At 45.4% G+C, this 280,991-nt stretch overlaps 6 protein-coding genes across 21 annotated transcripts in view; 4 read left to right on the top strand and 2 right to left on the bottom strand.

The window, feature by feature from the left end:
• The window catches only part of LOC137439894 (adapter molecule crk), a 51,030-nt gene extending 19,339 nt beyond the window's left edge, over positions 1 to 31,691 (top strand). Inside the window, exon 2 of the mRNA XM_068136109.2 lies at positions 29,634 to 31,691. Within this exon, the coding sequence (XP_067992210.1) occupies positions 29,634 to 29,786 (153 nt within the window). The 3' untranslated portion in view covers positions 29,787 to 31,691. The remainder of the gene's footprint in view (positions 1 to 29,633) is intronic.
• Positions 31,692 to 37,538: 5,847 nt separating this feature from the next.
• On the bottom strand, positions 37,539 to 75,610 carry KLHL22 (kelch like family member 22). Of its 12 annotated transcripts, none has more exons than XM_078768491.1 (11): positions 69,531 to 69,855; positions 69,217 to 69,364; positions 54,386 to 54,473; positions 53,984 to 54,241; positions 50,134 to 50,299; positions 46,764 to 46,988; positions 44,389 to 44,688; positions 44,007 to 44,272; positions 43,711 to 43,903; positions 40,013 to 40,246; positions 37,539 to 38,587 (listed from the first exon to the last, which is right to left on the bottom strand). In XM_078768491.1, exons 3-11 carry the CDS (start codon positions 54,391 to 54,393, stop codon positions 38,174 to 38,176), a joined length of 2,064 nt encoding a protein of 687 aa, XP_078624617.1. In that variant the 5' UTR covers positions 54,394 to 54,473; positions 69,217 to 69,364; positions 69,531 to 69,855; the 3' UTR covers positions 37,539 to 38,173. The 12 variants fall into 12 exon arrangements, with proteins under 12 accessions (XP_078624617.1, XP_078624621.1, XP_078624622.1 ...); XM_078768495.1 differs by having other exon boundaries at positions 40,013 to 40,230; positions 54,386 to 54,470; positions 69,531 to 69,558; XM_078768496.1 differs by lacking the exons at positions 69,217 to 69,364; positions 69,531 to 69,855 and adding an exon at positions 75,458 to 75,610 and having other exon boundaries at positions 40,013 to 40,230; positions 54,386 to 54,470.
• Positions 75,611 to 75,833: 223 nt separating this feature from the next.
• SCFD1 (sec1 family domain containing 1) lies at positions 75,834 to 78,035 on the top strand. The gene has a single exon (XM_068136087.2). The coding sequence runs from the start codon at positions 75,865 to 75,867 to the stop codon at positions 77,767 to 77,769; it is 1,905 nt and encodes a 634-aa protein (XP_067992188.1). The 5' UTR covers positions 75,834 to 75,864; the 3' UTR covers positions 77,770 to 78,035.
• A 1,015-nt stretch (positions 78,036 to 79,050) lies between these two features.
• On the top strand, positions 79,051 to 171,940 carry DGCR2 (DiGeorge syndrome critical region gene 2). Of its 3 annotated transcripts, none has more exons than XM_068136102.2 (11): positions 79,051 to 79,673; positions 88,416 to 88,442; positions 90,264 to 90,386; positions 90,679 to 90,801; positions 92,825 to 93,032; positions 103,476 to 103,546; positions 104,318 to 104,530; positions 118,428 to 118,631; positions 160,135 to 160,287; positions 160,452 to 160,691; positions 168,266 to 171,940. In XM_068136102.2, the coding sequence occupies exons 1-11, from the start codon at positions 79,619 to 79,621 to the stop codon at positions 168,514 to 168,516; spliced, it is 1,668 nt and encodes a 555-aa protein (XP_067992203.1). In that variant the 5' UTR covers positions 79,051 to 79,618; the 3' UTR covers positions 168,517 to 171,940. The 3 variants fall into 3 exon arrangements, with proteins under 3 accessions (XP_067992203.1, XP_067992204.1, XP_067992205.1); XM_068136103.2 differs by having other exon boundaries at positions 79,194 to 79,673; positions 160,452 to 160,687; XM_068136104.2 differs by lacking the exon at positions 104,318 to 104,530 and having other exon boundaries at positions 79,425 to 79,673.
• An 8,247-nt stretch (positions 171,941 to 180,187) lies between these two features.
• On the bottom strand, positions 180,188 to 266,410 carry GLT1D1 (glycosyltransferase 1 domain containing 1). Of its 3 annotated transcripts, none has more exons than XM_068136086.2 (12): positions 266,238 to 266,410; positions 260,342 to 260,490; positions 256,500 to 256,605; positions 252,736 to 252,787; positions 249,082 to 249,118; positions 248,027 to 248,083; positions 243,682 to 243,774; positions 242,462 to 242,511; positions 210,095 to 210,138; positions 207,445 to 207,565; positions 202,413 to 202,511; positions 180,188 to 182,883 (listed from the first exon to the last, which is right to left on the bottom strand). In XM_068136086.2, the coding sequence occupies exons 1-12, from the start codon at positions 266,303 to 266,305 to the stop codon at positions 182,737 to 182,739; spliced, it is 1,023 nt and encodes a 340-aa protein (XP_067992187.2). In that variant the 5' UTR covers positions 266,306 to 266,410; the 3' UTR covers positions 180,188 to 182,736. The 3 variants fall into 3 exon arrangements, with proteins under 3 accessions (XP_067992187.2, XP_078624612.1, XP_078624611.1); XM_078768486.1 differs by having other exon boundaries at positions 256,500 to 256,618; positions 266,238 to 266,404; XM_078768485.1 differs by having other exon boundaries at positions 260,342 to 260,487; positions 266,238 to 266,385.
• A 7,647-nt stretch (positions 266,411 to 274,057) lies between these two features.
• Positions 274,058 to 280,991, top strand: part of LOC137439880 (solute carrier family 15 member 4) — a 132,717-nt gene continuing 125,783 nt past the window's right edge. The window contains exon 1 of the mRNA XM_068136078.2: positions 274,058 to 274,782. Coding sequence (XP_067992179.2) covers positions 274,255 to 274,782 — 528 coding nt within the window. The 5' untranslated portion in view covers positions 274,058 to 274,254. The remainder of the gene's footprint in view (positions 274,783 to 280,991) is intronic.

Raw genomic sequence — 280,991 nt, 5'->3', positions numbered from 1 at the left:
TGTCATCGGCGAAGCAGTGGAATTGGAGACCATGACGGCGGATTAAGTGACCGAGCGGGGACAGGTAAAGGATGAAGAGGAGGGGGCCAAGAACTGAACCTTGGGGGACACCTTGAGGGAGGGGAGCAGTGGGGGATTTGCAGTTATTGATGGAGATGAACTGGCATCTGTCAGAGAGGTATGATTTAATCCAAGAGAGGGCAGTGCCGGTAACGTTAAAGGTGGATTCAAGTCGGGTGAGGAGGATAGTGTGATCGATGGTGTCAAAGGCAGCGCTGAGGTCGAGGAGGACGAGAATGTTGAGGTTGCCAGCGTCAGAGGAGAGGAGAAGGTCATTGGTGATTTTGAGGAGAGCAGTTTCAGTACTGTGGTTGGACCGGAATCCGGATTGGAATGTTTCATACAGGTTATTGGCAGAGAGGTGATGTTTGAGTTGAGTGGCTACAGCGCGTTCCAAAACTTTTGACAGAAAGGGTAGGTTGGAGATGGGTCTGAAGTTGTTTAGGGTGTCAGGGTTTAGACCAGGTTTTTTTAGAATGGGGGTAACAGCAGCAATTTTGAGGGAAGGTGGGACGATGCCTGTAGACAGGGAGGAGTTTATTGTTGCAATGATAAGTGGAGAGAGAGAGCAGGGAGGGAGGCTTTGACAAAGCTGGAGGGGATGGGGTCAAGAGTGCAGGTGGCAGTTTTCATTCCTATGAGGAGTTCAGAGAGGTCAGTAGGGGAGATTGGGGAGAACCGAGACAGGGGATGGCAGGACAAGGGGGGGCAGGTGGTTGGAGGGGGAGCGGGTGCGGCGGTGGTCAAGCTGTTGTAGATGTTGTCAATTTTGCGTTGGAAGAAAGAGAGGAAGGAGATGCAGTTGTCTACTGTGAATGACTGGGTGGTGGTGTTCAGGGGGCGGAGGAGTTTGTTTATTGTCGAGAAGAGTGCTTTTGGGTTTCCGGAGCCAGAGTGGATAATTTGAGAGTAGTAGGCAGAGCGGGCGCGGGAGAGGGCATCTTTGTAGTGTTGTAGGTGGTCCTTGTAGGCTTGGGAGTGAACTGTGAGACCCGTTTTATTGCGGAGTCTTTCAAGTTGGCGAGCACGAGTTTTCATCAGGTGGAGTTCAGGGGTAAACCAGGGAGCAGAATGGGTGAAAGAAACTGTTTTGGTTTTTACAGGCGCAAGCTGGTCAAGGCAGGAGGAGAGAGTGTGGTTGTAGTAGTCAGTGAGGTCGGAAGGGGTGTGGAGGTCAATGAAGGGAGAAGTGGACATTTTTTCAGAGAGGGTGGATGAGAATGAGGTAGGTGAAAGAGCGTTTAGCTTACGGAAGTTGATTGTGCGATAATGCCTTGGTGTTGGGGCGGGGATGTTGATGGTCAGAGTGATGGCTAAGTGGTCAGAGAGGGTGAGGTCGGAGCCATAGAGATGGTGCAAATTTAATCCAGTGGAGCAGACAAGGTCCAAAATGTGACCACGGATATGGGTAGGAAAGTCGACATGTTGAGTGAGGTTAAAGCAGGTGAGTAAATCAGTGAAGTCAGTGGTTATTGTGGAGTCAGTGGAGTCCATGTGGATATTGAAATCACCAAGGAGGAGGATTGAGGGGGAGAGGGAACATAGCTGGGTCAGAAAGTAGGAGAAGTCAGACAGGAATGATGGGTGTGGTTTGGGAGGGCGGTAGACGACAGCCATGACTGACTGCGTGCGACCAGAGAGTTTTAAAGCCAGGTGTTCAAATGATGGAGCAGATGAGATGGAGATGAGGTTGGTCTTGATGTCTTGACGGTGGATAACGGCAATTCCACCACCTCGGCCCTCCGAGCGTGGTTTATTGACGTAGGAATATCCATTGGGTGTGGTGAGGTTAAGTGTATAGTAGTCCAGAGGTTGTTGCCAGGTTTCGGTGAGACAGAGAAAGTCCAGTTTGTTATCCAGGATGTATTCGTTCAGGATGAGGCATTTGTTGTTGAGGGACCGGGTGTTGAACAGGGTGAGCTTGATGTTGTTTTGAACAGCAGGGATGAATGTTGTGAAAGTTGTGCAAATCTTTTCCCTTGTTCTTACGTTGTCTTGGCATTTGAATAGAACTTGTCCATTTGTTTTTATTTGATCAGGCTGTTTTGGCAATGGGTGATATTTAAATTTCTTCTTCGTTTCATGATATTTGAAAGGCTTGTCCATTTTTCACTTTGTACAATTTGTACAATTGCAATCTATTGTTTTGTGCATTACCAACTATAGGAATTGACCCCAAATCCTCGTGTTGGTCTCCACTCGTAAGGCACCATCTTCAAGTGGTCGTTGCTTGGTGTCCCAGACGTGGACGTGGGGCCATTACCATATTCACTTTATAATCACAAAAGGAACAAAGTTTGGACGTTTGTTTGTTTGCTTGCTTTACATTTTGTAAATAATTAGTTTTGAGGAGCGCAGCACCGTGTTTGGTGCACAATAAGCATGTGTGGCAGTTTGTGTTTGAAGAGGTGACTAAGCATTGTTTCTTTCAAATGTTAATTTGATTTGGTTTTGAAGGAAGAACTCGAAGCTCCGTGCATGGAAGAATAGTGAGTTAATCGACAGCTTCCCTGATAAGTTCCGTGCGTTGAAGTCCCGGTTTCGTTGGGAGAGAGCTTTCTCTCCGAATTGGCAAAGATGACTCTTAAAGGGAAGTTTACAAGCTGTCGTTTTTGTTTATTTCCATTTTCAGTAATCTTTGTTAACTTGTAGTCATGTGATAACCATTGTTCTACATTTCCATCATGGATAGGTTAGACTAGAGGGACAAACGAGAGGGAGACTTGACAGATAAAGGACACGGGGAACAATGAGAGCAAGGGGAGGACACAGGGGGTGAATAATATGGATACAGCCACAAACACTCAATCATAGAGGAGGAAGGAAAAATTGGAAACCTGGAAAGAGTTGGGCTTGGGGAAGGTTAATGGGGGTGTGGAGGGGGGTAGGGGGAGAAAACATCATGGATGTGGATGGGGATTGACATGAGATGATGATGTAAAGCTGTCTCGAAGCCCTGGAGGGATGAATGAGATTGAAGAGATTGAGAAAGTTAGTTCCACAGAAGGGGGAGAAAATGAATGCATGATTGGAGGAGATCAGCACGTCAGTGAATGATTTGAGCAAGATGTGAGGCAGTAGAACCAGGCCAGAGTGGAGAGCAGTACCCCCATCAATCTGTGGATGAAGGCCTTGTAGTTGGTTAAAAAGGTGAGATGTTCCAAGTAAAGACTGTATGATGGAAGATGCCCATTCAGCGGCTCTCTTTGGAGTCCAACTTGCATGTGTGGGGTTTGCCCAAAAAAGATCATAACTGATGGTGAGGCCAAAAGGTTTGAGTGGTTCAACTTATTCAAGAGGATTGGTAAGGATCTTCCAAGTGTAAAACTAGCTCGCAATTTTATCAAGATCCGTAGAGAAGGAAGAACCTTCTGACTGTCTATCTGAAGGATGAGTGGTGTCACAGCAGAGGATACAGTCATCAACAGAGATAGAGAGGATTTTACAGAGAGAGAGATCGTTGATATGAATGAATATGAATGAATGATCGTTTTAAAGGCCTTTTTCCCAGCTAGAGTGGGGGTTAGCCTTGCGGGCCCCATGACAATCATGGTTCCCTGTTTGAGGCAATGTTTTTATGGCCGGATGCCCTTCCTGACGCCAACCCTTAGTCGCCTCTTACGATGCGCAGGGATACGGTGTAACTATTCTAAACCGGGGTACACACCGGGATCATTCATCCCAGCAAGCTGGTACTCAATTTGCCGACCTCGGAAGGATGACAGGCTGAGTCAACCCCCCTGGCATTAATTCAGCGATCGACCGCGGGATTCGAACCCAGGATCCTAGGATCCCAAGCCGGCACCCTAACCGCTAAGCCAACACCAGGTTGATGAAGCTTAATAATTGGACTGGGCCTAGAACACTGATTTTGGGCACTCCAGCCTCACAGGGAGAAGAGATGAAAGGATTCCGTTGAGAGCCACACGTTGGCTACGAGAGTAGAGGAAGTCAGTTAGACATGTGTTGTGTTGGCATTGGATGCCATAGGCACAAAGTGTTTGGAGTGCAGGGTGGGGTGCCAGACTGTATCGAATGCCTGAGATGTGTCTGGAGAGACCTCGCTGATCTTATGTCTGACATTGAGGGCCTCGTTCCATTTGGAACTTGGGGTACCGGAAACCCCACCAACTCGTATAGTTTGGCATTAAAGGCAGTGCAAGAGAAGGCATACAATTTGTTTTGGGGGTTGTTGAGGATGGGTGTCTTGGGTTTATTTGGCCTTCTCTGGGGATTATGGTACGGCAACTGGAGACTGGTGTGCTGAAAGCTTCACTGTTATAGGGCAAAGGATACTGGGCGAACGTAATTGGGTAAAATGATTGTTGGTGCTGTTGATCAGCAACAGGCTGCGTGAAGAAGAAGACCCACTTGCTCACCAACTCAATTGTATATATCGGACATTTAAAAATGATTTTGAATACTCCTTTATTATTTTTTCATTCTGTCACTGTTTATTCTCATGTCATTAACCCTTTCTAGCATAGCAACATTTAAGCAAGTTGGATTACATGCCTGTTTAACTCGACGAAAAGCGTGCATTTTGTGTACATAACGTTTTGCAAATGTACGAGAAGGCATCCCAAAATGCAAACTCCGTCCGTTTTTGCTTCATACGCAAAATAAACTTCATTGAAACAGCAGCAAAAAAATTTTTTAAATGTAAATTTCATTAATTAGTGTTCTCCATGTTCTCATAATAAAGATTTGTAGAGAATTTGATGGTAAAAGTTATGCCCATACAAACGAGTGGTAAATGGCCTAGATATGGGAACCATACTTGTTATGGAATGTTTACATTTGAATAGCTAAATTGCTGTGCAAGTGGATGTACTTTTTTACTTTAATTACGACATAACCTGGTCAAAACTCAATTAAACACATTTAATATGACAACAGTTCATATTGGGATGTTTATGGGATGTTTATGTAAATATTTCATTTGATAAAGATGTGAGAAACTTATTTCTTATTAGAAACTTATTAGGCTTGAATGCAAATTCAATTATTAAGACTTAAGTTGGGAATATGTAGTCGGGAAGTTGTGTGATTTTATTTATTTTGTCATTTATTTAAAAGGTGATCAAATTCCTTTTTGCAATACATACTGTGTAAGTGAATATTTTAAAATACCGTACTGTACAGGCATTTTTGCTATTTGGAGCAGGAGGGACATTTTGCAAGTTAGGCATTTTGTGGTTCCCCAATTCCTCCCCACGTACACCTGTCACTACGAAACATTTTTTGTGTAACTAAATGTGCGGTTGTGGCTTGATTCGCAAAAAAAAAAAAAAAAATCTACCACAAAAATATCCGCTGATACAGTATGCTGAATGCAGAACATTATTTGGTTAACCATGACCATCGGGTGCATAGCTGCTAAATTTTATATTTGGGAATGTCTCAAGGCTGGTAATTTTTTTGCGTTTCGGTGTTGAATATAGAGTTGTCCAAATGTAGATTGCAAAATGCACTGATGGTCACAATTACCTACAAATCCCACCAAAGTCTACAGATCTTTTAAATCCTAATTTGTGCAAAAATTCCTTTTTGTACTGACTGACTGCTTCTGAGGGTTTGCATTTCAGTTAATCTATGAATGCCGAAGTAGTTCCATATTTAACTAGAACGGCACTTGGTAGAGCACATACCTCTGCCAGGATGAACGGTTTACATTTTGTATCCCACTCATAGGCTGGATATGCATCCAGACCTCCAAAATCTAATCGGCTTGTTCTTGTCACCAAACCAACTCGTCCACCCTAGTTTTGTCATAATCCGTCCAAAACGTTTTGATATATATATATATATATATATATATATATATATATATATATATATATATATATCTATCTATCTATCTATCTATCTATCTATCTATATTATAAAACAGGAGTGTCTGTCCGTCCCCAAACTACTCCCTCAGTTTTGGGGCTGGCCCCGTCAAACCTCATGTGGAACGTTTTGGGGTCCCAGTGGATGTTGTAAGGTGGGAAGGAGGTTTCATAAATTCCTCAATAAAATTATGATTTTAAAATTAACTCGATACGAACTTGCCACGAATTTGGAAGTGGACAGATGATGGCAATGAGCTGGTTTGATAATATCCCAATACAACAACCATCATTTAAAACAGTATTTGTTAAAGTATCAATTTATGATTGGAATGACGTTTGGAATTGAGTGAATACAATTACGATTTTGAATTTGTAATTGTATTCACCCAACCAGACGGAACGACTTCACATCCGGATTTAAATATTTGTTTATGTCACTAATGTTGGGAAAAGTTAATTTTTTATATTAATGCTATTTAATTTGTGATTGGAGTTATGCTGTTTGGAATGAAAGATATATCGAGTTTAAATATGAATGAGGAAATGATGCGAGTGTTTCTACTTTCTAACCGTGACATTCGTGGATCGCCATATGCAGATTCGCCATTGACTGGGTATAGAACCATTCAAACGGCTACGTTTTTCATGGAACTCCTTCACGAACCTGCTGTCCATGCTTGATGTTCGACTACAGGTGGCACAGGAATGTGGAATTTATTGGTTCCATTGTTTCCCAGTCACCGTTTTTTTTACGACCTAAATCTTTCACAAACCTGTTGTCTGTCCATGTCTGATGTGCGACTAGGTGCCACAGGAATGTGGAATTTATTGGTTTCATGCTTTAGCATTCACCATTTCCGCATTGTTTTTTTTGCTTTCGACTCCCCACCCGTGCATAACACGGGTACCTTGCGAGTACATATATATCTGTGCAGTCTGTGTTGTGTTGTCACTGAACTACTCCCTCAAACTTTTGTGAAATTGTACCAAACTTCTGGTATGCACCTATCCCTCCCATGTGTATGTCCAAAGGGCATTATTGGTTTTGATTTTTTTTTTTGAAAATAAAAAAAAACTTAAATTGCTTATAAAATGTAATATCACGTATATTACAAATACATTTGTGCAAAATAATTGTTTGTATTATGATTGGTGTAAACCATGACAAAACAGCAACTCAGGTACAGTCATATATCAAAATATCTGCATATCTGGGCAGTGTCTGTGTTGTCACTGAACTACTTCTTCAAACTTTTATTTCCGTGGTTGTGAAGTGTTTTTAATAACGTGGCGGTGAGGTGTTTTGAATCACGTGGTGGTGAGGTGTTTTGAATTATGTGGTGGTGAGGTGTTTTGAATCACGTGGTGGTGAGGTGTTTTTAATTACGTGATGGTGAGGTGTTTTTTTATTACGTGGTGGTGAGGTGTTTTTAATTACGTGGTGGTGAGGTGTTTTTAATTACGTGGTGGTGAGGTGTTTTTAATTACATGGTGGTGGGGTGTTTTTAATTACGTGGTGGTGGGGTGTTTTTAATTATGTGGTGGTGAGGTGTTTTTAATTATGTGGTGGTGAGGTGTTTTTAATTACGTGGTGGTGAGGTGTTTTTAATTACTTGGTGGTGAGGTGTTTTTAATTACGTGGTGGTGAGGTGTTTTTAATTACGTGGTGGTGAGGTGTTTTTAATTACGTGGTGGTGAGGTGTTTTTAATTACGTGGTGGTGAGGTGTTTTTAATTACGTGGTGGTGAGGTGTTTTTAATTACGTGGTGGTGAGGTGTTTTTAATTACGTGGTGGTGAGGTGTTTTTAATTACGTGGTGGTGAGGTGTTTTTAATTACGTGGTGGTGAGGTGTTTTTAATTACGTGGTGGTGAGGTGTTTTGCCTTTCTTGGCCAAGGAGATGATTTCCTGCAAAATTGACAAATTATTGTGTTGACGCTCATCTGACATGCTAACAAAGGTTGAAACACCTGCATCCGATCTACTGACAACGCAGGTCATGAAATTATGAAGCTGATGTGGAACCACGTCCTTGGCTTTATCTGTTAACAAGTGTGATGTGGTTTAATTACGTGGTGTTGTTGGGCTAGCGGCCTGGTGTTGGGCTAGCGGCTTGGGTGCCAGCTTAGGATCCTAGGATCCTGGGTTTGAATCCCAGTCGATCGCTGAATTAACGCCAGGGGGGTTGACTCAGCCTGTCATCCTTCCGAGGTCGGCTAATTGAGTACCAGTTCACTGGTAAATTCCTGTTTGTCGTTAAAGGCGGCAAAAAGGGTTGGTGTCAGGAAGGGCATCCGGCCGTAAAACATTGCTTCAAAAAGGGGACCAAAAAACAACAACAACCACGGTCCCTGAAAAAGGCCAACCCCTGCTTGCGGGGAAAAATGGCCTCGAAAGGTGGTTTATAAGTGTGATGTGGTTGCTTTCTACTAATCACCAAATTCATGACTCGGGCAGCCGTTGTATTCTATGTTGTTGCCGTTGTATGGATGTGGCATGTCGGAAATGCTTGTTTCTGTCTGGTCATCATCATGTTTCTCATCAGTGGAGCTTTCGGAAGATGTGGGGTTAAGAGGATCCTCTGCCAGATCTGGTTTCAAAATGTGCTCACGATATTGTTACGCTCGCCAGAGGAGAGGGTATTGCATTTGAGCCCGTTTGCTACTTGCCAGAATAGATTCCGGCAAGTATGTTGGTTGGCTGGTTGGTCTGTCTGTCTGTGCGCAGTACTACATCTACATCGTTGCACATAGCATCGCCATACTTTACACATATATTTGCCTTGCCCTGGAATAGACTGGCCCAATTTTTAACTCTCTAGGCCCAAGGCCTCCATTATGACGTCATAATTCGACAAGTACAAAACTTCATCCAATCAAGACCAATTTCTTGAGTGCCATGTCAGCATAAACTGGTGCAGAAAAAAAAATAATGATGACGTCATCGGTCACATGGTTCGGCGGCCATCTTGGAAAAACCGAAAAACTTTGCACCTCTTTATCTCCGAAAATGCTGAATAGAAAAAATTGAGACATGGCTCATTGTAAAGAACTCTCCATGGGGAATAAAATATGTTAATGATGATGTCATAGGTGCCTCCATTATGACGTCATAATTCGACATTTGGTGCCTCCATTAAAAAAAAGTACATTCCGGCAAGTCCTCGGTCTCTGACCGATTTCTAGTTTGCTTGTCTGTTTGTCCACACAGAATAAATATGATTTTCTCTGCAACCGTTGGTCCGATTGACAGGAGAGTTTCACCATAGGTGCAACTCCACCTGTAGAATTTAATGATAATTATGACGTCATAGGTCACGTGGTTCGGCCGCCATCTTGGAAAAACCGAAAAACTTTGCACCTCCATATCTCCCAAAACGCCGAATAGAAAAAAATTGAGACATGGCTCATTGTAAAGAACTCTCCATGGGCAATCAAATATGTTAATGATGATGTTATAGATTCCTCCATTATGACGTCATAATTCGACAAGTACAAAACATCCTATCAAGATGAAATTTCTTGAGCATAATGTAGGAATAAATTGGTGGAGAAACAAAATAATGCTGACGTCATCGATCATGTGGTTCGGCCGCCATATTTGTTTTAACACCAAAGCCTTAAAAACCACTGAAAATACATCCTGGCGTGGGTCTGCAATCTCTACTCTTTTTCTTGTTCATTACTTGCAAAATCTAAGATTTTTCAAGTATATTGGTCGATTGTTTGTTTTTCTGTCTGTCTGTTTGTTACTCGCTTACAGGTCACAATTCTAAACCGATCGTCATGAAACTTCACCAAGTTATAGAGGTCGTCACAATTGAGACCACATATTGATTTTGAGGCCAAAGCTCATCTGGAGGTCACCTTTCTAAAATCGCCATTTTTCAACCGATTGACTTGAACATTGAACAGCATTTGTATAAAAACCACCTTTAGAGGCCATTTTTCCCCGCAAGCGGGGGTTGGCCTTTTTCGGGAACTGTGGTTGTTGTTGTTTTTCGGTCCCCTTTTTGAAGCAATGTTTTACGGCCGGATGCCCTTCCTGACGCCAACCCTTTTTGCCGCCTTTAACGACAAGCAGGGAATTACCAGTGAACTGGTACTCAATTTGCCGACCTCGGAAGGATGACAGGCTGAGTCAACCCCCCTGGCGTTAATTCAGCGATTGACCGGGATTCGAACCCAGGATCCTAGGATCCTAAGCCGGCACCCTAGCCGCTAGCCCAACACCAGGGATTGAACAGCATTTGTATATTGTCACTAAATTGGAAAACCAACTTTTTGAGGTTAAAAGGTCAAAGGTCAACTCAAGGTCAAACTTTTGAAATCGTCAATGTTCTTCTGAAAAATCATCAATTTGCATCCTATTAGAAAATTTAAACAGCAATTACATAGTGCAGGGGTTCCCAACCTTTTTGTGTTATGGCTCCCAGGGCACAGCCCCAGCACCGCCCTCCCTTTCGCGTGGGTTGAGCGGCGGAGCACGTGTAAGCAGGGTAGGGGTGTCTGGGGGCATGACCCCCAGGAAAAAAAATTGATTTCTAGATGCTCTGTGGTGTATTCTGAGAGGTGTTTTTTCCTTTAATTGGCTATTTTGTTTGTATGAGAATTGGTAAGTTATTACACAGAAAATGTGGAATTCCAAGTAGCCAACATGAACATTTAGTTCCATGTTTTTTTTTCTGTTCCTTACTGGCTCCCAACTACATTGTTTTTTGGAAGAAGCAAACAAAGCAACGTCGCTCGAATGATGCATGTTTGATATGAGATTTTAATATTATCAGTAGCAACACTGGATAGCATAAAATAGAACTGTCACACAAGAAAACAGTATGAAAAGGTTCCAAGTCAAGAATATGTGAAAACTAAAAACCTCTGTTGTGTCTGTATTTAACGCAGTGTTATCTCACGAAAAGAAACTCGATTCGACAACAACTCAGGTAATCAAAATTCGGGACGTGGTGCATGCACCGTAAAAGTGAATTTAAAACTCAGTGGGATGGCTGAAATTGCATTTTAGCTACCAATTGGGGTATCCGTGGTTGTCACAGTCAGGGCACAGCGGGGGTTATCTTCCACGTGGAGCCGATTATGCTGTTTCGATTTGATATTCAACAGCGTGGAAAACCCCGCTTCGCAGAGATAGGTAGACGAGAATGGCAGAAGCACCCGGATAGCTATCTGGCTGATATTAGGGTAGCGACCCATTCCCACCCAAAACTCCGTCAAGCTCTTCTCTTCGAATGTGTCTTTGACAAATGAATCGTTTCTGAGATCCAGGAATTCATCTGGCATTGCCTCCGGCATGCTCTCCACGTAAAGGTTTCTGGAAAAAGGATTCCTCACAATTTTTTCCTCATTGTCATCTAAAACAGGAAAATACTTATGAAATTCTAGCTCCAGTGACTGCAGAGGCTCAAGAATGATGTCATTTTTCAGTATGGGATCAAGCTCTTTTCCCATGCTGTCTTGCAATTCAGACATTCTTTCGAATATAGCAATGTTTCCTGTGTTCACTTTCCTGCGCCAGTTTTGGAGCTTGGCAACAAATCCTCGGAGATGATCGTGGAAAAGAATAATATTAGTCGCTCTTCCTTGGAGCTTGAGGTTCAGCTGGTTCTGCTGCTCGAAAATGTCAGCAAGATAAGCAAGTCGTTCGTTCCACAATTCTTCGTCGTAATGCTGCAGGAGGTCATGCATGTTTCCCTTGAAGATTCAAGAAATATTTGACTTCCGCACGAAGTTCAAAGACGCGGTTCAGAACATTCCCTTTCGAAAGCCAGCGTACAGCAGTATAGTACAGCAACGTTTCATGTTCCGCGTTCATGTCTTTGCACAGCTCCTTGAACATTCGGGTGTTGAGAGCCCCTGCCTTGATGTAGTTAACAATCTCGATTACGACTTCAAGAACTTTCTTCAATGAGAGAGGGAGAGTCTTACAAGCCAGGGCGTAGCGATGAATCATAGTGGGTTCCTTTCGCTTGTGGTGCCAGCATCATCACTTTTGCTTGGAATCTGGATTTGGAACCAAGCATGGCAGGAGCACCGTCAGTACAGACACCGCATACATTCTCCCACTGAATTCCTCCCACATCGAAGAACAACTTAATTTTTTCCATGACGTCATTAGCTTTTGTCGTTTTTCCAGGGCACTGCAGAACAAGAATTGTTCCTTGATATCATCTCCCTTGACATAGCGAACGAATGCCAGTAGCTGGGAGCAGGAACTAACATCGGTTGATTCATCAAGTTGAAAAGAAAACAAGCCGAAAGGCACTGCCTTAATCTCATTGATGATCTGTTGTTTCACATCTTCCGACATGTCACGGATACGATGCTGCACTGTGTTATTCGATAAAGACACCTGTTCAACTTTGCGAGCCTCTGCCTTGCCGAGAACCCGTTCGACAATGAGGAGGGTACAAGGCTTGTTGAGTGTCTCCCCAATCGAGTGGGGTTTTTTCTTCTTTGCAATTTCAAGAGAAACTTCATAAGAAGCCTGGACAGTTGCTACATTTTGTTGTTGAAAAGCTCCTCCCTCATTCATCTTCTGTCGCTTTAAATTTCTTTCATGCCGCTTGAAAAATTCGGGATCCTGCTTTGCATGTTGTGCGTGATTCGTCTCGAGGTGCAACTTCAACTTGGATGGCCTCATGCATTCAGTACTCAAAACCTTGTGACACAGCACACATTGTGGTTTCTCTTGGCCAGACACGGTAATGGACGTGAATCCAAGCTTTATGTATTCATCAAGATACTTTCTTTTTTTACTCCCAGAAGCCATAACATCAAATCTGCAATAGGGGAAGAAAAAAAAAATCAGTCAAAACAATATCAAAAAAAACCAAAAAAAAACAAAATTTAATTTTTAGTATGGTTCAAATTACCCCATGGCCCCCCGAGAAATACACCATGGCCCCCAGGTTGGGAACCACAGACATAGTGTATCGCTGATTTGGGAAACCAACTATTTAAGGTCAAAGGTCAAAGCCAAATTCTTTCAGAATCATTGGAATCTCCTGCGATGACGCTATCTCCGAGGGCCTTTCACTTAATCACCGCAGGCAGGTTGGTGGTCTTTCCGTCTTCTACCGACTCCTCTCTGGCCTTGCTCCCCCAGCTCTCTCTGGGCTCTGTCCCCCAAATATTCCTGCAGGTCGCACAAGATCTGCCTGCAACCCTCTTATGGTTAAACTGCCAAAATCAAGACTCTCTGCTCACCTTCACTCCTTCATTCCTCTTTTCTCCCGCCTCTGGAACAAACTCCCTCACTCTCTTCAATCCCACTCCACCCTCCAGGTCTTTAAAACGGCTGTTCACCACCATCTCTTATCTTCCCCAATCCAAAACCTTGATCTTTTCTACCCCCGCTAATTTCACCCCAAATCCACTTTTTTGAGGTGACTTTTGACTTCTTTCCTGGAAGTCCTTGGTGTCCTTGCGTTTTATACCTATACTGCCTCCCCCCAGGCCCTCTCCCTCCAAAAACATCTCCCGATGTCCCTGCTCTCAAATGTTGTGTTTGTGTGCTTCCTCCCCTTCTCTCCCCATCTTGTCGACCGCTCCCCTTTTTATATACTTTGTTTGCTTGTTTGTTTGATTTGTTTGTTTGATAAATGTTAGCTCTTTCACGAGCCTCGACTCTGTACACACAAAAAAAAATTTAAGGGCAAACTTCTGATATCAATTTTCATCTGAAAAATCATCAATTTTAATTTGATTGACCTTTTCTCCGATCCGATGCGCTTTGATTTAGATCATCAATTTTAATCTTAATGAAATGGCCAATTTGATGTTTCCATGATGACCTTTTTGGGGGGGAGGGGTGGATTTTGCAAGTATCATGTTCTGCATGACCTCTTCTTGTTTGATCGTTGGCTGTTTTCAGTAAGATGAGCTGGGGAAAAGTTTTCGGTGGCATTTTATTCAGGTTCCATGTCCGATGTGGAGCATCAATGCTTGATGTTTTAATCATGCTTGTGATGTAATGCTTAATGCTTGATCTTGCTTAATGCGTAATGCTTGATGTGATGTAATGGGGTCATTCCATGTCAAATCATCAAAGAATCTGCCGTCATCTCTCAGATTTTTGTAAAACTTTGGGAACCAATTGGGACCCATGAAAAACAGCTAGAACTCAAATATTTTTGCTAACAGCCTCTTAATTAGTGAGATACAGGTTAACGAACTTTGGACTAATTAGCGCGATGTCGCGAATTCAAATGGCCATATCTCTAAAAGTATAACACCTAGAGAGCTGGTTTTGGTGTCATTTTAAAGGTATTTTCATGCCCTATAAATTCGTCTGGGCAACATTTTCCTACCTCCAATCACAAAAAAGTTATCACAAAATATAAACTTTGTCGTGAAAATCAAGCTCAGACACGACTTGACCTCTGGGTAGGTTTAATATCATTTAGATCTGCAGTACATCCTGTAAGAATACATGCATGCAACAGGCATTAAATCAGAGCATTTCATGAGCAGCAATGGTTGATTCAATATAACAATGGTTAGCGCAGCGCATTGTCAGCGCAGCATTTGGGGCGTACATACCATTCAAACTACTGGACTATGTCACAGTGAGTGCCGCGGGAGTGTCCGCGGGTTCACCTTGGTATAATTTCACTACATTCTCCCCGCCGTTAGAACTATACTGCCGCTCGGCAGGTTGCAAGCAAGCATCAGCAATAAACGAATGGGTCACGTCAATCCACGTCAGTCGGTCCACCCGTAGCGGTCGGGGCGGCGAACCTCCCTGCCAGTTCGTGTTCGGAATCTACCGGGCACGGCGTGCCCAAGCCCGGAGTCCCCCGCGTCGGAATAGCCGCCGGAGGTTGGAGTCGGAGGGGGCGCCCCTGCGCCTTCGGGCACGGGAGCGGGGGACGACGGGAGTAACAGTGGTAGTTCCATAGGGGAAGCTTCGATAGAGTCCATAGACTCGTAGACGGGTTCGTCGATATCCCTGTCGTCGTCCCCACATGGGGCGAGATGGCGTACGGAGACCGTAGACTCGCGGCCATCCGCCGTTAACACGCGAGCATGCTCGGGATTAGCCTGGAGGACCTGCACCTTGTCAACAAGGGGGTCGTACTTGCTAGCACGAACCGCTCGTTTGAGATAGGCGGGCCCCGGTTCAGCGAGCCAGCTGGGTAAAGATTGGATACTGCCGGAGCTTCTAGGGTGGTGGAACAGTCGTTCGTGAGGAGTCTGGTTGGTGGCAGTACATAGGAGAGCCCGGATCGAGTTTAGAGCGGCAGGTAGTGACCACGCCCATTTATCGAGGCCTCGGCCGAGGGTCCGAAGGCTTAGCATGACGGCCCGCCATATAATCCCATTAAAGCGTTCGATCTGTCCATTCGCTCCCGATGTCCCTGCCGTCATGCTGGAGCAAGTAGCCCCTCACCTCCTGGGACAGGAACACCGCACCCCGATCGGTATGCACGTAGGCCGGATACCCGAACATAGAAAACAAATTCTGCAGGCACCGAATAACCGTGGCAGCCGACATATCCCCGCACGTGTAAGCAAAGGGGAATCGGGAATACTCATCGACGATAGTGAGCAGATAGCGAGAGTTGCTCGACATTGGCAGCGGCCCTTTGAAGTCCATCGCCAAGCGCTCCCACGGTCTAGTAGCCCTAACGAGTGTCCCCAGAGGGGGGCTATAAAAAACGCGGTTTGAGTTCCGCACAGATCGCGCAATCACGGCAGATGCGGCGGATGTCCTCCATCGAGTACGGCAGATTGCCCGCGCGCACAAAATGCGCGAAGCGCGTTACCCCGGGATGACACATAGCGCTGTGCAAAGTGCGCAGCCCCTCCAAAGTTACAACCCCCGCGCAAGTGGCCGGCCCTGATAAGGCGTCAGCGACCAGGTTATCCTTCCCCGGGCGGTATTTGATGGTGTAGCAGAAGTTGGCGAGTTCGATACGCCAACGGGTGATTTTCTCATTCTTAATGCGCTGAGCATGTAAGGTGTCGTACATAAACGCAACACTCTGTTGGTCCGTGATGATTTGGAAACTCCGCCCAAGCAGATACGGCCGCCATCGCCGCATTGATTCGACGATCGCGTACGCTTCCTTTTCGACAGACGAATGCCTCCGCTCGGCGGAGGTGAGAGTCCGCGAGAAGAAAGCCACAGGGCGGCCTCCTTGGGAGAGAGTCGCCGCTATCGCATGATCCGAGGCATCACTCTCCAAAACGAAAGAGGCACTCTCGTCAATCGTCGCGACAGCGGCGCCAGCAATGTCGACTTTAAGGCCCTCGAAGGCCGCCAGGGCGGCCGGGCCCATGGGGAAAGTGTCGCAGGCCACGAGGGGGCGGAGCTTCACGGAGAAATTTTGCACCCACTTTGAGTAGTGGGCGAACAGCCCTAGAGCGCGTTTCAGCGAAGCCCGATCGCTAGGCGGAGCCATATCGAGCAAAGGGCGCAGACGCTCCTTATCCGGAGAGACGGAGCCATGGGTCACGGTGTACCCCAAAAGGTCTACCGTGCGTAGAGAGTATTGACACTTCGCCGCATTCATGGTTAAGCGATATTTCCGCGCGACCTCGAGGAAGCGTTTCAGATTAGCGTCGTGATGCTCCTGGTCATACCCACAAACCGTAAGATTGTCCAGATAGACAAAGACATCGGTCAAATTCTCCTTCGCAACGAGGTCATCCATAGCTCTCTGAAAACAAGCGACGCCGTTCGTTACCCCAAAGGGAAGTCTCGTGAACTGGTACAACCGCTGACCCGATTCAAAGGCTGTAAAGACGCGATCAGCCCTAGAGATGGGGACTTGATGATACGCACTACGCAGATCGAGAGTGCTATAAACGGAATACAGGGCCACCTGGCGTACCAGGGCGTCCATCCCCGGTAAGGGGTAGGCATCCAGTTGTGTAAAACGATTAATCGTCTGCGAATAGTCGATTACCATACGCCGGCGGTGGGCCTCACTCCGCACCACTAAGACTTGGGCCCGCCACGGTGACCTACTGTGTTCTATGATACCGTCCTTCAAGAGCAGGGCCGTTTCTTCCGCAATGAATTGCGCGTCCGCGCGAGAGTAACGCCGCGATTTGACGGCTACAGGGGTACAATCAGTGGTCAGGTTGGGGAACAGTGAGAGTGGCTCCATGTCCATTTGAGCGAGGGCGCACACAGCGAGCGTGTCCGGCCCTCCGAAGTCTATTTCCAAACGTCCATGCCGCTTAAGGAAATCAAGTCCTAACAGAACGTCAGCGCATAAGGCCGGTAATACCATGAGATACACGTCCGGGAACGTGCGTCCGTTTATCACAAGTTTCAATCGACACGCCCCTTTTGTGCTCAACCGAAGTCCCTGAGAGGCCATGAAGATCCGGCGGGTTGTCCCGAGAACCGGCCACCCATGTTGATGCACGAGTCGCTGATCAATAAAACTATCCGTGGACCCCGTGTCAATCAAAGCTTGCGCAAAAACGCCCGCGACCGTGAGCGGAATGAAGGCCTGCACTAGGCCGGCAGACCCGGCAGGTATAGTTCCGGCCGGGCGAGAAGATCGCGCCTCGCGGGTGGATCCCACGCCGGCTGCAATCCTTCGGGCAGCGTCGGCAGGTTGGGCCTCAGCAGGAGCATTGAAGTCAGTTGGCTCATCAGCAGTTTCATTTGCCAGAGTGGGTGTGGGTTGGTCGTAAGAGCAGCCGCCAGATGGCGCTCGAACCACGTGAGAAAGGTCTCTGCCGTCTGCAGAGTCATATGCCAAAGTGGGAGCATGTAATTCGTAAGAGCCGCCGCCAGATGGCGCTCGTGTCACGTGAGAAAGATTTCTGCCGTCTGCAGATTCACATGCCAAAGCGGGTGCATGTAATTCGTAAAAGCTGCCGTCAGATGGGGCTCGAGTCACGTGAGAAAGATTTCTGCCGTCTGCAGATTCACATGCCAAAGTGGGTGCATGTAATTCGCAAAAGCTGCTGTCAGATGGGGCTCGTGTCACGTGCTGCGTTTGCCGCACTTCAAGAGGAGTTTCCAAAGCAGGAGCATGTCGCTTGTTTGAAGTAGGCGTTCGAACGCCAGTCAAGGTCGGACGCACTGTGACCGGTCGCGTTCGCGCCATTTGTTTCGGCGGCCCGATGTATCTCACCAAGGTCGGGCGGGTAGCCAGAGGCCCGCGAGGAGGAGAGCGGCTCTTCAAAGCCGAGCGAGGCGCCCCGTCCGGCGCTCGATCCGTTGGCTCCGCGATGAGCCCATTCAAGGTCGCTCGGGAATGCGTGCCCCGAGCGGCCTTTCTGCAGACCTTTGCAAAATGGCCCTTGGTGGAGCACAGGTGACATGTCGCCTCTCGGGCCGGGCATTCAGAGCGAGGATGCTGCCGATTTCCACAAAAATAACATTTTGCATACCGGGCAGGCCGTGGCCGGTCAGCGGCGGCAGCAGTGAGGCCGGAAGCGGAGTCCGCTTCAGGAGCTCCCAGAGACTCGGCCGTAGTGGTGGTCTGGTCCTCCTCCGTATCCTCGGCGGTAGCCCTCTCAGGTCGCGCGAGTTGCGAGGTCCCTGCCACGACTCGTGGATGATCATATGCGGTCAATTGTTCTCGGGCATCTGTGTATACGCGTGCCAGCCGTAGTGCTTCTGTAAATGTCAGCTCCGCGACCTCCAAAAGACGGAGCCGCAAGACTCCAGAACTAATTCCGGAGATGAATGAATCTCGGAGCAAATCGTCCTGCACTTGCTCGTGGGTCCGGACGTCCTGCACGCAGTCTGCCAATAGGTAGCGCAACTCCTGCGCGAAGCGATCGATCGATTCAGACGGTTGCTGTCGCCGCTGAGAGAGTTGATGCCGGCCGTGCACAGCGCTCCGTGTCTTTACGTAGAGGCGCTTCAGCTCGGCTAGGGCCGTAGCGTACGTCCCAAATCGAGAAATGTTCTTGAAAACAGTTTGATGGACCTTGGACTGTAACACGGACAGCTTTATCGCAGCGGTGGGCTCTGTCTCGTGAGCCGCAAAGTAATTCTCCAGCGTGTTGAGCCAATGAGCAAACTCCGATGCAGATCCCTCAGCTTGAGGGTCGGCTCCGAGGATCGGTACCACGATCATCTTGTGGTCAGCCATTCCGGCGATCTAAATGATATTAAATGTCGTGAAAATCAAGCTCAGACACGACTTGACCTCTGGGTAGGTTTAATATCATTTAGATCTGCAGTACATCCTGTAAGAATACATGCATGCAACAGGCATTAAATCAGAGCATTTCATGAGCAGCAATGGTTGATTCAATATAACAATGGTTAGCGCAGCGCATTGTCAGCGCAGCATTTGGGGCGTACATACCATTCAAACTACTGGACTATGTCACAGTGAGTGCCGCGGGAGTGTCCGCGCGCGCCCCGGTTGTCCCGGGTCTTATAGACGCCCCTTCCGTAACGAGCACCCCTGGGTTCACCTTGGTATAATTTCACTACAAACTTCAATCGTGAATCCAAAAAAAATGTATCCTTCAAATTTCCTCAAATTCATCCCAGAGGTACCTTATGATGTCAAGAAGCTTCCACATAAGTTTTGTGATGGGCACTCCAATAGTTTCTGAGATATGAGCAATAATGTACATGTACGTATGGCATATAGGTTCGAAAATCAGCATTTGTAATGTATTATACAATCATTCTAACCTAGCCATGACAGGGAACACAGGGAACAACCATCAATTGCTTTGAAGTATCATATACTTTCATTTTCAACTGGGCCTGAGGGGAATTCTCATCTGGGGAATTCCAACTGGGATTTCCCATGTGGGTAACTCGAGGTGATGCAACTTTCACAGTCTAAGATCCCCAGGGAAAGTCCAAGTTGGCTTAGTGTAATGCTTAGGCCTGCCACCAACAGAAATTGGCAGTTCACTTCTGAAGGAGCTGCAGAAAAATGACGACTGCCAGTTTGCAACAGCAGAACAGTATGAATTGCTTGATCAGGCACTTGCTTAATTGTTCATATGAAGAGCTGGGCGTGTCTTGCTAATGTAACAATGTCGTTTTTACCTCGGTCTTTGATGATATCATCCCAGAATTATTGGTATGCACCCATGTATCCTGTCTGGATTGGTGTCAACAGCTTGGCAGGCTTGCTAAGAAATAGTGTACTTGTTGTAGCATTGGTGGAGGTACTCGAGTGCAACCAAAATCCTCACCGTCGTTCTTTGGAAGCAGAATGGAGTCTTCTTTTCACCATGCCCCTTGCAGGAGTTGACCTCCGTGAATCTGTTCACATTTCAGGGATTATCCTGGAGGATTTTAGCAATGGGAGAAAATCTCCCTGTGTACAAAACAATGAGATTTTTTTCCAAACACGATGGGATTATACAAAATTGTTTTGAGATAACATTTTACTCGCCCTCGTCAAATCTCATTATTCTCGGGGTATTCATTAAAAATAAATATGGTCAAGAAAACAAAGACTTGTGTGTTTCTTTCTGTATTCAAATAGACTATCTCACTCCCTGTGGCTTTTATTGCGTAAATGATGAACCATGCCACAGATAAGTTTAACACATAAGTTGCCATGAATTAGCACATTTGATCACATTTAATAATACTGATTGAAAACATCAAAAGTCATGTTGTTTGATCACATGACAATGTCCGCCTCCCTGAAGATAGATTGTCTGTACTCTCGTCCGTCGTAATTGTAATGGCAGGTGACTTGTGGAGCTTCTCGCTGACGGATTTGTCAATTGTTGTGGAAATGGCATCCAAAAAACCACAGGCTGATTTATAACTCGCATATGTCACATGTTTGTTTACTTTTAAATTCTCCAGATTTGGGGTGTAAAGGTGGGTTTTCACGGGACACGCGAACGGTTCGCGAAGGATGCGAATGTCGAAAAAATGGCAAAGTCCAACATTCGTATTTTAGGCTCCAAAAGTTCGCCAAACATGCGTGGGGGTTCGGAAGCGTCGTCAATTGTTCGCAGGAGTCGTTTTTTGTTCGGCAGGTATTTCAAAAATGTTTGAAATACCCGCCGTATTTGAAATTTGAGTGACCTCAAACATTTTTGAAATACCCGCCGAACAAAAAACGACTCCTGCGAACAATTGACGACGCTTCCGAACCCCCGCGCATGTTTGGCGAACTTTTGGAGCCTAAAATACGAATGTTGGACTTTGCCATTTTTTCAACATTCGCATCCTTTGCGAACCGTTCGCGTGTCCCGTGAAAACCCACCTTTAAGCTCTGACAACAAGGTCAGCAAGCTGTTATACTTAGACAGGTTATTTGCCTCCTTCGACATCCAATACACCACTTTCAGACACGTCAAAATACTTTCCTCTTCTTTTGATTTAGCCCCCTCAACCGTGAGTTGAGGATTTCTTCTTGCCAGTGGTGCTGCAATCGCTCGTTGGTGATCAGATGACGATATATGTCGGGTTATTGTAGTCGATTTGAAATTATTTGTACCTTGACTTCGACTGTTGACTAACTTCTCTGATCTACACAGTGAACAATACATTTTGTTCTGATCGGCATCATATTTCAGCCAGTCTCAGAATTTGAGGACCCAGCTGTCTTGAAACGTTATTAAAGTTTTGCCGGAAGTACCTGTCTGCACTGTGGCGGCCCTGGCCACTGCACCGTCCCGCTTTCGCCCTGCACACGGTCACTGGCTGGATCATCCTGGTTGTCCTCAGTGTTAGAACTACTACTGGTACCTATAAAGAATCGTTTTACTTTTATACTTTGCCCATCAGGCTGTGGTTGCGGAGGTCTCTTTTCGGCGGCATTTTCGGAAAAAGTGTAATCCAGAAACTACTGCAGCCAGCGAACACGTGGTCGCCAAAAAGCCGTCGTTTAATGCCGCAAAACATTGTCACGGCTACCGTAAAGCGTGAAAGCGAAATTAAAATGGCTGCGGTCTGTTTACAGTTTAGAATAGCTTTGTCTTTGACAACTTCCACACCTGACAAAAGCAGTAGTAAGTACACGATTTGAAACTGTTTCGCCTGAAAACTATACCGTGACAACCGACACGCTCTATGCGATTTTTTTTTTTAACGCTCTGGCCAAAATTGTATGCGATATTTTCCAACTTTATGCGAGAATATCGCGGAATCGCGGCCAAAGTCAATCCCAGCATTTAACCGACCTTACCCGTGACCTCTTTCTGGATATGCTGTCTTGTTTGTACTTGTCGGGATGGCTTAGTGCACTTTCATGTGGAAACACGTGCCGTCTGTTCCGAGTTCTTGCCCCATTCACTCCTTCAGATATAAGCACTCGTTTACTGTGGGGCTCTCCGGTACTTGTTGGAATGTGTCCGGCTTGTTCTCCGATCCTCCACGTAATTATTGATCGCTCCTTTATTTGGATGCAGTTGCATCAATTAACCAAGAAAGAGCAATTGGTGGTTGCAGACCCTCGCTAGGCCTTGTTTTGTTTTGTGTCGTGTGTGTGTGTTGTTTTGTGTGGTGGTGGTGTGTTTCGTAATTAATAATCGACGTTCCAATAGGTAGTTGTACGTAATCAATACATTCTAATACGCAAGTAGTACGTAATAAATAGCTGTACTCGGTTCCAATTGTATAGGTACATTTAATAGACAACGTACTCTTTTTGACATGATGTATCATTTATTTCATTTAATTTGCAGGTGTCCATTCAGGCCTAGGCTACCTCAGATGCATGTAGTCAGCAACAAACACGACACTACAATCCTGACGAATGCAAACTCGACTGAATGTGCTTTCTATCACCTCCCTCCTCTAAGGCCTAGCTAAGTAAACTTATGCTTGTTTTACATTATGCATGAAAAGCCGATCAGTTGACGTTTCTGCGACAACTTTGCTTCGGACTTCTTCCAATTGGTCTCAAAATGGATGACGCAAAGCTAGGATTAGTTTGTAAACAGAATGAAAATGCTCTTTATTGAAGAAACTATATGAATAGCACAAAATTGTGACGAAAACTCGGCAGTCTTCTCACTTGCTTCGATAGACTTGGGTGCCGCCATATTGCTTTCATCGATGGTTATGCCCGATCGAATGTCACTTGTGATTGGTCAATCATGCTAATTGCCTGGCAAGTGTACCTGTACCATGATGTTCTCTCAAACCTTTGCTGATTCGTTTCATGTTTTCACGAACGTTTGAATATTTTTAGTTGCCATTTTATCCATTTTTATCCCCACACTTCAAACAAAACAGGATTTATATTGTAATCAGCGCACAGCATCAGCCCACGGGTCCTAAAATCCTGTTCTTCCGCTCTTTCACTCCCTCTCTCTGTTCTCACCCTCTCTTTTGCTCAAGGTCATTTGCCATCTGCTTGTAAATCAGCCAACATCACCGCTTTGCACAAAAAAGGTGCAAAAACAGATCCTAGCAACTACAGACCAATCAGCCTTCTCCCAATTATCAGCAAAGTCATGGAATCCATCATTGCTTCAGATATGAAATCTTTCCTCTTCTCCAATGGCTTGATCTCTGATCATCAATTTGGTTTCAGACCTGGTCACTCTACTCTGGACATGCTGCTTCTGCTTTCTCAACAATGGATGGAGGTCCTCAATGCCAAACAGGAAATTAGAGCTGTCTCTATTGACATGCCTTCGATACGGTCTGGCACCCCGCTCTGCTCACCAAACTCTCCTCTTTTGGTATCCATGGAAATCACCACGCATGGCTGGCGGACTTCCTCTCTAGTCGTACGTAATGTGCACTCTGCAGTCAACGTGCACACTTCACGTACGTAATGTGCACAAGTCAACGTAATGTGCACACTTCACCAGTCAACGTTGGCCCTGAATGGGGTTCTCTCATCTCCTCTTCCTGTTCAGGCTGGAGTTCCCCAAGGCAGTGTTCTGGGCCCTGTGCTTTTTCTGGTCTTCATCAACGATCTCTCCGACTCTCTGGAAAATCCTCTGTATCTCTTTGCTGATGACTCCACTCTCTGCCACTCCATTCCTCATCCCTCAGATTGGCAGCCTGCAGCCTCCTCACTCTCTGCAGACATGGACAAAATCACAGACTGGTCAAACAAGTGGAACATGTCTTTCAATCCTGACAAATCTCACACTCTTACTATGTCTCTCCGAAAAGACCGACTGGACAACCCTCCCATCTACTTTCTCAACAATCCTCTCCAAGAAGTTCTGTCACTCAAGCTTTTGGGTCTCACTATCTGCCATGATCTTTCTTGGGAAAACCACATTGCCAAGCTGCCCTCCAAAGCCAGTCGCCGACTGGGCATCTTCCGTCTGCGAAGTCCTTCCTTGGCACACCTGAGCTCCTCACCACATACAAGGCTTTCATCCGCAGCTCAATGGAATACTGTTCCCCCCTCTGGGCCGGTGCTCCTGCCTCACACCTAGCTCGGCTTCACGCTGTTGAAGCCAAAGCTTTCAGAATCATTGGAATCTCTTGCGATGAAGCTAACTCCGAGGGCCTTTCACTCACTCACCGCAGGCAGGTTGGTGGTCTTTCTGTCTTCTACCGACTCCTCTCCGGCCTTGCTCTCCCAGCTCTCTCTGTGCTCTCTCCCCCAAATATTCTTACAGGTCGCACAAGATCTGCCAGCAACCCTCTTATGGTTAAACTGCCAAAATCTCGGCTCTGCTCACCTTCACTCTTTCATTCCCCTTTTTTCCCGCCTCTGGAACAAACTCCCCCACTCCCTTCAATCCCACTCCTCCCTCCAGGTCTTTAAAACAGCTGTTCACCACCATCTCTTATCTTCCCCCATCCAAAACCTTGATCTTTTCTACCCCCGCTAATTCACCCCAGATACTTTTTCGAAATTCCAACTTCTTTCCTGGAAGTCCTTGGTGTCCTTGTGTTTTATACTTCTCACACCCCCCCCCCCCCCCTTCCCACGCCTCCTCCCCCCCAAGCCCTCTCCCTCCCACACATCTCCCTGCTCTCAAATGTTGTGTTTGTGTGCTTCCCCTTCTCTCCCCATCTTGTCTTCCGCTCCCTCTTTTTATATATTTTGTTGTCTGGTTGATTTGTTTGTGAAATAAATGTTAGCTCTTTCACGAGCCTCGATTCAGTATACAAAAAAAAAAAAAAATCAAGTCTGTCTGTCTGTCCATCTATTATGCTATCTCCTAAACGGTTTGTGCAGAAATTGACTAAACTTGGTAGTTATGATCAACACATGGCACGAACGAGTGTGCCAACGAGGGTGCAAGAGCAGCATCATTTTTGGCCCTGCACGCCACAGGTGGGATGAGCGGACTTGGTGACGGGGAAAAAATTTTAAACTCAAAATTTGATGTTGGGTCATTCCTAGTAGAACGTGCTGCCATCTTTCAATTTTGCTTTCAGTGGGTATATGTGATGGCATCCCATCGACTTCCTCTCGTCAAGCAAGATTGCAGAAGGTGCCAAAAAAATAAAGTTTGACTTCCGACTTGAGTTTAATGTTGCTCTCAAGGTTTACATTTAGGAGGTTTTACGTGTTTGTGTGTGGTGAGTTAGAACACACGTACTTATCATTGTGAATCAATATTTTCCTCCGCAGCCGCAGGTGGACGGAGATTACGTTTTCACCCCTGTCTGTTTGTCTGTCAGGCTGTGAACAGGATATCTCAAAAGGTTATGGACGGAATCGGAGGAAACCTGGCGGACAGGATGGCTGTGTGACGAGGCCGAATTGATTCGAGTTTGGTGACGATCTGGATGTTAGAATTTTTCGTGATTCTTCCCCATTGATAGAAGGGGCCAAAAACTATATGCAACACGATAATTCAAAAATGTGTGGATGGATTATGACAAAACTTGGTTGATGAGTTGGGTAGGTGACAAGAACAAGCCAATTATATTTTGGTGCATGTCTGGATGCAGATCCGGCCTATCCGTGGGATACAAAATGTCAACGTAGCATGGTGAAGGTATGCATTGTACTGAGTGCCACTCTAGTTTTAAACGTTATTTATTTATTTATTTTTGCACGGTTTTTCGAACCGGAAATGGAGAGGCAACCAAGATGATCTTTTTATACCTGGCCACCTCAATGCCACGAGCTTGTAGACCCGACCACAAGCTTACAGAAATGGGGAAAGGTCGCTTGATCTTTAGCAATGCTCTTATCAGGATTGTTCTCGTTTCGGCAACAGGGAAAAATCATTTTAATTGAAATCCATTGACATATAACGAGTAAGCTCCAAGCTGATCATAGTGGTTTCTGCTCATGTGACCCATCCAACTACAACATTCAACCTTGGGGTTGGCTTGCGACGGGCATTCCCCATAGTTTGCTTACGACGGGCATTTCCTGACGGTGACAATTATTTTGGAGGACGATGGCTGCAGACCCCTAAGATGTTTCGTATGATGTAAGATTGCGGTTGAGCTAATTAGTTTACTCGTTAATTTATATTTGGTAAGGTATACTTGTGACAAGATGTTGGTAGGGGTGTTTCTGTTTTGTTGGTAAGGAAGACCATGATGTGCTGCTCTCTTTGTAGAAGTATTGCTCTTGGAGTTTATATGCTTTGCCCTTGAGGGTTATGTTCTTACAGTGGCTTGTCGTCATCCGTCGCAGATTATCAGTGTGGTTTTGCTCGCTTTGAGCATCGTTTTGATTTTATTTTCTTTCTGGTAAACTATCGAGATGCAATCTTGCCGAGTTGTTTTGGATGGAGATGGGAGGACTTGGGTGTGTTTCCTGCCTTGTTTCTTTGCACTGTTGGGGTTATTTTTCTCCTTCCCCACTGGTAGCCAGCAAAGCCTGAGGTTCTCTTCTTCCATCGAGTTTTCTTTTGTTCGGAAGGGAGGAGGCGAATCTTTTGACAATAGGTTTGTGCCGTTGTGTTTGATCCTACTTTGAATAATGTAATTTCATTTATCCGAGTTTTTTTCCCCACTAGTTGCCAAATCAAAAAGCCCATTTCCTGTGAATTCCACGCACTATCGAGTTTTGTGGTTTTATATTTTACCAAATTTGTTTTTGTTTTGCCCTTTAAGGTTTGACCATGATTGATTTTCTTTTTTTGGTGTGGGTGTGGGGGCAGGGTGTTTAAAGCAGGCCTCAACATTAGCTTCTTTTTTTTTTCAGCATGTCCATGGGACAGCCCAAAGGGAGGAACAATACTCTTGATCTCGATGAAGGCCATGGCCACCATGATGAGCTTGGTGCACCCTCAGGAATGTCCTGGCTCTATTTTTTTTTATTTTTTTTTGTATAAAAGATCGAGTCTCGTGAAAGCTAACATTAATCACACAAAAAGTCAAACCGACACAAAACATAAAAAACAAGGGTAGCGGCAGATAAGATGGGGAGAGAGGGGGAAGGACACAAACACAACATTTGAGAACAGGGAAATCGGGAGGACTTGGGGGGGGGGGGGGGGTGGAGGTGGGGGAGGTATAAAACATATGAACACTGCAAGGACTCTGGGGTGAATTAGCGGGGGTAGAAAAGATCAAGGTTTTGGATAATAATAATAATAATAATAATGCATTTATTTTATATAGCGCTTTTCAGGAAGCCCAAAGACGCTTTGACAGAGTGCAAAACATAATGCATAGCAAAACATAAAAACAATTGCAAAAAAGAAGAATCAATAGGGAAATATTCAAAGCACAAAGGAGGGAGAAGGAGAGGAGATAGTCAGGGGTTAGATGCTGTGGGTTAAATGTTGAATGCAGTGTTGAACAGGTGGGTCTTGAGTGATGTTTTGAATGTGGTGAGTGAGGAGGAGTCTCTGATGGTGTGAGGTAGCGAGTTCCAGAGGGTGGGAGCAGCGATGGAGAAGGCCCTGTCCCCCCAGGATCTAAATTTGGTCCGGATGGGGGGGGGGGTCAGGAGGTTGGTACCAGCAGAGCGGAGGTTGCGGGTGGGAGTGTGTCTGGAGAGGAGGTCTGCCAGGTAGGATGGGGCCAGGTTATGGAGGGCTTTGTAGGTCAAGAGGAGGATTTTGTACTGGATTCTCTGGGAGATGGGGAGCCAGTGAAGCTTGTAAAGGACGGGGGTGATGTGGTCACGGGTCCGGGAATGGGTGAGTAGACGGGCAGCGGATTTCTGAATGTATTGGAGTTTATTGGTGATTGTTGAGGGTGAACCATAAAGGAGGCTATTGCAGTAGTCCAGATGGGAAGTGATGAAGGCGTGGATGAGGGTTTCTGCAGCCACGGAGGAGAGGGATGGACGGAGACGGGCGATGTTTTTCAGGTGAAAGAAGGCTGTCTTTGTGATCTGTTTAGTGTATTTGTCGAAGGAGAGGGTTTGGTCAAAGATGATGCCAAGATTCCGGATGTGAGGGGAGGTGGATACTGGGAAACCGTCGATGTTGAGGGCAAAGTAATGGGTGGACTTGGTGAGCGTTTTTGGGCCAATGATGATTATTTCAGATTTATCACAGTTAAGTTTGAGGAAGTTGATTTGAAGCCAGGATTTTATTTCAGTGATGCAGTTTGTCAGGATAGAGTGGGTGGCGGTGGAGATGGACTTGGTGGAGATGAAAAGCTGGATGTCATCGGCGAAGCAGTGGAATTGGCCACCATGATGTGTTCACAAAAACACAAGGTAATGCAGCGCAGGGACGCGGAAGAGCGAGCAGAGCAGGCTCGTCCCGAGCTGTCCGTACCCCCCCCCCCCCCCCCCATCGTCGGCTTACATTGGATGGGGGAAGATAAGAGATGGTGGTGAACAGCTGTTTTAAAGACCTGGAGGGAAGAGTGGGATTGAAGGGAGTGGGGGAGTTTGTTCCAGAGGCGGGAGAAAAGAGGAATGAAGGAGTGAAGGTGAGCAGAGAGCCTAGATTTTGGCAGTTTAACCATAAGATGGTTGCAGGCAGATCTTGTGCGACCTGAAGGAATATTTGGGGGGGACAGAGCACAGAGAGAGCTGGGGGAGCAAGGCCGGAGAGGAGTCGGTAGAATACAGAAAGACCACCGACCTGCCGACCTGCTTGCGGTGAGTGAGTGAAAGGCCTCCGGAGTTAACTTCATCGCAGGAGATTCCAATGATTCTGCCTTGATGCCTATGGAGAATATAGATGGTAAATGGCCTTTGATTGAGGCTTTATAGCTGGGTTGGGATTCAAGCCCAGGCTAAACAGTTGAGGCAAGTGTGTGTACCTCTAGCCCACCCTGCTAGTACCAAAGGCCCCACCAATCCTCCCCTATTACCTCAATCTCATTAATCGTTTGCCTTTGTAATCTGTCGGTTTCTTTTATAAATTGCTCTGCAGCTCCAAAACCAACGAATAAACGAGGACACATGGTGGAGTGTATACCTCCACCACGCAATACCTGATCCAGTAGAACATGTCTGGTCCAAAACATTTTTGAAATATCATGCTACATGTACTATATCATGTTGTTTATGTTTTGCGTACTGCTGGGTTGTTTTCATTTATCACCTGTGAGATTTGGACTCGCCAGAAAATTGCTGACAATTGAAAAATGGAGTCACATTGCGTCACACATGTTACCAAATGGTATTTTGGAAAGAGCGTGTAGAAAACCAGTGTTAACTCAAACGCGCGTCTCCATTTGGCTGCAAACTCTTGCATTGCTTGATTGATTTGAACTTTGATAAGCAAATGGGAGTGTCCAACTAAGTTCTGAGAAATATGGTTTCCAAGTTCAGGTTCCCACTTGGAATACCATTGACCTGCCACAAGACAGATCAGTGTCGGTTTCAAGCATCTTGAAAACCGCTAGAAATGCAAAACGTGTGCAAATATCGAAATATTCGTTTTGATGCAGTTGTCAGGTGGCTTTGATTCAGAGCTCACATTGATTGTTGTGATATTCTTCTTCCAGGTCGGTGATCGCGTGAGGGTGACCAAGATGAACATGAACGGGCAGTGGGAGGGTGAAATTAACGGTCGCCACGGTCACTTCCCTTTCACACACGTCAGAATCGAAAGAGACCTGCAAGACGATGAAGCCAACTCGGGAAGAGACAACCTTTGATCTCGAATCTGTTGGCAGACGACGTGGGTTGGTGGGTTCGTTTGGAAGTTTGCACGTCTTACGGAGCAAGTGTCCTCTCAAATATTTCTCTCAAATAAATTGTGCTCTTTATTAGCGATGGGGCCCCTAGTTGAATCGCAATGCCCTTTGTCTGGCTCAACAAGCTCCATGTTGCTCTTATAAAGGAGGATGCACCTGTTAAGATTCTTCATCACAGTCGGATACTTTCTGTTATTACTGTAAAAAAAATGAAATAAAACTGTAAACAATAACAATAGTAATAATAAAACTGGCAACAGGTTTGGCTCCATCATCTCCCGACAACAACCCTAATTGAAGAAACGTTTCCTGCATTTCATTGGATGCAAGTCGTCTGGTTTATTTGTAGGAAAACTAAGCCCCGCCCTCTACTCCGACACGTCGGTTGTTTCAGTTCCCCCGAGACTATCTCAACGAGCGGGTTTTGTTTTGCGAAGTCCGAGTATACTTTTTCAAAAACTAACCTAAACCGTGTGCCTCGTTGCGCGCCACGTCGGGAATGTTTTTGGTTTTTATTTTATTATTCTACACTAAAAATGAAAACCCCCTTCCTGTGTTTCGCCCAAAGATTTGTGCTTTGATTCCGGAGTCCGGAAGCGTTCTGGGTTGCACGATGCGTTTCACACGTGCCTGTTTGCAATCCTATTTTTGGAGGTTATTTTTCTAATGCTGTTTTTGTACTTTTGCAATCTTTAATAATGAATATTGACTTTGTACTCATCACTTTGCACATTACTTGCAGGTGTACACCAAGGTATTTCCTTCCTTATTATCTTGCTTTATTTTAAAAATTCATCTGTCTAATTGTTTGTTTGTTTTTTTGCTGTATCAAAGTTCCTAGATTTTATTGCGTTTAGATTGACATACTTGTCTTAAATTCGTAGCATGTTATCCAGCTCTGCGCTAAACCGTTTGCGGCCACATTCCACGTTTTACCGCGTGCCGTTTATCGCTTCGCTTCGGTGTTGATTTGTCACACATCTAAAACGAACATTAAAAAAAAAAACCAACTCGCTTGCATTTTCAAAGTGTTAATACGATTTTATCGACCTTTCAATAATTTTAGAAAAATACCTTCTTCCTGATATTGTGACATTCTTTCCTGTCTCTTTTTCTCTTTAAAGTTTACTTGGTCTTTCAGAAATGGTCCTTCCTGTTGTACAAATGAATCGTGTAATCTGCCAGCGAGCGGCTACCGGATCGAGATTTTGCTCCGGAAATAAACTGAAATGATTGGCCGACTAAGCGACGATGGGTTTCCGCACTTAAGGGACCACCGCCGCCAGCAGCCGCGCCAAAAACAAAATGGATCCCGACAAACAAAGCTTGTGCACATTTATTGGATGCTAAGCACGGCATGTGCGAATCCTAAGAGATTGGGTATTGTTCACGTACTCGGGAGGTATATTGTTTTTCGTTTAACCACTTAAACTGATTTGTATTTGAAAGGCATATAACATTAGTACTTGCACGGTGCAGAACATGTCGCATCCTCCGAGGTTCCCAAGTGGAATCGAAGTTGAGCTGCATCCGATGATACTGCGAGTAATTTTGTACTTCCTTGTGCCACCCGTTTGTCCTGCTTTGTGTGTACATTTTGAAATAGATTTATTTTTCATTCCTTTTAATCTGCAGTTTATCCAAAATGTTTTAGCCTTCTTCCAAAAGTTTTGTATTGAATTGCTGTACAATTGGCTGGGTTATCTTGTAGTTTATGGTCAAATTCATTTTATATTTATCAGCAAAGCAGTAGCACAATGTATAGGAGCGCATACCATAAGTTTTACTAATCATGGTACTCGTGTTAAGAATTGTCCATCTTTATTGTATGCTGCATCATCAAAATAAAGCAAAGTTAAATTGTCATTTTTCTGACTTCTCTTTCATGTTACGATACCGTTCTTCATCCAGCTGGCAGGATATACGAGGTACGTCCACTCGCCTCTCAGCTGAGCCGTCTATTCCGGGTATGAATCCCGAACCAATTATCACCTATCTTTCTAGTGTTTCCCATGTAGGGCGATGTAGCAATTTGTGTGCCATACCTGGGATGGACGTTAACTGCAGGACTCGTCTGCCAGGACTGCACGTTTGTGGACGTTTGGAAGGACCTGGGTGTAGAGCAGGTTTGGAATGACCTCGGGGTGGAGATGTGAGGGAGGGTGGATGTGAAGGGGTTTAACGCCGTAATCCGACTCATTACAAAATGGGTTTCATATGAGAATTCCAAGGGCAGATAAACGAAGACTGACATCAGGGTTGGGATGGGGATTTAATCAAAGGTGGTTAAAAGCATGAAGACAGTTTCCGTCACTGAATATAATGGGAGGCAGGGCGTATTTTTCTGAGTGATTCTGGAAAAGGGAAGAAGAGGAAGCAGTTTGGGGATAAGTACACTTCAAAAATTAAGTGCATGATGATTAAACATTTTAATAAAACTAGTGGGCCCGTTGGTCCATTCTTATCAAACTAATGGGCTCGTTGGTCCATTGGACGAGCCCGTTGGCCCGCAATTCTTATTGCTCTTCACGGTCTTGTAGCATACGGTCCTGCCTTAGTGCTTGAGCATTAGTTTGCCTTTCACCAAGCCCAGATATGCTTGGGCCAGATGTGGGATTATATGTTCGTTATTGTTATTGCCAAATGATACTACTATTATTGTTGTTATTTTGAGTATAAATTAATGTAATTTGTTCCATAAATTCTTATCATTCTTTTTGTTTCTTTTGTAATTAGAATGCCATGGAAGGACCTATTAAGCTGCTCTATATACCTTAACATGGCGTGCATTTAAAACATGGGAATTGTTCCAGATTCTTCGTATTATAATCAACCAAGGAGGTCATGACGATCATTTTGGTGCATCAAACTCCACATCGAAAGCTCCAGTAGAAATCCACAAAAAACATGACACACACCTCGTCCATTTATAGCAGACTAGCCGAAAGCACCCGGTGTTGCCCGGGTTCTTTTTGAATGAATTTACTACTATAATTCAGCTTTTACTCGTGGCCGTAGAAGATTGACTACTAAAATTCAGCTCAGCTTTTAATTGCGAAATGGGCCCAGCCCGGCCGAGGTGGCCTCGACCGGCCTCGCCACCTCGCCTATAACCTTCCCGGGGCCCGTCCCGACATTTTCAGTTCTTTTTGAATGAATTTACTACTATAATTAAGCTTTTACTCGCTGCTGTAGAAGATTGACTACTATAACTCAGCTCAGCTTTAAATTGCAAAATTGGCCCAGCCCGGCCGAGGTGGCCTCGACCGGCCTCGCCACCTCGCCTATAACCTTCCCGGGGCCCGTCGCGACATTTTTTGTTTTAGAGGTTTCCTCCTATCTTTCACCGTTCAGATTAGCACGTGCAGACAAACAAACAAACAAACAAAAACTTTCTTTTATATATATATAAATACAGACTAGCTGAAGTACCTGGTGTTGCCCGGGCAGGGAAATTCAATGCAATATGTATTGAAATATTAAGTCAGAATTGAAAATATCTTGGTAACCCAGAGGCAGATCAGTTACACACAGTTTGATTTCATGATGTAGGAATGCAAAATAAAATAAATAAAAACCCAGTAATTAGCATCAGGAGTTGAACCCGTGAACTTTCTGCGCAACAAACGGGGAGCATGAACACGGTGGTGTTGCAAGTAATCCGGAGGCGCGACGTGCCCTAAATGGTCCTTTCCAGAGGTATCTCGATCAGTACGAGTGAAGGCACCAGAAGAGCTGCGGCGGGCCTGTTGCTGTGCCAATCTTCATGACGCGGTAGATTAAAGTAAAAAAATAAAAAATCAACAGACGGATCATAACGAGACGGAGGATTTGAGGTCGGGAAGCAACACACCAAGGGAAGGCACAATTTCCGTCACTAGCTTGCATACATATGACCTCCACATATGATCTTCACAATACATTACATATTACTCGACCACAGCTGTGTGTGAGCAACAGTCACTCAAGGTCCTGAACATGGAAGTGTTAAAGTAAACCTGTGTAAAGCAATCTTTTTAATAACACACACACACAAGTGTAAACACTACGATGATTCAATTTGTGTTGTTGACAACAAATCTCTCTTATATCTCTCTGGCCATTCTCAGAGAGCCTCCTCAGCGTCGACGAGTCTGGCATTTCACTCAGGCCGATTGGCATGGGCTGCAAGCAGCCATCAATCATCTGGACTGGTCTCACATCTCCACTGCCTCTGACATCAATTCTTCCTGGGAATTCTTCCAAAGCAAACTGCTTTCTCTCATGCACAGATTTATCCCATCTCGTCTTCAGTTGTCTTACCCTTCCTCCCGTCCTTGGTACACTGAATCTTGTGGTGAGGCAGTTGCCCTGAAACAACTTGCCTTTGCCTCTTCAAAGGCAAATCCAACTGAAGGTAATCTCAGTTCCTTCCACCAAGTTCGGAACAAGTGTGTGTCTACCCTCAGGAGTGCCAGAAAGCACTATCTCTCCACACTCAAGAATGAACTCTCAAACCTGTCTCCTTCCTCCAAATCCTGGTGGCGTCTGGTCAAATCTGTTTCTGGTGTTTGTTCCCCCTCCACCCCCTCCCTCACCTCAAATGGCTACACAGTTGACACCGCACGTGACAAAGCCGAATGCCTCAACTCTGTGTTTGCCTCAAAATCTTGTGTCCCTAACCCATCTCTCTCTGTTCCCACCTTACCCCGTCAAACCCAACTGCTCCTGGACTCAAATCATCCTTCCTTCTCTCCTGACAAGGTGGAGAGGTTTTTGTCAAACCTCGACTCTGATTCTGCAACTGGACCAGACGGCATCAGCCCACGTGTCCTAAAATCCTGCTCTGCGGCTCTGTCTCACCCTCTCTCTCTGTTCTTTTCACCCTCTCTTTTGCTCAAGGTCATCTGCCAGCATCTTGGAAATCAGCAAACAATACCGCTTTACACAAAAAATGTGCAAAAACAGATCCTTGCAACTGCAGACCAATCGGCCTGCTCCCAATTATCAGCAAAGTCATGGAATCCATCATTGCTTCGGATATCAAATCCTTCCTCTTCTCCAATGGCTTGATCTCCGATCATCAATTTGGATTCAGACCAGGTCATTCTACTCTGGACATGTTGCTTCTGCTGTCTCAACAATGGATGGAGGTTGTCAATGCCAAACAGGAAATCAGAGCTGTCTCCCTCCACATATCACGTGCCTTTGATATGGTCTGGCACCCAGCTCTGCTCACCAAACTCTCCTCCAATGGTATCCATGGAAATCTCCACGCTTGGCTTGGGGACTTCCTCTCTGGTCGTAATCAACGTGTGGCCCTGAATGGATTTCTCTCATCGCCCCTGCCTGTTCTGGCTGGAGTTCCCCAAGGTAGTGTTCTGGGCCCTGTGCTTTTCTGGTCTTCATCAATGATCTCTCCGACTCTCTGGAAAATCCTCTCTATCTCTTTGCTGATGACTCCACTCTGCCGCTCCATTCGTCATCCCTCAGATTGGCAGCCTGCAGCCTCCTCACTCTCTGCAGACATGTACAAAATCATAGATTGGGCAAACAAGTGGAACATGTCTTTCAATCCTGACAAATCTCACACTCTTACTATGTCTCTCCGAAAAGACCGACTGGAAAACCCTCCCATCTACTTTCTCAATAATCCTCTCCAAGAAGTTCTGTCACTCAAGCTTTTGGGTCTCTCTATCTGCCATGATCTTTCTTGGGAAAACCACATTGCCAAGCTGCCCTCCAAAGCCAGTCGCCGACTTGGCATCCTCCGTCTGCGGTCCTTCCTTGGCACACCTGAGCTCCTCACCACATACAAGGCTTTCATCCGCAGCTCAAAGGAATACTGTTCCCCCCTCTGGGCCGGTGCTCCTGCCTCACACCTAGCTCGGCTTCACGCTGTTGAAGCCAAAGCTTTCAGAATCATTGGAATCTCTTGCGATGAAGCTAACTCCGAGGGCCTTTCACTCACTCACCGCAGGCAGGTTGGTGGTCTTTCTGTCTTCTACCGACTCCTCTCCGGCCTTGCTCCCCCAGCTCTCTCTGTGCTCTCTCCCCCAAATACTCCGACAGGTCGCACAAGATCTGCCAGCAACCCTCTTATGGTTAAACTGCCAAAATCTCAGCTCTCTGCTCACCTTCACTCTTTCATTCCCCTTTTTTCCCACCTCTGGAACAAACTCCCCCACTCACTTCAATCCCACTCCTCCCTCCAGGTCTTTAAAACAGCTGTTCACCACCATCTCTTATCTTCCCCCATCCAAAACCTTGATCTTTTCTACCCCCGTTAATTCACCCCAGATACACTTTTTCGAAATTCCAACTTCTTTCCTGGAAGTCCTTGCAGTGTCCATATGTTTTATACCTCTCCCACCTCCCCCCAAGCCCTCTCCCTCCCACGGTTCTCTCGATGTCCCTGCTCTCAAATGTTGTGTTTGTGTCCTTCCCCCTCTCTCCCCATCTTGTCTACCGCTCCCCTTATTTTGTGTTTTATGTGTCGGTTTGACTTTTTGTGTGATTAATGTTAGCTCTTTCACGAGCCTCGATCTTGTATATAAAAAGAAAAAATCACTAAATACAGCCTCAACATACGATCTTCACAATACATATTACTCGATCACTCTTGGGATGGAAAAAGGAAAATGAGGGGGGGGGGTTCGGGGGTTTGGGGGGGAAAGGTTTTGTGACTGAATGATTTAATGAATGACTACTTGTGCTCATTTTGAGAATAAAGAAGGAAACTAGGAAAGGTTTTGAGTTTGACGAACGACAGTTTAGGAAGCAGTGAATGAAGCAGGTCGACTGAACGTGTGGCCAACAAGGAATGAGATGGGACCATCAAATCATGAGGTATGGGGCATTTTTTTTTGTTTTGTAGAAGGAATTAGTTGGGAACGAGGAAGGAAATATAGCAAGGTGGGAAATGGGATAAAGATGATTGGATGGGTAGGTCCAACCAGAAAACTGCACCTTCAAACAAAACACCTTTGATTTTTGCCCCATATATAGTTAGCCAAGGTTAACCCTCAAATCTACATAATCACAAAACCAAGACTTCATCTGGATTTGCAAATACGTTAAAGAATGTGTTCAGTTTCGCCCCAAGTTTAACTAAGGTTGGTTTGAGATGGTTTGAGATGGGGACTTGTTGGGGACTTGTCAAGCACTGACACGTGGCACGCATTGGTTTGAGATGGGGACTTGTCAAGCACGTGAATATTTGCTTTGGCACACTGAGTCTTGGATGGTGTATTAGTCAGACTCGATCTTACTTTATTTTGGACACTTACAGAAGTATCAGATCTTGCATTATCAAAGGTAGGTGAAATGGTCCTTTTCTCTTGTTTCAACCTGGACTTGAAGACTCATCGCTGCACGTGTCGTGGCATTGTATGGGTAACGCGGGTCTTGCATACGACTGGTGGCCGTAGCAAAGTCTCGGCGACACGGTAAGGCCGGAATTTCGAACGTGGCCACCATCCCGGCACACAATGGCCTAGATCAGGAAAAGACACCGTGCGATATTTAAGGCCCACCAGCAAGTGCGGGCATATAGGATGCCCACCATGACGTCATTTCTAAAACTGGTGTGCTCGTCATTGCACTAATCCGACTCCATTAGGAATATGTGTGCACAACATTGGCAGAAAATTGTAACCTTGCCCCCCTCCCCTTTCCCCACCTTTTACAGTTTGGGCCCCAAAAATGAAGGTGATGGAATCTGCACGAGGCCCGTGCCTTTTTGACGGTTTATAAACAGAAATTCATTGTATAAACAAGCTGGTCTTTTGCACATGCTCCCAAAGAAAAAAAAACTTTTCTCGTTTAAAATGACACATGGCACATCAAATGTGGAAATGAACGTACATCATCCTTTTGAACATTTAGCATCTCACGACACAAAATTTAACACCTGCCTAGTGTCATTTCCAGGTGTGTGATGTTGCAAAACGAGGTTTTTGTTGGATGCTTACAATAAATTCCGATTTGTATAATGGCTTTGGTGCCAGAGCGGCTTCTCCATCAATCCTTCTGCAATCACCATCCCGTGTGTGTGTGTGTGTGTATTTTTGCCCCTATACCCATGGGCCAGGACCTCACATGGAAGTACAAAAGGACAATTATTCATTTGAAAGGTTAAAGTTGTCCATTGTATGATGGACAATAATTGATAATTTTACTTTTTCACCATCGGCCCACAGACTGATGAATGCCAATCATAATTTTTTGTTTAAGCCAGCTTGCACACAACATCTGCTTCTCAATGCATCATTTGTAGGACTGTGCAAGACTGGCGAGAGACAATCCAGTGCATAAATGGAGGCATTGCTCAGGCTTTGCCATGGGTACAATTTGCAGGAAGAAATACGTTAATCTTCCTCAGTGCTGAAGCCAATCTCAGCATCGAGCCAGACATCGTTGTTTTCAAAATCAAAGTCGGAAATAGAGGACGATCCTTCGTAGGCCCTCGAGCTGGCGGCTCTGCCCTCCGGGCTCTCCCGTACGCGTGCCAGGAGATCCTGTGGCATGGTCAGCACGGAGCATGCCATTCCTGACAGCTCGTCTTCAAGCTCTGGGCACAATTCCCAGGAATTGCATTTTACGCTGAACACGTGCACGTCCGCTGTGCGCCCGTGTACGTCGTGCGACCGTCCACCCACCACGTAGATCTCCACCTCTCCGTCTTCAGGTTTCGAGAGCACCGAGATGCCAGGCTCGCCGTGCCCGGTTGGCAATGGAGCGACGCTTGACCACGTGTCATTTGCTGGCTCGTACGTGTGTACCTGGAAAAGGCAACGTCCAAAGAAACGAGGGCTTTTTGATTGTTCCATCAAGGTTCATCGTCTATCGGCTTGTGTAACATTTTCCAGGTTTGTCATTTTTTGGGGGTAGATTCTTGGCACTCATGTCTAAACACATCGAGAAACTTCACCGATTTAGAAAAAAAGGGTGCCAGTTTTCCATTAACATTTAGGGCCTCCATTTTGAATTTCAAAATGGCCGCCACCGAAACTCAATTTATTAAAACATATTTGCCAATTAACTATACTATGCATTCAAATCTCATACAATATTTATTCCATTTTATCTAAACTCATATCGGGGTAAACAATTCATTGGAAACAAAAAGAGCACTAGAAATACTCTATATTAGCAAAAATCAGATGGCCGCCAAATTTCAGACTTTTTTTTACGTAAAATGCCATATCTTTTGAACCAATGGACATAGGAAGATGTTTTTGGTGTCTAACCATATGTTTTGGCATATGAGGATTCCAATAATAACATTTGATTCGAACACACTCCACCAATCCTCCAAAACATTTAATAGAAATAATGTAGAACATGTAATTCAATATAAATTTATTTGGGCGGTTATAGAACTTGAAGATGGATAATTTTTTAAAAGGTACAACATGTATGAATCAGGAAGTCCTAGTGTTGGCTTAGCGGTTAGGGTGCCGGCTTGGGATCCGAGGATCCTGGGTTCGAATCCCGGTCGATCACTGAATTAACACAAGGGGGTTGTCAGTTAAAGGCCAGGGGGTTGTTAAACTCAGCCTGTCATCCTTCCGAGGTCGGCAAATTGAGTACCAGCTTGCTGGGATGAATGATCACGGTGTGTACCCCGGTTTAGAATAGGTACACCGTATCCCTGCGCATCGTAAGAGGCGACCAAGGGTTGGCGCCAGGAAGGGCATCCGGCCATAAAATCATTGCCTGAAACAGGGAACCATGATTGTCATGGGGTCCGCAAGGCTAACCCCTGCTCTAGCGGGGAAAATGGCCTTAAAACGATCATTCATTCATTCATTCATTCATGTATGAATCAGGAGTGTCAACCTTACGGATTAAATGTTCCTATAAATGGCCCTAAATGTTAACGGAAAAACTGGCACCCATTTTTTTTCTTAATCAGTGATGTTTCTAGATGTGTTTAAACATGAATGCCAAGAATCTACCCAAAATTTTGCTTTTTTTTTACATAAGCCCACACACTATCAAAAGAAATTGGGTTTATAAGGTAAACAGCACAAAAAACACAAATCAAATTACCATCGGTTTGACTTATCATAAAATAAAATTGTTATGTGATTTGAAAGCAATTTAATTTTTGTCTAACTTTTCATTTCTAAACAATCTCAAAAGCGAGTCACAAATTAATATTCGTAGTTGATATGCTGTTCAATAGTGGAACGACCGACTACCTGAAGGACATCCCGTCGACTGCCGTGGCGCCTATTGCTCCCGCCCAGCAAGTAAAGGAGGTGGCCCGCGACCGCCATACCGTGCCAAGCACGCTCCACTGGGGCAGGGCTGCGCTGATGCCACTTGTTCGTCTCGGGTTCGTAGCACAGTAGCGATGGGAGGTACACGTCCTCGCGGGCACCACACGAGACAAAGATCTTATCTTCATAGGCCACCCCTGCATGTGCGTAGGACTCCACAGCAACAGATAGAAGACAAAAATTAAACAGTAGTCGAGGCTTAGTTCAGGCTCAAAACTTGTGCAGCATATAAACAGTAAGTCTCCTATTTGGAATGATTTTCAATTTCATTTAAACCGCCAGCCGGACAGACTATAAAAAAAAGATCATCTCTGTTCAAGTGTGATCGGGACAAATTCAGAGCGAAAGTCTAAACTGCAGGTTCGATTCATGTTCAAAATAAAACATTCGATTGGAATGAAGTTGTTCCTCGATCATAAACTGAAGTTTGCAGACAGACAGAGCGAACCGATTGCTTAACCCCGCGCGGGTGAGAGATATACGGTTCAAAAGGAAATGTTGAAACGAAGGCCAAAATAAAGTTTGGTTGCCTACAATCACCCCTGCGGGACATAATGGTGTAATGTAATTGGTTTTATTCCTCCGCCTACGAAGTCGCCGCGAGGCATTATGTTTACAGGTTGTCTGTCCGTCCGTCCGTCCGTCCGTGATAGGTTTTCGTTTCCGATTGAAAGAACCCTAACTTGAGAACGGCTGAAGGGATCTTAGTCAAATTTGGCGCAGGTATGTATCATGAGGTAAAGATGAACTGATTAGATGTTGGGGTCATGAGGTCAAAGGGCAAAAGTCAGAGGTCATGTTAGGTAAAAGTACTGTTACAACGATAACTTGTTTTGTATAAAAAGTCAAGGCTCGTGGAAGAACGAGAACTGAATAGATCAGGAAGCAACAGAGCAAATAGAACAGCAGAAAAAGAAGGGAAACACCAACAGCAGTATTAAAGGTTAAAATAGAGGGAGATATATATATATATAATAACCACCTTTAGAGGCCATTTTTCCCTGCAAGCGGGGGTTGGCCTTTTTTCGGGAACCGTGGTTGTTGTTGTTTTTCGGTCCCCTTTTTGAAGCAATGTTTTACGGCCGGATGCCCTTCCTGACGCCAACCCTTTTTGCCGCCTTTAACGACAAACAGGGAATTACCAGTGAACTGGTACTCAATTTGCCGACCTCGGAAGGATGACAGGCTGAGTCAACCCCCCTGGCGTTAATTCAACGATCGACCGGGATTCGAACCCAGGATCCTAGGATCCTAAGCTGGCACCCTAGCCGCTAGCCCAACACCAGGGTTATTTCTGGAGACTTGGACAAAAAAAGAAGTTTGGAGGAAAGAGGGGCAGGGAGGATTCATGGGGTGGATAAGATGGATGCAAAAGCAACTGGAACGGCACTCGGTGGAACGCATACCTCCGCCACGCTGAACAGTTTCTGTTTTGTATCCCACCGATCGGCCATATCTGGATTCTGACCTGATCAAAAATCGGAATCGGCTGGTTCTTGGTGCCTAACCAACTCATCCAAAGTTTTGTCTTATGTTGTCCACAACTTTTTGAAATAGCATGTTATTTATCGTTTTTCGCCCTGTCACTTAATGGTGGAGAATCACTTTAAAAAATTTTTTAATCCTCTGATCCAGATTTGAATCTTCACCAAAATTGAATCAGTTGTCACACAAAACTGTCTACTAAGTTTCGTCCGAATCCGTCCACAACCTTGAGATTTCGTACAAATATCGGTTTCTTCCCCATCTCTCCATGGTGAAGAATCGCTTTAAAAAGCCTCTGATCCGGATCCGAATCCATCAAAACCTAATCATTTCGTCCTTGTCACATACTCAACCTCTCCACCAAATTTTGGCCGAATCCATCCACAACGTCTTGAGACATCCTGTTCACAGCCAGCCAAACAAACATACAGGGATGAAAACATAACCTCCAGCAACCTTAGGTGGTGGAGGTAACTATCAGGAAGTAAAAAGTGGAAATTTGGAAGGAGGTGGGCTTAGGTGTGGGGCGGTTAATGGGGGTAGAAAATATGGTTTAGAATGGGGGATGGTCCTGAACATCTGAGACTGCGGTGAACAGCTGTCTTGAAGAGCTGGAGTGAAGAATGAGATCGAAGAGAATGTGGAAGTTGATTCCACAGGTGGGAGAAAAAGAGGAGCAAATGAGTGGAGGTGAGCATGGATTCTACATTTTGGGAGTTTTACCAGAAGGGGGTTGATGTTGGACCACGTGCACCCTGCAGAAACTTGGGGGTGGGGGTTGGAGGGAGATACTTTACAGGGAGATGGTAGGGGGGTGCGGGGGGTAATTAACCAAAAGATGCTTAGAAATCAAAGTTTGTGGCTGTAGGGAATTTAATTTTGATAAGATGCATCTGAATACTTATTGACTCGACATTTCAGCTTTTAATTTTGACCAAAAATTCTAAAAAGGAAGTTCCACTTTGACATTATGGGTGTAGATCAGAATGACAAATTTGAAAAATAATCCATTTTAAATTCAGGCTGTAACACAACAAAATGTGAAAAAAACCTCAACGGGTGTGAATACTTTCTGAAGGCGCTGTAGCTCAGACAATTCAAATTGTGAACTTCAGACTTCCAAAGACATATTGGTCTCACCAGAAAAGCAACATGGTAGACGCATTATTTTCTTACACAATTGTGGGTGGAGTCAAGCCAGCTCTCCAGCCAATGGGTTTAAAGGCTTCATATGTACGCAGCTTCATTGTTTTTAATAAACAAGATACGTGAAAGAGATGGAGAAAAAAGAAGAAGAAGGAACCGCCTTTAGACGCCATTTTTTTCCCCCGCAGAGCAGGGGTTGGCCTTTTTTTGGGCACCTTGGTCCCCTTTTTGAAGCAATGTTTTATGGCCTGATGTCCTTCCTGCCGCCAACCCTGTTAGTCTCCTCTTGCGACACAGGGAATTACCAGTGAACTGGTACTCAATTAGCCGACCTCGGAAGGATGACGGGCTGAGTCAACCCCCCATGTGTTAATTCAGCGATCGACAGGGCGTCAAACCCAGGATCCTAGGATCCCAAGCCGGCACCCTCACCGCTAAGCCAACACCAGGCTTGTGGGGACAGACAAAAAAAAGAAAGAAAAAAGTGGAGAGATAAATAAATAAAACATGTTGAAGCCAGACCACAACCCCATATAATCATGATACAAGTTCAGAAGTGTGTTTGCTCGTTTAAATGTTTGACTTCTATGCACTCCTGAACCACTGGACAAAATGAGTTGAAAACTGGTGGTTGTCATCATGGGGTGCATGGCACAGATTTAGGGGGGGGGGGGCGAGGGGGGTGGAAATCATAGACCCTGCGGTTCAGGATAGAGAGAGGACCTCAATTTTCTCTACGCAATTGCGTATCTAATATCGCCTCCCCGGGTGAAGCCCGTATTGCAAATCGCAAAAGTGGGGGAAACAACCCATCAGGAAGAACGGTTTTTTGAAAGTACCTAAAGGAAGGTATGATTCGAACGATGCCAGTATGACGATGCCAGGACAGGAATGAAGTTTGCGTGAAATCATATTATGAATAAGGAATATCAAAAGCAGCTCAGAAATGAATAGTCACGAGTACATTGAAAGGACGACATCCTCACTTCTCGAGGGAGGGGTTGAACATATTCCCAACTGTTGGTCTCCAGGCTGTAGCGCTCCACCTCCCTCAGCTCCGTCACGTAATCGCGACCACCCACAACATACAGGAACGAACCAACGGCGCAGAGGCAATGGTCTGCATGCTCCTGCTGTAAGGGTGCGATGCTGCTCCACTTATTGTGGCGTGGGTCATATCTATGTTGGCAAACGATGCAAAACACACTGACTGCACTTATCTGACGCCAAGAGGTGCAGGAGACGAAAGTTGTATACACGCGTAATATCAGCAGAACGTTACCTCCAGCAGTCGGAGACGGCACGGAAGCCGTGTGTGTTGTTGTCGCCTCCAACGAGGAAGACAAAGTCATTGATGACGGCGATACCTTGGTTGGACAGGCGCGGAGTGCGGCCTGCAGGCTGAAAGGTCTGCCAGCGTTGGGTCTTTGGATTCAGGAATTTGGCTTCATCGTTCAGGTCGTTGTCTTCGGTCGAGTACATTCCCCCAAAGCCTACGACGCACCGGTATGTTGAGCGCAGCCGTGTCTGCCATGTCTGCAGCACAGGCTGAGGAGAAAAAGAAAATAAGGACAGAGACTCACCTGAGAATCTCATCAGCAGTACAGTTCTTCTTCTTTGGGAAAGTGCACCACAGGAACCGCCCCATGCACCACCATGCTGACCTGTAGCATCTCATTGGAGTGATAGGCGAGTGCGTCTGCCAAGATCTCCTTGAGTGGACAAGGGTTCAGACGGCTGTACAAGCTCTGCACCATGCGAGAACTCAGCAGGGCATAGCGTACACATTCGAGGAGCTTCGGAGGATTCGCCAACGCTCTCCTCCACATCAAATTCGTCTCGTCGTCTTCGTCAAAACAATCGTAATCTTCATCTTGTTTTAGCCCCCTTGTGCTGCCACCAGGTATGCCTGTGCTGTGATGATATAGAAGTGCTGCCTGAAATACCTCACGCTCTGACGATACCTGCGGAAGTGAAGTGCGGGAAGAAAGTTTTATATTTCATTCGACACAATAATAACTACAAATGGCATGACTCATTCAATCTATTTTTTTGTTTTGTGTACAAGATCGAGGCTCGTGTAAGAGCTAACATTAATCACAAAAAGACAAACTGACACATAAAACATAAGATGAAGGGAGCGGGAGACAAGATGGGGAGAGAGGGGGAAGCACACAAGTACAACATTTGAGAGTAGGGACATCAGGAGATCTGTGGGAGGGAGAGGGCTTTGGGGGAGGAGGCGTGTGAAGGCGAGGGGATGGGAGAGGTATAAAACATATGGAAACTGGGAGGACTTTCAGGAAAGAAGTCAGAATTTCAAAAAAGTGGATTTGGGGCGAATTAACGGGGGTAGAAAAGATCAAGGTTTTGGATGGGGGAAGATAAGAGATGGTGGTGAACAGCTGTTTTAAAGACCTGGAGGGAGGAGTGGAATTGAAGGGAGTGAGGGAGTTTGTTACAGAGGCGGGAGAAAAGAGGAATGAAAGAGTGAAGGTGAGAGTCTTGATTTTGGCAGTTTCACCAGAAGAGGGTTGCTGGCAGATCTTGTGCGACCTGTCGGAGTACTTGGGGGACAGAGCACAGACTATTGGTAGTTTTGTTGTTTTTAATGTTCATCAAGGTGCTTCTGACAGAATTCTGCTTATAATAGAGGTAAATATGTTACATATTTCTTTGAAAGCGCAAGATTGAATAACATTCCTTAAATAAATAAAATCTACAACTTAGAAATTTAAATTTTGCCCATTAAAAGAAACATTTTTAAGTGTGTGGGGCATAGGCTAGTTACAATCAGCAAGGCCTTAGTTAGCAAGGACCATGTGCTCGCATACGATTGATAATTTCACCTGTACCAAGGACTTTGTGTCGGGGTTAAGTCACCCGGTTTTAGTACACCATTGTGAGGCAGTAATCCACATCAGTGTTGTGTGCAGTAGATAGGTCAACTCGGTTAATGGCGGTGTTTGATCGGTTCTTCCTGTCAAACCAGCGAGCCGAAGGCAAAGTAAAGTGAGGAGACCCCCGAAAGGGTCATTGACATGAGGTTGCCTCGGCATGCGGCACGATAAAGTTCGCTCCGTTCTCTCCCCTACCTCCAGCATCTGCGCGGTCTTGAGGGCGTGACGTCAGCGCCAGTGCCGTCAATGTCGTCACCTGGGGTGGGGCCGCTCTCTCACTGTGGCAACATCGCGGCTCACTATTGGCCAAATCCACTAGCAAGGAGAAGAGCCGCCATTTTTTTGTTATACGTGGGCCCAGGCTCGTAATAGAGCTGACACACACGCACACACACAACACAGCCACTGAGCTTGGAGGAAGTGACGTCACCCACATGTCACTTCCCAATATACTCTGGGTATATCAGCGACGTCATCACAATGGCGCCGTTTTTCGCAATGTACTCAGCGGGGCATTTCCTCAAGAGGAATTTCCAACTCCCAATGGATGCCGACTGATTGTTGACCTGCTCTGCTCTCTGTGATGCACCTTCGGGGACATTTTGGACCGTTCCTCCACAGATAAATCCTTGCCTAGTTTATTTGAATCTGTGTGTGACTGTGGGCCTGAGGAGAGTTTTAATTTCATTATACTGTCGGTGCCTATTTATTAACTGCCCTCCTTTATCGTCTGTATCTCGTCCCACCAAATCTGTCCATTTTTGCATCTTGCGCCTCAGTCTTTATTTAAAAAAATACCTATTCCAAAAGACGGTGTGTGCCTGCTCTAAAATTCGCCTCCCGCACGCCGCTCATTTCGGTATTTTGGGCATTCCTGAGGGAAACCGTAAATCAAGTTAAAATCCTGACAGGATCGCAAGCCGCCGCCCGGGCGTTCACCCCAAAAGTGGCATTAAGCCGGCTACGGGCATGCATGCGACAATGTAATGGAAATTACATTTGCCACAGGATCAAAACACATGCAGGTGGTTTATTATTTAAAAAAATAAATCTAAATGTAACTTGGAAAGACATGATTGCGACATGGTAAAGTACAAGGAAGCGTAAAGAGTTTAACAATTTCTGGTAGAAAGCCATACCTGGAGCTTATCACTGTTTAACAAAAATCGAACTTTCTCCATGGGAAGATGACGGTACGCGTCCGTCCGGCTGAATGATGAAAAGTTTTCCAAGAGATACGTGTCCAACTGTTTGGCCAGCTGCCTCAAGCCATAAACGTCGGCTAACTGGTACAGCTCCGGGATGTTTTCAGCCTCCACCCAGGACATCAGGAAGTCACAGCAGAACTCGATTACTGGAGAAAGCTGGCATTAAGGGTGGAGATACAGAGTGCGGTCGGGGGTTATAAAGTGGTGTTTCACCGCACACAGGATGGCCAACTCAAAACATTTTACCCTTCGCTACCATATTATGATTCAACGAAGAGAGTGGAGTTCTCGCTACGCAGCACAGCACAGTACACGTTCTTTACACAGCACAGTACATATACATGTTATGCAGGCGATATTTTGTCATGCTTGATTGTGCAAATTCATTTGAATTAAATGAACTAGCAACGGTACCTGCCCTACAGGCGGGGCTACAATTGGGAGGCTCAAATGAAAAGGCAAAATATCAGAAATTGAAGGCTTTTTTTTTATTTGAAACGATTTATATAAACATCCGTTAAATCATATCACACGCAAATCATAAAAATCTAAACAGTATTTGTAGAATTTCAATAAAAGCCACATCACTGTTCATATCGGTAAATATTATTCCATCGTGTTTGGAAAAACTGGAAAATTGGAAAAAAATTGGAAAAACAATATAGCCCATTTTACTCCTGGGGGGTCCCAGGAATACCCACCCAAAATTTCGTTGCGATCGGTTCAGCCGTTTTTGCGGTACCTGGGAACAGACGGACGGATATTTGGTGAATTATAGTAAGATAGTGCGGTGAAAGGAAAAAGGCTCTTCGGTGTGGTCATGTATTTATTTATAACAAGAAGGCAAAAAATTATAATAAATAAATAAACTTTCCGTTGAAGCAGCAGTGGTAGTCGACTCAGGCGAAGAGATGTACAAGAATTTCACCTTTATGGGTACATACTGTAATATGAAGACTCCTCCCATTAGTTGTTTCTTATAGGCCGACTCCCTGTTGACAATCCTCCATTTGACTCCACCAGGCAGTTGAAAATTTTGCCTGTTTGTCGGATATAAATACGTCACAGCACCTGAGATTGAGCATTTTTTCCTTTCATGGCTTTATCTCTTTCGATCTCTATCTGGTGTGTTACTATCTGGCCCATGTGAGGTGCGACCGTGGCCTTATATGGCCAGCGCTCCGACTCCATGCTGGGCGGGTCTTGCGCATGCGCTATGCATGTCCCGGCTGTGTGAGGTAGCACACAAGGCACGGCCATGATTGCAAAACTCATGTTCGAGGCTCCGTAGTAACACGTGGAACAGCAGTTAGTGGAATGCGATTAATGTATGAAAGTACAATGGGGGGAAGGGGAAAAGGGGGGGGGGGGGGGTTTAAAGATTAAACAAGGATGGAAGATAAGAGAAAGATGAGGATAAATGGTGACAGGGAATCTAACGATAAATGCGGTTCTGGTCGATGCTAATTGGGGTTTGCAAACACTTATGCTGACACTCCCGAGGATATAACTACTGATTAATTATCCCCTCCTGAACTGCAGTGTCGTGAGGGTATGTCCATTATGTTTGATCTGAGAATGAACGATGTGTATCGAGTAGATCTGCATTCCACCTAGTACACGTATGTACACATGCACTCATTGACATACACAAACACATCGTAATAACCTCTCCTGTTCCGTTGGGAACCGGCAAGGCTAAAGATAAAGGTGTTGTGACACAACGACCAAAGCAACAAAACGTCAGAGTCAAATCATAGCCTTCTCTGCCATCTTGGAGGGAAAGATGAAAATGAATCTGCAATATGGGCGAAGCATTTTGATATTTGGCGAGTGACATTTCAAACGTATTCTCAGGTTTATAAGCAACTAGAACAATGCGTCTGTGTCGCCAATATGCCTCCGCAAAGTCCCACAATGGGTAGATGCAATCACTCTGCATATGTATGGGTAGGGGATCACGTTTGTGAAGTTTCGTGTTGATCGGATAAGGTTCGTTTTTCTATCCAAGATGGCTGCCAAACCACGTAACCTATGACATCATTTTCAAACTATATGCAACAGTGCTGTTAGATGATATTTGTAAAATTTTGCATCGATAGGGTGAGCGGTTTCAAAGATATAATTATTTAATATTTTCCTTCAATCCAATATGGCTGCCAAACCATGTGACCTATGATGTCATAAATTTAATATTTCAATACAAATGCGTCATCGATCATGTGCATGCAATTTCTGATTTTTAGGATAAGGAATTCGATTAAAACATTTTTGGCTGGTATACCACTTCACCTATGATGTCATCATTATCATGCTTTTGTTCCCCATTGGGAGTACTTGACAATGTGGCAAGTTTAAAAAAATTTCCATTCAGTGGTTTGCTAGAAAGATTTTTTTATCATTTGCTTTTAATCCAAGATGGCTGCCATACCACGTGACATATAACATCACAATTATCATAAAAGCATTCTGCATGGGTGTCACTCCTACCCTGAAAGTTTCGTCTCAATCGGACATATGGTTGCTGAGAAAAACGAGGTTTACCCCGTACAGACGGACGGATGGACAACCCGAAAACAATGTACTTTCACCAGGTATGTTTTTGGATGCTAGTGACACATCTGGAGAGAACTATGCGCAGGCCTGGTGCCAACATGGTTCACTCAAGAAATTACATGGATTATTTGTCAAATATCCATATTAAGGATATAACAGTAGGGAAGGATAAATTAATTTAAAATATGCTTATATTTTCTCTTGATTGGTCATATCATTGAATACCATTTGAATATCCAAAAATATTGTATGTCGTTCGTGTTAAAATTCCCAGGTGTAGCAAAACGAGATGTACTCGTATTTACTGGTACTGATAAGGCTGAACCATACAGATGTGTAACATCAGTCATCGTCACGTGAACCCCATCAGCATATTCTCCATCAAATACAATAGTTGATCGGCTGCGAACATCCCTGGTGTTGGGCTAGCGGCTAGGGTGCCGGTTTAGGATCCAAGGATCCTGGGTTCGAATCCCGGTCGATCGCTGAATTAACGCCAGGGGGGTTGACTCAGCCTGTCATCCTTCCGAGGTCGGCTAATTTGAGTACCAGTTCACTGGTAATTCCCTGTTTGTCGTTAAAGGCGGCAAAAAGGGTTGGCGTCAGGAAGGGCATCCGGCCGTAAAACATTGCTTCAAATAGGGGACCGAAAAACAACAACAACCACGGTTCCCGAAAAAGGCCAACCCCCGCATTGCGGGGAAAAATGGCCTCTAAAGGTGGTTTTTATCGGCTGCGAACAAACCTGGAGCAGCACGGATGCCATTAAAACATCCTGAACCTCTTCCACAGACAACTCCAGCTCGGCTGTGTAGATGAAGCGAATCAGTTTCTCCATCGCGCTGAAGCGCACTTCGTGAATAATGATCTCCTCCTGTCGGGCTTCCTTGAGCCCTCGAGCAAACATTCCCCTGTAGATGGTACAGAGTTGAACCATGTTGACATGCATTATTTTTTCTATTCTAGACTTTTCTCCTTACACTTCCAGCCATTCATTCATCCTGTGTTTATTAAGAAAATCTGCAAGGAAGAATGGGAGAAACTCCCCATATCCAGATGTGCAAAGCTGATACAGACATACCCAAGAAGACTCAAAGCTGTAATCTCTGCCAAAGGTGCTTCTACAAAGTATTGGCACAGGGGGGTTGAATGCTTCTTTTTTGTATAAAACAGTGTATTTGTATACAACAACCGTGCCATTTGTTGGATGACATTTGTAAAATTTTGCATCGATAGGGTAAGCTGTTTCAGAGATATAATCATTTTATATTTTCCTTGAATCCAATATGGCTTGTATGTGACCTCGATGTCATAGGTCACATAAATGTGACCTAGATGTGAATAATCCATGTGACCTAGATGTCATAAATTTAATATTTCAATACAAATGCGCCAGAGGTCATGTGCATGCAATTTCAGATTTTTAGGATAAGGAATTCAATTAAAACATTTATGGCTGGTATACCAATTCACCGATGATGTCATCATTATCATGCTTTTGTTCCCTATTGGTAGTACTTGACAATGTGTCAAGTTTACATTTTTTTCCATTCAGCGGTTTCCGAGAAATATTTTTTTAATTATTTGCCTTTAATCCAAGATGGCTGCCATTCCACCTGACCTATGACGTCACAATTATCATAAAACATTCTGCATGGGTGTCACTCCTACCCTGAAAGTTTCGTCTCAATCAGGCATGTGATTGCTGAGAAAAACAAGGTTCAGCACGTACGGATGGACGGACAACCTGAAAACATAATGCCTCCGGCCACCTTTGGGGACGGAGGCATAAAAAGCCATGTACCAAGTTTCAGCTGAATATGTTGAAGGGTATGGGAAAAAAAGTCTCGAAAACCACAGGTGGGACAGACTAAGAGGAAACCTATAGACCCTCCAGGTAGGGGACTAATAAACAAATAATTTCAATGGCAAAACAAAAAATGTACATGAAAATAGGACAGTTCAGTGCATCTCACTGCACACCATTCAGATGGGGACATGAAGCTCCTCGTCTTGTCTGCATTTAGGTTGTGAGCATTAAGGATCCCATTGGATCTTTAAAAAAAAAGACAAGGACGAGAACATCATCCAGGGATGATGCCAACTCATCAGGAAAGAGTTGGCATCATCTCTGGAACCTCACTCAGTCCGCTGCTGTGTTGTTTCCTTGAGCCTTTTCTATCGATATTATCATGGAATGTGCTCTGAGGGTTTTTCACAGGTTGTTCCACCTGCGCATATTTTCAGTCGCTCTACACGTTTGGCAGTTTTTTCCCATTCATACACTATTTGTCCCGACTATGAGGTATTCTTATAGTTTTTTTTCCCCGTACTGCATCACTCTGGAACAGTTTACCTGCATCTTGCTTTCCCCTCTACCCCAACCCACCTCAATTCAAGAGGAATGTCAATAGATTCCTCCTTTCTGTCTAATATCTATACTTTTCTTTCCTTTGCGTAGCCCCCCGCATCGACTGGCCTTGTAGGCTTTGTGGCGGCAAAATCCCATAAAATAAAATATAAAAAAAACACCTCGGTTGAGCCACAGCCTGACTTTCACCAGGTACTCTTAACACAGGACATAATTGTTGGCGAACAAACTGCAACATCACATGTTGTTTTGACAACAGAGCTATGCAACCTTTTGTAAACAAACAATAAAATGTTGCCTTATACAGGTATTTAAAATTACCATAAAGGCCAAGAAACACCATAGAAGGAATGTCAAAATGAAAAACATTAACGGAGGTAAATACCTTGAGACCTGGGAGGGCTCCGTTCCACCTCCTGAAACCCACCCACATGTGGAGATAGCAGCCAACAAGGAAGTTTATGAAGTTTATTACGGAAGTTTAGAAATCTTAAGGTGCACCGAGAAATAATAAGGAAAGTTGTTAGCATGTGGCAGTCGGGAATAATGGCCGTTTGGATTTTGCCAACACAGTCACAAAGGTCGGCCATGTGAGGGGCATGCAATTGTTACGGGGTCCTCCCCTTACCTCTGGTCTCGGTAGACCTCCGAACCCCGAGAGGGTCCCCGGCAGAAAGATGTGTTATCCTTGGTTGAAATCAAGCAAATAATGAAACCCTCAATGGAACCAGCAAATGAAACAGTCAAATCAATAATGCAACCACACCAGGTTATGAACAAACAATAATATATTAAAAATCACACAAGAAGAGCCATACAACAATGGGGGCAATCACCCCTATACTACTATCAAATCTTACGGTGGTAACCTTATCAAGCCCCTTAACCCCAAACTCACGGCACCTCCCCAATGTCTCTGCACCCCTCCAAGGTGAAATCCCAATGTCTCTGTGCGCTCCCACAATCGGGGAGTCAAGGTCCAATCAAAGTCAATTGAGGCGTAGGCGATCGAGACGACCCCGAGGTCACGTTGTTCAGCACCCAGCAATACAGCGGTGGAAAGGAACCTCACAAAGACGCGCTCCGACGTACACGTTTGCGGTTCAATCCACGAGCCTCCGTATGATTCTCAAGTGCCCTTTCTGGCACAGCCGTCCCCAGCAAACCACCAGGGAATAATGCCCAGCCGACATGACCAAACCCAGTTCACTGCAGGTTGCTCACGTGGCGAAGATGGCGGACGGCTTTCACTCGAACCCGGGCTTTGAGGCCAGGATCCTCCGAAACCTCAATGAGGATACCCGACGACACAGGCTCCACGCACTCCGGCGATATCTCTTATCGCCCGAACTTCCCTTCAAGGACGCAAAGTTCACTCGCACTGTACGTCGAACGCTCGGTCCGGAGCTTCAACAACCACGTCTCTTCACGGTCTCCTACCGCCTCTTCTTCCTCGCTCCACCTCTTCCGGTCACGATCCGGATTTCCGGCCACATTTTACCAGGAGCGCTTTTAAATCTTTTAACTATAATAACCCTTTCCCTTCAACCACAATCACCAGAATACTTCGAACCAACAACAATAATCATAACAACAATCATTATGGCCGAATCCGTAACACAATCGTCTTTGTGATGTCAATACGATAACGTCACGGCAAGGATGCCTCGTTTGTCCTTTACTCGGTAGGAATGTAAATGAGCTGCTCTGGAATGTTTGGGTGCCAATCTTTGAGAGTTTTGGCTCACCTCTGGCATGTAACCGTGTTCCAGGAACCGTGAAGGTTGGGGCGGCATCGATCGTAAAGACACGGAATACGTCTCAAGCAAATTATATACACTAGTGGGTCACCCGTGGTAGTCCCACGGGCATGGAGGTGTATCGTTGCGATCGGTGCAGCCGTTTTTGCGGTACCCGGGACAATAAGGTTAGGCGGGAGTCCAAACCTGAAAATGCTGGAGACCAAAGCTGAAATTGGAAAAACAATATAGCCTATTTTACTCCAGGGGGTCCCAGGAATACCCACCCAAAATGTCATTGTGATCGGTTCAGCCGTTTTTGTGGTACCTGGGAACGGACCATCGGACACAGACAGACAGACATACGGACGGACATTTGGTGAACTTTGGATTTGGATTTGACATTTAAAGTGAGGCAGGAAGTCAGTAATTCGATATAGCAGCAAAGTATGGCAAAGAACCAAATACCTGACGTCATGACATACCTGAAGTACTCACAGGCTGCCGCAAGTACCACGCGGTGCGCTTTGAGAGGTCGTCCTTCGACCCTCAGTGTTACATCGTACATACTAGAAGATGCTTGCAGCTCGGCCAGGCCCGCCAGTAATCCCGACGCATGTTCTATGCTGAGGAACAATTGCCGCGATTTGGGTAGACGCTGCGTAACCATTCGAGTTTGTGCATCGCTCGTTTCCTTGCTTTTCGCTGCAGCCGCCTTATCCATTAAGGTAGCAATCAGGGCCCTGCGCAGGAGAATAATGGTGAAGAGAGGTGTAGAATGGCATGTTGAAACAAAATGAGCTATCTAAGTAAATAAACACGTAAAAACGGTCCCTCGAGCGTCGAAAGCCACGGGTAGGTAAGTAAGCAAGTAATCGTGAACTTACTTAGCCATCTGCGGTCACTCCGCCAATGCTGCAAATCAGGCAAACGCAAGCGTCTCCCGTGTTCGAATGGTTCACAAAACCACACCTGCTGAAATCGAAGAGAGAGGGAGAGAGAGTGATTAATTCCTTCATTTTTGGATTCAATATGCACTTGGGCCTGTGCCAATCACGGACGGTCTCCAGTGCTGGGCTCCGTGGAAGCAGCAACAGGGAATGTGAGCGGTCAGAGGAGTACCTCCTTTTACTAGTCTTAGTCCAAACTCCAACTACACACTCCACACAATCGTCACATGACCATCTCAGTACAGGCCAGGTTGCAGTCTCATGACCATCTCACTGACCACATTAAAATAATACGAGTTCTCTTACAAGGTACTTCATTGCAGAGAGGAGGCCATTAGGCCCATCAAGCTTATGCAATGGCTGCCAACCTATGGTTGTTCACAATCATCTATCCTTTATAAATGGTGAGTGTCAAGCGAGGAAGCAGTATTTGTATTAAAGCATTTGCTACGACTCGGCCAGGGTTAGAACCACCTACCTCCAGGACTCAGAGCCAGGTGGGGCCAATGGCCCCAAGGACCATTACGTCACCAAGTCTGGTACCTGAATCCTCCACCATCAGAACCCGTAAGCAACACCGCAATCCACAACCATCTCACCCCATAAATTAATCAGGTAATAAGATGTAGATTGTATTTCTCCATATAAAGCTTGAACATGCTTTTATACCTGACCGACATGTTGATGAAGTGCAGTTTGAATGACAACTGGAGTTCTGGATAATATTGTTACGGTCCGCGGTTAAGGATGTTGGTTTGCCGAGCGGAGGCACCGCGACCTAACAGTTTCCCCGATTCACCCGATTCACCCAGACGTTGGCCGTATCACGCCACAGCTATTCAATATGGAAAAGACTAAGACGACACGGATGTGAAGAAGAAGCAGACAAAAAGAAAGGTTTGAAATACGATTACTATTTATTACTATTTACAGGCTCAAAGTAACCAAGGAGAAGGAAAGATAAAACAATAATATACAGAAGATTTTAGACACAGTGCAACCTAGCTTATACAAACTTAACTTATTCCCAGGGACAAGACAAAAGACAGACTACGAACACACTTACACGAATGGGGAACTTGTAGGCAGGAATGGCTGGAAGGAGAGGAAAGTCCAATGGGTCCGGCAGCACGATCGGCTCGTTGGGCAGCCGCCGTCCCTTCGCGGCCCTGCTCAAAACCGCCGTCCAGGCCCCAAACGGCTGTCGAGTGTTGTTGCTGCTGTGGACGCTGCTGCTGGCGACGCTGCTGCTGCTGCTGCTGCTGTGGACGCTGCTGCTGCTGCTGCTGCTGTGGACGCTGCTGCTGGCGAGCAAGGCGACGAATAGCAGGCTTTGTGCTTCCCTGGATGATCTCCTTTCTCTCTCTTGGACCTCACAACCCAGCTCTCTCTTTTGCACCTCACCATGCAGCTCAGCCTTGGACCTCACAACTCAGCTCTTGTCATAGCTCATCTCTTTTGCACCTCACCACGCAGCTCAGCCTTGGACCTCACAACTCAGCTCTTGTCATAGCTCATCTCTTTTGCACCTCACCACGCAGCTCAGCCTTGGACCTCACAACTCAGCTCTTGTCATAGCTCATCTCCTTGGGGAACGTCCCGCGGCGGGTTATATAGGCCCCGCCCCTCAACCTTCGCGAACCTCCTTGATGTTTCTCTCCACACCCTCTCCAAGTCCAACCCCTTGTTCGTGGTTGGTTGAGTGGGGCTGACTCACTCCTCCCCTCTATGACGAGGTGGGGACCCGCCTTTCTTCCCCAACCCTGCCTCGTGGTCAATGGCGGCAATTGTTGGTTGGCAATGCGAATGGCAATTGACGAAAGGGGAAATGGAGGTTTTTGGGAATGGGAATGAAGGGAATCTATCTTTTTCACTTGGTGCAATGGAGTGTCATTTAATGGAAGACAAGGCCTTACCCTAAAACACATAATAAAGATATAAACTACTGAACAAGGGTTTTATCGTGTCCTTCAATGTGTGCTTTATGGAATTAACTACCGGTACGCCCTTTTAACCTTTACACAACACTGGAGGCAGGAGGGGCCAGAATCAAACAATTTACTATACAATAAAAAAACATAATCCTCATATCCGCAACACTGCACCCTCCTCCTCTTCGGCACGTCCCGGGCCTACAACTTTAATTTAGTGTGACACATAGGTGTAGTTCCCTCTACTTTTAACCTGACCCTGAGTGCGACAGTTTTAAAACATAAATAAATATGTCCCGCTGCTCCATTGCACCCTGCCTAACAGACTCACGCCCACAGTTAACCGAATTGCGGAATGGTCTTCAAACTACACACTGACGGTGGGGAGCATTATTTACAATGACTCTACTTTATTTACAAAACGTAACCCAGGACCTGTGATTGTTCTTTCTGGGGGGGGGAGACAGTCTACTCTGCATCGACGCACCATGAAAGCACCCAAAAACGCACCAATACACCCTCAAGCACCAATCGGTGCACAGTCATCACTGTTCAATAATTAAAATAACCACAACAACCCCTAACCCTGCAGGTGGTCTCTTGCTCTTCGGCTCCCTCTGCTGGCTATTATTATTTCTTCCAGATTTTGTCATTTTCTTTTGCTGGCGGCCTATTTGTATTAAAACTTGCACCCAACGTGTCCATTTTTATTTATTTATGGCCCACAGGGGCCGACTATGTATGGTTCACCTGTGGGGCATCGGTGCCCTGTGGCCAAGGTCCGCCAGCAAGATTTCGGGCCCTCATGGCCAGTTCCAGCAGAGGGGCCATGCCCCAACCCATGGGGTCCATAAGTGGTGCTCGGCCACAGACCTGTGGTCCATAATGTGGTGCATCGATGCAGACAGCGGGTTCTGGGAGTTCCGGGTGCACAATGGCGGACTCACGCACGCTCCCCTCGGCGCCCAGTGGCGCTCAGGTCCTCATGTGGGAGACAAAGGGGGGAAGACAGATGAGCGAGGGGTAAGGTCACAAGGGTACACATCAACAAAGGCAATGCAAGGCGAAGTGCGTACGGAGAGCGAAGTGAGAAAACCCGTCCCTACCGTACGTCACCCCCCCTGTCACCTACACTACCCTTGCCCTTACCCCATATTTACAAAATCTACACATTTACAAATTCGTCACTACTGTCACGTCTCCCCATATTTCCCTTATACCAAATTCGTCTCCACAATCCCTCTATCCAAAATTTGCCATCACCCAATTCATCATCAACCCTCATAAGGAGGAAGAGATGGAACATCAAGGCACAATGTCACACCCACGTCATGATGCGTCTCACAATCCAAACATTTGCATCAAAAATAATTAAACAACCTGGCATGGTATGGAGTACCTGTCACCTCAGGTGAGTGCATGTAGATGGTGCGAGGAGACTTCAATCCTAACTACTTTCTAAATGACATGAACACACTTTACACTACCCGGGGTCTTTCCCTGCCAATCCATTGGCCAACTTACACTATGGGTTCTAAAAACCAATTCCCATTGACCAAACTGTGGTGCTTCTCAATTTGGGGTCTCACTCCCCCGATTCATCTCCCGGTGCCCTTGCACAATTTCTGGGCTGTGACGTGTAGCTCTCCCAGCAGGTCTACCCACCTGCACACCTCCACCACTGTAGTTGCCACCCGAGCTTACCTGCTCCTTACCTAACCTATCTAACTGGGGAAGGCCCCTCCTGGCTCTGTCACCCCACTCGGTGCCCTCTGGCACTGGGCTACCCGGGTCCGTCCTCCGGATCCTCGGGCCCCATCCACAACAACGCTACCGGCTCCCAGAGCCCACCTGCGGCCTCACCTGGCCGACATCCTCACAGTGGTGGAGTGCCCAAACCAACTACACACACTAACAGGCTACACGCCCAGCCATTTCCACAACACTAATGCACCCATCCAAATACCATTCTCTCACCCGCACCACAGATGCCAATATCCAACCACAATTTACCTATACCCTCTACCTAACACTTACACTACCCTCCCCGGGTATTCGTGATGGGGGTCCATCCTTCCCCCATTCACACCTTCGCACCATCCACTCCACTCCATAGTTTCCACCATACTCACTCCACGACCATCCATTCCAATACTCCATATATTCCACACTCCATGTATTCCACACTCCATGTATTCCACACAACCATTCTCCATTCACCTGTTGTTGCACACCTGTGCAATCACACCTGGTGCCACCTGCACCCTCCTTCCTTCCTGGACCATTTGGTCAGCACAACTCATCACTATCACTATCACTCAAACACTGCTCCATACACCTGTCCAGTTGCACACCTGTGCAATCACACCTGTTCCTTACACACGGCATCATCTAACCTACCTGTTGCCCTGCTAACTTAGTGCTCCCCGTCTTCCCTTTAAACTAAGCACATACCACGTCATTATCATCCACTCTAATCTACCTGCGTCCCCACTACAGGTATCATTGTCACTAACTAATCTTAATGTTACCTAATGTCATCTTCTAGGGCCCTACACATTATCCAAACCCTCCCTCGGCGAGCTTACACTGCCATAAACCCCATAAGTCTAATGCTCCTTTGCCCCCGCTGTGAGGGATGGTGGATTGGCCATCCCATCACATGGGGCATCTCCCACTATAAATTTTGCTCGTCCAATTTCCACAAATCAAAAATTTTCCAATTACTGCCAATTCTACCCACTATTCTAAATTTCGTATCAAATCACTATCACTATTACCATCATCACAGTCCACTCACTAGTGCCTCTCGGTGCGCCAATTCACTTCCACAGCCCGGCTTCGTAAAGCCGAGCAATGAATGCGGGTTGCTTGGTGCCGGCGGCTGGATGCGTCCGGCACTCGGTGCAGGGAAGGACGCTTACCCGGGCCGAGATCCCACGCACCACCTCGGCACGGAGCCATCCAATGTCCCGATCTTGACCTGCCGGAACGCCTCAACAAAAAGGGGTCGCCATGACGACCCTTCCTATCGGGCTGCCCGTTCCGCCTAGCGGAGCACGGACGCGGCCGTTCCAAGCGCGGCCCAGCGTGGATCACGTACGGCGGTCCTTTCGAACCCGCCGTGGTTCGGATCCCCGCTGGTCCTCGCGGCACGCGAAACCCGGCACGCACCGAGGGCCCGATTCGGCTAAACGTCGCTCTAACCGCTAACCCGGTTACCGTCGATGCCTCACCTGCATGCTCACACGCATACGCTACCCCTTTCACCCTCACCGAGCTCGGTGCTCCAACGCCGCCCGTACACCCCGCATACTTCGTCATTGCATTCGTTCTTTCGCTCACAGACTTGGTCACACACCTGACCACCGAACACCTTGGCACACATTCGTCGTTCGCACACCTCACCAACACACCTCTTCGCGCCCCCTCCTTGGTCACCTCCTCTGTGACAATCACAGGTGTGCTCTCACTCGCACACCCAACCACGTGCCTCACTACCAACTCAAGTGTGCATTCCCACACACGCTCTACCATTCCAGGTGTGCATCCTTCCATTCCAGGTGTACATCCTCTCTCACCTGTCACAACCAACTCACGCTCCGTGTCACTCTCACTACTTTCACCACCACTCTTGACAGCGCACTCACCCTTACTCTCGACAGCGCACTCTTTCCTCATGCACCTGTCCGTTACACACCTTTCTCACGCACCCTCTTGCGCACACTCTCCCGTTACATCCTCTGTAACACTCACCACAGGCGTGCATTCTCCCTTACTCTTGACAGCGCACTCTTTCCCCATGCACCTGTCCGTTACACACCTTTCTCACGCATCCTCTTGCGCACACTCTCCCGTTACTTCCTCCGTAACACTCACCACAGGTGTACACTTTCTTGTTACATCCTCTGTAACACTCCTCACTACGCGCTTCCATGTGCTCCCTCGCACACGCGCTACGACCGACTCACTCTCGACAGCACACTCACTCCTCGGCGCGCACTTTTTCCTCACACACCCCAGAGTCGGACATTCTCGCACACCTCCTCCTTCGCACACCGTACCTGTCGCACACTTCACCAACGGCCTCTCACGAACACCCGGATCCAAATCAACCCCCAAGCCGACTGAAGCTCCCCTCACATCATATACATTTCCTCGTATATCGCCACTCACCTTGGCACCTCGTCGTCGCACCTCCTTCACCACCTGCAAACTCTTTATTTGGTTAGTGAGCACACCCTTATGAGTTCAGCACCGACCTTGTACATATTCCATCACCTCCTCCTGTATTTCTCTCTTAGTTTCTGTCCGTCTCTTCTTAATTTCACTCACCTCTTCTTCCACGTCCTCTAATTTTTGCTTCACCTCTTTTATTTCCCGGTGCGTCTCCTCAAGTTCGTCCTCCAAGGCTATTTTGACCGTCTCTATGTGCGTCCTCACCTCTCGGTCCTTCGTCTCCATTACTTCTGTCACCTCTTCCAACCTCGTTGTCAGTCCCTCACGTACCATCTGACATTGCCTCTGTGTCGCTATTAAGTCATTTTTAATGTCATTTTGTGTCGCTTTTAACCCTCCTAGTACCGCAGTGTTCCTTTGAACCTGCTCCACTAACTCCGTCTGTCCCACCGTCAGCTGTTCCACCTCCTCCGTCAGATCTTCTATTCCCCCCTGTAACCTAGCCGTTCCATTTCTCACCTCTTTCTCTATACGCTTTTCACCTCGCTTTACCTCCTCGCGTACCCCCGAGACCTCCTCACTTACACCTCGTCGTATCTCCTCTCTCATCTCCTCCCTCTCTTTTGTAGATGCCACCCTCATCTGTCCCAATTCATCCCTCTGAGCATCCAGTTTAGTTTCTACCCCGATTTTCACCTCCTCTATCTGGTTCCCCATCTGTTTAATTTCTCGGGCGGATTGCTCCCCTACTTCCCGCAATTTGTCGTCCATTGTGTTTTCTAACCCCCTTAACCCACTTTTCACCCCCTCTATCTGATTCTCCTGGGCAGCCATTCTATTTTCCACCCCCGTTAACCCATGTTTCACCCCTTCTATCCCATTGTCTAACCCCTCAAATTTCTTGTCTAACCCCTCAAATTTCTTGTCTAACCCCTTAAAATTATTGTCTAACCCCTCAAATTTCTTGTCTAACCCCTCTCTTAATTGCTCACTATCAGCCCTCGCTTCGTCCCTCATTCTGTTTTCCCTTTTTTCCATTTGGTTTCCCAATTGCTCACTATTCTTGTCCATAAGGGCCTTCATTTGTATCATAAAAAGGTTCAAATCCACCGGTGGCGCTGCTACGGTCGCGGGCGCGGTCGCCGTGGCCATGTGCGAGGCGCCATTTTGCGCGCCCGTAACCTCGTGCGCGAGAGTGCCTTTTTGTGCGCCTGATACCCCCTCAACCACATTGCCAATGTTCTCCTCCTCTCTTTCCTCCACATACATTTCCCCGAGGTCCTGGGTCGAATCTACCCCGTCTATCTCTCCCACCGACATCCCGTCGCCTTGACCAGCCATGGCGCGATTTCAAAATTCGGGTTTTGCTTTAAAACAACACAAATTTCGGCCGCTCCAAATTTTGACCAAATTTTTTATAGATGTTTTAAAAATTTGGTTCGGGCCTCGAATCTCACTCCCAGACACCAATTGTTACGCCAATTGTACAATTGTGTCCAAAATTTGGGCTAAATGAATTTAGTCCCAGGTCCGAATCCGACACTCCTGACACCAATTGTTACGGTCCGCGGTTAAGGATGTTGGTTTGCCGAGCGGAGGCACCGCGACCTAACAGTTTCCCCGATTCACCCGATTCACCCAGACGTTGGCCGTATCGCGCCACAGCTATTCAATATGGAAAAGACTAAGACGACACGGATGTGAAGAAGAAGCAGACAAAAAGAAAGGTTTGAAATACGATTACTATTTATTACTATTTACAGGCTCAAAGTAACCAAGGAGAAGGAAAGATAATAAAATAATATACAGAAGATTTTAGACACAGTGCAACCTAGCTTATACAAACTTAACTTATTCCCAGGGACAAGACAAAAGACAGACTACGAACACACTTACACGAATGGGGAACTTGTAGGCAGGAATGGCTGGAAGGAGAGGAAAGTCCAATGGGTCCGGCAGCACGATCGGCTCGTTGGGCAGCCGCCGTCCCTTCGCGGCCCTGCTCAAAACCGCCGTCCAGGCCCCAAACGGCTGTCGAGTGTTGTTGCTGCTGTGGACGCTGCTGCTGGCGACGCTGCTGCTGCTGCTGCTGCTGTGGACGCTGCTGCTGCTGCTGCTGCTGTGGACGCTGCTGCTGGCGAGCAAGGCGACGAATAGCAGGCTTTGTGCTTCCCTGGATGATCTCCTTTCTCTCTCTTGGACCTCACAACCCAGCTCTCTCTTTTGCACCTCACCACGCAGCTCAGCCTTGGACCTCACAACTCAGCTCTTGTCATAGCTCATCTCTTTTGCACCTCACCATGCAGCTCAGCCTTGGACCTCACAACTCAGCTCTTGTCATAGCTCATCTCCTTGGGGAACGTCCCGCGGCGGGTTATATAGGCCCCGCCCCTCAACCTTCGCGAACCTCCTTGATGTTTCTCTCCACACCCTCTCCAAGTCCAACCCCTTGTTCGTGGTTGGTTGAGTGGGGCTGACTCACTCCTCCCCTCTACGACGAGGTGGGGACCCGCCTTTCTTCCCCAACCCTGCCTCGTGGTCAATGGCGGCAATTGTTGGTTGGCAATGCGAATGGCAATTGACGAAAGGGGAAATGGAGGTTTTTGGGAATGGGAATGAAGGGAATCTATCTTTTTCACTTGGTGCAATGGAGTGTCATTTAATGGAAGACAAGGCCTTACCCTAAAACACATAATAAAGATATAAACTACTGAACAAGGGTTTTATCGTGTCCTTCAATGTGTGCTTTATGGAATTAACTACCGGTACGCCCTTTTAACCTTTACACAACACTGGAGGCAGGAGGGGCCAGAATCAAACAATTTACTATACAATAAAAAAACATAATCCTCATATCCGCAACAATATGTAAATAACAATTGGAGTTCTGGATAATCTGTAAATGACAATTGAAGTTCTGGATAATCTGTAAATGAAAATTGGAGTTCTGGATAATCTGTAAATGACAATTGGAGTTCTAGATAATCTGTAAATGAAAATTGGAGTTCTAGATAATCTGTAAATGACAATTGCAGTTCTGGATAATCTGTAAATGACAATTGCAGTTCTGGATAATCTGTAAATGACAGTTGGAGTTTGAGATAATCTAAGTGACAATTGGAGTTCTGCATAATCTGAAAATGACAGTTGGAGTTCTGGCTGTAAATGACACGTTTGACAGTCTGTAAATGACAGTTGGAGTTATGGATGTAAATGACATGTTTGACAGTCTGTAAATGACAGTTGGAGTTATGGATGTAAATGAGAAATTTGACAGTCTGCAAATGACAGTTGGAGTTCTGCATGTACATGACATGTTTGACAGTCTGTAAATGACAGTTGGAGTTCTGGCTGTAAATGACATGTTTGACAGTCTGAAAATGACAGTTGGAGTTCTGGCTGTAAATGACATGTTTGACAGTCTGTAAATGACAGTTGGAGTTCTGCATGTACATGACATGTTTGACAGTCTGTAAATGACAGTTGGAGTTCTGGCTGTAAATGACATGCTTGACAGTCTGTAAATGACAGTTGGAGTTCTGCATGTACATGACATGTTTAACAGTCTCTAAATGAACATTGGAGTTCTGGATGTAAATGGCATGTTTGACAGTCTGTAAATGACAGTTGGAGTTCTAGATGTAAATGGCATGTTTGATAGTCTGTAAATGACACTTGGAGTTCTGGATGCAAATGACATGTTTGACAGTCTGTAAATGACACTTGGAGTTCTGAATATAAATGAGAAATTTGACAGTCTGCAAATGACAGTTGGAGTTCTACATGTAAATGACATGTTTGACAGTCTGTAAATGACACTTGGAGTTCTGGATGCAAATGACATGTTTGACAGTCTGTAAATGACAGTTGGAGTTCTGGATGTAAATGGCATGTTTGACAGTCTGTAAATGACGGTTGGAGTTCTGGATGTAAATGACATGTTTGACAGTCTGTAAATGACAGTTGGAGTTCTGGATGTAAATGACATGTTTGACAGTCTGTAAATGACAGTTGGAGTTCTGGATGTAAATGACATGTTTGAGTCTGTAAATGACAGTTGGCAAATGTAAATGACATGTTTGATAGTATGTAAATGGCATGTTTGACAGTCTGTAAATGACAACTGGAGTTCTGCATGTAAATGAGAAATTAGACAGTCTGAAAATGACAGTTGGAGTTCTGGATGTAAATGAGAAATTTGACAGTCTGAAAATGACAGTTGGAGTTCTGGGTGTAAATGACATGCTTGACAGTCTGTAAATGACAGTTGGAGTTCTGGATGTAAATGAGAAATTCGACAGTCTGAAAATGACAGTTGGAGTTCTGCATGTAAATGACATGTTTGACAGTCTGTAAATGACAGTTGGAGTTCTGCATGTACATGACATGTTTGACAGTCTGTAAATGACAGTTGGAGTTCGGGATGTAAATGAGAAATTTGACGGTCTGTAAATGACACTTGGAGTTCTGCATGTAAATGACATGTTTGACAGTCTGTAAATGACAGTTGGAGTTCTGCATGTACATGACATGTTTGACAGTCTGTAAATGACACTTGGAGTTCTGGATGTAAATGGCATGTTTGACAGTCTGTAAATGACACTTGGAGTTCTGGATGTAAATGGCATGTTTGACAGTCTGTAAATGACAGTTGGAGTTCGGGATGTAAATGAGAAATTTGACAGTCTGTAAATAACAGTTGGAGTTCTGGATGTAAATGACATGTTTGACAGTCTGTAAATAACAGTTGGAGTTCTGAATAAAAATGAGAAATTTGACAGTCTGTAAGTAACAGTTAGAGTTATGGATGTAAATGAGAAATTTGACAGTCTGTAAATAACAGTTGGAGTTCTGGATGTAAATGACATGTTTGACCGTCTGTAAATGACACTTGGAGTTCTTGATGTAAATGAGAAATTTGACCGTCTGTAAATAACAGTTGGAGTTCTGGATGTAAATGACATGTTTGACAGTCTGTAAATCACAGTTGGAGTTCTGAATATAAATGAGAAATTTGACAGTCTGCAAATAACAGTTGGAGTTCTGGATGGAAATGACATGTTTGATAGTCTGTAAACAACAGTTGGAGTTCTGGATGTAAATGACATGTTTGATAGTCTGTAAATCACAGTTGGAGTTCTGAATATAAATGAGAAATTTGACAGTCTGCAAATAACAGTTGGAGTTCTGGATGGAAATGACATGTTTGATAGTCTGTAAACAACAGTTGGAGTTCTGGATAATCTGTAAATAACAGTCGGAGGTTTTTTTTGTATACTGAATCGAGGCTCGTGAAAGAGCTAACATTTACTTCACAAACAAAACAACCAGGCAAACAAAATATATAAAAAGAGGGAGCGGAAGACAAGAGAAGGGGAAGCACACAAACACTTGAGAGCACACAACATTTAAGAGCAGGGAGATTTGTGGGAGGGAGAAGGCTTGGGGGGAGGAGGCGTGGGAAGGTTTGGGGGGGGGGGGGTGGGAGAAGTATAAAACACAAGGACACCAAGGACTTCCAGGACAGAAGTTGGTATTTCAAAAAAGTGGATTTGGGGTGAAATTAGCGGGGGTAGAAAAGATCAAGGTTTTGGATGGGGGAAGATAAGAGATGGTGGTGAACAGCTGTTTTAAAGACGTGGAGGGAGGAGTGGGATTGAAGAGAGTGACGGAGTTTGTTCCAGAGGTGGGAGAAAAGAGGAGTGAAGATGAGCAGAGAGTCTTGATTTTGGCAGTTTAACCATAAGAGGGTTGCAGGCAGATCTTGTGCGACCTGTAGGAATATTTGGGGGACAGAGTCCAGAGAGAGCTGGGGGGGGCAAGGCCAGAGAGGAGTCGGTAGAAGACGGAAAGACCACCAACCTGCCTGCGGTGAGTGAGTGAGAGGCCCTTGGAGTTAGCTTCATCGCGGGAGATTCCAATGATTCTGAATGCTTTGGTTTCAACAGCGTGAAGACGAGCTAGGTGTGAGGCAGGAGCACCAGCCCAGAGGGGAGAGCAGTATTCCATTGAGCTGCGGATGAAAGCCTTGTATGTGGTGAGGAGCTCAGGTGTGCCAAGGAAGGACTTCGCACGACGGAGGATGCCCAGTCAGCGACTGGCTATGGAGGCCAGATTTGAAATGTGATTTTCCCAGGAAAGATCATGGCAGATAGTGAGACCCAAAAGCTTGAGTGACAGAACTTCTTGGAGAGGATTATTCAGAAAGTGGATGGGAGGGTTGTCCAGTTGGTCTTTTCGGAGAGACATCGTAAGAGTGTGAGATTTGTCAGGATTGAAAGACATGTTCCACCTGTTTGCCCAGTCTGTGATTTTGTCCAGGTCTGCAGAGAGTGAGGAGGCTGCAGACTGCCGTTCTGAAGGCTGAAGAATGGAGCGACAGAGAGTAGAGTCATCAGCAAAGAGATAGAGAGGATTTTCAAGAGAGTCAGAGAGATCATTGATGAAGACCAGAAAAAGCACAGGGCCCAGAACACTGCCTTGGGGAACTCCAGCCTGAACAGGAAGAGGAGATGAGAGAAACCCATTCAGGGCCACACGTTGACTATGACTAGAGAGGACGTCCGCCAGCCATGCGTGGAGATTTCCATGGATACCAAAAGAGGAGAGTTTGGTGAGCAGAGCGGGGTGCCAGACCGTATCGAAGGCACGTGATATGTCAAGGGAGACAGCTCTAATTTCCTGTTTGGCATTGAGGACCTCCATCCATTGTTGAGAAAGCAGAAGCAGCATGTCCAGAGTAGAGTGACCAGGTCTGAAACCAAATTGATGATCAGAGATCAAGCCATTGGAGAAGAGGAAAGATTTCATATCTGAAGCAATGATGGATTCCATGACTTTGCTGATAATTGGGAGAAGGCTGATTGGTCTGAAGTTGCTAGGATCTGTTTTTGCACCTTTTTTGTGCAAAGCGTTGATGTTGGCAGATTTCCAAGCAGATGGCAGATGACCTTGAGCAAAAGAGAGGGTGAAGAGAACAGAGAGAGGGAGTGATAGAGTGGAAGAACAGGATTTTAGGACCCGTGGGCTGATGCCGTCAGGTCCAGTTGCAGGATCAGAGTCGAGGGTTGACAGAAACTTTTCCACCTTGTCAGGAGGAAAGGACACAGAGTCCAGGAGCAGCTGGGTACGACTGGGTACGGTGGGTGCAGAGAGGGATGGGTTTGGGACACAATATTTAGAGGCAAACACAGAGTTGAGGCATTCAGCTTTTTCACGTGCGGAGTCAGCCGTGTAGCCGTTTGAGGTGAGGGAGGGGATGGAGGGGGAACAAACACCAGAAACAGATTTGACCAGACGCCACCAGGATTTGGAAGAGGGAGACAGATAAGAGAGTTCTGTCCTGAGAACGGAGAGATATTGTTTCCTGGCTCTCCTGAGGGTGGACACACACTTGTTTCGGGCTTTGTGAAAGGAAATGAGATTTCCTTCCGTTGGATTTGCTTTCCAGGAGATGAAAGCAAGTTGTTTCTGGGCAATAGCCTCACCACAAGATTCCGTGTACCATGGACGGGAGGAAGGGTATGACAACTGAAGACGAGATGGGATAAATCTGTGCATGAGAGAGAGCAATTTACTTTGGAAGAATTCCCAAGATGAGTTGATGTCAGAGGCGGTAGAGATGGGAGACCAGTCCAGATGATTGATGGCTGCTTGAAGACCATGCCAGTTGGCCTGAGTGAAATGCCAGACTCGTCGACGCTGAGGAGGCTCTCTGAGAATGGTCAGAGAGATGTCCACTTTAACAAGCACATGATCAGATGAGCCGATTGGAGCAGAAGAAGAGCAGCAGACATTTTCAGGGAAGTTAGTCATAACCAAAATGACAAATGACAAATGACAATGAGTTATGGATGTAAATGACATGTTTGACAGTCTGTTAATGACAGTTGGAGTTCTGGATGTAAATGACATGTTTGACAGTATGTAGATGACAGTTGGAGTTCTGGATGTAAATGAGAAATTTGACAGTCTGTAAATAACAGTTGGAGTTCTGGATGTAAATGACATGTTTGACAGTCTGTAAATGACACTTGGAGTTCTGGATGTAAATGACATGTTTGACGGTCTGTAAATGACACTTGGAGTTCTGGATGCCATTCCAATTCCCAACCGAAGCGAACAAATGCCACCAATCAAAATTTGATTTAAAAATCTGCAAATGGTATTTCATTTAACAAACAGAAGACCTTGAGACGTTCATATGAACCGAAGACCCTCTGGGCCAGCTCTGAGCAGTGGTGGTCAGTCCTCAGGAAGCGTGACGTCATCGGGTGGCCAATGACCGCACCGACACGTTGTTGGTCTGTCTCGGTCTCCGCCAAGACGGTCATCGGTGGGCAAGACTTCAGACAGGATGCTCACAATATGTCCAGAGACGGCTGTGCGAGGTCCGGTGCATAGTGACCATCAGACTCACCACGTCCCGGAAATAAATGAACAGCTGACCGAAGGTTACGAGGGAAGAAATCAAAATATATGTTCTTCATCAGTGTTGCTTTAGTGTGTTACCAACAAAATGGTTCCTTACCGAGTGAGCACAGCCATTATTATATAGCACAGTTACGAATTTTTCTTTTAATCGATAAACGTACGAAACCATATTATCCGCTAGTAATCCTTGTTCATCCTGATATAAATTTCTAAATAAAAACTCACCAAGTAAGCAATTTACGGAGGTGTAAAGTGCAGCACTTTTTCCCGTCGAGGAAACGTCCGACAGGACGTAAACGTACGTACGTGTCGAAAGAGCAGACGCGTTCTCGTCACGTGATCAATGGTAAACCAGAACAAGCGCAAGGATCCTCTGTCGATCCCGATGCGAGACCCGGGGGGGGGGGGGGGGGGGGTTAGCATTCAGGCGGATCAGGGGGGGGGGGGGGGTAGCATTCAGGCGGATCACGTGACATGAACTATCCAGGTCACCGCCAGTGATCGACATTTACCACAGAAACATTCAACAAACCAATTACCAAATGAGGTTGTTCCAGGTTCCTCCACGGGAAATGGATTGTCCGCGATTTCAGAAAAGCAGATTCGTCGTCCCTATGTGGTTTCTCTGATCACCAGTTAACGTTCGGCTCGGCCTCATTTACCGCGCTGCTGGTCCCAGACTGACTCTCAGACGTTGTGTTTAAGATATATAAACGGAATACTGTACGCTAGTCTGTTCGTGGAGGTTAAAGATCCCACGGTGTCCTTCACGAAGAGTAGGCGAGCTATCGCCGGCACCCTGAACAAATTCCGAATCCCTGCACCAACCTTAGTCGAACGTCAGGTCTGGCCATCTGGTTCGTCAGACATGGGCAAAGCTTCCCCTCGCAAACCCCACAAGAACGTGGGAATAATCGTGGACGTTAAAGAAGAAGAACACGTCAGATGTATATAAAAGTATAAAAATAAATATTATATAAAGTATAAGAAAGTATAAAATATAAAAATACAAGGTGAGTATACAAAAAAGTAAAACAAAAAAGCTGTTGTTTGCTTAATGGTGAAGGTGCTTGGTTTAAGGAGTTCCGATTTTGAGTTCGAGCCGTCGCCGTTCTGTTGAATTAACACGGGTGGGTTGACTCAGCCTGTCATCCTTTCGAAGTCGGTATAATGAGCGCCAGCTTACTGGTAACGGGGGCACTACATTCGCGACACATCCGTGCTTCCAGAAAATGATGCAACCAGCATGCTACATACAGAACAACACAAACTGCGACGACGAATACGAATACGACTAAAAAGCATCTGAAAATGCAAAACCTCTCCGTATCCGTTTTTATTTAGACGTATTCTTCTGCTTCGTCTTCTTCTCTTCAAATTCTTACGTATGCTCAAAATAACTAAAACAGCTAAAAAAACACAAAATGAAAATTTATGATTTGATGCAGCCTTTACCTTTGAGCTTCAAATCCAAAAAATAATCAGCTTTTAGATTTTCATTGGTGAACCAGTTCTGTGACCTAATATGCAAATTCTTCAAACTAGCGTGACTCGGCACGCTCCGCGCATCTTACCGCACGTCGTTTCAGAGGGATAGGCATATTTGACCATTTTGGTGTCTTTTGGGTCTTCAGGGTCTTTTGGATCCTCTGGGCCTTTAAGGGCATTTTGGATCTTTGGGGTGTTTTGGGTCTTCAGGGTCTTTGGGGCCATTTGGGTCTTCATGGTCTTTTGGATCCTCTGGGCCTTTAAGGGAATTTTGGGTCTTCGGGGCCATTTTGGGTCTTTTGGATCCTCTGGGCCTTTAAGGCTATTTTGGGTCTTTGGGCTGTTTTGGGTCTTCGGGGTGTTTTGGGTCTTCGGGGTGTTTTGGGTCTTCTGGGTCTTCGGGGCCATTTGGGTCTTCAGGGTCTTTTGGATCCTCTGGGCCTTTTAGTGTGTTTTGGGTCTTTGGGGTGTTTTGTGTCTTTTGGGACATTTGGGTCTTCAGGGTCTTTTGGATCCTCTGGGCCTTTAAGGGTGTTTTGGATCTTCAGGGTCTTTTGGGTCTTTGGGGCCATTTGGGTCTTCAGGATCTTTTGGATCCTCTGGGCCTTTAAAGGTATTTTGGGTCTTTGGGGTGTTTTGGGTCTTCGGGGTCTTCAGGGTCTTCAGGGTATTTGTGGCCTTCAGGGTGTTTTGGGTCTTCAGGGTCTTTTGGGTCTTTGGGGACATTTGGGTCTTCAGGGTATTTTGGGTCTTTAAGGGTATTTTGGGTCTTAAGGGTCTTGGGGGACTTAAAGGGTCATCCAAGGTCTGAGAGGTCTCAGCAGTCTAAACGTAATTAAGAGTTCACGGACTGTGTTTTGGGTGTTAATTATATTTGAAGAAGAAGACGACGTTTTGGTTGCATATAAACAAACATAACCATATATCTTTGCTCTATTATAATAAGATTTCAGGTCAATCGGACAAAAATTGACGATTTGATGCAACCTTAACCTTTGACCTTTTGATCTAAAAAAAACAAAACAATCGGCTTGTCGCTTTTCATTTGTAAACCAACGCAGTGACGCAATATGCAAATTATTAAAATTTCAGGTCAATCGGATGAAAATTGATGATTTTAGGTGACCTTGAACCTTTTGACAAAATTATTAATTTCCCTTCTCCATATTATTATAATAAAGCTTTGGTGAAATTTTGATGACAAAACTCAAATGGTAAAATAGTTACGGCCCGGACAGACACACAGACAGACACAGACACACAGAAGTGATGACCAAACCCCGTCTCCTGCTGTGCAAGGGACGGGCTAACGAGACTGACTATACATACTGTAGTCTGCGAGCCTAAGCCCTGGACCTCGAGTTATGCACACTCGCTTCGGTGCTGTCTCGCCAGGGTTTGAATCCCAACCGAGATGTAAACGGACGTTTCGCAGGCAACACGAGGCATCAATGTGCATATTATCCCTCGGGTGAATGTGGACGTTAAACTGGACATCCCGCATGCTGGCATTAGTTCGTGGACGTTGAAGATCCCACAGGAGGTCCTTCAAATGTAAGGACTCCTTCAAAGCTGTAAGGACGAAGGACGGGAACAGTGGTGAGTTTGAGGTGAAGGTGGGAGTGCATCAGGGGTCGGTACTAAGTCCACGACTATTTGTAGCTGTGATGGAGGTGCTGGCTCAGAACGTAATGGAGGGTTTACCGTGGGAGTTGTTGTATGCAGATGATCTGGTGTTGATTGCGAAAGGATGGATGGACTGAAGGAAAAGATGAACAAGTGGAAGGAATGTATGGAGACAAAAGGTCTGAAGGTGAATATCGGAAAGACGAAGGTGATGGCAAGTGGTAAAGCATGTGGTGAGGTGGAAAGAACTGGGAAGTGGCCATGTGCTGTGTGCAGGAAGGGTGTCGGAGTGAACTCCATTCAATGTACAATCTGCGCTGAGTGGGTTCATCAAAAATGTAGTGGTCTGAGAGGGTCATTAACCGGCGTGGCAGCTACATTCAAATGTAAGGTGTGCACAGAGGGAGCTGCAGATGGAGGAAATGTTGAGTTGGATCTTGGAGACTGAATTGTAGTTGAGATTGTATGTGTGTTTGAATGTGAGAAGTTTGTGAGAAGTTTGAATCCCAACCGAGATGTAAACGGACGTTTCGCAGGCAACACGAGGCATCAATGTGCATATTATCCCTCGGGTGAATGTGGACGTTAAACTGGACATCCCGCATGCTGGTATTAGTTCGTGGACGTTGAAGATCCCACAGGAGGTCCTTCAAATGAAACAGCAGAGACCATCACCCTTTCCCTAGCTATATGGTCTTCCAGAAGTCTCTTAATTGAAGGAGTTGCACCACCCCTGTGGAGGAAGGGAAACAATTGCCATTCACAAAATGGGGAGCAAGTATTCAGGAAAATACCGAAAATAAAAGAGAGAGAGAGGCATATAGACAAGAGGGCTATGTCACTTTCCAAATGCGTGATGTAGATAGGATGCGAGGCCCAAATGTTTGGGGGATGCTACAGATGTGGCCAAAGTCACAATGCCACAAGCTATATTGAGGAACTTGACATTTGATGTGTCCAACTCTGATGTCAGCAACCTCATTGTACAGTATCTCATCTATCTAGTCAGGTCTGGTCAGTCTTTTGGGACTGCCACTGGTAACATGTAACCCAGTGCTACCTGCCGCATGGTCGGGTTGTCGGAGACTAAACCGACAACCCTCACTGGCTTTGCTAGTGGGGAGGGTGACTTTGACACCCTGCCAGGACAGAAACAACACCTGGAAAAGGGCAGATGAGCTCCAGCAGGGAGCCAACAGCCACCCAGTAAGGAGATGGTGTCTTCTACAAACACCCATCCGGTTTGAATCGGTTCAAGTCATACCAAGGACTTTAAAAATGGGATGTGCTGCTTCCTTGCTTGAAAAGAATAGAGCATGGACATTGGACAATCCCCATCGGTTGGCATCCATGGGGAGGAGGAAATTCCTCTTGAGGAAATGCCCCGCTGAGTACGGGCAGAAAAGCGGCGCCATTGTTATGACGGTCGCAGGTACCCAGAGTATCCCGGGAAATGAAGGTAGTGACGGCACTTCCCCCAAGCTCAGTGGCTGTGTTAAATGTCTGTCTCGTTAGTATGTCGTTGTGTGTGTGTGTCAGCTCTATTCTGAGCCTTAGCCTAAGTATAAAATATATCAAGATATCAACATTGTATAAAAATATCAACCAACCCACACCTTATAAAGGAGAGGGTCCACAAAACTCTGCAAGGCTCTGATTGACATTTCAGCAGAAGAGAAGTGCTTGTCATCAAGTTTTTTCACTTGACTGAAGCCTCGATGCAGGAGGCCCACAGCCTGGTTAGTGGTAAATGATGCTGTCCTTTGTCATTTAAGATGGGATAGAAGATTCATCTGCACTTTCCTCTGGTTCCTTTTTCTGGTAGAACTTATCAAATCACTTTATTTTAAAGTAATCTTTTATCCACAAAAATCCAACATGGCGGCTAAAATACAAAATGGCCACCAATACCCATTGAATCTCACATTTTTCTGCTCCGAAATCATTTTCAACCGACTTGGAACCCCGTCGCATAGGTTGCACATATTTTGCACACAAACACGCACACATGCACAAACACACACACACACGACAACCAACCAACCACACACACACACACAACGACAACCAACCAACCACACACACACACACACACACACACACACACACACACACACACACAACCCCCCCCCGCACACACACACACACAAACACACACGCACACACAAACATACACACATACACATACAATGGTGGGTTGAGTGGAGCGGAGTACCTTACACACACACATGCACACAGTTGACACACACACACACACACAAACACACACACACAAGCACACACACACATACACATACACACACACACACAACTACGACACACACGCACATACAAACACACACACGCACACACACAACCACACACACATACAAACACATGCACATGCACTTGTGGGTTGACTGGAGCAGAGTATCTTACATACATACACAACCGAACACACACATACAAACACACACACACACACACACACACACAACCACAACCACACACAACCACACACACATAACCACAACCACAACCACACATACAAACACACACGCACTAACACACACTTGTGGGTTGACTGGAACAGAGTATCTTACACACACACACGCACGCAGAAGACTCACACACACAACCAGAACCACACACACACACAACCACACACATACAAACACACACACACACACACACTCAACCACACACACACACATACCAACACACACACACACACACACACACAACCACACACACACACACATACAAACACACACACACACACACACACAGGCACAACCACACACCACACAACCACACACACACACACACACACACAACCACACACACACACACACACACACACACACACACACACAAACACACACACACACACACAGGCACAACCACACACACACATACAAACACACACACACACAACCACACACACACATACAAACACACACACACACACACACGCACACAACCACACACACACATACAAACAAACACACACACACACACACACATATACACACACACACACACACACACACACACACACACACACACACACACACAACCACACACACACATACAAACACACACACACACACACACAACCACACACACACATACAAACACACACACACACACACACACACACACACACACACACATATACACACACACACACACACACACACACACACACACACACACACACACACACACACACACCGTTTCATTGACAATGGAATATTATTAGTAATCCAATCCCCAACGACCTTCTGAGCGAAGTGTAAAAGGTATTTAATTTCAACATCGACGAGAAATTAACAAATCTGTATACCGGTACCGGTAATCGTCCTCTCACCAAATAACGAAGCTTGTTAGTAGTTGGCACGACTACCAACTATTGTTTGGTTGCGGGTGAGTATGCTCCAGTTAACCTGCCTCAAATGTCCAACACTCATTATTTAAACGACTTTGGTCTTCTTGGTTCCGGTACCTGCAGCGTTGTTGTACTGAAATAGCAGGAGAGTATTTAAAGCGGTGTATTAGCTAAAGGGCACTTGGTTCGTGTTGGTTTTTCAGGAAAGTAAATATTCACTTTTAACGCATAAACTACCGAGAACCACAGTTGTTGGAAAAGGCAATTGACCGTAATAATAATAACAAATTATATGAGGAGACGAGGGACACGTTTCCATTTGTTCCTGGTAAAATCGATGTGCTCGCCGCTCGCGCTCGGCAATCGACCGGGCGCTCTGCCACGCAGCAATGGCGGCTGTTCGGGAGAAGCAGGCGGGGGCTGTGCGACGTTTCCTCAACATGAACGTACCCGTGGCGAAGACCGCCTCTTCAGAACCCGTTTGGAAGGTCCTGGTGTACGATCGCGCGGGGCAGGATGTCATTTCGCCGTTGTTGAACGTGAGGGAGCTCCGAGAGCTGGGCGTGACTCTTCACCTGTTGCTTCATTCGGAGCGGGACGCCATCCCAGACGTGCCCGCCGTGTATCTCGTCGCCCCGACCTCGGAGAACGTAGAACGGATCTGCCAGGATCTGCGGGCACACCTGTACGATTCGTACCACTTCAACTTTCTTTCCGCCGTGCCCCGCGGCCAATTGGAAGAGATGGCCGGCGCGGCTCTGCAGGCGGGTGCCGTGAACCGCGTGACCAAGGTGTTCGACCAGCACCTGGACTTCGTGTGTCTCGAGGACGACCTGTTCGTGCTCCGTGCCCGGCATTCCGCTTCCTTCCACGAGCTGAACCGCGCGAACGCTCGCGACTCGGACATCGCCGTCGCCACGGACGCGGTCGCCGACAGTCTCTTCTGCTTCTTCGTGACCCTCGGTACGGTGCCGATCGTTCGCTGCCCACGGGGTAACGCCGCCGAGATGGTGGCCGAGAAGCTGGACAAACGTCTCCGGGAGAACCTGCGAGATGCCCGCAGCAGCCTGTTCTCCTCGACGTCGTCGTCGTCCGACGGACCGTCCTCGACGCAGCTGAGCTTCCAGAGACCGCTGCTGTTTTTGGCCGATAGGGCCGTCGACCTGGCCAATCCGTTGCACCACAGCTGGACGTACCAAGCGTTGGTGCACGACACCATGGACCTCCGGCTGAACAGGGTGACCCTGCCCGAGGGTGGACCCGGGCGAGCGGAGGCGCCCTCCGCCAGGGCTCGCTCCCGCGCCCGCACAGCCTACGACCTCGGTCAGAACGACCGCTTCTGGCAACAACACAAGTTCAGCCTTTTCCCTGAAGTGGCGGACGCGATTCAACAGGAACTGGACTCTTACCGTGCCCAAGAGGAGGACGTGAAACGATTGAAGGGTAGTTTGGGCTTCGACGGCGAGGACGACACGACCATGGGTCTCATCAGTGACAACAGTGCCCGCCTCACGTCCGCGGTGAGTTCTCTTCCCGATCTCCTGGAGAAGAAGCGGCTCATCGACATCCACACCAACCTTGCGACTGCTCTTCTGGAACAGATCAAAGCGCGGAAGCTGGACCTTTACTTCGAATGCGAGGAGAAGATCATGGCGAAAGCCTGCTTGGAAAAACCGATTTCCGAGATAGTTGAAGATCCCGAGGCGGGAAAGGCCGAAGACAAGATGCGGCTGTTCATCATTTACTACTTGTCCAACTTGTATATACCCGAGGCGGAGCTGGAGCAGCTCGACCAGTCGTTGCGTCTCGCTGGCTGCGATCCCGCGCCCTTCCGCTATATTAGGAGATGGAAGTCTTTGTCCCAGAAAGCTGCCGCGCCGAGCACTTGCGGTGGAGGAGGGACGAGCACGATCGGCATGTTTTCCCGTCTTGTGAATACCGGATCCCAGTTTGTCATGGAAGGCGTGAAGAACCTGGTGCTCAAAAAGCACAAACTTCCCATTACCTACCTACTTGACAATCTGATGGAGATGAAGAACGGACCGGAGACCGAGAACTTCCGATATTTTGACCCAAAGCTGATCCATGGAAACGAGCCGAACATCTCGAGGGCAAAAACTCCATTCCAGGAGGCCGTGGTCATGGTGGTCGGTGGTGGTACTTACACGGAGTATCAGAACGTGGTGGAGTACGGTCGAAGTAAACCCGGACGCCGCGTCGTCTACGGTTGCAGCGACCTCGTCACCTCCGAACAGTTCCTCGCCCAGTTGGCACGACTCGGCGCGGATGCTTGAAGGATTCGATTGCTTGGAAATATTTTCACCTCCCTTTCCCCACAGCCGTAAATTTTGCACCTATTGCATTAGAAACTTCGTCAGATGTTTTGGAGACGTCTTGTTTCTTGTAAATACCTTTGCAAGGCACCGTGCGAACTCGCGTGGCCGATGTCGGATTTGGTGATCGTCTAACGATTGGTGGAATTGTAAGAAGCAATGAAGTTGTGGCATCTGGAGTTCAACAAATATTTGCTGAAATGGGGAAGTAAATTGATCAACAAAGACGTTTTGATGATCATGTCTATATTTTGTCCTTTTTTTTTTCTTTATGTGATGTAGGGTCTCTCATGAGAAAATGATCTGATCTTCTTCATGAGAAAATGGCACCTTCAGATTTCAGACAGAGCGTGAATCAATGTGGGGCCCCCTGTTCGCACGTAGTATGGTTATTAACATTGATGGAATGAGCTCCGACACGCACGTTGAATCGTTAAAGTAAAACCGGTGATCATGAATTGGGTGGTGTTGGTAGTGTTGCGTGGATGCAGTTGCAGAACTTTTCCATCACATTTGGTTTTTTTCCCCCCTTGATTGGTCTATGTATGAATGTCTGCCACTCTTCAGGGGTTTCTTTTGGTCCCCTATGTCCTCCATTTAAAGCAAAACATCAATACTCGTGCATTTCTCACTGAATGGCAATTGGTATAAAGAGTACCAAGAGACATCTGCGTTGGGTATAAACATGATGTTTCTGTTGTTTGTACCCTTTAGCTGTATCTGCTGACACTGACTCCTGATTCGATGAGAACTACCGGGTTGGGTCTCCGCGAAAGGAGCGTTGCGTCACGGAGTGCACCGGCCCTCGGCGGGACGTTAAGCTGGGTGCCCCATCTACTATAATTATGTTAAAGGTTGAAGACCCCAAGGTCTCATTCGACTTATGCCTGGCACCATGAACAAATTTCGAATTCTCGGCCAAAATCACCGTTAGTCGAACGTCATGCTTGGCCAACCGGCTCGTGAAAGACTTGGGACAAAAACATTACCTGGCCCATAAGGCGGTGGGAACAATTGGTGCTGCCAAAAAAAGGTGACAATTTCCAACCACTTCTGCATGGAAGTAATACAGGTAGTGATCGAAGGTACTTTTGGAATGCAACGGTAAACCATGGATGTCATTCAATTTTCTTTAATTACGAAGAAAATAGGCCTCTGTGTGGAGGGGTGGGGGTGGTCGGAGTGAGTGTTGCGAAAAGTACGATTGAGCGTACGTAATTAATAGATGAGGTATTTTTCTTCCAACATGGCGGCCGTTCGATAATTAACTTTTGCGCTTGTTTACGGAGACGTTTCTCATCCGTTGGACGATGCGGAGCCGTGACTGGGATTATCCACGAACCGTGCGGTGTATTAACATAGCGCGTGCCGTATGGTGTATTATTACACTGAGGTAACGTGTACACCGCAATACGGGCCCGTGAGGTACGATGGGAAATGGGAATGCAATGATTTCCGGTTCTTGATCACGATGGGCGGACAGTGGACACTCGGGAGGGATCCAGGAAGATAACACGGCGGGGGATGTTATTGTTAAGGCAGAAGTAACCGCGAAGAGGGAGTTTAGAAGGTTCTTGGCCGAGTCGTCCCGCGAGCTCCCTCTGCCGGGCCCTGGCGGGTCTAGTCGGTCCATAGCAACGCTGAGGCCCGGTGTACGAGGAGGCTCCAGGCGGTCTGACTGGAAGGGCGTCGAAACGCGCGGTCGTCGGCCGCACACCTTCGGGGATCCATCGAGACGGACGAGGCGGCCCCTCCTGTCCCGACGGACGCCTATGCTTCCGGAGGGAAGGTGGTGCAGCGTCCGGTCCTGATGGCGCCTCTCACGCTCGTCGTGCTGGGCCTCGCTCTCGTCACCTGCCGAGTCGGTACGTTTGGCGCCCGTGGCGCATGTTCCGTGTACGTTGACCTCTTTGTATCGGAGCTCGGTTCATGGAGCCCGTGTTCCGGCATCTTTTACCACGGTGTGTGCTCACCTGAGCCGCCCGTACCTGGGGCTGTCCCGTTGCGCACGAACACCAAATGTGTACTGTGTAGCTAATTGTTTGATGAAGGGAAAATGAGCTTCGCCAGGATTGAGAACATAGTCCTCGGTAGTGTAATGATTCTTTCCATGGAGTTTCTCGGTCGCCAAGACCCGAATGGACCCTGTTTAATGGTCTCCGCATGAAACCCCGGACTATGTTCAAGTGCACAGAATACGATGCACTGAAGAAGCCCGAACGTGGCTCAAAGTTCAATAACTTGACGTCTTCACGGGGTTAGTGGAGGTAGCAGCGTCACTGTGATTCAGGTTAGTGTTACTGGTTAGGATTCAGGTTAGTGTTACTGGTTAAGATTCAGGTTAGTGTTACTGGTTAGGATTCAGGTTAGTGTTGCTGGTTAAGATTCAGGTTAGTGTTACTGGTTAGGATTCAGGTTAGTGTTGCTGGTTAAGATTCAGGTTCGTGTTACTGGTTAAGATTCAGGTTTGTGTTACTGGTTAGGATTCAGGTTAGTGTTACTGGTTAGGATTCAGGTTAGTGTTACTGGTTAAGATTCAGGTTAGTGTTACTGGTTAGGATTCAGGTTAGTGTTGCTGGTTAAGATTCAGGTTAGTGTTACTGGTTAGGATTCAGGTTGGTGTTGCTGGTTAAGATTCAGGTTAGTGTCACTGGTTAGGATTCAGGTTAGTGTTACTGGTTCGGATTCGGGTTAGTGTTACTGGTTAGGATTCGGGTTAGTGTTACTGGTTAGGATTCGGGTTAGTGTTACTATTTAGGATTCAGGTTAGTGTTGCTGGTTAGGATTCAGGTTAGTGTTACTGGTTAGGATTCGGGTTAGTGTTACTGGTTAGGATTCAGTTTAGTGTTTCTGTGATTCAGGTTAGTGTCACTGGTTAGGATTCAGGTTAGTGTTACTGGTTAGGATTCGGGTTAGTGTTACAGGGTTAGGATTCAGGTTAGTGTTCCTGTGATTCAGGTTAGTGCCACTGTGATTGGTTATGTTTGCAGATTGTAGGATGTCGTACCTAGAATTATTGACGTTTTTTGCTGAAATCTTTTCCAACTTCAGTAGTGTAATGGTTAGTGTGTCCTCTGAGTCTGGAATGTCGGTGATTCAAATCCAGTCCGAGTCGTCCCAAAGTATGTGCTGCTTGCTTCCTTGCTTGATACTCAGCATTTTATAGGAGATGGCACAGCCAAACAATCGGAGATTGGCCAGCATAGTGCAGGCTTTTATGGGATGAGAAGTTCCTCGTAAGGAATTGTAACGTTATATTGTAAGTCTATTCCAGTTGTTGGATTAGCGGTTAATGTGGTTAGCCTAATGTATTAGAGTCTTTAGTTTGAGCCCTTGAGTTGTGGCTACTGGTTGCATCATTTTCTGTGGTGGTGTGGCTGCCACTGATGTAATGCCTCTCCATAACCAGTCATCTGGTACTCATTTTGCCGACCTCGGAAAGATGACAGGCTGAGTCAACCCACCTGGAGAGTGTGTGAGTGAGTGTGAGTGAGAGACAGAGACAAGGGGCCGGTCTATGGGGCCTGATCGGCGCTCCGACCGTGACCGCGCTGCCCTGACGAATCCGAGCAGTAGGGAAGAACTGGGAAGACTTGTCTCCCGACTTGCATTGGGGGGTACAACCACTGCGGAGAGGCATTTCCGATAGTTGTAGCCATAACAGTAATACTACCTGCAGACCCTTTGAATTCACAACTGTGCTCATTGAAGTCTGTTCCAAACTTTCTGGTTTTATCGTATCATATTTTATTTTAATTGCGGTTCCCGAATCCTGAACAAATTACAAATTCCTGTCTAAACTGTGGGTAGCAAGTGTTCTGCTCTACTCAGATATTTCTCGATGCCGGGTGACACTGCTTGCCATCGGAGTGTTGTTGATGCGTGGGCAGCAGCTCCCACACTGTAAACAAATCCACGTGCCACGGTGTCGTGTGCAAACCTGAGATGTGTCAAATGGAGTTCTCATTCCACTATCATCACGTTATGTTTGCGTGAAAGGTTGGCTCCACCAAATGTGCGCACATGCCCTGAAGAGTGTATTGCTGCAATATTAAACATCAATGGCATGTTCAGCGTCTTCATTAAAGTCGTCGCAATTCTCTTGTGACGGTTCTGAACTACGGTTGTCATGGCACTGATGCATTTCTTAAGCTTGCGTGAGCTGATGCAAGACAACTGAGTACGAATACATAAACTGTCTCAGTACACCTGGAGCCGGATCCCAAGTCATCCAAGCAATAATTAGTCCATCATCTTTCAGCTCCCATCAATGGCCACTTGATGACGGCGCACGTCCACAAATTAATTGCCGTTTGGATCTCCGGTGACTTGCAGCCTGATGACTCACATTCGCAATGTTGAAAGAGGGCGTTACCTTTATCGGGAGTGCACCCGTTCCGATGATGAAGACAAACGGGAAACCTTGTATCATGTGTCGTTGACATTTGTTGGCATCTGCCCTCATAGGCCGTGTGCAGTAGTTGGAAAAAGCATCCATAAATCGGTTTTCGTTCCTTTAAAAGGGTGGAACTTATCTTCACTTGAATAAATTTCAGAAACAAATTTACTCATTAATATAAAAAGTTTGAATCATGAATTTTGTCCAACACTAAGTAATTTCCGTTCTAAGTAATCAGAGCCGGCGGCTTGATTCCAAGCCGAGCAATAAAAGCGGCTGAAAGGGACTGCTTGTGAGAGACGCGTGAGAAGGTACACCAAGAGTTGAGGGGGAGGAACGACAGTCGACTTGGGTTGGAGACGGCACTTGGTGAGGTCTGGCTGAGAGAGACGAAGCTGCGCGGAGCTCTTTGACAAGCTGTTTCGACAAGCCTTACCGCGTGAACGAATACGTGAAGCTGCCGCTGGCCGTTCGCTTCCAGCCCGGAGCGTGGACCTGGAGCGGACCTCCTTGCAGCCTGGTGCTGGCTTAGCGGTTAGGGTGCCGGCTTTGGATCCGAGGATCCTGGGTTTGAATCCCGATCGATCGTTGAATTAACGCCAGGGGGGTTGACTCAGCCTGTCATCCTTCCGAGGTCGGCAAATTGAGTACCAGCTTGCTGGGATGAATGATCCCGGTGTGTACCCCGATTTAGAATAGGTACACCGTATCCCTGCGCATCGTAAGAGCATGACCAAGGGTTTGTTTTTGGGTTTTTTTGTATACAAGATCGAGGCTCGTGAAAGAGCGAACATTAATCACACAGAAAGACAAACCGACAAACCGACACATAAAACAAATAACATCGGGAGCGGTAGACAAGATGGGGAGAGAGGGTGAAGGACACAAACACAACATTTGAGAGCAGGGACCGAGAGACATCGAGAGATCTGTGGGAGGGAGAGGGCTTTGGGTGGGAGGCATGGGAAGGGGGGGTGGGAGAGGTATAAAATATATGGACACTGCCAGGACTTCCAGGAAAGAAGTTGGAATTTCAAACAAGGTGGATCTGGGGTGAATTAGTGGGGGTAGAAAAGATCAAGGTTTTGGATGGGGGAAGATAAGAGATGGTGGTGAACAGCTGTTTTAAAGACCTGGAGGGAGGAGTGGGATTGAAGGGAGTGAGGGAGTGGGATTGAAGGGAGTGAGGGAGTTTGTTCCAGAGGCGGGAGAAAAGAGGAATGAAAGAGTGAAGGTGAGCAGAGAGCTGAGATTTCGGCAGTTTAACCATCAGAGGGTTGCTGGCAGATCTTGTGCGACCTGTAGGAATATTTGGGGGACAGAGCACAGAGAGAGCTGGGGGAGCAAGGCCGGAGAGGAGTCGGTAGAAGACAGAAAGACCACCTACCTGCCTGTGGTGAGTGAGTGAAAGGCCCTCAGAGATAGCTTCATCGCGGGAGATTCCAATGATTCTGAAAGCTTTGGTTTCAACAGCGTGAAGCCTAGCTAGGTGTGAGGCAGGAGCACCAGCCCATAGGGGAGAACAGTATTCCATTGAGCTGCGGATGAAAGCCTTGTATGTGGTGAGGAGCTCAGGTGTGCCTAGGAAGGATTTCGCACGACGGAGGATGCCCAGTCGGCGACTGGCTTTGGAGGCCAGCTTGGAAATGTGGTTTTCCCAAGAAAGATCATGGCAGATAGTGAGACCCAAAAGCTTGAGCGACAGAACTTCTTGGAGAGGATTGTTGAGAAAGTAGATGGGAGGGTTGTCCAGTCGATCTTTTCGGAGAGACATAGTAAGAGTGTGAGATTTGTCAGAATTGAAAGACATGTTCCACTTGTTTGACCAGTCTGTGATTTTGTCCAGGTCTTCAGAGAGTGAGGAGGCTGCAGACTGCCGATCTGAGGGAAGAGGAATGGAGCGGCAGAGAGTGGAGTCATCAGCAAAGAGATAGAGAGGATTTTCCAGAGAGTCGGAGAGATCATTTATAAAGACCAGAAAAAGCACAGGGCCCAGCACACTGCCTTGGGGAACTCCAGCCTGAACAGGAAGAGGAGATGAGAGAAATCCATTCAGGGCCACACGTTGACTATGACCAGAGAGGAAGTCCGCAAGCCATGCATGGAGATTTCCATGGATACCATAGGAGGAGAGTTTGGTGAGCAGAGCTGGGTGCCAGACCGTATCGAAGGCACGTGATATGTCAAGGGAGACGGCTCTGATTTCCTGTTTGGCATTGAGGACCTCCATCCATTGTTGAGACGGCAGAAGCAGCATGTCCAGAGTCGAGTGACCAGGTCTGAAACCAAATTGATGATCAGAGATCAAGCCATTGGAGAAGAGGAAAGATTTCATATCCGAAGCAATGATGGATTCCATGACTTTGCTGATAATTGGGAGCAGGCTGATTGGTCTGTAGTTGCAAGGATCTGTTTTTTCACCTTTTTTGTGTAAAGCGGTAATGTTTGCTGATTTCCAGGATGCTGGCAGATGACCTTGAGCAAAAGATAGGGTGAAAAGAACAGAGAGAGGGTGAGATAGAGCGGCAGAGCAGGATTTTAGGACCCGTGGGCTGATGCCGTCTGGTCCAGTTGCAGAATCAGAGTCGAGGTTAGACAAAAACTCCTCCACCTTGTCAGGAGAGAAGGACACAGAGTCCAGGAACAGTTGGGTTCGACTGGGAAAGGTGGGAACAGAGAGAGATGGGTTTGGGACTAAAGATTTTGAGGCAAACACAGAGTTGAGGCATTCGGCCAAGGGTAGGCGTCAGGAAGGGCATCCGGCCATAGAAACATTGCCTCAAACAGGGAACCATGATTGTCATGGGGCCCGCAAGGCTAACCCCCGCTCTAGCGGGGAAAATGGCCTTAAAACGATCATTCATTCATTCATTCACTAAGTAATTTCCGTTAATAATTAGCACTATTTTCTTATAGCGTAGCCGTTGAGCTCGCAGTGAGTTGGTCGCGCTGTGTAGTAGTATTTACACCCAGCCAATCATCAGCCAGTATTGTCGCAACAAGCACGATATTAATCCAGCAATGGCGTCCTCCATGGAAGGGTTGAATTGCGACGATTGAGATGTCAGTACAGAGCAATTTTTGCCTAAATAATGCAGAAATCAAGAAAATGACCAAATACTAAGACCCCAAGAATAAAGTGAAAAGATCCTGGAAGCTGAAGAGTCCCGAAATTGTACCAGTGATAATTGGGTAATGGGAATGATAAAGAACCTTTTCAGATATCTTAAAAACCAGCCCTGGGAAAATTAACACAAACGAACTACAATTGGAGGATGTACAGGACTCGGTGACGATCATGAAAGAGCCCTTGGAACAAAGTTCTGAGAACAACAAAACTTCACAACTTAGCCCATGAATCGCATTCCTTCACCGAAGTGGGGGTGGATGCTTCGAGTCCTGGGAGGACTCCATTCCACCTTCTAAAACCCAAATTATGGAGACAACAACCAACGACACATCCAATTATAATAGATATTCACGATAGGTATCCCGCCGAATCTGTGTCAAGGTACGAAGATCTTGTTTTTTAACGGATGATATGCGCATGACACACAGTCGCGATTTTTTTTGACGCCTTTTCTATGGACATTGTCGCAATTCAACCCTTCTATGGTGGATGCCATTGCTGGATAAATATAGCGCTTGTTGTGACAAGACTGGCTGATGATTTTCTGGGTGTAAATACTACTACACAGCGCGACCAACTCGCTGCACCCACCACGGCTATGCCACAAGAAAATAGTGCTGATTATTAAATATTAACCCTTTGAGTACGGATGACGTCCAGTGCCGCAACCCGCGAAAAAGTTTTGTGTACGGATGAAGTTACTACACGTCATCGACTATACCTATAAATAGATCGTCAGTACGTGGTTGCATTCCTGTACCAAAATGCCAAATTAATCCCATACCGGGGGTATTTTTATCAAAAAAAAATCCCGTACTCAAAGGGTTAACGGAAATTGCTTAGTGTTGGATAAAATTCATGATTCTAACTTTTTCTATTGAGAAAATATTGTTGCGGATATGGGATTTGGCCTCCATCCATATCCGCTTGTAAATATTCCCCTATTTCCCCAATACTTCCCAACTATCCCCAATCCCCCATTCCCTAGTCCCATTTTCTGTAAACAACACTCTGTAGAACCGACCTTCCCCTTTTTCCCCCATTAAATGTCGTGCCCAGGTTCACCGCATCTCACGTAGACAACTATAGGACATCTTGCTAGTTATTCTTAGTCTATGTCAGTTAAGGACTCGTTTCCATTAATTCTGACTCTTCGTTGCACCATTGTATGGCACCATTAGTAAGTTTAGGACCTCCCAATACCTCCCCGCATCTCTTCCTCATGGAACAACAACACCAACAACAACAACAGCGGCGGCGGCGCGGGGAGTGCGCGTCCTCACTCCGGCTTGGTTAGCCGCCATTGAACATGTGCTCCGACGGGGTTACCACGCAGGGGCTCGCTGTCAGCTCCTCGTCAAGGGCGGAGCCCGGTAACCCCCCCGCACCCAATGGAGGCGGCGGACCGATTCCATCTGGGGCGGAGCTAACGAGCCGAGGGCGTGTCACTCCCCGCTGGACATGCGCAGGAAGAGGGAGGTGACGTCAGATGCGCCTCAGCTTGGAGAAGAAAGGACGCCACCTCCTAGCGCTGAGAAATACCTCCCCGCCTCTCTGGACCGGACCGGGTCGATTCTGCCCCTGAGCCAAGGTGCACCTTGAGCTATCGACTGCCTGCCCTCCCCTGCCATCAATCCCCGTGTAAGTCAGTCTTGTCCCGTTTGTCTGTGGTCTGTCGGGAATAAGATAAGACTGTGTCTAAGTGCCCATCTTGCTGTGCTTTACCACTTGCCGTGTAATCTAACCGTTCTGCATAACCAATATTATATCCTCCTCCGGAGGTCTTGAGAACTGTACCCATTGTGTCGTTGCCTTAATCCCAGCCGTTGTGTCCTTTCCTTCATTGATCTAGCGTAGCGCGATTCGGCCAACGTTCGAGTGTAATCGGGTAAACTGTGCGAACACGGCGGCCATTCCGCTCGGCCCATCATAACATCTAAGTCGTGTCCGTAACAATATGTTTCTGAAACTTATTCAAGCGAAGATAAGTTGCACCTCTCCAATGGAATGAAACTGAACGAAAGCTCAGACCTGCTCATGGCCTATTACAAATGTCATGGTAATTGTACGAGTAACGAAGCTGTCTATTCTTGTGATTCAAAATCGGTTCATAACTCAATAAAGACTGTGAAAGCTTTCTTCTTGCCTTTGCCATAGAAACAAGTTGTGAGGTCACAGACTGTGATGACATGGAAGCCAATCAGAGCTGGATATATTTTGGGTCTGAGAGCAGACGTGACCTTCTGCAAGTCGATGATACGGACTTGGAAATGCAGATTTCCAGTCAGATTCGAGTTTAAGGAAACTAGTAACTGCAACGTCGATGCTTGTCTCTTGAAGGCATTTCGTTTTGTGAGGCTTGTAGCCAATCAGCAGGAATCTCTTGGCATCTGAGAAAATGGAGGCACTGATCTTGTGGGTGTTGGGTGTGAAATTTATTTGGTGTGAAATTTATTTGGTGTGAAATTTATTTGGTGTGAAATTTATTTGGTGTTGGGTGTGAATTTTATTTGGTGTGAAATTTATTTGGTGTTGGGTGTGAAATGTATTTGGTGTTGGGTGTGAATTTTATTTGGTGTTGCCGATCGCTTGTGCTGTAACCCAATTCGGCTTTAGGATCCGAGGGTGAGGCCACGTTTTGTCAACAGTTACGAGATGAGCAGTGAGGCCTGCTGAATCTACATTCAGCAGTTTAAGATGCTCGTGACGTAATACCCGGTCGGCCAAATTGTTTATCGTGAGCGCCGATATTTCAGGAGACACCTCTTGCTGACACCTATGTGTGAAAATACTACCGGTTGAAAATTCAAACTTCTGTAGACATTTCGGTGACCATAAGGTGGCCTCGACCTTGGCAAAAGTTTGTGGGTCGGTCGCAACAGCTGGCTTTCCTTACCTGTGTTCTTCTTCGTGGGATTCCCTTCCACAATTAAAGTTAGCCACCAATTTGGCTACTGTAGATTTTGAGGGTGGACCATACCTGGCCACCATGCGTTCATGGATATCTATGGAGCTGACATGTTCTTCGTGTGAAAAATTTGAGTCTTTAACACGTTGTCTTTACCTTTCTGCTTCCAGGTCGTGCTGCTGCAAGTGGTTCTGCTGGTAAGACCCATCTTTGTTAGAGGAATTCAATTGATATTATACGTCAATAATGCACCTGAAAATTACTTGCCGTTTTGTTCATGTTATTAATGAAATACTTTTCTTAAAGTGGAATTTTTTTGAAAACTTTGTGGAAATATCTTGAAGAATAGTTTGAATTGTTTTGCGTTCAAATTGAGGAAGATGCTTATACAGCTTCTAAACAAAGCGCAGGTACTTAGCATCACTGCATTTCACCGAACTTGTAATATCGACATTTCACCTTTGTCCTCTTCTTCACAATTGCCTTCCTTGTAAATTTTTTGCAACTGCCTCTGTTGCTCACTGCACTGTCAAGTCGACCATACACTGTTTAATTGTAAGTTAGAATCACAACAGCCGCGGCTGTTGAGATTTCGTAGAGTTTGCGTGGACGTTTCGGAGTTCCTTATGACAGAACACAAGTGCTTATTGTTTGTTTATTTTTTTTGTACGTATTTGTTATCACGATTTTGTGTCGGGTATTGTGCATTTGGTAACACTAGATGGCAGCCATGTTAGTTCAGCCACTTGGTGGTCATTGCATTAGTTTTATTTCAAAGTGCCTTTCAGTCAAAGGTTTACTTGTTTGTTGCCCTTAATTGGAAATATGGTTGGGAAACGAGGTAACAGGGAGCAAGGCAATCGGGAAATAAGAAGAAGAGAAGAGGATTATAAACTGTGTGCTGGATGCTTGATGTGGGCTATATCAGGGATAATGGATGTGGGCCATATCAGGGATAATGGAAATAACGGGTAGTCAATGTTGAAGGAAGTTTGAAGAAATTGTTCACTATGAGGATAGTTATATTGATTCATAATACCATATGCAGCATTTAGTTTTATGATGGAAAAAATATATTGGAAACACCAACAGCAGTTATTGATAGGGAGAAAGAATGGATAGTTACTTCACATCATATATTGGAGTATGAAGAACTTGTAGATAAAAGTTGGTTATGTTTGTGGAATGAGTCTGCAGAGGAGATTGGCAGTAGTGAGGACAGGCAGTGGCGAGGGGCAAGCAGTGGCGAGGGGCAAGCAGTGGCGAGGAGCAAGCAGTGGCGAGGGGCAAGCAGTGGCGAGGATGTGGTGAGGACAGGCAGTGGCGAGGGTGTGTTGAGGGACAAGCAGTGGCGAGGGTGGGGTGAGGGCAAGCAGTGGTGAGGATGTGGTGAGGCCAAGCAGTGGTGAGGGTGATGTGAGGGCAAGCAGTGGTGAGGGTGTGGTGAGCTGCAGGCAGTAATGAGGATATGGCGAGGGGCAGGCAGAGGTGAGGGCAGGCAGTGGCAAGGGTGTGGTGAGGGGCAAGCAGTGGCTGTGGTGTGGTGAGGGGAAAGCAGTGGCGAGGGTGTTGCGAGGGGCAGGCAGTGGAGAGGGTGTCGCGAGTGCAGGCAGTGGAGAGGGTGTGGTGAGTGCAGGCAGTGGAGAGGGTGTGGCGAGTGCAGGCAGTGGAGAGGGTGTGGCAAGTGCAGGTAGTGGAGAGGGTGTGGCGAGTGCAGGCAGTGGAGAGGGTGTGGCGAGTGCAGGCATTGATGAGGATGTGCCAATCGGGTGGTGAGTGCAGGCAGTGGCGATTGGGTAGCATCGTCCGTTAGGTCTCACATCGCCTGTTAGGGAGACCTAGTGCCGTTACAATGTATTTTTGAAAGGTTGTTTTGTGATTCGTCATTTGCACACAGCTGTACTCTTTATTTTTTATTTTAATATTTCAAAGTACTTTGCTTTACTTTTATTCTTGCAGAAGTTGCAACCCTCTGATTTTGTTTCCGTCTTCCTTGCATTTGTGCCTTTGTGTTTTAGAAGCCCCTTGCCCGGAAGGCCAGTTCGCCTGTTGGGGGGGCAACATCAAGTGCATTCCCTTGAACTTGCACTGTGATGGACAGCCATCTTGTGAAGATAGAAGCGATGAACTTGATTGCAAAGGTTTGAAGAGAGGGCATTGTGTAATGTTTCTTTTTGGGCGTTGCCCTCAAATCCCCTCCCACCCCAGTTAACCTAAAGTCCATGTATGGATTTCTAATGTACTGCTTTGTCGTTATTGATGTTCTGATCTCTTGAAACAGTGCAGTTTACACATTAAATTTTTTGCTGAAAGAAAGTAGAGATTACTTCAGTCTTCTTTGGAGTCTTCAAAGTACTTTCCGAATTCCAACTGCTTTGAGACATGCTGGCTTCGTTCCTGTCTCTTTTTTTTTTCATGACTGCATGTTTTCAGGTCCAACAGAAGGGACATGGATCTACCAGAGTAAAGACAGGCTGGCTCCGAAAGGTCTGCAGGCACCGTCGGAGAACTCTCGAACACACTCGTCATCTTTCAGCCATATTGGCCAAGGCCACAGTACGTTGTACAATTGTGCCACCGAGCTGTTGGAATTAAATCATCAAGTTCAGTCTTGCACCAAACTCGGTTACCTACTTCAGTGTTTATTCAATTTTTCCTGCATTTTATTATGTAGATGCATTTGTATCGGGATTGCTTTTCAGAAGGAAGGCCAAACTTTTAAAATGACTTGGAATTAATTGGTTTATCAAGTCATTAAGAGTTCACTTTTGAGGTCTTTGATGTACAATTACGTTACCACCACAGGGTAGTCTCTGATATTCGGCTGCATTACATAAATACGCGTGTACTTTTGAATAACCGTTTAAACATTCTGAACATGTGTGTGCTTGTGTGTACCTATCAGCTATATCTCCCGCTCCCCCACTACTTGCTTTCCAACTAGAGCCTTATAGCTCGCCCACTCCTCCTCCCCATCACCTCTCCCCAACCCCCTCCATACTAAGGTCGCACCGCTTTATGCATGTCAATTAATTGACATATGTGGGAAAATTACACGTCCAGACCAGGAATTGAACCCAAGTGAACCGTACCAGTGCTCTGCCATCTGAGCTATCTGGGCGACCATGACCTGACCAGTCATGTAATTTGCCCACACATATGATTGCCACACTCTTTCCGTTACTGCTTCCGGGGCACTCGCTGCCAACGATGGGAGCACCAACGGCCTGCTCACGAGAGGGTCTTCCTCCAATGGGGGGGCAAATCCATGTCCGCTATTATAAACACCACTGGGGGCGTATATATACAATTAAATAAATGAATGAACAGGATTACCACATTTTCCCCACATCTGTCAATTAATTAATTATAATTCTGTTCATTTATTTAATTATACATATCGGTTCATTCCAAGCTTTATCCAAAACAACTACATTTTAATGAGTTATTGTATGAGACAATCCCCAAGAGTGTAGGGCACTCTCTTTATTCATGAAAAAAATTTCAGGGATGTTCAAGAAAGATTGAATGTAAATAAAGAACAAGTGAGATTAAGTTATCTCCATAAATGGAGTATACGGTGGATCTCGAATTGAGAGACCCCTGGAATGAGCGACCACCTCTCATTTCCCATCACATACTTGATGCACGGATGTAGTTTCCTTTGATAACGACCTGAGAAGAGTGACCACCTGTTCGAAGTGAACAGCAGCCATGAAATCTGGTCAATGTTATGACTTGCGCCCATAAACTTGGTCGTTTTCATGACTGCTGGTTTCAGAGAACCGCTTCGCTGGGAGCTCGGGACAGGTGTCGCCGACGGGTTAAGTTCTTTGTTATGATGTAAGAGTTAAAGCAGGGGTTCTTAACCTTTTTCCCTGTCAAGACCCCCAATGGATTGCCCACGATGTCCCCATACCCCCTTCACCAGACTGTTGACTGACCAAGGCGCACCGAAGGTGCGCATAGCTAGGGGGAACTGTGGGCATGTCCCCCTCGAATGTTTTTGATTTCTAGGTGCTCTGTGGTACATTCTGAGGGTTTTTTTTAAACTTTAAACTGAGGGGTTATTTATTATATATTTAAAGTTGTTATTTCATTGAATTTATTACAATTTATTATTATAATTTATTACGAGTCCCATGCCCCCAGATTTTGGTCCCCATACCCCCAAGGGGTATGGATACCCCAGGTTAAGAACCCCAGAGTTAAAGGGTGTGCATATTGATAATTGTTTTGTAAAATACAATTGTGATTTGGAATCCAAACGCCCACCCAGTTGGGATCATGTTTCTGATTTGTTTTGGCGATTGGAGTGCCAGGTAAGACTGCAAAAATCGTGCATATTTTAAGAAGTATGTGATGTCATCGTTGGACAATATAAGGGTTCTCACGTGTTTACCGGTACAGGTAGAGCTTTGCATTGACAGGAATTTTATGAGATATAATTGTTTAAGTAATGCAGGAGTGTGTTTATGCCAGACCATCCAGATAAGTCAACATAAAAGGTATTGGTAATAAGAGAGGTCTAAGAAAGTGTTTTCTCAACCCCCATGTCTTCCCCACTCCCCTCCCATAGAAAAGTGCCCTCAAGGTTGGCACTATTATGATGGCACAGCGAGCTGTTATCGTGCATTCGGTATGCCAGAAAGCTACTGGGAAGCTGTCCAACAGTGTCAAAAAGCAGGAGGATATCTGGCCATGCTTACCAGCCACTTGGAGTTGCACTACATCATCAGCCAGGAGTGGGGAGTGGAGTGGGCTTCGCCACGACGTGAACAGGGCAGGTAGGTTGGGGGTGACACCAAGTGCTGAAGGAGTTATTAGTTAAGTTGGGAAATTGGTTCCAGAAAAGACTGATGAAATTGGAATACCAGTCGTGCTGCATCCGTCGTGACACAAGTTGGTCATTTTGCAAGAATATTTTTAGGTAGTAGGTTGTAGACAGCAACCGCTCAGGGTAGTACTACCGTTCTGACTTAGGAGCGTTAATGTGGTGCCCGGAACCACCTGTTAAAGTGGTGCTCGAGCTGACAAGCTGGGAGCGATAATTCACATTTATTGGCACGACTGATGCAATTTAAATGATCTAATGGTGGCGTAGTGTTCCATATGAAACTGTTTGTTCGACATGTATAGTTTTTGATGCCTAGATTCAGGAATACAAATTTGTATCGGTGTTTAAGCTAGTGACCAATTGCAAATTAATAGTAGGATTCCATGTGCAATTTTCCAAGTAGATATACCTTTGAAACGCCTTGGCTAGCGCCTAGTGGCTCGGCTGTATGAGTCATGGATAAGAGTGAATGTAGTCCTTGGCATCTCGTGTTAGGAAAGGATGTTGTAATTGATCGAGGTTTGACAGATTATTCCGTTGCTTTGTTAAAAGTTATGCATGGGTGGAGAGGGGCAAAGGTATAATTGGGTAGCTGCTGATTTAAATTGCAGAAAAAGCTCCCGAAATGAAAACCGACTTCACAGTTGTTGCGTGCACATGCTTTGTGCTTTATTTTGTTTGTTTTCAATACAGAATGTCGGCTTATGGAAGAGTGAATGTAGTGCACTGACCTTGAGGCAGTGGGACAACGTGTGGATGCAACAAACAAGGGGTTGACATGGTTGTGTATTACCAACTCGAAGCCCTGAAAGGAAGAGTGGGATTAAAGAGACTGAGGAAGGCAGTTCCAGAAGTGTGGGAGGATAGGGAATGGTGAGCAATCAGCATGGATTCTGGGACTTTAACAAGGAAGGGGTTACTGGAAGAACATGTGCAACCTGGAGCGACTGAGGGAGGAACGAAGGGATGAAAGAGCAGAGGGGAATTGAAAGAAAACAGTCCTGTCTGCAATATGAGAGCAACAAAACCTGTGCTTTTCCTTTTTTCTGGAAGATGCCAATAGTATTGAATGCTACGGATTCCACATTATCCAGGAGAAACGTGTGTGAAGCAGAGGCCCCAGACCAGCTAGAGAAGTATTCTAATGAGGTATGGACCAAGGCATTTTTGGTTGTGTAAAGTTCAGATTTACCAAGGTGGACTGGGAATGACCCTCTCCACTGCTGCACTCACCACACCCTTGCAAACTGCTGCGCTTGCCACACCCTGGAAACTGCTGCACTCGCCACACCCTTGCAAACTGCTGCACTTGCCACACCCTTGCAAACTGCTGCACTCACCACACCCTTGCAAACTGCTGCACTTGCCACACCCTTGCAAACTGCTGCACTCGCCACACCCTTGCAAACTGCTGCACTCGCCACACCCTTGCAAACTGCTGCACTCACCACACCCTTGCAAACTGCTGCACTCGCCACACCCTCGGAAACTGCCTGCCCTTGCCAGTGCCTGCCTTCACCACACCCTCTCCACTGCCAGCCCTTGCCACACCCTCTCCACTGCCTGCCCTTGCCACACCCTCACCACTGCCTGCCCTTACCACACCCTCTCCACTGCCTGCCCTTGCCACACCCTCTCCACTGCCTGCCCTTGCCACACCCTCTCCACTGCCTGCCTTTGCCACATCCTCTCCACTGCCTGCCCTTGCCACACCCTCTCCACTGCCTGCCCTTGCCACACCCTCTCCACTGCCTGCCCTTGCCACACTCTCACCACTGCCTGCCCTTGCCACACCCTCACCACTGCTTGTTCTCCCTCCACCCTTTCCACTAGCTGCCCTCACCACACCCTCCCCACTGCCTGCCCTCACCACGCTCTCACCACTGCCTGCCCTTGCCACACCCTCTCCACTGCCTGCCCTCACCACACCCTCTCCACTGCCTGCCATTGCCACACCCTCTCCACTGCCTGCCCTTACCACACTCTCACCACTGCCTGCCCTTGCCACACCCTCACCACTGCTTGTTCTCCCTCCACCCTTTCCACTGGCTACCCTCACCACACCCTCCCCACTGCCTGCCCTCACCACACCCTCCCCACTGCCTGCCCTTGCCACACCCTAGCACTGCCTGCCCTTGCCACACCCTACCACTGCCTGCCCTTGCCACACCCTCACCACTGCCTGCCCTTGCCACACCCTCACCACTGCCTGCCCTTTCCACACCCTCACCACTGCCTGCCCTTGCCACACCCTCACCACTGCTTGTTCTCCCTCCACCATTTCCACTGCCTGCCATTGCCACAACGTCGTCACTGCCTGCCCTCACCACACCCTCCCCACTGCTTGCCCTCCCCCCACTCTTGCCATTGCTTGCCTTCGCCAATCTCCTCTGCAGACTTATTCCACAAACATAACCAACTTCCTAAGGAGGACTGGCAAGAAACGTTTTTGGCTGAACGGACTCTCTGTATGGAGAATGGTCCATGATCTGATCTATTTTGGGGATAGGAAAGTATAATTTGTTATGCTTTCTTATATGGATAAATCAAAATACATTTAAGCACTATTTTGGGTTAAATTCGGAAATATAACTAAGGATGTTGTTTAAAAATTTTTTGTTTGGATACAAAGACGAGGCTTGTGTAAAAAGCTAGACACTGAATGGATCAGGATGCAACAGAACAAAAAGAAAAGTAGAAAGAGGTGAAAAACGTCAACAGCAGAGTGGAAGAATGAAATTGAAGAGAGTATGGAAGTTGGTTCTACCGGTGGGAAAAAGAGGAATAAATGCGTGGCGGTGAGCAGTGATCATGGATTTCGGTAGTTTCACTAGGATGGGATTGATGGTGGACAGTGTGAGCCCTGCACACACCTGGGTGTTGGGGTGGGGGGTCCAAAGCATGGAATGAGCAGAGGATGCAAGACCAGAAAGGATGCAGTAAATGACAGACACCACCAACCTGTCTGTGATGGGAAAGTGTTAGGCCCATGGACTCCACTTCTATACAGGAGATTCCAATGATCTTAAAGGTTTCCATGGTGTCAACTAGAGCAAGATATTAGGGAAGGGAGCCAGGCCAGAGGGGAGAGCAGTACTCCATGAAGCTGCAGATGAAGGCCTTTTTGGTGGATAGAAGTACAGGTATGCCAAGGAAGGACTTTGCATAGCGGAGAATACCCAGTCGGCGGCTGTCTTTGGAGGCCAACTTTGAAATGTGGTTTGCCCAATAACGATCATGGCTGATGGTGAGACTCCGTAGTTTGAGTGACTGAACTTCCTCAAGAGGGTTGGGAAGAAAAGTAGCTGGAGGAAGAGGGGGTGGGGGGGGGGGGGGGGGAGTTGCAAGCTTGTAATTTTATTCAGGTCTGCAGAGAGTGAAGAGGCTGCTGCCTGCCAATCTGAGTGATGAGATGTGGAGCGGCAGAGAGTGAAGTCGTCAACAAATAGATAGATAGGCCAGAGTGTCAGAGAGATCATTAAATGAATATTTGGAGGAGGACTGGGTCCAGAACACAGCCTTGGGACACTCCAGTCTTAACAGGAAGAGGAGATGAAAGGATTCCATTGAAAGCCACACGTTGGCTACAAGATTAGAGGAAGTCAGTAAGCCAAGTGTGGAGATGGCCTTGGATGCCATAGGCAGAGAGTTTGGAGAGCAAGGCGGGATGCTAGACTGTATTAAATGCACGAGATATGTCCAAAGAGCCGGCCCTGATCTCATCCTCAATCCATTGTTTATAGAAGCAGCATGTCCATGGTGGAGTGACCTTGTTTGTAACCAAATTGGTCGTCAGAGATGGAGGAAAGGAAGGATTTCACATCACCTGTGATGATGGATTTCATGACCTTGCTAATGATTGGAAGTAAGCTGACAGGTGCGTAGTTAAGGTATGCTAATTTGCTGTTTTCGTTCTACTAGTACCCTCACTCCCTATCAGAGCAGCAGGAAGGGTCATGTTATTACATTGTCTTATTGTGGGTATATAGGATACAGTAGATCTAGGCTCTGATCCGTTGGTCTGTTGTGTACGTTATAAGCATATAATGCCTTAAGGACGTCAGGATTCCTCCAGATTTCTTTCAGTTTCATTTTAAACAGCAGTAGCGACTGTTTAAGAAGATAATCAGACACGTTTGTGGTTTATAATACTTTTTTAAAACTCCTTGTAGGCTTGCCCCACGATACGCCACAATAAGATATTTATTCACATTAATATGGCGCTTGTCCAAGGAGGAAAACCCCCTTGAGGGAGGGGGGGGTTGGGGGGGAGGGAATAGTATTAGTATTAATATTGTCTTGTAATAATATTAATATTATGCTATTATCATTTGTGTTATTAGTCCCCTACCCGGAGGGACATGTATTGCAAAGCAATAAATCGCTCTTGATAATCTTGTTATTAGAAGCGGCCTTGGAAAAACACCATGATTAGCTATCATAAAATGGATATAAAACGGATTTCGTCCAAGGTGGACAACCTCCTTGTGAGGAGAGCAAATCAAGTCAGCACCCCCTCCAGTGTGTGACATTTGATCCTCCTGTCAAGTTTGGTTGAGATTGGATAAGTAACGACCGAAAATATCACTGTCAGACAGACAGACACAAAATTGCGTGGTATGATGCAACAGCGAAACCGTTCTTCCCGTGTAAATAGCTTTGCATTAGTAAATAGTAGAAAACACTAAAGTTGTACCAGTTTTAAACAAGTGTGTGTGTTGAATTTTGGTTCTTGCACTTGGAAATGGAATGCTGCCCTAATGACCAATACTCTAATTTGGAATTTGACTAATTTGTACACTTGTCACAAGGCTGCCAAGAGTTTTGTCCGAAATTAGAATCCTTCTTTTCAAATTTTGGTGATGGTTATGTTCCTGTCAAATTAGGTTATTTTGGAGTATTCCCCCGAAATAACCTCGTTGAGTAGGTCCCGATGTCCGACCTTCCGTCCATCCGTAGGTACGTCCGTTAACATTTGACTAAAACGTCTCCTCACAAACCACCCGACCGATTATGGACCAAATTTGGTGCGATGCATCTGGACAGCAAGGTCTCGTGGGGTTGTGCTCTCCATCCGGATGCGCCCCAGATAAAAGGGGGAAAAGGAGGGGGTTGCCCGAAATATTGGCATTTCATTCAAAAATCTTCTTCTCAGAAACCGACCACAGGATTCAGACCAAACTGGCCATGCAGTATCATGACCATGCCCTAACCTTAAGTTGTGCTCCCCATGGCTATATCTCCCCTGAAAACGGGGCACAGGCTCCCTCCCCAAATCCCCATTTTCACTAACACATTTTTTCCCTACAAACTACATGACTGATATGGACCATATTTGGTTCAATACATCAGCACAGTAAGGTCTCACATGTGGTTGTGCTCCCCTCCTGGATCTGCCCCTATGAGAGGCTGAAAGGGGGGGGGGGGGGGGAAGGTGGGTTCACCTGAAATTCAGGTAATTTTTTTTTTTTTTTTTTTTTGTATACAAGATCGAGGCTCGTGAAAGAGCGAACATTAATCACACAGAAAGACAAACCGACACATAAAACATATAACATCGGGAGCGGTAGACAAGATGGGGAGAGAGGGGGAAGGACACAAACACAACATTTGAGAGCAGGGACCGAGAGACATGGAGACATCGAGAGATCTGAGAGAGGGCGAGGGCTTTGGGGGGGGGGGGGGCATGGGAAGGGGGCGGTGGGAGAGGTATAAAACATATGGACACTGCCAGGACTTCCAGGAAAGAAGTTGGAATTTCAAACAAGGTGGATCTGGGGTGAATTAGCGGGGGTAGAAAAGATCAAGGTTTTGGATGGGGGAAGATAAGAGATGGTGGTGAACAGCTGTTTTAAAGACCTGGAGGGAGGAGTGGGATTGAAGGGAGTGAGGGAGTTTGTTCCAGAGGCGGGAGAAAAGAGGAATGAAAGAGTGAAGGTGAGCAGAGAGCCAAGATTTCGGCAGTTTAACCATCAGAGGGTTGCTGGCAGATCTTGTGCGACCTGTAGGAATATTTGGGGGACAGAGCACAGAGAGAGCTGGGGGTGCAAGGCTGGAGAGGAGTCGGTAGAAGACAGAAAGACCACCTACCTGCCTGCGGTGAGTGAGTGAAAGGCCCTCAGAGATAGCTTCATCGCGGGAGATTCCAATAATTCTGAAAGCTTTGGTTTCAACAGCGTGAAGCCGAGCTAGGTGTGAGGCAGGAGCACCGGCCCATAGGGGAGAACAGTATTCCATTGAGCTGCGGATGAAAGCCTTGTATGTGGTGAGGAGCTCAGGTGTGCCGAGGAAGGACTTCGCACGACGGAGGATGCCCAGTCGGCGACTGGCTTTGGAGGCCAGCTTGGAAATGTGGTTTTCCCAAGAAAGATCATGGCAGATAGTGAGACCCAAAATCTTGAGCGACAGAACTTCTTGGAGAGGATTGTTGAGAAAGTAGATGGGAGGGTTGTCCAGTCGATCTTTTCGGAGAGACATAGTAAGAGTGTGAGATTTGTCAGGATTGAAAGACATGTTCCACTTGTTTGACCAGTCTGTGATTTTGTCCAGGTCTTCAGAGAGTGAGGAGGCAGCAGACTGCCGATCTGAGGGAAGAGGAATGGAGCGGCAGAGAGTGGAGTCATCAGCAAAGAGATAGAGAGGATTTTCGAGAGAGTCAGAGAGATCATTGATGAAGACCAGAAAAAGCACGGGGGCCAGAACACTGCCTTGGGGAACTCCAGCCTGAACAGGAAGAGGAGATGAGAGAAACCCATTCAGGGCCACACGTTGACGACGACTAGAGAGGAAGTCCGCCAGCCATGCGTGGAGATTTCCATGGATACCAAAGGAGGAGAGTTTGGTGAGCAGAGCGGGGTGCCAGACCGTGTCGAAGGCACGTGATATGTCGAGGGAGACAGCTCTAATTTCCTGTTTGGCATTGAGGACCTCCATCCATTGTTGAGACAGCAGAAGCAGCATGTCCAGAGTAGAGTGACCTGGTCTGAAACCAAATTGATGATCAGAGATCAAGCCATTGGAGAAGAGGAAAGATTTCATATCCGAAGCAATGATGGATTCCATGACTTTGCTGATAATTGGGAGAAGGCTGATTGGTCTGTAGTTGCTAGGATCTGTTTTTGCACCTTTTTTGTGCAAAGCGGTGATGTTGGCTGATTTCCAAGCAGATGGCAGTTGACCTTGAGCAAAAGAGAGGGTGAAGAGAACAGAGAGAGGGTGAGATAGAGCAGCAGAGCAGGATTTTAGGACCCGTGGGCTGATGCCGTCGGGTCCAGTTGCAGAATCAGAGTCGAGGGTTGACAGAAACTTTTCCACCTTGTCAGGAGGAAAGGACACGGAGTCCAGCAGCAGCAGGGTACGACTGGGTATGGTGGGTACAGAGAGGGATGGGTTTGGGACACAAGATTTAGAGGCAAACACAGAGTTGAGGCATTCAGCTTTTTCACGTGCGGAGTCAGCTGTGTAGCCGTTTGAGGTAAGGGAGGGGATGGAGGGGGAACAAACACCAGAAACGGATTTGACCAGACGCCACCAGGATTTGGAAGAGGGAGACAGATAAGAGAGTTTGGTCTTGAGAACGGAGAGATATTGTTTCCTGGCTCTCCTGAGGGTGGACACACACTTGTTTCGGGCTTTGTGAAAGGAAATGAGATTTCCTTCCGTTGGATTTGCTTTCCAGGAGACGAAGGCAAGTTGTTTCTGGGCAACAGCCTCACCACAAGATTCCGTGTACCATGGACGGGAGGAAGGGTATGACAACTGAAGACGAGATGGGATAAATCTGTGCATGAGAGAGAGCAATTTACTTTGGAAGAATTCCCAGGATGAGTTGATGTCAGAGGTGGTAGAGATGGGAGACCAGTCCAGATGATTGATGGCTGCTTGAAGACCGTGCCAGTTGGCCTGAGTGAAATGCCAGACTCGTCGACGCTGAGCAGGCTCCCTGAGGATGGTCAGAGAGATGTCCACTTTAACAAGGACATGATCAGATGATCCGATCGGAGCAGAAGAAGAGCAGCAGACATTTTCAGGGAAGTTAGTCATAACCAAGTCCAGAAGAGAAGATGTTCCGTTGACTGAGATCCGGGTCGGGAAATTGACAGATTGTGTCAGTCCCAGTGAGTCGCAGAAGTCCTTTGCTGAAGAGCCATGGCTGGTGAGAGAGGTACCCACACCCAGCCAACTGGCATGGTGACAATTGAAATCACCACATATGAGGAAGAGAGAGTTGGGATGAGTAGATAGAAGTTGGTCCATATCATCAGACAGCGAGATGTAGATGGAGTCATCACTGTTTGGTGGACGGTACAACACACATATGAACAAGAGGTGGGAGCGAAGGGGAAGCCGTAGCCAGAGGTATTCCTGGGGGTGAGGTGGAGAGAGTGCAGTGCAGGGCGAGTGAGGAAGAGAGTTTTTGATAAAGATAGCAACCCCGCCTCCAGGACGAGGCTCAGGTCTATCATACCGGAGGAGGGAGTAGCCCGGGAGAGATACTATGGAATCAGAGACATCATAAAGGAGGAAAGTTTCTGTTAAGCAGATCACGTCTGGTTTGACAGAAGCAACCTGTATGGAGAGATCAGTTAAGTTTGAACGAAGGCCCCGGATGTTTGAGGTCCATACCGTTAATGAAGAGGAAGGGGGAGCATCAGATACAGAACAGGGGGGAGGAGGGGTAGGGTAAGATGTGGAAGAGGTGGAAGAGATAGGGAGAGCTGTTGAAGGTGTGTCAGAGATTTCAGAATAGCTCGGAGAAAGGGAAGGATGGGGCGGACAAAAGGTTTGATGGTGATTGGGTGAGCCACAATGAGGTGTTATTTGAGGAGGAGGAAGAGCAAGGCAGAAGGTTGGGGGAGATGGAGGTGAGAGTTTGAAGGGGGAAGAAGCGGGGAGGACGCTTTGAGGAGGGGGAGTGAGAGGGGGGAAATTGAGAAGCAATGAGGGTGGGGAGATTTGAAGGGGAGGGGTGAGGGGGGAGTTTGGGAGGGAAGGGACAAGGGGAGGGATTTGAAAGGGATGGGATATGGGGGAGATTTGGAGGGGAGGGGTGAGGCAGGAGTCTAGGAGGGGAGGGGCGAGGGGGCGTCTTGGCGGGGAGGGGTGAGGGGGTAGTTTAGGAGGGAGGGGGCAAGGGGGGAGATTTGAAAGGGATGGGTGATGGGGAAGATTTGGAGGGGAGGGGTGATGGGGAAGATTTGGAGGGGAGGGGTTATGGGGAAGATTTGGAGGGGAGGGGTGAGATTGGATTTTTGAAAGTGTACGATTTATGGGAAACGAACATTTATTGCAAAATGAGTTTCTTGTGACCTTCGAGTTAAAAATACGTTTAAGGACGCTGGATGGAGGATGGAGTGCAGGAGAGTTTAGGGAATGTAGAAAAAAGGCACTATAGGAGATGGATATTTTTTTTGGGATGAATTGATTTGGTGAGCAAGTCGAAAGCAGCCTTTTAAAGAAGAAGAAGAAAAAGGTGTTATAAAATATGACGGAATACATAACTTGAGGGGAAAGTGTAAACATTGAAGGTTAATGAGTGAAAACTATCTGGGGAAATGGGGGAGAAACACGTGGTCGAAGAACGAACGAACGAATAAGAATGAATAAACGAATGAGAACAGAGAAGGGAATTTTTTTTATTTTTATTTTTTTTATTTTTTTTTTGAGTTGAGATTTACACAAGGAAGTAGGCTATGGGTGAAAAGCCTGGGAATACAGAGAACGAAAGTTATTGGATCACAAACGACGGACCGCTGAGAGAAAAACAAAGCCTCAAGGTTGTACAGTGCACACTGTACAAGGCCTCAAGACACGACACGGCAAACAGACGATCAGTTTATGAAAGATAAACACCGAGAAACAACCAAAGTTGCACACAATAACTTCACACACCGAAAGATAAATACAGTTTCGACAAAATACAATTGTGAACAGACTTAACTTCGAAAAACGTGGAGACCGTGTGGAGCTTCGAAAATCCCTCCCACCGTCTCCGAGATCTCGCGAGATTTCTCATCAACTGTGATGAGAAATTTATTTTAAAATCTTCTCAGAAACTAACTGGCTAACCACTAATAAATTCTGGCTAACCCCCGCTCTTGCAGGGTAAATGGCCTTAAAATTGTTGTTGTTGTTGTTGTTGTTGTTGTTGTTGTTGTTGTCAGAAACCGTGGGGAAATAACCATCGGTTCCCTACAGCATTGTTTTTTTTGGTCCCTTCAAAGGGGCACCATTTTGCATGAATACTCTTTCTAGATAAGTTGTTGTCTTTGAAAGTTTTCTTGATGGTTTAAGCAGCGTCCTAAAATATGCATATATAAATGGGATGTGATGAAAATGCTTCATTTGATTATATTTTATGGAAAAATTCCCTGTGCGTGTGTGTGTTTTCTAGGTTTTGGGTTGGGTATCAATACATTGTTACGAACCACAGTAAGAACTACCTTGAAGGTCACTGGCAAGGAGGTGGGTAATAATCTATACACAATGGAGCAAGTGTTTGTATGTATGTATGCCCACTTTATACCCATTGAAAAGCCAAAGACATCTTCGGAAGTGTCATATTCCCAAACCCCATGCTCTCCCTACAAGTTTTCCGTTCAGTGTAGAACAACGTGAGCAACTGTTAAAAGGATCATCAAATATCAAAAGGTTTGAGCTGGTAGGCCTCATAGGCTTCTTGCAGGTGACAGTATGCACAGGATGTAGGCTTCAGGCCTCTGGATAAAGCAGTTTTCCATTCTCTATAAACGTTATGATGACTCCTTCAGCAAATTCATCCAAGCAGAAAATTATTTAAATCGCCCTCACGGTTAACGGAAATGAAACTTTTCTAATCTGAAGAAACAGGACTAACTCAAAATATAGACTGGCAACATTCCAACTCACAATATCGAAACTCCGAACAGGAATCGTAAACTCGCGACACCAGCACTTGCTGTAAGGAGCCTGACCACTTTGGGGTCCCTTCCACACACCTGATGAGAAGTTTAAGTTGTACCGGGATAATAATTATATATCAACATTAAATGGGCAAACCGGTTCAGTAGCAGTCAGTGAAAAACACCGAACCACCCCACGGCCTAAAGTAGTGTCAGCTGATACACTGCCAACCGCAGCCTCAATTGGACAAACATGGCTTTAGAGGCTTTTTGCCAGGATCGTCAGCCCAGCTCCTGGAGAAAAGGGTTGCTTCTTAAACACAAGCTCATCCACTGTGTCTATCTTTACTCTCAGCTCCAGTGCTGCCACCTACAATGCTGCAAACCCGCCACGAAGTGGTTTTGCCGCCAAGCAATGTCCCCACATTTAGCGTGGATCTGTCAGAACACGCTGAAGTGCTGTGCGGGCAGCTGCAATGTTTTCACTTCCCGAACTTGCATAAGCACGCTTTGCATGGCTGGTATGCTGACAACTGTGATCGGCTTGCTCCGTACCTTTGCAAGAGGGGTGAGTAAAGTAAGCAGACTCTACTGCCTCACTTTTGCCTGTTTCATACTACAAGTCATACTACATACATGATGACATTTTGTTATGAACGAGCAAAAAAGTTTGGATGTTGAGTGCGATTCTTGTACGCCTTTCGCCCGATCGACCCATTCTAACACCGGCGCCTTGCGCCCATTCTTTGCTGCGTGAACTACACCTCAGAAGCTGTAGTTTACCTGGAAAGGCCAGATCATAGATTACAGAATGTTCCAGTGATTTTATTACCTCCACCACGAAAGGTGGATGGAGGTTATGTTTTCACCCCTGTCTGTCTGTTTGTTTGTCTGTCTGTCCTTTTGTGAACAAGATATATCAAAAAGTTGTGGACGGATTTGGACGAAATTTTGCGGAGATGTAGCATATGTGACAAGGACGAAATGATTGGATTTTAGTGAAGTTCCGGATTCGGATCCGGCTACTAGAATTTTATAAGTGATTCTTCACCATTGGGAGGTAGGGCCATAAACGATACATAGCAGGATATCTCAAAAAGTTATGGATGGATTTGGACGAAACTTGTTGGACAGGTTGTGTGTGTGTGACGAGGAAGAATCAATTCAATTTTGGTGAAGATCCGGATCCAGCTAGTAGAATTTGTAAAGTGATTCTTCACCATTGAGTGATATGGCCAAAACAATGGGTTAATCAGGGTATGAAAGACTGGACCTTTGGTGATTCCTGTGATTGATTAAATGTGATTCTATATTGTGATTTTCTGCTCTACCCTGAGATACAAAACGTAAACTGTTCACCAGGCGGAGGTATGCGCTCTCTACCGAGTGCCATTCTAGTATTGAGTTGTTAATTGTAGTAATCTTAATATCCTTTTAAAAGTCCAGAAAATGCCCTGCAAAGAACACCACATGCATGTTTACTTGACAATATTTCTTGTTTTCTCAAGCATTTAATTCTTAAAGTTTAGGGTGTGCATGATGTTTTAACATAGTTAATTTGTTATTCTACGAGGGGCCATCAAAATGGACTTGAAATGAGATATTTGTTGACTCATTCGAGCCGCGGTTGTTTTGCTCCTAATAAATATGTTTTTCTTATTTGCCACGAGCAAAAGTATCCGTTCCCGGTGACGGGAAAGGTTTAAGTTAATCTATCAATTTAAATGATGTCATCGATTTGCACTCTTGGATTGTCTCAAAATAGGGTACGATATAGCTATTTTAAATTGTGTATTACTCCATTAATATCTGTATTAAATCGACTTTAATCCAGATGTTCATGTTTATTTTAAGGAATCCCAGAAGAGACAATAAAGTGACCGATTATAATGCATCAATAAAAGCGAAATAAAAATGCAAAATAACCAATCAGCAGCTTTTCTAATGCAGCGCAGGAAGCGGCCAACGTAAACAGGAGACAGACAAATGCACGTACAGATACCACGGTTCACATTATTATAAAAGATTAGATCGTATTTTTCTGAAAGTTTTATTATTATTTTTGCGTATTATGAATTTACTGAAACGATGTTTGATTTGAAGAAAAAACATAAGTTTGTGAATTCATGCAATTGTTGATTTACAAAATCAGGCTGTTGTCAAATTAATTTTTACTCCTGAGATACCCGTGCTACGCACGGGTGGGAGGCCAGAAGCAAGCAGGCAATGCAGATACGGTGAATGCTAAAGCATGAAACCAATAAATTCCACATTCCTGTAGCACCTTCAGTCGCACATCATGGACATCAGACGTGGACAGCAAGTTCGTGAATGATTTCCATGAAAAACTTACCCATTCGCAAACAAACGGGTACGTTCACGCATAGAAACATCGATCGTGGATCCGTGGCGAATCTGCCTATGGCGATCCACGAAGTTCACGTTTAGAAAGTAGAAACCATCACGGCATGTCGTCATTCACTTGAAGTCGATATCTTTTTTTCATTCCAAACAACATATCTCCAATCACAAAATAAACTTTTAACAACATTGTTAATGTTTCCTTCATTGTAAAAAGTACCAAATCAACAGTTAAAAGGATTATGAGCCGATAGCTGTTATGGCCTTGGCAAGATCGATGGAGACAGCGATCTGTTAGCGTATACACCGCCCAAATAGCTATGTGGAATTCTCTCATGCAGAGATTCAACCCGTGTCCTCATAAACTATCCATGGATATCCGTGTCCTTATAAACTACCCGTGTCCTATATAAACTGTCCTACGTTTGCACTTTTGCCGAAGTCATTATTTACTTTTAATGATGTTTATATACGAGTCGAAAAGAAGATAATTGGTTTTGGGTCGTCCTTTCCGCATATCGTGGGATTGTGAGTTGGAGAAACGGCCGTGATGGCGGGGAGGGGGATGGAATTCTCTCAAGCAGGGATTCAACTTGTGTCCTTATAAAAGGTCTTTATCCACGGTCACCGAGTCCGATCGAGTCCGTGCATCGTCACAATGAGAACAATGAACGTTATGCGAACGCGATTGTTATGCGGGAGTCCAAACCTGAGAATGCTGGAGACTAAAGCTGAAATTGCGAAAACTAAATGGCCTATTTTACTCCTGGAGATCCCAGGATTATCCACCCAAAATATCGTTGCGGTCGGTTCAGCAGTTTTTACGGTACCTTCGAACAGACAGACACACAGACGGACGGGCATTTGGTGAATCATAGTAGGATGCACGGAAGATGTCGTCTCCAAAGAAATCCATGAATGCATGGTGGGCATGTACGGTACAGGTGCACACTAATATTCTATAGTGACCAAATAGGTGATGCTCATCAAGATCCAACGCACTTGTATCAACATGGAGATGCACGCGGCAGGATTTTACTTGTGGCGGGTGACAGATCACACAGGTTTGAGGTGATTGATCTTCAGCCAAGGTTTATGTATATTGACTGACAAAATATTTAAGTATAGATTGTTGTTCCTCCTCTTCCCTTTTTAAGGGATGATGTCCAACGGTATCAAGCACCTGCTCTTCCTTGTCCACGATACTCCTCCACTCCCCTCTGTCCTCAGCCAACCTTCTCCGCTCTCCAACCACCCCCACCTTACTGATATCCTTCTTCACACAATCCTCCTATTTAAACCACAGCCTACCTCTTGTCCTCCTGCCTTGTTCAAGATTGATGATTTTGTAATAGATCAGGTGACCTTTCATTTTTACTTGCTCTTCATTTTGCATCGAAAGTGTAATTCTGATTCTGCTGATCATTCCATCAACTGGCCCTTTCCCATGCACAGGAGGAAAAAACACTCAAATTATCATCCTTCGGATCTCCGTAGACAATCTTTGGTCTTACCATATTGATCAGAGAAAATATATTTTTCAACCATTTGAATTTTGAAGCTACCTGCGATATCTTAAAAAATAGGTATCTTTCTGACAATGCAACCATCAGATCTAAAACAACCTCAAAAATTGCTCTTTTGAAGGTTGTAACGCCAAACCTGTCATGATGGAGCTTATTGTTCACCATGCAAGACTAGCCACCTCTATTGGTGCAGCCGTGGAGCCGTTATTCACCCATTGTGCTGACAATCCCATCTCTACGTCTGATGTTGGAATTTCCAGATGAGTCATCTTGCAGCATTGCTTCGCCATCTGTCAGATGCTTGGAGTTTCTTATTTCACGGTACTGGGTTTTGGATTTGTTGCTGTTCTACCGATGATGTCATTATTCCTCTGAATGTATGAACGTTGGACGGTGTCGTCATCATCATCACTTGCACCGGCCCTCTCGCTGTCGTGTTGCTGAAACGTATTGTTGCGGATATGGGATTTGGCCTCTATCCATATCCGCTTGTAAATATTCCCCTATTTCCCCAATACTCCCCAACTATCCCCAATCCCCCATTCCCTAGTCCCATTGCCTGTAAATAACACTCTGTAGAACCGACCTTCCCCTTTTTCCCCCATTAAATGTCGTGCCCAGGTCCACCGCATCTCACGTAGACAACTTTCGGACATCTTGCTAGTTATTCTTAGTCTATGTCAGTTAAGGACTCGTTTCCATTAATTCTGACTCTTCGTTGCACCAGAATGTGATTATATGGCACCAGTAGTGAGTTTAGGACCTTCCCATACCTCCTCCCATCTTCTTCCCCAAACAACAACTACAACAACAACTACAACAACAACTACAACAACGGCGCGCGGGGAGTGTGCGTCCTCACTCCGGCTCGGTTAGCCGCCATTACCCATGCGCTCCACGGGGTTACCACGAAGGGGCTGGCTGTCAGCTCCTCGTCAAGGGCGGAGCCTGGTAACCCCCCCCCGCACCCAATAAGAAGGGCGGACCGATTCCATCTGGGGCGGAGCTAACGAGCCGAGGGCGTGTCACTCCCCGCCGGATATACGCAGCGACTTACCGGATGTGACGTCAGATGCGCCCCCAGCTTGAACAGACCAGTCGCGACCTCCGAGCGCTGAGCGACCTCCCCGCATCTATTGGACCGGACCGGGTCGATTTGTCCCTGAGCCAAGAGTGCACCTTGAGCCATCGACCAACCCGCCTTTCCTTGCCATCAATCCCCGTGTGAGTCAGTTTTGTCCTGTTTATCTGTCGTCTGTCGGGGCTATTATAAGAGTGTGTCTAAGTGCCTGCCTTTCTATGCTGTCCCTCTTGTCGTTGTAATCTGACCTTCCGCCCTAATATAACCTCCTCCGGAGGTCTTGAGAACCGTATCCCTGGTGTCGTGTCATTTTAATCCCAGCCGTTGTGTCTTTTCCATCATTGATTTAGCATAGCGCGACTCGGCAACGTTCGAGTATAATCGGGTAACTTGTGCGGACACGGCGGCCATTCCGCTCGGCCCACCATAACATCAAAGTCGTGTCTGTAACAATTGGTGTCAGGAGTGTCGGATTCGGACCTGGGACTAAATTTGTTAGGCCCAAATTTTGGGAAGTAGAATTCGAGCCGGAGCGCGTTTCCCGCTCGAAATTATAACGGCGAAATTTGAATTTGTTTTACGAAAATAAAAACCCGAATTTTGAAAGTCGCGCTATGGCGGATCAAGACAGCTGGGTTCCGGTAGAGGAGAGTGAGGCAGGGTCGGTCCAGGACCAAATAGAGGGACGCGAGGAGAGCGAAGCAGCGAGGGTAGCAGACGCACAAATTAGCGTCGTTGCGCCCGACATGGCGGGCGCGCGAAATGGCGCCTCGCACATGGCCACGGCGCCCGCGACCGTGGCAGCGCCCCTGGTGGATTCGAACCTTTTCCTCCTGCAAATGGGGGCCCTTATGGAGAGGCTAGAAGCAAAAATGGGGGTAATGGGAAACCAAATGGGGGTAATGGGGAACCGGATAGAGGCTCAGAGTGAGCAAATGGGGGTAATGAGGGACGAAGCGAGGGGTACCGGTGAGGGGTTAGACAATAATTTTAAGGGATTAGACAAGAAATTTGGGAAGTTAGACGACAAATTTGAGGGGTTAGACAACGGGATAAAAGAGGTAAAGAATGGGTTAACGGGGGTGGAAAACAGAATGGCTGCCCAGGAGAATCAGTTAGAGGGGGTGAAAAATGGGTTAATGGGGTTAGAAAACAGTATGGAAGGCAAATTGAGGGACATGAGGGACCAAGCGGAAAGGGAAGTTAACCAAATGGGGCCGCAGATAGAGGGGGTCAGAATGGGGGTAGAAACCAAACTGGATGCTCACAGGGAGGAAATGGAGCAGATGAGGGTGGCATCTGGGCAGGAGATGCAAGTGATGGGAGAGGAGATCAGAAGAGGAGTGAGTGAGGAGGTCGGAGGAGTGCGCGAGGAGGTGAGGCACTGTAAGGAGCGCATGGAGAAGGAGGTGAGAAAGGGGACTGTAAAATTGCAAAGTGGTATAGAGGACCTGACGCAGGAGGTGGAGCAGCTGACGGTGGGACAGACGGAGTTAGTGGAGCAGGTTCAAAGGAACACTGCGGTATTAGGAGGTTTAAAAGCGACACAGAAAGAACTAAAAGATGACTTGGTAGCGACGAAGAGGGAATGTCAGATGGTACGTGAGGGACTGACAACGAGGCTGGACGAGGTGATAGAGGTAATGGAGACGAAGGACCGGCAGGTGAGGACGCACATGGAAACGGTCAAGGTAGCCTTGGAGGACGAGCTTGAGGAGACGTACCGGGGAATAAAAGAGGTGAAGCAGAAATTAGAAGAAGTGGAAGAAGGGATGAGCGAAATTAAGAAGCGACGGAGAGGGGATAAGAAGGAGATAAAGGAGGAAGTAAAAGAATTGGTCCAAAGTCTGTGTTTGGATCGTGATGATGTGCTCATTAACCGGATGAGGGATTCGCAGGTGATGGAGGAGAAGCGAAGAGGAAGAGGACCCGGTGTAAGTGGTGACCAATATGGTCGTGCGTATGATGCGCCAGGGGATTTAAGAAGCTTGGGGGTCGAGATGGACCCGGGTGTTCGTGAGAGGCCGTTGGTGAAGTGTGCGACAGGTCTGGTGTGCGAAAAAGGAGGTGTGCGAGAAAGTCCGACTCTGGGGTGTGTGAGGAAAAAGTGCGTGCCAAGGAGTGAGGGTGCTGGCGAGAGTGAGTCGGTCGTAGCGCGTGTGCGAGGGGGCACATGGAAGCGCGGTGTGGTAAGTGTTACAAAGGGTGTGACGGGAGAGTGTGCGCGAGAAAGGTGTGTGACGGACAGGTGCATGGGGAAAGAGTGCGCTGTCAAAGGCAAGGAAGAATGCACACCTGTGGTGAGTGTTACAGAGGGTGTAACGGGAGAGTGTGCGCGAGAAAGGTGTGTGACGGACAGGTGCATGAGTAAGGGTGAGTGCGTTGTCAAGAGTGGTGGTGAGAGGAGTGAGAGTGACAAGGAGCGTGAGTGGGAATGCACGCTGGAATTGGTAGTGAGGCACGTGGTTGGGTGTGCGAATGAGAGCACACCTGTGATTGTCACAGAGGAGGTGACCGAGGAGGGGGCGCGAAGAGGTGTGTTGGTGAGGTGTGCGACCAACGAATGTGTGCCAAGGTGTTCGGTGGTCAGGTGTGTGACCAAGTCTGTGAGTGGAATGAGAGTACCTGGGTGTGTAAGGAAAGGTACGACGAGGAGCATGGAGACGGCTGGATGTGTGAGCAAGGAACGGGCTGCGGGGTGTAAGAATCCAGGTGAAGCATCGACGGTAACCAGGTTAGAGGTTAGGTCGACTTTTAGCCGAAGCGGGCCCTCGGTGCGTGCTGGGCCTCGCGTTGAACGGCCGCGTCCGTGCTCCACTAGGCGGAGCGGGCGGCTGGACAGGAAGGGTCGTCATGGCGACCACTTTTTGTTGAGACGTGCCGGCAGGTCGAGATCGGGACATTGGATGGCTCCACGCCGAGGTGGTGCGTGGGATCTCGGCCCGGGTAAGCCCCCGTCCCTGCCCCGAATGCCGGACGCATCCAACCGCCGGCACGGAACAACCCGCATTCATTGCTCGGCTTTAAGAAGCCGGGCTTTGGACAGGAATTGGCGCACCGAGAGGTATTAGTGAGTAGACGGACGATGATGGTAGTGATTTGATACGAAATTTATAATAGTGGGTAGAATTGGCAGTAAATGGAAAATTTTTGAATTGGTTGGGTTTAGGTGTGCCAAATTGATAGTGAGAGACCCCCGATGTGGTGGGATGGCAAATCCACCATCCCTCACAGAGGGGGGCAAATGCGCTATAGTTTATGGGGTGTATGGCAGTGAAAACTAGCCCGGGTGGGTTAGGTTATATTGATAGGGCCCTAGAAGATGACATTAGGTGACGTTAAGTTTAGTTAGTGACTGATACCTGTAGTGGGGACGCAGGTAGATTAGTGTGGATGATAATGACGAGGGAGCGCAATAGTTTAAAGGGACGACTGGGAAGCGCAAGTTTCAGAGGGGAGTAGTTAGATGAGATGATGCCGTGTGTGTGAGAATTGAACAGGTGTGATTGCACAGGTGTGCAACTGGACAGGTGTGTGGAGCAGTGTATGAGTAGTGAGTGTGTGGATCAGCGCGAATGCGCTTGGGGAGAGAAGGGTGCAGGTGGCACCAGGTGTGAGAGCACAGGTGTGCAGGTACAGGTGTGTGGAGAGAGTTGGAGTAAGTGGTACGGAGTGGTGTGCATGGTGCGAAGGTGTGGATGGGGGAAGAGTGGACCCCTTTCACGAGTACCCGGGGCGGGTAGTGTAAGTGTTAGGTAGAGGGTATAGGTAAATTGTGGTTGGATATTGGCATTTGTGGTGCGGTTGCAGAATGGTATTGTGGATGGGTGCATTAGTGTTGTGGAAATGGCTGGGCGTGTAGCCTGTTAGTGTGTGTAGTTGGTTGGGCACTCCACCACTGTGAGGATGTCGGCCAGGTGAGGCCGCAGGTGGGCTCTGGGAGCCGTTAGTGTCAGTGGGTGCCTGAGGATCCCGGGTGTGGATCGGGCAGCCCAGTGCCAGAGAGGGCACCGAGTGGGGAGAGCGCCAGAGGGCCTTCCCCAGGTAGTTAGGTTAGGGTAAGGAGCAGGTAAGCTCGGAGGCAACAGCAGTGGTGGGGGTGTGCAGGTGGGTAGACCCGCTGGGAGAGGTACACGCCACAGCCCAGAAATTGTGCGAGGGCACCGGGAGATGAATCGGGGGAGTGAGACCCCAAATTGAAAAGCACCACAGTTTGCTCAATGGGAATTGGTTTTTAGAACCCATAGTGTAAGAGGGCCAATGGTTTGGCAGGAGAAAGACCCCGGGTAATGTAAAGTTGTTAAAGTCATTTAGGAAATAGTTAGGATTGATGAACCTGTCGCACCATATGCAGCCACTTACCTGTGGTGCCCATGTGCCCCCAGTGTGCATCATCTTGTATTGCGTGCACTTTTGCGCCCTTACCACCTTACTCACTGGTCTTCTTCTTTTGTCTCCCACGTCCGAGGATCTGGCTTTGGGGTAGAGAGAGAGGAGAGAGAGGTGCTGGCTACGCAGTTGTGGGCCTGCACTTTCGCTGCTGGCTGCCTGGATCGATACACCATATGGACCGCAATTTTGGTGGCCACCCACAATGGACCGCAGTTCTTTTGCGGCCAAGCACCACCCGTGGATGGACCTATGGGTCAACGTGGCACCTATGCCATACAAGGTGAACCACTAACTGTTGGCCCCCCTGACGGCCACAATAAAGAAATGGACGCGGTTGGCGCCTTTCTTTATTTCGAAAGAAGCCAGAAGGCCAAGTGCACCACACGAAGAGCAAGAGACACCTGCAGGGTTAGGGGTTGTTGTTTTTATTTTAATGAACAATGGTGACAGCACCGATTGGTGCTTGGGTGTGTAGTGGTGCTTTTGGTGCTTGGAAGGGGTGCTCTGCACGTTATTAAAGGCCGTAAGGCCACAGAGCACTCGTGGGTTGGTGTATCGATGCTGGCATGCGTGCTCTCTCTATGCATAACATCTGCATGTGTTCCTCCAAAAACAGGTCCTGGATCGTAGTGTAAATATCAGCGTAGTCTTGTAAATAATGCTCCCTACCGGCTGTATGTTTAGTTTGAGAATTCTTTCCGTGATTCGGTTATCCTGTGGGTGTATTTCTGTGAGGAGAAGGGTGCAACGTCGCAGGGGGACATATTTACTCATTTGTGAATATCTGTAAAACTGTCGCACTCAGGGTAGAGTTAATAGTAGAGGGAACTACATCTGAGTGCCACACTAAAGTAGGTAAAAATTTATCGGGTCGGGACGCCCCGAGGGTAGAGAAGGGTGCAATGTTGCGGATATGGGATTTGGCCTCTATCCATATCCGCTTGTAAATATTCCCCTATTTCCCCAATACTCCCCAATTATCCCCAATCCCCCATTCCCTAGTCCCATTGCCTGTAAATAACACTCTGTAGAACCGACCTTCCCCTTTTTCCCCCATTAAATGTCGTGCCCAGGTCCACCGCATCTCACGTAGACAACTTTCGGACATCTTGCTAGTTATTCTTAGTCTATGTCAGTTAAGGACTCGTTTCCATTAATTCTGACTCTTCGTTGCACCAGAATGTGATTATATGGCACCAGTAGTGAGTTTAGGACCTTCCCATACCTCCTCCCATCTTCTTCCCCAAACAACAACTACAACAACAACTACAACAACAACTACAACAACTACAACAACGGCGCGCGGGGAGTGTGCGTCCTCACTCCGGCTCGGTTAGCCGCCATTACCCATGCGCTCCACGGGGTTACCACGAAGGGGCTGGCTGTCAGCTCCTCGTCAAGGGCGGAGCCTGGTAACCCCCCCCCCGCACCCAATAAGAAGGGCGGACCGATTCCATCTGGGGCAGAGCTAACGAGCCGAGGGCGTGTCACTCCCCGCCGGATATACGCAGCGACTTACCGGATGTGACGTCAGATGCGCCCCCAGCTTGAACAGACCAGTCGCGACCTCCGAGCGCTGAGCGACCTCCCAGCATCTATTGGACCGGACCGGGTCGATTTGTCCCTGAGCCAAGAGTGCACCTTGAGCCATCGACCAACCCGCCTTTCCTTGCCATCAATCCCCGTGTGAGTCAGTTTTGTCCTGTTTATCTGTCGTCTGTCGGGGCTATTATAAGAGTGTGTCTAAGTGCCTGCCTTTCTATGCTGTCCCTCTTGTCGTTGTAATCTGACCTTCCGCCCTAATATAACCTCCTCCGGAGGTCTTGAGAACCGTATCCCTGGTGTCGTGTCATTTTAATCCCAGCCGTTGTGTCTTTTCCATCATTGATTTAGCATAGCGCGACTCGGCAACGTTCGAGTATAATCGGGTAACTTGTGCGGACACGGCGGCCATTCCGCTCGGCCCACCATAACATCAAAGTCGTGTCTGTAACAGTATCATCCATAATGAACCTTTCCACATCTTCGCATGATTCACACTCCTATGTAGCATTTCGTGTTCCATCCACACACTCTTCAACGAGCACCTCATGATGAGGTTGACTTCCTTACTCTGTTGAAAACAGCAGCACATGCGGTGACCTTTCTCCAGATACAGGCTATCGTTATACGTAGTTGCCATCAAATTCTTCTTCTTTTCAAAACAACAGCTGGTGTGAGATGAAACTTGAGCTAATTTTTTTTCAATACACCGACTTTATTTTTGGGACTTTTAGGTAGTACCTTGTCCCCTCTCATCCTTCTACCAAGAGCTTGTGCAGATCAAAAAGCTTTGGACAATGAATCTGAGGATTTCAATGAATAGATGAATCATTTTCAGCCATCGCTTCAGCCAATCCTGATCTATACATCCTCAGCTTGCTCATTTCTGCTATTCGCTGTCACAGCGCCCCACTTTACCGTGGAAGCGGATGGGTTTTGTCTTTTTGTGTTCTCTCCCATTTTTGTACACCGCTCCTTTCCTATGCCATCTCCAGGCATTGCAAATCGTCATTGCCGGGCACCAAAGGGGGCTCGGCAGTGACGCACGCTGAAAGAGAGTACTCAGTTTTCACTCTGGTTTCTTGTTTTCTTTCTTGCTTTCTTGCTTTCTTGTTTGTTTGTCCGGACGATATCTCAGCCATCCTTTAAGCTAGGAAGCTGAAATTTCGGCACAATAGTAAGCAAGTCCTTTGTCAAAAACGGTATTTTTTTTTTTGATTAATCAATAAATTGAGGAGTTATTTAATTATTAGCGATTAATTAAGTACTTATTTAATTAATCAAATTTCCTTTCTCTTCTGACCATTAACTCAGGCACCTTTTGAGTTAGGAAGCTGATATTTGGACATGCCAATGACCAGGTGATTTGGCTGCAAAGGATATTTTTGATTTATTAATTAATCAATTAATCGATTAATTATTTAATTATTCGATTAATGACAAAAATTTCTTTTTTTTTAAAGTTACAGATTCTGATGAAATAGTGGTAGTTTATGTGTTCTCTGATCAAATTGATTAATAATTAAATTTTTTTATGATTATTATTTATTTATTTTCATTATTAATCATTTATTTATTTTCTTTCTCATTTGGCCAATATCTCAGGCACCTTTTGAGCTGGGAAGCTAATATTTGGACATGAGTGACCAAGTGATGTGGCTATCAAGGATATTTTTGATTTATTGATTCATCATTTAATCGATTAATTATTTATTGATTAATCGATTAATTATTTATTGAGTCATGAATTAATTATTTAATTTTTTATTAATGACTTATTTAATTAAATTTCTGAAAGATACATCTTCGGATGAAGCACTAGTGGTTTAGTTATGCTATTAGCCAATTGATTATGAAAATATTTTGTGATAATCTTTTATTGATTTTAATTATACAATTAATCAATCAATTAGTGTACACCTCTCCCTCCCAATGCAGCCTCAATGAGCTGCACTGCGGTATTGCCGGGCGCCGGAGGCGCCCCGGCAATGCCGCTCTGTAGGATATTTAATTATTTGGTATGGGGGCAGTGTACTTTGAATGTATGTGTACTTATATTTGAAAATTGTTTGCACCGTTCTGGCCCCACAAATGCTCATGTTTGCTCATCCCCACAAATGCTCATGTTTGCTTATATCCACAAATTCTTGCTGCCGTATTGGGTGGCGTTTTCTTCATTCACTCACAGATGACGGTTCCTGAACTTAAATATTATAATAACTTCAAGATATCTAATATAGAATACTAGCAGGGGCTACCTGGCCCCACCTGGTAGGGGTCGGGAATGTGGGGGCTGTGGGGGGGGGGGAGGGGTGGTGTGGAGGAGGAGAGGAAGGAGCTTTTCCCAGCGGTGGTTTCGGCTGTTAAAAAGTAACAAAAAACGCACAAAAAATGCACAAAATTATTTACAAGATTTAAACGTTTTAATTTACAACACATGCCCAGAACCCCTACGTATCCCCCCCCCCCACCCCCTGCAGCGCCTTGTGGGAGAGGAGGGGGGAGGGGTGTAGAGAGGGTTGCACGCACGACCTGACCATTGGTACCCCCAGCACGTTTGCTAAATTTGGAGTTTAGCCTGGCCATTTTTTTTTCTTCGGATGTACACACAATACATTCAAAGACTTTTCTTGTGAGGGGGGATGGGGGGTTTGACTTGAACCTGGGTACCACCAGCACTTTTACAAAATCAGTTGGAGATTGGCCCAGCCGTTTTTTTTATGCCTCCGTTGCCGAAGTCGCCAGAGCCATTATGTTTTCGGGTTGTCCATCTGGCTGTCCGTCCTTTCATCCATCTGTCTGTCCATGCATCCGTGATAGGTTTTCGTTACCACGTTAACTTGAGAATGGCTGAAGGGATTTAAATCAAACTTAGATCAAGTATGTACTAGGATGTAAAGATGAACTGATTCTATTTTGGAGTCACTAAGTCCTTGTTAATGTGATAACAAATCCTTGTTAACGTGATAACTTAAGAACGGCTCAAGGGAACCAAGTCAAACTTTGTGCAAGTATTATAATGATGTAAAGATAAACGGATTAGTTTATGGGGGCAAGAGATCAAAGGTCAGAGGTAACGTTCAGTAAAAAAAAATTCTGTTACCGTGCTAACTTGTGAACCAATGATGGGATTTTGACCAAACTTGGTATAAGTATATATTACGATGAAAAGATGAACTGATAGGATTTCAGCATCAATGGTCAAATGTCAGAGGTCATGTCAGGTAAAAATGTGATACAAATTCTGACACCATCAACCTTGGTGATGCATCTAATTGTTCCTTCTACATTTTATTATCCTGTGATCAGTCCTGCTAGATTAAACGACTCTTAAACTCAAGTCACCGTCCGGCCATTCCTGCTATCTTGGATTGTTATTTTCTCGTGCTAGTTTTACATGTGCTCAACATGTCCATGTTTTTTTTATTATTATTATTTTTTTATTGGTTGTGGACTTATTGGTTGTGTTATTACATTGCTGACTTGTATTTCTTCCCCGAGCACTCACTATACGTTTTTGAGTTGTTTGTGTGCTTTCATTTAATGACTGTGGTTTGTTGTAGATAAAACCTGCATGGACATTCGAGATGGTGTGGTGGAGGAGGGCCAGGACTTCACGCCACGAGGAAATGATCCGTGTCTCACTTGCACGTGTCACCGAGGCGAGGCGGAGGCCTGTGTGGCGGCACTGTGTGAGCGGCCACAAGCCTGCCAGCGCTTCCAGATTGATCCACGCGAGTGCTGCAAGTTCACCTGTCTCGATCCAGGTACACCTTCACTGTTTACCTGTGTCACTGTTAGTGAAGCGTGCACATGGATGTTGAGCAATTATCTTGGTTATTGAACGTGAAGGTGTCGTGACGGCGCAGACAGATTTTGGGCAATTCATAATTACAGCAAAACTCCAGCTCAGAATTCTTCTCAAATGTTATGCCTTCGCCAACAAAGTTGCTGGAGGCATTATGTTTTTGTGTTGTCCGTCCGTTCATCCATGATAGGTTTTCTTTTCTGCGATAACTTGAGAATGGCTGCAGCGAACTAAGTCAAACTTGGTAGAAGTATGTATCATGATGTAAAGATTAATCAGATTCAATTAAGTGGTCAAAGGTCAGAGGTCCCGTTAGGTAAAAATTCTGTTCCCGAACTAATATGTGAACCAGTGATGGGATTTTGACCAAACTTGGTACAAGCATAAATTATGATGAAAAGACAAACTGATTAGATTTCAGCGTCAAAGGTCAGAGGTCATGTTGGGTGTTCTACTTGAGAACAGTCGAAAAATGTGATACTTAAGAACAGTTGAAGGGATTTAAATCAAACTTTGTATAAGTATGTGTAATGATGTAATAATGTAGGCGGAGGCATATCGGTCGATGTCGTGACGTTGAAGAGTGTCGTTCTAGTTTAGTGTATAGATTATTCCATGAATTTCTGCCACTTTTTGAAATTATTCAACAATTGTTCCACGTAGAACGAGAAGGGCACTCGGTGGAGCACATACGTCTGCCAGGCTGAACAGTTTACGTTTTGTATCCCACTGATAGGCCGGATCTGCATCCTGACCTGAACCAAAATCTAATCAATTCCTCCTTGTGACACACACAACCAGTCCATCATTGCTTTTTTGGATTTACACATGGTCTTTCACCAAAAACTCGGGTCTCTTGGAACTACTCGGGAAGGCGCTAATCTGGCACCATAAGACATGACTCGTGCATCTTCTGCACGATTCGCATCGTCACTCTACCAAACGAGGCAGGAAACGAAGCTGTAGTTGTCACGACAGTCTGAACTCGGAAAGGATTGATGAGGAGAAAAAAAAGCGCAGTCGGAGTTCAGAAGAGCACGACAAGGTCAAGAAGCACAGCCACAATTGATCCCATGGAAAGCACAGCGAAAGCCACAAAGCGCAAATGCATTGGTGATAAGTACCATAAGCACAATTTAAATACATGCTTTGTTACATAGTTTTGTGTTATATACAATTAGTTTCTGTCCAATCTGTCTTGAGGATAAAAATCCCATCGACGCTTCTCTGAATTTCTCTGCAACCACACTAAAACAAGCTCTGAATTATTAGGCCAGGGTGGTAGTTACACTCTGAACACATTGAGACGTCGTATCAAGCAGCCAATGATCGACTCGATGGTGCAATGAGAAGCAGAGGCAGTTTGAACTAATTTATAATGAAGCCAATCGTGAACCAAATGACAAAGCAGAAGTAGAAGCTACGTTTTGTGTAGCACAGAGAGGCTAAGAAATGGTGCTTTTGCGAAATGCTTCTGTGCAAGGCCTACTGATTTGGATTTTTGGCATCACTCGCACCACCAATAATCACTGCTGCCTCACTTAGGTTAGTCACTGGCACAGGCATGATGAAGGACTTGATAGGAATGCAGGATTTGCAGGTACAGCATGCCAGACCAAGAATGCTCTGGACAGTGGAGTTGGTGCACACTGAAACTGAGGCTCTGAACTGCGAGCCCCTGAGAAGGTCATTCTGCCAAAAGGAGAACTGCCTGAGCAGCGTACAACACGAGCGACCTCTTGATTCTCTTGATTCAAACCACCACCGTCTGACCCACTCATCCTTCTTCCCACTCGACGGATTCCGGAAATCCCCCGATCAACCAGAAATCGACCATTTTCCAGAAATTCCTTGAATGGAAGGTGAAGGAGAATGGTTGCTCAAGGTATGGCATTTCTCTCTGTTCCTACAAAGGGGTACATGAAGACGTGCACGACTGGCGTTGCACAGCTGGAGTTACAGGACGAGCTTCTTAATATCCGCCATTTCAGATTGTAGCAGTGTGACGTGCTGTTGTGGTGGTGTTAAAATAGCCACTGTTGGTGTAATGGTGTCGATGAGATGAACAAGCAGACCCGCAGCAGAAGGTAATTCCAGCTCTGTGCTATCTACAAGTATAATGCAGGCGTATGGCAGAAAACATTGCAAGAACAACTCACGAAGGAGTGACTGGTCGAAGGTGGCATGACAGTCACTGAGAAGCTGCTGCACATGCCACAATAGTTGTGTGGGTCTTTGATCTCCTAAATCCTTGGATGTAACGAGTTGTTGTAAGTGGTGGTTCTCAGAGGGAGTCATGTGCTTTATGAATTCCGTCTTCAATGTCGTGCATGTGTTCTTCATTGGAGGTTGTAGTAAAATATATCTAAGCTCCGTCGCATAGTCTGATGACAAGGAGCCAAAAATGTATTTGAACTGCGTGAAATCGGTAGTAACGTTCCGGATATAGAATTGCGCTTCGGCTTGTGTAAACCATCCTTGCGGGCCATTAAACCAGAATGGCGGAAGCTTTAACGAAACCGATGAAGCTGGTTGAGTGACTGGGAAGAGCACGGCTGCTTGGTCATTCCCGGCGACTGGTTGTGCATTTGTCACTACTTGTCTGTCCATTTGGATCATGCCAGAGTCACCAATTTAGCATGGAAGAAAAGGAGTCTGAGACGTTTGGATTCCTCGTCGATTCTCTTTTTTTCAAACCGCCACCGTCTGACCCACCCCTCCATCTCACCGGTATGCTCACCCGGTCCCGGAAAACCCACGACCAACCAGAGCTCGAGCATATTTACGTATTATAAAATCAAAGGCAAAATCATGCCACGACATTCTTCTCTCCAGGGCTTCAATCCACCAACTTATCAGATCATCCTCCATCCAAAACCATGATCGTTAAACCACCACTCCCCCAAATTTCCAGTTTTGCCTTCCTGAGAGTTTGCTTCTTTATCCACGTTTTCCACCCATTGCATTCTCCTCTACCCCTCATCCTTAACCGTGCATCCCTTGTTGTCGGTCTCTGTCTATTTTGTCCCTTGGCCCTGCTGTTGGTGTTTCTTCCCTCTCTTTCTGGTGTTCATTTTGTTTTGTTGCGTTCTGATTTGTTCCGTGTTCTAGCTCTTCCATGAGCCTTGAATTTGCGTACAAAAAACTACTATATATCGACTATCTACTTGACTAACTTTACAAATAGTCAACGATTCTATGACAAAACAATAACTTTGATCGCAAAGCGATCGTCAATGGCAATCCTCCCCCGACCTACCCTTGGCGATCGCCTGCGACTTGCTCTTTGCCTACAATTCAAAGATGGTACATTTTGTTGGGCCCGCCATATGACCTTGACCTTCAACATTTAGGGAAAGAGTGTTGGTTAAGAAAATGTGTCCCCATCTAAACTGAAAATGTGTATCCATCAAACTCATGTCATGTGATCAAAATTCTTATGATCAAAAATGAAAAAAAATTCATCACAAAGGTGCTTTTTGTTAATTAGATTACAATCCGAAAAAAGTAGGTGAAGGACACGAATCAAATATCAGGTGCACAGACTGCACACTATTATGATGCAAGGACATCTTGGAAGGCCAAGCATCTTTGACTTCGCATTGGTAAAATTAATAGACCACAATACGTCCATATCTAACTCTCTGTTTCGTGCAACATTACTGGGGGCAACTTTATTCTTGATCAATAATTCCAAAAATATTATTAGCATTCAGAAAATGTGTGTCCCCAATCCTCAAAATTGCTCATAAAAGCATAAAAATCGAATAATTTCGGTAAATAATGTCACATTAAATTTTGCTGACCAGTCGATGCACGTGATGAAATAGGCCAATCAGCGTTACCGTATTTGACGCTCAGTGAAATTGATGACGTAGTTTCCCAGAATAATCCAATCACGGTCGCCGTGCCATTGCACTGCGAACCAAAGCCCACGGAATGCAGTTCTACAGCGGATCGTACATTTTCTTCAAAATTTTGCGTCATGCACGTAGATTCTACAACAAAAAGTAACTTCATCGTGTTCAATAATGAATCGTGGAAACGATTTGTCGATTTCGCTAGCAAATGGGTGAATTACGACTGCAAAGAGAGTGATATAGCTACCAAGATTGCAACAAAGCTTGGTATTTATTTTCACGATACTGCTACATGCATTGTGGCTCAGCCCTCGCCGTCGAGTAACATTGGCTACCACTACAATTGCTACAAGCGCTTCTGTGACATCAGTAAAATCAGAAGAAAAGAGAAGTCATTTGCAAAGAAATCTACTTCTCAAGGACAAGGTATGTGTAAACTCATGCACCACGCATTGAGAATGACTAAAATTAACTTATGTAACGTTAGATTGGACATGTGAATGATGATGATGATTTGGTGGAAGACTAAGTTAGTGACTTTGTATCATGTTCAACTTGCTGTAGTAGTACAATTTTACTGTAATTTTGGAATCATGGTTATTCAGGGAATTATAAATGTCAATGATTTGATATTAAACTTAAAGCCATAATTGGAGGGGGCAGACATGGACTACAGGAACTTTTGCGAATCTGTTAACTGGGGATCAGCGAAGCAGGTGCATACAACAGCCTTCCATGTGTGTTTCCTTCAAATTCACCTCATATCTCTTTGTAGCCTCTATAGTGAGGCTATATATACTTTTATGATATTGTAAGTATAAATTTCACGGAAAAAAAGTGAGGAAATATTCGCTTGGTTACAAAGAAATCCTACGTAAACAAACATGGAAATACTGTTGTTTTAACCGGCATCGCTGGTCCCTCTCTCACAAATGCGCAAAAATTACTTATGTCCGCCCCTCCTATAGCATGCTGGCCTGTACTGTAAGCAAAGGAAATGGGAGATATTACACAACACAAAGTCCAGTTCATCTAATTACTCCCGCCAGGAAGTAATGCATTCACTCGTGTGTGTGTGTGTGTGTGTGTGTGTGTGTGTGTGTGTGTGTGTGTGTGTGTGTGTGTGTGTGTGTGTGTGTGTGTGTGTGTGTGCGTGCGTACACACAAGATATCTGGAAAAGTTCTGAATGGATTTGGATGAAAGTTGGTGGGATGATTGCCCTTGGGATAAGGAAGAATTGATTAGTTTTTGGTGAAGCTCAGGATATTATTCCTGATCCAGGAATTTTTTGAAGGATTTTTTTACCATTGGAAGATAGGGCTCATTTTTTTTTTTTACATTATCTTCTATGTATTCTATATTTAACATTGTGATATGAAAATAGTTTTCATATTTGTTGTAAATGTAGTTTAAGCTCGTGGTTATGCGTTAGAGCGGTGTATTTTGTTTTAGCAGCGTCGTCTTCAATGTTCATTTTTTTTTTCTTTCTAATAAAGACATTCTGTCATGTCATTTTAAAACCACCAAAGTGTGTATTAGGTTTCCCCGTTTCATAAAATGTATCGTTTGATACGTACAATGCTTTAAAACTGTTTTTTTTTTTTTGTTGTTTTTTTTAAACCTCAGAAGAGACATCAACATTTAGCTCAGCGAATGTCATTCGCGGTGTCAGTATTTGATGAACTTATAAAGACTTAGTTCCAGATTTGTCAATGGCTGAGGTATATTAACAAACGAATAAAACAGATTTCACCCAGGGTTGTGAGAGGTTTCACTTTCCTCACTTACTCCGCACTCAGGCGATTCCGAGACTTCCGGTCCCTCGAGCGACGAGGCTTGCTTCGATCTCTCCACGGCATCAAAGTTTGAGTGTTTTCCCGTTCGTGTCTTTGTCAAATTTCCGCTGGCTATTTTGTTGTGTATGTGTTATTGTGTGTTTCTATTTGGTTTTGGTTTTGTAGTTGTTGAAAATTTGTGTGTAATTATTCGTTTTTTTGTTCGCGCCTCGTGCGGCCTGGTCTCTCCGGGCTCCCTCCCCCCCCCCCCCCCCCGGCGTCAGTGTTTTGTGAATATGGGTTCTTTCCTTCATAGTATTTGCTTGTTTCTTTGATTTTCTTTTCTCCCCCCTACCTCTCACGAACATCTTACCCCTTGTCCAGCGTTTTGAAAACAGAACAAACAAATAAACAAACAAAAAAAAATTCTATATTAATTCTTTCTCTCCTCCCGGACACGTGCTTGTTCGCTCTCCTCCTCGTCTCGACTTGTGCCCCGCCCCCTATATCTCGTTTTTCTTCCACCTCTGCTCCTGCTTTCTCAAATCCACGTTCTCACTTAGAGACTTTTCCCAGATTGTTTTTCATGGTTTTGTTTAAATATTATTTAAATATGTTTAAACCGCAGCCGTGATGCTGACGCCGGCCTCCCACCCCACCCCCCCCCCCCCCACCCCACCCCAGAATTTCCATGTTTTAAACGTTTCCCAGTGTATACCCTGGATTACAATAGGTACACCGTATCCCTGCATGTCGTAAGAGACGACCAAGAGGGTTGGCGTCAGGAAGGGCATCCGGCCATAAAAACATTGCCTCAAAAAGAGAACCATGACAATTAGAACTACATATGGGCAGGGTACAGCCCGAAGTGGAGATCGGTTTCTGAGGTTTGGGACATGGAATGTAGGGACAATGACAGGGAGATCAGGAGAAGTGGTGGAAGTATTGGTCAGAAGAAGAGTGGACATATGTTGTGTGCAAGAGACGAGATGGAAGGGAAGTGGTGTGAGAATGGTGAAGGGTAGGCAGGGACAGAAATACAAGTTTATGTGGCAAGGGTGCCTGGAGGGCGTGAATGGTGTTGGTGTCCTGTTTTCTGAGGAGTTTGTAGACAGTGTGGTGAGTGTGACTAGAGTGAGTGATAGGTTGATGATGGTGAAAATGATGATTGGAAAGCTCTTGGTGAACGTCATCTCAGGATATGCTCCGCAGGTTGGTCGAAGCGATGAAGAGAAGGACAAGTTCTGGTGTGCGATAGAGAAGCTGATGGAAAACGTGAAAGATGAGGAAGTTGTTGTGGTAGGAGGAGACCTAAATGGAAATGTGGGAAGGAGTATGGATGGTTTTGACGGAGTTCATGGGGGTTACGGATATGGTGTGAGAAATGGAGAAGGTGAAAGGATTTTGGAGTTTGCTGATGGGGCTGATTTGTTGATTTGTAATACTCAGTTCCAGAAAGAGGATAATACGCTTGTTACATACACGTCAGGTGGGTCGACGACAACCGTTGACTACCTGATGGTGCGTAGGCGAGATAGGGGGTTTCACAGCACCACTTGGTTGTCTGCGACATAAGGGTGAAAGGTGCGAGGAGAGCTTGGCGGGTGAAGTACCAACCGAGAATGAAGGTGTGGAGGTTGAAAGAGGTGACAGTAAGGGAGGCATTAAAAGAGAGGCTGAGTAGGGTCGAGGATGATGTGGTTGAGCTTGAAAGTGGTTGGATGTCAATGAAAGCTAGTCTGTTGGGAGCCGTTGGTGAGGTATGTGGATGGACAAAAGGACCACCGAGGCACTCGGAAACATGGTGGTGGGATGATGAAGTTGGAAAGAAGATTGACGAGAAGAGGAAGAAGTTCAAGGAGTGGCAGAAGGCGAAGGGTACGGGAGCAGAAACAGCAGAGCATGAAAGTTATAAGGCAGCCAGGAAGGCTGCAAAGAAAGAGGTAGCAAAGGTGCAGGAGGCATATATGAAAATGTTGGGAGAACGCTTGGATTCGGAAGAGGGTCAGAAAGCAGTATTCAGGATTGCAAAGCAGATCGCGAAAGAGAGGTGTGATGTGATGGGGGTGAGTTGCTTGAAGGATGAAGTGGGACAAATCGTTGTCGACCCAGATGGAATTAAAGGAAGATGGAAAAGATATATGGAAATGCTGTTGAATACAGAGAATGAATGGGATGGCAACATAGAGAGTAACCCAGTTTTAGGACCGGCAGAGAAGATAACTGAAAAGGAAGTTGAGGAAGCGATAAAAGCAATAAAAACAAACAAACAAAAAAAACACCTTTCGAGGCCATTTTTCCCCGCAAAACGGGGGTTGGCCTTTTTCGGGCACCGTGGTTGTTGTTGTTTTTTGTTGGTCCCCTTTTTGAAGCAATGTTTTACGGCCGGATGCCCTTCCTGCCGCCAACCCTTTTTGTCGCCTTTTACGACAAACAGGGAATTACCAGTGAACTGGTACTCAATTAGCCGACCTCGGAAGGATGACAGGCTGAGTCAACCCCCCTGGCGTTAATTCAGCGATCGACCGGGATTCGAACCTAGGATCCTAAGCTGGCACCCTAGCCGCTAGCCCAACACCAGGCTTTGTTGTTGGCCCAACAACAACGCTAGCCCAACACCAGTTGCAGGAGAAGCGATAAAAGCAATGAAGGGTAGAAAAGCGGGAGGGCCGACGGGAGTTGTGGGAGATATGTTGAAGGCAGCAGGAAGTTGGGGTGTGAATAGAATGACAGAGATCTGTAATCTGGTGGTGAAAGAAGGCTGCATTCCAGTGGATTGGGAACTGAGTACCCTTGTCCCTCTATACAAGGGGAAAGGTGACCCTCTGGAGTGTGGCTCGTCCTGAGCGATAAAGTTATTGGAGCATGGAATGAAGGTATTGGAAAGGGTGTTGGAGAGGAGCATAAGGAAGAAAGTGAAGATCGACAAAATGCAGTTTGGATTTAGGCCAGGAAGAGGAACGACAGATGTGCTTTTCATTGTGAGGCAGTTGCAGGAGAAGTACATGGAGAAGAGGAAGAAGTTGTTTTTTGGGTTTGTTGATCTGGAGAAAGCATTCGATAGGGTTCCACGCAAAGTATTGCCATGGGCATTGAGGAAGTTAGGAGTGGAGGAATGGTTGATCAGAGTAGTGATGGCAATGTACAAAAGAGCGCACACAGCTGTAAGGACGAAGGACGGGAACAATGTTGAGTTTGAGGTGAAGGTGGGAGTGCATCAGGGGTCGGTACTAAGTCCACTACTATTTGTAGCTGTGATGGAGGTGCTGGCTCGGAACGTAAAGGAGGGTTTACCGTGGGAGTTGTTGTATGCAGATGATCTGGTGTTGATTGTGGAAAGTATGGATGGACTGAAGGAAAAGATGAACAAGTGGAAGGAATGTATGGCGACAAAAGGTCTGAAGGTGAATATCGGAAAGACGAAGGTGATGGCAAGTGGTAAAGCATGTGGTGAGGTGGAAAGAACTGGGAAATGGCCCTGTGCTGTGTGTAGGAAGGGTGTCGGAGTGAACTCCATTCAATGTGCAATGTGCGCTGAGTGGGTTCATCAAAAATGTAGTGGTCTGAGAGGGTCATGAACCAGTGTGGCAGCTACATTCAAATGTAAGGTGTGCACAGAGGGAGCTGCAGATGGAGGAAATGTTGAGTTGGATCTTGGAGACGGCGTGAACCTGGAAGGTGTGAAAACATTTTGCTACCTCGGAGACATGCTGAATGGAGAAGGTGGATCAGACTCGGCAACCGTTGCTAGAGTGAGATGTGCATGGAAGAAGTTTCGGGGACTGAGTGGCATACTGATGATGAGGGGAGTGTCCTTGAAGCTGAAGGGAAAGGTGTATGCTGCATGTGTGAGAAGAGTTATGATTTATGGGAGCTAGACATGGGTAATGAACGTAGAGCAGCAACGAAGGTTGGAAAGGGTGGAAATGCGAATGGTTCGACGGATGTACGGAGTATCGTTGAGAGAGAGGAAGACAAATGATGAATTGCGAAAGATGATGGGAATAGAGCCTGTGATTGATGCTGTGAAGAGGAACAGGTTGAGATGGTTTGGTCATGTGTTGAGGAAGGATGAAAGTGACTGGTTGAGAAGAGTGATTGAAATGAATGTAGAAGGAAGTAGAGGACGGGGAAGACCGAGAAAGACTTGGCTAAAGATGGTTAAAGAAGAAATGCGGGCAAGGGGGTTAACAAGGAGAGATGCAGAAAATAGGGCAAAATGGAGAAGATTGTCATGGGGACCGCAAGGCTAACCCCTGCTCTAGTAGGGAAAATGGCCTTTAAAATGCATGTTGTTGTTGTGTTGTGAGAGGCTGAAGAAGAAGAAACCTCGCCGGACTGCCCAGACAAAATAAATAATTCTGGTTCTGGCTCCGCGATTTTCAGGTTTATTACTCCCGCCAGGGAGTAACGCATTCGATCGTGTCCGTCCGTGTGTGTGTGTGTGTGTGTTCGTATGTTCGTGTGTTTGTGTGTTTGTGAACAAGATATTTGGAAAAGTTCTGAACGGATTTGGATGAAAGTTGGTGGGATGATTGCCCTTGGGATAAGGAAGAATTGATTAGTTTTTGGTGAAGCTCAGGATATTATTCTGCATCCAGGAATTTTTTTGGGAAAGATTTTTTCTATTTTACTGCATTAAAGCTTTTATTCTTATTCTTAAATGATGTTTTTCTCCTCTAATTCCGAGATATATCAAAATAAATTCTCTGACAGTTAGGGCTTACTTTCTTTTTCATTTATTGTTTTGGGGAGAGGGGATGTTAAACAAAACTTATTATTCCAACTAAACCCACGGCGGGAGTATGCGCTCTACTGAGTGGCGTTATAGTTTCATCCAGTTTTCCAGAAAGTTATGGAAAATGTTGACTTTCTAAATGCCTGTCTAATAAAAGGCATTTATACTATATTCTGGCGACAAAAGAGGTGTTTGGAGATAAAATTTTACAACACAATATCTATTATCTAATATTGTAATGTTACATTTTAAATAAATAAGCAATCTAATTGCATTCTCTTTGATAATAATACAACACAACAACATGCATTTTAAGGCCATGTTCCCTGCTAGAGCGGGGGTTAGCCTTGCGGTCCCCATGACAACCTTCTCCATTTTGCCCTATTTTCTGCATCTCTCCTTGTTAACCCCCTTGCCCGCATTTCTTCTTCCACCATCTTTAGCCAAGTCTTTCTCGGTCTTCCCCGTCCTCTACTTCCTTCTACATTAACTTCCATCACTCTTCTCAACCAGTCACTTTCATCCTTCCTCAATACATGACCAAACCATCTCAACCTGTTCCTCTTCACAGCATCAATCACAGGCAATATTCCCATCATCTTTCGCAATTCATCATTTGTCTTCCTCTCTCTCAACGATACTCCGCACATCCATCGAACCATTCGCATTTCCACCCTTTCCAGCCTTCGTTGCTGCTCTACGTTCATTACCCATGTCTCGCTCCCATAAATCATAACACTTCTCACACATGCAGCATACACCTTTCCCTTCAGCTTCAACGACACTCTCCTCCTCATCAGCACGCCACTCAGTTCCCGAAACTTCTTCCATGCACATCTCACTCGAGCAACCGTTGCCGAGTCTGATCCACCTTCTCCATTCAGCATGTCTCCGAGGTAGCAAAATGTTTTCACACCTTCCAGCTTCACGCCGTCTCCAAGATCCAACTCAACATTTCCTCCATCTGCAGCTCCCTCTGTGCACACCTTACATTTGAATGTAGCTGCCACACTGGTTAATGACCCTCTCAGACCACTACATTTTTGATGAACCCACTCAGCACACATTGTACATTGAATGGAGTTCACTCCGACACCCTTCCTACACACAGCACACGGCCACTTCCCAGTTCTTTCCACCTCACCACATGCTTTACCACTTGCCATCACCTTTGTCTTTCCGATATTCACCTTCAGACCTTTTGTCTCCATACATTCCTTCCACTTGTTCATCTTTTCCTTCAGTCCATCCATACTTTCCGCAATCAACACCAGATCATCTGCATACAACAACTCCCACGGTAAACCCTCCTTTACGGTCTGAGCCAGCACCTACATCACAGCTACAAATAGTAGTGGACTTAGTACCGACCCCTGATGCACTCCCACCTACACCTCAAACTCACCACTGTTCCCGTCCTTCGTCCTTACAGCTGTGCGTGCTCTTTTGTACATTGCCATCACTACTCTGATCAACCATTCCTCCACTCCTAACTTCCTCAATGCCCATGTCAATACTTTGCGTGGAACCCTATCGAATGCTTTCTCCAGATCAACAAACCCAAAAAACAACTTCTTCCTCTTATCCATGTACTTCTCCTGCAACTGCCTCACAATCAAAAGCGCATCTGTCGTTCCTCTTCCTGGCATAAATCCAAACTGCATTTCGTCGATCTTCACTTTCTTCCTTATCCTCCTCTCCAACACCCTTTCCAATACCTTCATTCCATGCTCCAATAACTTTATCGCTCGGTACGAGCCACACTCCAGAGGGTCACCTTTCCCCTTGTATAGAGGGACAAGGGTACTCAGTTCCCAATCCACTGGAATGCGGCCTTCTTTCACCACCAAATTACAGATCTCTGTCATTCTCTTCACACCCCAACTTCCTGCTGCCTTCAACATATCTCCCACAACTCCCGTCGGCCCTCCCGCTTTTCCACTCTTCATTGCTTTTATCGCTTCCTCAACTTCCTTCTCAGTTATCTTCTCTGCCGGTCCTAAAACTGGGTTACTCTCTATGTTGCCATCCCATTCATTCTCTGTATTCAACAGCATTTCCATATATCTTTTCCATCTTCCTTTAATTCCATCTGGGTCGACAACGATTTGTCCCACTTCATCCTTCAAGCAACTCACCCCCATCACATCACACCTCTCTTTCGCTATCTGCTTTGCAATCCTGAATACTGCTTTCTGACCCTCTTCCGAATCCAAGCGTTCTCCGAACATTTTCCTACATGCCTCCTGCGCCTTTGCTACCTCTTTCTTTGCAGCCTTCCTGGCTGCCTTATAACTTTCATGCTCTGCTGTTTCTGCTCCCGTACCCTTCGCCTTCTGCCACTCTTTGAACTTCTTCCTCTTCTCGTCAATCCTCTTTCCAACCTCAACATCCCACCACCATGTTTCCGAGTGCCTCGGTGGTCCTTTTGTCCATCCACATACCTCACCAACGGCTCCCAACAGACTAGCTTTCATTGACATCCAACCACTTTCAAGCTCAACCACATCATCCTCTACCCTACTCAGCCTCTCTTTTAATGCCTCCCTTACTGTCACCTCTTTCAACCTCCACACCTTCATTCTCGGTTGGTACTTCACCCGCCGAGCTCTCCTCGCACCTTTCACCCTTATGTCGCAGACAACCAAGTGGTGCTGTGAAACAGCCTCCTCCCCCGGGATCACCTTTGTGTCCCGGAGGTGCCCCCTATCTCGCCGACGCACCATCAGGTAGTCAACGGTTGTCGGCGACCCACCTGACGTGTATGTAACAAGCTTATTGTCCTCTTTCTGGAACTGAGTATTACAAATCAACAAATCAGCTCCATCAGCAAACTCCAAAATCCTTTCACCTTCTCCATTTCTCACACCATATCCATAACCCCCATGAACTCCCTCAAAACCATCCATACTCCTTCCCACATGTCCATTCAGGTCTCCTCCCACCACAACAACTTCCTCATCTTTCACGTTTTCCATCAGCTTCTCTATCGCACACCAGAACTTGTCCTTCTCTTCATCGCTTCGACCAACCTGCGGAGCATATCCCGAGATGACGTTCACCAAGAGCTTTCCAATCATCATTTTCACCATCATCAACCTATCACTCACTCTAGTCACACTCACCACACTGTCTACAAACTCCTCAGAAAACAGGACACCAACACCATTCACGCCCTCCGGGCACCCTTGCCACACAAACTTGTATTTCTGTCCCTGCCTACCCTTCACCATTCTCACACCACTTCCCTTCCATCTCGTCTCTTGCACACAACATATGTCCACTCTTCTTCTGACCAATACTTCCACCACTTCTCCTGATCTCCCTGTCATTGGCCCCACATTCCATGTCCCAAACCTCAGAAACCGATCTCCACTTCGGGCTGCACCCTGCCCATATGTACTTGTGATTGTCATGCTTCTCTTTTTGAGGCAATGTTTTTATGGCCGGATGCCCTTCCTGACGCCAACCCTCTTAGTCGTCTCTTACGACACGCAGGGATACGGTGTACCTATTCTGACCAGGGTACACACTGGGAAACGTTTAAAACATGTAAATTCTGGGGGGAGGGGGGGTGGGACGCGTCAGCATCACGGCTGCGGTTTAAACATATTCCAACAATATCCAAACAGAACGATGAAAAAAAACAAAAAAACAATCCGGGAAAAGTCTCCAAGCGAAAACGTCGATTTGAGAAAGAAGGAGCAGAGGCGGAAGAAAACGAGATACAGGGGGCGGGGCACAAGCCGAGACGAGGAGGAGAGCGAACAAGCACGTGTCCGGGAGGAGAGAAAGAATCAATATAGAATTATTTGTGTAGGGAGGTGAGGTGAGGGGGAGAAAATAAAATCAAAGAAACAAGCAATGCAGCGAAGGAAATAACCCAAACCGACAAAACACCGACGGGGGGAGGGAAGCCCCAAGTCACGAGGTACGACTCAGAAAACGATTAACTACACACAAGTTTGCACGAACCACAAACCAACACCAACTAGAAACACACAATAACACGTACACAGCAAAATAACCAGTGGAAATTTGACAAAGACAAGAATGGGAAAACACTCAAACTTCGATGCCGTGGAGAGCTCGAAGCACGCCACACTCGCCCTCACTCGCACTCGCAATATAGGACAATGTCGCGGGCAATCCCTTTCACGGAAAGCCTCAACTCATTTGCGACCAATATCAAAAAAAAGTCCGCTTGCAGCCTCGATGCGATTCATGGCTGTCTCTCTCACTGGCTGTCTTCACATGGCATGTCATGGCATGTGTCATTCACACATGGCTGTCTCACGCCTCTTTGATAATAATAATAATAATAATTCATTTATTTTGTATAGCGCTTTTCCAGAAGCCCAAAGGCGCTTTGACAGAGTGGAAAACATAATGCATAACAATACATGAAAACAACAATTGCAAAAAGACAAGAATCAATAGGGAATATTTAAAGCAAAAGGAGGGAGAAGGAGAAGAGATTAAAAAAAAAAAAAAAAACCACCTTTAGAGGCCATTTTTCCCCGCAAGCGGGGTTTGGCCTTTTTCGGGAACCGTGGTTGTTGTTGTTTTTCGGTCCCCTTTTTGAAGCAATGTTTTATGGCCGGATGCCCTTCCTGACGCCAACTCTTTTTGCCGCCTTTAACGACAAGCAGGGAATTACCAGTGAACTGGTACTCAATTTGCCGACCTCAGAAGGATGACAGGCTGAGTCAACCCCCCTGGCGTTAATTCAGCGATTGACCGGGATTCGAACCCAGGATCCTAGGATCCTAAGCCGGCACCCTAGCCGCTAGCCCAACACCAGGGACCAGGGGCTAGCCCAACACCGCCAACACCAGGGAGAAGGAGAAGAGATAGTCAGGGGTTAAATGCTGTGGGTTGAATGTTGAATGCAGTGTTGAACAGGTGGGTCTTTAGTGATGTTTTGAATGTGGTGAGTGCGGAGGAGTCTCTGATGGTGTGAGGTAGTGAGTTCCAGAGGGTGGGAGCAGCGATGGAGAAGGCCCTGTCCCCCCAGGATCTGAATTTGGTCCGGATGGAGGGGGTCAGGAGGTTGGTACCAGCAGAGCGGAGGTTGCGGGTGGGAGTGTGTCTGGAGAGGAGGTCAGCCAGGTAGGATGGGGCCAGGTTATGGAGGGCTTTGTATGTCAAGAGGAGGATTTTGTACTGGATTCTCTGGGGGATGGGGAGCCAGTGAAGCTTGTAAAGGACGGGGGTGATGTGGTCACGGGTCCGGGAATGGGTGAGTAGACGGGCAGCGGAGTTCTGAATGTATTGGAGTTTATTTGTGATTTTTGAGGGTGAACCATAGAGGAGGCTATTGCAGTAGTCCAGACGGGAGGTGATGAAGGCGTGGATAAGGGTTTCTGCAGCCGTGGAGGAGAGGGATGAGCGGAGATGGGCAATGTTTTTCAGGTGAAAGAAGGCTGACTTTGTGATCTGTTTAGTGTATTTGTCGAAGGAAAGGGTTTGGTCAAAGATGACGCCAAGATTCCGGATGTGAGGGGAGGTGGATACTGGGATACCGTCGATGTTGAGGGCAAAGTTATGGGTTGATTTTGTGAGCGTTTTTGGGCCAATGATGATTATTTCAGATTTATCACAGTTAAGCTTGAGGAAGTTGATTTGAAGCCAGGATTTTATTTCAGTGATGCAGTTTGTCAGGATAGAGTGGGTGTCGGTGGAGATGGACTTGGTGGAGATGAAAAGCTGGATGTCATCGGCGAAGCAGTGGAATTGGAGACCATGACGGCGGATTAAGTGACCGAGGGGGGACAGGTAAAGGATGAAGAGGAGGGGGCCAAGAACTGAACCTTGGGGGACACCTTGGGGGAGGGGAGCAGTGGGGGATTTGCAGTTATTGATGGAGATGAACTGGCATCTGTCAGAGAGGTATGATTTAATCCAAGAGAGGGCAGTGCCGGTAACGTTAAAGGTGGATTCAAGTCGGGTGAGGAGGATGGTGTGATCGATGGTGTCAAAGGCAGCGCTGAGGTCGAGGAGGACGAGAATGTTGAGGTTGCCAGCGTCAGAGGAGAGGAGAAGGTCGTTGGTGATTTTGAGGAGAGCAGTTTCAGTACTGTGGTTGGAGCGGAATCCAGATTGGAATGTTTCATACAGGTTATTCGCAGAGAGGTGATGTTTGAGTTGAGTGGCTACAGCGTGTTCCAAAACTTTTGACAGAAAGGGTAGGTTGGAGATGGGTCTGAAGTTGTTTAGGGTGTCAGGGTTTAGACCAGGTTTTTTTAGAATGGGGGTAACAGCAGCAATTTTGAGGGAAGGTGGGACGATGCCTGTAGACAGGGAGGAGTTTATTGTTGCAATGATAAGTGGAGAGAGAGCAGGGAGGGAGGCCTTGACAAAGCTGGAGGGGATGGGGTCAAGAGTGCAGGTGGAAGTTTTCATTCCTATGAGGAGTTCAGAGAGGTCAGTAGGGGAGATTGGGGAGAACCGAGACAGGGGATGGCAGGACAAGGGGGGGCAGGTGGTTGGAGGGGGAGCGGGTGCGGCGGTGGTCAAGCTGTTGTAGATGTTGTCAATTTTGCGTTGGAAGAAAGAGAGGAAGGAGATGCAGTTGTCTACTGCGAATGACTGGGTGGTGGTGTTCAGGGGGCGGAGGAGTTTGTTTATTGTCGAGAAGAGTGCTTTTGGGTTTCCGGAGCCAGAGTGGATAATTTGAGAGTAGTAGGCGGAGCGGGCGCAGGAGAGGGCATCTTTGTAGTGTTGTAGGTGGTCCTTGTAGGCTTGGGAGTGAACTGTGAGACCCGTTTTATTGCGGAGTCTTTCAAGTTGGCGAGCACGAGTTTTCATCAGGCGGAGTTCAGGGGTAAACCAGGGAGCAGAATGGGTGAAAGAAACTGTTTTGGTTTTTACAGGCGCAAGCTGGTCAAGGCAGGAGGAGAGAGTGTGGTTGTAGTAGTCAGTGAGGTCGGAAGGGGTGTGGAGGTCAATGAAGGGAGAAGTGGACATTTTTTCAGAGAGGGTGGATGAGAATGAGGTAGGTGAAAGAGCGTTTAGCTTACGGAAGTTGATAGTGCGATAATGCCTTGGTGTTGGGGCAGGGATGTTGATGGTCAGAGTGATGGCTAAGTGGTCAGAGAGGGTGAGGTCGGAGCCAGAGAGATGGTGCAAATTTAATCCAGTGGAGCAGACAAGGTCCAAAATGTGACCACGGATATGGGTAGGAAAGTCGACATGTTGAGTGAGGTTAAAGCAGGTGAGTAAATCAGTGAAGTCAGTGGTTATTGTGGAGTCAGTGGAGTCCATGTGGATATTGAGAAGACTTTGGTTGTCTTTGCATCTTCTATCATTTCATCATTGCAAATACAGGAACAGACATGAACGTACTGGATAACCAAACAAGTGACTTCGTATTATCTATATAATAATAGCGTAAGGACTCGACTTTGTTATCCCTTTTACGCCGCACCCAGTGACGCGATGCCCACGGCACTAATGGATTTACGATCTACGAACCGCGCTGTTTGTTTATCACGTACAGCCATACTCGAAAAATCTGAATTAGCCGACGTTGGGGCCCAAAAGCATCCGATTAACTGCCGATACGACGCCATCTTACGACTCCATTGTATTGGCGTCTGCTGGGCGAAGGCGAAGCAAGCCGTCCGCTGATTGGACAGGCGAAGGCGAAAGCAAGCCGTCCACTGAGTGGACAATCCCAGAGTGGTGCTATGCCGATTCCTATTACGAATCCATTCATTTTTCAAAAGTATATCGTAGCGTTGTCATTTAAGTAGATTGCAATAAATACGTTATTCATATACGCACTCTTCATTCTCATCTTTCTTCCTAACTCTTACTCGGACAAGCAAACCCCCTATGCCATCCATAATGGTACACTCTATCCATACACCACATCCTCCCTCCCGTGGATGTTCCACGGGTTTCGGCTAGTTATTATTATTATTATTATTATTATAAATGCACGTTATTAATTTATGAAGCCCAACAGATAATAACATGTTCACTGAACAATCTGATTAAAAAGCCAGGAAGCCATCATACACTTCATGTACCATTTGTTAATATGCATTTTCATCAACTGCTCGTTATAAATTTCTGAGCACCCCTTGTGCGTGGGGACATGGATATTCTTAATCAGTGACACATTTCCTACAAACACATTAAAGTTTTAAGTTGCCCCCATCGTTGTTGCACGAAAATTGAACATTAAGCGCATATATACTGCATGCCCTATGGCCTTTGAGTCATGACAGAAAACTCGTTATTTTTTTCAGACTGCAATTTGACCTTGACATTTTACTCTGGGGTGGGGGTGGGGTGGGGTATGATAAAATTATGTGTAAATGTGACTTGCCCTAGGCTATCTAGATGCAAAAATCAATAGAAAACTATACCATTGGATGCAAAATATAGTGGAATTTCTCTTGCTACCGAAGGACCAAAATATATATATATATTGTTACAGATTTGGGAACCCCCCCCCCCTTCACTTGTAAATATCCCCCTTTGTAATATAATCCCCTTTTATTAATTATTAAATATCGCACCCTAGGCCATCGCCAACACGCAGCCAATCTTAGAATCATCTTGCTAATTATTTCCTATTCTATGTTTAATTAAGGTTCTGTATCCACTAGATTGACACCACGTTTCATTAACAAATAAGGATAGCTCCCCTTCAATGATTCCATACCCCAGCAAACTCTCTCTCTCTGCAAAGCAGCTCGACAAGCGTGGGGTGCGTGCCTTCTCAACTGGCCTGGGTTTGCCGCCATTTTGAACATGTGCTCCGTGCTCTGTTTGAACAAGAAGGGCGGGGTCGCCGAGAAGAGGTGTGACCGTGGCTCGCCACGAGGGCGGAGCTGTTCAGCTCCATTGCCTAATAAGGCTACAAACCGAGCACGGGGGCGGGACCCAAACGGCCGAGGGCGTGTCACGACGCCGCTTAATATATGCGTTTGGAAGATCGCGCAACAGGAGAGAAGGGTTGAGACCAGCAGAGGCGACGCGCGCGCAGCAAAAAGAGATCGTGCCTTGCCTGCGAGGGGAAATCCCAGTATTATCCCCAGAGAGAGAGAGAGTCGTGGCGTTGACCCAACCACATTTTGTTCCAGCGGTTGTCGGATTCGCTTAAAACCAACGGTGTGAGGTCGGTGCGGAACCTCAACGGCTGAACGAGCCGAACCGGCCGCTCCTGCCAGCTGGACGGACCTTCTCCTGCCATTCCTGTCATCATCCCCGTGTGAGTCTGTCTTTGTTTGTTCTGTCCTGGGTATAAGTAAGACTGTATAGATAAGGCTGCACTGTGTCTTTTTACATCCATCTATCTTTGTACAGCTTTGATCTTTCTTTTCCTCTGGTGTTTGTTATAATAAATGTGTGTTCCTTCTCCAAGCTTTGGTTTCGTCTTCATCCAGTTGCTTTAGTCTTTTCTTTCCATTGGTCTATGTGGCACGATTAAAACCGCTATAATCGGGTTAGTCATTGTTAACGGCCTGGGTCGTGACTCGCTTTGCTCGGCGTGTCCATTACCGTCGCGACTCGGGCGGGGCTGTCTCCTCGCTGGTTGGGAGGTCACGGTAAGCAGGTATTCGGGGGGTCTTTCTTTTGGGTCTCTGGCCCGATTACCCTGGTCGTGGCTGACCACCAGTGACGTCACAGACCCCCAGGATCGGCGACGGCCAGTATAACGGACAAGGGGTAACCCCCCTTGGCGAGAGGAGCACTGTCGTCCCAGATCCGTAACAATATATATATATATATATATATATATATATATATATATATATATATATATATATATATATATATATATATATATATATATATACAGTATATATATATATATATATATATATATATACATATATATATATATATATATATATATATATATATATATATGTATATATATATATATATATATATATATATATATATATATATATACAGTGGAACCTTGACTTACAAGTGCCCCAACTTACGAGTTTTTCGAGATACGAGCCGTCGCTCGGGCGGTTTATTGCTTTGAGATGCGAGCCGAGATCTGAGTTACGAGCTTTCGCCACCCGGTCACGTGGTTATCTTGCCGTGCAAGTACAGTATCTCTGTCGTATAGCGCTGCATTTTTGTTTTCGCATGTTGGTTATTTTGAGTTTACGCCGCCAGGTGGGTTCCGGTCACGTGGTTATCTTGCCGTGCACGTACAGTATCTCTGTCGTATAGCGCTGCATTTTTGTTTTCGCATGTTGGTTATTTTGAGTTTACGCCGCCAGGTGGGTTCCGGTCACGTGGTTATCTTGCCGTGCACGTACAGTATCTCTGTCGTATAGCGCTGCATTTTTGTTTTCGCATGTTGGTTATTTTGAGTTTACGCCGCCAGGTGGGTTCCGGTCACGTGGTTATCTTGCCGTGCACGTACAGTATCTCTGTCGTATAGCGCTGCATTTTTGTTTTCGCATGTTGGTTATTTTGAGTTTATGCCGCCAGGTGGGTTCCGGTCACGTGGTTATCTTGCCGTGCACGTACAGTATCTCTGTCGTATAGCGCTGCATTTTTGTTTTCGCATTTTGGTTATTTTGGAAAATTTCATGTTCATGTCGAACATTTCATGTTCATGTTCATGTTCATGCCATGCCAGGCCACAACTTGTTCAGAGTGCCGGCGATAGCTCGCCTTCTCTTTGTGGAAAACACGGTGAGATCCTTAACATCGAACAACTAATGGGACGCAAACGGGGCGCCCAGTTTAGCGGTACACACATTGATGAATCACCCTGCCTGTGATTCACCCATGACAGGTTATAGCTGGGTCGGGATTCAAACCCAGGCTGGACAGTTTAGACTTTAGAGTCAAGTGTGCGTACCTCCAGTCCAGGCCATCCTGCCAACTTGTATGCTGCATACAGGTGAAATATAAAGCGCGAGATATTTTTATATATACTGTATATTTAAAAAAAAATTGGTGTGGTTTTTGGCGGGCTGGAACGGATTAATAGCATTTCAATGCATTTTAATGGGGAAATTTGATTTGATTTGAGATTTGAGAATTAAACTCGTAAGTCAAGGTTCCACTGTATATATATATATATATATACATACATCCACAAATATATATATATATACACACACACACACAGTCACGTGAAAAAGTAAGTACACCCCATGTAAAGTTTTGACTTTTTCAACATATTTCAACATACAGCTATTTGATCTTCATTTCAACAATATTTATAGATAAAGGTGATATAATACAACAAATATCATGAAACATTTACATTTTGTAGTCCATTGTATAATTTAAATAAACATAAATGCAAATTTCGCATGTGGAAAAAGTAAGTACACCCCTACATTTATCACGACTTCAAATACCTAAAATTAGAATCAGGTGCACCAGCTCAGGTGCGAATGATCAGAACATCGTTAGAGAGGATCTTGGAGGAACCTGTCTTATTTAAACCTCAGACATTTAGTTTGGTTTGCTCTTTGTTGTTGGAGTGTGCGGCGTCACCATGCCTAGATCAAAAGAGCTCTCTGAGGCCTTAAGAAAGAAGGTTATAGATGCCTACGAGTCTGGGAAGGGATTTAAAAAGATCTCCAAACAATTTGAAATCAATCATTTGACTCTCCGGAAGATCATCTACAAGGGGAGAAGATTCCAAACAACTGCCAACTTGTTCAGGCCAGGCCGCCGCAGCAAGTTCAGCCTGAGAGCAGACCGCAAGATGCTGAAAGAAGTCTTGAAGAATCCCAGAATGTCATCACGGGATCTACAGGTCAAAGTGCACGAGTCTACCATTAGAAAGAGGCTGCACAAATTTGATCTACATAGGAGGTGTGCCAGGAGAAAACCTTTGCTGTCCAGAAAGAACATCAGGGCAAGACTAAAGTTTGCCAATGAACACCAAGGCAAAGAGCAGCACTTCTGGAACAATGTGCTCTGGACAGATGAGTCAAAGGTAGAGCTATTTGGCCACAGTACCAGAAGACATGTTTGGCAAAAACCAAAGGCAGCATTTGACCACAAGAACCTGATACCAACTGTAAAGCATGGTGGTGGAAATATTATTGTTTGGGGCAGCTTTGCTGCATCAGGGCCTGGGCAGCTCACCATCATAGAATCCACTATGAATTCATTGTACCAGAGGGTGCTTGAGGATAATGTGAGGCCATCTGTCGGAAAGTTGAAGCTCAACCGAAGGTGGACCTTGCAACATGACAATGACCCTAAACATACCAGTAAATCCACCAAGGAATGGCTGAAAAGAAAGAAATGGAGGGTTCTGGAATGGCCAAGTCAAAGCCCGGATCTAAATCCCATCGAGATGTTGTGGGGGGGATTTGAAACGAGCTGTGCATGCAAGAAACCCCTCAAACATCGCATAGCTGAAATAATTCTGCATGGAGGAGTTGGAAAAAATTTCTCCCAGTCGATGTCAGAGACTGGTAGACAGTTATAAGAAACGACTACTTGAGGGTGTTTCTGCTAAAGGGGGCAATGCCACCTATTAGAGCCAAGGGTGTACTTACTTTTTCCACAGAAGGAAATGGCATCTGTTAATTTTTTGTTGAATAAATTATTGCAACTTCAATTTTTCATTGTTTTTTTTCAATTAGATCACCTTTATCTATAGATACTGTTTAAATGAAGATCAAATATTGATATATCCACATATGTTAAAAAGATAAAAAACATTTCATGGGGTGTACTTACTTTTTCCACATGCAAAATTTGCATTTATGTTTATTTAAATTATACAATGGACTACAAAATGTAAATGTTTCATGATATTTGTTATATTATATCACCTTTATCTATCAATATTGTTGAAATGAAGATCAAATAGCTGTATGTTGAAATATGTTGAAAAAGTCAAAACTTTACATGGGGTGTACCTACTTTTTCACGTGACTGTGTGTGTGTGTGTATATATATATATATATATATATATATATATATATATATATATATATATATATATATATATATATATATATATATATATATATATATATATATATATATATATATATATATATATATGTATATATATATGTATGTATGTATGTATGTATGTATGTATGTATATATATATATATTGTTGTGGATATGAGAATGTTTTTTTTTTTTTGTTGTTGTCGTGTAAATTGTTGTAAAGATCACCCTTTGTAAATGTCATGATCCTTGTAAATACCTCCGTAGTGTAAAGGTCAAAGGGCGTCTCGGTAGTTATTCCATGAAACACCACATTGCAGGACCCGATAAAACCCTTGTTCAGTAGCTTATATCTTATTATGTGTCTTAGGGTAAGGCCGTGTCTCCCATTAATTTAAATACTCCATTGCACCAAGTGAAATAAGAGTAGATCCCCTTTCATTTCATTTCAATGGCCAACTGCATTTTGGGTGGTTTTCTTCAACCACCATTGGCCACGAGGCAGGGTTGGGAAAGAAGGGCGTGTCTCCACCTCGTCATAGAGGGGAGGAGTGAGCCAGCCCCGAACAACCAACCGAGCACGAGGGGTTTGGTTTGAGAGGGCGGAGGAAGAGCGTTTGGGGGAGGTTCGCAAAGGTTGAGGGGCGGGGCCTATATAACCCGCCGCGGGGTGTCCCCCAAGCAGATGGGCTGGAGAGAAGTGAGAGAAAGGCTGAGCTGAGCTGCGTGGAGAGGTACACGAAAAGGAAGGGTCCAAGAGAAAGCCGAGGAGCTTTTACGAAGCAAGCGACACGAGAGATACAGCAGAGGAGTGCAGCCCCGTTTCAACCAGCCGCGTGAAGCCCTGACGGTGTGCGCTGTAAAGCGGAATACAAGGAGCCGCCGGCCCCCCCGCTTCCCGCCCGGAGTGGACCCGCTCGCTGTGCCCTGTGATCCCACCTGCTCATCCTTTCCAGCCATTCCTGCCTGCAAGTTCCCCATTTTGCCTACGTGAGCTTGTTTTGTTTGTTCTGTCCTGGGTAGTAAACTAAGTCAGTATAAGCTAGTAATTTGCACTGTGTCACCTGCGTCTCATGTCCCCTGTAAATAAACGTGACTGCTTTCTTTTTGCTTATGTGTGTAAATAATAATAAACCCAGTTACTCTTCTGTACGTCTTCTTCCTCTTTGCATTCGGTCGCTTTAGAGTTTTCCAGATTGAGTAGCTGTGGCGCGATACGGCCAACGTTTGGGTAAATCGGGTGAATCGGGGAAGAACAGTTCGGCCGCGGTTATACCTCCGCTCGGTAAAAATAACATCCTAATCCGCGGACCGTAACAATATATATATATATATATATATATATATATATATATATATATACACATACACACACGTATATATAATGTCGTGTCCACGCTGTAGTGAACACCTCAGGGTGACGGATGGCCAAAACGAGCTTTACTCCGAGGCGTATCAGCTGAACCTGGCGGGATTATCTCTGGCGCGTGCGTGGGAGGACCCACCCGAGGCCTTACCTGAACAGGCGGCCGTGACGGTGGTTATTCCTCGCCCCATAAACGAACAAGACAGGCATGACAAGGAAATGCAATCGATACGGGGTTTATTTAAATAATGGAAAGTAACAGGGAAGGTGTGGTAAACTATAAGTTCTAAATGAGGGTCCCTCCATACGGACTCAAAGAAAGGAACAAGGGAGAACTAACAAAAACAAGCGTTACGCCTAGGTCCCCCGTCGGTGAAGTGATGAGTTGACAAAGTGGAAGACGCAAGGCGGCCATCTTGGATTTTGACGTGGCGACCCAATTTGCAATAGCGTTCTTCCTTATGCCTAGATACACCCACACACCAGATTAGAAGTTGGTACTTCGCTTATTTTTCAAGATATTCCGCTCACAAGGTTCAGACATACATGGCGGTGGCCATCTTGGATTTTGACGTGGCGACCCAATTTTCAATAGCGTTCTTCCTTATGCCTAGATACACCCGCACCACAGATTAGAAGTTGGTACTTCGCTTATTTTTCAAGATATTCCACTCACAAGGTTCAGACATACATGGCGTCAGACATACATGGCGTCAGACATACATGGCGGCGGCCATCATGTATTTTGACGTGGGTTGCACCCACACACCAAATTCGAATGTGGTCCTTCGCTTACGCATGCACGCACGCACGCACGCACGCACGGACGGACCGATGGACGGACACACGGACGGAGGGGAAAACCATAGTCCCTCTTTCGCTCCGCGGTGCGACGGAGGATAATAAATGTTCAGTGTCATGCAGCCATTTAGCTCCGATCTCATCGAGGGTTTGGTGTGGTTCACAGGTCCCGTGTCCCTGCGTGGGAAAACATGCGTTGGCGTGAAGTCGCGTCCACAGCCAGCCGCTGGTGCGAGGCAAACAGGCAAGAGCTCCTCCCTTGGTCCTTCTCGTTCGGCTGCACTGAGCTCCGACCATCTCTTAGGCGCACCCCGCACGAAGCACCGCACGATCGCGTCCTCCTTCGTCGGCAACCAGGCAAGAAGAGACGAAGAGCAAGCGACCAGGCAAGAGAGACCACCCTGACCAAAACCAGAACAAAAAGAGCGATTTGGGCAGAATCTTCCTCCTTATCCTTTTCAGCCCGAGCTGCCTGACGTCACATCACCAATCGCCGAGCGCGATTGAATCACCCCATTGTTCCTCAACCATTCACAAAGCACGAGGCATGGTTTCCTTTTACATGCGTCATCAAGGCGGAGCCTAGTCCTTCATCGAGAAGGTTCGCGTGACGTCGATTGTAGGAGGGGCGGGGTTTAGTCCTATCGGGCAGCTGTGGGGTTTTTGCTAGCCATGCCGGTGTTGTGGGTGAATGGAGCATTTGTGGCATGGCTTTTTGATGAATATAAAAACGGAGGGCAAAATTACAAGAGGCCTTCACACACAGGGGAATTATTACCCATAAGCCCTACCGAAATAACACCAACTCCACTCCTCCCTGTGCAGACACACAAACGCTCTTACCTGGACAGTTGGCCTAATTTAATTTACATCGAGGTGGGTTCTTCTTCCTTCAGATTCTTCTTCCTTCAGTTCTTCTTCCTTCTTCTTCCTTCAGACACACGGAGCATGCTATTCTACACATTCTGAACTTCATTATGGTATTTCATCCATACCCCAAAAACAACTATATATATATATATATATATATATATATATATATATATATATATATATATATATATATATATATATATATATATATATATATATATATATATATATACACATACATACATACATACATACATACATACATACATACATACATATACACACACACACACACACACACACACACACACACACACACATACACATCTCCCGCCTCTGGAACAAACTCCCTCACTCTCTTCAATCCCACTCCACCCTCCAGGTCTTTAAAACAGCTGTTCACCACCATCTCTTATCCTCCCCCATCCAAAACCTTGATCTTTTCTACCCCCGCTAATTTCGGTCCCCTTGTGTTTTATACCTCAACCCCCCCCCCCCCCCTCCCCTTCCCACGCCTCCTGCCCCCAAGCCCTCTCCCTCCCACACTTCTCCCTGCTCTTAAATGTTGTGGTTGTGTGCTTCCCCTTCTCTCCCCATCTTGTCTTCCGCTCCCTCTTTTTGTATATTTTGTTTGTCTGGTTGATTTGTTTGTGAAATAAATGTTAACTCTTTCACGAGCCTCGATTCAGTATACAAAAAAATAAAAAAATAAAATCTCGTCACCACAAATTATATTTTAGGTGAACATCGGCCAAAAGATCTCGGAACATCGTCTCCAAGATCTCGGGAGATCTCGCGAGATCTTGGAGACGGCGGCAGGGATATTCGAAGCTCCACACGATCTCCACGTTTTTCGAAGTTAAGTCTGTTCACAATTGTATTTTGTCGAAACTGTATTTATCTTTCGGTGTGTGAAGTTATTGTGTGCAACTTTGGTTGTTTCTTGGTGTTTATCTTTCATAAATTGATCGTCTGTTTGCCGTGTCGCGAGCAAGGCCTTTGCCGCGTCGCGAACGATTTGAAATTGAAGTTAAGTGATTGTTCCCATTTGTATTTTCGTTAAAACTGTATTTATTTATGGTGTTGTACGTATATTGTGTCCCGACGAAGATTTTTCGGTGCAAATCTTTCATACCTGTATTGAAAATCGTGTTAATTCGTGTCGTGTCTTGAGGCCTTGTACAGTGTGCACTGTACAACCTTGAGGCTTTGTTTTTCTCAGCGGTCCGTCGTTTGTGATCCAATAACTTTCGTTCTCTGTATTCCCAGTCTTTTCACCCATAGCCTACTTCCTTGTGAAAATCTCAACTCAAAAAAAACAAAAAAAACAAAACAAAAAAAAAACAAACATTTCCTTCTCTGTTCTCATTCGTTTATTCATTCTTATTCGTTCGTTCGTTCTTCAACCACGTGTTTCTCCCCCATTTCCCCAGATAGTTTTTCACCCATTAACCTTCAATGTTTACACTTTCCCCTCAAGTTATGTATTCCGTCATATTTTATAACACCTTTTTCTTCTTCTTCTTTAAAAGGCTGCTTTCGACTTGCTCACCAAATCAATTCATCCCAAAAAAAATATCCATCTCCTATAGTGCCTTTTTTCTACATTCCCTAAACTCTCCTGCACTCCATCCTCCATCCAGCGTCCTTAAACGTATTTTTAACTCGAAGGTCACAAGAAACTCATTTTGCAATAAATGTTCGTTTCCCATAAATCGTACACTTTCAAAAATCCAATCTCACCCCTCCCCTCCAAATCTTCCCCATAACCCCTCCCCTCCAAATCTTCCCCATCACCCCTCCCCTCCAAATCTTCCCCATCACCCATCCCTTTCAAATCTCCCCCCTTGCCCCCTCCCTCCTAAACTACCCCCTCACCCCTCCCCGCCAAGACGCCCCCTCGCCCCTCCCCTCCTAGACTCCTGCCTCACCCCTCCCCTCCAAATCTCCCCCATATCCCATCCCTTTCAAATCCCTCCCCTTGTCCCTTCCCTCCCAAACTCCCCCCTCACCCCTCCCCTTCAAATCTCCCCACCCTCATTGCTTCTCAATTTCCCCCCTCTCACTCCCCCTCCTCAAAGCGTCCTCCCCGCTTCTTCCCCCTTCAAACTCTCACCTCCATCTCCCCCAACCTTCTGCCTCGCTCTTCCCCCTCCTCAAATAACACCTCATTGTGGCTCACCCAATCACCATCAAACCTTTTGTCCGCCCCATCCTTCCCTTTCTCCGAGCTATTCTGAAATCTCTGACACACCTTCAACAGCTCTCCCTACCTCTTCCACCTCTTCCACATCTTACCCTACCCCTCCTCCCCCCTGTTCTGTATCTGATGCTCCCCCTTCCTCTTCATTAACGGTATGGACCTCAAACATCCGGGGCCTTCGTTCAAACTTAACTGATCTCTCCATACAGGTTGCTTCTGTCAAACCAGACGTGATCTGCTTAACAGAAACTTTCCTCCTTTATGATGTCTCTGATTCCATAGTATCTCTCCCGGGCTACTCCCTCCTCCGGTATGATAGACCTGAGCCTCGTCCTGGAGGCGGGGTTGCTATCTTTATCAAAAACTCTCTTCCTCACTCGCCCTGCACTGCACTCTCTCCACCTCACCCCCAGGAATACCTCTGGCTACGGCTTCCCCTTCGCTCCCACCTCTTGTTCATATGTGTGTTGTACCGTCCACCAAACAGTGATGACTCCATCTACATCTCGCTGTCTGATGATATGGACCAACTTCTATCTACTCATCCCAACTCTCTCTTCCTCATATGTGGTGATTTCAACTGTCATCATGCCAGTTGGCTGGGTGTGGGTACCTCTCTCACCAGCCATGGCTCCTCAGCAAAGGACTTCTGCGACTCACTGGGACTGACACAATCTGTCAATTTCCCGACCCGGATCTCAGTCAACGGAACATCTTCTCTTCTGGACTTGGTTATGACTAACTTCCCTGAAAATGTCTGCTGCTCTTCTTCTGCTCCGATCGGATCATCTGATCATGTCCTTGTTAAAGTGGACATCTCTCTGACCATCCTCAGGGAGCCTGCTCAGCGTCGACGAGTCTGGCATTTCACTCAGGCCAACTGGCACGGTCTTCAAGCAGCCATCAATCATCTGGACTGGTCTCCCATCTCTACCACCTCTGACATCAACTCATCCTGGGAATTCTTCCAAAGTAAATTGCTCTCTCTCATGCACAGATTTATCCCATCTCGTCTTCAGTTGTCATACCCTTCCTCCCGTCCATGGTACACGGAATCTTGTGGTGAGGCTGTTGCCCAGAAACAACTTGCCTTCGTCTCCTGGAAAGCAAATCCAACGGAAGGAAATCTCATTTCCTTTCACAAAGCCCGAAACAAGTGTGTGTCCACCCTCAGGAGAGCCAGGAAACAATATCTCTCCGTTCTCAAGACCGAACTCTCTTATCTGTCTCCCTCTTCCAAATCCTGGTGGCGTCTGGTCAAATCCGTTTCTGGTGTTTGTTCCACCTCCATCCCCTCCCTTACCTCAAACGGCTACACAGCTGACTCCGCACGTGAAAAAGCTGAATGCCTCAACTCTGTGTTTGCCTCTAAATCTTGTGTCCCAAACCCATCCCTCTCTGTACCCACCATACCCAGTCGTACCCTGCTGCTCCTGGACTCCGTGTCCTTTCCTCCTGACAAGGTGGAAAAGTTTCTGTCAACCCTCGACTCTGATTCTGCAACTGGACCCGACGGCATCAGCCCACGGGTCCTAAAATCCTGCTCTGCTGCTCTATCTCACCCTCTCTCTGTTCTCTTCACCCTCTCTTTTGCTCAAGGTCAACTGCATCTGCTTGGAACCACACCAAACCCTGCTTGGAAATCAGCCAACATCACCGCTTTTTTTTTTTGTTTTTTTGTATACAAGATCGAGGCTCGTGAAAGAGCGAACATTAATCACACAGAAAGACAAACAGACACATAAAACAAATAACATCGGGAGTGGTAGACAAGATGGGGAGAGAGGGGGAAGGACACAAACACAACATTTGAGAGCAGGGACCGAGAGACATGGAGACATCGAGAGATCTGTGGGAGGGAGAGGGCTTTGGGGGGGAGGCATGTGAAGGGGGGGGGGGGGGGTGGGAGAGGTATAAACATATGGACACTGCCAGGATTTCCAGGAAAGAAGTTGGAATTTCAAACAAGGTGGATCTGGGGTGAATTAGTGGGGGTAGAAAAGATCAAGGTTATGGATGGGGGAAGATAAGAGATGGTGGTGAACAGCTGTTTTAAAGACCTGGAGGGAGGAGAGGGATTGAAGGGAGTGTGGGAGTTTGTTCCACAGGCGGGAGAAAAGAGGAATGAAAGAGTGAAGGTGAGCAGAGAGCCGAGATTTCAGCAGTTTAACCATCAGAGGGTTGCAGGCAGATCTTGTGCGACCTGTAGGAATATTTGGGGGACAGAGCACAGAGAGAGCTGGGGGAGCAAGGCCGGAGAGGAGTCGGTAGAAGACAGAAAGGCCACCTACCTGCCTGCGGTGAGTGAGTGAAAGGCCCTCAGAGATAGCTTCATCGCGGGAGATTCCAATGATTTTGAAAGCTTTGGATTCAACAGCGTGAAGCCGAGCCAGGTGTGAGGCAGGAGCACCAGCCCATAGGGGAGAACAGTATTCCATTGAGCTGCGGATGAAAGCCTTGTATGTGGTGAGGAGCTCAGGTGTGCCGAGGAAGGACTTCGCACGACGGAGGATGCCCAGTCGGCGACTGGCTTTGGAGGCCAGCTTGGAAATGTGGTATTCCCAAGAAAGATCATGGCAGATAGTGAGACCCAAAAGCTTGAGTGACAGAACTTCTTGGAGAGGATTGTTGAGAAAGTAGATGGGAGGGTTGTCCAGTCGATCTTTTCGGAGAGACATAGTAAGAGAGTGAGATTTGTCAGGATTGAAAGACATGTTCCACTTGTTTGACCAGTCTGTGATTTTGTCCAGGTCTTCAGAGAGTGAGGAGGCTGCAGACTGCCGATCTGAGGGAAGAGGAATGGAGCGGCAGAGAGTGGAGTCATCAGCAAAGAGATAGAGAGGATTTTCCAGAGAGTCGGAGAGATCATTGATAAAGACCAGAAAAAGCACAGGGCCCAGCACACTTCCTTGGGGAACTCCAGCCTGAACAGGAAGGGGAGATGAGAGAAATCCATTCAGGGCCACACGTTGACTACGACCAGAGAGGAAGTCCGCAAGCCATGCATGGAGATTTCCATGGATACCATAGGAGGAGAGTTTGGTGAGCAGACCGTATCAAAGGCCCGTGATATGTCAAGGGAGACAGCTCTGATTTCCTGTTTGGCATTGAGGACCTCCATCCATTGTTGAGACAGCAGAAGCAGCATGTCCAGAGTAGAGTGACCTGGTCTGAAACCAAATTGATGATCAGAGATCAAGCCATTGGAGAAGAGGAAAGATTTCATATCCGAAGCAATGATGGATTCCATGACTTTGCTGATAATTGGGAGCAGGCTGATTGGTCTGTAGTTGCAAGGATCTGTTTTTGAACCTTTTTTGTGTAAAGCGGTAATGTTAGCTGATTTCCAGGATGCTGGCAGATGACCTTGAGCAAAAGATAGGGTGAAAAGAACAGAGAGAGGGTGAGATAGAGCGGCAGAGCAGGATTTTAGGACCCGTGGGCTGATGCCGTCTGGTCCAGTTGCAGAATCAGAGTCGAGGTTTGACAAAAACTCCTCCACCTTGTCAGGAGAGAAGGACACAGAGTCCAGGAGCAGTTGGGTTCGACTGGGAAAGGTGGGAACAGAGAGAGATGGGTTTGGGACTAAGGATTTCGAGGCGAACACAGAGTTGAGGCATTCGGCTTTGTCACGTGCGATGTCAACTGTGTGGCCATTTGAGGTAAGGGAGGGGATGGAGGGGGAACAAACACCAGAAACGGATTTGACCAGACGCCACCAGGATTTGGAGGAAGGAGACAGGTTTGAGAGTTCATTCTTGAGTGAGGAGAGATATTGCTTCCTGGCACTCCTGAGGGTAGACACACACTTGTTCCGAGCTTGGTGGAAGGAACTGAGATTTCCTTCAGTTGGATTAGCCTTCCAAGAGGCAAAGGCAAGTTGTTTCAGGGCAACTGCCTCACCACAAGATTCAGTGTACCATGGACGGGAGGAAGGGTAAGACAATTGAAGGCGAGATGGGATAAATCTGTGCATGAGAGAGATCAGTTTGCTTTGGAAGAATTCCCAGGAAGAATTGATGTCAGAGGCAGTGGAGATGGGAGACCAATCCAGACGATTGATGGCTGCTTGAAGACCGTCCCAGTCGGCCTGAGTGAAATGCCAGACTCGTCGACGCTGAGGAGGCTCTCTGAGAATGGCCAGAGAGATGTCCACTTTGACAAGCACATGATCAGAAGAACCGATTGGAGCAGAAGAAGAGCAGCAGACATTAGCAGGGAAGTTTGTCATAACCAAGTCTAGAAGAGAAGATACTCCATTGGCTGAGATCCGGGTCGGGAAATTGACAGATTGTGTCAATCCCAGTGAGTCACAGAAGTCCTTTGCTGAGGTGCCATGACTGGTGAGAGAGGAACCCACACCCAACCAGGTGGCATGATGACAGTTGAAGTCACCACATATGAGGAAGAGAGAGTTGGGATGAGTGGATAGAAGTTGGTCCATGTTGTCAGACATTGAAATGTAGATGGAGTCATCACTGTTTGGGGGACGGTACAGAACACATATGAACAAAAGGTGGGAGCGGAGAGGAAGCCGTAACCAGAGGTACTCCTGCGGGTGAGGAGGAAAGAGAGCAGTGCAAGGAGAGTGAGGAAGAGAGTTTTTGACAAAGATAGCCACCCCACCACCAGGCCGAGGCTCAGGTCTATCATACCGGAGGAGGGAGTAACCAGGAAGAGATATTAAGGAATCAGAGACATCTTGAAGGAGGAAAGTCTCTGTTAAGCAGATCAAGTCTGGATTTTCAGAAGCAACCTGTATGGAGAGATCTGTCAGGTTTGAGCGAAGGCCCCGGATGTTTGAGGTCCATACCGTTAATGAAGAGAGAGGGGGAGCATCGGGTACAGGACAGGGGAGGGGAGGAGTAGGGTAAGATGAAGGATGAGAGGGGGAGGTAGGGAGAGCAGTTGATAGTGTTTCAGATGTTGCAGAAGAGTTCCAAGAAAGGGAAGGATGAGGAGGATGAAAGGTTTGATGGTGAAGGGATGCGGCACAGTGAGGGGTTGTTTGAGGGGGGGCAGAGGAAAGTAGAAGGTTTGGGGGGGTGGAGGTATGAGATAGAAGGGAGACGAAGTGGGGAGGAGGCAGCTTGGAGGAGGAGGGGGGAGGAGAGAGAATTGGAGAGGAATGGTATGGGGGGAGAATTGAATGGGAGGGATTGGGGGGGAGTTTTGAAGGGGAGGAGTGAGGGGGGAGTTTAGGAGGGGAGGGGTAAGGGGGGAGTTTTGGAGGGAAGGGGAAAGGGGGGAGATCAGGAGTGGAGGGGCAAGGGGGGGGATTAGGAGGGGAGGGGCAAAGGGGGAGTTTAGGAGGGGAAGGGCAAGGGGGGAGTTCAGGAGTGGAGGGGCAAGGGGGGAGTTTAGGAGTGGAGGGGCAAGGGGGAAGTTTCGGAGTGTAGGTGCAAGGGGGGGGATTTGGATGGGAGGGGCAAGAGGGGAGTTTAGAAAGTGGATGATTAATGAAAGACGAACATTGATAACAAATTGGGTTTGTTGTGATTTTCAAGTTAGCAATCCGATTCAGAACGATGGAGGAGGGATGGAATGAATGTGAATTTAGACCATGTAGTGAGGGAGACGTATAAGATATTGAATTTCTTTTTTTGAAGTGGAATGAGTTGGAGAGGAAATTGAGAAAAGCCTTTTAAATAGGAAGAAAAACAGCGTGTTGTAATATACCACTGAATAAAACACAGAAGGGGAGAGGTTAAACATATTTAAATAATATTTAAACAGAACTATGAACAATCTTATATGCACAAAAATACCAACGGGGGGAGAGCCGAGAGGGACCACCACGAGTCACGTGAACAGGGCAAACGGTGGATGGCAAGGAGATAATGGGGGTGGGGCGAACAGCACACCTGGACAGAAAATACAGGATGAGACAACAGTACACGTGGAGAAAATAAAATAAATGTTTTTGTTTTTTTGGTTTTTTTTGGGGGGGGGGGGATTTAGAACGTTAGACAGTATTATGTTCGGGGTAGAAGGGAAAAAACCAAGAGCCAAGCAAAACACGCTTAAGTTAACAAAACACCGACGGGGGTACAACTACAAGGCCACACACGAGGAGCAGAACACGATTAATTAATTACGAGTTACAGGAAATTCAAACCAAAACTAACTATAATCAAACAATATCGCATGGACGATAAAATAACGAGTTGAAATTTGACAATCTATCTGGGGAAATGGGGGAGAAACACGTGGTCGAAGAACGAACGAACGAATAAGAATGAATAAACGAATGAGCACAGAGAAGGTAATGTCTTCTTTATTTTTTTTTTTTTTTTTTTTTTTTTTGAGTTGAGATTTACATAAGGAAGTAGGCTTTGGGGTGGAAAGACTGCGAAAACAGAGAACGAAAGTTATTGGATCACAAACGACAGGCGCTGAGAGAAAAACAAAGCCTCAAGGTTGTACAGTGTACACTGTACAAGGCCTCAAGACGACACGAATTAACACGATTTTCAATACAGGTATGAAAGATTTGCACCGAAAATCTTTGTCGGGACAATATACGTACATACACCATAAAAGAAATACAGTTATAACGAAAATACAAATGGGAACAATTACTTAACTTCGATTTCGATGGAGAGCGTGTGGAGCTGCGAAAAAAACGAGCCCTCGCCAGCAAGACCGGAAACTTTGCACAAAAAAGGTGCAAAAACAGATCCTAGCAACTACAGACCAATCAGCCTTCTCCCAATTATCAGCAAAGTCATGGAATCCATCATTGCTTCGGATATGAAATCTTTCCTCTTCTCCAATGGCTTGATCTCTGATCATCAATTTGGTTTCAGACCAGGTCACTCTACTCTGGACATGCTGCTTCTGCTGTCTCAACAATGGATGGAGGTCCTCAATGCCAAACAGGAAATTAGAGCTGTCTCCCTCGACATATCACGTGCCTTCGACACGGTCTGGCACCCCGCTCTGCTCACCAAACTCTCCTCCTTTGGTATCCATGGAAATCTCCACGCATGGCTGGCGGACTTCCTCTCTAGTCGTCGTCAACGTGTGGCCCTGAATGGGTTTCTCTCATCTCCTCTTCCTGTTCAGGCTGGAGTTCCCCAAGGCAGTGTTCTGGGCCCGGTGCTTTTTCTGGTCTTCATCAATGATCTCTCTGACTCTCTCGAAAATCCTCTCTATCTCTTTGCTGATGACTCCACTCTCTGCCGCTCCATTCCTCTTCCCTCAGATCGGCAGTCTGCTGCCTCCTCACTCTCTGAAGACCTGGACAAAATCACAGACTGGTCAAACAAGTGGAACATGTCTTTCAATCCTGACAAATCTCACACTCTTACTATGTCTCTCCGAAAAGATCGACTGGACAACCCTCCCATCTACTTTCTCAACAATCCTCTCCAAGAAGTTCTGTCGCTCAAGATTTTGGGTCTCACTATCTGCCATGATCTTTCTTGGGAAAACCACATTTCCAAGCTGGCCTCCAAGGCCAGTCGCCGACTGGGCATCCTCCGTCGTGCGAAGTCCTTCCTCGGCACACCTGAGCTCCTCACCACATACAAGGCTTTCATCCGCAGCTCAATGGAATACTGTTCTCCCCTATGGGCCGGTGCTCCTGCCTCACACCTAGCTCGGCTTCACGCTGTTGAAACCAAAGCTTTCAGAATTATTGGAATCTCCCGTGATGAAGCTATCTCTGAGGGCCTTTCACTCACTCACCGCAGGCAGGTAGGTGGTCTTTCTGTCTTCTACCGACTCCTCTCCGGCCTTGCACCCCCAGCTCTCTCTGTGCTCTGTCCCCCAAATATTCCTACAGGTCGCACAAGATCTGCCAGCAACCCTCTGATGGTTAAACTGCCGAAATCTCGGCTCTCTGCTCACCTTCACTCTTTCATTCCTCTTTTCTCCCGCCTCTGGAACAAACTCCCTCACTCCCTTCAATCCCACTCCTCCCTCCAGGTCTTTAAAACAGCTGTTCACCACCATCTCTTATCTTCCCCCATCCAAAACCTTGATCTTTTCTACCCCCGCTAATTCACCCCAGATCCACCTTGTTTGAAATTCCAACTTCTTTCCTGGAAGTCCTGGCAGTGTCCATATGTTTTATACCTCTCCCACCGCCCCCTTCCCACGCCCCCCCCCCCCCCCCAAAAGCCCTCGCCCTCTCTCAGATCTCTCGATGTCTCCATGTCTCTCGGTCCCTGCTCTCAAATGTTGTGTTTGTGTCCTTCCCCCTCTCTCCCCATCTTGTCTACCGCTCCCTATGTTATATGTTTTATGTGTCGGTTTGTCTTTCTGTGTGATTAATGTTCGCTCTTTCACGAGCCTCGATCTTGTATACAAAAAAAAAAAAAAAAAAAAAAAAAAAAAAAAAACACATAGGGCAAATTTCTAAAATCCTCAATTTTCAACCAATTGACTTGAAATTTGAAGAGGACTTGCATATCTGGTCACTGAATTCAACCACCAAGTACCTTTGAGGTCAACATAGGCCAAAAGGTCAACATAGGCCAAATTTCTAAAATCCTCAATTTTCATCCAATTGACTTGAAATTTGAAGAGGACTTGCATATCTGGTCACTGAATTCAACCACAAACTATATTTGATGTCAACATAGGCCAAAAGGTCAACATAGGCCAAAAGGTCAACATAGGCCAAATTTCTAAAATCCTCAATTTTCATCCAATTGACTTGAAATTTGGAGAGGACTTGCACATCTGGTCACTGAATTCAACCACCAAGTATTCTTGAGGTCAACATAGGCCAAATGGTCAACATAGGGCAAATTTCTAAAATCCTCAATTTTCAACCAATTGACTTGAAATTTGAAGAGGACTTGCATATCTGGTCACTGAATTCAACCACCAAGTACCTTTGAGGTCAACATAGGCCAAAAGGTCAACATAGGCCAAATTTCTAAAATCCTCAATTTTCATCCAATTGACTTGAAATTTGAAGAGGACTTGCATATCTGGTCACTGAATTCAACCACAAACTATATTTGATGTCAACATAGGCCAAAAGGTCAACATAGGCCAAAAGGTCAACATAGGCCAAATGGTCAACATAGGCCAAATTTCTAAAATCCTCAATTTTCATCCGATTGACTTGAAATTTGAAGAGGACTTGCATATCTCGTCACTGAATTTAACCACCAAGTATATTTGAGGTCAACATCGGCCAAAAGGTCAACATAGGCCACATTTCTAAAATCCTAAATTTTCATCTAATTGATGTGAAATTTGAAGAGGACTTGCATATCTGGTTACTGAATTCAACCACCAAGTATTTTTGAGGTCACCATAGGCCAAAAGGTCAACATAGGCCATCCTGTATCATTGGAAAACTTTTGGGGGAGGGCGGATTTTGCAAGTATCGTGCTACGCATGACGTCCTCTTGTTACTTGCAAAATCGAAGATTTTTCAAGTATATTGGTCGGTTGTGTTTGTGACTGTTTGTTAGTTTGTCACCGGCCTACAGGTCACAATTTTCAACCGATCTTCACCAAACTTCACCAAGTGGTAGAGTTGGTCAAATGCCAGAAGCCTATTGTTTTTGGGGTCAATAGGTCAAAAGGTCAACATAGGCCAAAGGTCACCAACTTTGCTAAATTTCTAAAATCCTCAATTTTCATCCGATTGACTTGAAATTTGAAGACCACTTGCATATCTGGTCATTGAATTCAACCACCAATACTTTTTGAGGTCAACATAGGCCAAATGGTCAACATAGGCCAAATTTCTAAAATCCTCAATTTTCATCCAATTGACTTGAAATTTGGAGAGGACTTGCACATCTGGTCACTGAATTCAACCACCAAGTATTCTTGAGGTCAACATAGGCCAAATGGTCAACATAGGCCAAATTTCTAAAATCCTCAAATTTCATCCAATTGACTTGAAATTTGAAAAGGACTTGCATATCTCGTCACTGAATTCAACCACAAATTATATTTTAGGTGAACATAGGCCAAAAGGTCAACATAGGCCAAATTTCTAAAATCCTCAATTTTCATCCAATTGACTTGAAATTTGAAGACCACTTGCATATCTGGTCACTGAATTCAACCACCAAGTATTTTTGAGGTCAACATAGGCCAAATGGTCAACATAGGCCAAATTTCTAAAATCCTCAATTTTCATCCAATTGACTTGAAATTTGAAGAGGACTTGCATATCTGGTCACTGACTTCAACCACCAAGTGTTCTTGAGGTCAACATAGGCCAAAAGGTCAACATGGGCCAAATTTCTAAAATCGTCACTTTTCATCCTGTTGACCCGAGCTTTGATCAAGATTGTAAATTTAAATCTTCATGAAATGGCCAATTTGCTGTATCAATGGTAAACTTTTGGGGGAGGGCGTATTTTACAAGTATCGTGCTAAGCATGACGTTTTCTTGTTATTATATTGGTCGGTTCCGCTTGTGGTTCTGTCTGTTTGTTTGTCACCGGCCTACAGGTCACAATTCTAAAGCGATTGTCACGAAACTTCACCACGTTGTATAAGTCGTCCCAATTGAGAAGCCTATTGATTTTGAGGTCAAAGGTCATCTGGAGGTCATATTTCTAAAATCGCCATTTTAAATCCGATCGACTTGAAAATTGAACAGCATTTGCATATCGAGTCACTAAATTGGGAAAGGTACTATTTTTAGGTCAAAATTTCAAAGGTCAACTCAAGGTCAAACTTCCAAAATCATCACTTTTTATCTGAAAAACCGTCGATTTTCATCCGATTGACTTGAAAATTGAACAGCATTTGCACATTGAGTCACTAAACAGGGAAACCAACTATTTTTGAGGTCAAAAGGTCAAAGGTCAACCTTCCAAAATCGTCATTTTTCATCTGAAAAATCGTCACTTTTCTTCCGATTGACCTGAGCTTTGATCAAGATTGTCAATTTTAATCTTGATGAAATGGACAATTTCCTGTATCAATGGAATTTTTTTTCTTGGGGTGGGCGTATTTTGCAAGTATCGTGCTCCGCATGACGTTCTTCTTGTTTGTCTGTTTGTTTGTCTGACTGTCACCGGCCTACAGGTCACAATTCTAAACCGATCGTCACAAAACTTCAACAAATTGTGGAGGTCGTCACAATTGAGAAGCCTATTGATTTTGAGGTCAAAGGTCATCTGGAGGTCAAATTTCTAAAATCGCCATTTTTAATCCGATTGACTTGAAAATTGAGCAGCATTTGTATATTGTCACTAAATAGGGAAACCAACTTTTTGAGGTCAAAAGGTCAAAGGTCAACTCAAGGTCAAATTTCCAAAATCATCCATTTTCATCTGAAAAATTATGATTTTTCATCCGATGGACTTGAACATTTAACAGCATTTGTATTTAACATTAATTTGTAATTTAACAGTATTTGTAGTCCCTCACTGAATTGGGAAACCAACTATTTTTGAGGTCAAAAGATCAAAGGTCAACTCTAGGTCAAACTTCCAAAATCATCAATTTTCATCTGAAAACCCATGAATTTTCATCTGATTGACTTGAAAATTTAACAGCATTTGCACATTGAGTCACTAAATCGGGAAACCAACTATTTTTGAGGTCAAAAGGTCAACCCAAGGTCAAACTTCCAAAATACATTTTCATCCGATTGACTTAAAAATTTAACAGCATTTGCATATTGCCTCACTGAATTGGTAAATGAACTATTTTGAGGTCAAAGGTCAACTGAAGTTCAAACTTCTAAAATCATCCATTTTCATCTGAAAAATCATCACTTTTCATCCTATTGACCTGAGCTTTGATCAAGATCGTCAATTTTAATCTTGATGAAATTGACAATCTGATGGATCAAATTGGTGGATTTTGTAAGTATCGTGCTCTGCATGACGTCTTCTTGTTTAGAATCTTGGTGACATTTGAGAAATTGTTTACTGCTTTGAAGCATTTGCCCCTCACTTTGGCCTTAAAATTAACACAAAGAAAACTGAGATTCGTTACCAGACACCCAGAGAGCCCTACCATGGCCCACAAGTCTACACTGCTGACACCACTTGATTCAGTCATATGGTTTCAATATCTTGGCAGCACAGTCACACCAGACAACTGTCGATGCGGTAATAGATAACCACATTCAGGGAGGCTTCATAGCTTTCAGTGGACTGTGGAAGCAAGTTTGGTCTCTGCATGGAATCAAAATGGCCACTAAATCCAAAGTTTACTGGAAAGTTTTGTTCTCAGCACTATGATATGCCATTGAGATCCCAACGCTCTACACCTGCCCCATGGCACCTGAAACAAATTCACTGGATTGCATGGAAGAACAGGGTGACGGATGTGGAGATACCATAGCATGCAAACTTGACTACGGTAGTGTTCACTTTGAATCATTTGCGACGGGCTGTATACCCAGTGTGAACAGATGATCACCGGATCGCAGAGGCAATGTCCCGCAACAAATTATCTAAAGGAAGGAGAGTCTCAGAAGCCAAAAGCTACGGTTACCAAACAGTTCCTGAAAGTTCTGCACATTCTCGTGGGGTCCTTGGAAAAGTGTGTCCAAACCCCCCCGCGCCCAGCGTGGACGGCAGCCATTTTGTATGGAATTGCTTTGTGCTTTCACATGGGACATCTGTGGAAAGTGTTTCATTTTGAGATGTTGCCTTTGCATTTTTTGTCACATTTTTTGTTGGAAGTGTCGTTTTAAAATGTAATAAATGTTCTTTTTTGTCGCCTGTCAATGTGGCTATTGTTCCTAAACAAGTCGTATGATCAATTTCTAACAATGACGTGTGACACAAAAATGTGTCGTTGACTTGACGATGACTTGATGGAATTCTTATTCTAAAGATGGCTGATATGGCAGGTTCGTCGAGTCTCTCTTTCTTATTCCGAGTGGAGATTCATTTGAGCTAATGAAGTGCTTCCTTGGTGACAGGCACGACTCTATTGACGTTTCGTGTGAACCGACTTCTCCTCTAATGTGTGCAGCCGGTGGCAGCTTCTTGGACGGGATGGCAAGTGGCATGCGTCTTATTGTAAGCTGCATCTCTTCCTTCCTCATTCTTTCCCTCCTACTGTTCATGGTGCATCGTCTTCGGCAGCGGCGACGTGAGCACATCGAGTCTCTCATCGGGGCCAATTGTAAGTACATTACCACTGGAGTGTTGTGTCAATCCATTGACCTTTTGCATTGCTTCAGGGTGGCAGATGACCTCCATCTTGCATCGTCTCTTATTTCAAAATCCTAACACTAGTTCAGACAGCTGAGTGGTGGATTGTTCGTTGCTTTTTATTCTCTCACACAGTGCACCACTTGGGGTTAGGTCGTGGCCGTATCCACGCCTTCGACTACGGACCCGAGTCTCTCGGTACAGGCTTCACCCCACTACACTTATCGGATGATGGCGAGGGCGAGGCATTCCAGTTTGCTGAACCTCCACCGCCTTACACCGCTTACAAGTCTCCAGACTTTCAACCACCTGATGACCCCCCGCCTCCATATGAGCTTGCCGTCAATAACCCCCCTCTTCCGGCTGACAATGTGGGTATGTTTCAACTTTGAATGCATGGTGCAAACTTTCTTTGTATTGCATTATGCTTACTGATAACGTGTCATGCCGCAGTTGCTGTCTGGTTAAATATTATGTTGTTATGTTTATGTAAGGAGGTTGTTTGCGCAGGGTGTGGTTCTGGTCAATTTTAATGATTAGAAACACCCATGCCCCACAGGAGCGTAATACCCACTCCCTTTGGCAGGGGTCAGTAAAGGACTTTTACTCTGCCAGGTATACTTCACAAGCTGACTTGTAATGCTACCTCCCACCACCATTGGGTGGTGCTATATGATGCACATTTGTATAAACAACTTGCTTCCCCTCCTCTCCCCCTCATGAACCCTGTGGGGTGGGGGTATATTCAATGCTCATTACCTGACAGTAGGTACCTCGAGCACAATGCAAAATTTGGTGGGGTTTAGCTAAAAAGTTTTCCATATAGCTAGAAACACCCTCTCTCTGGAATGATAGGAGGAGTGGGGGGAGGGGGGGGGGGCAGAGAGGAGGGATGATGGGGGAGGTCGGAAAAATAGGATTTTATGCTGTGGCTGGTATGCAACTCCCATCTCTCCAGCAGGGGTCAGTACAAAACAAACAAACAACATGCATTTTAAGGCCATTTTCCCTGCTAGAGCGGGGGTTAGCCTTGCGGTCCCCATGACAATCTTCTCCACAGGGGTCAGTACACCATTTGCATTGTGCCACGTGTAGAGCCGAACATCGCAAGCATCTCCCCCCACTCTCTCTCGTGCGGGGAGTGGGGTTCAATTATGTCCATTATCTGGTTACCCCCATCATGACCTGACCCCGGGAGCATGAGAGTATTGCGATCATCCCGTCTGTTGCGTCCATGTGTTTGTTTGTTGGCAGAATGACTGCCGAACGACTGTGACTAGAATTGCCAAAATGGCAGAGAGCTTCATATTGTGACTGTCTCAGACGAGTTCAACTTTGAGCTCACAAGGAAGAATATAAACTGAAAATTGGTACAGGACGATGTTTACTCACACTGCGGGCATGCCAGACTATAGAGTTGTGCCACAAGCGATGTATTGCACTTAGAGAAAATGACGGCATGAGTCAGAACCTCCTTGGAGTGAATTATATTTAGTTGTAAATTGGTGTGTGCATTGTCATGGTGTTGGACCTGCCTGTCTGTCTTTCATATATTTACCCCCAAACCCTATGAGTGTTGAGAATATAAACACGCTACCGGCTCAACGGATCACAAATTTAAACTCAGTCGGTGGATGAAGTGTACGTTCGAATCAGAACAGCGTGGGTGGAAGATGTGAGCTAACCTTGAGCCGGGTGAGCGCGAGGTAAGAAAGTGGACCCGGGCTCACAAAAGATTCCACCCATGCATGGTGTGGGCACGGATAGTGTTGCGGGGCTATCTCATTGCCTGTTGCCAAGCAGGCCCACCTCGTTCCCATTCTCTGTGACTACAACAACAACATGCATTTTAAGGCCATTTTCCCTGCTAGAGCGGGAGTTAGCCTTGCGGTCCCCAGGACAATCTTCTCCATTTTGCCCTATTTTCTGCATCTCCCCTTGTTAACCCCTTTGCCCGCATTTCTTCTTCCACCACCTATAGGCAAGTCCTTCTCGGTCTTCCCCGTCCTCTACTTCCTTCTACATTCATTTCCATCACTCTTCTCAACCAGTCACTTTCATCCTTCCTCAACACATGACCAAACCATCTCAACCTGTTTCTCTTCACAGCATCAATCACAGGCACCCATCATCTTTCGCAATTCATCATTTGTCTTCCTCTCTCTCAACGATACTCCGCACATCCACCGAACGATTCGCATTTCCACCCTTTCCAGCCTTCTGTGTGACTGTGCGATAAAAATGGGAATGGGTCCCTGAGCTTGAGGGTGGATTTTGAGGACCGGGTGTGCCGTTCCTGCCTCGAGGGGAACCTGTGATGACTTGGAAACCGTGAAGGGCTGCTTTGTTCACCCTGTGTTAGTTTGGCTCTCGGACGTACGCTCACTTCGAACTGTGAGATTAAACCTTTTTCTTTTCATTCAGTCCCTCCTCATCTCCCTTCGTTTTGTTCAGGAACCTGTGCTCAGAACAAATCGAGATGCTCACTCTCAAGGAGCGAGGCCGAGGGCCCAAATCATTCTCGATTCCCATGTGTTGTCCAAATGTTCATGGTGCATCTTGATATTTAAAGATCTAGACTTTGGTATAAATGCCCTGTGTAACCCTTGCATCTACATCTACCACTTCCGTTGCTAGATTTAAAAGTGTTCGTGTTTGTTCTTTTGCATAACCGGTTCTTCTTGTCGTTCTTTGCACATTTTATTCCCGTACAAATTGTTGAGTTTATCATCTCGACGGAATTTGTCATTTGGCTACCTCATACTTGGCATTGCCCCTCAGTTCCTTTTGCAATTCGGTGTCAGTAGTGGGATTTTGAAATTCACCTGCCAAATTGGGTGTTGGTGACTAAATTTGAGTTATTAATTGTTGAAGTGATTGCTACAGGTTGGCATGCATGTATGTAGGTAATGGCGATGCGGGTCGAGGCCAATAAACCTGATGATATTTCGAAGGGAATGAATATGGCGTGAGGATTACGAGCGCGGAAGTTGAAACACGGCAAACGCAGGAACGGATGAGAGTTGGCATTGAGAGTATGAAAGGCCAGACTGTTTGTGTGATTGCTGATATGGACAATGGCATTGAGAAAGCAGATGAACAATTGAAAGTTTGTTAGTTTCGTGGAGCAATTTTGTAAAACGGAGCCGGAAAACCAGAAGGATAGATTGGAGGTTTGAAGATTGCAGTGAAGGGCTCGCACGGTACTTTTACGCCGATTATAATTTCAATGTCAAATCAAAGTTGTAACATCTAATATGGAAATAAAAACTTTTTCCCTTAGATATTTTCAGGCCTTCTTTTAAATGTTTTCTTTTCAAAATTGGATACTTGTGAGTTCCCCCCAAAATTGATTGGCACCAGATTGTGATTGCACTCGCTAAGATCGCCAAATTGTGGCGTGTGATGTTGTACATTGAACTTATCGTTATCAGGCAGGCTCTCCTTTTCTGTTTGCTGTCGTACTTTGCAATGGAAATATGTGGAATCATGAAGAGGTGTAAAGTCGTGGGAAGCGGTGCACTGTCGCCATGGCCGTGGAATGTTTGACTGGGCAAGTGAATTCCGAGTTAGTAGCTATTTGGACCAAAAAGGAACGGCTTTATCAGGACTGGGCGTTAGAAATCATGGATTGTGATGTTATGCGGCCTGCATGCACCCCGCTTGCAGACCCTTGGGAAGACCTAACAAACCACCTGCGGAGAGTCACCCGGCCTGACATTGACCCTGGGATGGATCTCACGTGGGCCCATTGAGAAGATCTCTGTAGCTTTACCTTGAGGCTCATTCGTTACCATATGAGGAGGCGCCAGCTGTCGTACGAACACTGCTTGAGGTGTTCTTTGTACATTTTGGGGTTTGATTCGATCCTCATTCAGAGCAGAGTCGCATTGTTGAATGTTCTGCTTTTTATATATTCACATTCATGAGAGCACTAGTTGTACTGTATCCCAGAATTTTTATTGGTTGGTTGAGAATTAGGACCACCATTGGATGTTCTTTATGGAAGACCACTAGAGGAGGAGACAAAATGTACAAACGCACTAATGGAGATGTATGTAGGACGGTGTGGAACGGTCACCCACATTCGCTGGGGAGCAGGTAGATCGGGGAGGCAGTTGGCAGGAAAACTTGCGGTTTACAATTTTCAATCGGGAGACTGGCTTTGAGTCGGTAGCTTGCAGAGGCCTAAGGAGATTTCCTATAAGTTTGTTAGTCGTTGGCAGAGGCCAGACCTGATAACTGAAAGGATCAGTGATGTTATATTGAGTGTGCATGGGACCCTGAGTTCTACACCATGATGGGATATGGAGAACTTTACCCGGAGGACATAATCCCAGATTGGATTTCTTGTGCTTAGCAATGGCTGGCGAACGTGGCCCAGTTTTCCATAAAGCCTCGTGTTTTTGTTCCGATTGAGGGATCAATGGAATCGCGGGGTTCTCAGAATATATCACGGCGGATTAGTAAGGAACATGGAGCGAGGCATACACACACCTACACACTCCAGGTTTACCTGGTGGAATGAGGAGAGCGACATGATGTCTTCTCTCCCTCCGTCAATTAGGAAACATTTTCAATTGTATTGCATGTTGTTCGTTATTTATACAATTCCATTTAACCAAACTAACTTGGTAACGTTTTAATTGTGCTACATTTACTTGAGTCAAATCACAACGACGATGAATAACTCATTAGATTATAAATGCATCACTAGATAAAGCATTCTCTGTCGTAACAACGGATTGAGCCAGGAGGAGAGACGTGGGTGGTGTATGGTGTAACAACACGATGTAAACATCTAATAGTACAGGGTGACACAAAGCCGTGAGATACCCACAGGTATCAATGAGGAGAGATGTGGGAGGAAAGATTGCAAGTGTACACACCACAGCAATGGCACCACCAGGAGATGACGTATGCCTATTAGAATGCAGTTCAGAGATGAGCAAGGGAGAGCGATTGTGTGTGTGTGTGTGTGTGTGTGTACGTCTGTGTGTGTGTACGTCTGTGTGTGTGTACGTCTGTGTGTGTGTACGTCTGTGTGTGTGTACGTCTGTGTGTGTGTGTGTGTGTGTGTACGTCTCTGTGTGTGTGTGTGTGTGTGTACGTCTCTGTGTGTACGTCTCTGTGTGTGTGTGTGTGTGTGTGTGTGTACGTCTGTGTGTGTGTGTACGTCTGTGTGTGTGTGTGTGTGTGTGTGTGTGTGTGTGTGTGTGTGTGTGTGTGTGTGTGTGTGTGTGTGTGTACGTCTGTGTGTGTGTACGTCTGTGTGTGTGTACGTCTGTGTGTGTGTACGTCTGTGTGTGTGTACGTCTGTGTGTGTGTACGTCTGTGTGTGTGTACGTCTGTGTGTGTGTACGTCTGTGTGTGTGTACGTCTGTGTGTGTGTACGTCTGTGTGTGTGTGTGTGTGTGTGTGTGTGTGTGTGTGTGTGTGTGTGTGTGTGTGTGTGTGTGTGTGTGTGTGTGTGTGTGTGTGTGTGTGTGTTTTTTTGCGTTGTATTGTAATGAGGTATCACATCCACTGCTGACTGTGGGTGGCGGTCTCATACTGTGGAAACCATATTCTGTATATGTATTTATATATCCAAATATATCTTCAGTTCTCCAGCTTTCAATGAGCGCACGTAATGACGTCACTGCCATGTACATACACTCTGCCTGGAGAACTGAAGATATATTTGGATTGGTTACTCCCGGCTGCATCCAGGAGATTCCATATAATGAGTGGATACCAGAGATAATGTGCCATGTGGCAGATGGTACTTATCGCTCCCATTAAGGTACAGCATAGCTGGATGGGATACCTAAATGGCAGTTCACCACTGATGGTATGAAATCGCATAGTAACTGGTATGTGTGTGTATAAAAATATATATATATATGTGTGTGTATGTATGTATGTATGTATATATATGTGTATGTATATATGTATGTATATGTATATGTATATATATATGTGTATGTATATGTATGTATGTATGTATATATATATATATATATATATATATATATATATATATATATATATATATATATATATATATATATATATATATGTATATGTATGTTTTTTTTTTTTTTAATGTAAGCATTTTCTACAAAGCAATGAAATTTCAAACCCTTTGGCTGTTTTATTCGTTTGGTGAAACGTGGTTCACCAGAATGAGCTCTAACAGCCATGTATCTGGATGGATAAAAGGCAACGAATGTGAGTTTGGAAAATGGAAGTTGGTTATGAGAGGAAAGCATTGACAAGGCCTCGATCATACATACAAACATCGTAATGTACTTTGTTGTTGTTGTTGTTGTTGTTGTTGTTGTTGTTGTAGTAGTATAGCCCCGGACAGTTCTCTCGAACAAGCCCGCGGCACGGAGACGGCCAATTGATCTCCCGGGTGCGACCCAGGGATCCCCCACATCCAGCATGGTGTGCCCCCACTTTCACGAAGTCGGGGCCGCAACAGAATTAGAGAGAGTAAGAGAGGTCGAGGAGAGGGAAAGGGATGGGATGGGATGGAAGGGGAGGTGATGGGATGGAAGGGGAGGTGATGGGAGAGGAGAGGAGAGGAGAGGAGAGGAGAGGAAAGAGAGAGAGGAGGAAAGAAGAATAAGAAACAGATAGAGGGTCGGTCCATGACCGTGACCGCTCTGCCCTGACAAATCTGGGCAGCAGAGAAGAATGGGGAAGACCTGGTCCCCAACTTGCATCGGGGGGTACAACCACCGCAAAGAGGCGTCCTCGATAGTTGTGTACAAAGTAAATTCGCATGTTGTCGACTTGTGCCCCCTCGTGAATGAATGTAAAACAGTGATTTATTCACCAGAGGTTTACACCGCCGATTGGTCTTCACTTCTGAAGGACCGTTGAGATGCTTTTCTCCCCTCGTCTCGTGTTGCTATTACCGCAGGTGACTTGAAAGTTGGTGTCACTGCCTGGATAATAATCCTAATTCTTGTGTCGAACGAGGGCATGCGAGAGTGTGCACGACCCCGTAAGCCCCTCTCCAGCCCCAGAGTTAGTGTGGTGTTTCATGCTGCTAACAGGTGGCTTCAAGCTAAAATTGGCCACCTGCTTGTATGATTGACCTACGGTTTACTTTGACCATTTGATGTTCATACTGTTTAATGGACTCGGGTTGAAACGTTTGCCAATTTTATTTGGAGATGCACAAACTCCACTCAAGAAGGCAGACGTCTGGAGGATAATTTACGGTTTTATACAGGGGGTTTGAGAGGAAGAGCTTCAGGAAACATGCAACGGAATATTTTGAAATTTACGTGAGTTATCTAAACCGCACTTTTTTTTTTTTCATAGCTTGGCCTCTCCGTGCAACCAGTTTATATTCGCTCCTTTGATTCAAAATTGATGTTGCACAATAAGCATTGCAATAATCTCCAATGCAGTTGAAAAGGGCATTCCTATGATCCGGAGTCACACTTCCTGTCCTGTGCCACTGTAAAGTGAAACGAGGAGTTTGGCCCGGTTGCGTCGAGCTTATTATACGGTTGGTTCATTGTCCGACAGGACGATATAGATGTGCTACGCTTACTTTTGATCTGTTCCGTCTAGCCTTGGTTTAAATTATTGGCCCGACTTCCGTAGGCGTGTCTTTGCATCAATGTGTGCACCGTCCTGCGGAATGGACGTTAAGCCGGAGAACCCGTCTGTCAACACTGGTCGCATCGGTGAATATTAAAGATCCCACGGTTTTTTTCCCCCGTGAAGAGGAGGTGAGTTATCGCCAGGATGCTGAACAAATTACAATGTCTTGCCCCCTCACATTCAGGAAGCCTGGCATCAGCGGCACAACTGCAGTTCTCAGAGAATCAAACTCATAGCTGACTCCAATATGCATACGGCCGAAATTGATTCGGCCCATTGTGTTATTCGTTGCGTATAATTTGAGGTTACTAAATGTTTTCACTTCTTTCCAAATCTTACAGATGGGGACGTGCATGCATGCTCTGCTGCCAACCAGACTCGTGTAGCGGCACAGGAGTTTGGCGTGGAAAACGAGATGAGAGTCTGCCCCTCGCTTTCCGAAGGTGGCGTGGCATCCCTCATCGCTGAAGTCCATGTGAGCAGGGACTCGAATGGTTTGAACGGAGCCGAGACTTTGGTGCCACCTGAGCTCCGAGTGATCCGAAGCCAGAGCAACCCTCAAAGTGCCGGTCGCTTTGGCACGGCCGTGTGACGGTATTTGTTGGGGGCGATCATCAAGAAACAAACAGTTGTTCAGACGGTTAGATATCAAAGCCGACTCGCTCACTCGCAATGACCACTTGAGTTGATACTTTCTACAACTCTTGAAGAGTTAGAGAAATGTACCCTCTCATTTTATGACGAGAGCGTCTTATCCCAAACTCTTTTTGGGTTTAATGAACACTCACTCATTCTACTGCCTCCGCACCGGCAAAGCACCGGCCGTGCAACTTGCAATCGGTCATGCACAGGAGGCCGTTGTGCGATGGAGAGTCCATCATGAGCTGCCATTTGCTTCACCTTGTGTTTAGATGTCTCCGATGATGTTGGCCTGGTTATTTTATAATGTCATTATAACACGTTACAACCCGATGACTTTCTTCATTGACACTGAGGACTGTCTCGTTGGCAAACGTAATCGGATACGACGGTATCGCGTTCTCCGAAAGCCATTGTCGTTCGGGCTTGTTGTGCATTTCGGGGGACCGGTCCTGATGAAGCGTTCGTTCTCATTTCCACATTGTAGATACAAACCGGTGGAGTGAATTACCGCGTTTACCGCGTTGATTGTGCTCCTTCTGAAATATGGCACGCGGCTGTATGAACGGTATCTCTGCAACCGGAATTGGTGCATTCGCTTGCCTCTCAGTGGATGTTATGATTGAAATGCATTTGAAATCTGAACGAGTAACAGGCATCTCAATTTTGTGAGTGGATCTTCCCCTAAATGCTACGGGTGCTTTCATTTTTAGCAGATAGTAAGTTCTCTCCGATCGTGTGTGTGCCGCGTGCTCGCCAATCATCCGGCTCCAGGTTGCTGCGAGCGTGGCACATCAGCATTTGGTATACGTCGTTCCTGGTCCAGCAACCCGGCTGTCGGCAGACCGGGAGGTCGAGCTCGTACGCTATGCTTTGCCATTATTACGTTCTTATACTGTCGTGCCCAAAAATATTGGCACCCGTGCTCTTTTCTCAAAGAATGCACCATTTCTTCCAGAACATTGTTGAATTTAAAAAATCTTTTGGTGTCCACAAATGTATTTCTTTGGTTTGCAGTGGAACAAAACAAAAAAAAGGTGAAAAAAAATACTAAATCTTAGATTATTCTGCACAGAAATCCTAAGATGGCCTGGACAATATTATTGGCACCTTTTAGAAGTTGTTAGAAATAATTCGATTTCAAGCAGGTGATTCTCCTCTACTTTGGAATTGAACTCACTTGTGGTGAGTTGCAGGTGCCTGCAATATAAAAAATCACTCATTCAGCCAGTTTGAATCGAGAAAAGGAGTCATTCTGCTGTTTTGTGTCACTGTATGCACCGTAATGAGCATGGAGAAAAGAAAGAAAACCAGAGAATTGTCTGAGGAGGTCAGACAAGATTGCAGCCAAGCATGGACAATCTCAAGGCTACAAGTCCATCGCCAGAGAGCTTGATGTTCCTGTGTCCACCGTGCGCAATGTTATTAGGAGGTTTAAGGCCCATGGCACTGTAGCCAACCTCCCTGGATGTGGCCTCAAGAGAAAACTTGATCTAAGATTGCAGCGAAGGATTGTTTGAATGGTGGAGAAAGCACCTTGATCAACTGCCAAACAGATTCAAGCTGACCTTCAGACACAAGGTACGACAGTTTCAACTCGCACCATCCGTCGCCACCTCGATGAAAGGGGGTCCTATGGTAGGAGACCCAGGAGGACCCCACTGCTAAGAAAGCCCGACTGGAGTTTGCCAAAACACACGAGAATAAGCCAAAATCCTTCTGGGAGAATGTCCTGTGCACAGATGAGACCAAATTAGAGCTTTGTGGTAAAGCACATCATGTCTATGTTTACAGAAAACATAATGAAGCCTTCAAAGAAAAGAACACCTTCCCTACAGTCAAACATGGAGGAGGTTCAGTGATATTTTGGAGTTGCTGTGCTGCCTCTGGCACTGGGTGCCTTGAATGTGTGCATGACATCATGAAATCGGGAGATTACCAAGGGAGTTTGGCATGCAATGTTCAACCCAGTGTCAGAAAGCTGGGTCTCCGTCGAAGGTCATGGATCTTGCAGCAGGACAATGACCCCAAACACTCTTCAAAAAGCACCCAGGAATGGTTCAAGACAAAATGCTGGACTGTTCTGAAGTGACCAGCAATGAGTCCAGATCTAAATCCCATTGAACACCTCCTGGGGAATCTGAAAACAGCAGTTTGGAGAAGGCACCCTTGAAATCTGGGAGAACTGGAACAGTTTTCACAAGAAGAGTAGGCCAAACTGCCAGTTGAGAGGTGTAGGAAGCTCATTCATAGCTGTATGAAGCGCTCGACTACAGTTATATTGTCCAAAATCTGTGCTTCCAAATATTAAGTCTAGGGTGTCAATAATTTTGTCAATGCCGTTACTTTTTATTTTCTGATTTAAAAGGATATATGAAGTTCTGAATCAAAAACAAAGTTTCTGTAATATTAACAGTGAAATCAAGAATTGTGGAGAGCAAATACTTTTGTCAATTTCAACTTATTTTTAGAGAAAATTGTGAGTTATTTGAAAAAAGTGCAAGGGTGTCAATATTTTTGGCCACAACTGTAGATACGAGTTACACTTGATTTCTTTTCAGTGCTGTACTCTCGTCTCAATGGCGTCTCGTCTGCTTTGCGCGTGCGATCGAGACCGGTGTAAATATTCCCACAGATATTCCACGGCACGCACTACGACGAGACCTTCCTTGTAAATTAACGAACCTTTCCCAGGACAGAATGTATGTAATTAGGCACCGACCTCGTGGACGTCCACACAAAAGGCCGGAACATGCCCACAGCGACCCGCCTGCCAGCCATGTGTTTTGCCCCCTCGATCGAGTAAGCTTTTCCTAATGGCATTTTTCCAACGCAGTAGTTACACTGGATAATATGCATGGAATCGGTCGTGGTTATAATCCGAAGTGGGTTTGAATGTCGCAATCTCTGCTGCTTTGTAAAATGACTGCACATATCCGGGCAAGCATACCTTATGAGGAAGTGAACGCAAAATGTGCAACCACATCCACACGTTGCTGTCGTCCAGGTGGCATTTCTCTGTCGCGGTTCCTTTTTATTTTATTTTATTCTTTCTTTTTTCCAGTTTACTAACTGGAAGAGCATCTATACTTGTGGCTAAATCGGCCTCGGTGGTTGTGTTTGATTTACAGTAGTGTTCGTGCACGTTTGAATTTTGTTTTGTCTGTCCGTTTTTCTTCTTTGCTTGATTAGTTTACACTTCCTCATGCTTCTGAATGCAGCATCATCGGCTTTCATCTCAATCGTATTACAATTAAGTTTCTGTTTTGTTTAATTCCTCCTTACATGTAAATGAATTGCAGCGTTTGTACATATCTTCATATGTAGTGTGGTTGGCTTATGTCTGTGTACCTAACTTGAATAAAGTTTCCACTCTTGCTGGTTTCTACTTTTCGATCGGTCTCCCAGCATATGATGCTGTCCTCGCTGCATGACTTCATGGAGAAATGGATTTGCTTGCATATGTGACCCCCTTTAGTTGGTCCGACAGGTGCTGCACGACTAGCACACTTTACTTACGCTCTGTCTTGTCTAGTCTGGGTGAAATCCTCGGCCCGACAATGATACAAACTGTCCGATTGGTGCTTCACGGGCAGAGCGTTGCATCACACAGTGTGCCGTCTGTCGGGTGGGCGTAAAGCCAGGCGTCACATCCGAAAGCATTAGCTGATGGACGTTGAAAGACCCCAAGACGTTGCGTCATCGACACCCTGAACCACCTTGAGAACCACCTTTAGAGGCTATTTTTCCCCGCAGAGCAGGGGTTGGCCCACCGTGGTCCCCTTTTTGGGCACCGTGGCCGGATGCCCTTCCTGCCGCCAACCCTGTTGGTCGCCTCTTGCGACACACAGGGAATTACCAGCAATCTGGTACTCAATTTGTGACCTCAGAAGGATGACGGTCTGAGTCAACACCCCCTGGCATTAATTCAGCGATCGACCAAGATTCAAACCCAGGATCGCAAGCCAACACCCGAACCGCTAAGCCAACACCAGGCTATCATCGACACCCTGAACAAACCAGAAATTCCTACCCAAATGTGCTCCGTTCAACACCGGGCCAAACCAGACATTTCGTGCACATTTTGGCTAAAAACGATCCCCGGGTGACCACACAAGGTCAAAATAATTGGGTCCTTTAAAAGTAGTTGTAGTAGTAGTAGTGGTCATGCTTAACATATTTAAAAAGGTGACCATCAGAGGATCGCCTCTCCTGCTATTCACCTTCCTGGACTTACATTACCTGGACTCTTCTTCACTCGTCTGTTTCTCCTCTTATGTATCCTGTTCTTCACTCTATGCTTACTTTGCCCGTCTCCCTTTGCCGAGAACTGGTCTCCCGACACCTCGTCGCTGTGGTGTGCTTGGCCTATATCTGTGCACCAAATATCAATGTTTCCAGCTAACCACAGTTCACATTTGTAGGTATTTAATTGAGGGATATCTCTTGTTTACCAGAGAACAAATGTTGAAACTGAAACGAGCTGAAATGCATCAATATTGAAATCTGCACATTCTGGTAGCTTGTAACTGTTGGACCTCTGGTAGCTTCTAACTGTTGGACCTCTGGTAGCTTCTAACTGTTTTTTTTTGTTGTTTTTTTTTGTTTTTTTGTATACAATATCGAGGCTCGTGAAAGAGCGAACATTAATCACACAGAAAGCCAAACAGACACATAAAACAAATAACATCGGGAGCGGTAGACAAGATGGGGAGAGAGGGGGAAGGACACAAACACAACATTTGAGAGCAGGGACCGAGAGACATGGAGACATCGAGAGAACTGTGGGAGGGAGAGGGCTTTGGGGGGGAGGCATGGGAAGGGTGGGGGTGGGAGAGGTATAAAACATATGGACACTGCCAGGACTTCCAGGAAAGAAGTTGGAATTTCAAACAAGGTGGATCTGGGGTGAATTAGTGGGGGTAGAAAAGATCAAGGTTTTGGATGGGGGAAGATAAGAGATGGTGGTGAACAGCTGTTTTAAAGACCTGGAGGGAGGAGTGTGATTGAAGTGAGTGTGGGAGTTTGTTCCAGAGGTGAGCAGAGCGGGAGGTGAGCAGAGGTGAGCGGGAGAAAAGAGGAATGAAAGAGTGAAGGTGAGCAGAGAGCCGAGATTTTGGCAGTTTAACCATCAGAGGGTGGCTGGCAGATCTTGTGCGACCTGTAGGAATATTTGGGGGACAGAGCACAGAGAGAGCTGGGGGAGCAAGGCCGGAGAGGAGTCGGTAGAAGACAGAAAGACCACCTACCTGCCTGCGGTGAGTGAGTGAAAGGCCCTCAGAGATAGCTTCATCGCGGGAGATTCCAATGATTCTGAAAGCTTTGGATTCAACAGCGTGAAGCCGAGCCAGGTGTGAGGCAGGAGCACCAGCCCATAGGGGAGAACAGTATTCCATTGAGCTGCGGATGAAAGCCTTGTATGTGGTGAGGAGCTCAGGTGTGCCTAGGAAGGACTTCGCACGACGGAGGATGCCCAGTCGGCGACTGGCTTTGGAGGCCAGCTTGGAAATGTGATTTTCCCAAGAAAGATCATGGCAGATAGTGAGACCCAAAAGCTTGAGCGACAGAACTTCTTGGAGAGGATTGTTGAGAAAGTAGATGGGAGGGTTGTCCAGTCGATCTTTTCGGAGAGACATAGTAAGAGTGTGAGATTTGTCAGGATTGAAAGACATGTTCCACTTGTTTGACCAGTCTGTGATTTTGTCCAGGTCTTCAGAGAGTGAGGAGGCTGCAGACTGCCGATCTGAGGGAAGAGGAATGGAGCGGCAGAGAGTGGAGTCATCAGCAAAGAGATAGAGAGGATTTTCCAGAGAGTCGGAGAGATCATTGATAAAGACCAGAAAAAGCACAGGGCCCAGCACACTGCCTTGGGGAACTCCAGCCTGAACAGGAAGGGGAGATGAGAGAAATCCATTCAGGGCCACACGTTGACTATGACTAGAGAGGAAGTCCGCAAGCCATGCATGGAGATTTCCATGGATACCATAGGAGGAGAGTTTGGTGAGCAGAGCTGGGTGCCAGACCGTATCGAAGGCACGTGATATGTCAAGGGAGACAGCTCTGATTTCCTGTTTGGCATTGAGGACCTCCATCCATTGTTGAGACAGCAGAAGCAGCATGTCCAGAGTAGAGTGACCTGGTCTGAAACCAAATTGATGATCAGAGATCAAGCCATTGGAGAAGAGGAAAGATTTCATATCCGAAGCAATGATGGAATCCATGACTTTGCTGATAATTGGGAGCAGGCTGATTGGTCTGTAGTTGCAAGGATCTGTTTTTGCACCTTTTTGTGAAAAGCGGTAATGTTTGCTGATTTCCAGGATGCTGGCAGATGACCTTGAGCAAAAGATAGGGTGAAAAGAACAGAGAGAGGGTGAGATAGAGCGGCAGAGCAGGATTTTAGGACCCGTGGGCTGATGCCGTCTGGTACAGTTGCAGAATCAGAGTCGAGGTTTTGGATCACTGGTAGCTTGTAACTGTTGGACCTCTGGGAGCTTGTAACTGTTGGACCTCTGGTAGCTTGTAACTGTTGGACCTCTGGTAGCTTGTAACTGTTGGACCTCTGGTAGCTTGTAACTGTTGGACCTCTGGTAGCTTGTAACTGTTGGACCTCTGGTAGCTTGTAACTGTTGGACCTCTGGTAGCTTGTAACTGTTGGACCTCTGGTAGCTTGTAACTGTTGGACCTCTGGTAGCTTGTAACTGTTGGACCTCTGGTACCTTGTAACTGTTGGACCTCTGGTACCTTGTAACTGTTGGACCTCTGGTAGTGTTGGAACCCTGGTAGCTTGTAACTGTTGGACCTCTGGTACCTTGTAACTGTTGGACCTCTGGTACCTTGTAACTGTTGGACCTCTGGTACCTTGTAACTGTTGGACCTCTGGTACCTTGTAACTGTTGGACCTCTGGTACCTTGTAACTGTTGGACCTCTGGTAGCTTGTAACTGTTGGAACCCTGGTAGCTTGTAACTCTTGTATCTCTGGTAGCTTGTAACTGTTGGACATCTGGACCTCTGGTACCTTGTAACCGTTGGAACCCTGGTAGCTTGTAACTGTTGGAACCCTGGTAGCTTGTAACTGTTGGAACCCTGGTACCTTGTAACTGTCTGACCTCTGGTACTTTGTAACTGTTGGACCTCTGGTACCTTGTAACTGTTGGACCTCTGGTACCTTGTAACTGTTGAACCTCTGGTACCTTGTAACTGTTGGACCTCTGGTACCTTGTAACTGTTGGACCTCTGGTACCTTGTAACTGTTGGACCTCTGGTACCTTGTAACTGTTGGACCTCTGGTACCTTGTAACTGTTGGACCTCTGGTAGCTTGTAACTGTTGGAACCCTGGTAGCTGGTAACTGTTGTATCTCTGGTAGCTTGTAACTGTTGTATCTCTGGTAGCTTGTAACTGTTGTATCTCTGGCAGCTTGTAACTGTTGGACCTCTGGGCCTCTGGTAGCTTGTAACTGTTGGACCTCTGGCACCTTGTAACTGTTGGACCTCTGGTAGCTTGTAACTGTTGCTGCGTTTTTGCCTGAGAAAGAACTGCTGAAATCTATCTTGTTTCTTTCTGATGTCTTTCTTCCTTTCACATTTATTTCTGCCTTTTTCATTTTTCTCTCCATCTTACTATAATTCACCAAATGTCCGTCCGTCCGTCCATCTGTCTGTCCTTTCGAAGGTACCGCAAAAACAGCTGAACCGATCGCAACGATGTTTTGGGTGGGTAATCCTGGGATCTCCTGGAGTAAAATAGGCTATTTAGTTTTTCCAATTTCAGCTTTGGTCTCCAGCATTCTCAGGTTTGGATTCCCACATAACATTCGCGTTCGCATAACGTTCATTGTGACGATGTTGTTTTCCTGGGTGCCGCGCAAACGGCTGCACCGATTGCTGCACAGCTGCACCGATCGGACTCGTTGACCTCGGACAAAGACCTTTTATAAGGACACGGGTTGAATCCCTGCTTGAGAGAATTCCAAATCCCTCCCCGCCATCACGGCCGTCTCTCCAACTCACAATCCCATGAGATATGCGGAAAGGACGACCCAAAACCAATATAAACATCATTAAACATCATTCGTATATAAACATCATTAAAAGTAAAAGTTTTCCCAATTTCAGCTTTGGTCTCCAGCATTCTCAGGTTTGGACTCCCGCATAACATTCGCGTTCGCATAACGTTCATTGTGACAATGTTTTCATTGTGACGATGTTGTTTTCCCGGGTGCCGCACAAACGACTGCACCGATCGCTGCACAGCTGCACCGTTTCAGATAAACCGGTAAAATGCCTCCCAAACGGAAAGCCTCATTAACGAAAATGTCAAAGGAAGCTGTTGCAAGAAAGAAGGCTCGCCTAGACGAGGACTATCGGAGGCAGGAACAAGTACGTAACAGCTGCACACCAGTCTCGGAGGCAGTCCGAGGAATACAGATCTGGTGAACAAGGACGTGACACAGCTGCACACCAGTCTGGGAGGCAGTCCGAGGAATACAGATCTGGTGAACAAGGACGTGACAACTGCACACCAGTCTAGGAGGCAGTCCTAGGAATATAGATCTGCTGAACAAGATCGTAACACAGCTGCACACCAGAGCGCTAGGAAAGTCCAGCTTAAAGTGGCTCTAACGTAAAAGAGGATCGGAGCAGTGTTTGATGTCCAGCACTTTGAAGTAGCTGACTATCCAGCAAAGTAGCAAGGTCACAAGCTGCCAAGTCTGTATGATACAGGACGTAAGTGCCCCTTCTGAAAGGCCCACTGCTGGAATGACGAACGACCTGGATTCTGCTGTGAGAAGGGCAAAATTGCAATTCTACAAATACTGTATAGATGTAATTTGATGATAAGCGTGTGATAGAATATAACGGATGTTTATATGAATCGTTTAAAATAAAATAAAAAGCCTTCAATTTCTGATACTAGCAACAGTACCCGCCCTATGGGCGGGGCTTCAATTGGGAGGCCCAAATGAAAAGGCAAAATCTCAGAAATTGAAGGCTTTTTTATTTTAAACGATTCATATAAACATCCGTTGAATCATATCACACGCAAATCATCAAAATCTAAACAGTACATGGACGATCACGTACCACGTACATCTCGCTTGCTCTCATGTTGTCCCGATAATGATCCTTCCACAGGTTCACCTACGGAAACCTTGTTACGACTTTTACTTCCTCTCGACAGTCAAGTTCGCTCATTTTTTCGGTTCACCGGTACGAGCCGAGAACGGCCCGTGCAGGGGCTGATCCGAGGATCTCATCAAACCGCCCGATCGGTAGTCGCGACGGGCGGTGTGGACAAAGGGCAGGGACTTAATCAACGCGAGCTGATGACTCGCGCTTACTGGGAATTCCTCGTTCGTGGGACACTGTCTCAAGCCCCAGTCCCCATCACGGATGGGGCTCAGCGGTTTACCCGAGCCTGACGGCGAAGGGCGAGGTACACGCTGGCCCGTCCGGTGTAGCGCGCGTGCGGCCCGGACATCGAAGGGCATTAAACGTTCATTAAAGGATTTCGAAACGAAAAACATTACGAAATTACGTTCACACCGTCACGTCAAACACTACCGTGAACACATACATCGTCAACATCGTCACAATGAGAACATTGTCACAATGAACGTTATGCGGGAGTCCAAACCTGAGAATGCTGGAGACTAAAGCTGAAATCGGGAAAACTAAATCGCCTATTTTACTCCTGGAGATCCCAGGATTACCCACACAAAATATCGTTGAGATCGGTTCAGCAGTTTGTACGGTACCTTCAAACAGACAGACGGACATTTGGTGAATTATAGTAAGATTAATCAAGGGAGGCGCAAAGAGCAGTACAGAGTTTCATCAGAATACCTTGCAGCACCTACCTGCAATGCGTGAGACCACAGGTCTGCACTATGGATCGATCTGATGTCTTTATCACCATGGAGGATTAAACCTCAAGGTCGTGTTCCTCCTCGACAGCTCTTGGACATTTTGCACCAAAATGAAGTTTTCTTCTTCTTATTATTAAAGGTTTTTGTAGAAAAATTAATTATATAATTATTAGGTTGTTTGTGACCCCCTCTGGTTGAGCTGTTGACTACATTTGAAGCAAGTGAGGCTGCAATGTTGGTCTTCTCCATCGGTCCGGTGAAGTTGGGTTATTATTGGTATGAAAAAGGATTCGAACAAAATTTGCTCCGTGGTCATGCAAAGGTGATTATACCTCGTTGATGATGGACATTTGCTCATTTTAGACATCGTATTCGAAGAACAGCTTTTGATGTGATAAATCCAGATGGTTCAGTGTTGCTTGAACCGTCTGTTGAATCTGATGTGGATCACCTGGTTAATTGTATTGCTAATCGTGACACGTATGGCAACCGTTGTCGATCCAACACACCTGTTGAGGTGTTGCAGAAACGGTACAAGCGGTCGCGATAACAATTCGATGTTGTTGTCGTTTCCTCATACAAGGGCAGGAACACCTGGAACACCGATGCTTTAACCTCCTTTTTGTACAAACAGGAAAGGAGTTGAAGGGTTAAAATATCAACTTTATTGTTTTCACACCGTAAGTTGTTAAATTATACTCCCATTTGGTTTTATATTTTCGAATGTAAGGAGGAGTCATCTGTCCCCCAAGGCACATTAGCCTTCCATCCAAGTCCTGACAGGCCAGGAATCACTGCAGTTCCCTCTGCTGAGCCCTTCATCACGTGACTTTATTGATGCTTGTACCTTGTACCACGCTTGTACCACCCACCACCTCATGGTATGACACATGACCATGGAGACAGCATGTCTGACTACTTTAAATTGTTTCTTGTTTTGCAATTCCTGATACAGTTGTATTCCAAACCGTGAAAATGGATTGGAAAATAATTTTATACATTTGTTACCTGCGCCACCAAAGGTGGATGGAGGTTATGTTTTCACCCCTGTCTGTCTGTCCGATTGTGAGCAAAATATCTCAAAAGGTTGTGGACGGATTCGGACGAAATTTGGCAGAGATGTAGCGTATGTGACAAAGACGAAATGATTCGATTTTGGTGAAGATCCGGATTCGGATCCGGCTAGTGGAATTTTTAAAAGTGATTCTTCACCATTGAGAGATGGGGCCAAAAACGATACATAGCAGGATATGTCAAAAAGTTGTGGACGGATTTGGACGAAACTTGGTGGACAGGTTGAGTGTCTGACAAGGAAAAATATATTCGATTTTGGTGAAGATCTGAATATGGATTCGAATATGAGAATTATTTATTTTTTCAAGTGATTCTTCATCATTGGGACATAGGACCAAAAACTATACATAGCAGGATATCTCAAAAAGTTATGGATGGATTTGGACGAAACTTGGTGGACTGGTTGGGTGTCTGACAAGGAAGAATATATTCGATTTTGGTGAAGATCCGGATCGGGCTAGTAGATGTGATTGACAGAGCAGCGTTAAGGAGTAATAAACCGGTTTTAAAAGTTCCGAATCCGATTTCTGAGTTCCGAACAATCTCGAAGACTGTGAAAAGTTTCATGATGATTGATTGTTGAGTGTAGTGTATTGGTTTCTCAACCAGGAGGAAGAGAATGAGAACGAGGACAAAGGGGGTGCAGATCAATGACAATAAACAAGTATCAACAAGAATGTATTTTTCTCCTTCTTTTTTGAAGGTATTTATAGATATCTAGCAAAAGTACCCGACGCTTTGCTGACGTATTTCATGAAAAGACAACATGTATTTCACAAACATTCTGCTCTATTCGCCTGATCATTTGCCTGAGGTCACCTGCTTGGAGGTAAGCCAACATCACCTTCATCCACCATCCTTGCTGATTATACATGGAATGAGAAAAGAATCACTTCCGCTTCGCTGCGAAGGTCTCCATGCATTTTGTGAGTTCTTATTCTCACTCAGATTTCAACATCACTGTAATGCATATTGTTAAGTTGTTTAAACTTTCTTTGTACAGTATAAGATGATTTGTAATACTAGGTACCACCAGGTGGCGCTATACGATACACATTTACATGAGAGAATTGGGGCCCAACCGCCCACCGCCCCAAGATATGCTACCCCGACACAAACCATACCTGGACTACTCTGAGGCAACTAGTAAAATTGGGTTGGATTTGGGTCGGTAGTTTTTGAAGCATAAATAAATAAACAAACTAAAACGGCACTCGGTAGAGAGCATACCTCCACCTAGTTCGCCATGTCACTCAATGGTGAAGCATCACCTAAAAAAAATTAAATAATTCTCATATCCGAATCCGGATCTTCACCAAAATCGAATCGATTCGTCCTTGTCACACACACAAACGGTCCAACAAGTTTCGGCCAAATCCGTCCATAACTTTTTTGGCCCGATCTCCCAATGGTGAAGAATCACTTAATAAATTACATAATTCTCATATCCGAATCCATATTCATATCTTCACCAAAATCGAATCGAATCGTCCTTGTCACACACACAACCTGTCGACCAAGTTTCGTCCAAATCCATCTATAACTCTAAGATATCCTGCTTTGTATTGTTTTTAGCCCTATCACGCAACGGTGAAGAATCACTTAAATATTTAAATAATTCTCATATCCGAATCCATATTCAGATCTTCACCAAAATCGAATCGATTCTTCCTTGTCACACACACAACCTGTCGACCAAGTTTCGTCCAAATCCATCTATAACTCTCTAAGATATCCTGCTTTGTATTGTTTTTGGCCCTATCACGCAACGGTGAAGAATCACTTAAATATTTAAATAATTCTCATATCCAAATCCATATTCAGATCTTCACCAAAATCGAATCGAATCGTCCTTGTCACACACACAACCGGTCCACCAAGTTTCGTCCAAATCCATCTATAACTCTCTAAGATATCCTGCTTTGTATTGTTTTTGGCCCTATCACGCAACGGTGAAGAATCACTTAAATATTTAAATAATTCTCATATCCGAATCCATATTCAGATCTTCACCAAAATCGAATCGAATCGTCCTTGTCACACACACAACCGGTCCACCAAGTTTCGTCCAAATCCGTCCATAACTCTTTGAAATATTTTGTTCACAAACGGACAAACAAACAACCAAACAGAGGTGAAAACATAACCTCCATCCACCTTTGGTGGTGGAGGTAACAAACATAAATAGAGCTTTATATATTAGATGAAGGACCAATTTAAGAATTTAAAAATAAGTCAATTTGATGAACTGAAATAAGTGAAAAAAATAAAACTGCAAATCCTATTTGACAATTGTAATCAAACATGGTGCTTATCCGTTTTGTTGGGGCTGCCAGGATTGACGAGACGAATGCGCTTTGTCTATGTCTGTCCTGGGTTTGAAGGTCGACGCAGCTTTAACCTGTCGCTCCGGAGTTTGATATTCAGGATGTGCGTGTCGTCCATCCGAGGGATGTTAAACTGGACGTCCGGTCCGCCAGTCTTAGTCGGTGGACGATGCAGGTCCCACGGTGCGTTTAGTGAAAGCAAGTTATAGATTGGACTTATCTTGTGTACATTTACAAGGTTCCCATCCATACCCTTGATCTTTTCTACCCCCGTTAATTCACCCCAGATCCACTTTTTTGAATTTCCGACTTCTTCCTTGCAGTGTCCTTGTGTTTTATACCTCTCCCACCCCCCTTCCCGTGCCTCCTCCCCCCAAGCCCTCTTCCTCCCACAGATCTCCCGATGTCCCTGCTCTCAAATGTTGTACTTGTGTGCTTCCCCCTCTCTCCCCATCTTGTCTCCCGCTCCCTTTATCTTTTGTTTTATGTGTCCGTTTGTCTTTTTGTGATTAATGTTCTCTTACATGAGCCTCGATCTTGTATACAATCAATAAGCCGAGTGTTTACAGCTGAATAAAATGTCACGTGATCAGTTTTGACATTACATCCCACAACTTTAAGTAAAATGATTACAAAATAGGCCTCTCCCTACCCTTCTCCCAACCAAGCACGACACTTACAGTCATGGGCAAATCAAAGCTTTTGAAGAACTTGCTCGACACGTCATATCATCTTGCAAAGAAAAGGTATTCCAATCTCAGGAAAATAGTCACATGATCAAGGTGAAGTGTCAGGTAATTGCATTCACCCGCAGACAGTCTACTGCTTGATTGTCTGTACATTGGTTGTAGTTGTTGTTGATGATGTGCAACCTTTGCATCCGCTTTTCACTTGATGGACTCTAGATGAACAGGTGGACCAAGCGAGCGTAGGTGCGTCGTTCGCTTTTTAGAGAATGAGACCTCTCCAGCAGGTTCTTGGCTCCGGTGACCAGGTGATGTCTCAGCAAACCGTCACCGACCAACCGTCCGGCCTGGAGCACAAATTCCTGCACAAAGGTTGGGGAAGGGTAGAACAGGATGGCTGAGATCGTCACAAAGACCGCTCACTCATGTACAGTGAAACCGTTAAAATACACAGCGGGAATATCTCGGTTGCTTTTAATTACGGAAAGTAATGAAATAATTTGGGACCTGGAATAACCATGGCAACGCAACTCGGAGATGACAACAAAGACTCTGAGGTCTGACGTTTTGACTAGAGAGAGGCCTTCAAATGTGATTTTGCAAGAAGATCATAATTATGGGAGGAGTTCGGGAAAAGGGATGTGAGTAGGTAGATGAGGCAGGTGTCTGCAGGACAGACACGGCAGAGCTTTCTCATCTCTCTTCAAAGGGAATAACCAAACACCTTTGGTGTTCAGTTCCTGCGACCGAGACGTTCATCCCTCCACTGAGCATAATCTTGCTTTTTTTCCACGCACACTTCGGCCATTTGCTTCCTCTCTTCCGATCCCACCTCTGTGCCCCCCCCCCCCCCCCCACTCACAACATTATTACCATCCAACCCTCGTCCCCCCTCGATTCTCCGGCTTGCTCCTCACTCCCCACGTGGCCTCCCCTTGCCCGTCCCACCACTCCTCTATTAAGGGATGTATTGAGGCTCCACAATGTTGCTTATTCTCACTTGAAGGCCACGGTGTGCTCGAAATGCTGTACCTCGAAGACTTTGTTCCTGGATTACATCTCAAGTGCCTTGTGCTCTCTGTCTTCTCCATTTTGCAATCTCTGCATCGTCGTTATGTGATGTCCGAACTGCGCTCCGAGTTCTCTCAGTTCGGTGTATTTTGCTGTTTTTTTTTACTCGGTGTATTCCCAGAGTCGATACCTTTTGATGTCCAAAGACCATGCAGAGTTCAGGCTGGTTTATCCATCTTTTTTTAAAATCCTCTGGAGTTCATCATATTTTGTGAATATTTTTTTTCCAATTTCCCTTCAACATTGACCAATGGCATTTTATGGGAAAAGGCATCATAAAAGCTTCCGACATTACTTAAAAGTAATGTTGGTGGCCCGGCGAGAAGGCACAACCACACCGACCATCTCTATGGCAACCGGGTGCTTATTTTGTGACGTCACAAAAGGGTTACGGCAATAATGGCAGCGAGGCCGTACCGTGGCACGCTAAATTGGCATTTGATAGTATTGCGGATGAGACTTCCCATCGACGTAAACAGCTCGAATTACTCCTGACATTTTCGTTAACCTCTGACCTGCCCAGCCTCTTGTAAATTATCAGGCATCATTGGCACGTTAACCAAGACTCACTCTGCACTGCCAGGGAATTGTGCCTCGGAATCTAAATTTCAAGATTTGAAATACAATCCCATTCTCATTCCTCATCCCAGCATCCCTAACATTTTCCTCTCGGCACGCAATGGCTCTCACACTAATACATATGCACACTGACTGTGTGAACAAACGATACCTGTACCTGCACCATCGTTCATTGCTGGCTTTGAAAACCGTTCACAAAAGATGTGCTTTCAAAATATTTCATTGGATGCAAGAAAAGTTATTCATCAATATTCCATTGCAATACTCGTAAAAGCTAATGCAACGGCAACAAAATGAAAACTGCTTGAAAAAAACACCAAATTATAACAGGGGAGGGAAAAACAAAAAACCCTCATTTCATAGAAATGCAAATTGGGTCGGTCTAATTACATGCTCGATAATAAAATAGACATACCCTGAGAATTTGATTAAACAACGGCGATGCAAAAGCAAACGATTACCATCGCAAGAGGAATGACAGGAGCCGCTAGTCATCGAGCCTGCTCATCGTAGATTGCATTGTTCATCTTTCTCACCAAGATTAAATATTCCTTACGATGGCAATAAAAAAAAAAAAAAAAATTAAACAAATAAATAAATAAATATATATATGTAAATATATAAAAAAATAAAGAAAATATATATATATATATATATATATATATATAAAAATAAATAAATATATAATATATAAATAAATAAAGAAATATATAAAGAAATATATAAATAAATATATATATATATAAATACATATATATATATAATTATATATATATATATATATAAATACATATATATATATAATTATATATATTACCACCTGTAAGCCAACTGCTTGAAAGTTGACCTCGAAAGAGAGATCACCGAGTTCATTTCATCGTGTTCAGCAAAATGATTTGCGAGATTAATAGTTTCAAACATGAGAGAGCAAGATGGGATGAAGCGGCTTCAGTAAATAAAGCCAAATATATACTTCATTGAGCTCGGGGTGTAATACGTTTGAGCAGAGAGTTGCAGCTGCAGATATATTCTTCGTGGCCTACAGTACTGTAATAAATATATACCCTCAATGGGAGCGGTGGAGGAAGTGAGGGCAGGTGAGGGTGATATTATTATTAATAATATTATTTTGTCACAGCGCTTATATTATTATGCTATTACCGTTACTGCCAATGCACTATTTTGAACGGAATGCCCTCCGAAGATGGAATGCTGACATCCTGCTTCTTCTTCTTCACTTGTTGTACGGAAGGCGGCATATCGTTTTACTGTACTTTGGCTCTGAATTTGTCCCGATTGCACATGCGCAGAGAGGAGAGAGATAATATATTTACTCTGTCTGCCAGCCTGGCAGTCAAACAAAATTGAAAATCATTCCAAACAGGAAACATACTTATAAAGGACACAAACAAGTCACAAATAACTAATGAATGTGTTCGATAGGGTGATGTAATAGACACTGGGTAAAAATGGCGGTAAAATCTAGAATTAATTTATTTATACGCCTTCAAACCCCTTTAAACCTTTATTGAAACTGAGTTATATACTTGAAGACTGTAGAACACAAATCGCTTTCATAAATAATACGTCCTAGAACCATGCCATATAGCGATACATAGCATAAGAGGACGTGGAATGTGAGAGAATGCAGTGTTGGGGTTAAGAAGAGGCCGCCATGTACGATTCCGATTGACCCCGCAAGCACGCATTCTAGGGCAATCAATAAACCCTCCATCTCCTAAACTGTAACTCAACGTTGTCTTATTACAGTGTATAATGGTGATGCATATAAGACTGCTTCAGTGATGTAAACTTCTGGATTGTTTTGAAACAATCTTTAAAATTATGTACTTCAACACTGCGCGGGGTATCGTGTTTTATGAACTCTCTAGTTACTTTTGTTATGAGAAGCGGCCTTGGAGAAACGTCATAATAAGCTATGTTTATACCTTTAAACGGTGTTTGGCCAAGTAGGAAAACCCTTTTGTGGAGGGATATCATTACCCTCGCCAGAGGAGACGGTATTGCATTTGAGCCCGTTTGTTAGTCGGCAAAAAAAAAATTTTTTGAGAAAGTATTGTCGTGTGACTACCCTGTAGTGAACACCGCAGGGTGACACGGATGACCAAACAAGCTTTAACTCCGAGGCGTTCAATTCAATGATGACGGAGAATACGCACGTGGGGGGGAGGCCAAAGAGCTTACCTTCACGGATCCCACCGGCAGTCTTCAATCAAACATGCGATAATTAACTCAAACCGTCACGGAATTAAAATGTACAAAAATACCGGTTATATTAAAGAAAATGCCGGTAACAAAGAATGCACAATTAAACTAAATTACTAATCGGAGCAACCCCACACAGACTCGATAACATCACAAGGGAAAAAATAACTGGAAAATAAATGTTATTTGTGGGCACTTAGCTCCGAGCTGCTCTTGAATCTCGTCAGGAATCCTCAAACCCTCCCCTGCGAACTTGGCGGGAACCGCACGCTTTGCCACGTGGCTCATGGGCGGGAAAACCAGGTCTCTGTGCACAGTTCGCTTTTCCCGCCGTGCTTATCCTCACAATGTTGTTCCCCAACACCAGCCAGGCGATGCGAGGAAGTCCAGAGCCTCAACCGTCATTGTCAAAAGTCAGGACTCGAGAATGAAAGAAGAAGAACACGACCGTTCACCACCAGATCCAGAACCCGAGAAAGAAAATGTCCGCCGTTCTAATTGTTTTGTACGCGAGTGTTACGTGCTCCTCCCCGGCCCCCTGGTCACGGTGTACCTCCGAGCCCCGAGAGGAGTCACGGCAGAAAAATGTGTTATTCTGTATGTCAAAGATCAATGGAAAAGCCACCCCAATTGTTACTCACAAACAAATATTGTATTAAGATCACACAAGAATAACAGTACAACAATAATAGTAATCAAAAGTACAATCAATATGCCCTATGATGGTACCATCAGTTTTGTAATATATAACTCACTGTGCTCCAAGTGAGTGAAACAAGAACATCCCCAACGTCTCTTATTCCCGGCTTCAAGACAAAGTTGTTTCACTCACTCACACTCACTCTCACACTCACACTCACTCACAAGGACAAAGTCCCAAAGTTTGGGAAAACCACATTTCCAAGCTGGCCTCCAAAGCCAGTCGCCGACTGGGCATCCTCCGTCGTGCGAAGTCCTTCCTCGGCACACCTGAGCTCCTCACCACATACAAGGCTTTCATCCGCAGCTCAATGGAATACTGTTCTCCCCTATGGGCTGGTGCTCCTGCCTCACACCTGGCTCGGCTTCACGCTGTTGAATCCAAAGCTTTCAAAATCATTGGAATCTCCCGCGATGAAGCTATCTCTGAGGGCCTTTCACTCACTCACCGCAGGCAGGTAGGTGGTCTTTCTGTCTTCTACCGACTCCTCTCCGGCCTTGCTCCCCCAGCTCTCTCCGTGCTCTGTCCCCCAAATATTCCTACAGGTCGCACAAGATCTGCCAGCAACCCTCTGATGGTTAAACTGCCGAAATCTCGGCTCTCTGCTCACCTTCACTCTTTCATTCCTCTTTTCTCCCGCCTGTGGAACAAACTCCCACACTCCCTTCAATCCCTCTCCTCCCTCCAGGTCTTTAAAACAGCTGTTCACCACCATCTCTTATCTTCCCCCATCCATAACCTTGATCTTTTCTACCCCCACTAATTCACCCCAGATCCACCTTCTTTGAAATTCCAACTTATTTCCTGGAAATCCTGGCAGTGTCCATATGTTTATACCTCTCCCACCCCCCTCCCTTCACATGCCTCCCCCCCTTCACATGCCTCCCCCCTTCACATGCCTCCCCCCCAAAGCCCTCTCCCTCCCACAGATCTCTCGATGTCTCCATGTCTCTCGGTCCCTGCTCTCAAATGTTGTGTTTGTGTCCTTCCCCCTCTCTCCCCATCTTGTCTACCGCTCCCGATGTTATTTGTTTTATGTGTCTGTTTGTCTTTCTGTGTGATTAATTTTCGCTCTTTCACGAGCCTCGATCTTGTATACAAAAAAAAAAAAAAAAACAAAAAAAAAAAAACAACTCCAGCGATCGCCAGAACGATGTCCAATCGAGACAAGAATCCCGTTGAGTTGGCAGTTACAGTCTCTGCTGCCAAAGCTGTGCAAAGGCGCCCTCTGGGCGACGGGGAAGTCACACCCTCGGGTATGGACGTATTAACCTTCAAAAAGCCACGTCACACACACACGCCAGATCCACGGCTGAATGCGGTGAAAATGGTCGAAGGGAGATGAAACCGTGAGCGAAGCGCAAGTCCTGCGCGAGTCAAAATGGCCGACGGCCCGGTCTCGTGGCGCACCGGCACGACAACGAATCTCTCCTGAATCGATTGCAAAACCTGACACGCAGGTTAATCTGTCAGCGATAACCACTCTGTTGCAGGAATCCCTTTCCTGGGAAACCCGAAAGTTCGCGAGTGACTGTTGTTTGCCAACGTTCGCTCCAGACCGCAAATAGTTCGGCTCCTTGTCCGACTCACTCGCTCCGCCTCCTTTTTTTCTTCTTCCTCTTCGTCGTCCAGTTCCCGATCCGGTTTCCTGTTTCTTTTTAACATTAACTTTTTCACCTTTTGAAAACAGAAATTTCCTTTAAATGACAACAATAATAATACATAGAATCAGAAATGTTTACAGTGGATGAAAACCACCACAACGGAAGTGACGAATCCGTAACAGCGAGGCTCTGACATCATCCCACGACGTCTCCGTGTCTGCTCCTATCAGCGATTTCCATCTTACCAGTCCTTGCGCCAATCAAATCCCGGACCAATCACTGCTCTTCGGGGCGTGGCTTCATGGACCTTTTGTGCCTGTGTCTCACCAGGTCGATGTTATCCGCGGTCGTGCTCAATGTCCTGCTTCTGGTTGGTTTTTATTTAGTGTGGTTAATGGGTGATTTCTTACTATTTGTGTGTGCTGCTTGTGTCATAAGGAACAGAGGAAAAATAGCAGAGGCCATTTCAAAGACATTTAATTAATATCGCACAAAATCGATACAAAACACGATCGCATAAAAGGTGAAGTGACGTGTGACGGGATGGAACATCACGTGATCACTCTGAGCGAATCAGTCTGGCGGCGGGAATGGAACATCACGTGATCGCTCTGAGCGAATCAGCGAGCTGCTCTGGAACCGGCTGAGATTAGCGGGTACTTCGCTGAAATGCGCTGAGGTAAATATGAATAAAAAATATGGATCGTCAAATATTTTGAGTTCGGCCATGTTCGTCCCACGCTCAATGGCCATGTCTATGTCAAATATCAAGCACGTAAGCCTCTCCGTTTAGGAGTCTATCGGTAACATTACACACACACACACACACACACACACACACACACACAAACTGTGTTTTATATATACTAGGGCATGCCCGTACTATATCTATATCTAAAATTATATCCCCCCCCTCTATTTACATGAAATGGTTTGGTCCAAAGCGAACGGCTTGCGAGTACGGTGACAATCCCCCCCCTCTATTTACATGAAATGGTTTGGTCCAAAGCGAACGGCTTGCGGAGTTTGGTAAAGAAATCGCCATAGCATGCACAAACGCACAGGAAAGTGAAAGAATCGCAAATTAGTTTTAAAACATCGTTTAACGCCAACATAGCGGCAACATAGTTTGCCAACGTGAAATAAATGAATACGCTCTCAAATGTGCCGTCCGAGGCAGAGTCTGTTCGCCACGTTCGGCACACGTGATAGCTCGCTGCTCTCTGATTGGTTGAATCGTTTTTTGGACATAGCTCCGTAACTACTTCTCCGATTAATATGAAACCTTGAAAAGGCACATCCTCGGGTCCCCAGCAATATACCTGGCAAGTTTCAAGTATATCGGACTCGTGGTTGTCGAGAAACAGCGGTCACAGACAAACATACAAACATACACACAGAGATTACTGGAATTATAGATAGATAGATTTCTAAAATCCTCAATTTTCATCCGATTGACTTTAAATTGGAATACGATTTTCATATCAGCTAACTGAATTCAACCACCAACTATTTTTGAGATCATCATAGGCCAAAAGGTCAACAACCATTTCAAAATTTCTAAAATCCTCAATTTTCATCCAATTTACTTGAAATTTGAATCGGATTCCATATTGGTGAATTGAATTCAACCACCAACTATTTTTGAGATCATCATAGGCCAAAAGGTCAACAACCATTTCAAAATTTCTAAAATCCTCAATTTTCATCCAATTTACTTGAAATTTGAATCGGATTCCATATTGGCGAATTGAATTCAACCACCAACTATTTTTGAGATCAACATAGGCCAAAAGGTCAACATAGGTGAAGGGTCTACCACTTTTTTCAGATTTCTAAAATCCTCAATTTTCATCCGATCGACTTGAAATCTGAATAGGATTTGCATATCAGTTTACTGAAACCAACCACAAACTATTTTTAGGTGAACATAGGCCAAAAGGTCAACATAGGCCAAATTTCTAAAATTGTCAATTTTCATCAGACTAACTTAAAATTTGAAGACTATTTGCATATCTGGTCACTGATTTCAACCCCCAACTATTTGAGGTCAACATAGGCCAGATTTCTAAAATCCTCCATTTTCATTCGATTAACTTACTTTGAAGACTATGTGCATATCAGGTCACATAATTCAACCACCAATTATTTGTGAGGTCAAAATGATGCTCTACTGAGAGCCATTCTACTTTGTTCTCTTTTGCCAAGTGTCGCTCTATGAGTGATTTTAAAATTTGTTTGTCTGTCTGTCTTTTTGACAAGCCTGGTGTTGGGCTAGCGGCTAGGGTGCCAGCTTAGGATCCTAGGATCCTGGGTTCGAATCCCGGTCGATCGCTGAATTAACGCCAGGGGGGTTGACTCAGCCTGTCATCCTTCCGAGGTCGGCAAATTGAGTACCAGTTCACTGGTAATTCCCTGTTTGTCGTAAAAAGGCGACAAAAAGGGTTGGCGGCAGGAAGGGCATCCGGCCGTAAAACATTGCTTCAAAAAGGGGACCGAAAAACAACAACAACCACGGTCCCCGAAAAAGGCCAACCCCCGCTTGTGGGGAAAAATGGCCTCTAAAGGTGGTTTTGTCTGTCTTTTTGGCCGCACAGAATAAATACGATTTTCTCGGCAACTGTTAGTCCGATTGATAGGAAATTTTCACCATAGGTGCACCTCCTCCTGTAGATTTTTTTAAAATGTTAATTATGACGTCGTAGGTCACGTGGTATGGGCGCCATCTTGGAAAAATCTAAAAACTTTGCACCTCTATCTCCGAAAGCGCTGCATAGAAAAAATTCTGACATGGCTCATTATAAAGACCTCTCCTCCATTATGACGTCATACTTCGACAAGTACAAAATTTCATCTGATCAAGATGAAATTTCTTGTGTCATATAGGGATAAATTAGTGGAGGAAAAAAATTGATGATGACGGCGGCAGTCATCTGGTTCGGCCGCCATGTTTGTTTTAACATAAAAGCCTTTAAAATCACTAAAAACACTTCTGAGCGAGGGACTGCAATCTCTGATTGCTCTTGTTACTTTTGTTATTAGAAGCGGCCTTGGAAAAACGTCACAATAAGCTGAGTTTATACCTTAACATGGTGTTTAGCCAAGGAGGAAACCCCTCTTGTGGAGGGGTGGGGGGTATTATTAGTATTAATATTGTTTTGTAATAACGTTTATATTATGCTATTATCATTACCTCCACCATCAAAGGTTACGTTTTCACCCCTGCCTGTGTTTGTGAACAGGATATCCCCAAAAGTTATGGACGAATTTGGACGAAAATTGTTGGAGACGTTGAGTATTTGACAAGGTAGAAGTGATTCAATTTTGGTGAAGATCTGGATTCGGGTACGAGAACTTTTTTATTCTTCAAGTGATTCTTCAACATTGAGAGACGGGGCCAAACACAATATACCGTAGAGCACGATATTTCAAAAAAGTTATGGACGAGTTCTGCCAAAACTATTTGGATGAGTTGGTTTAGGTGACAAGAAAAAGCCGATTAGATTTTGGTTCAGGTCCGAATCCAGATCCATCCAACGGTTGATGCAAAATGTAAACTGTTCAGCTTGGCGGAGGTATGCTCTCTATCGAGTGCTGTTCTAGATAGTATTGTTATTACTTTGTTATGAGAAGTGGCCTTGGAAAAAGGCCACGATAAGCTTTACACCTTAACATGGATTTCACCCAAGGCCGACAATCCCCTTGGGGAGATGGGCAAATGAAGTTGCGCAACCTCCATTTTGTCACCCTTAGTCTTCCTGTCACGTTTGGTTGAGATAAGTAACGACCGAATGTATCACAGACAGACAGACAGACAGACGGACACCAAATTGCATATTCTTGTATGATAACCTGGTTTAAAAAGTGTACATTCCAGTCTCCTTAGTCATCTCCTTGGAGCTTGGTCTCTCTAGCCCTGAAATCAATCTGGTAGCTGTGGTAATATAATCTATGCTTAGCCACGCCCCCTGGAGGCAACACCTCTCTCCACAGACCTCCATCTTCGTTCCTTTTCTAATCCTTTACCCAGATTTTTTTTTTTTGTATACAAGATCGAGGCTCGTGTAAGAGCTAACATTAATCACAAAAAAAACAAGAAAGAGCAATCCGAGATAGCAAACCCTCGCCAGGATGTATTTTCAGTGCTTTTTAAGGCTTTTGTGTTAAAACAAATATGGCGGGCGAACCACGTGACCGCTGATGTCATCATTATTTTTTTTTTCTGAACTAATTTATTCCTAGCTTATGCTCAAGAAATTTCATCTTGATCGGATGAAGTTTTGTACTTGTCGAATTATGACGTCATAATGGAGGGACCTATGACAATCATTAATATTTTTTATTCCCCATGGAGAGTTATTTACAATGAGCCATGTCTCAATTTTTCTATTCAGTGCTTTCGGAGATATAGAGGTGCATAATTTTTCGGTTTTTCCAAGATGGCAGCCGAACCACGTGACCTATTACATCATGATTATCATTAAAAATTATACAGGTGAAGTTGCATCTATGGTGAAAATTTCCTGTCAATCGGACCAACGGTTGCAGAGAAAATCATATTTATTCTGTGCAGACAAACAGACAGACAAACAAACAAACGGACTCTCCTCTGGCGAGGGTAACAAACGGTCACATAAAACATATAATAAAGGGAGCGGGAGACGATGGGGAGAGAGAGGGAAGCACACAAGTTCAACAGTAGAGAACAAGGACATCAGGAGATCTGTGGGAGGGAGAGGGCATGGGGGGAGGAGGCATGGGAAGGGGGGATGGAGGGGGGGGGGAGAGGTATAAAACACATGGACCCTGCTAGGACTTCCAGGAAAGAATTCGGTATTTCAAAAAAATGGATCTGGGGTGAATTAACGGGGGTAGAAAAGATCAAGGTTTTGGATGGGGGAAGATAAGAGATGGTGGTGAGCAGCTGTTTTAAAGACCTGGAGGGAGGAGTGGGATTGAAGAGAGTGAAATTCTTGAATTGAATTGAAATGTCGAATGAATGAAAAATTGAAGTGATTGAAGAGAGAGTGGGATTGCCACACTTCCTCCCATTTTCTCTTTCCTCTCACACCTGTACATCTTGTAACTTAATGATAATGTCTTCTAAATTTTTCACACATCTTCTAAATCTTCTAACTTAATCCTTTACCTGTCCCCCCTCGGTCACTTAATCCGCCGTCATGGTCTCCAATTCCACTGCTTCGCCGATGACATCCAGCTTTTCATCTCCACCAAGTCCGTCTCCACCGACACCCACTCTATCCTGACAAACTGCATCACTGAAATAAAATCCTGGCTTCAAATCAACTTCCTCAAGCTTAACTGTGATAAATCTGAAATAATCATCATTGGCCCAAAAACGCTCACAAAATCCACCCATAACTTTGCCCTCAACATCGACGGTTTCCCAGTATCAACCTCCCCTCACATCCGGAATTTTGGCATCATCTTTGACCAAACCCTCTCCTTCGACAAATACACTAAACAGATCACAAAGACAGCCTTCTTTCACCTGAAAAACATCGCCCGTCTCCGTCCATCCCTCTCCTCCGTGGCTGCAGAAACCCTCATCCACGCCTTCATCACTTCCCGTCTGGACTACTGCAATAGCCTCCTTTATGGTTCACCCTCAACAATCACCAATAAACTCCAATACATTCAGAACTCCGCTGCCCGTCTACTCACCCATTCCCGGACCCGTGACCACATCACCCCCGTCCTTTACAAGCTTCACTGGCTCCCCATCTCCCAGAGAATCCAGTACAAAATCCTCCTCTTGACCTACAAAGCCCTCCATAACCTGGCCCCATCCTACCTGGCTGACCTCCTCTCCAGACACACTCCCACCCGCAACCTCCGCTCTGCTGGTACCAACCTCCTGACCCCCCCCCCCCCCCCATCCGGACCAAATTTAGATCCTGGGGGGACAGGGCCTTCTCCATCGCTGCTCCCACCCTCTGGAACTCGCTACCTCACACCATCAGAGACTCCTCCTCACTCACCACATTCAAAACATCACTCAAGACCCACCTGTTCAACACTGCATTCAACATTTAACCCACAGCATCTAACCCCTGACTATCTCCTCTCCTTCTCCCTCCTTTGTGCTTTGAATATTTCCCTATTGATTCTTCTTTTTTTGCAATTGTTTTTATGTTTTGCAATGCATTATGTTTTGCACTCTGTCAAAGCGTCTTTGGGCTTCCTGAAAAGCGCTATATAAAATAAATGCATTATTATTATTATTATTAAATTATTCCGCTCCACTTTCATTGGAGATTCTGAAATTGAGTAAATGCGAGTAAATCTACATCTCGATTTTCATCGACCTGAATTTTTATTTGTAGATGGACACCTTTTTGTGGCTATCAATGGGAGAAATATTCCGGTGAGATCATTATTGGCCAATTGGATGGTGGTTTATTACTTGCACAATCGAATATTTTTCAAGTATATTGGTCGGTCTTGTGTGTTATTCTGTGTGTCTGTCTGTCTGTCTGTCTGTCTGTCCATCGCCTACACGTCACAATTTTAAACAGATCTTCGTGAAACTTCACGAGATGGTAGAGTTGGTTATAAGAAAGAAACCTATTCATTTTGAGGTCAAGGGTCATCCTGAGATCAAATTTCTAAAATTGTCCTTTTTCATCCGATTGACTTGAAAATTAAACAGCATTTGAACAGTGCCTCATTGAATTGGGAAACCAACTATTTTAATGTCAAAGGTCAACTCAAGGTCAAATTTCTAAAATCAATGTTCAACTGAAAAATCATCAATTTTCATCCGATTAACCTGAAAATTAGAGCAATTGCACAATACTTCACGGAATTGAAAAAAACCAACTATTTTTGGGGGTCAAAAGGTCAAAGGTCAACACAAGGGCAAACTTCTAAAATCATTCATTTTTATCTGAAAAATTGTGCATTTTCATCCAATTAATTTGAAGAAATTAAACAGCAATTACATAGTGCATCACTGAATTGGGAAACCAACTATTGAGGTCAAATGTCAACTCAAGGTCAAACTTCTAAAGTCAATTTTCATCCGATTAACCTGAAAATTAGAGCAATTGCACCGTACTTCACTGAATTGGAAAAGCCAACTATTTTTGGGGGTCAAAAGGTCAAAGATCAATACAAGGTCAAACTTCTAAAATCATTCATTTTTATCTGAAAAATTGTGCATTTTCATCCAATTAATTTGAATAAATTAAACAGCAATTACATAGTGCACCACTGAATTGGGAAACCAACTATTGAGGTCAAATGTCAACTCAAGGTCAAACTTCTAAAGTCAATTTTCATCCGATTAACCTGAAAATTAGAGCAATTGCACCGTACTTCACTGAATTGGAAAAGCCAACTATTTTTGGGGGTCAAAAGGTCAAAGATCAATACAAGGTCAAACTTCTAAAATCATTCATTTTTATCTGAAAAATTGTGCATTTTCATCCAATTAATTTGAATAAATTAAACAGCAATTACATAGTGCATCACTGAATTGGGAAACCAACTATTGAGGTCAAATGTCAACTCAAGGTCAAACTTCTAAAGTCAATTTTCATCTGAAAAATCATCAATTTTCATCCGATTAACCTGAAAATTAGAGCAATTGCACCGTACTTCACTGAATTGAAAAAACCAACTTTTTTGGGGTCAAAAGGTCAAAGGTCAACACAAAGTCAAACTTCTAAAATCATTCATTTTTATCTGAAACATTGTGCATTTTCATCCAATTAATTTGAAGAAATTAAACAGCAATTACATAGTGCACCACTGAATTGGGAAACCAACTATTGAGGTCAAATGTCAACTCAAGGTCAAACTTCTAATGTCAATTTTCATCTGTAAAATCATCAATTTAAATCCGATTGGCTGGAGTTTTGATCAAGGTCGTCAATTATAATGTTAATGAAATGGACAATTTGATGTACCCTTGGCAACGTTTTATTTTGGGGAGGGGTGGAATTTGCAAGTATCATGCTCTGCATGACGTCATCTTGTTATTATTATTATTTTCATTCTTAATGTTGGAGGTCAAATACTATATAATCAATTGCATTAATTCATCATTCCAAATGTACAATCTGCACTCATCGACGAACTAAAATGGTCTATTTTTATAAATCGGTTTGTGAAACAATCATCCAAAAGTTTTTTTTGATGTCACTCAAAGTTTGTGAATTGTCAATTGTATTTATGTGTTTGGTGAAGTTATCATAATTTGAGATCCAATGGATGAAGGCCCTGATTGTAAAAAAAAGAAAAGATGTCAAGATTATCTGGAAATATCAATTGTTTTACAAACATTGCCTGAAACATCGAAGGCTACGTTTCTCTGATTTTCCGACTTGCTCTATGCACGTCACAGTGGTATAATTTATCCACTTCTCCCAATGGTGACTGAATTGTCTTCCCCCATCCAAAACCTTGATCTCATCTACCCCCGTTAATTTACCCCAGATCCACTTTTTTTTTTTGAAATCCCGACTTCTTTCTTTCCTGAAAGTTCTAGCAGTGTCCAAGTGTTTTATTCCCCCCCCCCCCCCCACCCCCCCGGCCTTCCCATGCCTCCTTCCCCCAAGCCCTCTCCCTCCCACAGATCTCCCGTTGTCCCTGTTCTCTGCTGTTGTACTTGTGTGCTTCCCTCTCTCTCCCCATCTTGTCTCCCGCTCCCTTTATTGTATGTTTTGTTGGTCCGTTTGTCTTTTTGGCATTGATGTTAGCTCTTACACGAGCCTCGATCTTGTATACAAAAAAAAAAAGTCTCAAGGCAACATCTTTGGTCCTGGGTTTGTTAGTTATGCATATCAATGGAATCGATGGATAATCCGCTGCCCCAGAAAACCCATTTTTACACTGTGAAGGTGATCCAACTTTGACTTGTGAAGACTTTTCTAGCACGTAAAACATGTCATTCAATTGAGGCAAGTGTCACATTCTCACCACTGCAGAAGGACAATTTTGCGAATGCACGTATCTAGTATCTGGATGAGCCACTGGTGTAATTTCGCTCTCTCACTTCTGACCCTCGCCATCATCCACGACCTCTGGCTGAGCAGACGGTATATCAAATCTTGGCTTGCATAAACAACCCTCTCCAACGCTTCGGAAACTGCCTCTTTTTTGCAATGTCTTGTACCTGCTTATCTGCTTATTACTCTGCTTATCCTACCGACGGACAGACATCGGCTGCATCACTCTCTGCTGATCTGGAAGTGATTAATTTTCCTTGCAATGGCAACAACTGCTAAAAAAAAAAAAAAAAAAAAATAGATATAATAAATAGAAATAAATAAACAAAACAAATAGATAAATTCCCCTCTTCCCCCACTGGAGGGAGTGAATGTCTTTGGGAACTGCTAACCATGAGGTTTGGATGCAAGAACATGTTTATCATGCGACATGTGATCATACATGCTCAGCAGTCTCAGCAGATGGAGAAATGTTTTTGGCCTCACAGATGGTGTTTGTTAAACAGGAATCTTTTGACTGCGGATTAAACTGAACTGCGTTACTGCAATAACTTATGAACCACTCGAGAGATTTCAGCCATACCTGACACGTGTATGGACTGTAATACAAATATTGACTAATTAAATTTTAAATTGAAGAGGTCAAAGGTCATGTTCCGTTTGAAAATTTATGTTAAATGTTCATTGTACTTTTTCAAAAATTTATTTTCATTGTACGATGAATTATGTTTGTGTTAAATGGTGGTACCACAAGAAATAATGAAGAAGAAGAGCCAGTCCTTTCGAGTCTTCAGACGCATTGAGCCACCTTGGCAGTTTTCCTTGGCTAGGGAGCACATTTAATCTGAGACGGGTCACCACTCCAACGCAGGATATTGGAATAGCTCATTCTTCCCAGTAAACTGGTACTCATTCTGCCGACCTCGGAAAGATGACAAGCTGAGTCGCCGATGTGGTGTTAATGGCATGACAGCTCAAACTCGGAGCCTTAAAATCTTAAGCCTTAACATCAAGCTTCGTTATATAATGTGCAGCAATAATAACACACACACACATATACATATATACAGTCACGTGAAAAAGTAAGTACACCCCATGTAAACTTTGGACTTTTTCAACATATTTCAACATACAGCTATTTGATCTTCATTTCAACAATACTGATAGATAAAGGTGATATGAATGAATGAATGATCGTTTTAAGGCCATTTTTCCCTGCCAGAGCAGGGGTTAGCCTTGCGGGCCCCATGACAATCATGGTTCCCTGTTTGAGGCAATGTTTTTTTTTATGGCCGGATGCCCTTCCTGACGCCAACCCTTAATCGCCTCTTACGATGCGCAGGGATACGGTGTACCTATTCTAAACCGGGGTACACACCGGGTTATAAACCGGGATAGAAAAAGGTGATATAATACAACAAATATCATGAAACATTTACATTTTGTAGTTCATTGTATAATTTAAATAAACATAAAGGCAAATTTCGCATGTGGAAAAAGTAAGTACACCCTTGGCTCTAATAGGTGGTATTTCCCCCTTTGGCAGAAACAACCTGAAGTAGGCGTTTCTTATAACTGTCTACCAGTCTCTGACCGACTGGGAGAAATTTTTGCCCACTCCTCCATGCAGAATTCTTTCAGCTGTGCGATGTTTGAGGGGTTTCTTGCATGCACAGCTCGTTTCAAATCCCCCCACAACATCTCAATGGGATTTAGATCCGGGCTTTGACTTGGCCATTCCAGAACCCTCCATTTCTTTCTTTTCAGCCATTCCTTGGTGGATTTACTGGTATGCTTAGGGTCATTGTCATGTTGCAAGGTCCACCTTCGGGTGAGCTTCAACGTTCCGACAGATGGTCTCACATTATCCTCAAGCACCCTCTGGTACAATGAAGAATTCATAGTGGAATTCTATGATGGTGAGTGAACCATAATATTTCCACCACCATGCTTTACAGTTGGTATCAGATTCTTGTGGTCAAATGGTGTCTTTGGTTTTCGCCAAACATGCTTCTGGTACTGTGGCCAAATAGCTCTACCTTTGACTCATCTGTCCAGAGCACATTGTTCCAGAAGTGCTGGTCTTTGCCTAGGTGTTCATTGGCAAACTTTAGTCTTGCCCTGATGTTCTTTCTGGACAGCAAAAGTTTCCTCCTGGCACACCTCCCATGTAGATCAAATTTGTGCAGCCTCTTTCTCATAGTAAACTCGTGCACTTTGACATCAACAGTGGCAAGAGCTACCTGTCGGTCCCGTGATGACATTCTGGGTTCTTAGAGACTTCTTTCAGCATCTTGCGGTCTGCTCTCGGACTGAACTTGCTGGGGCGGCCTGGCCTGAACAAGTTGGCAGTTGTTTGGAATCTTCTCCACTTGTAGATAATCTTCTGGACAGTCGAATGATTGATTTCAAATTGTTTGGAGATCTTTTTAAATCCCTTCCCAGACTTGTAGGCATCTATAACCTTCTTTCTGAAGGCCTCAGAGAGCTCTTTTGATATAGGCATGGTGACGCCGCACACTTCAACAACAAAGAGCAAACCAAACTAAATGTCTGAGGTTTAAATAAGACAGGTTCCTCCAAGATCCTCTCTAACGATGTTCTAATCATTTGTACCTGAGCTGATGCACCTGATTCTAATTTTAGGTATTTGAAGTAGTGATAAATGTAGGGGTGTACTTACTTTTTCCACATGCGAAATTTGCATTTATGTTTATTTAAATTATACAATGGACTACAAAATGTGAATGTTTCATGATATTTGTTATATTATATCACCTTTATCTATCAATATTGTTGAAATGAAAATCAAATAGCTATATGTTGAAAAAGTCAAAACTTTACATGGGGTGTACTTACTTTTTCACGTGACTGTGTGTGTGTGTGTGTGTGTGTGTGTGTGTGTGTGTGTGTGTGTGTGTGTGTGTATATATATATATATCAGTATGTACGATTGTACTCACCAACTTAATTTAACCTCTGTCGCATTTCAACGCCGATTAGTGAACGACAAACAGTGCGTGGTTGTGTACGTGGCGGCAAGCCTTATGGACGGATGAAAGGTCCTGCAATATGTGCACCATACCCTTGTCGGAGTGTACGTAATATTACACCGTTAACCAGATCCATTTAAGTGTGATTGGCCCTTGCTCCGCAACGCTGGCCCAGATCCCACCTGGCGGACAGACATTGTCCCGTCCACCCTTATTTTCCCTTCATATTCCAATGGCTTATCCGTAACTTGAGTTATGCCTACTTTTCGCGGAATCCTGTCACATTATGAAAATTTTGAGTGCAGTCGTCTTGGACCTTCCCACTATAAAATGCAGTAAATTTGTGTGCAAACCAAGTCCTGAGCTCAAGGCATTTTCGAGTTAGGCTGTCAGAAAAGCATAAGAAGAAGAAGAACTACAATCGGGCTATTTTGAGTCGGTTAGTTTTGGAGCTCAGCGATGCTGTCCAAAAGTTTCATGGTTTTTTTCTTCAAAAGTTTGTTTAAAAAAAGCCAAAAAAAAAGGTGGATTAATCTTACAGCGTCTGTGCTGTCCCAACATAATCCAAGACTTCCTGAAAAAGACCTAGAAATACCAGAGCAATAAGAATATCCAGGTATCTCAGTTAATCTCATTTTATGGGGATATTCAATTGATATTCCAATATTTAATTGCACTAAAAATGCTGAAAAGTTCCATATTTATACATTTACTCACAAGCTGCACATTTAGTGTTGCATTAAAAAAAAAAAAAAAAAAGCTTCCGGCTTATCACAGCTTTTTCAGGTGTTCTGGATTTCAAGAGATTTGCGGTTTAATGTCAGTCATTTTTTAAATATAGCGAAGAAGTCTTCATTAAAAACCTAGGAGGAAATGACATTTCAACAGAATCGGGTAAATATGCTTGGTATCGGGAGTTGAGTGAAGCTTTATATTTCCTGTTCTTGTGGAAAGTGAACTAGATTCTAAGTGCTATGCCAAGGGATGCCTGGCAGCTTTTAGTGGATAGCAAAGCCAATATGCCAGATTTCCATACAAGCGAGTCGCCAACTGGAATGAAATGCAATTACCCCGTCAGGGCAGAAGCTATCCAACCGAAAGTCAAAACCTCATGGACAGCTCCTGGAATGAGCTCCCTGAGTCTTGTGCAGGCCCCGGATTAATTTCGCTGCATGATGGAATTTGGCTCTTCGGGGATACTTTGCATTGGATTAAAGTCAAACATCCTCCATCAATGGGCTTCTAAGTATCGACGTGAGAGCGGCCACATGTTAAAAAAAGCCTCGAGCAAGGAGGAAGGTAAGGCATTACCAGACGCGGCATTTGCCGCCGACGTTTTGAACACCTGTTTCGACCGCGTCTTCGCAGGCCGAGGGACCTGCTCAATTTGCGTTGTGCAAATGTGGAGCCAGCAATGTGATGCCAAGTCTCCAACTATCATTCCTTCCTCGTTTTTGGCAAGGCATGAGCAGAAAGGAAGCACCTTTTTACTACCTGCACAATGATAAATAATCAAGATGGCCGCGTGTACGAGTATAATGAAGAGAAACAGAGCGAAACAGGCACCACTAATCAAATAAATTAGTCAAGTGTACTACTGTTAAAGCTTTAAATACAATCTAAACAGCTTTGTCTCATAGATTCGGAAAAAGACAAAGTAGGTGAAGGGCAGCCAAGGGTGCGAAGGGATGAGGAAGAGGTTGATTGGAGCATATGATGATTATGCTCCAGGGTATGCCTTACTTCCCCTGTGCAGAACAGAAGGCCCGTTTCTTCGTGACGGATGAGAGACGCGTTTCCGGCATTTGTCCGCGCCACGACGGGTAGGCCCAGGTCCATAGCCTGCCAAAACAAGTTTTAAAAAATCATCGTATTTTGTTATCAATCAATCTAGCCTCATGGATCATACATGGGGTTTATAAACCTAATAGATCACGGTGATCAACCCTATATACAATTGATCCCCATAGGGAATTCGGAATTTGGCCAGGGTGCCAGTTATCCTAAGCCTGGTGTTGGCTAAACAGTTAGGATGGCTGGCTTAGGATCCTAGGGGTCCTGAGTTCAAATCCTGGTTAGCTGTTGAATTTGTTTGTGGTGTTTCTCAACAACCTTATACTATGCAACATAATGGTCTCTCAGCTCTACCAAGCTGCCATGCAGCAATGTGCGGACTTTGCTTGGGCTGTGGGGACATGTCTGCTTAAGATCGTCTGTGTGTCACCATGTCCCAGCCAGCCTGGTACCCCTGACCCAACAACGAAGGGTGTGTGAGTTCCATCCTCCCCTTTCTTTCTTTTTTTTTCTACTAATTTTAATTTTTCCCTCTTCACTCTCCCCTCGTGTCCATCAGATGTAGACCTAGGTTCAGGGCTCGTGGAGGGGGTTGGCAGAGGGGGTTTGCACATGATGGGGGGGGGGGGGGGGGATGAAGGGAAATTGTACATGATTTGAGGGGGGGGGGGGTCTGTTGCTAATTCTTTGCCCGTGCCAGGTTGTTAAGAATAAAATGGCTCGCTACCTGGCCCTATCGTGCCTTTACCTGAGCACCTTAATAACTGATAAGGAGGGTCAGATGTGGACCTTCTCTGAGACCAGTCTTCCGTTGTTTCGCTTGTCAACATGACTGGAAATATGTAATCCGACCCATTGGTTATCCTTTGTCATGATGGTCCGCAAGCTGTGTGGGATAAGTTCCCCGGACACACTTTATGACAAAGTTGAGACTTGGAGGAGGCAAATGACAATAATATTGTCCCTTGCATGGAAAAGTTGTGCTGCGAAGACGAAGTGCGAGAAACTTAAGGCTAGGTGTTATTGTTACGTGGAAGGGGGAGGGGGGTGGTCCATAGTTAGATTGTGTTGAGAATAGTAGGGACTATGTGAATCTTGTAACTTATACTTCCGCTTGTATCAGGGAAAATGTCAGAAGCAAGTTGTCTTGTAAAACATGCACTGAGGAGGCAGTGAGTGTAAAGGTGGAGAGCTTGGACATAACGGCACACGGAAAGCAGTATGCCCTTCAGAATGAAACCATAATGAACTGATTGGCCAATGGATCGGATGCCATGGCAGTGAGGTTGGCTGTGGAGCTCTGGCTGAGAGTGTGATACTTTTGAGGGTGAGCCCCATGGGGCAAGACGACCTGAATGAAGGTGTCACCCACACCAGCGGGTGGCCAATAATGGAGAAGTAACATCTTCCTCTCTCTGATTCGTCCTCCGAAAAGGAGACATCCCTCTGATCTCGCCTCGCCATTTGTCTTCATTATCGCTCACTGGGCTGCACTTTGTCCGTGCCACACCGACCTGCACAGCCACAGCAAGCTCGGGCCAATGAAGTCCTCGCCTGTTCTGTTGAACCCTTCGTTGTAAGAATCCGGTATTTTGGCGCCATAGTTTGATTAAGCCGTATTAATTTCTCATGTACTTAAGTTTGGATTTTTCACGTCCTACTTCCCCTGTGTGCCAGATCTGCCCAGGTTGTGTTGTCTTGTCTATCCCCATCTCAGTATTTCTCTTATTATAAACCATTTTAATCATAAGAAGTGTCTTCTCACCTTTTTTCCTTCCACGTGTTTCACCCCCAGGCTCGGCTTTCATTTTGGTGATCCTTGGCAAATGGTAAATAGTAGTTAATTGAACTTAGTAACATTAACATATTTCGGCCATCGGCGGAGAATGCTGCCCCGGATCAGTCGGACCTTGTTGACGGACCCCATCTGACGCGACATTATTAGGGCCTAATCTTACACCCATCTAACTGATAACTTAAACCACCAAAAGTGGCCACAACATTAGTTGACAAAGACAACACCAGAGTTGTTCATCAGCCCCTCCTTGGTTAAGTATAAGCACAGCTATTCCACATGGATCTCTTTCTGTCCAGGTACATTGAACACTCATCCTAAGTATTTTTTTTTTTATACGACTGTGGACAGACAAATGTTGTAATGTGCTGTAGATGTACTTCCCGTCACCTTGTGAATATTGGTTGAGGTGTAGCAGACCCTTGGTACTGTAGGACTGATAGGGAAAGGTGAGATTTAATCTCACTGCTCCTCTTAAAGCAGCTAATCTTTAGTTTATCTATCTGTGCAGTCTCTGGCTCGGTCAAACGTGAGCTTTTGATACGTGCTCTCAATCACCAATCACTGAAAACACAAAAGCTCAAATTAAGTCTTCATTGGAGATGGGGAACGAAGCTCTTGCTTTTCTGACAATTACCTCAGATGTCGAAATCGGAAAAAGTGAGCAATCGGAAAAATCGCCGAGAAATAACTGCGGGTTGTGTGACAAAGTACCGAGACTTGTGGCCTCGATGTCGAAAATCTGGGTCCTCCCTCCCCCACCCCAAGAACCTCTGTGGGAAGTTTTGACAACTTCAAACAAACTTCTTGTTCCACAACATTTTGAAAATGATTTCCTCCCAATGGGGGGCCGTTATGATAGGCGGGTGGCTGTCACATCAGCAGTGGGTCGGGCAGCTAGCCCATGTCGAAGCATGCAATTCCCAGTTTGTGAGTCACTAACAACTAAAGTGAGGAGTGCCAAAAAACAGGCTACGCACTTTATCGAGCCTTCTTTGCAGTCTCCACACACCTTGTCGGACGAGGACATAATAAATGGATTTGAATGTCAGGAAGCAAGTTGGGATCACCGAGAAGCAGCCAAACAATCACAAAAGGCCAAATAAAAACAACAACTACTTTTGACAATCTTTTGGCACTCGGCAGGTCTTCATCACCGCCACCGCTCTATTGTGAGCAGCAGATGCTTTCAACTGAGGGTCACTCTCCCAGAGACCTTTCAAAGCAACCAGTTGGCTCGTGAGATTACAGTCATCGCTGTTAAAGCACGCAAAGGGAATGATGGTTTGTGCAGCTCTCGTGGAAACGGTAATCTTTTCCTCAGCAGGAAGCCAGACCAGCTCATTCCACACTCGCAATAGGTTTTCCTGCAAGAATGGGTGATGCACTTATGTTGAAACATGTCGTTTCTCAAGAAGTCCACCTCTGTCTCGGATAATTTTCTGCCTGACAGGTTAACAGAGTTGTTTCGGGCTTTTATCCCCAAGTAGCCAAATAGGTATTTTATATAGTCAGTAGCAATGTAAAATACAGACATATAATGTACGTACAATGACATCCGAAATAATCTACTGGATTTAAATGTGGTGCCTATCGGTGGTAAGACCTCAATATTGTGTTTTTCTTCCGTCAGAATGCCACAAACGTTCCACACTCAACGTATTTTCAGACGAAGTCCGACAGTTGCCTCCTCCACTTCCCTCCTCAAGCACCGTTCTACAAGCTACTCCGATGTCACTTAAAATCAATTGGGGAACGTGCGGACAGCAACTTGGTGGACAGGTTTGGTGAGTGACGAGGAAGAATCGATACGATTTTGGTGAAGATCTGAATATGGATTCGGATGAGAGAATTATTTAATTTTTCAAGTGATTCTTCACCATTGAGAGATCGGGTGAAAAGCGATAAATAACATGATATTGAAAAAAGTTATGGCCGAGTTATGACTAAACTTGGTGGACGAGTTGGTTAGGTGACAAGAACAAGCCGATTAGATTTTGGTTCAGGTCTGAATCCAGATCCGAGCCTGGTGTTGGCTTAGCGGTTAGGGTGCCGGGTTGGGATCCTAGGATCCTGGGTTCGAATCCCGGTCAATCGTTGAATTAACACCAGGGGGGTTGATTCAGCCTGTCATCCTTCCGAGGTCGGCAAATTGAGTACCAGTTTACTGGTAATTCCCTGTGTGTCACAAGAGGCGACTAACAGGGTTGGCGACAGGAAGGGCATCCGGCCATAAAACATTGCTTCAAAAGGGGACCATGGTGCGCAAAAAAGCCCAACCCCTGCTCTGCGGGGAAAAATGGCCTCTAAATGTGGTTCTTTTTTTTCTTTTCTTTTTTTCTGAATCCAGATCCGGCCCATCGTTGGGATACAAAACGTAAATTGTTCAGCCTGGCGGAGGTATGCGATATACCGAGTGCCGTTATAGTTTACAACTAGCACGGCAGCCATTTTTAACGTTCTTTTTAGAACCTTACATAATTTTAAAATTCAGCAATAGATTGGGCATAGTATAAATTACCACCCACATAAAAAACAAAAATCATCAGGTTTGAGGGGCTTCAATAACTGAACTCCGCCCGCCCCCCCCTACCCACTCCCTTCAAGGTTCCCCCTCCCCCTCACCACCACCACCACCACCACCACCACCAAGGAATAAAAACATTGTCACCATGAAATTCCCAGGTCTGAAGCCTCCTTGGACGTATTATATGAGTCTCTACGTCAAACCTCCTTTGTAGGGAGTTAAGATTTATTACTAGCCTATCGGGCCTCACATAACATTTGATTCCTGTCTGAAAAAGATAGATGTTCAAGTGTGAAATGGATCTAAAAAAATTTTAAACGTTAAAAAAAAATACAAATGTTTGCTGTCGTGCCCCATCCGCTCGGCCCCACTTCGTATGTAATATGTAAATGGCCACTTTCCTTTCCTCTGTAATGCACGGTCACATTGCTGCACAGTAAATTAGGGTTCATATAATCAATACTCTATTTATAAACAGTCTCTCCTGGGCTAAAGGAATGGTTGTGGTAAGATAAAATACATGGCAAGGTGTAATAAGAAAAGTAAGAGATGTCGAGTCATTGGTCGAGGACAATGAGGTACTGAGGGGAGTGGTATTGCGAGGAGGGGGTCATGTGATACTTTCCTAGGAATTCAGTTCAGACAAATGACTGAAGTACCTCGAGTATCGCACCAGACATGCCTTCACTGATCGAGCTGTTCACCAGGCAGAAGGAGGAACTCATGGCAGCGTGAAGATGTGCTTGGGGTAAAGGACCCACAAACCAAACTCCACTCATGCTGAAAGAGATGTGCAAAACACAAAGTGATCAGGCCATTGATGACATCATGGTTCTATTGTGATGTTGTCCGATGGTGAAGCAGCGAGATTAAAATGCAGAGTTTGGTACCTCTCCTGGGTTTAATCCTGGTGAAATTTCCAGCCATACATTTATTACATCTTGTATAAAACAAATGTCGAATGCTATGTTGCTTAAATTTTTTTTTAGCTGATACAATCTTTACTTTTATTATAATTATTATTATTACGACGAATATTATTATTACTATTATTATTCCTACTATTATTATTCCTACTGTTATTATTATTACTATTATTATTACTACTATTGTTATTATTATTATTATTATTATTATTATTGTTACTATTATTATTATTACAACAGTTATTATTATTACTACTATTATTATTATTACTATTACTATTACTATTATTATTCCTACTACTACTACTACTACTACTACTTTCATCATTCCCACACCTTGTTGGGTCAGCTGGGGAACATTTGAAGGCCAAGTCTTTCACGAACCAAATGGCGAGAGCAGACAATACATTGTTGAAAAAAATTGTAGGGGTATGATTAACATTGAAAAGGAATTTGTAATTACCTCCGCCACCATAGGTGCATGGAGGTTGTTTTCACCCCTGTTTGTCTGTCCGTCTGTGAACAAGATATCTGAAAAAGTTGTGGACGGATTCAGACAGAATTTGGCAGAGATGTAGCGTATGTGACACGGACGAAATGATTCGATTGTGGTGAAGATTCGGATCCGGCTACTATAATTTTTAAGTGATTCTTCACCTTTGGGAGATCGGGCCAAAACCGATACATAGCAGGACATCTCTAAATGTTGTGGACGGATTCGGACAAAACTTGGTGGAGAAGTTGGGTGTCTGACAAGGACGATTCGATTCGATTTTGGTGAAGATCTGATTATGGATTCAGATATGAGAATTATTTAATTTAATTACCTTCGCAAAAGCGGCAGGTTATGTTTTGATCGCTGTGTATTTATTTGTATGTCTGTGTGTGTGTGTGTATGTTATTCGCATAACTCAAAAAGTATTCAACCGAATTGCATGAAATTTGGTGGGATGATTGGTTATTATACGGGACACATTTGATTAGATTTTGGGAGCAATCGGGTCAAAGGTCAAGGTCAAGGTCACGAAAAGGTCAAAATCGTATTTTTACCAAGTACAGAACAGTAGCTGCGGCGAAGGTATGCGCTCTACCGAGTGCCCGTTCTAGTTTTAAGTGATTCTTCACCATTGAGAGATCGGGCGAAAAGCGATATATAACATAATATTTTAAAAAGTTACGGACGAGTTATGAATAAACTTGGTGGACGAGTTGGTTAGGTGATGAGAACAAGCCGATTAGATTTTGGTTCAGGTCCGAAACCAGATCCGGCCTATCAGTGGATACTAAACAAACTGTCCAGCCTGGCGGAGGTATGTGCTCTACCTGGTGTCGTTCTAGTTTGTTCAGGGTGCCGGAAATAGCTCACCAAATCTTCACAAAGAACGCCGTGGGATCTTTCACATCCACCAACTAATCCTGGCAGACGGGACACCAGTTTAAGGTCCATCCGAGGGACGGCATACCCATTGCTGCTTCGCCCAACCTACGAAACACCAGGTTGACAGTTTATACCTGGGTCGATATTTGAGCACACGAGGGGTAATGTACCTGGAAGTGGCCCAGAAAGTGATCAATAATAAATTATTTTATTCTCTCTTAAACTACCTTATCTTCTCCTGGACATTTCATTTTTTGTGCCACAAATTGATTTGGCATTGTCCACCGCTTCCTCTGTGCCTTTACCAACTTCGTATGATTGGCGGCATATGCCATTACATATGAAATTCCCTTTGGTGGATACAAGACCAAGTCTGGCTGCAACCATGGCAGTAAAACTGGGATTGATACTTCTTCAATTCCGAACCCATTCTGTACTAAACCTGCTCTTGCATTTCATCGTACCTGACCACATTGACCCGTGATTGTAATTGACCAGGGAACACGCATGTAGAAGGTGTATATGCGGTTCAAGCAAGGAGCATTACTCCAGAGATGTTGGTCGTGCAAATCAAATAGTGAATTCATTTTTGTTTGAAATGCTGAAAAAAAGGCAGGACTTGTACCATGTGCTGCAAGAGACGTGGGAACATTGACGAGAAAGAGAGACGTAGCGCAAAGGTAGATTGGCAAGTCTAACGCTCCATGCATGACACTTGACATGTATCACATGCTAGTGTAAAGAAGAGTTAGGGGACTTTCGGAGGGAAGATTGCTTAGTTACATTTTTATATGAATTATTCTGGTGTGCATAATTTGAAGCTCACAGAGGAGCTGGTGCTGCTAAAATCTCAACACAAAATGGAAACCCATCACGACACACGCGCTCAGTTTTAATTAAGAACCGATCACCAAGTGTTTCGAAACCTCGAGGCATAATAAACCCAATTTGCTTCAGAAACATAATCTTCAGAACAACGATTAACGTCACCTCCAGCACACTCACTTTGCGGTGCAGTTCTTTACTTCTGCTGACAACACCGGATCCAACTGCAAAACACACAAACACACACACACGACATTATTGAACCTTGACATGCACTCTTGAATCGAACCTTGACATCCTCAAGGGTATCTTATTTCTGCAATATCGTTGGAAATTCTCTCCACATTCATGCCGCCCCCGTTTGGGAGGCCTGACCGGATCGCATTCATAATGCACACCAATATAGAGAGGGAGAGAGAGACAGGGACAGGGAGAGAAAGAGAGGGCGAGAGACAGAGAGAGGGAGAGGGAGAGAGAGAGAGAGAGAGATTGTGTGAGAGAGAGATGGTGTGAGAGAGAGAGGGAGAGATGGCGAGAGAGAGAGAGAGAGAGAGAGAGAAGGGGAGATGGCGAGAGAGAGAGAGAGAGGGGGGGGGGGGGGGAGAGATAGCGAGAGAGAGAGAGAGAGAGAGAGAGAGAGATGGTGTGAGAGAGAGAGAGAGATAGCGAGAGGGAGAGAGATAGCGAGAGGGAGAGAGAGATGGTGAGAAAGAGAGAGATAGCGAGAGAGAGAGAGAGAGAGAGATGGTGTGAGAGAGAGATGGCGAGAGAGAGAGAGAGAAAGAGAGATGGCGAGAGAGGGAGAGAGAGAGACAGAGAGATAGCGAGAGAGAGAGATAGCGAGAGAGAGAGAGAGAGAGAGAGAGAGATAGTGAGAGAGAGAGAGAGAGAGAGAGAGATAGCGAGAGAGAGAGAGAGATAGCAAGAGAGAGAGAGATAGCAAGAGAGAGAGAGAGAGAGAGAGAGATAGCGAGAGAGAGATAGCGAGAGAGAGAGAGAGATAGCGAGAGAGAGATAGCGAGAGAGAGAGAGAGATAGCGAGAGAGAGACTTTGACTTTTGTGTCTTTATTATAAAAGTATAAAACCAAAAGTATTCCAACTCCACTTTACATACAAATCACAACCTCATTTCCAATGCATTTTCACAAAACACCCCCCCATGCCCCATAACTCTTCAAACACAAGAAGGTTCCCCATGTTTACATGATAAGCATGGTCGAGCTTCATACGTGCTGACACCATCCCTATAAAACAAAAAAGTGCATTTTCATTTTTTCCACTACCTAATCTGGTTTTTCTGGTTTTATAAATTGCAAGCTTAGCAATTCCAAGCAAAAAATTCAAAAGAAAAATCACAAAGTTTTTCCTGGTATTACATGCAAGTCCGTAAACAAAGATTGTAACAGAAAAAACAATTTTGAATTTACAAAAGATTCGGCTCAGATACAGAAACAGAGATGACAATCTCTTGCACTCAATAAACGCATGATACAAATACTCTACACTACCACAAAAAGGACATAAATTAGACACAGCAGGGTTAAACTTCTGAACTAACACCTGTGTGGCCAGGGTGTGATGGACCAGTCTCCAATTTAGGTCTCCTGTATGTCCGACAAAAGGACACCTGTACATTTCATCCCAATTTGGAGTGAGAAATGCTCCTGCAGGTAAAAAAAAACTCTTTCCACTTGTTCCTTAAAGGTGCTGCACAGCTCGGTAAGCACACCTCCAGACAAATTCTGTACATTGCCCTTTTCCCCATGATGTGGAACACACCGGATTCTTTGCTGTTGGAGGAAAACACACCACGTTGTTCCTGGGCAGTGACTGAGAGTTCAGGGAAGGTTAAACGAAAATCTACTTCCTCATTTACCCCATTCCACCCAATATTTAAATCTAAAAAAGTCTGGGATACAATCTTTATGACCCTGCTCACTATTCTAATTGAACGCAAGACAATTTTTCCAGAAACAGTGCTGGCAGACAACCATCGCTTTAAGGATAGCTCCATAAGATCTCGCACTTCATTAATCCCATTGTTCGTAAAATGTTCCATAAAAGCTCGGCTGGTAGATATTTCAGCGAATGAGTTTTGGAACAATGGCTCATGCACAAACTTCCTGGGATCATAAGAGATCTCCAACCACTGCACTCCTAGAGCTTGCCAGGCGTTCAGGAGAGACCGATGAAATGCAGGGAGCCGAGCTCTATCGACCTACTTCAAGTCCATAAGGAAAAGTTCCCGGTCATAGTCCATTCCACCTACTTGCCTGAGCAAGGTATTCATGAGAGGACGCCAGGGCACAACCTCGCTGTATAGCAGACGTTTTATTGTCATTAGCCGAAAAGCCATTATTCGACTAGGGATGTGCACCAGGTTTTGACCACCTGAATTACGTGGTCTGCACAACACATCTGGCTTAAGCCAGTGGTGGCCTCCCCAGAAGAAGTCAACTAGACCCCTCTGAATGTTGGTGATCAGAGCTTGAGGAGGCTGGAGTGCTATGATCTTATGCCATACGATTGGAAGCACCAGGTTGTTTACTATCGTTACCCGTGCCTTAAGTGACAAGATATGGAGCATCCCTTTCCACTTTGATAGTTTCTGCTTAATGTTATTGAGGAAACCATCCCAGTTTTTCTTCATATAGCTTGTAGTTCCCAAATGGATGCCTAAGTATGTAAACCCATCCGTTTTCCATAACATTCCTCCTGGAAGAGTTGGGGGAACCATATGTGAAGCCTGTGACGCTGATAGGGTATCTGGGTACAGAGAAAGAGCTACGCTCTTGTTCCAATTTACTCTTGCTGATGAAGCAAGTTCAAATTTGGCAAAACACCGGGATAGCTCAAAAACATCTTCCTGGTTTTTAACCACAACACACAGGTCGTCTGCATATGCTGATGTAACAATTTTGGAATTGTTTGAGAAGGACAAACCAGATAAGGTGGTACGAAGAAGAGCCAGTAAGGGTTTGATGGACAGTGTGTACAACATGCCTGACAGTGGACAGCCCTGAAGGATGCCACGCTGAAAGGGGAAAGGATGACACAGACTGTTATTTACTTTTAGCAGGCATGATACATTGTTGTATAAAAGTTTTATGCTAGAAATGAATTTTTCTCCAAATCCTGCTTTCGTAAGAACTGCAAACAAAAATGAGTGATCCACACTGTCAAAAGCTTTCTCCTGATCAAGGAGTAATAACCCAAAAGCGTGCGATGCAGTTTGACCGATAGTAATCAAGTCTCTAACCAAGAAAATACTGTCATACATGGATCGTTCAGGTATGCAATACGTTTGGTCATTCCCAACTAAGAAAGAGATGACCTTTTTAAGACGCAATGCAAGCATTTTTGACAAAATCTTATAGTCAGTATTTAACAATGACACAGGCCACCAGTTTGTAATCTGCTGCAATCCCCTTTCTTGGGAAGAAGACATAAGACAGCTCTTCTGCAGCACAGGGGCAATTCCCCCTGATTTAGGCTCTCGTGAAAAATCTCAATTAAAGCAGGACCCAGAACATTCCAAAAAACTTTGTAAAATTCAGCAAGAAGTCCGTCAATTCCGGGGGCCTTGCAGTCTTAGAGTTGTTTCACTGCTGTTGTGAGCTCCTCCAGAGAAATGTCACATTCCAGTTGGAGTTGCTGCTCTTCAGAAAGAGATGGGAGAAGTTCAATCATCTCATATGCCGTCGTTTTATCCACCGTTCCTGGAGTAAACAAGTTTGAGTAAAACTCTTGCAGTGAATGTTTAATGTCACTCTGGCAAGTCAGAACACCGTCGGAAGAGCGTAGACTCTGAATCTGCAAAGAAGTGTTGGCAGCCTTCTACATTTTGAAGAAATCTTTGTTTGGAGTCTCGAGGTGTATTCTGCTCATCCGCAGGTGAATCATTGCTCCCGCCGCACGCTCTTTGACCAGTTCGGCCAGCAGGGTCTTTTTTTCTATCAGCTGCTGATATTGGTCACTTCCCCAAGATGTTCCAGTTTCTTGTTCATATTTAAGTACATCTGCTTTTAGAGCACTTATCAACCCAGACGTATTACTGGTGGCATACGAGCAATATTGTTGGCAGAAAATCCGAATTTGTGATTTGGTACAGTCCCACCATTGTCGCATATTGCCATAGGAACACTTTATCTTTTCTAATCCTTTCCATACCAGTCTGAAGGCATTTTTAAAATGTTCATCCTGTAACAATTTCACATTGAAATTCCAGTGTACACTCTTACGGCAATGATAGGGTAACATACAATCCATTGCAATCATATAGTGATCAGAAAAGCCAGATGGAGTTATACATGTTCTCTTAACCAGATTCACCATTCCATGGTTCACGTACAATCTGTCCAGTCGACCCATGGTTAACTGGTTTTTTGCACAGCACACCCATTATACATGTATATTGACGGGTGTTTGGATTTTGTAATCGCCATGCATCTCTAAGTTTGTATTTTTTCACAAGTTGTGCCAAGGACTTTGCACTGGGTGGATGTGGCTCAGGAGTGTTCCTGTCCAGTCGAGGGTTGAGTGTGCAATTATAGTCTCCCCCCCCCCCCCCCATACAAATTAAACAAGTCAAATCAACAGTGCTTAAACAATCTGCTAATTTTGGAAGAAATAGAGCCCTTTCAGCGCTGTCACTGGGGCAATACCCATTAATAATGCTAACCTTTTGATTGCTGCTAATAAAATCCACCACCATCAAGAAACCCTTACAAATCTCTCTACAGTGAATCTCAGATGGTTGAAGGCGAGGATGCAAGATTATTGCCACCCCCGCTTTAGCTTCTTCAACCGCATTGGAGAAAACATGGCACCCTTTAAACATTCTGCGCCACTCGTCTTCACAAGATTGGTTGATGTGTGTCTCTTGTAACATGAAAATATCAATCTTTTCTTTCTCAAATAGTTGTAACACCTCCAGACGCCGCATACAGCTGCAGCCTCCATTTATGTTGAGAGACGTTACCTTCATTTATTCTTTATTAATTTTCCTCCTCTTGGAGTTCTTTTCCTGCCTTAGTGGCACACTTCCTCAACCGCTGAAATTGAGGTTCTGAGATCCCAACTTGCTGGGGTTCACGAATCATGTTTCTAGTAGTTTTTAGAAAAGCATGTAGGTTTGGGAAATAATCCTGAATTCTGACATTCCTTTTCCTGAAGGATTCAGAGGAATTTTAAAATTTCATCTTCTGTAACTAGTGTCCCCATCCTCATCCTCTTGGGCACAAAACCCATTACCTGACGGGGTAGAGTAGGGTTCATCAAAATCAACTGCATCATCTTTGTCATTCTCTTCCTGATGCAAACTTATTTCTGAGGCACAAATCTCCCCAGAATCAGAAACATGGATATCGTTTTCATTCCTGTTTAGCTGCTCATCGTCACATGCAGCTTCCTTCTTATCATCCCTTTTATTTTGTTCCAGAAGTGTAGGCTTACAGGTTTCCTTTGTGGGGCTGTCAGACTTATCTGTTCTGTCATTACGCCCGGCCATCCCTGCGCCCACCTCAGTGACCATTACATTAATGTCATGTAAGACATCAGGGTTATCAATATCACCACTTATGTCCTCCTGAGAGGCGCGAGGATTCTCGATGTCTATATCACATGTAGAACCCTCAAACAGTTCGGCAAGTGGTGCAAACGAATTGCTCAGATTTAAACCCGGTTCCGGTTCAGTTTGCAATCCCAAACAGGTATTCTCTACACAAGCTCCATCTTGCAAGCTCGGCGACACATTTGACACAACCAGTACCTTACTTTGTACTGTGCTTGCATCCTTCACGACGGGACATGAACGTTTATGTCCTTTTTTACAAGCCACTGTTACGAACCCTTCCATATTGTCATCCGTACAGTCCTGTACAGTAGGAGAGGGTTCAACTACTTTTGTCACACCAGCAGGTAGGGGGAGCAGCAGGTAGGTCTACTGTTTCCTGTTCTCCCATTGGTTGTAGGGAGGGGTCTACCATTCCACGTATCTCAGTAGGTGAGGAGGGGTCAACTGTTTCCCCTGTCACAATTACGTCGTGGGGAGGAGTCTACAACATCATCCACCCCATTATGTGGGGAGGGAGGAGAATCTGCAATAACCTGGTCTCGATTTTCTAATGATTACACCAAACCGGGACAGGAACTCTTTACGTGTCTGTAAGCTCCACACCCATAGCATGCCATGACGTCAGTGGAGGCATACATTCTATAAGTATGGCCATTAATCTTTGCATGCAAAACTACATTTAGCTTTTGCACATTTTCGGGCAATATCATGTAAACGACCCTTTTAAAAGTCATCACGTGTCGAAATTCACCCCTTGCAGAGTGTATCGGCACCATTGTCACTTTTGATACGATCGTACCGAACTTTCTCAATTGAGCACACAAGTCCTCACCTTTAACAAAGGGAGGGACGTTAGACACATTGACCTTCACCGCAGGTGTATCTAATGGGGAAACCACGAGAAACAGGTCCGGTTCTATGAGAAGGCCTTGCTCCACAACGGAGTTCACCTTGTGCACCTCCGATAGAAACACAACCACCTTCTTGTTCATTCGAGAGGCTGCACGGATATTATGTGATTGCAAGTGCAAGAAGCACTTGCTCCATCTTTACCTCACTCGAAGGGTCGCACACCAGCCCTCGCTTGCGAGTGAGCGACTCGTACATGCTATTCCTCAAACAATTGTTTGCCATAGTGAATGTAAATTAAATAAATAAAAAAGTGAGAAAACAAAACGATACCAACCACAAGCAACACGGGCAAGTGGAGGTAAAACCAAAACTAATGGACTAGGTCCAAGAACCGTTTAGAGCAGTGAAACACCGCTGCCTGGACTAGGAAAACACGGCAAAATGGAGGCCAGGCCTCAAACCCGGAGGTTCAAAAAAAGGCAACCGAACACCACCAACCGTGTGTGCTCTCTCCCTCTCTCTTGTCTCAACAATGAAAGGACACACAGCGGAAACTTTACAAGCATAAACAAGGACACAAGGGAGCGAAATGGGCAATAGGAAAACCAACCAACACGACAGAGAACTCACAGCTCAACATGCACAGCCACCATGATGCCACACCCACGCACGACTCACCAACGACCAGCAGGGGCACGAGAGAGAGGGAGAGAGAGCGAGAGAGAGAGAGAGAGAGAGAGAGAGAGAGAGAGAGAGAGCGACAGAGCGACAGAGAGAGCGAGCGAGAGAGAAGTGACTTTAAATGACTTTTGTATCTTTTTATTATAAAAATAGAAAAGAAAACCCCCAAATAGGGGTCACATTCTCATTTCAAGGAAAAAAAAACAGAAAACAAAACGTTAATACAGTGGATTATATTATATGCAAAACATTTTACAAAACAATAAACGTTTTTCTAGGATTTTGCAAACAACTTATTTTATGCACCATTTGGCTTCAAACTGTGGCAGCCTTTCTGTTATTGAGAAGAAAGCAAAGTCCAATTTTACACGGTTCATCACAAGATTTTTATACAAGAACAAGGCATTTTCATCATTAGCTCCAAGACCATCAACTTTCCTTTTTCTTGATTTGTACACTGCCATTTTTGCCTGAGCAAGCAGGAAATTAGCCTACACATCATTCGAATTTTTGTGTGAAATGTCCAAGCCATAAATGAAAACAAGTGTTGAAAACCAAACCAATCCTAACAAAACAATTCTGAAGAAAAATAAATAAAGTAGCCAACCGTTGACATTCAACATAGATATGGAAAAGATTTTCAGACCTCTTACAAAAAGGACATTCATCTGCCAGGAGATCTGAAAAGCGGTGCAACAAGTGGTTAGAAGGAAGAACCTTGTTCATTGTCTGCTTGGTCTCGCTCCCAATTAGGTGCAAGCTGTGCATAGGTACGAAGCACATTGCATAACATGCGTGCCACAATTCTGGAGGATCGCATGCCAACCAGACTTGCCAGTGCATCAGCTCCAATCCAACTACCATTTGGGCTTAAAAGATCGGCGACCGATTTTACGTTCTTCATGACAAAGCGTTGAACGAGACACCTATCAGCAGGCATATCGTGGAAATGGGAATTGTAAAACAATGGCTCTACCAGGAACATTTGCTTTGTGTACAAATGTGTGGCTCTTGTTGTCGTTAGGGATCGCCATGCGTTTAGTACACTCTGATAGAAACTAGAGAGGGGAGACATATCAAGGTGGGATAGATCTATCAAGAATAGAGCGTGGTCATAGCCTAGTCTCCCCGCCTGCTGCAAAAGGCGACGAGCAACGTTAACCCATGGTGGAGAGGGGTGCATGTACAGTATGCATAGAACAACCGAAAGTCGAAAGGCCATTAACCGGCTCTTTATGTCAACCAGGCCTTGGCCTCCATCGGTCAGTGGCAAACTGAGGACCTCGGGTCGCAACCAGTGCTTTCCATCCCAGAAGGACACAAAGCACTTCTGGAGCTGTTGAAGCAACACCACCGGAGGGTGCAGCACAAAGAACCTGTGCCATCGGGTAGAGGCCACCAAACTGTTGATCACCAAGACCCTTCCACGATAAGACAGTTGTGTGATCACACCTTTCCATTTTTGCAGTTTTCCCTCAACAAAATCCGACAGACCAACCCAATTCTTTGCGACTGTGGCGTCATAAACCAAGAACACTCCAAGGTATTTCACGCCATCGTTGGCCCATGAGAGAGGAGCAGGAAGTCTTGGTGCCAAGTGACACGACAGACCAAGCCAAAAGGCACTCGTTTTGTTCCAATTCAATTTGGCTGAAGAAGCCTTCGTCTTCAGTTGTCTTACTCTTCCTCCCGTCCATGGTACACTGAATCTTGTGGTGAGGCAGTTGCCCTAAAACAACTTGCACTTGCCTCTTGGAAGGCAAATCCAACTGAAGGAAATCTCAGTTCCTTCCACCAAGCTCGAAACAAGTGTGTCTACCCTCAGGAGTGCCAGGAAGCACGATCTCTCCACACTCAAGATTGAACTCTCAAACCTGTCTCCTTCCTCCAAATCCTGGTGGCGTCTGGTCAAATCCGTTTCTGGTGTTTGTTCCCCCTCCATCCCCTCCCTTACCTCAAATAGCTACACAGTTGACACCGCACGTGACAAAGCCGAATGCCTCAACTCTGTCTTTGCCTCAAAATCTTGTGGCCCAAACCCATCTCTCTCTGTTCCCACCTTTCCCAGTCGAACCCAACTGCTCCTGGACTCTGTGTCCTTCTCTCCTGACAAGGTAGAGAAGTTTTTATCAAACCTCGACTCTGATTCTGCAACTGGACCAGACGGCATCAGCCCATGGGTCCTAAAATCCCGCTCTTCCGCTCTATCTCACCCTCTCTCTGTTCTTTTCACCCTCTCTTTTGCTCAAGGTCATCTGCCAGCATCTTGGAAATCAGCAAACATTACCGCTTTACACAAAAAGGTGCAAAAACAGATCCTTGCAACTACAGACCAATCAGCCTGCTTTCAATTATCAGCAAAGTCATGGAATCCATCATTGCTTCGGATATCAAATCCTTCCTCTTCTCCAAAGGCTTGATCTCTGATCATCAATTTGGATTCAGACCAGGTCATTCCACTCTGGAGATGTTGCTTCTGCTGTCTCAACAATGGATGGAGGTCCTCAATGCCAAACAGGAAATCAGAGCTGTCTCACTTGAGATATCACGTGCCTTCGATACGGTCTGGCACCCAGCTCTGCTCACCAAACTCTCCTCCTATGGTATCCATGGAAATCTCCACTCATGGCTTGCGGACTTCCTCTCTGGTCGTAGGCAACGTGTGGCCCTGAATGGATTTCTCTCATCTCCCCTTCCTGTTCTGGCTGGAGTTCCCCAAGGTAGTGTTCTGGGCCTTGTGCTATTTCTGGTCTTCATCAATGATCTCTCCGACTCTCTGGAAAATCCTCTCTATCTCTTTGCTGATGACTCCACTATCTGCCGCTCCATTCCTCATCCCTCAGATCGGCAGTCTGCAGCCTCCTCACTCTCTGCAGACCTGGAAAAATAGCACAGACTGGTCAAACAAGTGGAACATGTCTTTCAATCCTGACAAATCTCACACTCTTACAATGTCTCTCCGAAAGGACCGACTGGAAAACCCTGCCATCTACTTTCTCAATAATCCTCTCCAAGAAGTTCTGTCGCTCAAGCTTTTCGGTCTCACTATCTGCCATGATCTTTCTGGGGGAAACCACATTTCCAAGCTGGCCTCCATAGCCAGTCACCCACTGGGCATCCTCCGTCGTGCGAAGTCCTTCCTTGGCACACCTGAGCTCCTCACCACATACAAGGCTTTCATCCACAGCTCAATGGAATACTGTTCCCCCCTCTGGGCTGGAGCTCCTGCCTCCGACAGACCAACCCGAGCTCGGCTTCACGCTGTTGAGGCCAAAGCATTCAGAATCATTGGAATCTCCTGCGATGAAGTTAATTCCGAGGGCCTTTCACTCACTCACCGCAGGCAGGTTGGTGGTCTTTCTGTCTTCTACCGACTCCTCTCCGGCCTTGCTCCCCCAGCTCTCTCTGTGCTCTGTCCCCCCAATATTCCTTCAGGTCGCACAAGATCTGCCTGCAACCCTCTTATGGTTAAACTGCCAAAATCTAGGCTCTCTGCTCACCTTCACTCTTTCATTCCCCTTTTGGAACAAACTCCCCCACTCCCTTCAATCCCACTCCTTCCTCCAGGTTTTTAAAACAGCTTTTCACCACCATCTCTTATCTTCCCCCATCCAAAACCTTGATCTTTTCTACCCCCGCTAATTCACCCCAGAGCCCTTGCAGTGTTCATATGTTTTATACCTCTCCCACCTCCCCCCAAGCCCTCCCCCTCCCACATTTCTCCCGATGTCCCTGCTCTCAAATGTTGTGTTTGTGTCCTTCCCCCTCTCTATCCATCTTGTCTGCCGCTCCCCTTGTTTTTTGTGTTTTGTGTGTCGGTTTGACTTTTTGTGTGATTAATGTTAACTCTTTCACGAGCTTCGATCTTGTATACAACAAAAAGGAAAAAAAAAAAAAGAAGCCTTTTCGAAAACGGATAGACAATAACGGACTATGTTAATGTCATTGAGGTTCTGCACAAAGACACACACATCATCGGCATATGCCAGCACCTTGATGGGTCGTTCAAGATGAGAAACTCCAACCCCGGTTTGTCTAGCATGCAAATAAACCAGTAAGGGTTCGATGAAGAGAGCATAGAGCAAGCCAGAGAGGGGGCAACCTTGTCGAATTCCCCTGTTAACAGGCAAGGGTGTAACAAGTTCATGGTTTATTTTAAGCACACTATAAATATTATTGTACAACATCTTAATATAAGAAATGAAGGTCGAACCAAGTCCAAACCGTTATTGCACTTTAAAGAGGTACCGATGGTCAACGTGATCGATGGCCTTCTCCTGATCAAGGAGAAGTCCCAAATCTGTGGGTTTTCTTTGCACAGTTCGATCATGTCTCTTAAGAGGGAGATGTTGTCATAGATGGAGCGTTTTGGTACACAATAGCATTGTTCTTCTTTCAACAATGAGGAGAGATGAGGAGTAAGTCGCGATGCCAGGGCTTTCGAGAATAACTTAAAGTCTGTGCATAACAAAGAGATTGGGCACCAGTTTTGAATATAGAGCAAGTCTCCTTTCTTTCGGATGAGGGTGAGAATAGCCCGTCGGCAACTCTGAGGGAGCTCTCCAAGCTGGCAGCTTGCGTTCAAGGTGTTGAGTTCAGGACCCAATAAATGCCAAAATGTCTTATAAAATTCAGTTGTAAGTCCATCCAATCCAGGCGCTTTCCCAACAGCAAGGCTGTTGACAAAGGTCTTTTTCTCTTTCCCAACAGCAAGGATGCTGTAGCATTGACAAAATTATTGACACCCGAGAGTTAATATTTGGTACCACAGTCTTTGGACAAAATAACTGCAGTCAAGCGCTTCCTATAGCCATTAATGAGGTTCCTACACCTCTCTACTGGCAGTTTGGCCCACTCTTCTTGTGCAAACTGCTCCAGTTCTCCCAGATTTGAACGGTGCCTTCTCCCACCTGCTGTTTTCAGATCTCCCAACAGGTGTTCAATGGGATTTAGATCTGGACTCATTGCTGGCCAAAATGCCTTGGTAATCTCCTCATTTCATGATGCCATGCACATATTCAAAGCACCCAGTGCCAGAGGCAACACAGCAACCCCAAAACATCACTGAACCTCCTCAATATTTGACTGTAGAGAAGGTGTTCTTACTCTTTGAAGTCTTCATTTTCTTTTCTGTAAACATAGAGATGACGTGCTTGCGAAAAAGCTCTAATTTGGTCTCATCTGTCCACTGGACATTCTCCCAGAAGAATTTTGGCTTGTTCAGGTGTGTCAGTCGGGCTTTCTTATGTCTCTCTCTCTCAGCAGTGGGGGTCTCCTACCATAGAACCCCCTTTCATCGAGTTGGTGACCGATGGTGCGAGTTGAAACTGTCGTAACTTGTGTCTGAAGGTCAGCTTGAATCTGTTTGGCAGTTGATTGAGGTGCTTTCTCCACCATTTGAACAATCCTTCGCAGCAATCTTCGATCAAGTTTTCTCTTGCGGCCACGTCCAGGGAGGTTGGCTACAGTGCCATTGTGTGCAGTGGACACAGGAACATCAAGGTCTCTGGAGATGGACTTGTAGCCTTGAGATTGTCCATTCTTGGCTACAATCTTGTGTCTGACCTCTTCAGACAATTCTCTGGTTTTCTTTCTTTTCTCCATGCTCATTGCGATACACACAGTGACACAAAACATCAGAATGACTCCTTTTCACTATTCAAACTGGTTGAATGAGTGATTTTGAATTGGCCCAAACTGGTTGGGCCAATGAGTGGCTCAAACTGGCCCAAACCATTTGGAATGAGTGGCCCAAACTGGTTGAATGAGTGATTTTTCTATTGCAGGCACCTGCAACTCACCATAGGTGAGTTCAATAACAAAATCAAGGAGAATCAGTTGCTTGAAATCTAAATATATCTAACAACGTCTAAAAGGTGCCAATAATATTGTCCGGGCCATTTTACGATTTCTGTGTGGAATAAGCTAAGATTTTGTAACTTTCGTAGCTTTTTTTGTTTTGTTCCACTGCAAACCAAAGAAATACAAATGTGGATACCAAAATATTTTTTAATTTCAATAATTTTCTGGAAGAAATGGTGCATTATTTGAAAAAAGTGCAAGGGTGCCAATATTTTTGGCCACGACTGTATGTGTGTATATATACATATATATATATATATATATATATATACATATATATACATATATATACATATATACATATATATACATATATATACATATATATACATATATATACATATATATACATATATATACATATATATACATATATATACATATATATACATATATATACATATATATACATATATATACATATATATACATATATATATATATATAGTGTATATATATATATATATATATATATAGTGTATATATATATATATATATATAGTGTATATATATATATATATATATATATATAGTGTATATATTGTTACAGATACGACTTTGATGTTAAAGTGGGCCGAGCGGAATGGCCGTCGTGTCCGCACAAATTACCACAAATTACCCGACTATACTCGACGTTGACGAGCCGCGCTATGCTGGCTCAATAGGAAAGAGAAGACACCCGGCTGGGTTATAATGACAACAATACGACACCAGGGGTTCAGTTCTCAAGTATATTCGTACGGAAAAAGGTTAGATTACAACTACAAGAGGGACAGCATAGGAAGACAGGCACTTAGACACACTCTTATATTAACCCTAGACAGACCACAGATAAACGGGACAACGCTGACTCACACGGGATTTGATGGCAAGGAAAGCGGCAGTCGATGGCTCAGGTGCACCTGGCTCAGGGACAGAATCACGTACGGTGGTGTCCAGCAGATGCGGGGAGGTCGCTCAGCGCTCGTGGGTCGCGACTTTGGTGGAGATGCCGGGGAGGTCGCTCAGCGCTCGGGAGGGTGGCGTCTTTGGTGGAGATGCCGGGGAGGTCGCTCAGCGCTCGGGAGGGTGGCGTCTTGTCCTTCCAAGCTCGGGGCGCATCTCACGTCACGTCCGGCGCGGGGCCGCGTATATCCGGCGGGGAGTGACACGCCCTCGGCTCGTTAGCGCCGCCCCAGATGGCATCGGCCCATGGCTTCTCATTGGGTGCGGGGGTTACCGGCTCCGCCCTTGACGAGGGGCCGACAGGGAGCCCCTTCGTGGTAACCCCGTGGAGCGCGTGGTCAATGGCGGCTAACCGAGCCGGAAGGAGGACGCCCACTCCCCATGCCGTCACCGCGCCGCCCCCCTCTTTTGTTGTTGTTGTTGTAGTTGGCGCTTCTTCATGGGGAAGAGATGCGGAGAGGTATGGGGAGGTCCTAAACTTCCTAACAGGTGCCATATAATCACATTCTGGTGCAACGAAGAGTCATAATTAATGGAAACAAGTCCTTAACTGACATAGATTAAGAATAACTAGCAAGATGTCCTATAATTGTCTACGTGTGGTGCGGGGGACCTGGGCACGACATTTAATGGGGGGATGAAGGGGAAGATCGGCTCTAATGGGTGTTGTTTACAGACAATGGGACTAGGGAATGGGGTAAGGGAGAGTTGGGGAGTATCGGAGAAAATAGGGGAATATTTACAAGCGGATATGGAGGCCAAATTCCATATTCGCAACATTGCACCCTTCTCTACCCTCGGGGCGTCCCGACCCGATAAATCTTTACCTACTTTAGTGTGGCACGCAATGTAGTTCCCTCTACTATTAACTCTACCCTGAGTGCGACAGTTTTATAGATATTCACAAATGAGTAAATATGTCCCCCTGCGACGTTGCACCCTTCTCCTCACAGAAACACACCCACAGGATAACCGAATCCGGAAAGAATTCTCAAACTAAACATACAGCCGGTAGGGAGCATTATTTACAAGACTACGCTGCTATTTACACTACGATCCAGGACCTGTTTTTGGAGGAACACATGCAGATGTTATGCATAGAGAGAGCGCGCTTGCCAACATCGATACACCAACCCACGAGTGCTCTGTGGCCGACGGCCTTTAATAACGTGCAGAGCACCCTTCCCGCGCATCAAAAGCACCACCCCACCACCAATCGGTGCAGTCACCATTGTTCATTGGAATAAAAATAAATTCGACAACCCCTAACCCTGCAGGTGTCTCTTGCTCTTCTTGTGGTGCACTTGGTGTTACTTAAAAGTGGTTCACCTGTATGGCATAGGTGCCACGTTGACCCATAGGTCCATCCCCGGGTGGTGCTTGGCCGCAAACGAACTGCGGTCCATCGTGGGTGGCCACAAACATTGCGGTCCATATGGTGTATCGATCCCGGCAGCAAGCAGCGAAAGTGCAGGCCCACAACTGCGTCGCCAGCACCTCTCTCTCCTCTCTCTCTACCCCAAAGCCAGATCCTCGGAGGTGGGAGACAAAAACAAGACAAGTGAGCAAGGTGGTAAGGGCGCAAAAGTGCACGCAATGCAAGGTGATGCACACTGGGGGCACATGGGAACCAGGTGAGACAGGTACGTTCCTACCGTACGCCCCCCCCACCAGGTAACCTACATGGCCCCTCCCTTACCCCTTACTGTATCAACAAAACACAACACTACCCATAAACATCTACTTTACAAATCCACAAACATCCCTACTGTCTTCCCCGTTCCTCCCATATACCAAATTCGTCTTCTCTCCCTCCTAACCAATCAAATTTGCCATTTTCAACTCTCATCAAAATTTGCCATTTTCAACTCAACATCAAAATTTGCCATCACCAATTCATCATCAGTCCCTCCTAGGGAGGGAGAGATGGAATCACCCCAATGTCTCATCCACGTCGTGATGCGTCTCACAAATCCAACAGCAATTCTCATTTCTGCAACACAAACAAAGAAAACACAGGTGTGGAGTCATCATCATCACCACAGGTAAGTGGCTGCGTATGGTGCGACAGGTTCATCAATCCTAACTATTTCCTAAATGACTTTAACAACTTTACACTACCCGGGGTCTTTCTCCGGCCAACCCATTGGCCCTCTTACACTATGGGTTCTAAAAACCAATTCCCATTGGCCAAACTGTGGTGCTCTTCAATTTGGGGTCTCACTCCCCCGATTCATCTCCCGGTGCCCTCGTACAATTTCTGGGCTGTGGCGTGTACCTCTCCCAGTGGGTCTACCCACCTGCACCCCTCCACCACTGCAGTTGCCTCCGAGCTTACCTGCTCCTTACCCTAACCTAACTACCAGGGGAAGGCCCTCTGGCTCTCTCCCCACTCCGTGCCCTCTCTGGCACTGGGCTGCCCGATCCACACCCGGGATCCTCAGGCACCCACTCACAACTACCGGCTCCCAGAGCCCACCTGCGGCCTCACCTGGCCGACATCCTCACAGTGGTGGAGTGCCCAACCAACTACACACACTAACAGGCTACACGCCCAGCCATTTCCACAACACTAATGCACCCATTCACAACACCATTCTGCAACCGCACCACAAATGCCAATATCCAACCACAATTTACCTGTACCCTCTACCTAACACTTACACTACCCGCCCCGGGTACTCGTGAAAGGGGTCCACTCTTCCCCCATCCACACCTTCGCACCATGCACACCACTCCGTACCACTCACTCCAACTCTCTCCACACACCTGTACCTGCGCACCTGTGCTCTCACACCTGGTGCCACCTGCACCCTTCTCTCCCCAAGCGCATTCGCGCTGATCCACACACTCACTACTCATACCCTGCTCCACACACCTGTCCAGTTGCACACCTGTGCAATCACACCTGTTCAATTCTCACACACACAGCATCATCTCAGCTAACTACTCCCTTCTGAAACTTGCGCTTCCCAGTCGTCCCTTTAAACTATTGCGCTCCCACGTCATTATCATCCACTCTAATCTACCTGCGTCCCCACTACAGGTATCAGTCACTAACTAACCTTATCGTCACCTAATGTCAATCCTCGCTAGATCCCTACACACCATATCCTAACCCCCCCGGGCTAGTTTTCACTGCCATACACCCCATAAGCTATTGCTCCTTTGCCCCCCATATGGGAAGGATGGTGGATTTGCCATCCCACCACATCGGGGGTCTCTCACTACCAATTTCGCACATCAAATTGCAACAAATTAAAAATTTGCCAATCACTGCCCATCATCTGCCAATCACTACTGCCAATCCCTTGCCAATCATCAAATTTTGTTTTTCTCTGATTTTGGGTCCAAAACACTAACCTCATCACCCAGTCTACTCACTAATACCTCTCGGTGCGCCAATCCCTGTCCAAAGCCCGGCTTCGTAAAGCCAAGCAATGGATGCTGGTTGTTTTGTGCCAGCGGCTGGATGCGTCCGGCACTCGGTGCAGGGACGGGGGCTTACCCGGGCCGAGATCCCACGCATCACCTCGGCGTGGAGCCATCCAATGTCCCGATCTCGACCTGCCGGCACGTCTCACCAAAAAGTGGTCGCCATGACGACCCTTCCTATCCAGCCGCCCGCTCCGCCTAGTGGAGCACGGACGCGGCCGTTCAAAGCGAGGCCCAGCACGCACCGAGGGCCCGATTCGGCTATAAGTCGTTCTAAACTCTATCCCGTCTAACGTCGATGCTTCACCTGCATGCTTACATCCCGCAGCCCGTTCCTTGCTCACACCTCCAGCCGTTTCCATGCTCCTTGTACCGTTCCTTACACACCCAGGCACACCCATTCCACTCACAGCCTTGGTCACACACCTGACCACCGAACACTTTGGCACACATTCGTTGGTCGCACACCTCACCAATACACCGCTTCGCGCCCCCTCCTCGGTCACCTCCTCTGTGACAATCACAGGTGTGCCCTCATTCGCACACCCAACCACGTGCCTCACCACCAACTCCAGCGTGCATTCCCACTCACGCTCTACCATTCCAGGTGTGCATCCTTCCATCCCAGGTGTACATCCTCGCTCACCTGTCACAACTAACTCACGCTCCATGTCACTCTCACTACTTTCACCTCCATTCCTGACAGCGCACTCACCCTTACTCTTGACAGCGCACTCTTTCCTCGTGCACCTGCCCGTCACACACCTTTCTCGCGCACACTCTCCCGTTACACCCTCTGTAACACTCACCACAGGTGGACACTCTTCCTTACTTCTGACAGCGCACTCTTTCCTCATGCACCTGTCCGTCACACACCTTTCTCGCGCACACTCTTGCGCACACTCTCCCGTCACACCCTCTGTAACACTCACCACACCGCGCTTCCATGTGCTCCCTCGCACACACGCTACGACCGACTCACTCTCGCCAGCACCCTCACTCCTTGGCACGCACTTTTTCCTCACACACCCCAGAGTCGGACTTTCTCGCACACCTCCTTTTTCGCACACCAGACCTGTCGCACACTTCACCAATGGCCTCTCACGAACATCCGGGTCTATCTCGACCCCCAAGCTTATTAAATCACCTGGCGCATCATACGCACGACCATATTGGTCACCACTTACACCGGGTCCTCTTTCTCTTCGCTTCTCCTCCATCACCTGCGAATCCCTCATCCGGTTAATGAGCACATCATCACGATCCAAACACAGACTTTGGACCAATTCTTTTATCTCCCCTTTTATCTCTTTCTTATCCCCTCTCCGTCGCTTCTTAATTTCGCTCATCCCTTCTTCCACTTCTTCTAATTTGTGCTTCACCTCTTTTATTCCCCGGTACGTCTCCTCCAGCTCGTCCTCCAAGGCTACCTTGACCGTTTCCATGTGCGTCCTCACCTGCCGGTCCTTCGTCTCCATAACCTCTATCACCTCGTCCAGCCTCGTTGTCAGTCCCTCACGTACCATCTGACATTCCCTCTTCGTCGCTACCAAGTCATCTTTTAGTTCTTTCTGTGTCGCCTTTAAACCTCCTAATACCGCAGTGTTCCTTTGAACCTGCTCCACTAACTCCGTCTGTCCCACCGTCAGCTGCTCCACCTCCTGCGTCAGGTCCTCTATGCCCCCTTGCAACTTTACAGTCCCCTTTCTCACCTCCTTCTCCATGTGCTCCTTACAGTGCCTCACCTCCTCGCGCACTCCTCCGACCTCCTCACTCACTCCTCTTCTGATCTCCTCTCCCATCACTTGCATCTCCTGCCCAGATGCCACCCTCATCTGCTCCATTTCCTCCCTGTGAGCATCCAGTTTGGTTTCTACCCCCATTCTGACCCCCTCTATCTGCTGCTCCATTTGTTTAACTTCCCTTTCCGCTTGGTCCCTCATGTCCCTCAATTTGCCTTCCATACTGTTTTCTAACCCCTCTAACCCATTTTTCACTCCCTCTATCTGATTCTCCTGGGCAGCCATTCTATTTTCTACCCCCATTAACCCATTTTTCACTTCTTTTATCCCGTTGTCTAACCCCTCAAAATTATTGTCTATCTTCCCAAATTTCTTGTCTAACTCCTCAAAATTATTGTCTAACCCCTCACTGGTACCCCTCGCTTCGTCCCTCATTACCCCCATTTGCTCACTCTGAGCCCTCGCTTCGTCCCTCATTACCCCCATTTGGTTTCCCATTACCCCCATTTGGTTTCCCAAGTCATTCCTCAGGTCTTCACTTGTCTGGACCATGAGCGCCTTTATTTGTTCCATAAATAGGCCCCAATCCATCGGCGGCGCTGCTACGGTCGCGGGCGCGGTGACCAGCGAGGCGCCATTTTGCGCGCCCGCTTCTTCGTGCGTGACGGCGCTATTTTGCGAACCTGCCGCCCTCACTGCTTCGCTCTCCTCCTGTCCCTCATTTTGGTCCTGGATCGACCCTACCTCACTCTCCTTTACCGGACCCCAGCTGTCTTGATCCGCCATAGCGCGACTTGCAAAATTCGAGTTTCGTAAAACAAATACAAATTTCGGCCGCTCCAAATTTTGACCAAATTTTTTTTTTTCCTCTATTCGTTTTTTTTTTTTTTTCCAAATTTGGTCGGGCCTCGAATCCCACTCCTGACACCAATTGTTACAGATACGACTTTGATGTTAAAGTGGGCCGAGCGGAATGGCCGTCGTGTCCGCACAAATTACCACAAATTACCCGACTATACTCGACGTTGACGAGCCGCGCTATGCTGGCTCAATAGGAAAGAGAAGACACCCGGCTGGGTTATAATGACACAATACGACACCAGGGGTTCAGTTCTCAAGTATATTCGTACGGAAAAAGGTTAGATTACAACTACAAGAGGGACAGCATAGGAAGACAGGCACTTAGACACACTCTTATATTAACCCTAGACAGACCACAGATAAACGGGACAACGCTGACTCACACGGGATTTGATGGCAAGGAAAGCGGCAGTCGATGGCTCAGGTGCACCTGGCTCAGGGACAGAATCACGTACGGTGGTGTCCAGCAGATGCGGGGAGGTCGCTCAGCGCTCGTGGGTCGCGACTTTGGTGGAGATGCCGGGGAGGTCGCTCAGCGCTCGGGAGGGTGGCGTCTTTGGTGGAGATGCCGGGGAGGTCGCTCAGCGCTCGGGAGGGTGGCGTCTTGTCCTTCCAAGCTCGGGGCGCATCTCACGTCACGTCCGGCGCGGGGCCGCGTATATCCGGCGGGGAGTGACACGCCCTCGGCTCGTTAGCGCCGCCCCAGATGGCATCGGCCCATGGCTTCTCATTGGGTGCGGGGGTTACCGGCTCCGCCCTTGACGAGGGGCCGACAGGGAGCCCCTTCGTGGTAACCCCGTGGAGCGCGTGGTCAATGGCGGCTAACCGAGCCGGAAGGAGGACGCCCACTCCCCATGCCGTCACCGCGCCGCCCCCCTCTTTTGTTGTTGTTGTTGTAGTTGGCGCTTCTTCATGGGGAAGAGATGCGGAGAGGTATGGGGAGGTCCTAAACTTCCTAACAGGTGCCATATAATCACATTCTGGTGCAACGAAGAGTCATAATTAATGGAAACAAGTCCTTAACTGACATAGATTAAGAATAACTAGCAAGATGTCCTATAATTGTCTACGTGTGGTGCGGGGGACCTGGGCACGACATTTAATGGGGGGATGAAGGGGAAGATCGGCTCTAATGGGTGTTGTTTACAGACAATGGGACTAGGGAATGGGGTAAGGGAGAGTTGGGGAGTATCGGAGAAAATAGGGGAATATTTACAAGCGGATATGGAGGCCAAATTCCATATTCGCAACAATATATATATATATATATATATAGTGTATATATATATATATATATATATATATATATATATATATATATATATATATATATATATATATGTGTGTGTGTGTGTGTGTGTGTGTGTGTGTGTATGTCTGTTTGTATGTCTGTATGTGTACATGCATGTTAGTGGGGCAGATATGTGAAATGATTGTGGGTTTGGTGGTCAAAGCACCAAAATTGGCATATATGATGCCAAGATGGTACTAATTAACTTGAGACATGGTACCAAGCTGGATTTTTTTCCGAGAAGCCCATGAAGTGCGAAAATTCAAAATGGCCGCCGCCGCAATTGAAAATGTCTATTAATTGCCGTATCTTTGTGAATAGTTAACATATAAACTTAAATAAAGTATCCTTTTGTATGTTTTCAGACATGCTGAATCCAATGGAACCATCATTTGGTTGAAAAAATGCATATATATCATGGGACGAGTACTTTCGCACTCGAATGGATCTTTCTCACTCTCCTACAGGAGGAATGTATATAATCACCTCGTTGGATCATCATCTTCATATTATCCATTGTGACGAACTGCAGGATCATGCAATAATTAAGGGAAAGAAAAAGGAATTATTGTTTCTTGTTGTAATAATTTGTATTTCTTCTCTTCGTAGGTGAGTGAACGGGAATTATGTCGACACGGAAAAAATGCAAACTTGTTCACGGCGAGACACTGAGATCAACTGTAGACACAGGTCAACCGATAGACTGGAGTATGTGTGCCTTATGCCAAGAACACTCGGATAAACCACTGCAATGTCCAGCGAAATCAAAACGCACAGACGTTGGTGTTGGATATGATACTCTGGGTGAAAACTTGAGCAAATTTCTTGAAGTGGGCAACCAACCATTACCGATTGACATACGTAGGCTTGATGAAGGGGATGGTATTGGAAGCACACTGGAACGTAATCATGCCCAATGGCACAAATCATGCCGATTGAAGTGCTGTGCCAGTCGCCTCGCCAGAGTTCAGCTGGCTTCACAACCTACTACATGTACATCTGACGATACCCTAGGAGGACCTTACATGTTACGGCAGGCTGAACGTACAGATCCTCTAAAGATTTCAAGTGTTTCTTCTGTGATGAAGCTGGAATGGAGGCGATACCTCTGCATGAAGCAATGACACCACGACTCACACAGAGGGTTAGGCAATGTGCATTGAAACTGCAGGATCAAAAGTTAATTGCACAAATCAGTTCTCGTGACCTTGTGGCCCAGGAAGCGAAGTACCATGCCAATTGTCTTGTCAAATTGTACAATGCCAGCAACAGGAAGACAGAGCAGGGAGAAAAAGAGAACGTTGACCGAGTGTCTCATGGTATAGCATTGGTGGAACTTATGGGATACATAGAAGAGACGAAATTGAGCGACAAGGCTATTGCACCTGTTTTCAAACTGGTGGATCTTCTACAGTTATACACCGACCGACTGGCAGAACTGGGAGTTGCAATAAGTGGACGTATACACTCCACTGATTTGAAAAATCGAATACTCGCAAACATGCCAGGGCTTCGTGCATACAAACAAGGCCGGGATGTCATGCTCAGTTTTGATGATGATCAGTTTCGAATGTCTCGAGAATTACTGAACATCATGTGGAGATGCCCCATCAGTTGATGTCGTCATATTGGATGGTGCTGCAATCATCAACATGCTGAAGCCCATCGGCATCAAAACATTCCAAGAATATGCCACACAGGTGTTTCTCCCTTACGTCAAAGCGCAGCTGCGAAACGTGAACAGACTCGACATCATTTGGGATGTGTACCTGGAACTCCATCTACATCTCGCTGTCTGATAATATGGACCAACTTCTGTCTACTCATCCTAACTCTCTCTTCCTCATATGTGGTGATTTCAATTGTCACCATGCCAGTTGGCTGGGTGTGGGTACCTCTCTCACCAGCCATGGCTCTTCAGCAAAGGACTTCTGCAACTCACTGGGACTGACACAATCTGTCAATTTCCCGACCCGGATCTCAGTCAACGGAGCATCTTCTCTTCTGGACTTGGTTATGACTAACTTCCCTGAAAATGTCTGCTGCTCTTCTTCTGCTCCAATCGGCTCATCTGATCATGTGCTTGTTAAAGTGGACATCTCTCTGACCATTCTCAGGGAGCCTCCTCAGCGTCGACGAGTCTGGCATTTCACTCAGGCCAACTGGCACGGTCTTCAAGCAGCTATCAATCATCTGGACTGGTCTCCCATCTCTACCACCTCTGACATCAACTCATCCTGGGAATTCTTCCAAAGTAAATTGCTCTCTCTCATGCACAGATTTATCCCATCTCGTCTTCAGTTGTCATACCCTTCCTCCCGTCCATGGTACATGGAATCTTGTGGTGAGGCTGTTGCCCAGAAACAACTTGCCTTCGTCTCCTGGAAAGCAAATCCAACGGAAGGAAATCTCATTTCCTTTCACAAAGCCCGAAACAAGTGTGTGTCCACCCTCAGGAGAGCCAGGAAACAATATCTCTCCGTTCTCAAGACCGAACTCTCTTATCTGTCTCCCTCTTCCAAATCCTGGTGGCATCTGGTCAAATCTGTTTCTGGTGTTTGTTCCCCCTCCATCCCCTCCCTTACCTCAAACGGCTACACAGCTGACTCCACACGTGAAAAAGCTGAATGCCTCAACTCTGTGTTTGCCTCTAAATCTTGTGTCCCAAACCCATCCCTCTCTGTACCCACCGTACCCAGTCGTACCCAGCTGCTCCTGGACTCCGTGTCCTTTCCTCCTGACAAGGTGGAAAAGTTTCTGTCAACCCTCGACTCTGATTCTGCAACTGGACCTGATGGCATCAGCCCACGGGTCCTAAAATCCTGTTCTTCCGCTCTTTCACTCCCTCTCTCTGTTCTCTTCACCCTCTCTTTTGCTCAAGGTCAACTGCCATCTGCTTGGAAATCAGCCAACATCACCGCTATGCACAAAAAGGTGCAAAAACAGATCCTAGCAACTACAGACCAATCAGCCTTCTCCCAATTATCAGCAAAGTCATGGAATCCATCATTGCTTTGGATATGAAATCTTTCCTCTTCTCCAATGGCTTGATCTCTGATCATCAATTTGGTTTCAGACCAGGTCACTCTACTCTGGACATGCTGCTTCTGCTGTCTCAACAATGGATGGAGGTCCTCAATGCCAAACAGGAAATTAGAGCTGTCTCCCTCGACATATCATGTGCCTTCGATACGGTCTGGCACCCCGCTCTGCTCACCAAACTCTCCTCCTTTGGTATCCATGGAAATCTCCACGCATGGCTGGCGGACTCCTCTCTCGTCATAGTCAACGTGTGGCCCTGAATGGGTTTCTCTCATCTCCTCTTCCTGTTCAGGCTGGAGTTCCCCAAGGCAGTGTTCTGGGCCCTGTGCTTTTTCTGGTCTTCATCAATGATCTCTCTGACTCTCTTGAAAATCCTCTCTATCTCTTTGCTGATGACTCCACTCTCGGCCGCTCCATTCCTCATCCCTCAGATCGGCAGTCTGCAGCCTCCTCACTCTCTGCAGACCTGGACAAAATCACAGACTGGGCAAACAAGTGGAACATGTCTTTCAATCCTGACAAATCTCACACTCTTACGATGTCTCTCCGAAAAGACTGACTGGACAACCCTCCCATCCACTTTCTGAATAATCCTCTCCAAGAAGTTCTGTCACTCAAGCTTTTGGGTCTCACTATCTGCCATGATCTTTCCTGGGAAAACCACATTTCCAAGCTGGCCTCCAAAGCCAGTCGCCGACTGGGCATCCTCCGTTGTGCAAAGTCCTTCCTTGGCACACCTGAGCTCCTCACCACATACAAGGCTTTCATCCGCAGCTCAATGGAATACTGCTCTCCCCTCTGGGCTGGTGCTCCTGCCTCACACCTAGCTCGTCTTCACGCTGTTGAAACCAAAGCGTTCAGAATCATTGGAATCTCCCGCGATGACGCTATCTCCGAGGGCCTTTCACTTACTCACCGCAGGCAGGTTGGTGGTCTTTCCGTCTTCTACAGACTCCTCTCCGGCCTTGCTCCCCCAGCTCTCTCTGGGCTCTGTCCCCCAAATATTCCTGCAGGTCGCACAAGATCTGCCTGCAACCCTCTTATGGTTAAACTGCCAAAATCAAGACTCTCTGCTCACCTTCACTCCTTCATTCCTCTTTTCTCCCGCCTCTGGAACAAACTCCCTCACTCTCTTCAATCCCACTCCTCTCTCCAGGTCTTTAAAACGGCTGTTCACCACCATCTCTTATCTTCCCCAATCCAAAACCTTGATCTTTTCTACCCCCGCTAATTTCACCCCAAATCCACTTTTTTGAGGTGACTTTTGTCTTCTTTCCTGGAAGTCCTTGGTGTCCTTGCGTTTTATACCTATCCTGCCTCCCCCCAGGCCCTCTGCCTCCCACACATCTCCTCATGTCCCTGCCCTCAAATGTTGTGTTTGTGTGCTTCCTCCCCTTCTCTCCCCATCTTGTCGACCGCTCCCACTTTTATATACTTTGTTTACTTGTTTGTTTGATTTGTTTGTTTGATAGATGTTAGCTCTTTCACGAGCCTCGACTCTGTATCCAAAAAAAAAAAAAAAAAAAGGACAGTTTGAAATCCACTGCGAGAGAGAACCGTGGAAAAGGTGTTCGGCGGCGTGTTGCGCCATGCAACAAGATTGCCGGAAATTGGCAGGAGTTCTTGAGATTGGCAAACAAGACAGAGCTATTCGACTTCTTGGCACACCAGGTAAGACTCCATCCAGTATTGCATGATTGTTTTTCGCAAACCATATATACGTATCATCGAGTACACACTTCAAAATATGTGGATGATAACGACCGAGTGTAATTCCTACATCACTTTATATGCAATATCCGTAATGACATACAGTTTAATCAGGCTTGTTTTATTGGCCATCTTAGGTTGTAGAAAATCTGACGTCAGAGAAGGATGTCTACACCACATGCGGTGAGAATGTGCTCTGCACAAGAGTTCACCAGGACACTACATCCCTAGCACCATGTACCCACGAAGAGGCGGACACGCGAATGCTACTTCATGCAGTCGATGCCGTAAACAGAGGGTATCGCAGAATCGTGTTATGAACTGTGGACACCGACGTGCTCGTCCTGGCCGTCTCAACTGTGGCACTGCTTGAACACACAGAAATGTGGGTCGCTTTTGGCACTGGGAAGCATTTCAGGTACATTCCTACTCACGATATCGCCTCACAGCTTGGAAGTAGAAAGGCACGTGCACTTCCTATGTTTCACGCCTTCACAGGCTGTGATACAGTATCATCGTTTGCTGGCAGGGGGAAAAAGACCGCATTTGCCATTTGGAAGTCTTTCGACGAAGTGACGCCGGTATTCTCTACTTTGTCGATGGATCCATCAAAGTTCAATGACGACTGCATGTCTGTTCTGGAGACGTATGTTGTTCTACTGTATGACCGCACATGCACAGAAACTACTGTCGACTCAGCCAGGAAGCACATCTTCACTACCAAAGCTAGGCCCATCGAATCTATACCGCCCACAGGAGCAGCACTGTTACAGCATACAAAACGGGCGATATACCAGGGTGGACATGTATGGGGACAGGCCCTTGTGCGTTCCACAGTAGTTCCATCTCCAGAGGCATGCGGTTGGCAAAAGAGTGCCATGCAGGGCTGGCAACCGGTGTGGACAACACTACCAGAAGCTGTGGCGTCTTGTTCAGAGTTGCTGCGATGTGGATGTCAGAAAGGTTGTAGGGGACTATGCAAATGTGTCAGGGCTGCTCTTAAGTGTACATCACTCTGCCGTTGCAGTGGCAATTGTGATCACAATGAGGGCAACTAAAAGTTGTTACATTATGACATGTACATCCTCATGAACATTCACACTGGAGAGAAGCTACTAATATATCACATAATGTTCGCAATGTAGGAACTGATTATGCACTTCTACACACCATGCCCCATACTAGTGTGTCATAATCTAGACGCATAAATGAAGTGCTGAAATATTCCGACTTATGAAAATAGTATAATGATTTTTGCCAAACCCACTGCTCTGTGAATGCATAAGTCACGCCAATGTACGGTATAATTGTTAGTATGCAATGTGTACTGGTGTCATGGGTGTATAAATGTATAGGGCCTACTGATAGTATGCAATGGGTGTTTGGGTGTTTGTGTGCTTCCTCCCCTTCTCTCCCCATCTTGTCGACCGCTCCCCTTTTTATATACTTTGTTTGCTTGTTTGTTTGATTTGTTTGTTTGATAAATGTTAGCTCTTTCACGCGCCTCGACTCTGTATACAAAAAAATAAAAAAAAAAAAATAAAAATATGTATAAAGGTTATTCTACACATTATAATTGGAGATGTATAAAATGTTTCACTTTGTTCAAAATATGATTTTGTTTTGCACAAGTATAGCTAGCTGCTCAGTCTACTTTTCTCATAAGATAACCGGTCGCTTTTGGGAATTCGGACGCTCGTAATCATAACATTTAACAACTGAAGGTGGTTCACTATGCATTTGTATTGTTTTAATTGATGGTGCCATTATGCCTGAAATATATTAATAAATAAACTTGATCTATGTTTTATGACAAAATTACTTGGTATTATATGATTTGGGTGGTAGATATCAACAATTCGAATGGCGGCTATTTTGAATTTTAGCATAGCGTTCACCACTATGTTGATATATATGCATTTTTTCAACCAAATGATGGTTCCATTGGATTCTGCATGTCTGAAAACATACAAAAGGATACTTTATTTAAGTTTATATGTTAACTATTCACAAAGATACAGCAATTAATAGATATTTTCAATTCCGGCGGTGGCCATTTTGAATTTTCGCACTTTACGGGGGCTTCTCGGAGAAAATCCAGCTTGGTACCATATCTCAAGTTAATTAGTACCATCTTGGCAACATATATGCCAATTTTGGTGCTTTTACCACCAAACCCACAATCCTGGTGGCTTTTTACACATATCCGCCCCACTATGTACATGTGTGTGATGTTTGTGGCTAACCTTAAAATGGCCAAGCGGTCCGACCAATTTCACAGTCACTTCAAACAGCACAATCTCCATTTCATGACCTTTTTCAGTTATATCACGGTGATAACCAGGCCATTGTTAATCCATTTCATTTCCCTTATATTTTTATCACTTAAACTCAGGTGAACGAATGGCGAACACCCAAAATTGAACCAAAGGTCACAAAAAGGCTTCAACATGAAGGAAAATTGCACACTAAACGGGTGCACTTAAAAATCGGTTCATAATGCTGCCCTCGAAACCTTGTTGTTATTTAAATTGCCAATTCAATTAAAATTCCATAAAGGATAGATAAGGCAGGGCAGTGTTTATGGGGAAATTGAAAAACATCATTTGACCTGAACTGCAATGAGAAGAATGTCCCAGTGCTTATGGGGTTGTCGTGAGCGGCAGGATCCGCTTTGTACAGTTTTGTGTGCACAGCCTATGCTTTATCCTCAGTTTTAATTTCCGGGGAGACTCCATGCGGCAACAGCAGGTGTGGCATGTGGTTCCACACCATCTTCCACACCATCATTGTGGAGGGTTTCAGATATAATTTTTGTTTTGCGCTCTGACTGATCAAGTGGCTCTATCGTCAACATCATGTTAGTGCCATCAGACTCTGTACAGCACGTAAGACTTGATGACCACCCGTTTTTGCATCTTCGGATGCATATGGCCGCCAAAGCAGTTTCTTGGCTATTTGGCAAAAACCTGGATGGGTCGCCACTTCGATGCAGGATACTTGAATGGCTCATTCATCCCAGGAAGCAACCTACAAACCCTACAAAATAATACATTAAATGAACATATGTCACCCACAGGGTGAACCGTATCTTGCCATTTGACCTTGACCTTAATAATTTCGTATGGTGAATAGTATGTCTTCATGACCAACGCACATGAAATATTGAAAGATTTTGATGAGAACTGAGGAAATAATTTTTTCATGAAAATTCCGTTTTTTCGTCATGACGTCATCAAATGACGTCATAGCGTCAAACTGTTTACAGATCTGGGAAGCACTCATCAAGGGCATTCATATGAGGTATTACTCGATATGGTACCTACGATTTCAAAATTTGACCTTGGGGTCAATAATTTTCGACCTCCAGCGCTAACCATGAAGGTCAAGGCCGATCGCCACCAAAAACTAATCAGCTGAGCGCCGGACCATATACTAGATTCCCATGAAGTTTGGAGACGATCCGATCAAAGTTACTCAAAAAATTAGTGTTTCGTCGACCTCCATGATTGACCACAAAGTGACCTTGACCTTTGACCTTGACCTTCAAAATTTTGTGTGCTGAAGGGTATCTCTATAGGACTCTGATATGCGAAGTTACAGGAGTTTCCAATAATAACTGTGGTCTACAGAGTGATCTAAACGTGAAAAAAAATGATTAACCACAAACAAATGAATGACCTTCAAAATGACCTTGAAGGTCAAGGCCGATCGACACCAAAAACTAATCAGCTGAGCGCCATACCACACCCTATATACCCACCAAGTTTGGAGATCATAAGATCAAAGTTACTCAAAAAATAAGGGTTTCGTTGACCTCCATGATTGACCGCAAAGTGACCTTGACCTTTGACCTTGACCTTCAAAATTTTGTGTGCTAAAGGGTATCTCTAAAAGACTCTGATATGCGAACTTACAAGAGTTTCCAAAGGGAACTGTGCTCTACAGAGTGACCTAAACAATGCGAACTAAAGCAATACAATATACATGAAAAGTGCAGTTTTTTCGTCATAACGCCGTCAAATGACGTCACATTGTCAAACTAGTTATATGTTTGGAAAGCACTCAACAAGGGCTTCAATTTGAGGTACTACTCGATATGGTAACTGAAACTTGAAAATTTTACCTTTTGGTCAAAATTGAATGACCTTCAAAATGACCTTGAAGGTCAAGGCCGATCGACACCAAAAACTAATCAGCTGAGCGCCATACCACACCCTATATACCCACCAAGTTTGGAGATCATAAGATCAAAGTTACTCAAAAAATAAGGGTTTCGTTGACCTCCATGATTGACCCAATTGAATGACCTTCAAAATGACCTTGAAGGTCAAGGCCGATCGACACCAAAAACTAATCAGCTGAGCGCCATACCACACGCTATATACCCACCAAGTTTGGAGATCATAAGATCAAAGTTACTCAAAAAATAAGGGTTTCATTGACCTCCATGATTGACCGCAAAGTGACCTTGACCTTTGACCTTGACCTTCAAAATTTTGTGTGCTGAAGGGTATCTCTATAGGACTCTGATATGCGAAGTTACAGGAGTTTCCAATAATAACTGTGGTAAATATGGTAACTGAAACTTGAAAATTTTACCTTTTGGTCAAAATTGAATGACCTTCAAAATGACCTTGAAGGTCAAGGCCGATCGACACCAAAAACTAATCAGCTGAGCGCCATACCACACCCTATATACCCACCAAGTTTGGAGATCATAAGATCAAAGTTACTCAAAAAATAAGGGTTTCGTTGACCTCCATGATTGACCCAATTGAATGACCTTCAAAATGACCTTGAAGGTCAAGGCCGATCGCCACCAAAAACTAATCAGCTGAGCGCCGGACCATATACTAGATTCCCATGAAGTTTGGAGACGATCCGATCAAAGTTACTCAAAAAATAAGGGTTTCGTTGACCTCCATGATTGACCGCAAAGTGACCTTGACCTTTGACCTTGACCTTCAAAATTTTGTGTGCTGAAGGGTATCTCTATAGGACTCTGATATGCGAAGTTACAGGAGTTTCCAATAATAACTGTGGTCTACAGAGTGATCTAAACGTGAAAAAAAAATGATTAACCACAAACAAACAAAAAAACAAACAAACAAACAAACAAACATACAAGCTGACTGATACATCTTGCAAAAACTTCGTTTTGGCAAGATAATAAATGGTGGTGGTGGTTTGTATTTTGGCATTTGGCATCTAGGACCTCCATCCATAAATGGTGGTGGTTATCATTTTTCTGAGGGCACAGCTGTGTTCCTGATGCAATTCCCCCCATTACCACTCATTTTGCTGGCCTCGGAAGGATGACAGGCTGAGTCAACCCACCCGGTGTTAATTCAACGACATGACAGGGGCTAAAACTCAGGATCTTGCGATCCTACGACAGGCACCTTAAGGGTTAAGCCAACACCAGGCATCAGGGCCAGAATTCAATGCTGGTACAGTGAAACCTTGACTTACGAGTTTAATTCGTTCTGTGACCGAGCTCGTAACTCAATTTGCTCGTTTCTCAAATTAAATTTCCCCATTAAAATGAATTGAAATGCTATTAATCCGTTCCAGCCCCCAAAAATCCACACCAATTTTTTTTGTTACGTGTTTTTAAATAAGAAAAATGTACTTTATAAATAACAAATAATGTATAAACAAGCACGACCTCGTATATACTGTACATAATAAGCGGCGTTACGCGCGCTGCTTGTAAACAAGGAGGAAGCGGACAACGCGGTAATTTGTAAGTCTTTATTCAAGAACTCACTGTAACACTGGCGCTGGCGCGCTCCGGGCTGCGCGCCCGGCGTATATCCTGAGGCCACGCCTACCCCTCGGCGTGGCCACCGCCCACTTGGTGCGCGGAATGATGTCACCACGCCAGTGAGCTTCCGTGTCCGCCACAATGCAAAGAAATAAACTGGTTTTATTAAGTGTATTTACCTTGAAGATCAGACGAAGATGCTGGCGAAGGTGGAGGAGATGACTTTTGCCTTTTTCGCCACACTTTCCTCGCTTTCACTTGCAGGGCGTTTCAATAAAAACCTGTCCAACGAGGTTTGTTTCTTCCTCCCTTTCAAAATGTTTCGATCGTACTGCTACGATCGTACTGCATCGCCAAGTCGACAACACGCACACCTCGCTCATGTTTTTCGACGATTGCGTGTTTTATATCCAAGCACATCATCCTCTTCTTCTTCTCAGTACTGCCCTTGGCACTCAATTTCTTAGGACCCATGGTTAAAACTAAGAAATTTTCCAAAATAACCAACAATTGCGAAAACAAAGCAGCAGCGATATACGGCAGAGATGCTTGCACGGCAAGATAACCACGTGACCGGAACGCTCGTTGGGCCACCTAGTGGCGGGTGGCGTAAGCTCGTAACTCAGATCTCGGCTCACATCTCAAAGCAAAAAACCGCCCGAGCGACGGCTCGTATCTCGGAAAACTCGTAAGTTGGTGCACTCATAAGTCAAGGTTTCACTGTATTTGTGGTCACGATACAAGAGATGGCTTTTCTGTCTCAATATGGTGCAGGCTTACCTCTGGGCCGATGATAAGTAGAAAAACGTCGGGATGAGTCTCGTGCCAATCTGCGGACAAAACGTTCATTACACGAGTGGCAATCATGAACATCAGCCATTGTCAATTCCAAAGTTACATTTCCTTGGAATCCGCGTGCACGTGCATGCACACAGCCAATCTCTGCAACTAACAGTCCTATCTGCAGTCAATGTAAAAAAGTTTGGACAAAGTTGATCGGCGTTATATTCCTTGAAGTTGGTGTTGGTCACGCGTACGAGAACGGTTGAGGTGCTCGCAGGCCGGGATCCAATTTCGGATCTTTGGCTAGCAAGCCCTCCATCCTGCATAGCAAGCAACCCGTAATTCGAGCACATTTTACGATGAAGGAATTGCACCACTGATCCCTCATTGAATTGAGGTCTCAAAGAATTGAGGAGAATTGAGGAGAATTGAGGAACTTCATAGAAGTACAAAAAAAGAGTAAACACATTGGATTTGCAATTTGTTTTTGGCCAAAGCAATCCCATCCTTTGTATTTAATTCTCACGCTGTTTGTTTGTTGTGATTGGAATTTAAACGACTTTCACAAAGACGTTTTCACAACTTATTTCAATTGAAGAAGTTGGGCTGGCAGGGCAGCTCAGAGCACTCCAGGCCGGGTTTGAATCCCGACCTAGCTATGAACTCTCTGATCCTGGTGTTTTGCAGGCAAGGTGATTCATCGATGTGTGTGCTGTCCCTCGGATGGACGTTAAACTGGGCGCCTGCTCAAATCACGTTCAGGTGAACGTTATGCCTGGCCAGCCAGTTCGTGAAAAACTAGGGTCAAAAACGTCTGGCCAACTACACAAGGTGGGAATAAATAGGGGATGGAGGGGGTGGTGTGTGGTGTAGTGCTGGTAGTAGTAGTGAATTTTAAAAGTTGTAATTTGAGAAATAACTGCAGTATTTTGTAAAGTGAAGGAAATGCATCAGCGCACACAATATAAATGACCTCCAGATACAATCAAACTCATTTCCGAGTTACAACGGAATGTAAATCGGAATGTTTAATATGATTAATGTTTTTAGCCAAATGAAAAATAATCCCACATTCGCAATCTCACTAGCAGCAGCAGCAGCAGCAGCAGCAGCAACAACACAAGCAACCACAAAACGAGATGGATAAAAGTGTATACAGGTGATGGTTTTTGGATCGAGACATTGAACTGGATTATCATCCGACAGATTGGACGTACCAGAGAAGGCGTGGACGATAAACAATGGATCTTTCACCCTGCGTAGGCCACAGACAAGCAGGAATAGGAGTGTGTGTGGTTTGAGTGGGACCCCTGCACTCAAGGGAATAAAAAATAAAGAAAAGTAAAACACGAGCGAAGTCTGCAATTTATTATTATTATTATTTTTTAAACACAAGATAAAATAGCTTCTTTAAAATAAAGACAAAAAGTGGCGGCATTAGTGTGCTGTGGGAATACAATGGCAGCCACTGGCTTTTATGGAGCATATTGCCACCGCTGTGTCAATCCTCCTCTTCCATGAGCCTCGACCATGCATACATACAAAAAAAAACTGCTTGTAAAATTTAACCCGGAACCAAAATGGGTTTGATTTGAGTAATTCACACATGCACTGCACCCCGAGCACCAAAGTACCAATGCCCAACCTCCACCTCCACATTTCAACAGCTACCAACAACCATCTAATAACTTCCAGGGCAAGGTCCGCTGGCACAGGTCCTGAAAACTACTACAATGGAATCGATTAATCAGTTTGTGGTATGGTAGCCAATTTAGTTTTGGACGAGACTGAAGAATTCGTGTGTGTGTGTGTGTTTGTACACACACACACACACACATATATCCACACACACACACATATCCACACACACACACATATCCACACACACACACATCCACACACACACACATACACACATATCCACACACACACCTATCCACACACACACACATATACACACACACACACACACACACACACACACACACACACACACACACACACACACATACACACACACACACACACACACACACACACACACGTTTTCTGTGACACTTGCAGTTCAGAGTGTGTGAATTCCAGCCCAGGCAATGGTATTGTAAATTACAGCTTTCCAGCTTCGTCTCACTGTTACCCTCTGTCAACCAGACTAATCATGTATTTTGTTGGCATTGAATTTGTTTTCACTTTCTTATTTACTTTTACTTCATTGTTTGTTACTTGCAAAAATTGTAGATTTTTCAAGTATATTGGTTGGTCTTGTGTGTTATTCTGTCTGTCTGTTTCTTTGTCAATCACCTACAGGTCACAATTTTAAACTATCTTTATGAAACTACACAAAATGGTGGAGTTGGTCATAAGACAAACAACACAACATGCATTTTAAAAGGCCATTTTCCCTGCTAGAGCGGGGGTTAGCCTTGCGGTCCCCATGACAATCTTCTCCATTTTGCCCTATTTTCTGCATCTCCCCTTGTTAACCCCCTTGCCTGCATTTCTTCTTCCACCATCTTTAGCCAAGTCTTTCTCGGTCTACCCCGTCCTCTACTTCCTTCTACATTCATTTCCATCACTCTTCTCAACCAGTCACTTTCATCCTTCCTCAACACATGACCAAAGCATCTCAACCTGTTCCTCTTCACAGCATCAATCACAGGCTCTATTCCCATCATCTTTCGCAATTCATCATTGGTCTTCCTCTCTCTCAACGATACTCCGCACATCCGTCGAACCATTCGCATTTCCACCCTTTCCAGCCTTCGTTGCTGCTCTACGTTCATTACCCATGTCTCGCTCCCATAAATCATAACACGTCTCACACATGCAGCATACACCTTTCCCTTCAGCTTCAACGACACTCCCCTCCTCATCAGCACGCCACTCAGTTCCCGAAACTTCTTCCGTGCACATCTCACTCGAGCAACCGTTGCCGAGTCTGATCCACCTTCTCCATTCAGCATGTCTCCGAGGTAGCAAAATGTTTTCACACCTTCCAGCTTCACGCCGTCTCCAAGATCCAACTCAACATTTCCTCCATCTGCAGCTCCCTCTATGCACAACTTACACTTTAATGTAGCTGCCACACTGGTTAATGACCCTCTCAAAACACTACATTTTTGATGAACCCACTCAGCGCACATTGGACATTGGTCATAAGTTGGTCATAAGGAAGAAGCCTATTGATTTTGAGGTGAAAAGGTCAATGTAAGCCAAAGGCCAACAACGTCGTCACATTCCTAAAATCCTCAATTTCATCCGATTGACCTGAAATTTGAAGAGGATTTGCATATCAGTCACTGAATTCAACCACCAATTATTTTTGAGGTAAACATATGTCAAAAGGTCAACATAGGCCAAAGGTCAACAACTTATTTTGGGAATTTTGTAAGTAGCATGCTATGCATGACATACAGTGCATTCAGAAAGTATTCAGACCCCTTTTTTCACATTTTGTTATGTTGCAGCCTTGTGCTGAAATCGTTTAAATTCATTTTTTCCCTCATCAATCTACACTCGATACCCCACAATGACAAAGATAAAACAGGATTTTAGAAAGTTTTGCAAATTTATTAAAAAGAAAAAACTGAAATATCACATTAACATAAGTATTCAGACCCTTTGCTATGACACTTGAAATTTAGCTCAGGTGCCTCCCATTTCTCTTGATCATCTTTGACATGTTTCTACACCTTGATTGGAGTCCACCTGTGGTAAATTCAATTGATTGGACATGATTTAGAAAGGACACACCTGTCTATATAAAGTCTCACAGCTGACAATGCATATCAGAGCAAAAACCAAGCCACGAGGCCGAAGGAACTGCCTGCAGAGCTCAGAGACAGGATTGTGTCGAGGAACAGATCTGGGGAAGCCTACAAAAAAATTTCTGCTGCATTGAAGGTCCCCAAGAGCACAGTGGCCTCCATAATTCTTAAATGGAAGAAGTTTGGAACAACCAGGACTCTTCCTAGAGCTGGCCGCCCGGCCAAACTGAGCAATCGCGGGAGAAGGGCCTTGGTCAGAGAGGTCACCAAGAACCCGATGGTCACCCTGACTGAGCTCCAGAGATCCTGTGTGGAGATGGGAGAAACTTCCAGAAGGACAACCATCACTGCAACACTCCACCGATCTGGGCGTTATGGCAGACTGACCAGATGGAAGCCTCTCCTTAGTGAAAGACACATGAAAGCCCGCTTGGAGTTTGCAAAAAAAGCACCGAAAGGACTCTCAGACTGTGAGAAACAAGATTCTCTGGTCTGATGAAACCAAGATTGAACTGTTTGGCCTCAATTCCAAGCGTCATGTCTGGAGGAAGCCAGGCACCACTCATCACCTGCCCAATACCATCCCAACGGTGAAGCATGGTGGTGGCAGCATCATGCTGTGGGGGTGTTTTTCAGCAGCAGGGACTGGGGGACTGGTCAGGGTTGAGGGAACAATGAACGGAGCAAAGTGCAGAGATATCCTTAATGAAAACCTGAAACAGAGCACTCAGGACCTCAGACTGGGCCGAAGGTTCACCTTCCAACAGGACAATGATCCTAAGCACACAGCCAAGACAACGCAGGAGTGGCTTAGGGACAACTCTGTGAAGGTCCTTGAGTGGCCCAGCCAGAGCCCTGACTTGAACCCAATCGAACATCTCTGGAGAGACCTGAAAATGGCTGTCCACCAACAGTCGCCATCCAACCTGACAGAACTTGAGAGGATCTGCAGAGAAGAATGGCAGAAAATCCCCAAATCCAGGTGTGCAAAGCTTGTCGCGTCATACCCACAACTCGAGGCTGTAATCGCTGCCAAAGGTGCTTCAACTAAGTACTGAGTTAAGGGTCTGAATACTTATGTCAATGTGATATTTCAGTTTTTTATTTGTAATAAATTTGCAAAACTTTCTATAATCCTGTTTTCTTTTTGTCATTATGGAGTATTGAGTGTAGATTGATGAGGGAAAAATGAATTTAAACGATTTCAGCATAAGGCTGCAACATAACAAAATGTGAAAAAAGTGAAGGGGTCTGATTACTTTCTGAATGCACTGTATTTCTTGTTTAAGGTTTGATGCGAGTTGTGAGGGTCGTGATGGAGTACTGCTTGGTCTCGCGGATGTTTTAGGATTGGGGAATGTTAGCCAATGGCAGTCGTCTGTTACCTAGTTTGAGTGGGTTTGAATATTTGATCCGTTCATTTGTTCAATGCACACAATAAAGGCAATTGGAAGTGCATTCTTGTTAGTTTGCTCAAAGATTGCTGAAACTTTGAGTTTGGGCACAATAAAAGGTTGGAGGGTTGTGCCGACATCTCCACAGGGTTTGCACCGCTATTCCCTTCTAGAATAAATGCATAATGAACAACGTAATCGCACGGTTAATAAAGTTTGCACCGCACCACCAGAACTAATCCATGCGGTGAATCGGCCATGTTTCAGATAAAGGTCAGCTTCAGCTTAAATGCTCGCAATTGAAATTTAAAATGCAACGGGAAGAAGCTAGGATACAGCACAAAACACTGCACTACACTCGAGTGAACACAAAATTCCATACTTCGTACTGGACTGCTTACCGGCTTTGTGAAGATAATCTCTCCAGTCAAAGTTCTTGCTAGGATTGGTTACAACAGCTAGAAAAAGCAGAGAAAAATCCGTCTTATCAATATGTACAGATGATCTTAACGCACATGCGCGCGTGCACACACAGACACACACACACACATAAAGGGAGGGAGGTACAGAGAGAGGGAGGGGGGAGAGGGGAGGCGAGGGAGGGGGGAGAGGGAGGGTGAGAGAGGGAGGGTGAGAGAGGGAGGGTGAGAGAGGGAGGGTGAGAGAGGGAGGGTGAGAGAGGGAGGGGGGAGAGGGAGGGGGGAGAGGGAGGGTGAGAGAGGGAGGGAGGTAGAGAGGGAGGGAGGGTGAAGAGGGAGAGGGGAGGAGAGGGAGGGGGAGAGGGAGAGGGGAGGAGAGGGAGGGGGGAGAGGAAGGGTGAGAGAGGGAGGTTGAGAGAGAGGGAGAGAGGGAGGGAGCCAGAGAGGGAGGGAGGCAGAGAGGAGGGGAGGTGGAGAGGGGGGAGGCAGAGATGGGGGAGAGAGGGGGAGAAGGAGGGAGGGAGAGAGGGAGGGAGGGGGTTAATGTACTACTTCACTTCCATACCTGAAAGAAAAGCCGCTCTTTCAGATTTTAGGCATGAAAGATGGAATTTTTACAACAAAAGGCCGTGGACCGTGAAACTGTTAAACTGCGCACAATGAATGCCTGCGATGTAGATTCGATTTCGTTCATTTTGTGCCCACACAATAGTCCATGAAAATTTTGAGAAATTAAAAATGGTGTTCTCTCAATTGTCAGAACCATGCTGCATTGAAATGGTATTTTTAATGGTATCGAGTTAAACCCCAAGGACTACAGTTCCCGATTTACTGTGTGGTGCATTGCTTTGGCTGTGCAGTTGATAAGGCTGCACAAAAGGTGTCCACTGTCAGGCCTGATGATGCGTGATGCCGGGTGGTTTCAGGGTGGTAAAGATGTTGAAAGATGAAAAACGAAACATTTGCTCAGGCAATGTTATTCTTGTGCAGCATGGTGTCGGTCCAGTAAACTTGCAAATAACTGCTCCGGTCCTCACCTTGGGGTTGTACGTGGATCTTTGTGCGGCTATCAGCCTGGAAGTAAAACACCACGGTCAGTTGTCACAGGTATTGGAAGCACAACAATTGCCACACGGAAATGTTCCCAAGACACCCAACTAGGTTTTCCCTCACAAAGACATCACAGAACGCAATGCATTCAAGGTGTGATCTTGTCAGGTTCTACCAGTAATGGACAGAAAGCTCAATGACCCCATCTCATCGACATTTCCCACATTCAGATGGTTCTTGTGAACTTGACACCAAATGTGTCAGACATGGCTGGACTGAACACGACGAGTGTATATGGCATGATAGTCTCCCACACTCTCTTCAATCCCACTCTCCCTTCCAGGTCTTCAAAACAGCTGTTCACCACATTCTCATATCTTACCCCATTCAAAACCATTATATTTTCTACCCCCGCTAATTTACCCCAAAAACACTACTTCAAATTCCCTGTTTTCTTTCCTGAAAGTCCCTGTAGTAGTGTCCATCTTGTTTACCCTACGTACTCCGCCCCAACCCTCTCTCTTTCATAGATCTCCTGATGTCCCTGTTCCATACTACTGTTGTTGTACTTCCCTCTCTCACCTCCTCTCGTTCCTTGCTCCCTTTGTTATATGTTTTGTGAGCTAGCTCTCATACGAGCCTCGACAACGTATGCAAAAAAAACCAAAAAAACTACAGAATTATATTTGCACAAGAAGACAGCAAACCAGAGAAAGCATCCATCCCTAACCCACCGAGCATAAAAGTTTCATGGTTCAAAGATGTGAATAGAAGATGTCACACATGAAACCGAATCAGAAACAAATACAGCACCAACAACAGCACAAAAGTTGTGTTTCCTATCGTAGTTGAGGCTCAGTGAAGATAAACAATAGAAAGTGGAGGCTCAACAAACCGACAAAGGGGAATAGGCATACAAGAAGACAAAGATGTACCACGGGATGCAAAAGAGACTGGCAGACAGAGAAGGGAGTAGTTGGGAGTCTGCTTTAGTTTCAAATGAGAAAAGGTTCACATCTCTAGAGTGATACTTCAGGATAAAGCACATTGTAGTTGCAACAGTTTTACAGCATCTTCTGATGAGGGCAAACCATTCGTGCAAGTTGAGGAAGGGCAATGCAATTCAAGGTTTGCATGGCCTTCACCGAGCTTCACAACCAAGTACACTAAATATTGCACATACCTGCTCACCTTATGTGCCAATTTGGAAGAAATGAGTATTGATAAAAGTGAAAAAATACAGCTATGCACTGCATTCCCACGAGCATCACGGAGCGCTCACTATGAACGAGTGAGCAGCCGGCGCACGACTGCACAACAGAGGTGAGAGGTGAATGAGCGAAACGTTCTCCAGATCAAAAAAAACCAAACTTTTTGTTGTTTCATTAATTCATTCATTTTGTATGCGGTCTGGGGTTGCTGGTTGCATCATCGCTGGGAGTGCAGCTGTGCCGCTCATGCAGTCTGCCATGTAGGTCGGAGCAGGAATTTGCCATTTGTTCAGGGTGCCGGCAATAGCTCGGCCACTCTTCACAAATAGTTTACGTCTCCGTTGTTGTGATTGGTACTACGTACTGCGTAGTGACGTCTGGGGGCGTGGCTTCAGTGGTTGATGGCGGCTCGTCATGATGGCCGTGTGCCCTGTGAGAGCTTGGTAGCGTCTTTAATAAACCGTTTGATTAAAGGAGATTCCTGAACTTACTACATGGTGTCAGAAGTGGGATGCCGTTAAACACCGACTAATGCCGTTAAACGGGACACCCAGCCTAATGTCCATCCGAGGGATGGTACACACCACACATTGATGCCTCGCCCTGCCTGCAAAGCACCGGGATAGTCGGGTTCACTATGTTTTTTCGTTCAAAATCATGGTAGATTAGCAAACCTATACATTTTTGGAAACGTTATTACATGGAAAATCTGAAAATCAATGTTTACATTTGCCAATTCCGACCAATTCGATTCGACCAATTCGACCAATCGACCAATTCGATTCGACCAATTCGACCAATCGACCAATTCCATTCGACCAATTCGACCAATCGCTTCAATCGACCATTCGACCAATTCGATTCGATTCATCGAATTCGATTTGATCGACCATTCGACCAATTCGATTTGCCAATCAATTTGACCGACCTTTGCTTGTGTGGAACGGACTGTGAAAACGATGCGGACTATATTGTCGGATACGACACACGGGACAGTGACGACGAACTCTAAATGGCATATTCTGTAATCGTGTATGTTTGATGCCATTGACTGCCTGTGTAGATTTTGTCATTGACTGCCTGTGTAGATGTGAAGTTATACTGACTGCATGTGTATATATGATTTTGCTGACTGCCTGTGTATGTTTGGTGATATGAATTATCGTGACACATTTTGATGTTATTAACTGCCTGTACAAAATGATAACATGTATTTGATTATGCAACTTATCGCGAATATAAAGACAGTATTTTGCAATTCAAAACCTTTGATTCGTGTCTTACCATTCCCCATAGCACTAATTTGATACTTTCATTGGATTCCTTGTCCCTGAAAATATAGGTTTAGTATATTTTTAAAAGTTTTTAGGGTAATTAGAGGCAGAAATAGAACAAAATATGTATTTTACAGTGGCCATTTTGAAAATCCAAAATAGCCGCCATACAGGTATCTCTCCAAATGTAAATATTGATTTTTAGTTTCCTTATGCTATAACCTTTCCAAAAATGTATAGGTTTGCTAATCTACCATGATTTTGAACGAAATATAATTTATTGACATAGTGAACCTGACTAGGAAGACAGTTTATAGCTTTGCCAGGATTCAAATCCAGACGAGACAGCTCAGACTGCGCACCTCTTGCCATCCCTTTTTCGTTAGTGGCAAAAATAAAAGTCAACGTTTCTTTTCACAACCTAAAATTTATCATCTGCAATGTTTTTAATCTCTTGCAGTAGCACAACAACAACAACATGCATTTTAAGGCCATTTTCCCTGCAAGAGCGGGGGTTAGCCTTGCGGTCCCCATGACGATCTTCTCCATTTTGCCCTATTTTCTGCATCTCTCCTTGTTAACCCCCCTGCCTGCATTTCTTCTTCCACCATCTTTAGCCAAGTCTTTCTCGGTCTTCCCCGTCCTCTACTTCCTTCTACATTCATTTCCATCACTCTTCTCAACGAGTCACTTTCATCCTTCCTCAACACATGACCAAACCATCTCAACCTGTTCCTCTTCACAGCATCAATCACAGGCTCTATTCCCATCATCTTTCGCAATTCATCATTTGTCTTCCTCTCTCTCAACGATACTCCACACATCCACCGAACCATTCGCATTTCCACCCTTTCCAGCCTTCGTTGCTGCTCTACGTTCATTACCCATGTCTCGCTCCCATAAATCATAACACTTCTCACACAAATAACTCTCACAATAACTCAATACTCTCACAATATCTCACAAATCTCACAATAACAAATAACTCTCACACACAAATAACTCACAAATAAACTCCCAAGTAAAAAGGTTACAAAGATACGAGATATCTGTCGTGTGAATTCTGTCAAAGTCCATTAGAATTAACACATAAATGCTGTTTGTGTGTGCGATCTGAAAAAATAAATAAATAAAGAGTCTGTGCAATGAAACCCACCCAAAGACGCTCTGCAGTCTCTTTCAGTTCATCCGTGAAGGCGACCAGGAATCTGGGGTAAGAACATTGCATCACGTGACACACAAAAATAATATACACAGTAAATTGGCCAGCGGATCTCAAGCACGTGGAAAGGTGAAAATCCGAGTGCAACACCTGAGTTTTGATGGTAAACAGGGGCATCCTTAGAAATATGTTGTTCAGAACAGAAATCCTGTACCTAGTAAAGGTGAGTGGCCAGTCCCCATAAAAGGGCCATGGAGTGTCAGTGCTCATCCCATACAACAACATTTGAAGGGTTATTCACTCTACCTTATGTAATGTTAAAATATGGTGCAATCTCATTTCCTGGTCGCTCATTGCCTTGCTTGTCACGTCCAATTGTGGCCCCACTGTCATTATGCTGCCCATTTACCCCCAATCTCTTGGCTCTTCCACGAGAGGAATACGATGCACAATATCTACACAATTCTAAGACACCCCCAAATGAAAGGTGGATGTCAGTTATTCTTTAGAAAAGGAAATAAAACAATACTTAATGGACACAAGGCACACCTTTCTTGAAAGTTCGCACAAAGTCGAACTGAGAAACGGGAATAAAAATGGCAGCATGAATCGGGTATAGGAATTGTGGGAACTGCAAAAGCAGAACAAGAATTGGTAAAATGAGAGTGAATGGTTATCAAAGACACAGCGATGAATCACTCCTCTTCCGCCCAACTGTCCTTATTTTGATCACGTGGGTGATGTGAGCTCTTCCGACCATTTATCTTTCAGAGAGACAGGGCGCACACCCCTCTCTCCAAACTCTCAACTTCACTTTCGATTGTAAGGCGCACCAAAAATAAATAAATAAATCTCATTTTGTACAAAAAGTCGTTCCTTTGAATAATTTCTGATATAGGCGCCAGGACCATATTGGACCATATTATTCAGATAGATCAGATAGTGAAAGCCTTCTTCAAAGTTCGTGCCACATTTGCACGACACCGGAATCGGGAGACCGAGGGTCTCACCACTGGTCATCGATTTCTGGACATGTAATTGGTATTACAAACCGGTGGAGATGTAAATCAAAACGTGTGCGCTTCTGCAACAATCTCAAGAGGACAGGTCATGCTGTAGAGTCTGAGTGATGAACCAATGGATTAATAAACATGTCCGTCATCGTGTTTCATGGACATTTCTCTTGGTACTGGTCATCCCTAGTCCATTGCTTCGTTACTGCCTTGTGCTGTGCCTTTCGGTGAAGACCCATCACTCAAGGTTTGATTAATGTTTGCGTGCTCAGCCCACAATTCCTCCTTCACCTGTTGAGTCCAATTATTACCTCCGCCACACCAAAGGTGGATGGAGGTTATGTTTTCACCCATATCTGTCCCTTTGTTTGTTTGTTTGTTTCTTTGTTTGTTTGTGAGCAAAATATCTCAAGAGGTTGTGGACGGATTCGGACGAAATTTGGCAGAGATGTAGTGTATGCGACAAGGATGAAATGATTAGATTTTAGCGAAGATCCGGATTCGGCTACTAGAATTTTTAAAGTGAATCTTCACCATTGGGAGATAGGGCCAAAAACGATACATAGCAGGATATCTCAAAAATTGTGGACGGATTTGCAGAAACTTGGTGGACAGGTTTGGTGTCTAACAAGGACGATTCGATTCGATTTTTGTGAAGATCTGAATATGGATTCGGATATGATAATTATTTAATTTTTAAGTGATTCTTCACCTTTGGGAGATAGGACCAAAAACTATATATAGCAGGATATCTCAAAAAGATGGATAGATTTGGACGAAACTTGTTGGACAGGTTGTGTGCGTGACCAGAAAGAATCGATTTAATTTTGGTGAAGATCCGGATCCGGCTAGTAGAATCTTTTAAGTGATTCTTCACCATTGAGTGATTTGGCCAACCAGGCGGAGGTATGCTTTCTACCGAGTGCCGGTCTAGTTTCCAGTGTGATATCGTTGCAAATCAGATTGAAACTATCTGAACCTTCTCCAACGATGAAGTATCCATCTTGAAAGGTTCTTTGTATGTTCTGTGTAGCGTGCAGCATTTCCAAGACGTATACCGATGTCCACTATGTATAATGTCCAGTATGTTCCACATTATTAGAGTAGAACAGCTGCTGCTGCATGCAGATGCAGAACCCAATTCAATTTCCACAAGATGTTTATCCTTATAATACACATGCTGCAGCACAAAAATCAGGAAGCTAAACAGAAATCAGGTGCAAGACTAGAACGGCACTCGGTAGGGCGCACACCTCCGCCAGGCTGACCAGTTTATGTTTTGTGTACCACTGATAGGCCGGATCTGGATTCGGACCTGAACGAAAATCTAATCGGCTTGTTCTTGTCACATCACCAACTCATCCCCCAAGTTTAGTCATAACTCGTCCATAACTTTTTGAAATATCATGTTATATATCGATTTTTGCCCGATTTTTTAATGGTGAAGAATCACTTAAAAATTAAATAATTCTCGTATTCGAATCCATAATCAGATCTTCACCAAAATTGAAGCAATTCTTCCTTGTCACGCACACAACCTGTCTAACAAGTTTCGTCCAAATCAATCCACAACCTTTTGAGATATCCTGCTATATATATCATTTTTGGCCCTATCTCCCAATGGTGAAGATTCACTTTAAAAATTCTAGTAGCCGGATCCGGATCTTCACCAAAATCTAATAATTTCGTCCTCGTCACATACGCTACCTGTATGTTCCGCCAAATTTCATCCGAATCCGTCCACAACCTTGATATCTTTTGTTCAGACAAACAAACATACAGACAGACAAAACATAACCTCCATCCGAAGGTGAAAATAACATTTAAAATATTTGCCATCAGACTACAATTTACACAAGACCAAATTCATTCGCTCAGCATTATTCCGTCTTCTATCGGTACAGCACATGCCCAGCATGTGGGAGGGAAGGGGGGTAAAGTTAAAACGAGACTATTTTGTCGAGGCCCATTTACATGGTCATGACACCGTCCCCTCCCAGCCTACTAAAGCCTCTAGCTATACGTGAATCCATCCCACATCCTCGTTTTTTAAACTCGCAAACAGACCGACTTCATTTCTGAACTCTTCCTCCCAACACTGATTTAGAAACAGATTACGTTTCTTGTTTCCCATTCCATGTCCTTATTCATTATGCACGATTAACTTTGTTCCTACTGTTTTATTTAATAGCAGTGACCTCGTGCTCTCATGAATTGATGGCGGCTTTTGGGACCGAGTTTAATTGAATCTGTGCTTTCTCCACGAAGCTATCATTGATTAATTACATAACTTTGATAAAAGGTGCGAGACAGGAATTATAAGGGGTGTTAAAAAAATGTTTATATAAGAACTGGTAGTTCAGTGGCATCCCAGAACCGTTTTTACCTGCGCCACCGAAGGCAGATAGAGGTTTTGTTTTCACCCTTGTCTGTCTGTTTGTCTGTGTGGTTGTCGGTGTGGTTGTGAGCAAAATATCTTAAAACATTGTGGACGAATTCAGGCGAAATTTGGTGGAAAGGTTGGGTGTGTGACAAGGACGAATTGGTTCAATTTTGGTGAAGATTCAAATCCGGATCCGGATCAGAGAATTTTTAAGTGATTCTTCAAATTGTCAGTTCTTTTAACCTAAAGTAGGTGAATATTCATTGTAACAACATCTCTACTATCAGAAACACTGTCGTTATGAGGCTTGGACGGTGCCAGACAGGTACACACACAGCCTTAGCAAAGTCACTACAATTTACCTGGACTCTCTCACAACAGAAGCCATCACAGCCAATTTTGCTGCGCTCTTTATATCTTCATTTAGATCTGTTCCACCGAACACCATGCCAAAAGGCACTGGACAGCCTGCCAAAAGGAACTGACAATCAGTCGCGCTCGGCATTAAAACAGGATCACATCCGTCTGCAAGATTAGCGATCATATCAGTTGGCCGATGGAAAATCCAAAGCACGACTTCAAAATAAATTAACCGAACATACACCACATGAGTTGCATCTACTATAAATGGATGTGTTGCACGTGTGTGTGTGTCATACTTTTTATGTCTATTAATTACGTAGTCTATTAATTAATTACGTATTACGCACTATTGAAATGTACCCTTTAACTTTAGACTGCTGAGACTCCTTCGACCTTTGAAGACCCTTTAAGACCCCTAAAATCCTGAAGACCCCAAAGACACAGAAGACTCAAAAGCCCCAGAAGATCCAAAAGACCCAGAATACCAAAAAGACCCCGAAGACACGGAATACCCTCAGAGTCCGGCAGGCAAGTATACTACAAGGTGGTGAAGACCAATGAAAATTTGGTGCAATGGACCAATGGGCCCCCTAGTCTGACCAAATATCCAAATATATTTACTTCAATAAAAAAAGAAAAGTAATCTTTCAACATTATAGGAAGTTAGTAAACATAATGAGGATCTAATTAAAGCAAACAGATGTGAGATGAAGAAACTGTAATAGCAGGAATCACCCAAAAAACAAAACAAAAACAAGAAAGAGCAATCAGAGATTGCAAACCCTCACCAGGATGTATTTTCAGTGTTTTTTAAGGCTTTTGTGGTAAAACAAATATGGCGGCCGAACCACGTGACCAATGACGTCATCATTATATTTTTTTCTAAACTAATTTATTCCTAGATTATGCTCAATCAATTTCATCTTGATCGGATGAAGTTTTGTACTTGTCGAATTATGACGTCATAATGGAGGCACCTATGACATCATCATTAACATATTTTATTCCACATAGAGAGTTCTTTACAATGAGCCATGTCTCAATTTTTTCTGTGCAGCGCTTTCGGAGATAATTATAGAGGTGCAATTTTTTTCAGTTTTTTCCCAAGATGGCGGCCATACCACGTGACGTATGTCGTCACAATTATAATTTAAAAATTCTACAGGTGGAGTTGCATCTATGGTGAAAATTTCCTGTCAATCGGACCAACGGTTGCAGAGAAAATCATATTTATTCTGTGCGGACAAACAAGCAGACACAAACAAGCAGACACAAACAAACAGACACAAACAAACAAACAAACAGACAAACGGATTCAAATGCAATACCCTCTCCTCAGGCGAGGGTAAAATGGATTTTCAGACGTAAGGGTGGTACGAGTGTGACGCATCAACGCAGCACCTCAAAAGCCATTGCGGGTACATAGTTGCCACCTCAATAGCCATTGCGGCCACCACAACGTAATACACACCTTTCAATAAATCTTCTAAAACTCAGAGATCAGCCCACAACCTTTCCAGACCTTAATAGAGGGGTCAATATCTGGTTTAACCCCAAAAACATTGATACAAAAGGTTTTTCAATGGATTCTGGTACCATTGGGCATGCTAAATAACATACTAAAAATCTAGCAACATCTGACTTCCGGAAAGGGGTCATTTTCAAGATGGCGTCCAAGATGGCCGCCGGGAGCTTAAAATGGCCATATCTCAATTATTATTCAACCTAGAAAGGTGGTTTTGGTGTCTAGCCTAGGTTTTATGGCCCACGGAATCCAATTGAATCAATAAAATTACCATCAGTTAATTATTTATTGACAAGTCCAAGATGGCATCCCAAGGTGACATCCTGATCCACTAAAATGGCTCTGTCGAATAGTAGTCAACCTAGAGAGATATTTTCAGTGTGTATACCTAGGTTTAAGGCACCCAGGAAATCATCAAAATTACTTAAATAAGCACAAAGTAATCAGGTAATCCAGTAAGCCATGTTTACCAGCCCATTAGGCATTTGTTGTCTTATACAGTTAGTCGCTATTCATCGTCATCCTCCGACTCACCAGCTAATGAACCAAGTGTGTGTTTCAGATTGGAGATAAGAGTGTAATGTGTCTACACCACTGCCATCTGTGACTCCAGTCCACAGTATTCAGTGATCATTACAGACAAAGGTTTGTACAAAGCTTGAGAGGTTATGGCAAGGGACAGACTATTTTATATTGGGGAGGGGGGGGACTGAAAAATCTGACAAACAATTTATTTTCATCTCAAAAGGAATAAGTATATTATTTGGTACATGTATGCATAAACAAAATCCATATTATCAGCCTTCAAAATGACATTCAGTTGAAACTTAAGGCAATCTGTCACAAATTTCTGGAGTCTCGTGGATACCGAAAAGTATAGAGGGGTCAATATATGGTTGAACCCCAAAAAAATTGATACAAAAGGTTTTTCAATGGATTCTGGTACCATTGGGCATGCTAAAGAAGAATGTGACAATCCACATAACTAGTTTCTTCCAGAGGAGTCGGAGGACTCGCTTCACGGACTACCACTCAAAACCAAAGGATAATTAGATCTTCAACGTGGAATAAAACTTTTATCCGGGCATCGAGGTTCAAGGATGAGCACAATGTCATGGGGTGAGCGGGGGAAAGTGGCACAGAAAGGTCCGTAGACATAAAGGTGCAAAGGGAAATGGTTATGACAAGAACAGGACACATTACGACAAGAGACGAACTTGCAGACTAAGAGCTGAGTGGGGTATATTGATCACAGTCGATCTTCGCTCAGTTCTGTAAGTAAAACGTACCTCACAGATGTCGGGATTCCTCCAAATTTCTTTGTTTAATGTTACAAACGGCATTAGCGACTGTTAAAAAAGCTAATAACATGTTTATGGTTTATAATATTTTACAAGCCCGGCTTCGCCGCTGTTAGACTTCCTGTCTTGTTGTTATCCTCTTGGTAAGCCGTGACGTAACGCACCGCGTCACATCACGGCTTACCAAGAGGATAGCGGGGGTTAGCCTTGCGGGCGAAAGTTGCAATACCCATGACAATATTCTCCATTTTGCCCTATTTTCTACATCTCCCCTTGTTAACCCCCTTGCTCGCATTTCTTCTTCAACCATCTTTAGCCAAGTCTTTCTCGGTCTTCCCCGTCCTCGACTTCCTTCTGCATTCATTTCCATCACTCTTCTCAACCAGTCACTTTCATCCTTCCTCAACACATGACCAAACCATCTCAACCTGTTTCTCTTCACAGCATCAATCACAGGCTCTATTCCCATCATCTTTCACAATTCATCATTTGTCTTCCTCTCTCTCAACGATACTCCACACATCCACCGAACCATTCGCATTTCCACCCTTTCCAGCCTTCGTTGCTGCTCTACGTTCATTACCCATGTCTCGCTCCCATAAATCATAACACTTCTCACACAGGCAGCATACACCTTTCCCTTCAGCTTCAACGACACTCCCCTCCTCGTCAGCACACACCTTTCCCTTCAGCTTCAACGACACTCCCCTCCTCGTCAGCACGCCACTCAGTTCCCGAAACTTCTTCCATGCACACCTCACTCTAGCAACCGTTGCCGAGTCTGATCCACCTTCTCCATTCAGCATGTCTCCGAGGTAGCAAAATGTTTTCACACCTTCCAGCTTCACGCCGTCTCCAAGATCCAACTCAACATTTCCTCCATCTGCAGCCCCCTCTGTGCACACCTTACACTTGAATGTCGCTGCCACACTGGTTATACATCATTCCCAATTAATGTCCAAACTATTTTTAAGAGTGGTATTCTGGGTACAGAGTAGGTATTTTTTCCACTTACCTTGCAACAAACGTCCAACCTTGTGCAGATGTACACCAATCACAGCCGAAATCCCATTGGCCTCAAGAAAGGTACGGATATGCCCTTGGGTGGATAACTCGTCATTTTGCAGGAAAAGGCAGCTGTGACCTTCGGCAATGAGATGACTTCTGGTACAATTAAATCAGAAACAAATTGTGGCCGATTAACGACCCTATAGTGCCAATAAGGAACAAGTCTCACAGAAACATTTTTTACAAGGAACCTGGCCACATGGGGGCCATGGGAACCTGGCCACAAGGAGCGGGCCATTTGGCACATCAGGCCTGTGTTTTATCCTAACCCTATTAACTTTATTTGTTAGTTTATTTCCTTCATTTTATTGGGAGGAGGGGGGGGGGGCATGGGGACATCACCAGATTCCAGGGTATCGCTTCTTTATATTTTTAAAGATGAAGGGAGTTGTAGGGCAAGTAGTGAATTAACACTGCCAGAACATTCACCCTTTAACGAGACCCTGTAACGGATATCACAATCACAACACAGGTGTAAAATCACTCACCCATACCTCAGCTAGCCATGCCTAAGCTTTGAGCTACCTAATTTCAGTTGAAACTGTCTTGGCTCTCAGGCTATGACCCATGGTTGTGTCACACTGTCCATTCTGCATTTACTTTCTATCCTTCACAATAATGAACATCTTTGGGAGATCAACAATTCATGTTTTGTTCTGTATGTGCCAACACTTAAAACATTGATGGTGAATGATAAGAATGTGGACACGTGTCTGAAATCAGAAAGTGCAAACACTGCGGTACTTCTTGCAAAACAAGAAGACGAAGACAAAGACCAAAAAAAATGTCATAGCCCCCGCCGTGGTTTTAGCAATTTTGCTGTGCGGAGGTTCAGGCCGTCAGTCGGCCATATCTTGGTCGGATGACAAAACAAAATCTTCTGTATATATATATATATATACTGTATACTCTCATGTATTGTCTTTGATCCAAGATTGAACAAAATCGGTCCATGCATGCCATTAAATGGTTAGGGACACGTTTACGCAACAAAATGGCTGCCAGTCTGTTATGTTGGATGTGATTTTGAAAGAGAATGATGCAAATATGTAACATATCAATCATTATCTGTGTGCCAAGTTTGAACAACACCGGTAAATGCATGTCCGAGAAATGGTTGAGGATGGTTGGAACATCGGGTTTTTAACAACCAAAATGGCCGCCAGTCGGCCATCTTTGATTGTATCGTGAAACAAAATTATATGCATATGTATAGACACGTTTTGTCTTTGTACCAAGTATGAACAAAATCGGTGAATGCATATCCGATATATGGTCACACACGCACACAGACCCAATCTATAAGCCCCCATTTCAGACGAAGTCCAAAGGGAGATTTAAAAAAAAGAGTTTATGGAACACCTGACCCCATGCAGTCGTGAGGAAAACGACATGGGAAGCGTCTTTTAAACTCCTGCGTTGCGATTCCGAGCACGATCTATACCGGTATTTCCTATGAGACGCAATTTTGTCTCAATCTCGAAATTCCCTACTACTGAGAGCGCCAGCGGCAAATCTGATTGGTCCAAATGGTGTAAAATGGCATCATATTTTGTTCAAGTACTGCTAAACTGGAGGATTTTTTGAAGTGACAAGAAGGTGATTCATGTTCTGGAGTTCAAATATATAATTCAATTGAAATAAAATAAATGTTTTAAAAGCTGTATTAAATAGAAAGGTCGTATGGAAAAATTAATTGCGGAAGTTTATCGCCATTGATGCAGTGTCTTTTACACCACCTTATTTAACACGCTCCGTTAGTTAACAGTGCCTCTTGTTTGTGTCCTTCAACACATCCTTAAAAACAGTAAGTTTGCTGTTTGAAATAATTTTCAATTTTGTTTGACTGACAGAAAGACAGACAGAGTGAAACAATTACCCTACTCCTCTGCGCGCAAGCACGCTCGGGACGAGATTCAGTACAATCTGCCAAACTCAGAGCCAAAGTACTGCTAAACTGCAGGTTCGTGTCCGATTCATAGTCAAAATATAAAATTCAAAAAAAAAATTGATACTCAGGTGCAAGCAGGTGTTCCGATACCCAAAGTGCACGTCCGAGCAGGCTCAACAGGCAAGAACAAATATGCATTGCATACGGAGTGAATTACTATGCCCGCACGTTTCATCGGCATTGCCAAGCAAATTATTTTGTCCTTTTCACAACTGAAGTGTGTCAGCAAGGAAGTGAGAGCTGTTGATTCATACAAGGACTCTCTGGACAGAAATGACATCCCAACGTTGAGTCGTGTTAATATGAATAAGTGATTGTCAGCCATGGATAAACAAATGGCATTGCCACTGATGACAAGTCTTTCCCGTATTCAAACACCCTGATCTTTGACCAGCAGTTTAGTTTCAGTTCCGGTCAATTTCTGACAAGCTATTGCTCCTCCATCAGCAACGGTTGGAAGCCCAAAACCTCAAGGAAGAGAAGGACCACTTCCTTGGACATATCTCGGGCATTGGACAGTCTGGTATATCCTGCTTTACTTGCAAAACACTCCGCATGTGGCAGACAAAGAGACCTTCCGCCTTCATTCCTGGATTTCTGACTTCCTCCATTCAAGTAATGAACGTATTGAACCATCAATGGAATCTCTCCTTCCCTCTCCCAGTGGAGAATGGAGTTCCCCAAAGCAGTGTTTTGGGCCTAGTCTTGATCCTCACCTACTTAAATGATCTCTCTGATACTCTGGGAAACCTTCTATTTCTTTTTGCAGACTCTTCCACATTGTGTCATACAATACCCTATCCCACTGCCATATAGACAGCAGCTGCGTCACTCTCTGCGGATGTGGAATTGATTAGATGCTGGTCTGATATATGGAATATATCCATTAATCCGAGAAAATCTGTCTCACCTTATCACTCCGGAATGATGTCCACAAACGAACCCACCTATGTCCATGCTCACTCCGGAATGATGTCCACAAACGAACCCACCTATGTCCATGCTCACTCCGGAATGATGTCCACAAACGAACCCACCTATGTCCATGCTCACTCCGGAATTGATGTCCACAAACGAACCCACCTATGTCCATGCTCACTCCGGAATGATGTCTACAAACGAACCCACCTATGTCCATGCTCACTCCGGAATGATGTCTACAAACGAACCCACCTATGTCCATGCTCACTCCGGAATGATGTCCACAAACGAACCCACCTATGTCCATGCTCACTCCGGAATGATGTCTACAAACGAACCCACCTATGTCCATGCTCACTCCGGAATGATGTCCACAAACGAACCCACCTATGTCCATGCTCACTCCGGAATGATGTCCACAAACGAACCCACCTATGTCCATGCTCACTCCGGAATTATGTCTACAAACGAACCCACCTATGTCCATGCTCACTCCGGAATGATGTCCACAAACGAACCCACCTATGTCCATGCTCAGCCACTGGAAGAGATTCAGTCCACGATTCAGAACAACTCCCAATCCATGATTTACATTACCCCATTAACCGTTCCTAACCTAACCCTCTTAATTGCTGGCTTCAGTGTTTCCTTCTCTCTTCCTCTCTTTCTTGTTAAATGAATTCCCTTGCGTAGTTTGTCCCATTGTCTCCGTGCCAGTTTGCTGCCTTTTTACCCTCTGCCACCTCCATCTTCCATATTTCCAGACCTCGTATAAAAAAATTGATCTGATGGGCAAGAATAGTATGATGCAAGATCCCTGGCTGTAAAGTACCAGGACAACAGTTTGTAGTATATTATCATTTCATCAGGAATCCACACCCCAGAGTAGATGATCATGGAAAAGTTTAAACTCCATGTGAAATCGCATCTCCAGCCAGCACGTGGACGAGTCGAAAGCTGATGGGCACTGGAAATCAATGGTGGAGATTTGACGAATATATCACAATATCCAGGTTGAACCTCCATTAAAAAATTCCCTTTTTAAGGCCATTTTCCCTGCTAGATCGGGGGGTTAGCCTTGCGGGCCCCATGACAATCATGGTTCGCTGTTTGAGGCAGTGTTTTTATGGCCGGGTGCCCTTCCTGACGCCAACCTTTAGTCGCCTCTTATCACACGCAGGGATACAGTGTACCTATTCTAAGCCGGGGTACACACCGGCACATTCATCCCAGCAAGCTGGTACTCAATTTGCCGACCTCGGAAAGATGACAGGCTGAGTCAACCCCCCTGGTGTTAATTTAGCGATCGACCGGGATATTAACTCAGGGTCCTAGGATCCCAAGCCAGCACCCTAACCGGTAAGCCAACACCAGGCGAGGTAGAACCTACATGCCAATTTTTATTACACATCTATCCTTGTCTCAAGGTTGTACATCCTTTTATTTCCTCAAATCAAGGCTTGCGGTAAGATTTGAAAACGTGTCATCTTCTTGCACGAGCTGAATTTTTTATATATACAGATATATATATCATGGTAGAGGGTCAGAATCATGGTAGAGGGTCAGAATCATGGTAGCGGGTCAGAATCATGGTAGAGGGTCAGAATCATGGTAGAGGGTCAGAATCATGGTAGAGGGTCAGAATCATGGTAGAGGGTCAGAATCATGGTAGAGGGCCAGAATCATGGAAGAGGGCCAGAATCATGGTAGAGGGCCAGAATCATGGTAGCAGGCCAGAATCATGGTAGCAGGCCAGAATCATGGTAGAGGGCCAGATTCATGGTAGAGGGCCAGAATCATGGTAGAGGGTCAGAATCATGGTAGAGGGCCAGAATCATGGTAGAGGGTCAGAATCATGGTAGAGGGTCAGAATCATGGTAGAGGGCCAGAATCATGGTAGAGGGCCAGAATCATGGTAGAGGGCCAGAATCATGGTAGAGGGCCAGAATCATGGTAGAGGGCCAGAATCATGGTAGAGGGTCAGAATCATGGTAGCGGGCCAGAATCATGGTAGAGGGTCAGAATCATGGTAGAGGATCAGAATCATGGTAGAGGGCCAGAATCATGGTAGAGGGCCAGAATCATGGTAGAGGACCAGAATCATGGTAGAGGGCCAGAATCATGGTAGAGGGCCAGAATCATGGTAGAGGGCCAGAATCATGGTAGAGGGTCAGAATCATGGTAGAGGGCCAGAATCATGGTAGAGGGTCAGAATCATGGTAGAGGGCCAGAATCATGGTAGAGGGCCAGAATCATGGTAGAGGGCCAGAATCATGGTAGAGGGTCAGAATCATGGTAGAGGGCCAGAATCATGGTAGAGGGCCAGAATCATGGTAGAGGGCCAGAATCATGGTAGAGGGTCAGAATCATGGTAGAGGGCCAGAATCATGGTAGAGGGCCAGAATCATGGTAGAGGATCAGAATCATGGTAGAGGGTCAGAATCATGGTAGAGGACCAGAATCATGGTTAGAGGGCCAGAATAATGGTTAGAGGGCCAGAATCATGGTAGCGTGTGGGGCAGAATGGAGTCACCTGCTCCATTCCTTTGGTGTTGGGGGGAGGGGGGAGGGGAGTTGGTTGTGGACCCCCTCCCACCCTATATAACGAAAAATAATGCATGTGATGCAGGGCAAAATACATTTCAGTTTCAGGGAGAGGAGAGGGGAGGGGACGTGGGCAAGGGAGAGAGGGGAGGGGACATGGAGAAGGGAAAGATGGGAGGGAGAGGGGGAAAGGGTTCCTCATCGCAGGTCACTCATGAGTCCTTCTGCCAGTTTAGTTATTTTTTTCTTCATTTATACGACAAAAACTAAAGCACGTCACCGTGAAGGATGTTTTTTTTTTAAAGCACGTGTCGAGTGAAAGTCGGCGGAGAGACGCACTGATCGCCACTCGCAGCGTCCCCCGCCCAAGGACTTCCTGTGTGAGACCGAGATGGCGGCGCACGGGACGCGTTCTCGATATACGCACCTGATACGTTCGGCACTCGTGGCGTTTCCCGAAGACGGTGCTGAGGGTACGAGGAGCAGTACTCGCATGTTCGAGTGGTTACAAAACGTGCTCGAATCACAGCACAACAAGCTTAACACAAAAGGACTGATTGAAGAAACACCATTTACATTATTTGGCTAAAAAGTAAAAACAAATAATTATTGTTTCTTTCAGTTGAAATGATATTAATAAGTCAAATTAATTGTTTATATGTTAATGTACACAAACTACCAAATTGCCTTAACACAAGTTAAGGTTACGAATAATTTTGTTGTTAACTATACTGCTATGGATAACAAACATTGTATGAAGGACTAGGCAATATAACAAGGAATAACAGTGACGGAGGAGGAGTCCATTCCATCGGCCCCATTATTCATGCTTTACACCAACAAGCAACAACAGATTAAACTAGAAGGGCACTCGGTCGAGCACACACCTCCACCTGGCTGAATAGTTTATGTTTTGTATCCACTGATAGGCCGGATCTGGATTCGGACCTAAACCAAAATCTAATCGGCTTGTTCTTGTCACCGAATCAACTCGTCCACCAAGTTTAGTCCAAATACGTCCATAACTTTTTGAGATATCTTGCTATATATCGTTTTTAGCCCTATCAGTATCTCTCAATGGTGAAGAATCATTTAAAAATTAAATAATTATCGTATCCGAATCCATATTCAGATCTTCAACAAAATCGAATCGATTCGTCCTTCTCACACACACAACCTGTTCACCAGGTTTCGTTAAAATCCGTCCAAAACTTTTTGAGATCTCCTGCAATATATCGTTTTTGGCCCTATCGCCCAATTGTGAAGAATCACTTTAAAATTATACGAGCCGGATCCGGATCGTCCCCAAAATCTATTCATTTCGTCGTTGTCACATACGCTACCTCTGTGCCAAATTTCGTCCAAATCCGTCCACAACTTTTTGAGATATCTTGTTCACAGACAGACAAAGAAACGAAATATGTCGTGCATAGCACAGTACTTGCGAAATCCCTAAAATAAGTTGTTGGCCTATGATGACCTCAAAAATAATTGGTGGTTGAATTCAGTGACCTGGTTTGCAAATCCTCTTAAAATTTCAAGTTAATGGGATGAAAATTGAGGATTTTAGAAATTTGGCCTATGTTGACCTCAAAAATACTTGGTTGTTGAATTTAGTGACCAGATATGCAAATCCTCTTCAAATTTCAAGATAATGGGATGAAAATTGAGGATTTTAGAAATTTGGCCTATGTTGACCTCAAAAATACTTGGTGGTTGAATTCAGTGTCCAGATATGAAAATCCTCTTAAAATTAAGTTAATCGGATAAAAATTGAGGATTTTAGAAACTGGACTATGTTGACCTTTTGGCCGATGCTGACCTCAAAAAGAGTTGGGGGTTGAATTCAGTGACCTGGTATGCAAATCCTCTTCAAATATCAAGTCAATCAGATGAAAATTGAGGATTTTATAAATTCGGCCTATGTTGACCTTTTAGCCTATGTTGACCTCAAAAATACTTGGTGGTTGAATTCAGTGACCAGATATGCAAGTCCTCTTCAAATTTCAAGTTAATTGTATGAAAATTGAGGATTTTAGAAATTTAAAAAGTGGTTGACCTTTGGCTTATGTTGAACTTTTGACCTTTTGACCTCAAAAATATGCAGGATTTTTTTCGGACCACGAACTCTACCATTTGGTGAAGTTTCGTGAAGACTGGTTTAAAATTGTGACCTGTACGCAAGTATAAGTGAGCGGACAGACAAATGAAAATTCACTCATGGAGCGACACTTGGCAAAACAGGACAAAGTAGAATGGCACTCGGAAAAGCATCCTTTTGACCTCAAAAATAATTCGTGATTGAATTCAGTGACCTGACATGCAAATCGTCTTCAAAGTTTAAGTTAATCGGATGAAAATTGACAATTTTAGAAATTCGGCCTATGTTGACCTTTTGGCCTACGTTGACCTCAAAAATAGTTGTTGGTTGGTTTCACTAACCTGATATGAAAATCCTTTTCAAATTTCAAGTCAATCGGATGAAAATTGAGGATTTTAGAGATTTGAAAAAAGTGGTTGACCTTTGGCCTATGTTGACCTTTTGACCTTTTGACCTCAAATATATATATACAAATTTGTCGGACCACGAACTCTACCATTTGGTGAAGTTTCGTGAAGATCGGTTTAAAATTGTGACCTGTAGGCAAGTATAAGTGAGCGGACAGACACAAACACACAAACACGCAAACAAACACACACACACAAACACACACACACACAAACAAACACACACACAAACCGGAGTGATGGACATACTTGTGAATTTTTTTTTTAAACCAATATACTTGAAAAATCTTCGATTTTCACAAGTAACAAACAGACAGACAGACAGGGGTGAACACATAACCTTCATCCACCTTGGGTGGTGGAGGTAATAAATCCGCCTCCCTTCCGTGTAGACTGTAGATGCTCCATCATCAGGAAGATTACCTCATCGCACAGCTAGAGACTTCATTTCACTGAGTGAAAGGGCTGACATGATTCGCCGCAGGTACGCACACTCACCTCAAAGCTCACTAAAGTCTGGGTTCGAATCCCGGCCAGGTTATTAAAACTGTAAATGTTATCGTGGTGTTTTACACTTACAGGCAGGGGTAAAGGAACGTCCCGTCTTCCGACATTCATTGGTGGACAATAAATATCCAACGGTGTCCTTCGCTTAGAGTAGGTGATCTATCGCCGGCACCATGGACAAATATATAACGCTAACCAGCAGAGGGCACTGCATCAGTGGCACAGCCATATCAATATATACAGTATACAGTACAATAGAGTATACATGCCGGTGTTTAGCACGACATTTCTGGCGGCCATCTTGGAATATGTACGATGATGGCGACTTCCAGGAAGTGACATGGCAGCACTGGGGGGTGTAACTGCACAAACGATCAAACCGGGGCAAAATAACACAGTCTAAGCTTCGCCAAGTGAGTAAAAAATTATTCACAGTTTATATGATGATCTGTATTTAGACGTTTTGAGCTTGATTTGCATGATTTGAGCCCCCCCCCCCCCCTTTGGAAGCCCCCATATCCGAAATCGATAAATCGAAACCCGAGCAATTGTGCAGGCTACTGCCTTGTATTCATGTGTCAGGATTCAGAACAATCAGCCAGGTGATAAGGGAGGAGCAGCAAAAAATATCAAAACGTTAACGGATGGACGGACGACCAGACGAAAAGACATCCGGACATCACGACCCATTTTATAGGTTAATCCCTTGGGGAGATGACCTAATAACATATAGTCCAGCGTGACATTGCCGAGGCGCCGTGTAGCACATGGAGATGGAATTGGGAGGGAGCGGTGTACAATATTTGATTAACTGTTTGATTGTGTAATTAAAATAAATAAATAATCATAAAATAATTAATTTCTGAATGAATTTGCTTATGGTATACCTGAACCACCACTGTTTCATCCGAAGCAGTAACTTTTTGAAAATTAATTAATGAATTAAGTAATTAATTGAAAAATTAAACAATTGATTCATTGATTAATCAATAAATCAAAAATAGCATTTATAGCCGAATCATTTGGTCAATGTCTTGTCCCAACATCAGTTTCCTTTCTCAAAAAGTGCCTGAGATATTGCCATATGAGAAAGAAAATAAATAAGTAATTAATAAATCGATCATAATGAAGTAATTAATTGATTAATCTTAAAATAAAAAATAACGTTTTTGCCTGTGCTCCTCACTATTGTGCCTAAATTTCAGTTTCCTAGCTCAAAGGATGGCTGAGATATCGCCCGGACAAAAAATTGTTGCCCGGACAAAAAAAAATTGAAGCATAGCTCATTGTTAAGTTCCACCCCATGGGGAATAAGATACACTACCTGACCAAAAGTATGTGGACATGCAAACATCACATATCTCATTTCAAAATCATGGGCATTAATATGGAGTTGGTCCCCCCCGTTGCTGCTAAAAACAGCCTCCACTCTTCTGGGAAGGCTTTCCACTAGATGGTGGAACATTGCTGTGGGGATTTGCTTCCATTCAGCCACAAGAGCATTAATTAGTGAGGTCGGGGCTCTGTGCAGACCAGTCAAGTTCTTCCACACCGATTTTGACAAACCATTTCTGTATGGACTTCGCTTTTTGCATGGGGGCATTGTCATGCTGAAACAGGAAAGGGCCTTCCCCAAACTGTTACTACAAAGTTGGAAGCACACAATCGTCTAGAACGTCATTTTATGCTGTGGCGTTAAGATTTAGTAGGGTCAATATACGAAAAAAACCTCACCTAACCCCAAACAAATTGATACAATAGGTTTTTCAATGGATTCTGGTACCATTGGGCATGATAAATAACATACTAAAAATCTAGCAACATCTGACTTCCGGAAAGGGGTCATTTTCAAGATGGCGTCCAGGATGGCCGCCGGGAGCTTAAAATGGCCATATCTCAATTATTATTCAACCTAGAAAGGTGGTTTTGGTGTCTAACCCTAGGTTTTAGGGCCCAAGGAATCCAATTGAATCAATAAAATTACCATCAGTTAATTATTTATTGACAAGTCCAAGATGGCATCCCAAGGTGACATCCTGATCCACTAAAATGGCTCTGTCGAATAGTAGTCAACCTAGAGAGATTTTTTCAGTGTGTATACCTAGGTTTAAGGCACCCAGGAAATCATCAAAATTACTTAAATAAGCACAAAGTAATCAGGTAATCCAGTAAGCCAGGTTTACCAGCCCATTAGGCATTTGTTGTCTTATACAGTTAGTCGCTATTCATCGTCATCCTCCGACTCATCTGGAAGAAACTTGTTATGTGGATTGTCACATTCTTCAAGTTGGCACGGTCCACAGGCAGTAGTACATGGTAGTCCATATCGTCTACAAGAGCAGCGGAGTGTCTTGCAGGCAGTGGAGCAGTTACAATGAATGACCTTCAAGAGACTGTCTGGAGCAGCGTTCATTCTTGACATAAGTGGGACGAACTGATTATCCTGCAGGCTCCACCCCCATTTCATGGCATCCATACCCTCTTCTTTTCCCATCCACACCATGATCTGGTAGTACGCTCTACGACAGTGAAGTTTGGTAGCAGATTCAGTTGGGGGCAGACGTTCGGGTGTTACAAAAGACGAAGCAGAGACAACCTTCTTGCTGAAGGTGTTATATCGCATTGTTGCAAGGGAATCTTTGCACTTGCCACCAAAGAGGATAGCCATTACTCGGCATCCAAGGTCATCGATCACCTCTGTGGTCTGGTTTGGGATGGTGAATGTGTTGGCACAAGACCGAAGGACAGGGTCTCCTTTTACAAGCTTCTGGAAAGCAGTCTTTTTGCCAACACCAAAAATCCGAGAAGTCGTGTCACAACCAGTCATGGCATCGATGAATATCAACTGAGAACACATGTCATGTCCGAGGATTTATTTTAGACGGTTGATGTCATACACTTTAAAACTGCCATCAGCTTTGGACTTGTCTGATCTGAAATAAAGGCTCTTACTGTCTCCCTGCGCATAGTAAAGGAGTAAGACAAGGAGATCAGTATCTTCTCCAATCAGTGTAGTGGTGTGTAGAAGAGATGCCTCCACTCCCCCCCACTTTCCAATTCATCACCATCCCAACACACACTTGGTTCATTAATTGGTGAGTCGGAGGATGACGATGAATAGCGCCTAACTGTATAAGACAACAAATGTCTAATGGGCTGGTAAACCTGGCTTACTGGATTACCTGATTACTTTGTGCTTATTTAAGTAATTTTGATGATTTCCTGGGTGCCTTAAACCTAGGTATACACACTGAAAAAATCTCTCTAGGATGACTACTATTCGACAGAGCCATTTTAGTGGATCAGGATGTCACCTTGGGATGCCATCTTGGACTTGTCAATAAATAATTAACTGATGGTAATTTTATTGATTCAATTGGATGCCTTGGGCCCTAAAACCTAGGGTTAGACACCAAAAGCACCTTTCTAGGTTGAATAATAATTGAGATATGGCCATTTTAAGCTCCCGGCAGCCATCTTGGACGCCATCTTGAAAATGACCCCTTTCCGGAAGTCCGATGTTACTAGATTTTTAGTATGTTATTTAGCATGCCCATTGGTACCAGAATCCATTGGAAAACCTTTTGTATCAATTTTTTTGGGGTTCAACCATATATTGACCCCTCTAATTTCCCTTCACTGGAACTAAGGGGCCGAGCCAGAACCATGGAAACAGCTCCAGACCATTATTCCTCCAACACCAAACTTTACAGTTGGCACTATGCATTCGGGCAGGTAGCGTTCTCCTGGCATCTGTGAAACCCAAATTTGTCCGTCGGACTGCCAGATGGTGAATTGTGATTCATCACTCCAGAGAACGCGTTTCCACTGCTCCAGAGTCCAATGGTGGGGAGCCTTACACCACTCTCACCGACAATTGGCATTGCGCATGGTAAACTTAGGCTTGTGTGCGGCTGCTCGGCCATGGAAACCCATTTCATGAAGCCGCCGCCGAATATTTGTTCTGCTGACGTTGCTTCCAACGGGCAGTTTGGAACTTGGTAATGAGTGATGAAACCGAGGAAAGACGATTTTTGCGCTCTATGCGCTTCAGCACTCAGTGGTCCCATTCTGTGAGCTTGTGTGGCCTACCACTTCGTGGCTGAGCTGTTGTTGCTCCTAGACGATAACAGCACTTACAGTTGACCGGGGCAGCTCCAGCAGGGCAGAAATTTAATGAACTGACTTGTTGGAAAGGTGGAATCCGATGGCGGTGCCACGTTGAAAGTCACTGAGCTCTTCAGTATGGCTCAATTCTCCTGCCAATGTTTGTCTATGGAGATTGCATGGCTGTGTGCTTGATTATATATACCTGTCAGCAATGGGTGTGGCTGAAATAGCCGAATCCACTAATTAGAAGGGGGTGTCCGCATACTTTTGGCCATGTCGTGTATGTTAATGATGATGTAATCGGTGCCTTCATTGTGATGTCATAATTCGACAGGGACAACACTTAGTTCAATCAGTTTGGGATTTCTTGAGCATGATTTATGCAACAATTATATTGGAGAATGTTAATTTATGATGTCATTGCTCACGTGGTCTGGTAGTCATATTGTATCAAAGAAAAAAAAAACCTTAAAAGACAGGTAACAGGAACTTTAAAAGAGGAAGGGTAACAGGAACACAAAGGCAGTGTGAGTGGGAATATGTGAGATGGAGGCCAGGGAATGCGAGAGGAAGTAGGAATGGTAAGTGCAGTCTATGTGAAGGATAGAACATTACTATTTCGTAATTACTATTTACTGCTTGCATGACAATTAATGAAAGAGAGAATGAATAACTCAGAGTTAGGGTAGGGCAAAGAAAGTTTTTTTTCCCCCCCTTTCTTCTATTTATATGCTGTAGCTACTGACCCATGTAATCTCATATGCTGTCAGCCCTAATGACCGAATTACTAGCAGGCTCAACATATCGGCAGGAATTGCGTGATAAAATACGTGAAAGTTTTTCCATCACAATAATTGACGACCTGTCAGTTTCCTGTTCTGCTCTGAACAATCGTGTTTCGTAATGGAAAAGGAGCTGCCAGCTGTAATTTCATCTGTATACATAATATTGAGCATGGTTTGAAATTGCATTAATTTATAATCATATTAATGAGATTTTAAACGATGGTATATATACTGTATTCATCGGACTGTAATCGGAAAAGTAACAGCAAATGAGGAAGAACTTTCAAAATGTAACTCAGGCTCTTAAACAGGAACTTGCACTGTGGACAGCAACAGCATCACAAGCCTCCTGTCCTGAGTTCCCTCGTGCTTCTTGGAATGGCCCACTCGCTGTTAAAGTCATTGGCAAAAGCAGAAGTCCTCATTGCTTCCTGGTGCTTTTGCCAAGCCGTTATGTGGAGTTTTTTGTTGGGTTCCACTTAATGCACGAGAGGACCTTCTGCCTGATCCAGACTTTCTGACACGGACAATAAAATGGACGACGACTGCATTCCGCTGCTCACTCGGAGGTACTCCAAGACGCTGGTTGGTTTCCAAGGTCGCAAGCTTGCCTGTGCCACAGTTCTGTTGGCTGAAACCCTGGAGCGATTGGCCTTTTATGGTATTTCGGGCAACTTAGTACTTTTTCTCAATGATGTACTCAAGTGGCAAGCTGTACAAGCCATTGAAACGCAGCTCTTGTTTATGGGAATGATGTACCTATTTTCACCTGTTGGAGGGTGGCTTGCCGATGCCCTTCTGGGCCGTTTTAATACCATCATGCTCAGCCTCCTCTTCTACCTCCTCGGTGCCATGTGGCTGCCCATGATGTTGAACTCGGCCACGTCCAACGTCTTGTGCGGGCCTTCGACAATGCCTCCACCCATGCACAATGGGACTTTGATCGCATCGAGCAATGACGCCGGTGCACGTTGCTCGTCTGTGGTCTATGGCTGCCTGGTTGTCATTGCTTTGAGTGTGTCCGCACTCAAGCCAAACATCACGCCGTTTGGGGCTGACCAGGTAGGCAACGTACCGATTCTTGTAAATTTCGGACTTTCGAACATTATATTTTATGTTGTAAATTAATCTGCTTCCTTACAACTTGCTGATGCAAAAAAACAATTTTTACAATACTTTCATGTTGAGGTGGTACATACTACAGTGCACGAGCTGTGTTGGAGAGAGGGAGAGAGTTGGAGAGAGAGAGAGTTGGAGAGAGAGAGAGTTGGAGAGAGAGAGAGAGTTGGAGAGAGGGAGAGTTGGAGAGAGAGAGAGTTGGAGAGACAGAGGGTTGGAGAGAGGGAGAGTTGGAGAGAGGGAGAGTTGGAGAGAGAGAGAGTTGGAGAGAGAGACTTTTATGTGCTTTTATTATAAAAGTATCAAAACACACATGGAAGAACACCGCAAAATTTTTACAAGAAAAAGAAAGTTGTACAAGCAAAAAGAATGTATATACATTGTGAGAAACCACCGGTGAAACCACCTGTTCTCACCCAGATTTGGTGCCCCGCCCACCGCGTGACGTGGCCTCCTGGGGAGCCTCACGCGATCGGGAGGCGATTCGGCACGTGATTGGTGGAGGGTCAGGGAGCGCGGTCGCCATCTTATGCAACGGACGCGACTCGAAAGGCTCCGAGTGGGAAATCTAAAGAGGGCTTTCCTTGAATCCTCACGACAGCCGAGTTGGGCTGGTCGATTACAGTTCGGTATTTTACGAGCGAGTAACTCCGGAAGAGAACGAGTGATTCCCGGATCTCGTAGATTGGAACCGCGAGTGATTGCCTGCTTCGTGTTGGAGCTGCGGGCCGACCGTTCCTGCCGGCCTTGTGCGGTGAATTCCATCCTGTTACCCTCCGAGTCCCGGAGATCGTCGATTGGAGCCGCGAGTGATCTTACCTGCGTCCTGTTTGGAGCTTCTGGGGCCGACAGTTCCTGCAGGCTTTGTGCAGTGTATTCCATTCTGTTACCATTTATGGTTTTTGTGATCGAGCCAATAAAGCATCGTGCCTTACCCCTAGAAGGCCGATTAAAACACAATTGTGTTTATTGAGTTCTCTCTGTCCACTCCGTGGACTACTTGAAGCCCGGACATTAACGTCCGTATTCCGTGCTGGGAACCATTTCACAGCCGGGATCGCGACAAATGGGGGCTCGTCCGGGATCATTCAAGTAAGAGACATTCGAATTGAGACGGGAATTCTGCATCTGCATCTTCCTTGCATCTGCTCACCAGCGGACGCCGTCTTGGAGGAGCCTTCTCACCAGCGGACGCCGTCGTGGAGGAGCCTTCTCGCCAGCGGGCGCCGTCTTGGAGGAGCCTTCTCGCCGTGGGACGCTGTCTTGGGTGGTGCTTCACTGCCGAATAAGTGAATAGCTTCGGATCCCTCCAAACAACCGACAAAAAAAACAAAAAACGTGAGTATTTGTACGTGGTATTTTTCTCATTGGCAATTTGATGTGCGGTGGTGATATTGTGTAGTTCGTGTCGTATTTCCCCAACAGAGCGTTGTGTTTGAGCATTGTGTTTTGTGCCTTGTCTTATGATAACTCGTAGCCAAGCTATGTCGACCAGAGAAGTGAGAGTTCAACCTGATCATGTTGACAGTCGCGTGGGTGGCGATGCGAGCGACGCAATCAGCCTTGACCCAGTCACTAAACCCGATATGTTAGGAAGCGATTCCATCATGACTAAATGCATGCGTTCGCCTTTCTGGACCGGGCTGACTCCGGTTCAACAACTTGACATGTATAACAGGGAGAATGACAGGGCAGAGGCAGAGCGTGCTGCGGCAGCAGAGGGAGAGCGTGCAGCAGCAGAGAGAGAGCATGCGGCAGCAGAGAGAGAGCGTGAGAGAGAGAGAGAGCGTGCTGCGGCAGCAGAGAGAGAGCATGCGGCAGCAGAGAGAGAGCGTGAGAGAGAGAGAGAGAGCGTGCGGCAGCAGCAGAGGCAGAGCGTGCTGCGGCAGCAGCAGAGCGTGCTGCGGCAGCAGAGAGAGAGCATGCGGCAGCAGAGAGAGAGCGTGAGAGAGAGAGAGAGCGTGCGGCAGCAGCAGAGGCAGCAGCAGAAGCTGAACACGTCAGAGAGCATGAGTTGCGAATGTTGACTGAACGACCGCGGGCAGAGGGGTCTGCTGCAAGAGTCCCGGAAACTGTTCATGTTCGTTTGCCGGACTGGACGGGAGACACGAAGCCAGAAGCGTATCTGGAGATGGCGGAGAAGTTGTTGGCTGCCGGTGGCATTGATGAGAGCTTGTGGGTCGGCCATCTTGTGAGCCATCTATCTGAGAAGGCGAGGGAGGTATATGCGAGGATGGCAACCGAGGACGCAAACAAATACAGGGCATTGAAGGCCGAGATTTTGAACGCCTATGCGGTGTCCGCATGTATTTATAGGAGAAATTTTTTCAGCTGGACTCGTGAGTCCAGTCAAACCTATGAGGAACATTCACGGGCCTTGTTGGAACAGCTGCAGAGATGGTTCAAGGGGAGCAAGGTTGAGTTACCTCAAGCGGTTGCGGAACTCCTGGTGCGTTACCGTATCGATCAACAGCTTCCGCCTGACTTAGCATTGTTTCTTGTCGACAAAGACACTGTTTCCTTGGCAGACTGCGTCAACCTTATTGATAAACATGTTTTGGCGTGCAAAATGCTGCAAGTCACGCAGTCGCGTCGTAAGACGGAGGAGTCTGCGATCAAGACCGCCCCCCGTCTGCCCGGCGGCTGGATCGAGGGGAGGGGTTCTCCGATGCCCTCCACTGGTGGCGGTCGCGAGCCGCAGACCAGGGCAGGGCCCTGGTGCGATTTCTGCAAACGCGTGGGGCACGGTGAAAACCGCTGCTTCTCTAATCCCGCTAGTCCGGCCTACCGAGGCAACCCTCCTGTTAAGTCGGAGGGAGATCAGTGGAGCTCATCCGCCGGGCCCTCGCACACGACGGTGGCATCGGTGACCGAGGTCACTGCCACCGAGGCTAATTCCATTCATCCACTGTACCAGGATTATTCAGGGACAGCCTTAGTGGGTGGCCCTGATTCGATGCTGAAGTTTGAGGCCCAATACCTTCGGGATACTGGGGCGACACGGTGTGTTCTCCGGGCGGGGGTAGTTCCGGCCTCTCAGATGCGTTATACCGGCGAGTATACCCTCCTTCGGGGCATTGACCGGGTTCTTGGCCGGTATCCCCTTGCCCTCCTCGAGGTCCGGAGTGACATTTTTAAGGGTCCAGTGACCTGTGTGGTGGTACCCTACTACCCGATACCCGGGGTCTCCTTGCTGATTGGCAATGATGCCATGGCCAGGGAGGAGTCATTGACTCTGACCTGTGGGGGGGTCACTAGATCCCAGAGTAAACAGGCGGAGAGAGTGGCGGAGTCAGACATATCTTCACTCTGGCCCGAGGAGCCTAGCGCCTCGACTCCAGTTCCCGACGGTGACGTTGCGTCAGCTGAAGTCCACCCGAGCCTCCCGTCAAGCCACCCTCAGGTGCCGTGCTCCTCAGGGACCGCTCCCGCCATGTCGCGATTCAGCAGGAACGCTAATGCTAAGGTATATGTGGGAAACCTGGGCAATGGAGCAGCGAAAGCCGAGCTAGGGAGGGTCTTCGAACATTACGGACCACTCCGCAACGTATGGGTTGCTCGAAACCCACCTGGATTTGCAGTTGTTGAGTTTGAAGAGCCACGAGATGCTGAAGATTCGGTCAGAGCCCTTGATGGAAGGTTAATTTGCGGATCGCGTGTGTGCGTCGAGATGTCGAATGGCATGTCGCGGCGGCCTCGTTTCAGACGCCCTTTGGTCCGCAGGCCTTTCGACCCGAACGATCGATGTTACCAGTGCGGTGAAAGGGGTCATTACGCATATGACTGTTGTTCTCGACACCGGAGGAGTACCCGCCGCTCTCGGTCTCGGCCCGTTTCCTTCCTGTCAACGCTTCCCCCACTTGAGTTTGGCCCCCTTGCCTCTCTATTGTGCTTTGTGTGAAGTGTAACTCTTGTAGGGTAGATATTAATGTGGTGTATGGTGTTAAAATTTGTGTGTGAAAAAAAAAAAAACCAAACTGGTTCATTGTTAACCTGTTAATGCCTGTTAATTGCCTGTGCGTTAATAATTGCGTTATTGTTGCGCTTGCGTTGCGTTGTATTGTTGCGTTGTTGCGTTATTGTTGTTAATAAGTGTTAATAATTGTTAATTGCGTTAATTGCCTGTTAGCGATTACCGCCATCATCTTGCCATGTGATTTGCACCTACTACAAATACTGGTTTTAAAAACGCCGTCTATTCGACGGGGTTTTTACTTAGGGGGGGAGGACTGTGAGAAACCACCGGTGAAACCACCTGTTCTCACCCAGATTTGGTGCCCCGCCCACCGCGTGACGTGGCCTCCTGGGGAGCCTCACGCGATCGGGAGGCGATTCGGCACGTGATTGGTGGAGGGTCAGAGAGCGCGGTCGCCATCTTATGCAACGGACGCGACTCGAAAGGCTCCGAGTGGGAAATCTAAAGAGGGCTTTCCTTGAATCCTCACGACAGCCGAGTTGGGCTGGTCGATTACAGTTCGGTATTTTACGAGCGAGTAACTCCGGAAGAGAACGAGTGATTCCCGGATCTCGTAGATTGGAACCGCGAGTGATTGCCTGCTTCGTGTTGGAGCTGCGGGCCGACCGTTCCTGCCGGCCTTGTGCGGTGAATTCCATCCTGTTACCCTCCGAGTCCCGGAGATCGTCGATTGGAGCCGCGAGTGATCTTACCTGCGTCCTGTTTGGAGCTTCTGGGGCCGACAGTTCCTGCAGGCTTTGTGCAGTGTATTCCATTCTGTTACCATTTATGGTTTTTGTGATCGAGCCAATAAAGCATCGTGCCTTACCCCTAGAAGGCCGATTAAAACACAATTGTGTTTATTGAGTTCTCTCTGTCCACTCCGTGGACTACTTGAAGCCCGGACATTAACGTCCGTATTCCGTGCTGGGAACCATTTCACAGCCGGGATCGCGACAACATGTATATGTGGACATTGAGCGTAAGTATAATTTACAAAAACAAACTCAACACCTCATCTGTAAAACAATCGTCGTTCACACTGCCGAAACTTATCCGGGCCGACACTATTCCTTTGAAGCAAAACAGCACATTTTCATCTCTGCCACTCAATTTGATCTTTCTAGTTTTATATATTGCGAGTTTAGCAATTCCGCACAGAAAATTCAAGAAAGGGACCGCTGTCTTGTTCTTAGTGCTCCTTTCAATGCCATACACAAAAATTGCAACAGAAAAAACAAACTGAAATTTATAAAAGAGCTGTTGGAGGAAACAAAAAAGGGGTACCAATCTCTTACATTTCACAAAAGCATGGGTCACATTTTCAGCCTCTTCACAAAAAGGACAAACATTCAGTACAGAAGGATCAAACTTATTAAGTAAGTATTTGGTGACCAGGGCCTGATGAACTAGTCTCCAATTTAAGTCTCCGGTTCGACCTAAGGTTGGAGACCTATACATCTCTTTCCACACTGGAGATAGGAACGAATTAGCCAGAATGATCTCATCCCACCGATTTTTTAAAGGTTTTGTGAAACCCGGTATAAGCACCTCTTGGCATATCCCATAAATAACTTTTTTCCCATCACATGGAACACACCGCAACCATCTGACTTTGAGAAGACACCCTGTTGTTTTTTTGAGGTGACTTGGAGCTCGGGGAAATAGAGACGAGAGTCCACCACTTCATCTGCCCCAGTCCACCCGATATTTAATTCCCTGAAAGTTTTAATCACAACTCTCAAAACTTTGTCCACCATTCTAGATGACCGAACCCCCACTTTTGATGTGAGAGAACCGGTGGATAACCATCCATTTAGGGAAGGCTTCATCAGGTCTCGCACTCTGTTTATTCCATTACAGGTGAAGCAATGCATAAATGACCTGGAGGTTGAAATTTCAGGGAATAAAGGATTCAGAACCAATGGCTCATGCATATATTTTTTTGCATCGTAGGACACCTCTAATCGTTGTATTCCAAGGACTTGCCAGGCATTCAGAAGGCTCTGATGAAACTTGGGGAGCAGAGTCGTGTTGACATGCTGCAGGTCCATGAGGAAGAGCTCTCGGTCATACTTCAACCCATCTGCTTCCTGCAGCCAAGCGTTTGTGAGAGGCCGCCACGGGACACACTCACCATACAATAAACGCTTTATCGTCCACATGCGGAAAGCCATTATCCGACTCGGAACATGTA

Source organism: Myxine glutinosa, chromosome 14 (assembly GCF_964187855.1).
Source record: "Myxine glutinosa chromosome 14, kmMyxGlut1.1, whole genome shotgun sequence".
NCBI lineage: Eukaryota > Metazoa > Chordata > Myxini > Myxiniformes > Myxinidae > Myxine > Myxine glutinosa.
The sequence above is the reverse complement of the archived record's forward strand: the minus strand, read 5'-3'. Positions and strand labels throughout refer to the sequence as shown.

Bases quoted from the DNA above. Each gene is read 5' to 3' on its own strand.
- KLHL22 (XM_068136098.2), bottom strand. The intron at 46,989-50,133 runs GTTTGTTCGCAG...CCTTAATGCCAG, and splicing joins TGGCATCCGTGCTGCTCCAG to CTTTCTCCAGTAATCGAGTT. The intron at 43,904-44,006 runs GTAACGTTCTGC...TTGCCAACATAG, and splicing joins GCCGTCTCCGACTGCTGGAG to ATATGACCCACGCCACAATA.
- SCFD1 (XM_068136087.2), top strand. From the start codon at position 75,865: ATGGCGGCTGTTCGGGAGAAGCAGGCGGGGGCTGTGCGACGTTTCCTC.
- DGCR2 (XM_068136102.2), top strand. From the start codon at position 79,619: ATGGCGCCTCTCACGCTCGTCGTGCTGGGCCTCGCTCTCGTCACCTGC. The intron at 90,802-92,824 runs GTACGTTGTACA...CCCCTCCCATAG, and splicing joins CCATATTGGCCAAGGCCACA to AAAAGTGCCCTCAAGGTTGG. The intron at 93,033-103,475 runs GTAGGTTGGGGG...TGTGTTTTCTAG, and splicing joins CCACGACGTGAACAGGGCAG to GTTTTGGGTTGGGTATCAAT.
- GLT1D1 (XM_068136086.2), bottom strand. From the start codon at position 266,305: ATGCGAGTACTGCTCCTCGTACCCTCAGCACCGTCTTCGGGAAACGCC. The intron at 242,512-243,681 runs GTACGTCCAATC...TTTTGTCCGCAG, and splicing joins TATCGTCCACGCCTTCTCTG to ATTGGCACGAGACTCATCCC. The intron at 210,139-242,461 runs GTAAGCCTGCAC...TGTGTTTTGCAG, and splicing joins TACTTATCATCGGCCCAGAG to TTGGATCCGGTGTTGTCAGC.